Source organism: Vitis vinifera, chromosome 3 (genome assembly GCF_030704535.1).
Source record: "Vitis vinifera cultivar Pinot Noir 40024 chromosome 3, ASM3070453v1".
Lineage (NCBI taxonomy): Eukaryota > Viridiplantae > Streptophyta > Magnoliopsida > Vitales > Vitaceae > Vitis > Vitis vinifera.
This window is the reverse complement of record NC_081807.1, coordinates 2,833,503-3,110,193: the sequence shown is the minus strand read 5'-3', so window position 1 is coordinate 3,110,193 and position 276,691 is coordinate 2,833,503. Positions and strand designations below refer to the sequence as shown.

The following is a 276,691-nucleotide window of genomic DNA, read 5'->3' as shown; positions in this document are numbered from 1 at the left end:
TTTGTGGAAATCGTCTCTTTAAGAAACGATTTCTCACTTGTTTTATTTTTTATTTTTTATATTTTATTTTTAAAATCGTTTCTTAAAGAGTCAATTTCTCGGTTCTTAAATTTTTTATTTTTTAGTTTTTTTTTTAAATCGTCTTTTGAATTGACGAGTTTTTCACTTATAAGTTCTTTTTCTTATGAACAAAACTACGATTGATTTGAAACTATTTTTCCTACCACGATAATTTAGAAATTATTTTTTGAAATCGTTGTACTCTTGTCAAAAATCCCAAGTAATATACACACAAGTTTCGACAGTGTATGTTTCTCTGCCTGTTTCCTTTCTGTATCAACCGAGAGCACGCTGTGTACATGATACATCCTCTCCCTCTCTCTTGATCTTCAGAGGGACAAGTGACAACGATCGGTGGTCCTTTGAAGTAATGTAAGCCACATTCTTCTATGTTTTACCTTCAAATCGTTAAATGTAGGAATCCTCTATGTTTTTTTTTTTTTTTTTTTCTGATCTTAACTCACTGTTTGTTTGTCGAGAAAATGGAGCGGAAGGAAGATTGCGTTTTCGCTCTTTTTTTTCACGTCTCTTGTTCTAGTTTGAAAGAAAAAGAGAACGAAAACTGGAGTTTACATAGTAAAGTTGTTGAATTAAGTTCAGTTTTTTTTTTTTTTTTTTTTCCTCCAATTTTCTCGGTTGTTTTAGGGTTCTGAATGGCGTTGAGTAAGGACTGAAAGAGTTTGAACTCATTTTTCTTCCTGTATTTTATTAGATACGTACAGAGCGTTAGGATTTGGTAATACACGATCCAGATCACTGTTTGGTAGAAAGTGTTAGCGATATTGTGTTGGAATGACGGCAAGGGAATAGAAAAACAAGAGGATTTTGAGCCTTCTGGTTCTTGTTCTGTGATGTCCAAGAAAATAAAGTGTTCAATTTGATCTAAGCTTGATGGTTCAGTTGAGTTGAGAGTTTGTTTTCTAGGAATGTTAACAACAAATAATCTAGGAACCAAAGATTTTAGTTTTCTTCGTCTGCATATGTTTTTGTGACAATCAAACACAAAATTAGGGTTGAACTATCCATGACTGAATTACAATTTATTTAGTGTAAATTTTTTAGTAAAAGTATTAGCATTTTGTACTGAAATGATTAGCTACAGTAAGATCAAGATGTGGACATTTTTAGTATCACTTTTTGTGAAGTGCTAGCATTTTTGTATTTAAATGGAAGAAGGAAAAGAAAAATAGGAAAAGATGATTTTGAATCTTGTGGTCTCTTTTCTACTGATTTCCAAAAAAAATAAAAATGAATATATCAGCTTTCAAATGAGCAAGCTAGGCTTGTGAACAATTGGTGAATCTAAAATTAAAAATTTTAATTTGTTTTCCTTGCTGCCACCTCTTTTTTTTTTTTTTTCTTTTAGAACCATTTAGCGAGTTATGGTTTAGCACTTTGGATTAGATTCTAATTTGTTTAGAATAATTTCTGTTTCAATGAAATGTCTGCATTTTTAGACTAAAATCATTAACATCATTAAACTAGAGGAAATAAAAATGAAGATATTTTTCTCCTGAAACAAAAATAAAAAATAAAAAACATATCTTCATTTTTATTTTATTTTATTACCTAAAAAAATTGAAGATATATTTTTTATTTTTTTATTTTTGTTTCAGGAGAAAAAGGAAAAGCTTATGTAAAATAGGTCAAATAACTTATGTAAGCTCAATTGTGTGAAGAATTTTGTTTTTTAGAATTTTGAACAGTGCCAAGATGAAGATCCAAAACTTTAATTATTTTTCTTTGTTACATTTTACTGGAAATCAAATGGAGCATTAGGATTTAGTCATCCATGATGGAAACATAATTTGTTCATAGGTCATTCTTTTTATTAGAAAATGCTTTACATTTCTTTCATGAAATAATGAACTATGTCATTTTGTTCCCCTTGATTTGTACAGTGTTGGAGCCAATAATTGATGATTGGTTGAGCAATTATGGTAACCCATCCAATTCCAGTGAACTTTGCGCTCTACAATCCTGCTGTTATTCTCTTTTCTATCATGTCTTTGTTCCAAGCTTTCGTTCCTCTTTTCACATTCATTTCATATCTTTCTTATTATTTACATTTTGTTCATGCATTTTTTTTTATAATTTAGTCTATGTACATTGTTTTTGCTTATGTGCATTTCATACATGTTTTCAAGTACTAATAATCTGATATTTGCTTAATGAAGAAAGAGGACATTTTTGAAAGGGGAAAAAAGGAGGACCTTGGTTTCTTGTTAACCACATTTTAAGTTTTGATCCTGATGGAGAGTGCCAGGCATTAAAATGTGGTAGTATATGTCACATTTTCCAAGGTGTATTAAGCAGCTAAGTTTTTATGCTGGCGAAATTCTGTTACTGAAGCATACTTTTTCTTCTGTTACTTCTATGACTTACGTTTTCTTTTCATAATTATGCTGAATGGTCAAAATGATCTATCAAAAAAAGAGGAAAGGAAAAAAGGAATCACCAAGATTGACCCAAGCAAGCCTTATGTCAATTTTGATAGGCTACCCAAAAGTGGGTCCCTATGATGAACCTCTTATATTATCTGTTTCACTCCTAGAAATCCTAGAAGTTTTACCTACAAAAGTGATGTTGTGGTTGTTGTAATTGATTGAATTGTTGATTTTGTCAATTTCCATGTTGCCACCTTTATTCTGAATGAAATTTTATTTGATGCTCTTGAATCATATTACCATTCCTTTTCTTGTTTGTGTTTTAAAGTGCTTGAAGTTAGCATAGATGGTTTTCTGAACTGTGTGGTTGTCTGGACTGTTCAGCTGTTTTATCTTGTCTATGAATGTGATTGATCATATTTTAAGGTCTGAATATGACTTTTCATGTTGAAAACGGAGATGTACCCCATGAAACCTAAAAGGATGTGGATTGGTGAAACTATGCATTGCAAACCAGAACAGATGCAACAAAAGGCCACCTTAAATGTTGTTGATTATTCTGATCCATTTGCCATTCACGATTTACTAGAAAGTTTAGATACTGCGAACTTTCGAACCAAGGCTAAAGAAATAGAGGTCCTCTGTGCTCGGAAGATGCAAATGCTTCACCCCTATTTTGTAATGTATGTTTCACTTCCCTTTATGTGCTCAGATTGGGAAAGAAGCAGAGCAAAGGGGCTTCAAACCGAATGAATGGACAGGCCTCTCATCTGGCACATGAAGATGCTATTGATCTGAAGAATGATTGAGTTGTTAATCATGTGTTAGCAGTGGGAGTGGTAACAGATGCACTATTACCTGTTGTGATTAATGATTCAAAAGATGAAGACAGTGGAGATCATAAAGCCTCTCATCTCCCACAGTAGGCTGCTTGGACTTTGTACCTGTATCAGGAAGTTATCTTGAGGAAACTGTCTGTTGGACTTCTTACAAATGATCCAGCGGTAAGTTTTTTCCTGCATTTGTGACTTTGGCATTGCATATTTGCGAGTGTGTGCATTTCAAATTGGTTTGAACTCAGCAGCATGTGCTTGTGCTCCTGAACTTCATTGTTTTCCCTTCCTTCACCTTCAACTACTTTTCAGATATCTTGTTTTAAGAATTTAGGAGGTCTAGGCAAACTGTGGATGTGTTGGCAAAAATTTGTTCTTTGATATAACCATTTATCTTTTCTCTCTCAAGGCTTCTGAACTTCATTGTTTTCCCTTCCTTCACATTCAATTACTTTTCAGTTATCTCATTTTAAGAATTTAGGAGGTGTCTGACATCCATCTTCATGTAAGGAGATGGTGGTCAAGGATGAGGTGATGGAGCCCTCTAAGGCCATGGAGTCCAATTGCGATTTGGTGGGGGAGGAGTTTATTTCTGACAGCCTTTTCAGGAAGTTGTCCAATTTCAATAGCTTTGTGGGGATGGCAGTTGCAGGATTTCAAAAGGAGATTAGCTTCTGTCTGAGGAAAATGGAAGCAAGGAAAGGGCATGGTGTTAAGGCCTCAGGGAAAGAGGAAACCTTTACCATCATCCTGTTTTGAGAAACTAGAATGCTTGGTTAATTACAATAGTTCTCCTTTGACAATCAGGGGAAGAGGGAGGAGCAGTGGGGATTTAGCTCTCATTATGTGAGGTTGCTTTTTTGATCTCAGTTTGGTTGAGGGATTTTGGCTGCAGACTTGCTTAGGGGGAAGATTGTGTTCTTTCCAGAATTCCAGGTTTGAAGGTGTTTCAGTTGGTCTAGGTTTGGGGAGTACCTGCTGGGGGCAGTCCAGCTTTGTAGGGGTGTAGGGGGTTGGTTATTGTTTGGTGGTTGGTATTTGCTTTTACCTTATCTCTCCTTCTTGCCTTTTGGCCTTACTTGTATACTTTGTGTGTACTTTGATGTGCCATTTTCCAAGCGGTTTTTATATATTCTCTTAATTTACCTATCAAAATAAAAATAAAAATGATCTCTTTTCTCTTAAATAAAGAAAAAAATGACACAAGCTTTGTAGTAATTCATGTCTTGACCCTTAAGAAAAGTTACCAGTTGCCAGAATTATTTTCTCAATTGCACAACTAATCTGAGTGAATATTCTTGATTGAAAATAAACAGATGTTTGAAGGCTTAGGCATCCATATTTGACTTGTTGGGAGAACCCAAAGATAAAGCAATTTTGCCCCATCTCTTAAAATGCAATCTAAATTTCTTTTAATAGGCAATAGGGCCCATACTTTATTAGTTTTTGTATTTTTGGGGAGGATTCCTCATCCTTCTCTTGTAACTATCATCATATTTAATACATATTTTGTTTTTGTAAAAAAAATAAAAAATAAAAATAGAGCCCAAACTTTTTGATAGACCAAACTTTGACGATAAAGCATAAAAGAAGACTGTAATACTTTTAAAAAAACACGAGTAATGTGATCATTGGTAGTCTTATAGTGGTTTGGCAAATGCTATGTATTCTTGGGTGCAAATTCTTCTTTGGATGTAATTTATTGTTGCAATTTAACTTTTATAATCTTTCCATATGATTACTTTATTACCATAATGAGGTTAGTTTTATTAAATATATTTTCTTTCTTGCATAGTTTTATTAGTATCTGATTCATTGTGATTAATGAACAATATTTTACTAATAGAAAAAATTTCCATCTAAGTGATTGTTTAAATTTAATATTTATACTATTAATAATCTCATTATTTTTTTTTATGGGTAAAAAGGGTTTAATTGAAATAAATTAATAATCCCATTATTGATTACCATATCTAGGTTAGAAATTATGTTTAGAGTATAGCCCCATAAGAAGAAGAGGACTTAGGGAAGTCTGAATTGGCCATTGAAATGAGAAACATAAACAGCTTTCTTTTTGATAGATAGCATAAACAGCTTTCTTTAGTGTGGAAGAGGGGAATTCACTGGCTGCATCTCAATGAGAAATGATGAAGGATTGTTTGTTGGTGTGGAAGAGGGAAGTCTGATGGCTGCCATTGCAATGAGAAGGGATTAAAGTGAGTATGTTGGTGTGGAAGATAATATGGCAACTGATGAGGGAAATCATCAAATGATGAGTACAGATAGTGGTCTGGAAGATTTATGGCAAGAGTTTGATTTGGCTGTAAAATCTTCCAAGGTATTTTAATTTTGAGTTCCTTGTAAGTGAGTTAGGGTTTGGATTTCATGTTGAAAATGATTTAGTAATTGATTAGATTGGTAGTATAAATTTTGGAAATAGGATTAAGGTCCCATAAGAATGAACTTTGATGGGTTTGAGGAGTTGTGTTGTTGCATATTCCCTAAAAATCTGCAGGAGTTTGGGGTGGGGTGTGTTTGGGGTGGATAAGAGATTGAAAAAGATAAGAAAATCCTTGGTAATTAGACCTAAGGCCAAAGTCCATACACTTTTTGAGTGGGTGTTGGAGGAAAGAAATGATATTTTACTAGTTTCTATGGGAGGTGAGGAATTTTTTTTTTATGCTGACATGCTCCATTGATTGGACCCTCTGGGTTCAATAAAGTTGCAGCAGATTTCCTACCTAAGAATTCCCAACCCCACCTCCTTGGAAGAGGGGTTTGGGTGCTAGGTTTAGGTTTGATTAAGAGGGGGACCCGTTGGAAAATGTTTTTATTTTTAATAATAAATATTTTATTGTAAATAAAAAAGGTTAAAGTCTCTGGATTCACAAGGTGTGCTACTTCAAAGCATCTAAGAAATGAACAGTGGAAGTGTTTTTCTCATTCATAATTGGGCTATTCCAAGCAACAAGATGGTTTGCTAGGATTAGCTTAGATTTTACAATAGAGCCATCAATACCTTTGAAAATCCTCCGTCTCTCATTTCAAATGCAGGAAACAAGCACTAGGGAAACACTATTCCATATTCCATTTGTTCTTACATTATGCTAACCTTGATAGAAACCTCATTGACAAATGCTTTGAGGTTTTATGACATCACTAACTGAAGCCTAAAAAGGTGTATCACTAAAGTTTACAGTTCCACAAACAATTCACAGGGTAAGAGAAGACGGTCAATGATTTTGCATCCTCTTCACACTCAATACCTGTTTTGGATAATTGATTCTACTTATGCAGAGGTATATTGCCTCAGCCATATATGCAAGTTAGACAAGCCACCATTGAGGGGAGCACCTACATGCAAGCTATTTGCTTGAATTGTTCTTTTTTTATTTGTTAAAACCAGAATTATCAATGGATGCTAGTCATCTGACTTGTCTAGATCACTATTACTGACATGGATCACTTTTTCATATTTTTTATCTTTAACATTGGCATGAGGCTAATACAGTGTGGTGGTACTGTAGGAGACATCAGCATTTCAATCAAACCTTAACTATCATTCTGTAGCATTCACTGGAATTTTCTAAAATACTGCCTCTAATGTTGATCTTTTCTTTGATATTTGTGGTTTGGTTTGCTTGCTATTGCATGGGTATGATGGTGTTGGATTTGGTTCTTTCTTGGGGGAAGGGGGGAAGTTTCATTGAGTCAAGACAACCAGAACTATCATTACATACTGGTCACCGGAATTGCTACACTGTCATCACCAACATTGTTCAATTTTAATCTTTACCATTTGTTGAAGGAGATTGGTATCAAATGACATGAGATATCAGCATTTCAATATTTGTAAGAGTCTCATGAAAGACATGGAAATAGGATCCCATCTTTGAGAGGCAAAGAACCTCCAATTCATTAAAAACACGACTTTCTTCTATTCACTGGGATTGCCTATACACTATCACTAATGTTGATCTTTTCTTTTTTTTTTTTCTTATAAAAAAAAACTGCTTTTGATGATTAAGGTTTCACTAGATTCCTCATGGATTTTCACGCTTAAATGGCCTAAAATATTATTTACCTTTAGAAAATGTGATTTTTGTTACTCTGAGGATCAAATTCGATAATTATAGAAATTATTTCATGATTTGCTATTAGTCTTACTAGAATGAACTGGATGGGTCACTCTGATATTTTGTGTATCAGAATAATATTTTTGTTGTATCATTTTTTTGCTATATAAATTTGAGTATTCCATTCTTGTCAAAGATTCTGATATTTGGTTCAAACTATACTGCTTGCTTCAGGACATTGCAGTAGATCCTGAAGAAGATCAAAAAGAAGGTGGAGAAGAATGTGAGCATTCTTTTGTTCTAAAGGATGATATCGGTTCTGTTTGTCACATCTGTGGACTTGTAGACAAGAGTATTGAATCCATAATTGAGTACAAGTATCCTAAGGTATGTTTTTTCTAGTTTTCTGTCATGAAGCTAGGGAAGAACTAAGTTTACATGATTGCTTTTTGTTGAAATAATGCCAAAGTTAGGACTTTAATTTAGGAATAAAAAAGGAGAGATCATTTAGGATATTTCCTTATGATTTAGTTTCCTAATTTTAGGAGAGAATTAAGCTAGATTGATTGTTTCTTATTCAGTCATTTGTGTATATATATGTGTATGGTGTGTACCGATTCATTATCAATAAAGGAGTTCAGGAATTCTTCATGGTATCAGAGCCAGTTTTCTGAAACCCTAATCCCTTCTGGCCACCTCTTATTCAGGCCATCACTCATTCCGGCCAAATCTTTCTGGCCATATCTCAATCCGATCATCTCTCTCTCTCTCTCTCATTCCGGCCATCAGTCCCTGTTCTCAGAGCCAAGGGAGAAAACACTTTCCAGTCAGTCGAATAGTCGTCAGAAAACACTCACCGCCGGCAACTTTTCCGGCGAATTTTTCCGGCGAACTTTACGGCGACGGTTTTTTTCTACACCGCAAGGAGCGCCTGGAGGAGATCTCCAATTTGTCCCAAAGCACCGGAACCAGAAACCCATCCACGCGCCGCCCACGCGCGTTTTTCCGGCCGGCGACTGCATCTCACGCGCCGGCGCGTGAGGGCGCGTGAGCCACTTTCCGGCGACGCGCTTCCTCCTCCAGGCTCGCCTGACGCCGACCAGCCACCCTTCCTACCTGTTTGTGCAATCCGAGCCCTGCACGTGCCTCTTTTGGGGTTCTTTTGCTTCCGCGGGCCCTCTGATCAGATTTTCCGGCGTCCTTCGGCTATTTTTTCTCAACTCCAGTCCCTGCACGTGCCTTGAAAAGTGTTCTTCTACCTTTCCGGTCCATGACAAAATACGGAATGGCATCATCACAAGTATCCAGCGTCACGTCACCAGAATCAGGGGGCAGATCTGAAATTCCAAACCTTGGTGGCAATGATTCCTCTCCTATTCTCATCACAGGACACAAATTAAATGGCCATAACTATTTACAGTGGTCACAATCTGTGTTGCTGTTCATTTGCGGTAAAGGAAAGGATGAGTACCTCACTGGAGAAGCAGTCATGCCAGAAACTACAGAACCGGGTTTCAGGAAGTGGAAGATTGAAAACAGCATGATCATGTCATGGCTTATCAATTCCATGAACAATGACATAGGCGAAAATTTCTTGCTGTTTGGGACTGCAAAGGACATATGGGATGCAGCCAAAGAAACTTACTCAAGTTCTGAAAATACTTCAGAACTGTTTCAGGTTGAATCAGCTCTACATGACTTCCGCCAAGGAGAGCAGTCAGTTACTCAGTATTACAACACACTCACAAGGTATTGGCAGCAACTTGACTTATTTGAGACTCACTCATGGAAATGTTCGGATGATGCAGCAACATACAGGCAAATTGTGGAACAAAAGAGACTGTTCAAGTTCTTCCTAGGACTAAACAGGGAATTGGATGATGTTAGAGGCCGAATCATGGGCATTAAACCCCTGCCAAGTCTCAGGGAGGCTTTTTCAGAGGTTAGACGTGAAGAAAGTAGAAAGAAAGTGATGATGGGATCAAAAGAGCAACCTGCCCCAACATTGGATGCCTCTGCCCTTGCGGCTCGGTCATTTAATAGTAGTGGTGGAGATCGTCAGAAACGGGATAGGCCTTGGTGTGATTATTGTAAGAAACCAGGCCATTATAAGGAGACTTGCTGGAAACTTCATGGCAAACCTGCTGATTGGAAACCAAAGCCACGGTTTGACAGAGATGGCAGAGCACACGTGGCTGCCAACTCTGAGAGCACCTCTGTTCCCGAGCCGAGTCCATTCAACAAAGAGCAGATGGAGATGCTACAGAAATTATTAAGCCAAGTTGGCAGTGGCAGTACTACCGGTGTAGCCTTCACTGCTAATCGAGGAGGAATGAGGCCGTGGATAGTAGACACAGGTGCTTCTGATCACATGACAGGAGATGCTGCCATTCTTCAAAATTACAAGCCAAGTAATGGTCATTCATCCGTCCATATTGCTGATGGTTCAAAGTCAAAAATTGCCGGGACAGGTTCTATAAAACTTACTAAAGACTTATATCTTGACTCTGTCCTCCATGTTCCAAACTTGGATTGCAATCTTTTGTCCATTAGCAAATTGGCTCATGATCTCCAATGTGTTACTAAATTCTATCCAAACTTGTGTGTTTTTCAGGACTTGAAATCGGGGAAGATGATTGGCAGTGCTGAACTGTGTTCCGGGCTCTACCTCCTTTCATGTGGCCAATTCTCCAACCAAGTCTCTCAAGCAAGTTGCGTACAGTCTCAGAGTATGTCAGAGTCTTTCAATTCTGTGTCAAATTCTAAGGTCAATAAAGATAGTGAGATTATAATGTTACACTATCGCCTTGGTCATCCTAGCTTTGTTTACCTTGCAAAATTGTTTCCCAGATTATTTATCAATAAAAATCCAGCATCTTATCACTGTGAAATTTGTCAGTTTGCAAAGCATACTAGAACAGTATATCCTCAAATCCCATACAAACCTTCGACTGTTTTCTCTCTAGTACATAGTGATGTGTGGGGTCCCTCCCGGATAAAAAATATTTCTGGCACTCGATGGTTTGTGACATTTGTTGATGATCATACTCGGGTAACATGGGTTTTCCTTATGAAAGAAAAGTCAGAGGTCGGGCACATTTTTCAAACCTTCAATCGTATGGTTCAAAATCAATTCAATTCCAAAATACAAGTCCTCAAGTCAGATAATGCAAAGGAATACTTTACTAGTAGTCTCAGTACTTATCTTCAAAATCATGGCATTATCCACATAAGTTCTTGCGTTGACACCCCACAACAAAATGGGGTGGCCGAACGCAAGAATAGACATCTCTTGGAGGTTGCCCGGTGCCTTATGTTTTCCTCTAATGTTCCAAACTATTTCTGGGGGGAAGCTATTCTCACAGCTACCTATTTGATTAACCGTATGCCATCCAGAGTGCTTACCTTTCAATCCCCACGTCAACTTTTCTTAAAACAGTTTCCTCACACCCATGCCGCCTCTTCTGATTTACCACTCAAAGTATTTGGTTGTACGGCATTCGTTCATGTGTATCCTCAAAATCGTAGCAAATTTGCTCCTCGAGCAAATAAGTGCATTTTTCTAGGGTATTCTCCAACCCAAAAAGGGTACAAATGCTATTCTCCAACCAACAAAAGATTTTACACCACCATGGACGTCTCTTTCTTTGAACATGTCTTCTTCTATCCCAAATCTCATGTTCAGGGGGAGAGCATGAATGAACATCAAGTTTGGGAGTCTTTTCTTGATGGTGTACCTTCTTTTCACTCAGAGTCACCAAATCCTTCCCAATTCGCGCCCACTGAGTTGTCCACACCCATGCCGCCATCAGTTCAGCCAGCCCAGCACACAAATGTTCCTTCTCCCGTGACCATCCAGTCTCCCATGCCTATTCAACCTATAGCCCCACAACTTGCTAATGAGAATTTACAAGTTTACATCAGGAGGAGGAAAAGACAGGAATTAGAGCACGGATCACAGTCAACATGTGGCCAATATATTGACTCCAATTCAAGTCTTCCTGAAGAGAACATAGGTGAGGATAGGGCTGGAGAGTTGTTAATTCCCAGCATTGATGATTCTACTTTGCCAATTGCATTGAGGAAGGGTGTTAGGAGATGTACAGATCATCCAATTGGGAATTATGTTACGTATGAAGGGTTATCACCATCTTACAGAGCATTTGCTACTTCTCTTGATGATACTCAGGTTCCCAACACAATACAAGAGGCATTAAAAATTTCAGAATGGAAGAAGGCAGTACAAGATGAGATTGATGCACTTGAGAAGAATGGGACGTGGACTATCACAGATTTGCCGGTTGGGAAGAGGCCTGTGGGGTGCAAGTGGATTTTCACCATAAAATACAAAGCAGATGGATCAGTCGAAAGATTCAAGGCTCGTTTGGTAGCTAGAGGGTTTACACAATCCTATGGGATAGACTATCAGGAGACTTTTGCTCCTGTTGCAAAACTGAACACTATCAGGATCCTTCTCTCATTGGCTGTCAATCAAGATTGGTGCTTGCAACAACTGGACATAAAAAATGCGTTTCTAAATGGGGACCTAGAAGAGGAAGTCTACATGGAAATACCACCTGGTTTCGAAGAAAGTATGGCAAAGAATCAGGTTTGCAAACTCCAAAAATCATTGTACGACCTTAAACAATCTCCTCGAGCCTGGTTTGATAGATTCACAAAAGCAGTCCTGAAGCTGGGCTACAAACAAGGTCAGACTGATCATACTCTATTTGTCAAGAAATCTCATGCCGGGAAATTGGCCATATTGATAGTCTATGTCGATGATATTATTCTATCTGGAAATGATATGGGGGAGTTACAGAATTTGAAGAAGTATTTGTCAGAAGAGTTTGAAGTTAAAGACCTTGGAAATTTGAAATATTTCCTTGGTATGGAAGTGGCTAGATCAAGGAAAGGAATCGTAGTCTCTCAAAGAAAATACATACTCGATCTTCTTAAGGAGACCGGTATGCTTGGATGCAAACCAATTGATACTCCTATGGATAGTCAGAAGAAACTTGGTATCGAGAAAGAAAGTACACCGGTAGACAGGGGGAGATATCAGCGGCTTGTCGGGCGCTTGATTTATCTCTCACACACTCGGCCAGATATTGGCTTTGCAGTGAGTGCTGTAAGTCAATTCATGCACAGCCCCACTGAGGAACACATGGAAGCAGTCTACAGGATTCTTAGATATTTAAAAATGACACCAGGGAAAGGCCTATTCTTCAGAAAGACAGAGAACCGTGACACTGAAGTATACTCAGATGCGGATTGGGCAGGAAACATCATTGACAGGCGGTCCACTTCCGGATATTGTTCTTTTGTCTGGGGAAATCTTGTTACCTGGAGGAGTAAGAAGCAATCAGTTGTAGCCAAAAGTAGTGCAGAAGCTGAGTACAGAGCTCTTGCACAGGGAATCTGTGAAGGGATTTGGATAAAAAGGGTTCTTAGTGAACTGGGACAAACGAGTTCATCTCCAATTCTGATGATGTGTGATAATCAGGCAGCTATAAGCATAGCAAAGAACCCCGTGCATCATGACAGGACCAAGCATGTTGAGATTGACAGACACTTTATCACAGAGAAGGTGACTAGTGAGACGGTCAAATTAAACTATGTTCCTACCAAGCACCAAACCGCAGACATCCTCACCAAAGCTTTACCTAGGCCTAACTTCGAAGACTTAACTTGCAAGCTGGGATTATATGATATATATTCTCCAGCTTGAGGGGGAGTGTTGAAATAATGCCAAAGTTAGGACTTTAATTTAGGAATAAAAAAGGAGAGATCATTTAGGATATTTCCTTATGATTTAGTTTCCTAATTTTAGGAGAGAATTAAGCTAGATTGATTGTTTCTTATTCAGTCATTTGTGTATATATATGTGTATGGTGTGTACCGATTCATTATCAATAAAGGAGTTCAGAAATTCTTCACTTTTGAATGTAACTGATTGAAACTGGATTGGTAAATCAGCAAGCCTTGACAGTAAAGATAGATGAGGCTTGGTGAAATATATATAATTTAAGGGAATTGTTTTTTCAATGCAAGAATTGTATTGAAGTTTATCTTTCAAAATTGATGGCTTTCAAAATTGTCTTAAATTATACGTTGATATCTTGGGGACATGAAACCTTACCTTCTGCAGTGAGGGTACTTTTATTAAAACTCTGGAGTGGGTGACCCTTAATCAGAGCTTTCTGCATTAAGCACATACTCCTTTGATGTTTGATGTTTTTTCTCTCTTCAAATGTAAAACTTTTTAAATTTCAGTCCAATTGTCCCTGCATAGCGAAGATATAATTTTTTTTTTTTGCTTTCTTCGGTCTATGATCAATGAAAGAGATATCAGACCTTTTTGGATTAACCTCTTCCTGAGGTGCTGTTGGAGGAGATTTTAATGTTACTGGAAGAGCCCAGGGGTTCTAGGATAACTCTGAGCATGGGGGAGTTTGATAATCTTATTATAGAGTGTGAGTTAATTGATCCCCCATTTAGTAATACCTCTTGGTTAAACCTCTGAGAGTTCCTTGTTTGCAAGAGGTTGGATAGGTTTTTGTTTTCCATGGATTGGGAAGAAGGTAGTTTCCCGCACAGTCTTTAAGAAACTTTACACTGCCCTATCTCATATCATTGCCCTTTAGTATTGAATACCAATGCTTTTAAGTAGGGGCTGAGTCCTTTTAGGTTTGAAAATGTGTGGTTACTTCATCTTGGCTTCAAGGGTTGCATTAGCTTGGTCTGCCAATTGGGAATCATCGAAGGCTCTTCAATTCCTCTTTTTCCATAAGGTCCAAAATAAGCACAAATTAGCTACTCTCTACACCTTCTTCCTTTTCTTCCCTACAAAGGCACCATGCCAACTAATTGTGACATCCCTAACTGAAGATGAGTTGAAGGATAGGGTTTCACGGGAATAATTTTCTTTCATTGAGATTATTCTTTTACAGAGTTTACAGCATATACAAATCCTTCAAATTAGGAAACTAAATCACTGATTAAAAGGAAAGAATAACTCCTAACAATTACTTTTCTAAAAATACAAAGATTGACAACTAATAAATAATTTACAGCTTTACAAAGTTATTTCTTTCCATATTAGTTTCGGTTTTCCAACAAGATGACATCACCCATTGAACACCAAAAAAAGTGAAAATATGCTGCCAAAGCATGACTGCCTTGGGATAGTGAAAAAGCATATGATTTACTAATACCTCATCTCCTTTTCACAAGTAACATCTGCCCAATAAACACTAACCCCTCCTTTTTAGCTAATCCAAAGATAGAATTCTTCCCGTACAACTTTCCAAGCAAAAAAGCTAGCCCTCTTCAAGACCTAAGGGTTTCACACAATGCCTGAAGTGAACACACTAGCATTGCAAATTGCGAGGAAGGAATAAAAGAATTTAACTGTAAAGAGGCCTTTCTTTGACACCTGCCAAGGCATGACATCCTCAACCCCCCTTCTAATCACTTGACCTTGCAACCTTCTAAAAAAAGCTTCCATCTCTTCTATTTCCCAATCATTATTATGTCTTGTGAAAACTAGATTCCAATAGCCCACTTCACCAAACTGCTCCCACAATTAGTCTACCATTGGGAAAGCCTCCTTCAAGGAATCCTCTCCACACCAACTATCCTTCCAAAATCTCACCCTCTTGCCATTCCATACCCTAAAAACAACCCTTTTTGTGAAACTCCTTCCACCCATTCCTGATAGCCTTCCAAAGACCCACTCCATAATCTTCCCTCGAAGTTCTAGAGCATTCATTGAAGGTATACAAATTCTAGTTGTAGTATTATTGACCGATAAAGTGGTAGATGAGAATACATGTTCAAGAGAATAATGAGCGGTCTTTAAGATTGATTTTGAAAAAGGTTATAACCATATGGAATGAGATTTTTTAAATCATGTCTTAGAAAAGGTTTTGCAGTGGGATGGAGATGTTGGATATGTGGATGCTTCTCGACATATAATTTTGTTATGTTAATTAATGAGTGTGCTAGAGGATGGGTTAAGGTATCTAGGGGCTTAAGACAGAGCAGCCCACTATTTCCCTTTCTTTTCACGTTAGTGGCTAATATCTTGAGTAGATTAATATTGAGAGCAAAGTAGTGTGGGTTCTTAGAGGACTTTTTAATTGGTAGATCTAAAGTGAGGATTACCCATTTACAATTTGTAAATGAAACAATTTTCTTCCCTCAAGCTAGGCCACTCAAATTGCAAAACCTAAAACCAATTTTGATGGTGTTCAGGTAAGTCTTTGGGCTCAAGATAAATTTAGATAAAAGCACTTTGCTAGGTATCAATATGAATCAAGAGCAAGTTCATGATTTAGCTTCCTTTTTATGTTATGGGATGTTTGAGTGGTCCATATCCTCTTTAGGTCTCCCATTCGGAGGGAACCTAAGAGTTGTTTACTTTTAGGATCCTAATTATAAAAAAGATTCCCAAATGGTTAGATAGTTGGAAGGGAGACAATTTATCTTTTGCTGATAGAATAACTCTTGTGAACTTATGTTTGTCTTTTATTCTCATTTTTTTCCTATCAACTTTCAAAGTTTCGATTAAAGTGGCTTTGAGGACTAAACAATTGTAGAGGGATTTTTTCTAGTTGGGAGTGGGGGAAGGAAACGGAGATAATTTTGTTGGATGAGACCTTGAGTGTAAATTCAAGAGTGAAATAGGGAAGTGGTTGTGGAGGTTTCCTTGAAAGAAAAATGCTTTATGGCATTAGATCATTTCGAATTTCTTTTGGCCGCATTCTATTGGTTGGGATGCTAACATTGTTGTTACAACCCTCCAAGGTTATTGCTTGAATCTTATTTGATATTTTTTTATTCACTTAATTCTCTATGGGTGATTGTTTAAAGATTCACTTTTGGGAAGATACTTGGTGTGGTGATTTACCTTTTCATTTTTATTTTTTTTTGATAACCAAAGAACTTGCCAAACCCTTAGGACTCTCCATGGGGATCTAAATCTCGGGGTGTTGACTGCCCTGCAAGGTGATTTACCCTTTCATATTTGATACCTAAATCCTTTAAAAGTGGTGAAGTCAAGAGAGTCCTCTATTTCCATTGTTTTTATCCCTCCTTACCATCTAAGAATTTTGACTTTTCCTAAAATCTCATTTACCAAGAAATTGAGGAATTAAATATGATGTTTTATACAGCCTATGTGCACCTATCACCTTCCTATATTGATGTGAGAGTTCGATCTCTTCAAGCTTGTTCATAGTTCTTTCTTCAAAGCCCTTTCACATTCATCTATCCACCTTTGTCCTTTTCGCTCCAACTAATTTCATTTGGAAATCTAAAACCCCTCTTAAAGTAAAGACTTTTGCATAGCTTGTGGCTAATAAGAGGGTTAAGATCAATGATATGCTTTAAAAGCGAAGGCCTCTCAAATCTCTTTGTCCTCAGAGTGGTGCATCATGTGTAAGGAAATTAGTGAATCAACTTATCATTTTTTTCCTTATTGCTCAGTTGATATGGTTTATGGCATAATATATTCAGCCTTGTTGGAATAGATTGGGTTCCACCATGAATGGTGGTAGAGATGATGACCATTTTCTTTAGGCCATGTTTGGAACACTAAAATAGAGAATCAAATGGGAAATCAATTCCATTCTCATTCATTAATGTGTTTGGATTGTTTTTTAAAATAGGAATAAGAATAAAAAAATTTATGATTATGGAAATCTAATCCCACTCTTGTTAGGATTTTAATTTCTCTCTTCTATATGGTATTATGATTCACCTCCATTCCTATCCTATTTCCATTCTTATTCCCACCTACCAAATGCACTATTAGTGTTTTGGGGGTCACATTAGAGGAAAGGTTCTATGGGTATTGCTGGCCTTAGTTTGATTTGGTCAATATGACGGGAAAGAAATACAAGGATTTTCTAAGATGTTCAAGAGGATAGTAGATACAGTTTGGGACTTGTTTTATTCTTCATCTTGCTTTGTATCTCTACTAGTTAAGCCTTAAAAGGCACCCTCTTGAGCCTTATGTTGCTAGATTAGCATCTTGTATGCAAGGCAGGGAGGTTGGTTGAGAAGAACTCTCAAGTATCGTCATCATTGATCAAAAGACTAGTCAAGTTGAACTTTGATGGATACTCTTTGGGTGACATGGGGCAATTTGGAATTGGTTGAGTTATTAGATATCATCAAGGTTCAATAATCAAAGCCTACTCTAAACTTGCAGGTAAGAGTTTTGCTATTGAGGCTGAGGTGGTAACACTATTGGAGGGCCTCATGCAAACTAAAGCTTTGGGCTTGTCTAACTTTGTGGTGGAGGGTGATTCTATTAGTCATCTAATGGGTGGCTAAAAGGGAAAGAGTAAAGAGGAAAGAGGTTTCACACTTCACTATAAAAAAATAAAAAATAAAAAATCTCATGGGTGGCTAAAAAGGAAAGAGGTCCATGGAGGCTTGACAGGTGACTGCCAAATATTTTATATCATTACAAAAATGGGATGCTCCATTGGTCAGGTTCATCACGTTGTTAATCAAGTGGCATATCGACTAGCTAAAATAGGAGCAAAGAAGTTGGTATTTTTTGTTGGAGATTAATGGCCTCTTTACGTTATTAGTGGTTGTCCAAGTATTGCTTCAGTTTTTTGTAACCTTTTTTTGGCTGCTTAGCTTGCAGGTTCCTTGTTAAGGAGTCTATTCTCTTTTGTTGATCAGAGTTGTATATTGTGGAAGGACATCTCATCCTTCTGGATCTTTTAAATTAATAGAAAAGATCTAATGTGTTTGCAAATAAAGAAAAAAGTAAAATTATGTGTATCATGTGTGTTAGATGTTACTAATATGTTATGTTTTTAATCAATATTGTCAGAATATTGACTCTCAATGCAGATTAAGTTATATTTTCATGTATGCTCCAGCACAGCTGTTTCGAGAATTTGTTTGACAAATTATAATGAATTTTAGTCAGAATAAGTTATAAGTTGCCTTATGGGAGTTATTGTTTGCTCTGTTGGTGTTACTTGGGTCCTCCCTTCTTCGGTTAGAGATACTCTTAGTGGTTGGAGTGGCTTTAAGTTGGGCAAGAAGCGTAGGAAGGTGTGGAACGCAGCCCCGTTGTGCATTTTTTGGGCGGTTTGGAAGGAAAGAAACATGATAGTTTTTGATAATGAAGAGTTATCAATTCATAGGTTGAAGAATTCTTTTGTTTGTAATCTTTGGCTGTGGACTAAATCGGTTGTAAATGATGGTCCTCTTCCTTTGATCAATTTTTTTGATTGGCTAGGCGCTAGTTGAGGGCTGGTATTGTATTTCTTTCTCTTTTTGTGACTATTGGCGCTTCTTGTATACATCCTGTATGCTTGGGTCAGCCTCAAGGCACCCTTTTCTAATATATTTTTGTTGTGTGTTTGCCTATCAAAAAAAAAAAGTTGCCTTAAGAGTGATGCCACAAAATCCTAGTTGCAAGATCTGCAACTGTGCCCTTTCCTTAGTTATAACTGGTGGTCTTTTCCTTTGTTACCTTCATGATTTGGAAGTTTTTGTGCTTTTCCTGTTTATTTTTTCCTTTTAAGTCGTATCAACTTTAATTTTATTTTGCTTTTTATCCAGGTTAAAAGATCTAAAAGTCACATACATGAACATTGCTATACCAAAGATGGAAAACCAACTGATGACCACTCAGATGGGCTTAGATTTTCTGAAAATGATTCAAGTGTAACTGTGATCCACGCTCATCCAAGGCACGGCAGGCAAATGAAACCCCATCAAGTGGAGGGCTTCAATTTTCTAGTAAGCAACTTGGTAGCAGATGATCCAGGGGGTTGCATTCTGGCTAATGCTCCAGGATCTGGGAAAACTTTCATGATCATTAGTTTCATGCAAAGTTTCCTGACCAAACATCCTGAAGTCAGATCTCTTGTTGTACTTCCCAAGAGTATTTTGGCAACATGGAAGAAAGAGTTTCTGACTTGGCAAGTTGAGGATATTCCACTGTATGACTTCTACTCAGTAAAGGCAGATAGGCCGTCTCAGCAGCTAGATGTGTTGAAACAGTGGGTGGTGGAGAAGAGCATCCTGTTTTTAGGACATACACAGTTCACTGCAATTGTTTCTGGTGATGGAGCTTCTGAGGCAGAACTTACCTGTCAAGAAGTACTGTTGAAGACCCGCAGATTCTTATTTTGGATGAAGATCACACTCCAAGGACCATCAAAATGAAGCTTCATTATTGCCTTGAAAAAGTCCAAACTCCGCGGAAAGTCAATACTATCAGGCCCCCTGTATCAGAACCATGTGAAGGAGGTATATAATATTTTGAATCTTGTTCGTCCAAGATTTCTGAAGTTGAAAACTTCCCATGCTTTGTTAAGCTCATAATGAGCAAGATGGACATCATGAGTGTGAGGAATCAGATGAAATCCAGTCATGCAGATGCTTTCTATAGTGTGGTGGAGACCACTCTCCAAAAGGATGACAATTTCTGGAGGAAAATAACTTTAATACAAGATCTCCGTGAGCTGCCTGGCCTTTTTGAGTTCACAGTTCTCCTCGATCTAAGTTCCAGACAGAAGCAGGAAATTGAAAATTTGAAAGTGTACGAGAGAGTAAGTTCAAGAGAAATTGTGTTGGGAGTGCTGTTTATGTACACCCACAGTTGAATGTTGGTCTATCTACGGGATATATGTGAGAGTGGATTGATATATGTTTTTTAAATCCAAAATTTATTCAACATGTCTTTTTATTTTTATAATGATAAATGTGGATTTTATTTTATTTTATTTTTTTATATAATAATAAAAAATGAATCATAATAAATGTGTACGTAATAATAAAAATTATATACTTCATTCCATTTTCATAACTACTAGTAAAACACTTTACAGAATCAATTTTATTTTCATTCTCTTTGTTAATAGTTTTGCATATAATATGGCATTAGTTTTGCAAACTCAGTTTCCAGCGTCAATGGCCAATTCCAGATATTTTTATAACTGAAATTCCAGCTGCTTCAGGTTGGTTGAAAATGAATTGAAGATGATACTTTAATGAAAGTAGGAGAGTAGTAGGCCTGTCAACTAAACGATATCCTTTTTGGTAGCTAAGCCACATCAATTGAACAACTAAGCGATATCTTCCACTAGCAGAAAGATTCTCAAAGGCTTGAATGTCTGTCTCAGCAAACCTTTCAACATTCACCTATCAACGCCTGTATATCAAAAAATACACTGCAATGTTAAAGATGCACTTGAATTGCAATGTTAAAGAAAAAAAATATTTTCCTATATATATATATATATATATATATATATATATTTAGTACTTTATGAAAGCAAACATAACCTTCGAACTATTTGCCCCATACTGATTTTGAACAAAATATCGACAGCCATATATAATGATATCTGAAGAGAATAGCCTATTAAAATAACATAACAATAATAATATACTGATTTTGAGTTTTTTTCTCGATCATTCCCAAGATGTTGCTGCACCTCATGTTTCTTGCTGTGTTCATAAAAGTTAAAACCCAAAATTCCTAAACACAAAAGAGAGTGAACTCCAATACATTCTTTATAGGAATCAGGACAGTCTCTCTATGTCAACTTGTAATCAAGATATGTCAACTTTGTGACACCGCTTGCAATCTCATAGAAAATAAGGAAGCTTATGCAACTAGTTTGTGGTCTGTAAGCCACAGTCACATTATTCAAAATATGGCAAGTTTTCAGCACATTATGCTCCGGTTTTGAATATATAAACTGATAGAAAAAGACACCTGAAAAAGAAGAGATAATTAATCAAGTTTTCAGAACATCTTTAATCTAGTTTACCTCTGTACAGGCTTCTCATTGGATACAATCCTAGATCACAAGCACACAAAAGAAAGGAGATATTTTAGACCATTGCATATAGTGACAGGGATGACTTTACTTGAACAGGATCTGTTATACAGGCTCATACCTGTGTCCTTGAGTTTTTACGGAGAACGGAACCTAAATCCGGTGGATGAATTATGGCCATGTGATTAGAGCGTGATTAACAGTTTGGTGGTTCTAGGATCATTCTGCAGTTTATACAAGGGAAAAAAAAAAAAAAAGAAGGTATTTTTACATGTCTTCATACCTCAACTTAATTATTTCATAATCTCTTATAGTATTCCTTCACTTCTCTCCCTGGTTTTCCTAAAACTAAATTCCATACACAACCCTTAAGTTCTCTGGCTTCCACACCAGCTACTTTGATCAAACTAGGCAATATTATGAACAAACAACACACTAGCAGACTTCTTCTTCAAAATGCTTAACAAATTGGTCCAAGACCAATTCAGAGAGTATATAGGCAAATGAGAATATAAAAGACGTCAATCAAAGAGTGGGGGGCCACACCCCAAGCACATGGCAGGTATACAAAGGATGTTAAAACAAAAACAGAAACAACTCAAACGAGCACACAAAACACCCTCTCACTAACACACACTCAACCAATCAATAAAGTCTAACAAGGAAACAGGTCCATCTTGAATATGTAGGTGAGTCCAATGGAAAAGAGTACAAATAAAAATCCTATAGTGCTTGATTTGAACGTTTAATTCCATATAAATAGCCCATCTTTACCTATCATGGTTGAGACTTCTTCACTGTACACAGGACAACAAAGAAGGTTACTTTTGGCTTCTGTGCCAACTTAGTTTGAAGAAACTAGACCATATTGTCAGCAGATAACACACCGGGAGACCCTTCTTCAAAATGCTTAACAAATTTGACCATAAGCAATTCAAAAGATTGAAGAAAAAGTTCGTCTTTACCTATCATGATTGAAAATATAGGTCTCTCATTTCCAATTGTTCTTCATTACTTTAATTACTGCATGATTATTTATGTTCTTTATCACTATCAATTAACCTAATAACATTTTTTCCATTTTTGAAACACCACCAGGTTACTATTCTAAGAACCCTCTCATGTTTTTTCTTAAATTCATAATTAGTATATGAAGGTCTTACTTGTCTCTAAACCTTTTCACCAATTGCCTAATTACTATAATAAAATGGCTTCCATAGTTGATCTTCCTTGGTAAAAGGATACTAGTTGTCTGATACTCCTATTTCATGTCTTAGTACTACTTAATCACTCTCTTCTAGAGCCTATAACATCTCTTCTCAGTTTAATATCACGATAATTATGTGATCTTAAATCTTGCTTTTTTCATCATGAACTTTCAGTTTTGACCAAGAATACCACCATGCAATAACAGCAAGTTTCACCTAGGTTTTGGGCCATGTTGAGTTTTCATTGACTTGAAATGGTCCAAGCTTCCTTGACCAACCGACCACACATATTTAGGCAGAAAGAATACTTAGGCGGTTTCATTCAGATTCAAACCTAATTGATTTTTCATACTGGAAAAAAAAAAATCCAATAGTTAATAAAAATTTTCAATACTGAAACACATGTTGTACCTTCAAGATATTTTGTTTGTAAAAATCTTTTCTCCAACACTCTCCCTTTCACTTAGATCCTTGACCTGGAATTTATTTTAAATCATAATTTAGACATTGTCTAAAATACCAGGTTGTCATTAATTCAGACCCAAAAGGATTTAATATCAACCATTTTGTGAACTTTTACAGCTATTTTTTAGTACCTTCTTTGCAACCTCAATGAGAAGATTATCTAGCTAAGGAGTTGCCCCAGCAAAGAAGCCTTGCCTTTGAACAGACAAGAAAGGTATGCTACAACTTTGGAATCCAAATTCAAAAGGTTTTGTTCAAGCCACTCAGTAGATCCTATCTGAAACTAAACAACAACAGTAAATGACTTGAAAGCATTCAATCTCCTTCTATACCTTGCATCTATAGTATTTTTGCCCTGGTGGATCTCTCTATCATTTAATAAAAGTCTGGAATCTTGGGTTACTAATTGGTGCAACAATTCACGAGGGAGGTGTGTATTAAAATCATAATCTAACACAACTTTTTATCCAATTTTTTAAGGTCGAACATGAAGTATAATGAATGCCCCACCCAATAAATCCCAGCCTATTTAAAACAACTCCCCATCTAAAGTAAAATTTCACCAATTCACTGAAACTAGAATTCCAATCTTAGCTCAACTTAGCCTACTATTTCAGATATCAAATAAGAGCAACATAATTTTCCATAACATAAAAAACCCAATACAAAAAAAGCATAAAAGCAGAAACAAACCAACACATTTATACATATATATGCCTATATCAACCAAGAAGCCAAGAAAATAGATTTTCTAGATGCCAGGGATCATAATGTTTTTTACCAAGCATTTACACATTTATATGCCTATACAATTCATAAGAAGCTTATTTTTCATGCCTTGTAAGAAGAGAAGGAAACAAACAAAACAGGAAATTTTGGAAGTGGTGAAACTACATGAAAAACTTACCAACTTTCAAGTATAGCTAAAATAGAGTATCAGCCTTCTTTAATACAACAACTGTTTTACTTATCAAAAAAAAAAAAAAGAATGAAACTCAAAAAGAGACACTGATCAAAACAGACTGTACGAAGGCTGTGATTCTTTACAATGCATTTCCATTTAAAAAACTGATACATCATTTACCATATCCATATTCAAATATAGAATTAATTACTCACTACAAAGGTTACTTAAGAAAAAAACGTACAAAATTGAGCACTTCTGGAAACAGACCCTCTGTGCCGGTAAAGCCCCAAAAATAGGTTGAAGATGTACCAAAATTGGAAACCTAGATCTGCAAATAAAGGTGAGATGTTGGTGAAATTGGAAATTTTTGCATACACATCAGACAAGGAAAACAGATCAAGTCACTAGCAAATTGGTGCACCTTTTCATGGCCTCAGGGTTCATCTATCAAAGTGTGCAACTCCTTCCGGAATGTAGAAACTTTGTCCGCTTCAATTGCCATGACCAACCCCATTAACCGGTAATTTCTTAGCTGCAATATTGGTTTCAACCAAAAGAGCCCATCAGCAAAAAGAAAACAAGTTATCTTCATTCATTTAATAACACACTTCATAAGCATCAACCAGAAAATCTAATTGAAATATGACACTTGAAGGTGGTTAAACTGGTGGAGTTTGGAACCCTTTTTTCCCCTTATTTTTGTTCCTTTTTTTTTTTGGTGTCTAAATTAAAACTTAGCAAAATAGTTACAAAAGCACTTGCAATGCAACATTTTCTTTTTCAAAGGGCTTCCATTGGGAGTCAGCTGCTTTTTCTCTCATTTTACTTTTATTTTGATTATTATAATAGCAATTAATTAGCTCCCTCTTGTAAACAGAAACTGCAGGTCTGGGAACAAGGACAAAAATTAAAAGTACTTCTCCTAGAAGAAATGAACCAGGTTTACACTCTTTATGGTCAATTAAGTTAGTATGTATGCATGCAACAGACAGAACTCATCAACATGCAACACTATGACTTCAAGCAAAGAAAAAAAATACTGAATAATTACAGTAACATATCCAGTTGTTTGTTATGTCATGTGTGAGAATTTTTAACATGAAGAAGAATATATATATATATATATAAATATATGAAAAAATCATGGATTTTACAATCCACCAAACCTTCCATACAGATAGTTCAGGCTTAGTTAAGGCCTGGATTTAGTTTACTAAATAATTATTAAAAGGAAAAATTAATTTATACACACACACACACATGAAAAATTGTAGATTTCCAATCCACTTCTGTCATGACCCAGATTGCAGGCGACCCAGGACACAGGACCCTTAGGATTATACATTAATCAGGCAGGCAGTCAACTAGTTAACCTGATTTCTTCGAACAGTTTAAAATATAATTTCACATAAAATTTCTGGACCAAGATTCAACTAAGTTGAGTCTCAATAATTTACAACTCAAACATTAGTAGTTTTCCCATCCAATATCCACTTTTTTTTTTTTGATAAGTAAATCCCATCCAATATCCACTTAAGGTGATAATAAGAACTTCTACAATGAATCCTAATTTAAAATGCCTTCCAAGGTTCCTTACAAAGTAACAAAGTAGAGTTCAATTATGGACAATCATAATAGCCAAGTTAGTGCATGCTCAAGATTAAGTAAGATTTAATAACAGTCTGTAAGCTACCTAGCACTCAAGAGGAAAACAAAAATAATACTTCTAGCTAGTGGAATTATAAGGTTATATATGATTGGTGAATGATAAAGAAAAGGTAAGAGATTTAAATCTATCAAAAAAAATAATAATAAAATCAAATTGAGTGGAATTCTCTAAGGTTATATGTGGATTTTTGGAATGATGGAAATATAAACTCAATTATATAAGGTTTTAGAGATTTATGTGGGGATGATGAAGATTAAAAGCATAAGGAATGGATGGTAGAGATTTTAAATGCAAAAAAAGAAAAAAAAAAAAAAAAGGAAAGAAAAAGAAAAAAGGAAAAAGGTAGTAGTTTTGAGGAGAGGAAAGTAAGGGAGTTACAAATGCTCCCATGGGTCATTCGGCACAAAGGTCACCATTTTGGAGGGTCTATTGTGCTATGTTTCTTGTGAAATGTTGGCATTTTGTTGGATTTTCAATATTAGGTAGGGTAGTTTGTTCCCAAAAATGTTATTTTATATTTTTGGAGGAACAATAGTTGTTGTTCTCTTACAAACCAATTCTAAATATTTTCATGTTGTTTTCTTTTTGTGCCTAGTATTTGTGATTGTCTGTTGTCTGGTTGGCTTATTTGTGATGATAATGTTACTGCAAAACCAATAACTAATTTTGTTAGTGGTAGAACTTATGTTAGTTGAATATATATATATATATGTGTGTGTGTGTGTGTGAATTTTGATTTTACAACTACTCTTTGGGATATGAAATTGAAATATTAGATTATTACATAGTGAGATATTGGTGTTGCACAGTCAACTTGCATCATGGTTGCATGAAAATAATAATAATGACAAATTGTGTGAATAGGAATTTAAAAAAATTGAGAAAAAGTAAAAGACCTGTAGAGGGCAAATGAAGAAAGGGGAAAGATGCTTGGTGTCGAAGACAAAAAACATTTAACCTCGAAAGACTCCAAGTGGAGATCGTATTTTAGTATAGACGCATATCTTTCAAAAGAACCCAAGAACAACAACACATTGTGTCATTACATGTATCTACTCTCATTTGCATTTTTGTTATGATGAGATATATGCATATTAAATGTCAAGTTAAACTGAATTATTTATATATGCATGTGTGGGTTCATTTCTTTTTATTTCACTAGGTAGGAGTATTTATTGTTTGTTCACTCCTTCCCCCTGGTCTTCCCTAAACTTTTTTTAGATGTAGATGTAGCTCCCTAGGAGCCATTGGAGGATTATGGAGCATTATAAAATGCCCTAGGAAGTGGAGGAGTTGTTTGAAGCACTATTATTAAATTTTGAGCATGTACAAACTTGGTTATTAGGGTTGTCTATGATTGAACTATATTTTGTTACTTTGTAAGGAATCTTTGAAGGCATTTAAAATTAAAATTTATTGTGGAAATTTTTATTATTACCTCAAGTGGATATTGGATTTGAAAACTGCTAATGTTTAGGTTGTAAATTATTGAGACTCTACTTAGTTGAATCTTGGTCTAGAAATTTTAAATGAAATTATATTTTAAACTACTCAAGAAAAATCATACTACCTAACTGACTGTGAGCTTGGATATTATATAACATTTAGGGTTAAACTTTTGACTTGGGATCATCATTAATTAAGTTCTGAGTTGCTTGGAATCCAGATCATGACAACTACAAACTTTCATATTGATCAATTCAAGCTTCGACATTAATCACAAAAAATACTGATAGACTGATGATACTATTACTTGCCTCATGAGTTGTAACATGTTGCGTGTGCAAAGGAAAACTGAAGGACCATGAGCTGAGCTGAAATGCATTTGGGAAAACAATCAGGAAATAGTGTGAGATGATCCAAATCAAGATATCAAAGAATAGGTACCTTGTGAAAGATTTCATCTTCGGGCTTAATATATATTATTGCTTCATCAATGTCAACTCTTGTCCCTTTTCTTTGGCCTGCATTCTTATGCTGTAGTTTCACAACCATGAAAAGAGAGAGAGAGAGAGAGAGAGAGAGATTTTTCAAAGCCAACCAACATATCATATGACAAGCAATAAGTATCAAAGCATAGGGGAAATGTTACAACCATATACCTTGTAGATTCTACTAATCAGTAGAAAAAACTTAAAGCAAAAGGAACTCCTGAGCTCCTCTGTAGGCTTCAAAACACAGAAAAGAAAAAATAAGTTTTGTAGTGAAAGTCATATCCAGCATAAAAACAAATTAAGAATATCTCTTAAGCTTCACCCATCACAAGCAGAGTTCTCATCTAACCTCATCTTCTGTAGCCCATGAGATTTCATCAAAGAGGGCATCATAAAGAGGTGGCAAAAGCTGGGGAGGAAGATTTACCACACGTTGAGAGACTAAGAGACCCACATTTTGTGCCTCTTCTCCCAAGAGTAATCTCAATGCATCCTTTACATCCTTCTCCTGGCCCACATCTAGCAGAAACTCCTTGAGCTCCATAACACATTTATGACCCTGGTAACCCCAAAAAAAAAAAGAAAAAAGAAAACAGACTATGACATCAGAAACGTTTCAAATGGGGATCCAACAAAAGATGGGTGAGCTCATCTTAAATTGTTGCAGGCACCAACCTGTTAAGGTGCACTGGTCACACAACAGCACATTTTTTGAAAAGAAAAGAATTTACTCAAAGCACTAATGATGCACATGAGTCAGGGGCATATAGCATCACATTACACAAGAGAGGGGCACTGGCACCATATTAGTGAAAAGGTATAAACAAATCAGTAATCAAATTATGGGCATGTTTAATGAAATGATGTCAGCATCTCCCCTACCCTGCTGTAAAACAATGTTATTGCCAGTAAGCTGGCTATTCCAGGAATCAGGGCTGACAGATCAGAAGTAAGGACAACAATATATAATAGCCAAACCAATAGATAAGCAGTCATTAATAGTTGGGAGTTAAAGTGCATTGCCTTGTATCTCCCCAAGTTAAGTGCGGTAATAAGAGAGAAGACTCCATCATCTTCATCACCCTCTATTTTAACAACAGTTCCAACTGTTGTCTGTCCCAATATTAAGTCTACAAACCCACTCAAATCCCATAGCTTATTGTCAAGGTACGTCTGCAGCAAGATTTTCACCCCATGAAAGTCATCCGGTTTTGGATCAAAGAAGGCAAAATTGGCTTGGGCAACCACCTTCAGAAAAAAAAAAAGAAAAAAAAAAGGAAAAGAAAAAAAATGAAACAAAAGAAACAGACTGGATTAATTGAGAATAATAGCACTAATACAAAATTTTAGACAAGAATCAAATAACAATTCCCAATAAAAAATGACCTCATCAATCAATTGTTATAAATGTGATCATTTATTTATTTTTTTATCAGATAAATGTGATAATATTGACATTAAATCTTGCTAATAAGTTTGCTTACTTCAGAACAGTCTTCATCTGAATATTCAGACTGCTCACTCTTCTCTTCCAAAGTGTGATTAATAATTCCATTGCCTGGTAGTACACATTTGATTTCACATAAACTACAAGGAAATTTAATGAAAAACAATAAAAAGAGAAATATGAAATAAGGTAGCAAAAGAAGTACAAAAAGTGTCGAGTATTTATCTTTCCCTTAAAAACCCCCAAGAGACCAGGGAAAAAACAGGAGAAAACATAGGGGGATGTTCATAGAAGAAAATTTTAATAAGATGATGATACCTGCAGCATTAGGGGGTGATTTCTTGTGGAACTTGGATTCATGGATTTGATGATTAGCCTTGCAATAAGAGGCAACTTGAGCAACTGTACGAAAAAATGGGGAAAAGGTGAAAGGCAAAGGTCTAGGTGATGGGCGGCACCGTGTTGGTTTTCGAGGCATCTCCTTGATCTGTGCCAATTGAAATACATTCAGCAAATTTAGCTAAAATTTGAGTTGAAACTTGATGCCAAATTTTAAGGCTCTGATGTGAAAACCAGCCAGTATAACATCCAAAGTTTGCAACTAAAAACTCCCTTTAGGTGCAAGTACCAATGTAACAAGGATGCAGGCATAAAAATCAAGGATAATCTACATAATCGAGTCAGGAAGACTATGCATTTGATTATTTAGAACATTAAAACAATCCAAACTGATAGACCAGCTTCTAAGTTTCACATGCACACTTCATCAAACCGTTGGTTGGCCTGTCATCCGCAGGAAAACAAACCATGCCTAAATAAACAATATTCATTAAAAAGTGCAATTTCAATGAATTAGGACTTCCAAATCACACCTTAATCAGCAGCATATCACATATTTTAACACCTGAAAAAGAAAATGACAGAAAAAGAGGGGACCTACTTGCACAGGATCACAAGAAGGAGAAAAACATACAATTAGGCAAAAATATTTGAAGGTTGGATGGTTTGGAGACCTAGGGAGTGTGGTGTAGCTGGAACGAGTGGAAGGTAGAAGACAGCAGTGACACTGCCTTCTTTTTTCATCTATTGTGATCAATAATTATTTACAAAACTATAATTATATAGTAAGTTTAGTTTCGCCATTTCTTTTAACGAAGTTTGTTTAAATTTAAAACTTGTCAAATATTTTTTTAACTCCAAATAAAGGAGCTCAAAATATTTTAATGGCTTTAAAGAATTGGTCCAATTTTTAAATTTTATAAATTTATTTTTCTTCAAAAAATGTATACTAATATCAAACTCAAATTTCTCTACACAAAAAAGGTATTATTGGGAATCATTTTTTTAAGTTAGATGTGTTTTAAAAATATAGATTAAAAAATCTAATTACCCAATATATGCCATATATTTAATCATATAGTTATTTTATGTGGAAATTTAAAAGTATATTTTATAAAAATAGTTAATATATTGAATAAGTTGTTGTAATAAACTATTCAACAATTACCGATTTTTAGAATTTATAATCCCATATAATTATCAATGCCTACATTCTGCAAATCAAATAATAACTAATAAGTGCTCACACTACCATACAAATGATTTAATCAATTTGGTCAAATTTAATCTTATCATTCCACTGGGGAAAGAAATTGGCATTCCATGTTGGATCTAATAGGGGGAGTTGATATACTATATAAAAAAAAGTAACAAGAGCTCATAGACTTTTTCCTTCGTAGAGTACCCCTACTATATCGCTTATTACCCCTCATATTTATTATTTAACTGCAATAATCATAATAAATTCACTTTTGCATTATTTATTGTTATAAATTCATCTTGTTTTTTATTTTTCTTAGATTTTCTCTAACCCTATGTTTGGTTCCCGGAAAATTTGAAGGAAAATAGAAGAAAAGAAAAGGTAAAAGGAGATAAAAAAAATGGATTTGGATTTAATAAATTATATTAACATACTTCTCCAAACTCATTGTGTTTATTGGATCAAATAATTAGAAAATGCATAGGTTTCTAATTAATTTTAATTATTTTTATTTTCTATACTATTTTCCCTCATAAATATGAGAAAATAAATTTTCTCACTATTTTTTTTTTCCTTTTCCTTCGCATTTGGGAACCAAACTCAGCAATAGCAAAGACCATCAATCCAACAAAACTTTTAGTCTGAGAGGTAATCCAAACTTGCAATAGTTCCACGGCTGTTCAAAGAGAATCCTACAATTCAAACCTTCCAGCAATAGCATTCCCAAACTATAAAGCACCGAGTAAATCCTGACTCTCTGTTTGATTAGCAAGAAAATGAAGAAAATCAAAGAAATCCACATTTTGACTACTATGTTACCTCTTTCACTTTTCTTTGCTGCCAACAATCTAAAACAAACAACAATATTAACATTATTTAAAAAAAAAAAATTAAAAAAAAAAAGGAAGACACTTCCATCAACTAAGCCAAATAGTCACATGAGTTTTTAGGTAAAGTGCCCTTTTCTGATTCTCGAGCGCTATATGGTGAAAAATTCACAATGCAAGATTTTTATTTCATCTTCTCATTATTTTCTCAGTGTCCAAACGATCGTATCTAACCTAGAAAATCTTCTCAACATCCAAACGATTGTATCAAATCTATAACTCGATTAACTGAATTGGGAGTAAAGATGGGAGGAGTACCTTGAACTCAATGATCGATCGAAACGCAGCGTTTGGAGAAGAACGGATTGAATGCTTTAGTGTAAATATGGATCGGAACTCCTTGTCCTGCAACCAAAACCCTAAGGCTGTGATTCATCAATCAGATGATAATGGGCTGAGCCTTGCCGGCCCAAGTTTTTAGCAATTGGGTCGCAAGTACGCTGATTTCTAATAGAAGTAATAAACCTTCATAAATCATTGTAATCCGAATAAAGTCGGTAGATAATTTATTGTTCTATATACCTTATATTTAAATATACCAATTTTAAAATTAATTCATTGATGACCCGTGTCTTCCTTATTCAATATAAAATATCATAAATACCCTCATACAAACACAAACATTTACTGATGAGACAAACAACATATGGAATCGAACATCAATTTTAACATTTTAATAACATTTGTAACGACTCACTCACTGATCAAACAAACAACATATGGAATCGAATATCAATTTTAATACCATGGGTAACTATTCGCTCCTAAGTCCATGGATTGAAAAATCGGAATTTATCGCCGATATTTCGGATATCGGTCGCGGGCGAATTTCAATAAATCGTCGAAAATATCGCCGATATTTCGGTGTTTTTACCGATTTTTCGGGAAATTTCCCGATATTTCTTACCAGTCCAGCCCGCGTACAGGATACAAAATCTGTCCAATTTTTTTTTTTTTTTTTTTTTTTTAAAGATAAAATGCTATTTGGTAATCTGATCATGATTTGCAGGCAAAGGTTGTGTTCTTCAGCCTGGCTGAAAAATCGTGGATTTAGGGTTCGTGAAATTTAAATCCAATGGCACAACAGCAAAGAGACCCCTAAAACAGATCCAGAAAACAGAGGGAGCAAAAGAAAAGCAATTTTTTTGGTTTTCTTTGGGGGTTTTGAATGGATTTTCTCGGAAATCAAACGAGGATGAATTTTCCCGGAAATCGAATGGGGTATAGATTTTCTTGGGAATCAAACGGGGGTTGCAAAAAAAATAATAATAACATGATTAGATTAGTACCTGCGAGGATTGAGAGTGGCAGAGGAAAATAGGGCTTTTTTAGGGATTCTCTCGTTGGAGGACAACTTCAGAAAACGGCTTCTTGTGAGAGAAGTGTTAGGTTTAGTAGAGATAAAAACAAAAAAACAAATCATGAGAACAATTTTTCACTCTCTACATAAATAATTATTAATTATCGAACTTCATTTTTATTATTAAATAAATTAATATTAATAAAAAAAAGTTGTTATTACACATTTTTAATAAATTTTAAAAAATTAAATTTCAAATAAAATATTTTATATAAATTAATTTAATTTTTTATTTAAAATATGTTTTAATAAAAGTATTTTAAAAATTTTAAATAAATATTATATTCAACAAGATGAACTCCCTTCACCTAATAATATAATGAAACCACATTGATCTTTTTCTTATAATACTAAGGATATATTGCAATCTCATATGTATTATATTTATGTATAAATTGTTTTTATTTAATAAAATTAAATATTTTTTTAACATAATTATAACTTTATACACTTTCAAAATTCATATTTATTATTTTTAAAATTCAAATATCGAATCTATCGATATATCTCTGTTTACGATATTTTCTTCTTAATTTTATATATATCAATTACACTTACAAGATAATTTTAAAAGGTGTATTCTTACTTATTTTATTATTTTTTAAAGTTTTTTTAAATATTCATACGAATTTTAAATAATTTTCACTCCACCGATATTTGTGAAAAAATATATATTGATATTTCCGATATATCCGATATTTCAATTCATACTCCTAACTATATAGATATTATCTCACTTGAATTCATAACAGATAAGTTGTTACAAATTATTTAATAATAAAAATAAACAATTTCATATAAATAAAGTAATTATATTATTTTTTTAAATAAGTATTTTATTATAATTTCAAAATATGTAATTAAAATACTTACATTATTATATCGAATGAATATGAAATCCGAATGTAATATATATTTAATAAAATATATTATATTATATTTATATTTAATTTATTTAAATAAATATCATATTACATTAAATTTTGTGTTTAGTATTTGTAAATTGTTTAATAATTAAAAATTTAGTAATTAATTAATTAATTATTATTAATATTTATATTTTAAATATTATAGATGAATAAAATAATTTCGATATTTACCGTAGAAGATGGTCTCTCGTGGTAAAATATTTTCAAAAGACCAAAAAACAAAAAGAAAGAAAAGGGAAAAAAACCGAGGGAAGGGGCACGGCAAACACACGTGCATGACAGCCAAATTGCGAATTGCCGATTGCCATCCGCATGTGACATACATTGTTTGGTATGGCTATAATACGCCATTCATTTTACCTAGATGAGGATTGACATGGCCCACTGACGTGTCCTTCTGTGGGTGAAGAATAGGGTTTTGAGTGCACAGCCCTGCTTCTCGATAATATACACATACAGGTCCCCTCCCGATCTCCTCCTTCAATTCATTTCTCATCACACTTCTTTCTCAATTTCTCCTCTCATATCTTTTGCTCCACGCAGTTGTTCTCATGGCTTCCAATTCCGACAAGGATACTCCGGCGGGTAAGCTTCACTCCGTGTTTTTTTTTTTTTTTTTTCTTCTTCCAAATTCGCGCCCTGTAGTCTCCGATAAAGATCTGGATCATGCTTTGATGCCTTCAATTGATTTTAATTTACTTGCAATCAGAATATTGGGTTTCAAAGTTTGGGGATTGTGTTACAGTGTGTTGGATTATCGGTATAGTAGCTTTCTGTTTGGGCAAGAATTGGCTTTAAGATTGATTTATTTTTCAGGATTTTTTATGAATCTTGGGGCATTGCGTGTTTCGGCAATTTTGTTGGTAATTAATAAACAAAGATTTTTTCTTGGGAGTATATGAAACCCTATTTCTCTGTATAACAAGTCTTGGTAAAGCATGAATGGGAAAAAATATTTTTTCTTTTGTTATTTGCTATCCTTTGAAGAATATCCAGATCTGAGTCTTAGAGTATGGATTGAAACAGAGGGGGGGCCTCAAATCCTTTCCTTGCAGTGCTTGCCCTTTACCACTTGTTTCCATCATCACCTACACACCTGTCTCCACTATATCTTTTATCGATTGGAAACTTTCTATGCCATGGGTTATTTCTTTAAAAATTATGGATTTTTTTTTTTTTGTCATGTTATCTTGTTCAACAACCCATATGTTTGAGGTACATGTGGTATATGTGTATGCAAATACTTATAAAAAAAAATGTGTATGCAAATACATATCAGTATTTTCTTTAAAGGTTTGCTCTTGTTTGCTTTTTAGTATATGTGTATGAATTCATTCGGATGTTGCAATATTATGTCCTGAAACGGAGGGATTTTTTCTTACCTTCCTTTGTCTCTTTTATTCTGATGTTGCTTGGATACTTATTATTAAGTACTTGGTTAATCATGATTTTCTTGCTTTTCTATGATAAAAGAAGAGAATGTCTATTTGCTTTAAGACTTTTTTTGTGATAGTATTCTCATGTGTATTCCAATATTCTTAGATGAGAAAACAGGCTCTGCCGAGAATTCCAAGTCTGATTCATCCTCAGGGGAGTCACATTCAGAACAGAGAAGAGCCGCGGCAGCTGCCTCTGTGCCAGGAGCCGGTTTACCTGCTAATCCTTTCGATTTTTCAGCAATGACCGGCCTGCTTAATGTACTTTATCTTTTCCATGCCCTTCCTCATGATTCAGATTACATCTTTGTAGACAATTTTATTGCATTTTGTTGAGTATGTCATATCTGATTATTCACCTCATCTATAATTTAAATTGTAGTTTTATATAATGCCAAGGGCAGGGAGAGAGGATCGTACTAGGATGAAGAAAGAAATAGTTCATATCATGTTTTGAGGAATTCATTTTATTACTCATTGATGAGTACTTAAGTCTTTTAAATGTGAGATGTGCAACGTGGTACATGTTTCTTAATTATGGGATTTGGTTCTGGTCCAGACCATCTTTCTTTCTCCAGAAGCTGAATTAAGTAGTTCATCATTTCCTCAAAGAATTATTGTTTGTTTTTCAAAGTTCAATTAACTAGTTTTAGTTTATTGCTCATTAATGTCTATGGAATGATACCATAGGATCCAAGCATTAAAGAATTAGCAGAACAGATTGCAAAAGATCCTGCATTCAACCAGATGGCAGAGCAGCTCCAAAAGACTTTTCATGGTGCAGCAGTTGAAGAGAGTATCCCACAGTTTGACACACAACAGTATTATTCCACCATGCAACAAGTTATGCAAAATCCTCAATTTATGACTATGGCTGAGCGTCTTGGTAATGCATTAATGCAGGTTTGTATGGTCTTTCATGTTGTTTAAGCTATTTCTGTGTTATTATTTTATGTATGATAAAATAATATCATTTTTCAGATTAAATTTCAGTGGCATATTTTTTCAGGATCCATCTATGTCCAGCATGCTTGAGAATTTGGCTAATCCAACACACAAGGACCAGCTTGAAGAAAGAATGGCACGCATTAAAGAAGATCCATCATTGAAGCCTATTTTAGATGAGATAGAAACTGGTGGTCCAGCTGCCATGATGAGGTTTCTAACACCATAAAACTAAAATATTTTATCATCATTATAAGCCCTTGGCTATAAAAATATTCATTTCTTGAAATGGGATGTGTTGGATCTAATTTTCAGTCATGTACTCTTTTGTTTAACCTTGTTTTACCCTATTGGTTTAGATACTGGAACGATAAGGATGTCTTGCAGAAGTTGGGTGAAGCAATGGGTCTTGCAGTTTCAGGGGATGCAGCCGCTTCTGCTGATAATTCAGGTCTAGATGAAGCTGAAGAATTGGCAAATGAGGATGAATCAATTGCTCATCATCACAGTGAATCAATTGTTCATGACACTGCTAGTGTTGGTGATGTGGAGGTATAATGCAGTTTTTGCTATTATCCACCACAACTGCTCATTGTTTGGTTGAATTGTTTTTAAAAAATAACAATTGAAAAGTGCATTTGTGATGAATGGCTAAACTCTTATCCAACCAGTATAGTCAGAAATGCATCCTAAGCAGTTGCCATTGCAAAATGAAAAAAAATAAAAAATTAAAGAAGAAACAAAGAAAGAAAAAGAAGCCAATAGGGTTGGAGAGTTATGTTTTTCTTTCTTTCTTTTTTATTTTTTTTTTATTTTTTATTTTTTATAAATTAGGAACAAAGAATCATATTACTAAAGAGAAATAGTTATGTGAAGGATGGAGGATATCCTTCAGAGAAAGCTTATCTCCTCGCATGCGTTGTGCATGAGATGATTGGGTGTTGATGTGTGAATAATTTGCTGGTTTTCAGTGTGATTATTGAAAAAAATCATGTTAAATTCAGAATATATTATATAATATCTTCTTCCATTGTGCTTGCTTCGGTCTGCTAACATCGTCCATGGGTGGTAGACCATGTGCTGCCCCATGTTGAGGAGGTTTTCATGTGCTATTCTGCCTTTTCCAATTGAATTAAAGATAGACCTTGTACACATCTTCTTCTCAATTCAAACATTAGATCACACATGTCTTTTCATTTATTCTATTAATAATGACAAAGTGAATATATTTTGTATCTTTTTAGTTCGTTTTTAGCAATTAGCAAGGTTGAAAGTTTCCACTCTATTTGTAAATTAGGGTTTGAAGAATGCACTTGCCTCTGGTGCCGACAAAGATGAAGAAGATTCAGAGGGAAGGACTGCACTGCATTTCGCATGTGGGTATGGTGAGGTATGATAGTCCAAAAATGGATCTTTCTTTTCTTATATACATATATTCTTGAGCAATGGATTTTACTCAGAGTAGTATGGGCATGATGATTTAATCTAAGTGCTAATCCATACTTTGGACAAATCCCATGCAGCAGGATAGTTAGTCATGCTAGAATAAGTTGATGGCTCTCACTCCGTTCCTGGATGTTGCCGTACATGTTTTGTCTTCTTTCTATTCCTTCAATTTGTCATTTGTTGGGACATGCCATGTGCATGGTGCATACACTTGATTTCTTGTTCATTCCTTGGTGTATTAGTTGGTCCAAAGTCCAAATGATCACAGTAACCCAGTTGGTTCTTGTTTTGCTTATTCTTTTATTTATGGCCATTATTTAATTGGAACCCATCCCATTCTTATGTGCTCTTTGCTGGTGTTGTCTTGGGACTGGTTTGACAACTCCTGTAATGCCCATTAAGTACTCCCATATTGAAAAGCATAGTTTCATAGAGATTTGAGACATACTAATTACACCCATACCTTCCTAAATCGATGAAAGATTATGATCAGAGGACATGACATTGATCTTTACATTGAGGATTATGGATTCCTTAGTAGATGTTGGAATTATGTGGGGCCATGAGCCCATCATATAAGTCACCATGACCTTTTTTATTGTTTGTAATTTCCCTTTACTTTTCTGTGAAATTGAAATTTGCTATAGGAACTGAGCAATGAACACAAGGAATGAGGTTTTAAATTTCAAATATTCTGAAGATCTAAATCCTAAATTGCTTTCCCAACACCATCTCTTAAACATTGGTTTGTTTGGTACATACCTTTCATTTCAAGTCTTTCTTCTTTCATTTTTTATTTTTTCTCTTTAAGCAATTTGAGAGCATCTCATACTAGAGTTTATAGGAGAAGAATGGGATTTCCTGGAAGACAGCTTTCTCAGGCTTCATCTTAGTTATCAATGTTGGGCTGGACCTTTTTTAAGCATTGGATAAACAAGTTCCATCTGGGTGAAAAATTTGGTATAAGTAGATCTGGGAATGATCCAAAAGGGGCTTAAAACCTGTGTTTCCCAAACCATTATGCCTAAAAGGGCAGCTTCACATTTTTCTGAACTGCTAATTTATTTTGTTCATTCTATCATAAGCCAGATGAATCAATAGGGAAATTGCCCTCTCTTTCATCTGTGTTGTGGGGCTGTTGTATTTGGCGTGTATTGGAGGGATGGAACTCTCGCCAAAAGTTTATTTTTGCATTTGAATTTTCCTCAACAAGCTTCTTTGTATGGAGTTAAGCATATTGTGCTATATTATTTCCAGGTGAAGTGTGCTCAGATCCTTGTTGAGGCTGGAGCAACGGTGGATGCTTTGGATAAGAACAAGAACACTGCTCTTCATTATGCAGCTGGTTATGGCAGGAAGGAGTGTGTAGCACTTCTGCTGGAGAATGGTGCTGCAGTGTAAGCCAACAACAGCCTCTTTTTTAACATCTCTCTGTTCTTTATGGGCTTAACTTACACTGATCCATTTCTTTTTTTCTTACTCTTGTGGCAGCACTCTCCAAAACATGGATGGCAAGACACCGATCGATGTGGCCAAACTGAACAACCAGCATGAGGTACTGAAGCTGCTTGAGAAGGATGCATTCCTATAAGAGTTCATGGTGGCATTTGTATGCTTTGGCTCTTTGATACTGTTATCAGGGTTTGAGCGTGTTAAAGACTAATTTGCTTTGATCAGCATGAGGGACATTCCAACTTGATGCTTTGTCTATGCTATCTTTGCTTCCATCTGGTTGCTATATTGCAGGATGATTATAGTAACATAAACCGCCTCTTCATGGTACAATTTACATGTATTGAGGGTTAGATCATGTGTGCCATAATACATCGCCATTTGTAGATGCCCCATTCTAGTAATTATTACTCCATGGCTCCAGTAAATTGCAAGGATGGCTGAGAGTGGCCAAATAACAAGTCTGCTGCAGGGTTTAATCGTATTCCCCTACCAAAAAGTATATAAGATTTCTGTGTAGGTCTCTTCTTTGTCCTTTAAATATATATACACCTCTAAGTGAGGTTGTGATCTTCAAGTTGCTGCTATATATCGGCTGTTATGACGCATTAGCAGGAGTGGTGAGTTCCCGTCAGTAATTTGCATGTTTTCCAAATTATAAGCCTCTGAATTAATCCACCTGAACCATGACCAAGAAGTTGGTCTTCTGTTAATGCTATGCCCGGGTTATGTATTACCGATTCCGAATAAACTAACTAAAATAACTAGTTTTTATCTTAGGTCCTTAGGTGAAGTTACTCGACTGCAATAGATCCTATGATTCATATCATAACCGAGTCCTATTTTTGTTGTAAGTCTTTATCCTTGGTCTATAAATATAAATTTTCATAATAACCAAGTATTTTTAGTACTAACATTTTGATTTGGATATTTGATAACAATTCAAAATAATTAGGTGGGAACGGGGTAATTTGCTTACTTGTAGGTTAATTCTTTCTTGCCTTTCTATGAGGGAATGCTTAGTATTATTCATCTTAATAGAAATTCCATACTTTGGAAGGTAATGCTCCTGTAGGTGCCATACATTTTACTTGAATGCTCGACTAGGTCTCGTTTGAGAGCAATATTTTTGCGGCTTCTTTGAATAAAATTAAAATGAAAACCTGAGGTGTAGCTCAATTGGTCTAGTTTTGGGTTTACTCCTCAATGATCACTAATTCGAGTCCCCTTAGGGCCATTGAAGATTTACATGGTCCTTAATTTTAAGGTCCCATGGAATTAGATGAGATGCGTGTAAGTTGATCCGGACATCCACGATTATAAAAAAAATAAAAAATAAAAACAATAAAATGAATGTGTGTGGCTTTTGCCTATGTACACTTTGTATTTTTGGGATGTTGTTTGGACGTTTTCTTTTTACTATATAGTATGTACTTATTTTTTATAAGCTTACTAAAATTATGCAAAAAAAAAGAAGGGTCGATAGTAGTTCTTGAGCTTTAAAAAAGCATATTTGGCTTTCATAAAAGAAAAGAATAAAGGAAAAGAAATAAAAAAGTAGAAGGAAGAAAAGAAAAAGGTCATATTTAAAAATTCACCAAGAATCACAAAAAATAAAAAAGAAAAAAAATAGAAAAAGAAAAGAAAAGCTTATGTTTAAACTTATAAAAAATTATGGAAAATAAAAAAAGAAAGAAAAAAAAAAGGAAAAAGAAAAAAGAAAAAGAAAAAGAAAAAGAAAAAGAAAAGAAGAAAAGGCATAGATGATTGATTATGCTCTCTTCGCCCGTAGCATTCCATGAAATATGATCCCTTGTCTGATCATTGTAAAATTTAAGGCCAAATAAAAAATAAAGAGACTTATTAAAAATTATGATCCATTGATATTGGGAAACCGACAAGCTCTTCATGATCGGATGAAAGGCCAGCGTATCATGTTTGTTAATGGCCAAAATTGATAGTAAGAAAGAAAGTTTATGGTGTGGACTCTGGAGTTGTGGCTGCAAATTTGCCATTGAATTTAATTTAATTTAATTTAATTTTCTGGATAGGCTCTACGGACGTGGAAAAAACCGAGATAGAGCCTCCACGCCAGGTAGTAATGGATTAGGGCTTAACGGTAGGTGGGTTGAGCTCTGCCTCTGCCCCTGCTCCGCTCTGCTGTGGTGTGGGAGAAATGAGTTGCGGGTGTGCATATGCTTGTATTCGCTTCCCCAACTCATATCGCTGGATCAACAGACCGTATTCTTTCAAATACTTGTTGAATTATGGGAATAATGGCAACAAGATTGGAGGTTCCTGGAAAACAGGCCGGTTGGTTTCGAGGCCTTTGGCTAGAAATTTTGGGGGAGAACAAAAAGAAATGGGCAAAGACGAAGCCAGTAAAGATGATAAGAAGCTGAGGGGAATGACAAGTATGATTGAGGAAGGAAATTTGGCAATCCTGTCCTCCTGCTTTGTGGGTCTCCTCACTGGCATTGGTATTGTGCTCTTCAACAACGCGGTGCGTCCCAATACATTCCTTGCATTTCTCGGAAAATGATAATGATTATGAAAGTAGAAATTCACTACACCTGTTGGTTTTGGTACCAAAGCACTTGCTCATCATATTTGAACAGCCTTGGATTTAACCGAAGAGAATCGGAACGGAGGATTCCATCATAAACCTAAATAAGTTGTATTGTGTGTACGTATATATATTCCTTTGGTTATTCATGGGAAGTGGGGATGTCTGGCCTGTTTTCAAAAAACAGTTTCTGCAGTTTTTTAAAAACAATTCTCAGTTGTTTTCGAGAACACAACTTTATTTTGGAACTCAAATATGAAAAACAATTTCCTGAGCTTATTGTTAATGAAAGAACCATGAATAGTTATTGCTCTGAACACTACAATGAAAGTATTATGCATTTATGTATAATGCAAAAGTTTTTAAATTGTTCTCTATATTTTTATTTATTGCTAAGAACTTCTCTATATTCTCTAAAAAAAAAAGTCTATTTTTAGAACAAATTCTCATTAAATTTTTTTCCATCAGAAGTTTGTCTGTAGTGTTTTATAGGTTAGAAAATAGTTTTCTAACTCAAACAGAAAACTATTTTCTGAAGAACAGAAAAACTGTTTTCATGAACAGTCCCAACCGGAGCTTTGTAATTGTTATGAGATGGGTTTGGTCTTCCCACTTGCTATCCATCTAAAGCTATTCCCATTTGGGGATTTGCTGGTGGGTGGTTGGGAAGATTGCCTCCTTGGTGGGTTTATTGGTAATAGATCATCTCTGATGAATGTTCAATTGATAATCTAGCTCACATTAAGTTTGGAGCAACCAAAACAGAATCACTCACTCATTTGTGCAGCCAGCATTGACCGATGGTCACTTTGCCACATCTTTAAGGAGATCAGTGACATTGCTTGTCTTATTATGGGGTTCTTGTGACTCTTGTCATTGGATTTGAAAAATCAATAATCTAGTAGGCTAAAACCTAGAGGGTGTTGAATAAGTGTTTTTTACTTTTATTAACCTAAAAATTGATCATTTTTAATCCAGTTAATTCCTTTGAGAATATAGGGAAGTTTAAAAACAAATCAACACACTAGACGAGATTTTCTATGTGGAAAACCTCCACACAACATGCAGAGATAAAAAAACCATGGGATTATAGACTTCAAATCTAAATCCACTATATGAGAATACGATATACAAATTTACCTGGTAGACGCTATTCTTAAGTGGTGTTTGTTTTTTGGCTGAATAGAAAAAGCCAAAATATTCGGCTTTTTCTATTAAGCTAAAAGTAATCTGTTGACATCGTCCAACATAATTAAAGTAAACTAGTTATCAATAGGTTTAGTTTAGTTATGTTGGACAATGTCAACAGGTTACTTTTAGTTGAATAAAAAAAACTAAATATTTGACTTTTTTTATTCAGCCAAAAAACAAACACCACCTTAAACTTACTTTCCAGTACTTATATTGCATTCCACATCCGTAATGCAACACCTCAGATTTACTTGGTAGACGCTACCCTTAGACTTACTTTCCAGTATCTATACTACATTTCATGTTCGCAATGCAACAACTCATGTGTTCCTAATGGATCTCACCTTAGTGTCTAAAAGGATGTAGATTTCCCTCATAATTCAATAGAAATACGGAAACCTTCTTTGAGGGTTTTGGGAATGGGAAGACAAATTAGGTTATTCTAAACATTTGTATCAAACTCAAAAACCTATTTTGATAGGGTATATATACAAGCCCAATGGCTTGGTGGACCAATTCTAGAAAAATCTCAAATATAAACCTTTAGACATATTCAAAGATGGATCTCCAGAAATTTGGAAGATTCAGGTGTGAGTGCTTGAGCACTGAGACTAGCGCTTGATTGCTTAGGCCAATCTCTTAAAATTTATAAAAAAAACGTTTTTGCCCTGTTTTAAAACAATCAATCCATACCATGCCAACCTAAACAATAACTTGCTTTTCCTGGATCTTTTTTGTACCTACCTGTGTCATCCCATTTGATCAATCAACAACCTTGAGTCTTTAACAAAGAATAAGACACGATCCAGAAAGATCTTATGCCAGAATGAATGGAACAAAATTGTCAATCATAAACTACATAGCCTAATGTACCAACAGGATCTGTGGCTTGGATACCTCTAGTTTTCATCACTATAATGGAACCACTTTAAATTCACTGCTTATTCCACTAAAGGTAATAGACTCGACTTGAGCTACATTCTCCGATTTCTAGTTGTAGCCCTTGTATGCTACTAGGTTTGTACTTCATGGACTTGCCACATGATGCCAGGTGTCCTAGGAGTTCGATCCTCAATTATTTGATTATAAGGAAAAGCTCATGACTTCCTAGGAGGTTTGGCTATAATACACAATTCCTCTCTATTGTGAAATATATGTTAATCTCCCCTATTAAGAGTGCTGGGAGAAGAAAGGACCAGAAGTTTAGAAGAGTCATTTTCTGAAGAAGAGGTGTTTGAAGCCCTTTCCAGCCTTTCTGGTGACAAAGCGCCAAGCCCAGATGGCTTCACCATGGCGTTCTGGCACTTTTGCTTGGATTTTACTAAAGCTGAGATTATGGCTCTTTTCAAAGATTTCTTTCGCCTTGGCACGTTCTAGAGGAGTTTAAACTCCACTTTCCTAGTTCTAATTCCAAAAAAAGGGGGTGCGGAAGAGTTGAAAGACTTTAGACCGATCAATTTGGTTGGGGGACTGTACAAGCTTTTTGCCAAAGTCTTGACAAACAGGTTGAAGTCAGTTGTGAGGGTGTTGATTTCAGATAACCAACATGCCTTTATTCGGTGTAGATAGATTCTAGACGCTGCCCTGATTGTAAATGAGGCTGTGGATTCTAGGTTAAAGGCCAATGTCCTTGGCCTCCTCCTAAAATTGGACATTGAGAAGGCGTTTGATCATGTCAACTGGGATTGCCTTTTTGCTGTCATGTCTAATATGGGGTTTGGAGAAAGGTGGATTAGTTGGATCAGGTGGTGTATCTCCATGCTAGCTTTTCAGTCTTAATCAACGGAACTCATTCCGGCTTCTTCCGCAACACTAGGGGCTTGAGACAAGGCAACCCGCTATCTCCTTATCTTTTCATTTTGGTCATGGAGGCTTTCAATCAGCTGCTGTCTAGAGCTAGTTGTGGGGGTCTCGTTGAGGGGTTTAAGATGGGAAGAAGCAGTGGGGAAGGGACGGACTTGCTCCATCTCCTATTTGCTGATGACACTCTAATTTTTTGCAATGTTAATAGCGAAAATCTGAGATACTTGAGTTGGGTGTTTTTGTGGTTTGAGGTGATCTTCGGTTTAAAAGTGAATAGAGATAAAAGTAAAGCTATCCCCTTAGGAAGGATTGAGTCTTTGGAGGATGTTGTTTCAATGATAGGGTATAGAGTTGGGAAGCTCCCTACTTTTTATCTGGGACTTCCTTTGGGTGCCTCCTTCAAATCTTCTAGGGTGTGGGATGCAATGAAGGAGAGATTCAGGAAAAGACTGTCTTTGTGGAAAAGACAATAACTCTCTAAAGGGGGGGGGGGGGGGGGGGGTAGACACCTTGATAAAAAGTACATTATTAAGTCTTCCAATTTACTTCCTATCTCTCTTTGTTATTTCACAGAAGGTATATGCAAGACTTGAAAAGATTCAAAGGAACTTTTTGTGGGGTGGTGGTGTCTTAGAGAAAAAACCTCACTTGGTGAATTGGAGTTTGGTTTGTATTGATATGAAGGAGAGAGGCTTAGGAATTCGTGGACTTGTGGCTCTAAACAAAGCCTTACTTGGGAAGTGGAGTTGGAGATTTGCGGCAGAAAGGGAGTCCTTTTGGAAACAAGTCATGATCAATAAATTTGGGTTAGAGGAAGAAGGGTGGTGTTCGAGAGTAGCAAGGGGAGGCTACAGTGTGGGGGTGTGGAAAGCCATTAGAAAAGAATGGGAGGGTATTCGTTGCAGATCTCGCTTTATTGTTGGGAATGGGAGAAAGATCAAGTTTTGGAAGGACTTATGATGTAAAGACCAAACGTTGAAAGAAGCTTTCCTTAACCTATATAGGTTGGCGGTTAACAAAGATGAGTAGGTGTCAAATGCTTGGGAGGGGAGTGGGAAGTCGGGTTGTTGGAATCCTCACTTCTCAAGGCATTTTAATGATTGGGAATTGGAAGAGGTGGAGGGCTTGTTCCGAAAATTGCATCATTTGGTAGTGAGAAGAGAAGTGGAGGATGTTTTGAGTTGGAAAGAAAAGTAGGGATGAGATTTTCTCTGTTAGATCCCTCTACCACTTCTTCACTAGGGCCTATAGTGACCCTTTTCCTTGGGGTCTTATTTGGAGGTCCTGGGCTCCTATGAGGGTGAGCTTTTTTGCTTGGGAAGCATCTTGGAACAGAAATTTGACCATCTACCAGCTCAAAAAAAAGGGATGGAATATGCTGAATAGGTGCTACTTGTGTAAAGAGAAAGAGGAAATTAGTGATCATTTAATTTTGTTTTGTGAAAAGGCTACAATGTTTTGGAGTTTAATTTTCTCCCTTTTTGGTGTGTAGTGGATTTTGCATTCTTCAATTAAAAGGAATTTGCTTGGTTGGCATGGTGCCTTTGTGGGTAAGAGGAGGAAGAAGGCTTGGAGGGCTGCCTCTTTATGCTTAATGTGGACCTTATGAAAGGAAAGAAATGAAAGAGCATTCAATGATATCGAACGGTCGAACCAAGCTTGAAAACATTTCTGTTTGTATACTTTTGTAAATTGGGCTAGGGTGTTTATAGAAGATCATACTTTGTCTATGATTGACTTTATAGAATGGCTATATGTCTAGCTAGGGGAAAGGTTTTTTGTCTTTTTTGCCTAGTTTTTTGGCGTTTTGATTGTATACTTCGTGTGTACTATTTTCGTTGTTTCTAGGCGCTTCTAATACAAGCTCTACTTACCTATAAAAAAAAATGTTAATCTTCCTTATTAAATCCTGTTCCTTAACTGATGTTAATGGAAAGATGAAATAACTAATCTTCCTTAGAAATGGAAACCAATTACATCACAAGTTATATGTAGAGTTGGCGATTTAAAAGTCTTTCTTGGCTTAGTAAGGCTCTCTTAAGCAAGTGCAGTTTACGTTGGAAAGAGGAGCTTTTTGGAGACAAGTTATAAGTGGAAAACATGGGGAAGGAAAAATGAGGATGTTTGTCTTGTCACATTAGGGATGGGTATGGTGTTGGGTTGTAGAAAGTTATCAGGAAGGATTAGGATTCCATTAGTAGTAGAATTTCTTTCTTTGTAGAGAATGAGAGCAGGGTGAAGTTTTGGAAGGATAGGTGGTGTGGGGATGGGCACTTCTGTGCTTCTTTTCCAACTTTTTTTAATTTACCTTCATCAAAAAAGGCTTTGAGTACAAGAGTTGTGGGACTAGAGTAGCAAGCAGAGCCATTGGAACTAGTGTTTTTCTAGGAATCTAAATGATTGAGAGATGGATGATGCAGGGTATCTATTTTCTACATTGCAAAGCAAGGTGGTGAATTTGTAAGGAGGAGGATCAAGTAGTGTGGATGGGCTCAAGGAATGATTCCTTCTTTGTGAAGTCTGTCTATATTGTGCTCAAGTTGGGGAGTTTGGGCTCTTTTCCAATGAGGATTATTTGGGATTCATAGGTTCCATTGAAAGTAAGGTTTTTTCTTTAGCATTGGAAACTTGTTGGTGGAAGGTCTTGACTCTTGATTAGTTTCAAAAAAGAGGGCAGATGTTGAATCTTAAGCTTTTAGGATTTTAGACCCATGATGCATATCATGCTCTAACACCTGAATGACGTGCTACATGTGAGAGTCACAAACAACATTATTATAGATAAATTAAAAATGTGTAATCACAAATAATCAGATAGAGGGAGGAATTGAGAGGCCTCTAGTTAATCAGAGCTTTGATACGATGTTGAACATCAGCTTGCCTAAAAGCTTAAGCTGCTAGGATTTGGGTTTACGATGTATATCATGCTCTAACAATTTTAGTTAGTGGACCTAGTTGAATTGTTCTTTCTTAAATGATGAACTACAGTTATGAATTCTATTACCTATAGATGGATTTTGAGAACTAATTTAACTCATTTTTTTTAGGTGCATGTAATTCGTGATTTTTCCTGGGATGGGATTCCCTACAGAGGTGCCTCATGGTTGAGAGAGGAGCCCATTGAAGCTATCTGGGAACGAGTAATTCTAGTACCATTATGTGGGGGTTTGCTTGTAAGTGGGTTAAATGTTCTTCGAGATGCTTTGCAGAGCCCTGGAGACGGAAACTTGATTTCTAATATAAAGGCTGCACTTCAACCATTCTTGAAGGCGGTGGCTGCTTGTGTCACCCTTGGTACTGGAAATTCATTGGGGCCTGAAGGTCCTAGCGTTGAGATAGGTGCATCCATCGCCAAGGGTGTTAGTTCTTTGTTTGATAAAAGCTCCAAAAGAAAGGTGTCTCTTGTTGCTGCAGGATCAGCTGCTGGAATCTCTTCTGGTTGGCATTTCTCTGTTGCTATATTTTTTCTATTCATGTGCATGCACAAATTATAAGTCTCTTTTAACCTCAGCATGAAGCCAACCTTCTTTTAACACAAACTCCAGTTTGGCTTCTAAATTGAGATGTTCACTAACATGTTATGCAAATGTGTCGCTATTTATATTATCATTTGACATGGGGATGTGTGCCATACTGCTTGCTTCTGTTCTTTGTATCTTCATTTTCCTTTTTTTCATCTATAATTTTCAGTTTTATATTTCTAATATTTTACCTGTTGTAAAAAATTTGTTTGTGTATCGGATGTTTGGAAGTTTTATGAATTAAATTGAAGTAATTGGAACTTATTAAGGCATGCTGAAACTCATTGAAACTCCCCATTTGATGATGAGACTTCAGTGATTTCTTTTCTAAGTGAAATTTTTAGAAAGCCTTTGTGAGATCTAAGGTTATCTCTTCTTTTTCTGCCTAATCTGATCTCGTTTTAGATTGAAGAGGTCTATGTGTATAATTCGTTAACTCAGAATTCTTTCTACCTATTATAGCAACAATTGAGTATTCCTATTCTATTCTTAAAACCAATAAGATGTCCTAGTTTAAAAGAGTTACAGCAGTATTATATAACACTTCTCTAATATAACTCAAAAGACTTGAACAATTAAATTTCTGTCAACATTCTCTATCCTCCACATCACTTAGGATGTGCCAGTAGTTCACAGAGAAACTAATGTGCCTTTTCATTATATCACATTACCTGTCCAAGGTAGCTTGCATTATGTTCATTCTCATAATTAAGGTTATGAACAAACTGAGTTGTTCATAAACAGCTTTTGGTTGGCCTCTATATAGGTTTGTTAAGGCTTGTTTTTCAACACAACAAGCTGAAGTTCCACACTTGTTTCTTTAGCACTCCAAGCTCAATCTGACACTCAGCTTGATAAGTTTTTGACCATCCTCCAAATTTGTTTGAGTCTGTCTCTTACATAGACGTTCAGTGTTCCACACTAGCTATGCAGCTGTCAGGTATACAGAATCTAAATGTATCTGGCAATCTCAGCAAAGTCTCTCTTGCTTTCTTACCTCAGAAAATAAAGTGCACTGGACTGCTAACACTCTTAAATTTGTTGAATAGTAAAGCGTTCTCTCCCTCAAACCCTAACAAAATAGGGCATTATGAAGCAACCCATTCTTATTGTTTCTAAATAATAACTAACAATGGAGTAAAGCAACTTACTCCCAAGTCACATGGCTGTCAAAACACAAAGTAGAAACATAACTGTATTTAAGTATCCGATACAGCATTTAGAGGAAAGAATCAATATTTAGGAAAAGAACTATGTCCATGGCATTTGCAACTTGTTATACATGAAGCATTCATTTTTATCATCTAGTAAAAAAAGAAAAAATTGGATTTTATATTCTGTTAATTTTATGACGTTCTTTGTTCTTACATTTCCAATATTTTAAAGCATGCTACAAAGACTGAACTAAGGAATGGAAGTATTCTCTTGTTACCCATATCAATTGCTATCTTAGCATTTAAGTTGATCTTGTGCTTTCACAGGGTTCAATGCCGCTTTTGCTGGTTGTTTTTTTGCTGTTGAATCAGTCTTATGGCCCTCAACAGCAGATTCATCCCTATCACTCCAAAATACTACTTCTATGGTTATACTCAGTGCTGTAATAGCATCTGTAGTGTCAGAAGTTGGTCTTGGTTCTGAACCAGCCTTCAAGGTCCCAGAATATGATTTCCGTTCACCTGGTGGTAAATTATTAATCTCCATTTAGTTTTTAAATATTTTCTTTACATATGCTCACGCAGCTCACCCACTAAACTGTGTATAGACCCCCTGACATTTTGGTGTGTTCTACCTCAATTGCTCTCTTAATACTTTGAATTCCTCTTGGAAGTCCTGTAGTTGATTCCACCTCCACCAAACCTGTTACTACCATCAGTACCACAATTACCTGCACTATAGCCCTCAACCCCATGCTTTACCTTACCATCATCAAAGCCTCCACCATTGCTGTCACCACATTTGCTACCATATGTGGCTGTCACCACTAATCTATTGTTTTTGAAGGACTTGAAGTATTGAGACATACTGAATGGGATTTGATTTGAATATTAAACACGATTTTTCTTGTAATAAACAAGAAAAATATGATATGTAGGATACAAGAGTTTACAAAGAGAGATGCCTATCAAGCTAAAGAATTTAGAAGGGGAGATGAGAGATCCTTTGAAATAGAAGCAGTTCAAGCAGAAAGAAAAATGAAACAAAAATGATCAACAAAGAAGAGATAGCAAACACCCTATACATGATGACCCAAAGGTCTTAAGGAGGAAGATAATCCCCAACAAAACAAAGAAGGGCCGAGGCTCCTCTCTTGGGAAGCCCATTGGTTTCCTAGTTTGCTGATTTAGACTTCTAAGGAACAGAAAGCCCTCGCTGGTGATGTATGCTATCCTCTGCCACTAATATTTGTACCTCCATGACCCACTCCTATCTTGAGCCACCTGAGAAGCTATTTTTGCTGAGCCCTCCTCAATCATTTGGTTTGGGATGCCCAAACTCCAGACTTTAGCCTCTATCACTCTTTCCAGTAGCACTAGAATTATTGCCTCAGTGGCCAACCGGTGCCCACTAGCTTTCAGAAAGCCCTAACAATTGTTCATGGTTTTGAGTGGGCAATCAACACCAATCTAACCAAGAGGCATCCATCAAAGTTAAATTTCAAATGTTCTTCTAGCAGGAGAATCTGGTTGGCCTGATATTGAACCTGCTCTCTGAGGGAGACAAATCAATATTCATTCAAGTAAGATGATACTAAATGGAACACCTGAGAACTCCTTGGACAAAAACATCAAAAGAGTTGTGAGATAACACAAAGCCTCTCATGGGTTATCCACAGATCTACTCCTACCTTAAAGACTCCAGCATTTCTCTTAAGCCAGATTACCCAATAATTTATATAGGATAGCTCCTCTCCTCGAGCATCTCCTCATTAGGCTCATCCTGAAAACCTAGTGAAAGAACTTATCTTGATCTGTGAAATTCTCTTTGTGTTGTGTGGGGGGGAGGGTGTTGAATAGTAGTCCAAGTGAGGTAGCCCCAAAAATTATAATGTATATCCTGATTTTTATTTGTTTTTGACAAATATACCAATTATGAGTAAAAATAGATCAATCATAAGCAAAATAAAAATCAGTCACACAATTGACACATCATGTAACGTGGAAAAATCACCTAGAAACCCCTAGGTATAAAAAGCCACAAAAGGTCTATCAATCACAAAACAATCCACTAAATATGAGAAGAGGATACACAGATTTACCTAATGGGATGCTTCTACTCCCTAAGGTCTTATGCTGTCAGCACCTATACTCTTTTTCCATGTTCTTACATAACACTTTTTGGGCCAACTGGATGTTTTTTCTCCTTTTTCTTTTTCTTTTTCCTTTTGGTGGTGGGTGTGTAGGTTTGTATACCTTGAGTCGCTTTTTTGGCGTCTCTTTATATATGAAATTCTCTTTACTTATAAAAAAAAAATGTTCTTACATAACACTTCACTATGTTCTTTAGTGGATCACCTCAAAAAACTGTATTGAGGTTTCAATGAATCAAATCTTCAACCTTTAGTTCGCTAGATTTCTTTCAAGAATTGTCTTAAAAGATTGAAAGATGAAATACTATGGCTATAGGGATGGTTGATCTCTCATGAATATATTTCAATAAGACAAACTTATTAATTTATACCCAAAAACCTAGGACTTATATTTGGAAAACCATTATACCTTCAATTTTATGAAAATGCCCTAAAAAAATACAAAGATGAAATAAAAATTTTAATAAAAAAATGACCAATGTTCAAACATCTTGCAAGGATTTTGAACATTGAAGTGGACATTTGAACATTTTTAGGGTGCATTTGAATGTCTTGAAGGACGTTTGAACACTCCCTATCAGGTATTTGAGTGTTTAACCTTTGGATCCAATTTTCGACTTCTTTTTTAAAGTATTTGACCAAAGCAAACCCAAGTTTGTCTTTGATAGCCATTTCTTAAACCTTACTATCTCTAAATGCATGTATACCTCAAGCTTGATCAACTCGGAAACCGTTGAAGTTGATTGAGAACAGATAAGACCATTGGAAGTATGATGCACCTGTCACAGTAAGAAATGAAACAAAATTGTCAACACCTAGGAAGAAGATTTTTTTTTTGATGGATAAACCCACAGAAGATATATTAGAAAAAGGTTGCTTAAAAGGCAACCCGAAGCATATAGGGAGTATACATGAGTCACCAAAAGACAAAAGACAAAGGCAAGCACTTACCAGCCCTCAACAAGAACCCAACCAATCAACAAAGTTAATTAAAGAAAGGGGTCCTACATCTAAACAAGACTTAGCCCAAGAGAAGAGACTACAAACAAAAGAATTTTTCATTCTTTGAATTGACAAAACCTCATTATCCAAAACTATCCTGTTTCTTTCCTTCCAAACCGTCCAAAATAAACAGAGAGGAGCTGCCCGCTAAGTCTTTCCACGCTTCCTGTCCACAAAGAAAGCGAACCAACCTAAGAGAGTGTCTCTAACTGTAAGCGGGAGGACCCAATTAACACCAAACAAAGAAAACAAAAGATCCCACAAAACCCTCGCCTTGGGGCAATGAATAAGGATGTCATTTATCATCTCCTCTTCAGCACAACACAAGAAGCACCTGTTTGCTAAAATCCAGCCCCTCCTCTTAAGTTGATCTTGGGTTAGAACCTTCCCCTTAGAAGCTTCCCAAGCAAAAAAACCCACCTTTGTAGGAACACAAGGGCTCCAAATGATGCTCCACGGAAACGGGACTGCACAGCTAGGATCAAGAGAATTGTAAGGGGTTTTACAGAAAAAATCCCATTCTTCAATACTTTCCACATCACTCTGTCCTCCAAACCAACAGCTACCCTCTTTCCTTGAAGGGTTGAAAGGAGCCTCTCCACCGCCTCCACCTCCCAATCATTAAAAGATCTAGAGAAACGGGGAATCCAACCCCCCACATCCCCCACAGAATCCTAGCAATCTGCTACCCACGCATCTTTAGAGACTGCTAAGGCAAACAAAGATGGAAAAGCCTCACAAAGGGAATTATTCCCACACCAAAACAATCCCTATCATAACTCCATAACAGAAGGTGACTGGAGGCACAGGTGGTTGGTCAATTCCCTACTCGAACATTTACACTAGTCAGGGCAGGTGCGCTCTACCAAATGTAACTTTGATTAAGTATTCCTTTATTTAGTAAGAGAATGGATTCTGCGATAAGTAGACTGAAAGATTCGTTCATAATTTGTTTCAAACACAACTCAAGTATTTTTAAATGTGGATATTCTAAGCTTTTATTTTAATTGTATGGTCTTTGGGTGTTAAGCTATTCAATTCAATTTCAGAACTTCCACTGTATCTTTTGCTGGGTATCCTATGTGGGTTGGTTTCGTTGGCCTTATCTAAGTGCACATCTTACATGTTGGTAACTATTGACAATGTCCATAAGGCTGTTGGCATTCCAAGGGCTGCATTTCCTGTATTGGGTGGCCTATCTGTTGGGCTTATAGCCTTGGCTTATCCTGAAATTCTTTACTGGGGTTTTGAGAATGTTGACATATTGTTGGAATCTCGGCCATTTGTGAAAGGCCTCTCTGCTGATCTATTGCTTCAGCTAGTAGCTGTCAAGATAGTAGCAACTTCCTTGTGCCGGGCCTCTGGATTAGTAGGAGGCTACTATGCTCCATCTCTCTTTATTGGTGCAGCAACAGGAATGGCTTATGGAAAATTTATTACTTTTGCCATTTCCCAGTCCAATCCAATGTTTCATCTCTCCATTTTGGAAGTGGCGTCACCACAAGCATATGGCCTGGTATTGTTCTATGATACTATTATATCAGCAAGATAATATTTTATTTTAAGAATTTCATATCTGCCACACCACCAGAAAATTTGAAGGGTGTTTGGATGCATTTCTATTTTCATATTTGTGAAAACAAATGTTATATTCATCGTTGGAAGGAAATCACCTGTTCTACAGAAGTATGAGATCTGCCATCATCATCAGTTTCAGAGGTCCTCTTTGTTTCTGGAAGTGACTCATTATTAATTTTTTTTCAAAAAATGATGGGAAACCTCTGCATCAATATTCAACTTCAAGATTCTTTTTAACCATCTCAATTGTGCTTTCCCTGATCAAAATTATGGAATGGAAACATATCCAAATGAAACCCTTTATAAAAAACTATCTTCCATTGTTTGCTAAATACTTAAAATGATTTGCTCTACTCATAAACTAACTTCTAGATTTGCGTTGTTGTCGAATATACTCTTATAATTCCATACAAATGGTTACTAGTTGTAGGTGGGCACGAACTTTCTTTGGCTTGTCTCTATTAATCGAGAATGCCATAAACCTTTGACTGATATATAAAAATTTTCATTATGTTCTTGCCATTTGTTGCACCTTTTTGCAGGAAAACTGATATTCCTTTGCTTGTGTGGTTTTGAGAAAACACTATTCATTGCTAAGCAGCCTTACTTTCAGCATGTACTGATGTGCTGATTTAGTCCATAGGATAAGGAAAACATGGGGAGTAATGCACCTTGGATCTGATTTTACAAAATTGTCGCCTGAGATATAGCAGAATGGTCAAATGATCCCAAGTTGTTGAAAAGTGGTTTTTTCAAGTTCATTGAGTTGAGTTTATATGACAGAAAGGCATTAAACAAAAAACGGAAAAAAGAAAAAACGGAATTGTAGCATTTGGGATTGAAAACCTTGCAACATGGTTTTAATATCAATTTGTTTTTCTCTTCATTCAATGCTAATATTTGTGATCTTGTTTCAATATGCAAGACCATGATGTGGCTTATTATTGAGGAGCTTCAACTTGCAGGTTGGCATGGCTGCTACTCTTGCAGGAGTGTGTCAAGTGCCTCTCACAGCAGTTTTGCTTCTCTTTGAACTGACCCAGGACTATAGGATAGTTCTACCACTGCTGGGAGCTGTAGGGTTGTCTTCATGGACTACATCTAGGCAGGCTAAAAGAAAGGATGTTGGGGATCCTGGGAAACTTAAAGAGGGAAATGCTCAGAAAACAGATTTATCTTCCCATGACCCCAGTGTGCTCTCTTCTAGTTATTCAGTTGCTGCAAAGGCATCACATGCAAGTAACCTTTGTGAAGTTGAAAGTTCACTCTGTGTTGATGATTCCAATAGTGAGACAAAAGAGCTAGAAAAGAGGATTTTTGTTTCACAAGCCATGAGAACAAGATATGTGACTGTCCTGATGAGTACATTACTTATAGAGGCAGTGAGTCTACTGCTCGAGGAAAAGCAGACGTGTGCAGTAATCGTTGATGATGACCATCTCTTGATCGGTTTACTGACACTTGAAGACATTCAGGAGTTCAGCGAAAGAGAAAAAGCTAGAATCAGGAGATCCAAGGTATTCCATCCTACTTTTAATGAGCTTTTGACCTTAGAATTAATTTTCAAACATTCAGTTATACTGAACTTGGTTGAAATTGAGTGCATGAGCAAATTTCAAATTCAGGTTTAATTGTAAATGGGGAGAAAAGGAAAGAAACAATGAAAATAAGTCCAGTAAGAAGAAACTCAGGGCAAGTCAGGGAGTAAGAAACGAAGAGGAGAGCAGTTTGTTTGCCATGGGAAGTTGCAAATTTCAAATGGATACAAGAAATAGGTTGAAAGTGGTTTTGTGAATTGTTTTTATCTGATTGTGGCAGGGAAAGGACTGCTCAAAGAAAGCTTAATTAGGGAATAATTGAAAACTATATACACAAATTTCCACTTATATTAAAGACTTGCTGATTTTAGGCACTCCAGGTGCTTGGAAATCATTTGATAGATCCAAGTCAGTTTTTGCACCTTGCTTGGCGAACGTAATCTTGACTAATTTGTTGTTCCATTACAGGAGGTTTTAGTATCTGAAATGTGTTCTTTGGATGGTGAAAAATGCCGAGTGCCATGGACAGTAACACCAGGCATGAATCTCTTTTCTGCTCAAATGATCATGAACACACTTGGTGTGAATCAACTTCCAGTTATCTCAGATCATGTTGAAGATCACAAAGGGCATCCAGTTGGCCTCTTGGACAGGGAATGCATCAGCCTTGCTTTCAGGTTTGGATATTAACTTTCCACAATGCGGTAATGATTCATACAGAATCCATTTCAGGGACCTCCCTGCAGATTTATGCAATAGGCTTTGACATCACGTCCCATCTGCCCTCAGCTCTCCTACAGAAACTTTTTTGAAATATCATTTAAAATTAACGTTTACAAGGCTTGATTCAATTTTGAAAGAGATGAATGTATTGTCAAAACAGTTTCTACCACCAGAAAAAGGGCAGAGTGAGGTTATTGCTCAAGCAAACCCTTGGGGGTTTTCTTTAATTTATTCTTGGACATATTTTATATTTGCTTAAGGTTCCCGGTTTCTTTTTCATGCAGGGCAGTAGCAGCCAGAGAATACCTGAGCTATGTTTCCACACCAGAAAAGGCATGATCACTGATTCAGGATCAAAGTTTGTCTTGGTATTAATATCATTACTGGCCAAGGCCATAAGAATTGCTCCAAAGAAGGCATCGCCTTATAAGCTAAAAAGATTTCACGATTGTGGAATCCATCTCCTGCAGGTAAGCTTCACATTTCAGTAATCTGGTTCTGCACAGTAGGTCTGATCTCGCGCTCAGAAGATCACTGATTAAGGAAGATTGGTTTAGTGCATTGGGATTGCAATGCAGAAATCCTAGAGGAACAATATTCTTGAAGGATCTGAAGAGAAGAAGAGAAAAGTGAAACCCATCTTAATCATCCTCATGTGAATCCAGCCACAGAAAAGTTGGCTTTCAATATACTCCTAAAGCTTTTTGTAAAACTTTTTGAGGAAACAAATGATCCCTTTTTTTGACTGCATCAGGAGCTAATTCACTGGTTTCATGGCCTTGTGTTTTGAGTTTTATTTTTGTTTCATCCACTTGTGTTGGGAGTTTTGATTTTTTGTAGTTGACATAGCAAATCAAAACAATGTAATTACAGAGTCATGCAAATGTAAGATTATCATCTTTGAATGTACATAGCCTGAAAAGTTTTAATTTTCTTGAATTCAAGAAAATTTCTTAGTCATAGACTTTACCCTTTTTATTCCTTTTCTGTAGAACAAAGATGAAAGTCTTTATTCACAAAGATAATGTAAAGAGAATTTCAAATTCAAGTGTAGCATCAATATATTCCATACTGTTTAGAAAAAATGCACATATGGGTTAGGCATTTCAATGGAAAGAATTCGAGACTTTGACACTGCAGTAAGGCAAGCATGATGCCAAACTCAGATTCATCCTTAAACATATGATGCATTTTCCAAATACTGGACTGCCAATTAACAATAACCAACAAGCAACATGATCATGCGTGTGCCTTGTAAGAGAAAAAGACCAATTGAATTTTGTGGGCCTTTACAGTTTTATTCACTTCCAGAGGCTCAACTTCAAACAACACAGATGCCACCACCTTTTGACATACAATATAGTAGTTTTTAACACAGTGGGAAACTTATTACCAACACAAAAACTAAAGGGACATTGACCTCTTACACCATCCAACTGTAATACCATCCAGATTGTTTCTTCTCCTATCGCTCATATATGACAGCATTTAACTATTTACCTAAAATAGATCACATGTTGCCGGTCATCTGTGCATCAGTATCAACATGAACGTTTGAAAGAGGGTAGGACTAATCCCATTGGTAAGGGGCAATGACTAATGAGCTTGAGGATCATTACTCTCCAGTTTTGTCCAAATAATAAAGAATTTAGGAGGACGACTGCCACAAACAATAACTTACAGTGTAGCAAGTCCCAGATGCCCTCCTCTTTGAAGAGGTGATTTGCAAGACAAACTTGAAGTGGATAAAAAGGAAAAAAGCCAACACAATGCCACACATCTTTTATATGCAGATTCTAAAAGCTTCCTCTTGTGAAAATCCATCCGTGGTCATCTGAGGTGTGGTGACTGAAACATATCTGATAATAAAACCCCCAAAAGCATCGCAGCATTCTGAACCATGAGCATCCAAAGGCTGAATAAATACAGTTCTAATGACAGTCTAACCCGCATTCCTCCAGCACAGGGCCATCTGACTTGGCCAAGAAAGGATCAACCCTGACCCACAAAAGGGAGAAGATTGAAGCAAGAAGAATGGACCAGACAATGATGATGGTGGGTGTCCTGTTCTGCCGTCCTAGTAGACCCTTGAGGAAAGGATAGAGATGGACAATCACCCAGAAGGCAAAGAAGAGCTTACCAAACAGAGGTCCCCAGGACTCGTACCCATTATTAATTGCATTTGAAACACCAGCAACCACCCCAATCAGGTTAATTATCAGAAGTGTGGTAGGTGGAATTAGCAATGTTGTCCACTTGAATGCATACAACTCAGAGAAATCCTCATCATCCCCGGCTTTTGAAGTCACAGTGAAATCTGTGTCAATACCAGCTAACACCTTAAGAAGCCCCTGGAAGACAGCAAAAAGATGGGCTGAAACACCTCCAATGACCCAAAACTGCTCATTTCTCCACCAATCATCAATTCCAACACCACTCCATCTCATTTCCAGGATGCTAGTCGCAAAAATACAGATAAAAAGGGATAAAAACCACAAACTCGCAACATTGCTTAGCTGCAATAGGAAAAAGTTTGGAAAAGGTCAGGATAAGTGTATCATAAAGTTAAGGAGGCATTCTGAAAAAAATCAGTTGCCTAGATTCTCATACCTCTGGAGTGATGAATTTGCCTGTGAGCAAGCAAACAGCAGGTAAGGTACAATAAGCGACCAATGGAATTGATGTCCATGGATATACAGTTGCGTTGATGTAAGAAAGACGTTCTAACCATTTCAGACCACCACCATACCCATACCAGAGGGGACAGTGCCTGCTCAAGAAAATTTCAACGGAACCAAGGGCCCATCGAAGCACCTGGTGCAGACGATCAGAAAGATTGATGGGTGCGGACCCTTTAAAAGCTGGCCTGTCAGGGATGCAGTATATGGATCGCCATCCATGGCAATGCATTTTAAAACCTGTCAAGATATCTTCTGTAACAGATCCATAGATCCAACCCACCTGAATAAAAGGCAATGAAGTTAGTTTTGAAATTTCTAGAAAAACAGGATCAAATAGATAGCCAGTAACCTTACAGGGAGCAATGCAAAACCTAGAAAAAATGGCAAGAATCTAATTGCAGGAGGCTAAGCACAAAAGTTCCCTCCCTCCCTTGCTAGGGCAAACCCCATTAAAGGAGACTAATATGATTCTGCAGCTTAGTGATGGGGGTTTGTCTTTTCCTTATTTATTGCACTATGTGCTTTAGAGAAAAAAAAGACCCAAAAAAACAAAAAATACAGAGGGCCCTGCCTCTATATACCTTTCATGGGTGTTTTCAGCTTTGTTGATTAATCATTTGAGTAAACACATCAAGGCTTTTGGTCTTAAAGGCACCATGATTTGGAAACTCAGTCCTTTTCCCATTGATGGGAAATTTAAAAAGAGAAATACCAGATTTTTAAGGGGGAGAAACATAGTATGCTTTCATGACCATGAATAAAGCCAAGAACCTTGGTTTGGTGGATCTTGCTGCTTTATTATTTTGAGCAATTCATAGAACACTGCATAGTGATTGGGCACATTCGTTCCAATGTCTATGTTTGTTCCTTTTATTTCTGTCTATCATTACTTTCTCATAGCAATTTGAGGGTTTATTAGATCCTAAGCCCCCTTTCTGACTCTTTCTTTCTTAATAAAATTTACCAGTACTAAATAATAACCAAATAGAATCCCCAAAATGAAATGTCTTGGGGGCAAAACAAGCCATATCCATAGTTACCTCTTTTCCCCAGTCCGTTTTATCTTCATAACCACAGCTAATCACATGGATAGCTTCCTTTAATAGAGATGCAGGACTCGCAATTTTCAGTGTTCCACCATCCTCAAGAAGAGTTGATGCAACAAACACAGGAGACTGCCCAAACTTCTTCTCCAATTTCGTCTCAGACAACATAGTTGACTTCTCACTCTCAATCCCTATATGACAGTTAAATAATAAAATTAGAAGTGAGGCAAATAGAATGTATTATGCAAAAAGGAATATGTGATAACAACAAATTGAAGTAATCATGGTTTTTTTGAAAATTCATGCTACTAAAACAGGATGGTCGAATTGGCATTCTCCACAGTTAAATAAATACTCAAGACCAAAAAATTTCCTGAGTAAAATAATGCTACGATGCTGATAGCAGTGGTAAGCATGGAGTGAGTTCTGGAGTAGCAAATCTAAAAAAAAATATCAGGTTTGAAGTGCATACATGTTTCTACATACGGGTAGCTAAGGTGGTCAGGTCAAATATAACTACACCAGTCATTGCACAACTAAAAGGAGTTATTTGATTAAGTTGAAGGAACTACATGACAAAAGAAAGATCAGGGGATAGTAAAAAGTTCATCAGTTGAGTCAGTAAGAAACAACATAATGGCCTACCATTTGATTGAAGAAATGGCTCCAGCTCCATCATTGAAAGGAATTCTATAGGTTAAGATGTGCCTTTAGAATTATATAAGATATTTTCTTATTTTAATCGATATTTTATTTGTTTACAATATGCACAAGAAAAATTGCCTTCTAATAAACCATGTAAAAAAGCATGAAACAATCCTTACAACATTGTACTTAAGACTTACTCTTTAAGGAGAAAGCATGCTATACCTTTGTTGTACCATATCAGCATGTTGATGTAGTACAAAGAAGGTAAATGAATACTTTCTCCTCTTTAAGAGGCAAAGCCAAATTCTAGGATTAACTACTGAAATGCAATGGAATTTCCATTAGTAGAGTGATGAAATCATGGAACTGCTCCTGAATTTAACACACCATGGTAAAAAAGCATGATCAGTCTGAAGAAGTTGATGTAAACTGCCTGATTTAGAGTCTGATTCTACCAGATTGCATGCCTAATTAAGGGAGCATATTTTGACTTTGATTATGTTTTAGTTTTTTTTCCTACTTGGTATTTTACCTTTCCCGATTTTGTATAGTTTCCTTTCATAATTTATTAACCAGATTGTCCTAGAAATTAGCACTTGTCTCTCTTATATATAAGTTTTCCTCAGTCAATAAACAGTACAGAAAGGATGGAATAAGGCTCCAGAGTGGAAGTAGAACCCCAAATAGAAGGTCCCCAACTAAGATCCTGAAACTAGGAAAAGTAACATATCAAACAATTGTTTATAAATCTCCTCTAAGGCCATAGGTTAGAGCAAGGCTATTAAGAGGCCACTATTGTTTGCAAACCATGAACCTGACATATTCTACATACATCTACACTTTGCTAATCAAAACATGCCTGACATATTTGTGAGGCCCCAAATGTGGCCTCCATATGCAGCCAATATTATTTGTTAGAGGGGTTGAACTTTGACCAGGACACAGCCCGAAATTACATTAAATTTGGAGATAAATTGTGTTATAGATTCGGTAGATGCTTAGCTTGATAAAATAGCTATATAGATGTATCAAATGAAGAGAGAGGTCATATGGGAGTGTCCCCTCTTTCAGCCTTTGTCTTAAAGCTTTTGGTGAACATTCTAATATTGGTTGTAGCTTGGGGTATGTTTCAAAAGCATCTAAGGGAGCAGGACTTCAATGGCCATGACTCACTGGAAGCATAAATTCCCTAGAATTACTTTATTTATAATTCTTGAAACTAACAATCACAGCATGTGATATTTGCCTCAGGACTTCGTCTATAAAATGAAATTCAAGGGTTGTCTTATGAGAAAAAAAAAAAACAGAAAAAATAAAAATAAAAACACATACACAATTCTTTTCTAATTGCAATGGTTACAATGAAAATAGAAGAGTCTCCAATAGGATAATTGACCAAAGTCAAAGTTATATTATAATGCTCTGAATGTAATTTATTTACTTATTTTATCAGATGGAAAATCAATTGCATCGATATAATAATTTCTTATAAATATTTCTCTTCAACCTAAGCACAAACTCCTTAGCTTCTTTGTAAGGTAACTGGCCTAAGACCTCAACCAAACTATAATTGCCATTAAAAGTGATTATTCTTAAAATTTTACTAGAATACACTCTCTAATAAAGCATTGAGTTGTCCCCAGAATTAAATATAAAAGTGAATTATCACTGGGAAACTCATGAAAGATTTAAACTAGGCAATCACCAACCAGGCCATATGAAGATTCTTTATCAGCTTACCATATATCCATCAGGAAGCCATCCAATTAGTATCCATTGTGTTTAACAAAACTAAGCCTATTTCAGGAATTAGGTCATTTTTCCTAAACAAAGCTCAAAAAAAGACCTTAAAATGATAACAAAATCATTTAAAAGGATAGTTTTTACCTTCAATGCCCTCCTCAATGCCCTCTAAAGCAAATACAGGTGCTCCAGAATCCAATCTCCTAAACTTCTTCTGCTTCTTCTCAGACTTGGACTTTGTGGTTTTCTTTTTCTTCTTTCCAGAGAAACAGCAACCACAACAGCACCAGTTTGGCCAGCAGTTACAGGTCCTTGTTGGAGGCTTCTTTGTTTTTGGAGCATCATTACCATAGAATGCCTGTCTTCTAAAGACACACCCAGTACCCACATAAATGGGTCCTTGAATTCCGTCCAAGCCTTTCATGTTGATCTAGTGCATATAAAATGACCAAGTCAATCGATAGAAAAGCTCTAAACTATCAAAACTAGCATCAAGATATGGAGAACTGCAGGCTTACATCAAAGAATACAATGTTCCGGTTAGCATATCGATCATGCCTATCAATCCCATCAAACCTCTGTGGGAACTGAACATAGCACACTTTCTTTCCCAGCAGTGGATCCATCATGAAACACATTGCCTCCTTGAGAGCCTTGCTGTTGTTGAAGTAGTGATCACAATCCAAATTCAATAGATAAGGTGCATTCGTAAGAACAGCAGAGACTCGGACCTGTTTTAAAGAATAAGCCCACCAGGAAATAAAATTCAGACATCTTTATCAGGACACCTAGAATAGATGTGATTTTACCAAGCTACATACCAGAGCATTCATGGCACCAGCCTTCTTGTGGTGATTAAATCCAGGTCTCTTTTCTCTGGACACATAGACTAAGCGTGGTAATTCATTTCCTTCTGTGTCATGCCCCCCACTTTGACCTAGAAAAACCTAGAGAAAATCCCAAAAGAATGCTTAGAACAAGAATGATCAGATCAGGACATCTCATAAATAACTCTCAGAAATATATACCTGAATCATTCCAGGGTGATCACGGACATTATTTCCTGGCCAAGGCGTCCCATCCTGCATTGTCCACCCTTCTTCTGGGACCTTTTGAGCTTTGGCAACCAAGGCATTAATCCGAACTTTAAATTCCTCATACTCTCTCTGTAAAAGACAATGCAAAAGAGATTTACAGTGTAAGCCATGAAGACAGGCAAAATGAGTGTAGATGGTACACACTGTATCACAATTCACAAGCCAGTCTAGAGTCAACCAAATTGATTTTTTTTTTTTTTATAGATTAAATAATTGAATAATTATTGGCGTCAACCAAATTGATTTAGAAAAGGTACCCTAAAAAATATGGGGTTGATAGGACCCTAGCCAAAATGATTAATAAATTGGCCATTTTGTTACTATCTGTTTGGTCATACTGAACATCAAGAATAATAACTTGAGAAATTAGTTGAAGTTTCATGAGATTAAGCAGAGTTGTTGAAGATGGCTATAAATTCAGCAATTGGTCAAATTCAGATTCAGGCCAAAAAAGAGAAAATAACACCTATCAGCATCCAAGTAAGAACCTTGGTGGGATATGGAGTTTATACCTTCATAGCCCTTCGGTCCTTAACAAATGAAGTTAAAACCTTATCCTGAAGATAATCTATCTTCTGAGCAAAATAAAACTCTGGTGCACGTGGCTCAATGTTGAATTTCTTGCAGAAAGGCACCCACTTTCTCGCAAATTCGGATGTTTCAGACAAGGCTTCAAATGTCAACATGGCAGCACCATCATCAGAAACATAACAGGAAACCTTGTCAACTGGGTAGTCCACAGCCAGAATGGACAACACCGTGTTTGCAGTAACCAAAGGCGGCTCTTTTAAAGGATCCACAGTACTGACAAATATATCAACTGAAGAAAGTTGAGAAGGTTGACCTTCCTTATCATACCTGAGTATACCATTATTAGATATTAAACACAGATTTACCTACCAGGAAATTAATGCACAGAAACTGAAGTAGGCTAAACACTGACCTCAATGACAGCCTGTCTAGATAAGTTTCCCTGTCAATTGGGAGCCATTTTGGAAACTGATCAAGAATCCATGAAATGGCAAACCAAATCTCACAGATCACAGATACAAGCCACAGTGCATAAGCATCATTTACAGGATGCATGACCCGATAATGGAAGAAGAACCCGAGAACTACAAGCCGGATTATAATTATCATTCGATATGGATTAATTTGGCTTGATGGAACAGGTAGCTTCCTTGATAATGGTTGCCTTGCCTCATCCATCCTGATCATACATACACGGAGAACCGATTTTTAGTGTAAAGCCGATTTTCATTCTTCAAATTAATGCTACAGGGAATGAAATAAAATGCAAAGGAGAGTGAGAAATCTGGTAATTGCCATCAACTAGTGTAGTCTGACATTCCTTGCTCACTATACAATCAACTCAATATAGATTTCTATCATATTAACATGCAAAGTTTGTGCTAAAAAATTATGAGAATGGCTTAATGAACTTGTCCCATAGCATGCAGCCTTAGGTCAGCAGCATGAATTGTTGTTGGGCATAGAGATTTGATAACACTGATCAAGCTTTACAACCAATTTACTAACAAGTGACAAATTAGTCCAGTAGTCATCATACAATCAACAGAGTTGGAGTACTTCCACTTATAAGAATGACTATGTCGAAACATGATAATACATACAGCATAATTTGCAATATCCTAGCTGAGCAACAAAATGCAGAAAAGAAGCTGTGCCCAAAATTTATCAGACAGCTGAAGTTTCTCAAGTACTTACAGGGGTAGATCTGGCCCATCCCCATCGTTGTCCCAATCTTTCCCACCATTTTCGTTCATCACCTGTAGCTTCTCTTGCTTCTGCTTCCAATTTTCCATCCTCTCCTTCCAAGCCACACTTCCATAGCCATAAGCAGCCAAGTCCTTGGAAGGATCCATGGACCTAGGTTGTACTGCAATTAAAAAAAAAAAATTAACCCCAAATGCTTATGGGTGCTCGAATTTAAAGGGGAGGAAGGGTGTAACAAAGAGAGTTACCAGGGAAGGCTGGGTCAGAGAAAGGAAGAGGGTGGATTCTTTTGCCTCCGCCACCAAGAAAAGAAGGAACCAAAGCATGGTGCTCAGGAGGAATATCATCAACCTGCAACAAACCCAATCAGGAGGAGTGAGTGAGCAGGGAGGCCAATTTTATGACATCACTTAAAAAGAAGAGGAGCATATGATATGATGAGGTACCATTTGGCCGTTGGTTAGCAGAGGAACCGTAGGCATGGTGTTGACAACTTGAGGAAGCATGTCAGCATCCCCAGCACGGCCATAAGTCATGTGGCCCTGAAGCATGCCCTCTGCAATGTACTGCATATCTTGGGTATCCCTCCTTCTCCCCACGAAATTGAACTCATTCTCCAAGTCATCAACATCATCTTCTTCTTCATCGCCTTCAACTCTAGCACATCCTACGATTCACCTCCAATTAGATTTGTGGGTTTTCAAGAAATCATTAAAGAAAAAAGAATGAAGAAGAAAAAAAAGATACCCTTGAGACGTTTGAAGCGAGTCTTGCACTGAGGGCAGACCTGGTTTCCTTCGCTGCGCTCGTACTCATAACAAGTCCTGCAAATCGGAAATGCGCACTCATTGCAGGCCACAAACAACTCTCCCTCCGCAGTAAGTCCAACATCATCCCCACAAATCTGGCATGTTTGCCCACTTAGATTCGCCAATGGCTTCCGCTGCAACACCCATTAAAAGAAAATTAGTCACTGAAATCGGAGAACAAATTCCCAAAAAAAAAAAAAAAGGAAAAACCCATACACCGGCAGCTTCTCCCTCACGACGGATGACCACAAGCTCGTTCCGGTTGTGAGAACCAGCCACTAAACCAGCACTGGCCTCCATTACTGAGTAGGAGGTGGAGATCTGGTGGAGAGTAAATCAGTCCGCTTCAAACCCAAAAATCTAAAGCCCAACTATACCCGTTTCCGATGTCTAAAGATAGAGAAAACCCAGAAGCGAAACACCCACCAGACCTCGAAACTACATTACCCACATGGTGTGATGCCTCTCATCATCTTCATCTTCTTCTCCCACGGTTCCACCTTTCTTATGGACCTCCTTTCTCCTCTCTCTACCTTTATCAACATCTCCGCCGACACTACTAATGCGCCAAATCCCTCACTATTCACTCTTTTTTTTCACTCTCTTTCTTTCATCCTTCCTAATTACATCCTAAACACTGCTTAGGTCACAAACTTCAACTTGCCAGTTTGGCAGTTACCACCACAGTCAGTCAGCTGAAGAGGAGAGAGATAGAAACCCAACCAATTTTTTTTTTAAAATAATTCTCTCATTAAATACAATTTAAATGTTTCTTGAAAGGTTCCCTCCAACCAATTTCCCATTTATAACCAACTATAGAAAAAAAAATCAAATATTTATGTACTGTCATTATACATCATCCATTTCAGCTTCATATTATTTTTTATTTATATTAAAATTTAAAAGATATATAATAAATTTAGAATTACTTGATTAAAATAATCCCAATTCATAAATGAAAGGTTTGTTTGATAATTGTTTTTAAAAACTTATTTTTTATTTTATACAACAAAAAATTATTTGAAAATCTAAAATATTTTTAATTTATTTTTAAAATAATTTTTATATATAATATTTTATTTTTAATTATTTTACATGTTTATATAATTATTTTCTTAAAACAATCATAAAAAAATAAGTGAAAAAATATAAAATAATTAAAATATATTATTTTATATTTTTAAAATTAAAAAACATGAAATAATGTTCTGTTCTTTGTTTTAAAATATAATTCTCAAATAGACCTTAATTTTTCTTGTGTTTAAACTTAAAAAATAACAAATTTTGATAAGGGTTTTTTTGCTATAAAAAAGTAAGAATGTTTTTTTTTATTTATAAAAAATGAGTTATTTTTTTAAGATCAATTTATAAATTTGAGATTATTTTATCTCTTTAATCAAATAAAATTTTATATTTTTAATAGTTAATTTTCAAGATTTTTTTTTAAAAAAAAAATCTTAAGATGCTGATATTTCCCTTCAATCGAGATTTTTCTAGAATTTGTTTGTATCATCGTTCAATTATTTGGGTTTTCATTTATTTATTTTTGGGAGAGAGAGGTTTATTTGAGGCTTAATTAGCATTGCATAAGGTAACACATGGTGATATGATCAAAAGAAAGCAAAAACATAGGAAGCACCGACACTAGGGCACATGACATTTTATGTGGCTCAAGGAGAAGTGGGTCTCCTTCACATAACTACTACTTAAATCCTCTTCACCCAACTCACACCAACCAAAATATTTGGAAAAATCTTTTGAAAAAGCTTCGACAAGGGGCCATCCCACCTTTGCTTTACATTAAGATCCCTTTTGTGTTATTCAACGTTACATAATTCATAATTAATTTAGTAATACTGACTAGAGAGAGAGAGAGAGGGAGGGAGAGATACACGCACGCCACACAGGAACCAACAGGGAAAGTAAATATGTATAGAGGAGGAGGAAGAGACAGCTGCCTATTGCCCCCCGCCACTTATCTGTCATGGCCCCGCTTTGGTTTCTCCTCCTTCCTACATATCCAATCCTATCACGCTCACCCTAGATATCTCAGATGTCTGGTTCAGAAATTTTTTGATCAATTTCCCTAACCTCATATCCTCTCCCATCAACTCTTCCTCTTCCTTCTATTAGACTATTTTAGAACACGAAAAATGATATGATTTTTCGCCATGCACGCCATATGAATTGTTTATATATATATATATATGATCAAATTTGAATAAAAAATAAATATATAAATAAATAAGATCAAAGTCGATATAAATACCTACGATATGACATTTGAACACATCGAATGGCTCGATGGACCTTAGAAAAAAATACTTCTAAATGTAGTAAAAATATAAAGTAATAAGACTATGCTACATATATAATATTTTGTCATTGATAGGAACTGAAAGTAGCCCTTTAATATCGTAGTCAAACCATGCAATTCATGATCAAACACATGAGAAAATGGACTCACAGTATGATTAGTCATTTTTTTCTTCTTTTTTATTATTATTACTATTTGGTCGTTGGGATTTAGGAGTGGAAGATAAGCCCATGAAGAGGGAATACTTGAAACCTACAATCAAACACATAGAAGAAATCACATGGGAGAACAGAGATGAGATGAGTTTGTCTTCTGACAGACTCCTCCTCTCTTCATCTTTTCCCCATCATTTTCCCTTAACCACAAAGCTCTCTGCCCTGGATGTTTCCTTCCATCCTTATATTCCTTGCTTGAGACTAGAGATCTGCAGTAAGAGAAAAACACTCCCTCCCCTCATTCTTTCATTTCCTTTTATTTTTTCATACTTTTTCCAGCATATAAATTATGAAAAAGAAAAGCTTGGTATGGTACTATAAAAGACAAAAGCAGAGGCCACAAGCCACCCCTCCAAATGGGGCCAGAATGCCCTCGTGTCAGCATCAAAAAAAGTAATGGGTATTCACCATCTCCTTTGTTGGTTGGTCCAAGGTACACAAGTATTCACGTTTTGATCGTTTCAGATGTTGGGTTTCCACCCCAATCTCTATAAAAAAATATTTATTTCAGAGTGTTACTTAAAAATATATACAACATCCAGTCACGTAGCTAAGAATCATACCATCAATCTGCGGTTATTCATGTATTAATTATTTCTTTATCTTTGGGAGAGAATGATTGATCTCTCACTTAACACTGATGCTGACTGCCCACCGTACCATAGTGGAAAGCTTTTCCAATGGGGTGGAGCAAAAATCTTTGATTTCTTCTGGGTAGTGAAGGGGAGAGAGAAAGGGACACAGCTACAATGATTAAGATGCCCAGCATCGCTTGGCTGGGACCCATCTCATTTGTCATTTGATTCAATTTCTCGCCACCGACATTGAGTTGTTTGACCTTGAGAACTTCACCAAAATACACAACAGAAATGATGAGGAATATAAGGCCTAGTCACAAATGAAATGAAGTTGTTTTACAATATCAAGTAATCAACATCTATTGGGCGTTGGGAATGAGCCCAGTTGAAGCCAAAAGCTCCATTGAACTATATGAATGACCCATTCTCTAGTAATTTTCAACTGTTCTAGGTCCCAATAAATACATAATTTCAACTCTGCACAGCACTTTAAGACACCAAATTTTTGGGTTTCTACTTCATCCATACAAATGTCTGGAGTGAGGTTAATGAAGTGGATAAATTTTACAATTAAAAAAAGTTAATAACATACACTTTCCATTCATGCAGTAGAGTTGTTCATGGCTTTGGGTACATCTGGACAGGCTGATCAAATGGCTTGTTCAAGTTCTCTTGTTCAACTTTCACATTTGGTTCATCTATTGGCATAGGACACACATCTGAAGCCTGAACACACCAATTCAAACAAGAACTATTAGTTATGAAGGAAGAAGGGTTGTCTATTGTATGTGTATATATATTTTTTTATTTATATCGCTTTACCTTTGAGCAAGCAGTCTCCTCTGCAGCTGTATCAAAGCCTCTAGAGTGCTCTGCAACTCCTTTCTTGTCGTCCTGGAGAGCCAGAATTAATGAAAGTAAAGAAATTGATGAGGGGAGGACATTATTACAGGTGATGTTCAAGATAAACTTTTGCATAGAGAGCGCAAGGTGTTGGAAAAAGCTAGAACTTCTTTTAACATGTAGTTGATATAAGCATTGTGGTCTTATCTATGCCACCCATCTGAAGATATGTTCATGACTATTCAATGTTATCGATATAATCACTGATAAAATTGGTAGCTGAAGCAGCAGCATGAGAAGCAGTAGCAGTGGAGGCCTTAATTATAGTGATGGATTGGTTATTGATTTAGTGATAAGGTGATTTAACGAAAAATGTGCTGATATAAATTGTCTCCTAAAGTAAAAACATGAAGAAGATAAGATGATGAAACATATTCTAGTCCCTATTAAACAAATATGAAACAGGGCATACCGAATCTTTAGCCTCAGGTTCCACAATTTCTCTCTTTACTCTGCTTGGTAGAGGCTTACTGCAAAAAAGGTAAGCAAGTGAAACACAAATTTGAAGGTACAGGACTGTGAGAAAGATAATTGAGGGGAGAAACAAAATACTGCTCTTCATCAACTTCCATGTCGGACTCTGGATCCCATCTCTCATCTCCATCATCGTGGTCTTCATCTGCCTGAACATATCAACTAGTATTAGAAAACAAACAATAAAGTCACAAATATATTATTAAGTTCCAAAATATGAAATGTGCATCAGAACTTAAAATTGGATCAACAAGAACTAGCAAACATGTAAATAAATCATGTGGGATAACTAAAGGTAATGTTGATATTATGTTACAAAACAAGGATAGAGAAGAAATAATCATTCAAGCTTGAATTTAAGAAAATATACATTGTTAGAATCAAGTGAATGGCCGATGATCTGGTTTCCCAAGTTGAATACAACACCCATTAGTTCCTTGAATAATAGAACAGATCAACTGTCCATCTCTCACATTAGGTACTATGCATGAGCACCTTTAGTTCCAGAGCATCGAAATTGTTTTGCATTGGTAAATATGCATCATATATGTTTAACATTGAATGGTCCCAATCAGGACAAAAAAGAAAAAAGAAAAAAGAAATTCCTATAAAAAAAATATTTGTTTAAGATTGAATTGGAATCAGGAGTTGCAGGTTCCTAAGAAATCAAAAACAGAAATTTTTTTTTTTGGCTGTAAAGCTGTATTAAATATGCCAGAAGTCTCATTGAGAAGAATGTGGAGACTCATCCACTCATGGGGGGGAATTTTGAGAGGATTAGTATCATAATACTAAAACAAATTAAAACAAAATCATTATCTCAAATTCTACAATATAAAAAAAAATATATTTTTTATATTTGTTGAAATGAAATTGAGGACTGGAAGATTGCAAGAGGAATGAATGCATATTAACAAAATGATAGCGGTAGAAACACACCTCTGGGAGCTCGGTATCTGGGGGTCTCTCTTGAAACTGGACGCTGGGTGCATGTCGAAGTTTTGACAGATTATCAAGAAGCTTAGCCCTTATTTCATCCAGTATTTGGTGTGAATTTTTATTTTCCATGTTACTAGGGGCAACATGAAGAGTATAGTCTGGACCAAAGTACTCATAGTACTCATGTTGTGGCATCTTGTCATCAACTTCAATCCCAAGGGCAACACCCGTCTGCCCCACATGTTACCACCGATTAGCAATCAAGTAGTCAGTTAAGAGGGAATGCAAAAGAAAAATTATACTGGTGTCAGAAGAGGAGTTGACAAAAGCTGCAAAGAGATTTAGATGGGAATCAAACCACATGCTCAAAAATGGCAATTGATATAATTTCACTTTATGGACCTAACTTTCAGCATTTTGGCACGAGGTCGCTGAATGAAAGCTCAAACCCATGCTTCCATGCTTGAGGGATGGAGAAATCAGCATTGCAACAAGCAATGTAGCCTAAAGTTGGCATCCTAGGAGCACATAAAAATATGAGCAGTACAAAGAAAAAACCAACAGTTTCCAAAATAAACATATGATGATGTTTAACCAACTGTTAAAGAAACTAAAATGTGCAAAAATAACTGAAAATAGCAAACTTCTGGACAGATTAAATGACCAAGTCTCTCCAAAACTTAGTCTTATACTTATCGTCAATAAAAACAAACTCTGTTCCCCCAAATGAGCTTCTGAAATTCAGATCTCTATTTGAAAAGAAAACACATAAGCCGGCCACTCCAATAATTAAGGTGACTAAGAGAACATGTGAAGGCAAGGCACCATAAGATTTCTTCAAGTCTTTGCATTTTCATACTCTTTATCTTATCTGACAACCTATCCAATCAAACCAATTCATCACGTCCTGTTCTTTTGCACTTTTCAGTAGGAATATCATAATGACCTAAAGTCTTTCTTCTAGTGCTAGAATGGCCAACCTACAAGTTGAATCACTTCTTCTACCACAACTTGTCAACTTTAGAAAGTAACCTTTAGTCTCCCTTCATGTCATTTGCATATACCATATACTTGACCTCACTAACTACCATTTCAGATTCTGCTCCCATATTTCTATATTTCTTTAAGTATGTCTCAGTTAAGAGTGCCAATTTGACACTTTTCGGTCAAAGTAACAGTCTCAAATGGTAACAATGTCTGGATTCACCAAAAGTATTGAATCAAAAGCTCACAGCTATGTCTTTCACCTATTTATTGATTTGAGCCCACATGCTAGCCACAAAAGAGCTGCCTGTAAGGTTGGGAGTTAAGGTTTTAGGCCAAGTCAGCTTGATATGTATTGTTGGCATTATCTCTAACAACTAAAACTTCACAGTCAAATTGGTGGTCTTAATAGTCTCATTCATACTTCCTGGAAAATTATATCAAAATATATATGTATGCTTCCTTGAAAATTACTACTTACTAAATAAGAATCCCTCCTCCTTCAGGGTTTTTCAACCTGCAACTTCCATCGCTTCACCAACAGTATTGTTTATATGAATATATTTTTGCTTTCAGTTCCAACTAATGCCCTTTTTCATTCTATTACAACTGTAATTTCATCAGGTCAGACCCCTCCATATTTTATTTTATTTATTTTTGAAGTTTTCAAATGCGAACTTGTCAGTGATAAAAATGCACTATATTACTAACTCTCACTGTAGCAGGTGTTCCCACAATGTTACTAAAAAATTAAGGGCATTAAGTAGTCCATTCTTCTACTTTCAAGAAATGACAAAAAAGAGCCTCTCTGTATTGTCATGTGAACACCATGAGTGAAGATAGATTAGCAGTCCTAACTACTCAAAACACGTGCATCCCACAAACCATTCTTTTCAATTCCACATTCAATTACACTTTGTAAACAAGCAGCAGCTGAAACACTACACAGAGGCATGCATAATCAATGGAAAAAAAACAATTAAAAAATGTAGCATAACTTACAGATGGTTCAAACACTATACCTCATAGCACCAGCAACGAGCAACATTTCTGATGGTATAACCACCACCACCCAGCAGCAATAGTGGCACATTGAATGATCTCATATACCGAACGCACTCTGCATGGCCTTTGATTGAAAGATTGAAGCATCCTAACCTGTCCCCAGATAAGGAGTCAGCACCACACTGAAGAACCACAGCACCAGGCCTAAAAACCTCCATCACTTTCCCAATTATTGGTTTGAACAAGAAATGGTAGCTCTCGTCGTCAATCCCATCATCTAATGGAACGTTAAGGGAGTAATATTTTCCTTTCCCAAATCCAATATCACGAATATCCCCTGTACCAGGAAAATAATCACCAAATTTATGAAATGAAACAGTCATCACCCTGTCAGTTGTGTAGAAAGCCTCCTCCACACCATCTCCATGATGGATATCGATATCCACGTACAAAACACGCTGCAAAAGCAGAGAATAATAAAATTAACAAAAGAAAGTATTATCTTAAGTAATGGTAGAATAATCTGACAAATAGAACTGAATAAAGTAATAGGAAACAAATATATTTGTTAAATTAGTCTTTCTTTTTTTTTTTTTTGATAGGTAAAAGGAGCAGTCTATGATCTGTTCAAAGCTGCCACCAGTATGAGAATGATGCATAATTATTTTCATATTGGAGGACCATAATGTCTAAGGGAAAGAAGATGTTTGAGTCAGAACATGCTCACAAAGCATATAGACATCAGTGATAAGTTGATACTACCAAAAGCAAGCCAATAGTAGATGACAGTGGGAAAGAGCAATAACATGCAAAAACTTATGCAAATCTTATGCTGTTTAAGAAGGGCCAAGACTTCAAGAACAATGTCTCAGGCAAGAAGATAATTTCAGTCAGAACATGCTTACATGAAGCATACAGTCACCGATGATATATTAATATTACAAAGACAATGGCAAAACTAGATGACAGAGGAGAAGTGGGTATAATATTTGACAAACCTCATGTTGTTTAAGAAGCTCCAAGATTGCCAGGACAATATCATTCACGTAACAAAATCCAGAAGCCTCACACTTCTTAGCATGGTGCAGTCCACCAGCCCAGTTAACAGCAATATCACAGAGACCATGATTTAGCTTAACCGCACCACCAACTGACCCACCAGCATAAGTTTGACAGAAAGAGTAGAGACCATCAAATACGGGGCAATCTTCACCTACATTAAAACGCTTTAGTTGCCTCAGCTGATCCTGCTGCGTTTCAGGGGTGATACCCCTTAGAAAAGATACGTAATCATCTGCATGAAACCGGCAAAGATCCCTATCTCTGGCAGGAAACGGCTTCAGAACCTGCATATGTTGAAGCAATCCATAGTGGGCTAGGAGAGCATGTGTCATTCTAATCCTATGTGGCTTCATAGGGTGACCCTGCCCATAGTAGTAATTTCCGACCTCTGGATCATAGAAATATGACACTTTTCTCTTCACCCCATCAGCTCCAGATGGAAGAGAATTGCCACCGGTATCCATTAGCCAATAATGTTTTTCACCTAAAGTTAAAGCAAAACAAAGAAGTTTGGGTTATATGCTGAAATGACCAACATTAAAACAAAGTAAAAGACCAAGAATTTACAAAAAAATTTAGACAGGGCCATGTTTGGAACGCTGGAATACCATTCCCATTCATTGATGTGATTGGATTGTTTTTTAGAAAGGAAATATGGAATAAAAAATTGATTGGAAACCAAACCCCACTCTCACTGGGATAACTTCATTCCCATCCTATTTCCATTCCGATTCCCACATACCAAATGCGCTATAGAAGTCCCATATCTAAACATTGAAAACAAAGGCGGAGACATTTACAGATTGAACAAAAAATTCAGCAGAAAAAGCACTTAAGAAACATCCCCGAGTTTGAGCTATGCTGCAAATATCATAATTAGGACGATGGGAAAGAAAGAGCAGTTGGGCTAGAAAAAGGGCAAAACCACCCCCTACTCCTTCCCCAAAGTTCTTTTTTCTTGTATATATATATAAATGTTAGCTCCAAACGTTTTCTCGAAGAACCCTAATGAGAAATTTCCTTGTGAACAGATCCCACCGTAATCCAACACAAACCATAAGGGGAGGAATGACATGAAAATAAAATCATACAGATTTGAAGCTTAAGAACATCGCTACTGCATTGAAAGTAAACAACAAACACACAGAAATTAAAGAAATTTTCAACACACACTCACCCACATCAACAAATTTAAAATAAACCCAAAAAAGGGATCGATTACATTACATATGAACACAACTATAAACAATACAAACTTCAAAATTACAAAAATAAATAAATAAAAATAAAAAACTAGGAGAAAGTAATACAAGAGCAAACCTCAGAAGCCACTCCGACCACTCCAACACTACGCCAAGGCCCCAAACCCGAACCGCGGCTCTGCGTGCCTGCGAATCAAATATCAGAAGCTGGTTGTGGTTCCAAAATCAGCTGCTCATTATTCATTATTTATTCGGAAGTTGGAGGCTTAGAGCCGAAGAGCTGAACCGCCGGTCTAACTTTTAATGACCCGTGGCGGTCCAGTAAGCGCCCGCGTGAAAACCCTGAAAAGTGTTCCTTCTATTTTTATTTTATTATTTTTTTAACCAATTTCTATTTTTATAAACAAAATTGATGTATTTTAAAATGATTTTTTTTAATAGAGTGTTATGTAATGCAATTAAAAATATTAAAAATCTTTAAATTTTTTTAAATAATAAAATTATTTTAAAATATATTGTATAAATAATTATTTTCAATTTTTTGACATCTTATTTTATTTTTTTGAAGAAGTTTGAGGTGGATGATTTGCATTTAGATCAAGTCATTCAAATATTTTTAATAATTATTTTTTATTTTAATGATATATATATACATATATAATTTTATACTTATTTTTTATTTTCATAATATATAAATTATGTATATATGATGTATTATTTATATATTAATCAAATTTTGACATTTCTTTTTTAAAGCGTTTTTAGGTTTTTTAATACTTAAAATTTTTTACTTTTAAATATTAGAAAAATTAAAAATACTTTTTAAAATTAGCGTGGAACGCATTCTAATATTTTGAGTTAATGACCTATGGCTATCATAGTCCAATAACCTTATTAGTTCAATAAAAGATATTAATTTTACCTATTTACTATATATTTAAGCTATTTTTAAGCCATGTGATGACATAATTCATGTAGGCATACATATATTCTCTTCCTAATTTCCACAAACCATGTTTTTTTTTTTTTTTTTCATTAGTGGATTGAAGTTCTTCCGGTTGTTTCTTATTTCACTTGGGCCTTTTTAATTCCAATGTAATTTCATTTATATAAATATTTGGGATGAATTAATAAAAACACTTATAGTATAAAAAACGTTTTTGAAAAATATTAGGTGTTAGTAAAATTTTAAAACTATTTTTAAGAAAAAGATAAATCAATTGATAGGTGATTCTTTCAATAAAACTTTTAAAAGAATACTTTAATTAAAAGTATTTTAAATAAAAACATTTTTGAACACTAATTTAAAAACTAAATTAGTCGAATTGTAGATTTATCATTTACCTTGAGACCGGTGATTTGAATGATTAAAAAATTTTCAAAAAGTGAATGATTAAAACAATAAAACAAGCCATTAATGGTATAAGGAATTAAAGAGTAGCATAAAGAGAAATACAAGTGCTTTTATACTAGTTCGATAACACACCTACGTTCATTTTTCTCAATTTCTTATCCAAGTGGCAGTTTCATCATCTATGACTTCAACCCAAATCTTCAATCTTTTACACTAAGATTCATGATTCCAATGAGCGTTACAATCCTTTCAAATTCTCAATTAACTTGAAGTTTCAATTGTTTAAAATTGAATAAGAATATGAGAATTTAATGCTCTCAATCCTAGTATAATTCTGACTCAATACAAATAAAGAATTGAAATTATTCCAAAGGGTGCATTTGAGGATTTGCAAGTGAAGGATTTAATGTATTTAAATGACAAGCTTTCGATGAGAGAAAGTAGTTGAAAAACAATTCAATGTGTTGAAAACTTGAAATCTAAAAAAGATTCAAAGAGAAAGAGAAAAAAAAAAATCTATAATTTCTTTTTATGAATTCTCTTTAAAATAGGTACAACATCGTTAGAATTTAAATAGACCTAATAAAAAAAAAATTAAGACTGAACACTCACCATTTTCAGCTGCCTTTCCTACTTGTAAAGTCTAACCTTCTCTAATCTGTAGAAATTCACAATGATATCATGACAAGCCATACCTTCTCCAACATGTATATTTTAAAACAGCCATCCCTTCTATATGCATGGCATGTATGGCTGTTTTAAAATATATATTGGACTAAGTGTAGGAGAGGAGAGGTGCAGCAGCTTATCTTCTTCTTCTTCTTGAGCAAGGAGAATTAATGGATCAAAAGATGAAGGTCTATGTGACTGGGGCATCTGGGTTTCTGGCTTCTTGGCTGGTTAAGAGGCATCTCTTGTCCGGGTATCATGTCATTGGAACAGTTAGAGATCCAGGTACAGAAACCACCCACTGATCATTATTGCATGCATCTTATGCTTTTTTGCTTGTTTTCTTGCCTTCTTAAGAGAGAAAAGATAATGAATTATGAGCAGGAAATGGCAAGAAGCAGGCACATCTGTGGGGCTGGAGGGAGCAAGGGAGAGGCTCACATTGGCAAGGGCTGATTTAATGGAGGAGGGCGGTTTTGACAGGGCAATCATGGGATGCCATGGTGTCTTCCATACTGCTTCACCTGTAATGGGATCTGCTACTCATCCATAGGCTTGTTGCTTTCTTCTCCTCTCTTTTCTTCTTTGATTTGGTGGTGTTTGTTGATACCTCACGTCACTGGTGATCCACGTAGTTACCTCATGGATGGACGCACGATCTCAACTAATATAGGTTCTTGATTCAGTCGTTACACCTGCAAAAAGGCGTCCGGACGCACCCTCCGATGATTTTGTCAGTCATGGTTCAGAGAGAGAGATAAATCAGTTGGCCTTTTTCTAGGTATCGAAAGCTTACCTTTCCCTTTGTGTGAAGGTTGATATATATCTTATCAGAAGCTTTGATTCCTTCTTTAATGGTGGGGAGATATTTTGTGTTGTCATGATGACACTAGGTGGTGGCAGGGCCATCATCACCCTACGGGCAGTTTGACAGAGATCGTGGTAGGTGATGCGGCTGTCAGAGATCGTGGTAGGTGATCATGTGAAATGATCGTGGGAAGTGACTTGTTGTCACTTCATCTTGTCCCTTCACTCTGCAGGTGGCGGACGTGGGCCATGGCAGGCTGTTGTGATAACGTGTAAGACTTGCTTACTTCAGTCAATGATCCGGACAATTATATTCGGATGACTTATGCTGGTCATCTGGATGTATTTGTGGAAGCCGTCCGGATGTTCTATGCTTACAAGTGTCGTTTGAACTTCCTTGAGGCGGTCCGGATATGAAAGATGCGTCACGTGTATCCGGATGGTAATGCGTGCCACGTGTCACCATGAGGTGCGTGACACGTGTTCTCAGGAGGAGGGGTCCCTACAGTGTTGACCCCACCAAATCCCCACATATTGCCATTTAGAGTATACAAAGTAGATTCCACCGTTCCCAACCATCACAAAACCGCATCAAAATTAGCTAATTGGGCAACTCTTTCGTCTTCCTTCAACTCTTGCCCAATTGGAAATACAATTAGGTGAGGTAGGCTATGTCTGATTTCAGAAAAATACTAAAAGAAAATGATTTTTCAAACTTTCCGAGAACAAAAATAGCCTTGTTTGGTGACGTGTTCCACATTGAGTACAGACTCAACGGAGTCTTCTCCTTCTCTCTTTACTGCTCTACTTTGTCTGCAAATGGTGGCTGAAACATTAATCAGAGGGAGCTAGCCACCTTAATGATATTCCCAGTTGGCTGGGCAGGCCAACAATTCATCTAGGAGATGAGCCCTTTTCTACAGTGGGATCTGATTTTGAAAAGAAAAAAGAAACACTGATGCAATGAGCTCCCAAACCTTCACCACCATTTGATCATGATACTACACTGTTTTTACTGCTATTTCTTTGGCAATAGGCAGAGATCCTGGTACCTGCTGTTGAAGGAACACTAAATGTGCTTCGTTCATGTAAGAAGAACCCGTCTCTAAGGCGTGTAGTACTCACCTCATCCACTTCAGCTGTGAGGGCAAGAGATGATTTTGACCCAAAAATACCTCTGCAGGATGAGTCATCCTGGAGCTCTGTGGAATTTTGTGAGCGCCTCCAGGTAACATCTCTTTCTTCTGAAAGTATGTCTCATCTGATATTATTTGTCAGTAAACCCTGTATATGTAGCAAGTTATATAGACTTATACTTTAAGCTCAAAAGAGTGACATAGACATATAGTCTAGGAGAAGCAAACCTACTCCAGTCCTGTGTTACTTCACTTAAATCACTTAGGCAGACTCTACACCATGGAAGTGCAGTGGGGTTGCCTGATACAGACAAGCTCATTGGTGAAAGAAATCAGGAAGTTGGGACACAAATAAACCTGCATTTCATATGTTGTTACATTAAATCAGTAGCTAACATCTTTTCCTATTAATTCGTCGTCTTTTTTACATGGGGTTGGATTAATGCATTACAAAAGATATGGTATGCTCTATCAAAAGTCCTAGCTGAGAAGGCGGCATGGGAATTCTGCGAGGAGAATGGAATCGATTTGGTGACTATTGTTCCCTCATGTGTTGTTGGACCTGGCCTGCCACCTGATTTATGCTCTACTGCATCTAATACCCTTGCCTTGCTTAAAGGTAGTTGGTCTATTCTCTTGTTATTCTCATAATGATAATATATGTTCATAAGCATAGGAATGGAAAGACTGAATTGGAACAAACAGGGGAGACTGAGAAATGCAGATGGTTTGGAAGGATGGAATATGTTCACATCGATGATGTTGCACTCTGCCACATCGATCCTTGTTTATGAGCACGAAGACGCCCATGGACGATACCTTTGTAGCTCTGCAGAGCTGGACGACAATGAGTTAACCTCCTTGCTGTCGGCTCGCTATCCATCCTTACCTATACCAAAGAGGTTAGCAGTCTCTGTATCGATCAATATTCTGTGATGTAAATAACTGGATTCTATGTGGGGTTTTTGGGGTTGTGTGAGTTTCTATAAACCATTATCATCCTGAGGACACCACCATTTGGTTATTTATTCAATTAATCTGTATGGGAATCTCAGGTCTGATGCCTTGGACATACCATACGTTGAGTTCAACACTTCAAAGTTGAAGAGCTTGGGGTTCAAGTTCAAGTCCATCCAGGATATGTTTGATGACTGCATTGCCTCTTTGGTGGAGGAAGGCCATTTGGGTCAAGTCTAATTTGATGAGATCATCATTTGCGTATAAACAACCTTTCAGTGAGAAAGAGAGCAAAAAGAGATAATTATTCTACATTTAGAAATGTTAATGTTAATCATTTCCATCAATGTTATATCTCACATCTTATAGGGAAAAAAAATCGAAGCACTATATATGTATAAACTTCTCTTGATCTTATAAACACGTTTTAAACTTGTGTTGTTATATATGTATGAACTCCTATTTGTTAAACTAACAATTTATGTATATCATCCTCTTAAACACTCTCTCTCACGTGTGACCCCATACTCGTACTTGGAGAGATATAGGTTTGAAGGCAAACAATTGCCCTTTTTTAACTTACAAATATGCAAATAAAGAAACAAATATGCAAATTATTAAGTGGTGACTTGAACACATGACCTCCCATCAAATGAAATTCTGATACTATGTTAAACTAACAATTTTTCTAAAAGTTTAAATTTGCAGGATTTAGGTTTACAATAAATATCATGCTCTTTAACATTTTAAATTTTGTAGACGTGTTTTAAAGTCATGAGAGCTTATTAGACTCAAAGTAGACCATCTAAACGATTGGACATGGGTCATTACATCCATTATTTTACCATGACTATAATTCTAGAACATAAGGGAGAATGACAAAAGTATGAAGGTCTAACTCTTAAAGGGGTATTTATAGGCTTCCCTTGGGCTTGAGCTATTCGATTAAGCCAAAATGAGTCCTAATTGATTAATTAATCTAATATAGTTCTAGTTAATTAATTAATTCAGTCCAAAGATAGTGTTTACTAATTCTTATACAACCTTGCATATTTAAACACACATAAGGACACCAAAAACCAATGCAACCCTCATAAACCATGTCATATAAGAATATGAGTTCAAACATGGACTATTGGAACCCATAGGACAATATTAGCTATTTTAAAATTCAATTTTGAAGTTGATTTAACATTTCAATATAGAAAGTCAACTGCATTCCAGTAGTCTATGCAAATAACATTGAGAGTGCTCAAATTTGTGACTTATTATCCGCTATGTAATCTAATAAGGTGAATGATATCAACCTCTCGATCAATATTACCTCTACCATTCTTAAGTTACAAATTCTCTTATTGTGTGATAAACTAACATGTTATAACTCATAGAGAGTTTATATCAAGTTTCACTTAAGAAACTATTATGAACATGGTTTACTTGAACATACTTCCTTATGATTACCTAAGGAGACACACTATCTCAAAGTTTATGAAATATCATAACGCCTTTATTGAGAATACCTGTTGTTATCGACTTTTACCAATAGTGATCCAATCCATAGGTAATATATGATCACTTTAAGATCTCACTCGTTAGTTAAAACCATTACAAATTTTTGCACAAGTTCGATATTCTCTCAAGGTTGAGAGACGATACGACATAACAAATTGGTGAAGTCATAACTGTCCAATAACCTTATGTCATGATTTACCGTAGGTTCTGTCTAATGTATAACTGTACACATAAGTGCACTTAGGGGCGACATAATTTAATATGATTCACCAACACGACTCAAACTCATCAAGTTTTTCGCTAGTTTGGGTTGAGTATAATTGGATTTAGGGTAAATTTGCATTGACCTGCATAACTCATTTAATAAATAAGTAGTTTTTTGTTCAACCTACATAACACGAATTTGACCTGAATTGACCCATTTAATAATACGTTGATTAACATAATTATAATTTTAAACTACGTAATCTATATTTGACTCATTTAAATTTGTTTTTAAATAAAAAAGTCAATTGAGTCATAAATATGTTTGATTTATAAAATATTTATAAAAATATAATATATTTTTTTAAAATTTACATACAAAAATTATCTTTTCAAAAAACTATTTTATAATAACAGAGATCCAAAATTTTATATTTTATTTTTTTTATTTTAAGTAAAATCATCTTTTCAAAATAAGATTTTTAGTATAAGCATAGTTATAGATTTATAATCATTTTTTAAAAAGATCATTTTGATATGATTAATTATGAGGTAAAATTGTTTTTTCAAAATAAAATTTTAATATATACATGATTTATGAATTTGTACTGCAATTATGTCTTAAAAAAATGATTATGACATGAATTTATTGCCTTGACCTAGAATTCTTCTCTTATTTTTAAAAATAAATTCATAATTACCATCCTTTAATATATATATATTTTTAAAACACATGTGATTGTGAAAAAAAACCCTTAAAAGTGGATTATTAGCGCTGAACAAATTTAGGCCAACCGTCCCTTTGTGAGACATTGAAATCTTGTTAGGTGAAGGGTCATATCCCCTGCACTTATCTTCAACTTTATCTATTTGAGGGCCTCCTTCGATGTAGACCTATCCCATGAATACTTTATTAATAGTGTTTTTTTTTTTTTTCCCGTTGAAAAGAGATTACAAAGCAAAATATCTATAAAAGCGATTGAAAAATGAATTATAATAATTTTTGGAACCGAACTTTATAACATTTTGAGTAAAATTTGACTATCAAATGATCAATTATCTTCTACATATTCATGGAGTTTTGAAAAATCCAAACATCTTCGAGATAGATAGAGGTAGGAATTTATCAAACGAATCGCACTTTTTCATATATGTTAGGAGTCCATTGATGAGAAGGGGCTGGGGAAAGCTTGAACCCAATTCATACAGTAATAAATAACAATTGAAATTCCTAAGGAGTTATACATTTGTGTATTGATAAGACATTCACTATCATATTTAGAAGATAAAACATACTTTATGATGTACTAAAATTTTATTTTTACTTATGTGAATTCGTTTTAGGGGTCTAAAGTATGCTAAGTCTGCATCAAAAGGATTGATTTGATCTTTTTTTTTTTTCCTTCCCAATTCAATTAGAAAAGAAAGAACCTTTCTTGTACTGAGACCATTATACTTAACATAACTATACCTGTGATCTTGACTTGATTGGTTGAAAAGAAAAAATCAACACATCTTCTAGGTGAGAAGATACGTTACTATTCAACTTTTCTGTCAGCGAGAGGCCACTCATCAGGTGTCCTTACATAATTATAGTATACCACTTTTCTTCTATAGAGACTTTGCTGTTCCTATGAGATGAAAAATAAAGATATATATATATATATATATATATATATATTTTTAACATGTATGAATATGTTTTTACCTATCTTTTTATAATAAAATTTTTCATTGCCATTTATATTTTTGTGTTAGCTAGATGGGATCGTTAGCAGCGAGAGCTCTTTGTGGAATCATGTGATCTCCATTAATGTTTTCTCTCGTGATTTTGAACATGAAAATAATTTTTTTTAGAGATGGAGGAGAACAATAAGAAAAAGAGTGTTTCTTGTCATATACGTAGTAGTTGAAAGTTCTGTAGATGCTTCTTGGTACTTGGTAGTAGACTAATAGGTCACAAAAAGAAGAGCATGAACGCACCATTTTAAGATGCCTTTCCTACCTGTAAGTCCAACCTTCACCTGTAGAAAGTCACAAGGATATCATGTGCAGCCATACCTTCTCCAACATGTATATTTTAAAACAGCCGTGGATATATATATATATGTATTGGACTAAGTGTAGGAGAGGAGAGGTGCAGCAGCTTATCTTCTTCTTCTTCTTCTTGAGCAAGGAAAATTAATGGATCAAAAGATGGTCGTCTGTGTAACGGGGGCATCTGGGTTTCTGGCTTCTTGGCTGGTTAAGAGGCTTCTCTTGTCTGGGTATCATGTCACTGGAACAGTTAGAGATCCAGGTACAGAAACCACCCACTGATCATTATTGCATGTAACTTCTGCTTTTTTGCTTGTTTTCTTGCCTTCTTAACAGAGAAAAGATGATGAATTATGAGCAGGAAATGACAAGAAGCTGGCACATCTGTGGAGGCTGGAGGGAGCAAGGGAGAGGCTCACATTGGTGAGGGCTGATTTAATGGAGGAGGGCAGTTTTGACAAGGCAATTATGGGGTGCCATGGTGTCTTCCACACTGCTTCACCAGTAATGGGATCTGCTGCTGATCCAAAGGTTTGTTGCTTTCTTCTCCTCTCTTTCTTCTTTTATTGGAGCTGATCCAAAGGCTTGTTGCTTTCTTCTCCTCTCTTTCTTCTTTTATTGGTGCTGCCCCAGCCAAATCCCCACATGTTGCCATTTAGAGTCTACATAGTAGATTCCACTATCCCAACCACCACACAATCACACCAAAATTAGCCAATTGAGAAAATTTTTACTCTTCCTTGACTTTGCCCAGGTGACATTACAACTAACTAAAAAATAATTTATTGATGTTGAATCTATTTTTCTTCAAATCAAACATAACCTAAATTAATCTATTTGGTGATATTATGATCCACACTGAGTACAGTCTTCTTCTCTCTTTACTGCTCTGCTTTGTCTGCAAATGGTGGCTGAAAAACAATTAATCAGAGGGAGCTAGCTACCTTAATGAAAATCCCAGTTGGGCAGGCCAACAATCTATCTGAGAGATGAGCCCTTTTCTACAATGGGATCTGATTTTTAAAAGGGAAAAAAAACGCTAATGCAATGAGCTCCCAAACCTTCACCATTTGATTATGGTAATTGCACTGTTTTTACTTCTATTTCTCTGGCAATAGGCAGAGATCCTGGTACCTGCTGTTGAAGGCACATTAAATGTTCTTCGTTCATGTAAGAAGAACCCATCTCTAAGGCGTGTAGTACTGACTTCATCCTCTTCCGCTGCGAGGGTAAGAGATGATTTTGACCCGAAAATACCTTTGGACGAGTCCTCCTGGAGCTCTGTGGAACTTTGTGAGAGCCTCCAGGTAACATTTCTTTCTTCTGAAGTTGTCGCATGAGTTGAAAGGCGTGACATAGACAAATAGTCTACAACTGAAACCTATGCCAAAGGGATGCAAAACTCTGCTACGATGTTACATTTTTATGGTGCATTAAATCAGTAGCTAACATATTTTCCTATTAATTCATGGATTTTTTTACATGGGGATGGATTAATGGATTATAAAAGATATGGTATGCTCTATCAAAAGTCCTAGCTGAGAAGGCAGCATGGGAATTCTGCAAGGAGAACGGAATCGATTTGGTGACTGTTCTTCCCTCATTTGTCATTGGACCTAGCCTGCCACCTGATTTGTGTTCTACTGCATCTGATGTTCTTGGCTTGCTTAAAGGTAGTTGGTCTCTTTTTATTCCCATAACGATAATATATGTTCGTAAGTATAGGAATGGAAAGATTGAATATAAGAGTGTTGATTTGAAACAAACAGGGGAGACTGAGAAATTCAAATGGAATGGAAGGATGGGATATGTTCACATTGATGATGTTGCACTCTGCCACATCCTTGTTTATGAGCATGAAAATGCCCATGGACGATACCTTTGTAACTCAGCTGTGGTAGACAATAATGTGTTAGCCTCCTTGCTGTCGGCTCGCTATCCATCCTTGCCTGTCCCAAAGAGGTTAGCATTTTTTGTATCAATATTCTATGATGTATATTATATGGAAAAAGTGTTATATGTATGAGATCTTTTTAATCTTATAAACATGTTTACATCTTGAGAGTCCTTTGGACTTAAAGTGGACAATATCTAAACTATTAAAAATGAGTTGTTATATATGGTATTAGAGTTGATACCCAACCTATAGCTGTGGGAGTTTCTTTGATCCCGCGAGAGATGTCTGTCAAAACATTGTGGGACATAACCTGCTTGTAGTTGCATTTTAAAATCGTGAGGAACCAAATACATAACCAGATACTAAGTTGGGTAATTTGGGTTTTTGGGGTTGTGAGTTCTATAAACCATTATCATGCTGATGATCTGTATGGGAATCTCAGGTTTGATGCCTTGGACAGACCATACTATGAGTTCAACACTTCAAAGTTGCAGAGCTTGGGGTTCAAGTTCAAGTCCATCCAGGAGATGTTTGATGACTGCGTTGCCTCTTTGGTGGAGAAAGGCCATCTGGGTCAAGTCTAATTTGATGAGATGGATAATTTCTGTAAGGAATTTACATTGCTGTAAACAGCCTTTCTATGAGAACGACAGCAAAAGAGAAAATTATCCTACATTTAGTATAGTTAATGCTCATGACTTCTATGTATAGTTGAATCAGACGTAAGAGACAATGCATTCAAACAAGAACTAGCATGAGAGGAGGCACCACCACAGCCATACGGCCGACATGTGGACACGCACCCACATGGTCGTTAACGACTCTTGTGGCTGCAACTGGTGCCACATTTTCATCACTGGTCCATTCCAAAGCTACATCAACATCCGCCACGGATGTTATGCAAATATCCTCATCACACTAAGCCTACAAATTCCATTATGAAACCACCTAACACTCCTGCAATCAATGAAGGCCCAACCGTGTCCTGTACGGAGCCACTGGATTTCATGCTTCATTTTTTCCTCCATTGTTCTACCATGACCAGAATTCAGGAATGTTACTCATCAAGGGGAGGCCGAAGTTGGTCGATGGTATGGAGTAGAAGTGCCAAAGTTTGTTATGATTCATTAATATGATCGAAACCCAACACATTTTTTATAGATTTGAGTTAAATATAATCAAGGTAATATCAAATTTGTATCAATCTATATAATCTGTATAATCCGTTTAATAAATAGATAATTTTTAAATCAACATTTATAATACGAAGACCCGTTTAATAATTATGTTGACTATTGTAATTATAACTTTAAATTATTTAATCTATAAACTTATATAATAGCTAATTCAATATAATTATTAAATAGAAGTAATTGGTTATTAAATGAGAACCCACCAACATCAACGACCCCATTATGGTGGAAGACTAGAGGACGTGGAATCTTGGAAGCCGCTGGTGAGTGGAGTGTGCAAGTTTCCCCAAGTGGACATTACTCACCTTACCTATAAGTATATATGTAAGGAAAAAAAAGGACAAAAAGACATTGAGGTGATAACGAAATTTATCCTCAAACAATACCAGATGGGTATTTTGCAGCCTCTGGTGTCCATTTTTGCTTTTTCCATTGTAGGGAAATATAAAATCCACAAATTTAATAAACCTGGATAAGTGAAAACAATTTCACGGCCTCAATGCTGTCGTACCAACTCACCTGTAGTAAAGGAAGGCTGTGATGAAAAGCATCCTCCCTATTTGGATTGGGATTGGCTGTGGTACTGTGGCAACTACTTGTATTTAATCACAGTCTCTTCCTCTGCTTGGTGTCCTTCCATTGCAACAAGTTCCTGAAAGCAGCAAAAGTTGAGAGATTTTGTCCATTTTTACACTGCAAAAAGCGAGTTAAGACTAGGAGTGCCAAAGGAGTGGTGCCTACTGCCTGCAGTCAAGTTATACCCACAGGGAGCAGTGGGTTGATTGCTGTCCCAGCTTTTAATGTTGCCAACGCCCTGACCTCATTTCTGTCAGCACCTGTGAGGATTAATGTGTTAGCTTTTCTTGAATTTGTCTATACGAATACGAGTTCTTGCTTCTTCAATTGAAGTTCTGTTTTAGTGGGTTCTTTGTATGTGGGGGGACGTACAAAGTCTTGCAGTTTTCAGAATAAATGCTGCTCTATGTGTAGTCAATACATATCCTTAGAATTTTGAAGATTCTACTTGCAGAGTAATTTATCCATTTCTGTTAATATTTCTAGTTAGTGAATTCTGCTCCATGATTAATCTATTCAGTTTTCCTTCATAACTTCATCTGTACTTTCTTTAGCACCTCTGATTGGTTTTTGCACGTGGGCACTTCTGACTTTGATTCTAAATTTTCGGATTAAGTTGTATGTTTCACTCTTTTCATAACATGTTGAATTCATTAGCATATATCGTTTTATGTTGGTAGGTGTTTGTTATTTGTATCCACTGAGGAGGGAATTCCAAAATGGAGAAATCAGGGGCATGGAGTTCTAGTCCCTCAACTTCCTCATCAGTAAAAGAGTATCAATCCACCGGTAGTATTATAGATGGGAAGCAGACATTGGAGGTGTTTGAACCGGCACGGAGCCAGGATTTAGAACAGCTGCGTACTGATTATAAGGGTGACAATGAAGATATAGCAGCATCGGCACAAGTAGTAGAGCAGGGAGGCTCTAGTAGGGAGCCTATCAACAAGTGGATGGCATTTCAGAGGGAGGCTTCTGGGAAGTCTAACGTCACTGATAATTCCATTACAGGTGTAAAAGCTGAAGGAGTTAGTCCAGTTGAGCGGTCTCCTTCTTCTAATCAGATTTTTACCTCAGCAAGCACAATAGCTGAAAGAACTGCAGAATGGGGGCTGGTTATGAAATCGGATTTGGGAGACGGTCTGCGAGCATTGGGAAGGTCATTTGGAGAAGGGGATCGAAGCAAAAAGTCGTTAGAGAGACTTGCAGGGGAAACAACTAGGACATCAGAGGAATCCAATTATGAAGGTGAATCAGGGTCCTTCCCCAGGGTATCTCAAGAGTTGAAGGATGCTTTGTCAACCCTGCAGCAGACTTTCGTTGTTTCAGATGCTACCAAACCAGACTGCCCCATTATGTTTGCCAGCAGTGGGTTTTTTAGCATGACTGGTTACACTTCCAAGGAGGTCATTGGAAGGAACTGGTAAGTTCTTGTGTGTTCAATCTCTACAAATTTGATTATACATCGACTCCATTGTGGAGTTAACCAGCCAAAACTTTTTTTTATCTTTTCTATTTATAAGGATATTCTCACTTTCTCAAAATAGGGTAGAAGCTTTAGTTGTAACCAGTACCATCAGGTCATGGATGGTTTTCAAGGTTTGGGAATTGGGATCATCCAAATATTTCTTTTAACTTTCTTCAATGGGATTTTTTTTTTCTACTGAGAGAAGTACTTTCCAAAGCAGAGAATTTAGAAATAGTCACCTTCATATTTTCTAATTGAAAAGAATGGGCCTGCCCAAGGCTAGTACTAGTACTTCCAGCACCATCTTCTTCTTCTCAGTGGATTTTGGGTTTTGATTTGGAAATGTACAAGTGTGGTGGAGGTTCAAACTTCAACATGGTTGTCCTCTTTGGTGGTTGCAGCCGCTTTCTTCAGGGACCAGATACAGACGAGAACGAAGTTGCCAAAATACGAAATTCTGTCAAAACTGGGAATAGCTACTGTGGCAGGCTCTTGAATTACAAGAAGGATGGCACTCCTTTCTGGAATCTTCTAACCATCACCCCCATTAAAGATGACAAGGGGAATGTCATCAAATTCATTGGGTGAGATTCTTTCTTTCTTTCTTTCAATTTTGTTATCTTTATAGTTTTCTGGTATAATAGAGGCTAAGATAACTACTAACCCTTTCTTCAATTGAAATGTTCAACATGGTTTCTGCAGAATGCAGGTCGAGGTCAGCAAATATACAGAAGGTGTGAATGAAAAGGCAGTTCGACCAAATGGATTGCCTCAGTCACTAATCCGTTATGATGGTAGTTAAACAAATATAGCCCCCCAATTTGGTTTCAGAGATGATTATGAGTGATTCTAATTTTTCATGTTTTCCATGTAAATAGCTCGTCAGAAGGAGAAGGCTTTGGGCTCGATCACAGAAGTTGTTCAAACCGTGAAGCATCCCCATTCTCATGCTCATGCTCGAACTATGAGTCATGATGGTACAGTCAAGAATGAAGAGGTGGAAAAGTTCCACCTTGATTATCTTCTGCCTAAATCTGCTGAGCTTGACAACATAAGCACACCTGGTAGACAAACTCCTCAAGTGGATTCCAGAAATATCTCCCGCTCTGGTTCTCGTCAGGAAGCTGGCAAGAAATCTAGAAAATCGGCACGGATTTCTTTAATGGGGTGAGTCTTTTCATTTAACATTCAGTTGTTTCTTTGTCATACTAAGTTTGGCAGTTGATACTTTGTTAACAATTTTGTTAGGATTCTCACCTTTTCTACCCTTCTTTCTTTAGCTGCTAGAAATGTACTTCTTAGATTTTCCTGTACTTTAATGACCTCTAGATAGCCTTAACACCCAGACAAGTAGTGGTTTTCATGTAAGATGTTTGCTGATCTCTTGCAGGTTTAAATCAAAATCTATAAGTTCCTTTAGTGCACAAGAGTGTCAGCCAAGTATTGAGCCAGAGATTTTGATGACTAAAGACATAGAACGCTCTGACAGTTGGGAACGTGCTGAAAGAGAAAGGGATATACGTCAAGGAATTGACTTAGCAACCACTCTAGAGCGCATTGAAAAGAATTTTGTGATAACCGATCCAAGACTTCCTGATAACCCAATTGTAAGATTAAGCTTTTCATGTTTCTTTATTTTCTTTCTAGTTTTGGTATGGTAGGTGGGGCAGCAATGTAGAATAAATACTAAAAAGCTAAATTTGGTTGGTTTTTGCTGTTCATTTCAATCTTCTTGTTAACAGTAGAACCTTCAATTTTTGACACTTTATTTGTTGCATACTTTCTGTAAGAACATAGACTTACATTTTTGTTATGCAGTTTAGGTGTTCTTATTGTGCAGATTATCTAGAAAGTGATTCCAATTGGTCCTTGATGTGCAGATATTTGCCTCTGACAGCTTTCTTGAATTAACAGAGTATACTCGTGAAGAAATATTGGGAAGAAATTGTCGGTGTGTATATTTTACATGTTAATTTAGTAATTCAATTTGCCTATCATCAACATCAATTCAATTCTCATTAGCTTCATTTGTGGGACAGATTTCTTCAGGGACCTGAAACTGATCAAGGAACCGTCTCAAAGATAAGAGATGCTATCAGACAACAAAGGGAAATCACTGTTCAGTTGATCAACTACACAAAGAGCGGTATGGTGCTAATAATCTGTTCTTAGCTTGGAGACATCACGTTTTACTCTCTCTCTCTCTCTCTCTCTCTCTCTCTCTCTTTTTCCCCAAAACAATTGCTATACCAAAATGATTGATTGCATGGATTACATGCCTTGCAGGAAAGAAATTCTGGAATTTATTCCACTTGCAGCCCATGCGTGACCAAAAGGTGGCTATGAGATACTTATTCTATATAACTCTTAATTTGGTTTTGGATGAAGAGAATGTATTTATGCTGCAGCTTCCTTCATGACTTTCCAAGTCTCCTGTTATATTCGTAGGGTGAACTTCAATACTTCATTGGTGTCCAATTAGATGGAAGTGATCATCTGGAACCCCTCCGAAACCGCCTGTCAGAGCAAACTGAGCAACAAAGTGCTAAGCTGGTATATATATTTTTTCACCATCTTTGAATTGTTTATGAGTGGAAGTTGGACTGAGTGTGGGGGAAGATTCTAAACAAAACTGATACAGATCTAGAAATGATGAAATTTAGGTACGAAATGTAAGAAAATTTTTAGGAAGCACGAACTCTTGAAAGAAGCATCAATCAATTTAGTTAGAAAATTTTAAGTTCAGACAAAATCTTAAAAAAAAAAAAAAAGAGTTTGTGCTCAGTTGGCTGATTAGGTGATCCCACTTACCAGTAAGACAAGAATATTTGGCTGTCCCACCAAGTTTGCAACATGATATGAGCTTAGAGGCACAACTATCATTTGATAACTTATGAAATAACAGTAGGAAGTAGACCTGGATAGAGATCTGTGTTGGTGATATAGCATTAAATGTCAGGACTTGGAGGTGGAAACGATTTTCTAATCAAGCATGTTCATACTCATCCCATGTTTCCTTCTGGTTTCTTTAAACATCCTTTACTATCAGCATACATAAATATGTAACTGACCATAGCTCTAACTCAAGAAACTCTTATCCTTACCATTTAAGATGAACCATTTTCAAAATATTTGTGTGTATATATATAGTCAAACCTATTCCCATATGTGCAGTTACTTCATCCAAAATCAATTCTAAAAAGAACTTAATTCTGACAACTGGTGCAGGGCTATTTTGATTGATTCTTCTCATGGTAGTTACAGAAATATTATATATGTTTCTTATCACATAAATGCCCAGCAACAATAGGATAATTGTTTGAGAAAATGATCATACAAGCATGCTCTTTTACCAAAACAGGGAGAAAAGAACAGGAATTTGAAAAAACAACTGTCATTCAAGTATAACTGGCACCAGTTTCATTATCATATATATGGTTGGGATGGTATTCCATAATATTTCTTATAAATAAAATAATTAAAATCTGATTCGGAATGTGTTTCTACTTCATTTGTTTTAATGCTTCTGCCCATTTTTCTTTATTTTCAGGTCAAAGCTACTGCAGAAAATGTTGATGAAGCTGTTCGAGAACTTCCTGATGCCAACTTGGTAAGGTACTCTTTTTTTTTGCTTTGTGTTTGAGTTTGGATTGATTGCTAGGAGGTGTCTTTGAAAATCATGACCTCTCCCTCTGTGACTTTGTACTGTTCCTGTTAATATACAGGCATAAATGCCTGTTATGAAGATTATGTCTGATTACATTCTGTGGCACTATGTTAATGTGTGCTGAAGCTTCTTATCTGCAAAAAAAAATAGTGAATATTGGTATGGATAGGATCACGGAAGTTTTTGACTGATGCAGTACCTTCAATGGTTGATTTCAATTGTTGATGGGGCCAACTTTGATTTTTCCCCTTTTTAGTCTTTGCTTTGCTATATGACCAGTAAGGATGAGATCCTTCTATTTCTTCAAGTACGGCTGATGCAACTTATATTGTTCCGTTTTTAGAGACCAGAAGATTTGTGGGCAATCCACTCTCAACCTGTCTTCCCAAAGCCTCACAAGAAGAATAACTCTTCTTGGATAGCAATACAAAAGGTACTGATTTATAAATTTGATTTCTAACTGCAATTTCTATGTTCTTCAGTCATCAAACTTCTTGGTATAGAGATTTATTGAATTGACTCAATCTGAGCATAAATCTGTGCTTTTATATTGCTGTGTCTCTTCCATCTCTTGGTTGTCTTCTTTACTGATGCTTTATTTTATTTTTTTCTGTTTGGACTTCTTAGATTACTGCCCGCGAAAAAATTGGCCTAAGTCATTTCAATCCTATAAGGCCATTGGGTTGTGGTGATACTGGCAGGTACTTGCCATTGTTGTTTTTTATTTCAAAGCAGAGTGTTCAAGTCTATTGATGCCTCTGTTTTTTCTTTTTCTTTTTCCTTTTTATAAATATTGGTTTGCTTATTCATGTTTTGGAAAACCGATGCTTATGAATGCTATAGATCTTCAGGTCTGATGGAAGCAGTTTAATTCTAATTTTTATTTTAAAGTGTATGAGAGTTTCATTGTTGAAAAGGTATTTATGCTGTTGGTTGCAGTGTTCATCTGGTTGAACTGAAGGGCTCAGGTGAACTCTATGCTATGAAGGCAATGGACAAGTCTGTGATGTTGAACCGCAACAAGGTCTGACACTTAATGAAAACCTTGATTTGGGGCATTTTATATTTGGTGTGAACTCTATGCACACTCATGTGTTTCTTAGTTCCTGCAACAGAGACATTCATTCAACCGCAGTGATCAAATATGTGATTGAAGGATCTAATGTCATTGTGAACCATGTGCAGGTTCACCGAGCATGCATGGAAAGGGAAATCATTTCAATGCTCGATCATCCGTTCCTTCCAACGCTGTACTCTTCTTTTCAGGTCTTCACATCTTTGTAACTATAATTTCCTTCATTTACTTTTCAAACTTATGGATTATGCAGAAAAGACAGACATCACACACACATGCACATAAACAATGGTATTGGTCTGCAGTTGCAGTTTCATGAATGGGAGATAAGAAGGCTTTATAGCAAATAGTAATAGGTTAGATCAAGGTTTCTCGTTCGCTTATTAGCATTGTAGCTAAGTGTGCCATGTTCAGGAAGAGCTACAATCTTGAATGCCAAATATTTTGCTTTTGGTTTGAAAATTGTTTTGCCTGCCATTAGTACTAGTTCTGCTTTGCCTTCTCCATTTCCTACCGGCATTGATCATAACACCAGCCAGGTTAAAACATTGTTGGAGTATTGATTTTATGCTCTAGTACCCATCTAGATGCCAATTTAGAAAACTGATATCCTTTTCTATTTTTTTTTTCAATTTTTCTTTTATAATTTACAATTAGTAATTCACCAAATACAATCAGGTATACTGATGTCCCTCTATCTTCTCAGACTCCTACACACGTTTGTTTGATAACAGACTTTTTCCCTGGTGGAGAGTTATTTGCCCTGCTTGACAAGCAACCCATGAAAATATTTAGAGAGGAATCTGCAAGGTACATGTTCTTATAACATTTACAGTGTCTATGACACTCTTTGCATTATAACTACTGGAAATTTTCGATTATCCAAAATTTTCTCTTATAGTTGCTGTAAAGCAAGTTGTGATAAAATGTTATGCTTATGGTCTAGTTACGAAATTTTCATTAGTCACAAACTCGATATAATTATCCTAATTTGAGAATATAAGTTATGGATTATACTATATGATATTTCATAGGCTAGCCATGTAAAGAGAAGACTGGGATTACTGATAAATTGTAGCTTTTCATCTCATTTTGGCTGATAGGGTACTTATCATCAAGATATTCACACAGCTCATTTTTTCACACTTTACTGTTTGAATGCTCACTTTTTTCACATCCCCAGGTTCTATGCTGCAGAGGTCGTGATTGGCTTGGAATATCTTCACTGTTTAGGTACTTCTGACGACCGAGAACTTGTACTGTTAATTTTTGTGAGTACCATAAAGAATGAAAGATGTTACAAAATTCTTTTTTCCTAAACTATAGTTGATTTTGATTAAATAAAGGACAGGGATTCAAAATATTTGCTGAAGAAACAGCCTGCCAGAATGGCTTGATCATCTGAAATATAATTTGATACTTATGGTCCATCAAGCTTGAAAGAATAACTAAATTGAATTTGACTAATTTATAGAAGAAAATTTTCTTTGCTTTTGTTTTCCTACTTGATTTCATTCTTTTAATTTTGTGATGTCTTGGTACAGGAATAATTTATCGAGATTTGAAGCCTGAAAACGTGATACTGCAAAAGGATGGACATGTTGTCTTAGCTGACTTTGATCTATCACTGATGACATCCTGTAAACCTCAAGTATGTAACCATTTTCAGTCAGTTGGATGCTTGTTCATCCTTTTTTTTGGACAAAATTGGAAATTATCCAACCTGTAATAGCGTGTTCAAGTTTAATCCCACAATCAGATAGTCAAGTAAATCCCTTGCTAATGAGAAGCAATGCCCTGCTCTTTTCTCATGGACAACAGAAGATTATCCATGGGATAGCTAAATAGTAAATACTATTTTGAGTCATCAGATATAAGCCACATATAATCCCCTTGCTCTTATTCACTGAACAAGCTTTGTTTTTTTTTTTTTTTCCTCAGATCATAAAGCATCCTCCATCTAAGAGAAGAAGATCCAAGAGTCAACCGCCACCAACATTCGTTGCAGAACCAGACACACAATCAAATTCTTTTGTTGGAACTGAAGAATACATTGCTCCGGTATGGTGGATCATCATTCATGCTTAATTTCATGTACTTTCAGGTTCTGAGCTTTAAAATATGTCAGTAATTCTTATACTCGCTTTCAACAAATATATGCAATCTAATCCATTTCAATTTGATAATGTGAATGAAATAAAATTTCATTGTTGTTTGACATTTTCCCTATGTTACATTGGTGCAATCTTCACTATGTTAATAGGGAAATTCACCAGCTTAAGATTACACGATCCTAGCAATTTGCTACTACCTGTTTCTTCATAGTTCTTACATTTCATTTGATTTCAGGAAATTATTACAGGCGCAGGCCACAGTAGTGCCATTGATTGGTGGGCTCTAGGTAAGCATATGTTGTACACATGATAGCATATTACAAATCTGTGTGGATGTCTGTATGCAGACCTGTGTGTTTTTTTTTCCTCCTTTTCTGCATCATTTTCTTTGAAGCTAAAAACCTTTTTCTGCTTAATTTGCTTGCTGGAGGATATTCTGCCTAATTCTTCTAGTCCCCATTTTCATGCCTTCATTTGTTTGTTCCTGTTTGATTTTCAGGGATTTTTCTGTATGAGATGCTTTATGGCCGTACTCCTTTCAGAGGAAAGAATAGGCAGAAGACATTTTCCAACATCTTGCACAAAGATCTGACTTTTCCCAGTAGCATTCCGGTAAAATCATCACTTTCTAATGCATTACCACTGTCTTAAGATAATTTCTCTTTGATCATTCACTTATGTACTTAAAAGTGTTGAGCAGTACAGCAGAGGAGCAGGCAAACTTCTGAGAGTTTTTAAGTTAGTTTGAAATCAATTGAAAATATAGCTAACCAAGGTCCTATCATTGATAATTTTACCTCCTAGGAGTTGAATCAAGTCGGTTTATCCAGCCTATATCCTGGAAACCAGTACCCCAAAAGAAAAAAATGGAAGCTGCTCTCCATTTTGGAGAAGCATTAAATTGTTGCCAATGAAGTGCTTAATACTTTTGTGCTGCAAGAAAAACAGTAGTTAGGTTTTTTTTTTCTTCATTATACTTCTAGGTTCTACTTTCCAAGACACCAAATTTGAGCCTAATTTTAGTTGAGCTGGAAGTGACATATCTTACTTTCTCAATTTTACAGGTAAGTCTTGCTGCTAGGCAGTTGATTCATGCGTTGTTGAACAGGGATCCTGCCAGCCGATTAGGATCAACCAGCGGTGCTAATGAAATCAAACAACATCTATTTTTCCGTGGAATTAACTGGCCTTTGATCCGCTGCATGGTAGTAATCATCCCATTTCTATTTGTATGAAAAAGGGCCTAATGTTCTTGATGTCAAACAAGACTGTTAAACATTCATACTGATGTGCAAACCCTGCATCAGGAGATAGAGTGCAGTTTTTTATATGTTCTATTTGTTGCATGCAGAACCCACCACCACTGGATGTGCCTCTTGAGTTAATTGGGAAAGAGTCCAAGGCCAAAGATGCACAGTGGGATGATGAGGGAGCGCTTGCTCATTCTATGGAAGTTTTCTAGAGGTTTGCACTAATTACTCCACCAACTTAGATCAGTTTAGGGTTTTTTCTGGAGTTCACTCCAAACATCTGCCATTCTTCCAATACTTCTTTATTCGGTTGATACGGTTTTATTAGCATCATTATTCCCCCTTAATTCATGTGGGTGTCCTGTTCCATACCATGGAATGCTGCCTTGGTTCAGTTTTAGCAGTACTTATTGGGAAGATGCTCTGTTGTTTACTTCATTGCTGGGAGTATGTATATTATATATATATATATATATATATATATATATATATATATATATATATATATATATATATATATATATATATATATATGTATATATATATGTATCTATGTATGTGAGTGGGAAATGCAGTATGGCACTGGACAGGATGTTGGCCCTGCCCTCTCCTAAGAAGGCAAAGACTAAAGATTGTACAGAAAGGAGAAAAAGGCAATGAATCCAATAGTATCATGTAGGTACTTTCTGAGTGGGGGGAGTTGGAGAGGAGGATCAAATGTTGACTATCCCCCAGATGGCAAAAAGTGAGTAGGGCAGTTATGGGGGCAGAACCTCTGATACAGCTTTTCACAAGATATACTTCCATGTATTCTCATTGTATTGTAACTATTTTATGGTTGAGGTCTAGGGATCTGACTATTTACTTTCACTGAATAAAATATATAGATATTTTTTTTTTATGAATAAGAATAAAGTAGAAGTTATTGCCTATTTTTTCATGATTTGCTGCAAAAGCCCATTTCATTTGATTGATTCCTTGTGCACAAATACATGTATTCACATCCTCAAATCTCTGCCAAAATGGAGACTGAATTGCAAAAATAAATAACCATTCAAATGATATCAGAGTAACCCTACATCATCATTCCTATTTTGAAGATTTAAGAAGAAAAGCTAACAAGATTATATTAGTGGGTGAGCACATTTTGCTTGGCAAGCATCCACATTCAAGAGGCAGGACCTGCAGAGTGGGCAGGTGAACTGATACCTGTCTAGCCAACCTTGAATGCACCCCATATGGAATATGTGGCCACGCAGAGAGAGTTGGGTCACTGCATCTTCCCTCTCAAAGTCCACCAAGCAAATGGGGCACGTTTCATCAATTCTGCTGCCATCTCTGCTAGCCAAATCACCAAACATAGCCACTGGAAGTGGAAAATCATCTTGTATGCATGTTGGGTCATGGTGGAATGTGCAGAAGGTGAAGCCGAATATCATGAGCAGAACTTGTTTAATTTGAAGGAATGGAATCCAAACACAAATGTAGAAGACGATGGTGACAAAGCTAAAACGAGACTGGCCATACATAAGACAGATCATTTTGCATGCCCTCCTTTGTTCTTCTCTCTCTCTCTCTCTCTCTCTCTCTGAGCTCTGAACTTAATAGAGATGGATGAGTGTTTATGTAGCAATAAGGATTGCAGAGTCAAATGTTTGTTTATTTATTGGGGATTAACTTAATCGCCTTGACTTTGGGGGAGGCGGGAGACTCCATATTAAGAATAGTTTAAGGTTGTTTCAGAATTGACATGCTGTTTAATATTTTGCTTAGGCAATTGTCTGACTTTGAAATCTATAATGGCCGGCGCCGGCCCTACATCCTCCTGGTCTTCTCCATATAGAAATGGTTGAAGACAGCACTAAGAATTCTTCCAATGGCAGTTACAAGGATATAATTATTTGTCTGGCCCAGCCTTCATTTTGGGCAGTTATATGATGCACTAACCTAGTGTGATGAAAGGAAGACCCAGAGCGACCCACCAGGATGGAACCTTGGTTTTGACTACCTTAGATTATTAGAAAAGATAAATACCGACCAAATCACAGGGATCTTCTTTGGCAGCATTTGAATATATCTATAATTCTATATACCCTTTGAAGCTCCTAGGGGTGATGCACCTTGTACACTAAATTCTTATCGATTAAACAATGACCGACCATGGCATGTGGTGGGGGGGAATCAGCCAACCCCTTGTGTGAGACCTTGAGATGTTTGGAGGGCTGTCATCCGTCAGATGTTGAATACTGTAACGAGGCTTTAGGCTTAGGGTGATCTAGGTTGATAAGTGATAAACAAGCAACTCAGCTGAATCTTAGTGATGACAGCTTGAGGTGGTGGTGACTTCAGAAATACCCCACCTTCACACACAACTTCAAAGGCATTTTACAAGCAAATACAGCTCAACAAGTCAACGAATTATAAAGTGAGTGAATTCTATAAGGCTTGTCTGCATTACCCCTTCATTTGCAAATGCACATCCATGCTTGTCACATAACCCAGAATCAAAGCAGAAAAGGGATAAATGAACCCATGGGGAAGAGCAAGTCCCACAAGGATTCTCTGGGTGGACTTGGTGACACAAAGGTTGTTTCCCCTCAAGACCAACACAAAATGATTGTTTGGACTTCCCCAATAATCAAATTCGACTGGACTTTTTTGGGACAGCCTGCAAAAATCATGGAGAAATGCTTATTAAGTCAAGATGTTGAAGAAAACCATAGGCTGCTGATTCATAGAGAACATAATCAAACTGCAGAAACCCATGGGAAAAATGAGAACTTTGAGTAAGTGTAATACTTCTAATTCTTCAATTCACAAACAAAAAGGACGATGGTAAAGTTTGCTTTAGAGGACCGTGGGTCACTGGTAATCACAACCTTCAGTGAGAAAATGGAGACTGGGGTCAATCCTTGGGAGGCAAAGATAAAACCATTATCACTTGGCTTAGATTTCCAGAATTCCCATTTTACCAGAATAAAGTAATGTGGACAAGAGGAAGATGCATTAGAAGACTAGAAAGGTGAGAATGGATGGCCTCAAGAAGAAAATTTCACTGGAATGGGGTAGAAGAAGACCCATGCAAATTTCCAGTATCTCAATTTTGAGTGGATAGTAGAGGGAAGGTCAAATAACAGCCTGTTTTGCCTGTGGCAGAGTGGGAGGCAGAATGGAAAATGCACATGGCACATTAATGGAAACCCCAGGTGCCAATGTTGAACATGCAACCAACCTAATGAACCTGACAAGGAGCCTTTTGGCCCACAGAGAACCTAAGCAAAAAGGAGAGCTGTGGGCACAGGCAGCTCACCAACTGCATATTTTTGTATTTAAGCTGGATTCCTCAAACTGGGAGAGAAACGATAACCTGAAACAAGCTACTTCCTGATGAATCTCTCTGAAAGCCGGAACCAAGTCAACATTTTAGCAAGGTAAATGAACAAATTTGTTTAGCCCCCGGGGGCTGGCTCAGTTGGCAAGTGGTTGGGGTGGGATGAGGAGATTCCAGATTTGATTTCAGGTACTAGGAAAAACACACCTATAAGAAAAGATTTGCTCTTGTTGCTTACAAACTCAATTGACGTAGTTATTTCAACATTATGAATCATCTTTTCTGCATTATGAATCATCTCTTCTGCAATGTGGAGTTCGCCTTCTTCCTTGTATTGTCTAAGTTGTTTGTTATCTATGTTCTTAAGCTAACGGAAAACATAACAAATTGGTTATAGGCCCATTTCTCCAGTGAATAATTGCAGTCCAGACTTGCTCAATGTTCCATAAAGAAAGCAATACCAATTATGATACAAAAGTGCCAACTGCACTGAATTAAGCCCATTTTTCCTGTGTACCCTTTGAAAGTGGTGCAAGTGAAATTAAGGATGTTTGTTCTGTTCGAAACAGACACAGCATACAGAGAATGGGACATCTCCAAAGGGCCAACAAATGCTGGTTTCATGACTTTACCTGGATTCTGCATGACATTGCTACCATTTTGACAGACAATGTTGGACTTCCATCTTAAGCTTCAGTATAATGCATTTTCCATATTCTAGAACTTCTTGTTCAATCTTGGGTCTAATGAATCACCTGTAACATTGCATTTATACTCAAAAGTAGTGATTTTCTTTTGCTGATTTTGCTTTTAAATTCCCAATGAGAAAATACTACCACATGCAGTGCTACCAGGATTTCTGGTGAGGTAGGGCAGCCTTCACCTACATGGTTCAGCCACTCCAAATTTCGAGAAAAAAAATGGAATGAGGGTTTCTTACTCTAGATTTTTTCTTTATCACCTCTCTCTCTCCCTCTCTATACATATATATATATATATATATATTCTTATCCAAATCTTAATCTTTACTACACGAATCCAGTGCTAAAACTGTAGTTCTTGCTAGCTTTACAGAAAACTTCCAGCACACCTATCCTCTCACTCCTTTCTCTCCCCTTCTTTATTTTTTATTTTCTTTTTCTATTTCTCTGTGTATTTCTTCATTCAAACCTTAACCTTACAGCAACATAATGCTTAAACTGTAGTTCTTGCTACCTTTACAGAAACCTTCCAGCAATATTTTCCTTCTAATTTTAGATTGTAGCTTGTAAGACACCTAAAACCATTGCCAATCTAACAGTTTTTCCATAGTTTCCTTTTAATTTCAGATCATAAGACACCTTCGACATAGCCAATCTTATGCTTATTTCATCAAACCCTACAAACCAAAGCCCTTGCATATAATAATTTGATGTAGGTGGCCATCTAAGGGTTTTTCATACATCATTTACCTAAAAGATTGCTATTTGGAGAACTTGAATGGCTTAATAGTTCACTTACAGAAACTGATGCACTCCATCGATTTTACTATATTATTCCTTTCCTGAAACCATTTCCAATTTTTAAGGGTTTGGCAAAGATTAAGAATTTGCTAGGCACTCCACTTCCTAAGATTGACACGGGTTATAACTATAATTCCTTTGGGAATATTATCTGTAGTAGGAAGGGTGAGCAGGCTCTTGTTGAACTTTTTGAGTATGTATATTTATGTGTGTGTGTGTGTGTGTCTATAGGTGACTTTTTTTACCTCCTCATAGGGAATTCTACTTGGAATCTTGCAAATCCCATCATCAGCCCCTTGCTACTTGACCTAGGCCCCAAGGGCAACTTCTTGAGAAATCTCTCTATTTTAACTAGATCTTCTGTTGAAATTATTTTATACAACCTCAAAATTATGGTGGTTATCATGAGTTCTGCAAGCAATCTAGAGATTCTTTGGCACACAAGTCCTAGCATAGATTTTTGGAGGATCCTTGTAGAAACCTTCCTAGGTCAACTCCAACACTTGAGCTTTAAAGTGAACTAGGTTTCCATTCCTTCTGTAATAGCTCTTCATGCCTTCAAGATGTTGGATTTCCAATGTTTGATTCCTTGTGTCTATGAATCTATTGAAGACATTTGGTCCGATGGACTAATAAAGTTTTGCTCAATATGGAATTTCAATTTCTGAACATTTTAATATAGGCATTATTCTATTTAATTGCTATAAGAAAATTTCCACATACTGGGTACCTAAAAGCCAGAGAACCCATGTATCTGACTCATTATATTCTTTTTTTTGATGGGCAAAAGATAAAATATATTAAAAGCACCTAAGAGGAGGCATACAATAAACCCCAAGTATATCCAACTCATTACATTGTATTCCTTTTCTTTTTTATTTTCCTTTTGACTTCTTACTAGATGCCAATTGGATTTGCTAAATCCTATTCTTCCTCAATCTGCCCAACAAACCACTCTTCACCAATGTCGAAACCACAATTCAGCATACCATGAATTTACCATTAAAGCAGTCTTCCATTAATTAGGACCACCATGGCCATGAACATGAAATAGTGTTATCAAAAAAACTTTGCAACACATAGTTATATTAACACTTGTCAAAAAGGCAATCTAATTATTGTATAGACTAAATATGCTTTGCAATAACATCTAAGGAGACATAAAGGTAAAAGACAGCTCATGTGACATCTGAAATCATAGTCCTCCAAAATGAACTCATGCACTGGTTCAACAAGGAGGATGAAGGAATCAAAAGGACCTAAAACTAGAAAGAAATATCAAGACTGAAGATAATAACTTACAAAGTTATCATTCAAACAAGAAGCTCAAAAAGATCTCTGTGGGCTTTTCTTCCCAAAGAATGCCTCCCAAACCAATGGTGATTGAGGTCCTTTCTTGTCCAAGTACTCTCTAACAGCTTTGTCATCAACAAATAATCCTTTCTGTTTGAGTGTTACAATGACATTCTTTGCTTCTTCCACACCTTTCTCCTTACAAAACTCATGGATTAAATCCACCAATGTTGCCACATTTGGGGAGTGACCAGCCTCCAACATCTCAACACAGAAATCAACAGCAATGTCCAATCTATTACCTTTATACATTCCCCTAATCAATACTGTGTAACTAAAGGCATTTGGTGAGATGCCATTATTCTGCATTTTCCTGAAAATCCTCACCGCATCGTTAAGCTGCCGGGCCTTGCAGAAGCCCTCAACCACAGCAGTGTATATCACAACCTCTGGAATGGTACCCTTCTCCCGCATCAAACCGAAAAGCTTCATGGCTTCTTGGACCAAACCATCTTTGCAGAGGCCATCAAGCATGGCCACAGCATTGGGAATAAGACCGGATTCCTTCATTTTCCTGAAAATCTCATCCGCGTTTTGGGGCGGCTGCTCTTTGCCATGGTTAGCGTCTTGTTCTCTGGAGGGCTGAGCGGCCGCACTTTCTTGGGGGCGTTCCTTTTTTTGGACACCGAGCTTGAATCTTTCAAGAAAACCGTCCTCTAATGTGGCACCCACCTTTTCTGCAGGCGAGGGTTGGTTAAAGGGAGAAGCTTGGGAGGCTCTATCAACTCCCTCGTCTTTGGGGAGGCCAAGTTTTCTCTGGGGGATATGAGGAGGGGGACGATTCATTCGTTGCTCACCTCTCAAGGGTCTGTTGGGTATGGGGTTAGGAGGATTGCTGCTGCTGCCGCCGCCGCAGCTGCTGCTGCTTTTTCGTCCATACGTATCATCATCAGGCTCGGTTGATGGACTGAAGAGATCAGAGTTGTTTGCCAAATCTTCTCGCCTGCTTGCACCACGGGTACTACTGGAAGCATCAATGGAGCTGAAACGGCGTAACAGTAGAGGCAACGGCAATGGTGAAGGGTTGGAGGGAGAAGAATGAGATGAATGGAGAAGATCCTTCAAGCAATCAGAGAAAACAACCTTAGAAACCTTACCCTGCAAAGCCCGCATCATCTCCCCACCAAACTAGGTGATTCTGATCTCAATCAATAGGACAAGGAAAGCAATTGGAGGCCAATACCAATAAGGGTTTAGGGTTTTAGGGGCAAATCGGTAATTTAATAAAACAAGAAGGGTAATAGCGGGCCATGGCCTCTTTTCTCACTAGCCTTGTAAAACATCTTATATACACACCAACAGATAAGGTTAGAGCCTCTGCTGCACCCTCTGCCTTCACAATTTCATAATTTTCATGGATGGGTATGGTCCACTGCAAGTGAAGTAGAAGCCTTTTCCTCTTTCCTCGCCTGATTTTCTCGGAAAAGGTAAGAATCTCTCTCTTGAATAATCCTTAGCATACTTTGCATTTTCAATTCAAGTATTTCATTGGGTTTTTGGGTTGGCTGCAATGCCTGTAAATTTTAAAATTTCCCTTTTCTTTCTAATCATGGTGGCCTGAGAGTTAAATTAATCCTGCCTCTGTTTTGATGCCATTGATGTTTCAACCCAAATCTTTTTCAGGGGATATGGAAATCAGCAGCTCTCAAAATGGTAGCATCATGTGGTTCTTCAGGGATAAAGGTTTTGATGATAAGAGCATCCATGAAATGTTCAAGAAGTGCAAGCGCTTAGAGGGTGTGCACAGGGACAGAGCCTCTGAGAACTGGGCTTACTTGAGAACCATTGGTATTCAGGATAGAAAGATACCTTCCATTGTTACAAAGTGCCCTAAAATCCTTGCTCTAGGCCTCAATGAGAAGATTGTCCCTATGGTCCAGTGCCTTGCCACTTTGGGAACAAAACCCAGTGAGGTTGCTTCAGCCATAGCCAAATTTCCTCACATACTCTCTCATAGTGTGGAAGAGAAGCTCTGTCCCCTCCTGGCTTTCTTTCAGGCACTGGGAGTCCCTGAGAAGCAACTTGGAAAGGTGATCTTGGTCAATCCTCGGCTCATCAGCTATAGTATTGAATCTAAGCTTACACAAATTGTTGACTTTCTTGCTAGTCTTGGCTTTACCAGAGAGGGGATGATTGGTAAAGTTTTGCAGAAATACCCATTTATCATGGGCTATAGTGTTGATAAAAGGCTACGCCCTACTTCAGAGTTCTTGAAATTAATTGGTCTGACAGAGCAGGATCTTCAAAAAGTGGCAATGAATTTCCCTGAAGTCTTCTGTAGAGATGCAAACAAGATTCTGAGCCCCAATGTTGCTTATCTAAAGAGAAGAGGGTTTGAAGATGGACAGATAGCAGCTCTAGTGTCTGGTTATCCCCCTATTTTGATCAAGAGCATAAAGAATTCTTTAGAACCTAGGATAAGGTTTTTGGTAGAAGTAATGAAGAGAGATATTAATGAAGTTGTTAACTATCCTGACTTCTTCCGTTGCGGTTTAAAGAAGACATTGGAGTTGAGGCAAAAACTTTTGGAACAGAGGAAAATAGAATGTAGCTTGAGTGAAATGCTTGATTGTAATCAAAAGAAGTTCTTATTAAAGTTTAATTTGATTGAAAGACCTACCTAAGGTACAGCAACAATTTCTTTGCTCTGTTATTATGTAACCTGCGGTTATGTTGGTCTTGCAATATAAATTTATTTCCTTCATATTGAGAGCTTATTTGACTCTTCGGTTTGGTCAGATCAATGAATAATTAAGCTATGTGTCTCCAGCAGCTGCATTAACATACAGGAGTCCTATGTTATGGTTAAAACAAAAGATTTTACATCAAAGGAACCTAATTTTGTTCTCTAATGTGTCTCTGATGAAGTTTGTTGAAGCTCAGATTCATGATAAAGCAGCTTCATACGGGACCATTCTTGTATTTCTTTGATGTCCTTGTTTATGAACACCATTCCTGGTTGATGAATAGTATGCAATTCTATCCACCTGACTTGTCAATCTTTGGAATATTGGTAATGTAGATGAAAGTTTTAGGTGTCTAACATCCTCACATGTGCTCTTGTTCACCTGTTGGGAATGTATATTACCAGTTTATGTGTGGGTGTGAGCTTTTCAGGATTGCACTAAACCTTGATGATATTACAACTTGAAGACACTTTCTTCAATTTGAGGAAGCATATAAGATGTTCACAATTTTTCCCAATTTACCACAGGGTCTGTGATGAACCTCAGTGGATTGGCAGTGTGTTGAATGCGCTTTTAGTGATACACCTTTCCAGGTCAGCAGGAATTCTTCCTTGTCAGAAGTAAAGATTGTGACAGCATACTTGGAGTCCCCTAATTGGACCACCTTTTGTAGAATTTACTTCCATAGGAAACATTAATGTCAGTCACTGTACTTTGTCTGGTTTTTATAGTTCAGGAGCTTGTTAGATAACTTAGATTATTGCAGCAATATATATGATATACATCCAAATGGCTCACAATGCCCACATCTGTACATCCTTTCCACAATAGAAGGCACCAAATTTCAAGTCCCTCTTGCTGGCTTTTGTAGATAGCTCCCCTTTTTGCATCCAGACACCCTCACTGTTAAGTAACCAGGAGGTCCAGGACTGATGGTTACTTGTTTTAACAAAATAGCCATCCCAATGTTATCAATGTCTGTTTATTATTGTTCACTAGGTTGGAGAGTACACTTAGAACCACAGATCAAGGTTGCAAGAGGTGTTAGTTCGGTGAGGGTGATTTAGTTTTTAACTTACAAATTTTACAGGACATTTACGAGACTAATCTTGCTTTAGAAGTAAGAATGTTGGCAATAAGAGACAAGAGGAGGGGAATGTTGAGTGTTGCTGAAATGAGGAAACCAGGACAGAAAGCATTTGGCAGAGGCTAGAGGTTGCACATAGTGAGGATAAGATGAGGTAGAATCTCAAGTTGAGTTAGAAATCCTCAAGTTGTACCTGTGAGGGTGAGTGATTTGATTCTAGTCAGAGATGCTTAAAAGAAGCTATATTAATCCCTGTTCTTATATCTCAAAGGTGGTTTGAGTTCCCATTTTCTGGATATATGCAGGAGCACTGTTTTTAAGTGCCATCTGTTCTGGGTTTTTTGTTGGTTTGTGTGCCTTTGTTAAACTTATTTATCACTGTCACAGTTCAATCCTGTGGTTTAGTCTAATACTTCTACATTCGGTTCTGAGAGATTCCTAATTGGGGGGCCTTTCCTGATCAGTTGTTATAACGAGTAGAGTAGTAAAAATGCAGGGCGTGTACAAATCTATGTGCTCCAGATGCAATTTCTCTTAGTTCAGATTGAAGTTAGTAGGACAGCATAGACCTTTAGCATGACTTGTATTGATAAACTTGATCATCATTGTAAAGGAAATAATGGAGGTCTTCAATTATTTTATAATCTAATGATGGAGTCTTACTTCTTGGCAACCACTTTACAAATGATCAGACATACCATAGTGCCAGGCTTCAGAAGTAATATTAATCTAATTTACATGGGAAGCCATCCTTCAAGGTTTGCTTATTTGTTCATGTTTCAAATAGTTGGTCATGGACCTCTCATGAAATCCTGTGTGGACTGTTAAGGTAATTGGCAGAGATGTTGAATATAAAAAATCTTGAGCTTGCTCTACCTTCAGGATACTTGCAGTAATAATACAAGTAACCAGACACAGACTGCCACTCAATGTGGAATATTACAGAAAGATCGCTCTGGATTATTTCAGTAAGGCTGGTAATCATCTACTGTTCTGGGAGAAGCCTCCCCATCTGGAATCTTTGACATGATCAGCCCTGATCTTTGACATGATAATCTATGCCTGTCTAACACTTTCTCTAGAACATCTAGTGGAATATTTTGGTATAACCTGGCGGTGAGCTAACTAACAAGGTTTAGTTTTGTTATAGAGTAGTTAAAAGAGGAAAGAAAGAAAAATTTTAAATAAAAAAATATCTGAGAATTTATTTCTGAAATCTGAAATGAATCAGAACAGAGAAAAATCAAGCGGGTGGATATGTTTGGCATTAGATGCCAGCTTCTCTCCTAGTCTCCACATTGAAGAAAAGCATCAGTATCAGAACTCCAGGCTAGTTGCAGAGGTCAACTTGGCTACTGACATTTAAGGTGTCACTCTCTTGGAGAATATATACCACTACAGTCAAAATCATTAGATGTAAGTTGAGGCCAACATTGATGTCATGCAAGAACAGAATCATAAGTTGAGGCTAGTCGCTGGTGCCAATTTGGTTATTTACGAGATCAAACAGTGGATTATCTGATGATCAATGGATGCTGTGTAACTGTTAAGTTCTAAACAAAACAAAAATGCCCATTTCACTTGATTTCCCATGAGAAACCAACAATTTGCAAGTACATCTATCAAAACTGGTTACAGAGAAATGAACCTATTGCAGCATGATCCTTAGAAGACTTGCCAATCTAACAAGGCCTTGGGTTCTATCTACAGAAGAAGATCAGGAAAATGCGGCAAATTCCCAAATGCACAAGACTACTAGAAGTATATTAAAACAACTAGTTACAAATATACAAAATTGAAAATTCCCAACATGGAGAGGAGATGAAGCCCTTTACAGTATCAACCTCCGTTCCACAATTGATTTAAGGAGACAAGGATGCTATGCTAGGAAGTATGATGCTGGTGGTTGTGGGGGTGGTGAGGCTAGCCATGGAGGCCCATGTGAAGGCTGGCTTGAATGGAGGTACATGGGGGGCTGAGACAGAACCTGATAGAATCTGGACAATGGCCAGTGTTGCTGGCCGTTCACTGGCTGAGGGATGTGAACAGGCCAACCCTAGAAGTAGAAGTCTTCTTGCTTCATCATCCACATAATTGTTCCCAAGCCTCTCATCCACAGCTTCTACAATCCGCCCTTCTCGATGTAACATCCAAACCCAATCTACCAAGCTATATAGACGCTGGTTGTAAGAGATTTCACTTCCAGGACTTCTTCCACACACCACCTCAAGCACCACTGCTCCGAAAGCATACACATCAGATTCGACCGTGGCCTTCTGTGTGTGGAAGCACTCTGGAGCAACATAGCCCATGGTTCCTGGGAACCCACCTAGTTCTAACTCAGCATAGGAGCTTCTGTCATTGTCCAAGGCTCGGGCAAGGCCGAAGTCACCCAACCGGGCATTGAAGGTGGAGTCAAGCATGATGTTGCTGCCTTTGAGGTCACGGTGCACCACCTTCTGGTCGAACTCATTATGCAGGTAAAGAAGTGCTGACCCTACGCCCGTAACTATGTTGTATCGGCGTTCCCAATTCAGCGTATTATCATAGTGATCCCCAAATAGGTGCTTGTCTAGGCTCCCATTTGGCATGAAGTCGTAGACTAGGAGGAGCTTCCCTTTCTCGTAGCACCACCCTAAACAAAAAGCATGGATGTTAATCTATAAGCTTGAAATCAGGTCATTGATCATACTACAGACTAAAGCAAACCGAAAAGAAACAGAAATGAAGATGGGGTTGTGGCCTACTAAATTGATGAATTCAATCGTGGACAAGAGAGTAAAGGGGTGTGAAAGGGGATGTAGAAGAAAATTACCGACTAACCGGACAAGATGTTTGTGGCGAAGGCGGTGAATGATGGTGAGCTCCGCCATGAAATCACCTTTGCCTTTGATGTCGTCTCTAGAGAATTGCTTTACAGCAACCTCAGTGGTGGAATCATCACCATCCTCTTGCAAAACGCCTTTGTAAACAACTCCAAATCCACCCTGCCCCAGTTTCGTACTCTCATCGAAGTTTTTGGTCGCCTTCTTCAAATCCTTATACCTGAACTCTCTGGGCATCCCTGTCAACCTCCTCAAGTCCCCCAGCACATTGCCTTCCTCTCTATTCCCTCCCTCTCTTCTTTTCTTGTAATTCAGATACACAATCCCACCTACCACTACCAAGATCAATATCACCGCAGGTATGGACAACAACCACCACATGAACCCTTTGTCTCCGGGTAAAATCTCCATGTCTAACTTCCATTTCAAAACGCAGTTCAACTGGATTGCTGGGTAGCCTGTGGAAGCAGCGAACCCGAAGTAAGATTCCTGCTTCACGTAATGTTTGAGGTCTATAGTATCTCTAAGAAGCGGTGAGCTCGGCTTGGGATCCCCTTCTTTCCCCATGTACACCTCCATCACCTTAGCTTGGCCATCGTATTGGACCCAGACGCTGTAGTTGGTCCCTTCTTCAGGAGAAATTTCTATCCCAGAAGGGGTGAGAGAGACAGTAGTGTATGAGCGAACCGAGTTGATATTAAGGCCGATGTGGTTGTCGTCCGGATCAAAGTCTTGCTTTTCCGTGTCGAACTCCACCGCCACGATCTGGTTGGTGCGGTCACCGTCGGTGGTAGCGTTGGTGAGGCCAAGCCATTGCCCGTGGCTTGCTTCAGGTATGGTAAGATTGGGTGCAATCACAAAAGCAAAGCCCTCACCCGCATTCCAGCTTGGTTGCCTATAGATGTTAATGACGAAAAAGGAGACGAACGAGGCGAGGTTGCCGTCTTCTTCATCGCCATTGGAATCCCACAGCTTAAAAGGTTTAGGCCAGAAAATGCGGCCGCTTTTGTTGATAAAGATGTAGTCATCATTGGAGGTGTCGGGAGTTAACTGAAGAGCTCCACCATCAATGGAGGCCTGCCCTAAAAGTTTAAAGCTACCAGTGTCCCTCTCCTCATTGAATTCATTATAAGAGAATTGGGTCACCAGTACTTCAGCTGCAGAAGCCATGACCACCCCAGAGGTCACAAGGAGGAGGAAGATGACCCAGTTTCTACCCATTTTTGGTTTCATAGTTATCATTCTCCTTCTCTATATCCAACCACCAACCTAAATAACCAAGTCATACCGTTTGATAGTCTTCTACAATTATATTGGGAGTGGTCAAAAAGAAAAAAGTCAATAGTTTCATGCCCAAAACTCACTCTCGTGTCCCCTTTGATTTTTTCAACAAATTTTTCCGGGAAATATAGATTACATTAGGTGGTATAAAATGCAGTGGACTACGCCGAAGATCAAGTTGAAGTTGAAGGTGAGCGCCACGCAAGTTGCAGGCTGTATTTTTCCTAATCCTAAGCTTCATTCTGAAGTATCCAAATAAAATATGCCTTAACAACTAAATTATAATGACTTCTAATAAGAAAAGGAATAAACAATGAAATAGAGCAAAGAAAGCTTCAAACCCCGTGAAAACGTGATGCTAAGTGACGTCTCCTTGCCCATTAAGAAAGGGATAATGATGAGAGGAGAATAAGAAGTTTAAGGGCTAAGGGCCAAGGGCAAGGGCCAAAGTCAAAACTAGAAAAATACTTAGGGCACCCTGATCATCTGGTTACTGTGCCTGGACGCAGAAATAGTGACTTTAAAACATGTTGCTAAGTTTGGTCAAAAAAGCCCATCTGGACTTTTGATGAAGAAGCCCCAAAGTCAGTGTAAAAATATAAACATGGTTTGATTGGTAGTTAAAGACCATGTCAAGCAGGCCATGTAGGAAGAGTTGGCAGATCATTGTCTACGGAAGGTGTCTTTCTTTTTCAATTCTGTTATTTAGTGGTCATCATCTGATCTTCCCTCTTTCCCCTCTCTTTCAACCGCATTGGAAGTTCTCATTCCACCAAGCCCACTTGCATGTTTTCTTTTATGATATATTTCCCAACCCTTGTCTTCTTATAGCGGCCATACATGCACCGTGCGGCTGTTTCTCCCCCGTCTCTTGACCTGCTGCCTTTTCACCACAATCATGTGTATTACTTGTCAAATTATTGATCTTAATTTCTAGAACAAGACTAAATCATCTTTTTCTTTGACTATTCATTAATAATGGGCCTAACTAGTTCTTCATAAATGTATATTAACATCCTTGATTTGATTAAATTGGGAAAAAATTCCTAACGCTTTATATGTATAGATTCTTCTTAATCTTACATATAAATTTTAAAATCATAAGAGTCCAATATTAGATTTAGAGCGAACAATACTTACGTGAGAGAGAACAATAGTTACATCCAGTTTATTGGTGTAATGGGTATTCGAACTTATAAGACAACAACAATTTCCTTATATATATGTGTGCAATTAAGCATTCACACATTTATTTACGTATAAGGGAGTTAATTAAGGAAGCGATAGCAAAGAGAACTGAATATATATGTATATGCGTATGTAGCATATTCAAGCTACTTTCCCTTCTAGCTACTTGAATAGCAAAGCCCCAACAGCTGCAGCTATTATAGCAGTGGGATCTCCCAGGATGGCAGAGACAACAGCACTAATGGCACCAGTGGCTATCTGAGAACACTTGCTTGCCTTCCCTCCTCCCCTTCCACCTCCATGATGATCTTTCAATGTTCCTCCAAGGCTGGGGATCCTAGTCTGCAACTCCCTAACTTTGTTACTGTCCACTTTCAGATGCATGGCCTGCCAATTCTCCAGAAGCAGCTTCTTCACACATGATACATGAAGATTATAGGTCTTGCACTTGGACCTATAAGACCAACCTGGCCCTTTGCCCCCACAGCAGTAGCATGAATTTGAAAGCTTGAGACACAGATAAAGGTTTCTTTCCCCATCATTTAGGACTTGTGGAAGATTTGCACAGCAAGGATGCAGATCAAAGCCACATCTCTTGCAGTGGTAAACAAACCCTAGAACATCCTTCCCACATGCATCACATATTCTCAAAGCTGCCCCGGGGGGTTGGTGTAAGAATTGGAACTCACATTTCTTGTAGAAGGGATGAGTAATGGTGGGAGGAGCCACTGCACATGACTTGTGTAAGTCAAACTCACATTGCTGGCATCTGTGTTTGAGGCCAATACCTGCTTCTTTGCATCCATCACAGTTGAAAGGGATCTCTGTGTATTCAGGCTTTAGCTTGTGTTGGGGGTGGATTGGGTGAGAAACCTCTATCCTCATTGGTGGGTTCCTTTTTCCGATCTCTTTGCTGGCCCTATCTTGGAGTATGGGTGGAGATGGCTGTAGCTTATATAAAGTGGAAGGGGGTGGCAAGTTTGGCTTGTCTTTGAGTAATGAAAAAGGGCTCCTCCAACATATTCTTTAGGGTAGATACTTTGCTTAAGTTTTACAAATAGAGAATAACGTGGTTATGTGGATGTAATAATGGTTAAGGTGGGGAGAAGAGGGTTGAGTGAGGGACCAAGAAAGCATTTGCTGGAATCTAATGCCATGGGATAAGCACATATGGGTTACTTATTGCCTCTGGCTCTGAGATTTATCCTTCATGATGCCAGTCATTTACTCAAAGTATCAATGAAACATGCAAATAAATTGCAGGTGTTCAGCATCCTGCTGAGGCAACATGACTAACAAAGGATGGGTCATGGGTGTATAACTGAATTTCTCTTTTATGGACTTGATTTCTTCATCCACCAACTCAGTTTAAGATCATAATTACACTAAATCTCCAGATTGATTAGCTCTTGATAAGGTAACAGAAGCAATGCTAGTCATATGCTTAAGACATGATGAAAGAGCACTAAAACCATCCCAGACAGTTTTCTACTCTTTATTGCATAAGTTGATAGAGTTTTCCACAAGAAATATCATTTTTCTGACTATAAAGGATGTAGCGCAGCTTGGTCGTACGTTTGCTTTGGCTGCTGACAACTGTCTGTCTTGAAAGCAGATTAGTCACTTGTCAAAGGATGTGAGAACTTATCTACATTGTTTAAAATCATTGGTTTCTTTACTTGACCATGTCTGCCACTTGATCGTCTGATCAGTGAGAGATCACATTCAACGAAGGTTCTATAGAAGGAATAAGAGGAGACCTTGGACTTTATTAAATTTCCTTTTACTCCTATCAATAGATGTCAAGTCTAGGAAGGAAAGAGCATGCAAGTAAAGATTTGTAAATTATGCAACATTTTGTTCAATCTCTTTGATTTTATCCTCAAACCCTTTATTCAGTATTATAAAATATTATTATTTTATCTTTTATTATTATTTTCAGTATAAAATATTGTTTATTTTGCCTATTTGGTGTATGGGCTTCTTTTCAAATTATTTTTTATGTAACTGTTTTTCACCATAAATTATAACAATTAGTAATAATTGAATTGTTTTCTAGAAATAAAATAAAATAAAATAATTATGATCAAAATTAAAATTTACTTTTATTCAAATTTTGGTTTCTTCTATGTATAGATGATATTATGATTCATTTTTATTTTATTTTTCAAAAAAAATTTGGGTGTCGAAAAATGGTCATAATAAATAATAATTTAAACATGTTGAAAATCCTTTCTCTTCAAAAGGGAAGTTTATTTTATTTTTTATTTTTTTAGGTCTAATCTAAAAAAGAAGAAATTTTTTTTTTTTGGGCTGTTGTGAATAAAATAATTTAACAAAAATTATTTCATGTAGGGTTAGATTTTGGTGAAACAAACCAAGAATGGTATTGAATTTTAGAGAAGAGTGGAGGAAGGAAAATGTAGAATTTTGAAAACCCAAAACAGGGTATTATACAGTGAAGCTTGGTTCTGGGTGTGTGATTGGAAGTGGAGAAGTATAGGAAGAAGAAGAGGAGAGGCAAGGAATTGCCCTTTACTACTCCGGTCTACGAGCTCTTTCATTTCATATTCAGTCTTCGAGGTTAGGTTTTTTTTTTTCTTTTTCTTCAAAACAAACTAGCCCTTTTCAGTTTCCCATTTTTTGATTCTTGGGTAGGAATATTTCTGTGTTTTTGTGTAGTTTCTCATTCTTTGATTTCTGGGTAGGAATATTTTTTGTGTTTGTGTTCTTGTGTTTTGATGATTGATGGTAATGATGACGGGTTCTGGATCAACTCCAGCTCCTTCATGCCATTTGTTATAATGGGAAATTTTCTAGGGTTGCACGGTAGCACCCAGATGGTTGGTTACCCATCAAGCCTCCCCTTTGGATTTGGGTTCGATTATGTAAACATCTTATCATGCTCTTCTCGGTTCCTGCCTGTATCATCAGACCATGTATGGTAGCCAATCCTTCATCTTAAAGTGATAGTTGTTTTGTTAACTTGACATTGATAATGCTGGGCATATACTAAGATTGCCATGTTGTTAATAATTTAGCTACTTTTTTCCCCCTCTGAGAAAGAGCACAATTACTTGTCCAAATGGATAGTCTGCATTGCACCTAAAAATATGGGTGTATTTGGTCGGGTGATGAGTCCTGATTCAAGTGGGTCATGATAGTGTTATCCAATGACTTCTTGGGATTCACTATTTTGTTTTCCTATTTTTTATTTTCTCTCATTTTCTCTACAGTTGATTGTGAGATTCACATGAGTGCCAGCAGGCAGAGGACCCTCAGTGGAGGGGGTCAGATTGTGTTGGACTATTTGAAGCGAATGCAGGCGGAAAATCCTTCTTTCTATTATGCAGTTCAAGGTGATAATGATCATTCTGCTGGAAATATATTTTGGGCTGATGCAACTTCCAGGATGAACTATAACTATTTTGGAGATGCAGTTACCTTTGACACAACATGCAGAACAAACCGATACAGGGTACCATTGACTGCATTCACAGGGCTGAATCATCATGGCCAGCCAGTTTTGTTTGGCTGTGCATTACTTTTCAATGAATCTGAATCCTCATTTGTTTGGTTGTTCCAATCTTGGCTTAATGCAATGTCTGGACGTGCCCCCGTCTCAATCACCACCGACCCAGACCGGTTCATACAGGTGGCTGTTTCTCAAGTGCTTCCTGAGACCCGTCATCGCTTCTCTAAGTGGGGGATCTTTAGAGAAACACAAGAGAAATTGGCTCACATTTATCAATCGCATCCTACATTTGAACCAGAGTTTCAGAAATGCATTAATGAGACTGAGACAATCGATGAGTTTGAGTCATGTTGGGAATCGCTCCTGGAAAGATACTACCTTATGGATAATGAATGGCTTCAGTCAATGTACAATGCTCGCCAGCAGTGGGTACCAGTCTACATGCGAGATACCTTTTTTGGGGAGATGCATGCAAACAAAGGAAATGAGGGTATGAGCTCATTCTTTGATGGGTATGTGAATGCGGCAACCACCATTCAGATGTTGATCAAACAATATGAGAAAGCTGTAGCAAGTTGGCATGAAAAGGAATTAAAGGCTGATTATGATACGAGCAACACTACTCCAGTTCTGAAGACACCATCTCCTATGGAAAAACAAGCTGCAAACCTTTACACAAGGAAAATATTCATAAAATTCCAAGCAGAATTGGTTGAGACCCTTGCTAATCCTGCAACTAAAATTGATGATTCTGGAACTGTCACCACATATCGAGTTTCCAAATTTGGGGATGATCACAAGGCACACTCTGTTAGGTTCAATGCTTTCGAGATGAAGGCTAGTTGTAGCTGTCAAATGTTTGAATTTTCAGGTATTATTTGTAGGCACATTTTGGCAGTTTTCAGAGCAAAAAATGTTCTTACGCTTCCTTCTCAATATATTTTGAAACGATGGACAAGAAATGCCAAGAGTGGAGCTGTGTTGGATGAACAAGCTTCTGAATTGCCAAGCAATTCTAGGGAGTCTTTAACTGTTCGTTATAACAGTCTACGTCAGGAAGCAATCAAATATGTAGAAGAAGGGGCAAAATCCATACATGTTTATAATGTGGCAATGGATGCTTTACAAGAGGCTGTTAGAAAGGTTGCTGCTGCAAAAAATAAAGGTCCTGGAGCTGCACAAGGTGGCACACTGGCAAATGGAGGCAATCAAGAGATGTGTGCCAGAGAAGAAAATAGAACAGCGCCGTATCAATCTGTGGTTAGTTTTTCCTTTCTCCTTCAAACATGGATCTTACATTATTTTGTTCTTTGGTGCTACGACTGCTGCTTCATTTCCAAAAAAAAAAAAAAAAAGTCATTTTTTCTGGAACTTCAATGCCCCTCCTTATGGCATTTCTATGATTGAATATTTTTTCACACTTGCTTCAGTTCATTTACAATTGGTCACGAAATCATAATTTTACTAGAATATCAATGTGGAACTATTTTCCTTACAAATATTAATATCTACCTTGTACATGTACATGCTTTTATTAGTACTTCTTCTTGTACAGTGGAGGAGTATAGTCTTTCTTTGATCAGGTTTTGTACTTTGTGGGAATCATTCTTCTCCTCAACTCTACTATTATCAATATATATTTTGTTTGTGATAAAAAATAAATGAATAAATAAATAAATATCTACCTATTATCGCATCTATGCTTCTTACTGCAAATGGTGACAGGTGATTGATGTTAGAAAGAATCAGTTCCAGAATGTTCTAGGATCTTGCTGGTATAAGTTTAGAGTTGGTTGTAAGGTTCTAGGTTTATAAGATGGGCATATGGATTTAAAGAAGAAAGAGTATAGAGTATAGATGTGGATTGAGACACTCATTAATCAGGACAATTCTTGTCTGTTGGATATCCAATCTAGGCGATTGAAGCTTTTTTTTTCTGATAAGGATAACATTACTCAAAATATGGAAAGGGACACAAACCTAGTAAATGCAAAGACCCAAGGAAGAAAAGGTGGATTGGAGTTCATATTCATTAATTGAAATGAAGGAACACCACCATTATTCAATTCAAAGCACAGTAACAAGATAAGGGAAATTGGGATGTTCCCAAAAGAAGTAAGTGTGCAAGTTGTAACAAGTTGTAAAAACCGAGCCAAAAATTCTTAATGTTGACAATGGTCACTAATTTGGTACAATTAGTCATAACATATTAACATTTTATGATTATTATTAGTGTGGGAACTTGTATCTAGAAGAGAAGTTTCCTTTTTTTTCCTCTTTTGGGTGCGATTATAGTGGATAAGGAAGGACAAATAAGTGATAATATGTCGAGGGAGGGAGAGATGACATGGAACATTACTACTATTAGATATTTTTATAAGTAGGCGTTAGAAAGTGTTAGTTTTTTGATGGAGATGAATCTCCCAAATCTATTCAAGAAAATGAAGAAAAGGAAGAAAATGGAATGAAAAGAAATATTTGCTTATTTAAGTTATTTAGTTTCAAGTTTAGTAGTATTAGTTGGGTATTTGAGTCTTATTTATAATTTTCAAAGTTTCTACTTAAATCATTTTTATTAGGAACACTTATATCAAAAAGTTTATATAAAGTTTTCAAGTTTTTAATTCTTTAAAAAAAAAATATCTGTTTTATTTTTAATTTCTTACCTTGTGTCTTTAAAAATTACTTTAAAAAATTTTTAAATTTGAGGTTGTAAAAATTTTGAATACCTCAATTTTTTTAAAAAGTTTTTAAAAACCATTACCTTTTGCAATGTAAACCTCCAAGAGCTCGTATATTTTATATAAAAGTTATTATTATTTTTACTTTTAAAAACAAAAAATGGAAAGTGTATTTAAATGGACTCTTAAATAGTTGAAATTTGTTGATATTGCATAGATGTATCATGTGAAAGAAAGTGCCTGAGTGAGGGGATAATCATTTTGTTTGTTGTATAATCATTTTAAACCTTTGGGCTTTAACGATCTCTTTTTCCTTTTGGGAGCTGACCTTGGTTGACGAATTGCTTCAAATCCTAAGGAGTCAAAGAATTACCTTGGAGGAGGACTTGGCCTTATGGAAGGGGGGAAAAATGGGAAGTTTGACGTCAAGGAAGCGTATGGGCTGTTGACCAGCCATAGTACCCCTTTGTTTCCCAAAAAGGGCATTTGGGTGGAGAACGTTCCTTCCAAGCTAGCGTTTTTTGCGTGGGAAGCTACTTGGGGGAGGGTTCTTACTATGGATAGGCTTCAAAAGAGAGGATGGCAGATTCCTAATCGGTGTTATTTATGTGGTAGTGATGAGGAAAGTGTTAATCATCTTCTTATTCATTGTACAGTGGCTAGTGTGTTGTGGGGGATGGTTCTTAGTCTGTTTGGAGCCTAGTGGGTCTTTCCAGAAACTGTAAAGGAGGCGGTTATCAGCTGGAAGGGTTCTTTTGTGGGTAAAAGAGGAAGAAAATTTGGAGATCCATACCGTTATTTATTTTTTGGACGGTGTGGAAGGAAAAGAATAGATTAGCATTAAGGGGGGGGGGGGGGGGGAGTTAGCTATACAGAAAGTAAAGTATTCTTTTGTTTGTAATATGTGGGGGTGGGCAAAATTGTATAATGGTGCGGAGCTCGTTCCCTTATAGGTTTCCTGGAGTAGATAGCCTCCAGTTAAGGGTTGATGGGTTTTTGTTGTTTTTTGATCTTTTTGTTGTGAGGCCTTCGTTGCCTCGTATACTCCCTGTATGCTATGCGGCGCTTTGCCTTTTGCTAATATATGTGTGTTTACTTATCGAAAAAAAAAAAAAAAAAAAAAACGATCTCTTTTTCCTTCCTTTTTCTCTAAGGTGATCTCCTTGTTTTAAATTACCAAAAGCTTTGTGGTTTGAGCTACAAATAAGTGAATTGGGTGTGGAGGGCAGTGCCTTGTTCAATTTTTATGTATCCTTTTATTTATTTATAGAAACGAGGGAATTCGTTGCAACGAACTTGGTACAAACAGTGAAGAATGAGAAACCCTTTCAAGATTTATAAAAAGCTTATCAAAATTGAAGAATATATTTATACCTTTAAATGTTAACAAAACAAATTGGACATTTTAGAAATGAAACCAAATCAAAGTGCAACTAAAGCTTGAAAGAGGATTTTCCAAGCTTGTACTTGTTAGCCTCCTCTAGAGAAGCTTGGGTTGCCCAGTTGTGGGATGGGATAGGGCAAGTGGGTCATTGGAAACTTCACAAGACACAACAATGATTGGGAAATGAGAGAGGTGGAAACTCTGTTTAGAAGATTAAATGGACAAGTGCTTAGAAGGGATGATGAGGATGTCATGAATTGGTGGATATCAAAGAAAGGCCTCTTTACTGTCAAGTCCTTTTACTCCTCCCTAGCTCCTTACAATGCTAGATAGTTCCCTTCAAGCATTGTTTGGAATCCTTGAGTACCAAAGAAGGTTAGCTTTTTTGCTTGGGAAGCTTTTTGGGGAAGAATTCTAACTATGGATCAACTAAAAAGGAGGGGTTGGTTTTTACCAAGTAGGTGCTTTCTATGTAAAGCTGAAGAGGGATCAGCAAACCATTTACTTCTTCACTGTCCCAAGGCAACCATGATTTGGCAGCTCATTTTTGCTCTTTTTGGTGTTCAGTGGGTCATGTCCTTTTCTATCAAGGACTCCTTACTTAGTTTGCATGTTCTTTTGTTGGGAAGAAAAGGAAAAAAGCATGGAATGCAGCCCTATTGTGTTTATTCTGGACCTTATGGATGAAGAGAAGTGGAAGAGCTTTTGAAGACACCGAACTAATAGACCAAGCTATTTTACAGTCCTAGTCCTTTTTGTACATGTTTTGGATTTGGTCAGAGTCAATGTAGGCTCTAGTTCATGGTCTTTACTTGATTTCATTGATTGGTTAGGGTGTAAGTAAGGTGGTGCTTTTTGTGTTTTCTTTCTCTTTTTTGACTTTTTAGCCTTGTAAGTAAGGTGGTACTTCTTTTGGCTTTCTTAATACGATTACTTTTACTTATAAAAAAAAAAAAAAAAATTGCAACTGAAGACCATGCTACATATCTATCTATAGGGTAAAAATTCCCCAACAAAGGATACTAAGTGTTTAACCCTTCACTTAGCTAAATGATTTGCGTTTTGATCAACAACATGGGAACCCTAAGGGGGAAAATTTTCAAGTTGTTCACAACAGTAGCAATTTGATGGATCCCCATATCAAATTTTCATGGACTTGTTTCCTCTTGGACACCCGGTAAATGACAATACTGGAGTCTCCCTTAATCCATAAGTCAAATTCTGATAGCTTTATCCTATAATAAACTTTCTAAAAGAGCTTGAATCTCTGCCTCAATAGTTACACCCTCTCTCATTGGCTTGGAAAATTAAGCACTGTACCACAATGATCTCTAAACACTCCTCCCACCTCGTGTTATCTTGGGTTACCCAATGCATAACCATTAAAAGTAAATTTTATATGGCTCATTAGAGGTGGAAACCACTTAGGTTGGGTCTCCTTCCTTAACTTCTTGGATCTACATATGTGATTCTCAAATGCATCTATGACGGTGGTACATATGGAAGTAGGAAATAAACCGTGTCAAAGAACCTCCATAGATGTCCTTGTCCTCAAAAATCTTTTTAGTTATCTCTTGCCAAATAGTGCAAATCACTATGAGCTACATCACATTAAGAATGTACTCATCATCTCTGTCACACTTGTAGCCCTGTGGGAGGATCTGTCAATCCCAGCAAGTCAAAACTGCTTCAACCTGTCCCAAAGTTTGTGAGTGCTGTAAAAAGAAAGATGACCAACTGTTTTTCTGCTAGCCAAGCACATGATACAATGATCAGGACAATGAGCTTTGAAAGACTTCCACTTTTGAAGCATGTTACCGATATTAACTCTTTTATTAGCCACAAACCATGCGAATGGCTATAACCATGGAAGGGGATTTTAAATTCAAAATGAAATTGACTGGAAGGAAAAGGATAAATTAACTGAACAGACAGAGTTCTGCAAAAAGAATTGGCTCAGAAAATGCCTAAGGTAGTCATAGGTCCAACTTTCATATCTAGAAAAATAGGTAAAATATATACATGGAGTGCTAAGGACATGAGACATGCTAGCTAAAAGTTATAACAAAAATTGAAATTCCATGAAGGACAGAAGGCAGAGTTTTAGATAGAAGAAATAAAAGAATCTCTCGTTCTCACAATTCTGATGAAATTTGGAAATTAAACAATAAGAACTTGCTTGTCTCACCAAATATCTTCCCAAAAATAGATTTTTGAGCCATCTGAATAGAGAAAAGAGACAGATGAGAAAAATTAGGGAAAAATAGCTTTCTCAGGGAATCAATTGGATCACTTGGCAACAATTTTGGCATCCCACCTATTGGGCTATGACCCATATGTTACTCAAAATAACCTTATATAATAAAACACTATTTTCTCTTGAGAATCTCCACCACCACTTCCCTTATAAAGTTCTATTTTGGAAGGCAATCCTTCCTATACCTAAATTCCCTTCTCTCTTTGGTAGGCAAACTTAGTCCTAAAGGTTCTCAGAGAAAAATGAATAATCTCACTTAATACCTTGTGCATGTTAAGGGGATGCACATTAGCTATGATGTTGTAGGGGCTAGTTACCAAACTAGTTGGTCTAGAATTTGACTCCTTGTAGGCATCATAGCAATGATTGTGACACTAACACCTTTTTTTTCATGATCCTACATCATAGAATTCCAAAAAGACTTTCAGTGGATCCTCCTTATTAGTGTTCCAAACAATCTTGGTACAAAGCTGTGGTGAAGCCATCAGGATTGGGAATGTTTGCCTTATCCATCTGTAAAATTGCTTCATAGACTCTTCCATGAAGGGTTATTCTAACCACCTAGCACTCAGTACAAAGATTCTAGACCGATCCTTCCAACCTCTAAGGGCACTCCCTAGGCCTACTATAAAGTTGCATAAAGAAACTCAAGATCTCTTCAAAGATATTGTTTTGTTTATCAAGCACCAATGCTTCCTTATTCTCCAAAAACTTGATATACTTCTTCATTCTTCTTGAATTTGCTGCCCTGTGGAAATATTTAGAATTGCAGTTCCCTTCCTTAGCCTATTTAGGTCTTGGGACTCCACTTTATGGTTGTTGCTCTTTGGTAAGAGAGGAAGTATAGAATTTTTTAAGATGTCGGGTCCAAATTATGAAATTGAAGCATATTGTACCAAGAGGATTATTTATTTAAAGGGTGTGATGTTGTTTGGGAGAATCCATTCTTTGTTGAATTTTTGTTTGCCCTCAAATTTAAAATTTCCTTTCCTTTTGTACTTAGACTAAGCACATGGGAATTTTTTGTCCTATCCCTTTTCCTTGTTCTGATAAAATATTTGTAAATGAAAAATGTGACCATGAAGACATTTCCCATCATCTTAAGGTATAACTATTTAATAGCTTGGTACAACTCTTAAGTAAGACTCATGTGAAATGAGTATACTTCACATGGGATGACCTATAATAAAAAGACTAATATGCATCTATTTACTGTATGAATGTGTTTGAAAGTTTTTAACAACAAAAAGATGAATGTAACTTTACAAATGCAAGAGAATCTATAAATGTTTAGGTCCAATAAAAATTGATCATATATATATATATATATATATTTTAATAGTCAAGAGAGTAATAGTTTACAGAGCCAAAAAAAGGCTACATAGGGTAGACAGGAGGTATTCAAGTGCGCTCTAAAGCAAAAAACAAGAAGACACTCCCCTTACTAGCAGTCTAAGTAATTGATGAAATCAATCATAGACAAGGACTCAACCCTTAAACCTCCTTTGATCCATTCTAAAAAGTTACACAAAAAATAGAACTTTAACGATAGCTCAAATTTTCAAAAACCTTTTTATTTCTCTTTCCAAATAGTTCAGAACAAACGAAGAGGAACGACATTCCACACCTTCTTTCTGCTATTTCCAATGAAACGACCTTGCTAACTTATAAGCATTGTTTTAACTAAGGAATCCAACACCCCAACAACTCCAAACAAGGTGAAGACCAACTACCATAGCAAACTTGCCTTTAAGCAATAAAAAAGGATCTGATTGCAAGATTCCTCCTTGCCTTTGCACATAAAACATCTGTTCACCAACGTTCATCCTCTCCTCTTCAAGTTGTTCATAGTTAGAAACCTTTTCCAAGTTGCTTCCTAAACAAAAAGCTCACTTTTACTAGAGCCTAGAAATTCCAAATAAATGTTGTTAGGAAAGAATCCGAATCATCTCATAATATAAAGATTTAACTAAAAACTTGTCTCTCTTCGAAGATTATATGGAATTCTTGTATGCAACCTAAATTAAGTTTCTTTGCTTGGGAGGTTGTGTGGGGAAAAGTCCTAACCTTGGACCGAATTCAGAAGAGGGGTTGGGCTTTAGCTAATAAATGTTTTTTTTGCCAAACGTTTGAGGAGTCTATTGATCACCTCCTTCTCCATTGTGAAAAGACAAGGGAAGTGTGGATGTTGCTCTTTTCATTGTTTGGAGTGTCTTGGGTGTTTCCCTCTTCGGGAAACCCTCTTAGGGTGAAAGGGGTCCTTTGTGGGTAAAAAGCGTGAGGCTATGTGGCAAGCAGGTCCATTATGTTTGTTTTGGTCCGTTTGGACGGCAAGGAGTAAAATTGCATTTGAAGATAGTGTGTTGTCCATCCAAAGGCTGAAAGCCTCTTTTGTGTATTTACTGTGGTCGGAAACCAAATTGTTTATAAAAGGTGGTCCTTCGACCTTAATAGATTTTATTGATTGGGTGGGTTCTCGGTGAGAGAGAAGGTTTTTGGTTTTCTTGTTGTTTTGGGTCCAGTTGTTAGGGGGTGAGTGTCTCTATACTGTACATCTTTGGGTCGCTATTTTAGCGCCTCTTCATAATATATTTCTTTTGCTTATTTATCAAAAGAAACTCAAAACTTGCCTCCCTTAGTGGCCATCCACATTGCCTTGTTATCTACCTCCGTGGTCATTGATTTACCTTGCAAACACAAAAGAAGAGCTTCAATACAATCAAATTCCAAGTCTTGGAAATTCCTGAAGAAATAAGGGTTTCAAAAACCCCCACTATTAGCCTGCTCCTAAGCATCACAAATCCAAGCATCCTTTGAGATGGCATAGTGAACAAAGATGGGAAAGAGGTCCTCAAAGGGATGTCCTCATACCAAATGTCCTTCGAAAATATAACCCTTCTTTCATTGCCCACAAAATAAGAAATCTTACTTTTGAAGGCATCCCACCCTCTCCTTATAGCCTTCCACAATCCCATGCAATAACCCTCTCTTGCCTCCAAAAAGCACCAACCCCCTTTTTCTACCCCGTACTTACCTATGATTACCTGCTTCCGTAAGGACTTCCCTTTTGACGTGAACCTCCAACTCTACTTGCCTAAGAGAGCTTTGTTCAAAATAGGAAGATTCTAAATGCCCAACCCTCCTTCCAACTTTGATCTAATTCACTAAGTGAGGCTTATTTTCAAGAGACCCTCCTTCCTACGAAAGTCCCTTTGAATTTTTTTTCTAATATATGATACCCCTTTTGGAATAACAAAAAGATCCATGAAATAAATGGGTAGGCTTGACAAGATGCTTTTGATAAGAGTCAACCACATCGAACCTTAAACCCTCCCCCCTACACCCCAGCCCCTTTCCTTGGACAGGTATTGTCTCTTCCACCTTGCAAGCCTTCTCTGCACCTCTCTTCTACCAAGTCCCAAACTATCATCAATTTAAAGACCACACTTAAAGGAAGGCCAAGATACTTGGAAGGTAGTGACCCCACCCTACACCCCAGAATGTCCACCAACTCGTCCAGAATAGGAGCCTTTCCTACTAAGATTAACTTACTTTTTCTAAGTTAATCTTTAGCCTTGAAATTACTTCAAACCACATCAAAATCCAATGAAGATGCAATATGTGATCCTTGCAAGCTTTTATCAAAAAATCAGTGTATGATCTGCAAACAAAAGGTGAGATACCTCCACTCCCTTGTTGCCTTTGCCTTCCACATTAAAGCTTGAAATAAACCCCCTTCTCCTTAGCTATGTTAAGAAGAAAGCTACGAGCCTCCATAGCCAAAACAAAGAAATAAGGAGACAAAGGATCTTCTTGCCTTAACTCTCTAAAGCTATGAAAAAAGCCAGTTGGGGTCGCATTGATCAGAATTGAAAATTTAGCTGTAGAAATACACCAATTAATCCACACAATTCACTTATGCCCAAAACCCATCTTATCCAGTATTGCCTAGCCCTATTTTTCTAATTGTAAAAATATGAAGTTTATTCATTTAAATTCATAACATAGAAATTTTCTTTTAAATATGAAATCACAATTTTAAGAATGATCCATTCAGTCGTATAACAAAATTGGCTCTGTTTATATGTTCAATAACATATTAATTTTAATAATGAAAAAAAAGGAGTTGTCCATTTTTTTTGGCTTGTATTTATACAAAGCATGTCAGAGTTGAGAATGTAGATATTACTGTCGATAACCTGCCTAAGCACCTTTTTAGCGATCTTGATACCATCCCCACTAGGTTTCCCTGTATCAACTTAACTGTATGGGGTTCTTATATGGCATCTAAGGGTGGGCATTTTTCTAAGATACATGGGATCTGATTTTGGGTAAGATTCTCACCTTAGATCAATCGAGAACTAGGGGTTTTTATCTTGTTAACTGATGATGCTTATGCAAAAAGGATAAGGAATCAATTTATCATATTCTGTTTCTCCATCAGGTGGTCTCCAGTGTCCACTTTGTTTGGATTTTCTTGGGTTCAATAGAGGGTTCCCTGTTGCTTGTGTATCATTATGGTCCCTGGATGGTATTAGGAAAGTGAGTTTATATATTGGTATTATGGATAGAGCAGGGGGTCGAGGGGGCTGACTTTGTATTATTCTGCTTTTTCTTTTCCCTTTTCTTTTTGATTCTTTTGTAACAGCCTGTTTGGGTGGTGCTCCATACACTGTGTAGTGGGATTCTCCCCTTTCTGGGGCATTAAACAGAGATCCTGACTAGTTAATTGCCGCCAAAAATTAATTATCAAAAGGAGACATTGAAATTTTATTTTCTCCATAAACTCAGTAAACCAACCCTTTTACATGAGCTTAATTTTTAACTCTTGGATTTATAATTGTGAACTACCAAATGACAAAAAAAAAAAAAGGGGGGTGAAAGAAAGAAGTAGAAGACCAGAAAACACCTGGAGCTTCAAATTCCATTGGCATTTTTCTTTGTTCCTCTATAAAAACAAACATATCTGGGGTTTCAACTGCACCATTTCAAAATTCAAACCATGCTTAAGACTAGCCACCTAAGCTAAAGTGCATATGTAATTTTATAATCCATTACAATTTTAGTTTCCTCTTGGTTGCTTACTTTGTGCATCATGCTAGATGAGTGTATGTGTATTATTTTCTTATTAGAAGAAAAGGAAAATGAGAAAATAATTGACATACTGGTCTACTAGAAATATTTTGGTTGTAACCATAGAAGAAGATGATTATGATCAGTGCATTCTGGTACTAGTGCTTGCGTTCCCATTATGATCATGGCTAAGACTCACAGCGCTCCATTTCCTTTGCAGGATGAGAAGGAAAAGAAAATTCGTGACTTGGCTTCTGAGTTGGAGAGTACTAATCAACGATGTGAAGTATATCGAGCTAACCTACTTGCAGTTTTGAAAGATATGGAGGACCAGAAGTTAAAGCTCTCAGTAAAAGTTCAGAATGCAAGGCTTAGTTTGAAGGAGTGATTGTGAATTGCTGTAGTAACATTTTCATTTTGCAATCATGATAGTAAAAAGTGAGTTTAGAGTGCAGATTGAACCATGGCTGTTGCTGGGGCTGTTTTGATGCTTTTGGTAGGTTTATGGGGGTGGATTTGTGAAAAGAATGTATGAAATGTATGTTTGATTATGTAGGTACTAAGATATTGACCAAATGCCAGTCTCCACATATTTATTGATGACAAACCTAAATGATTCTGTGTGAGCTCCCTGGGGAAAGATGGTTGGGAGCCACCAGTTATAGGAACCCTTCTGATAGATCATATGTTTGATAAAATGGCAGCCACTGTTGCATGTTTCATGTAAACCAAGCTTATTCTCAAGGCTGAGAACATACCACCCCTCGTCAAAATACCAACAGGGCATTGGGCGTTCCAAAGACTGTCCCAGAATTTGAAACATTGCTTCAAAATGGATGACCCTTTTAAGAATCTGAATCAGTGCTTCTGAGTCCACAGCACAAGCAAAATGTTATACTGCTAGAGGCCTTATTGAATCAGGACAAGGGTCATTACAAATACAGGAGCCTTAGCAAAAGCATCAATCATGACCGAGAAAAAAAGACTCTTTGGAAGAACCTCCAACAGATGGGGTCAGGTAATGGTGAAACCTGAGGTGCTTTCACCGGCTGTCAGCTTGATATTGTGAGAGAAATGGTAGAAATATGAACATGAATAACAGTAAATGGCAGAGTTCTGAACAGAATGCAAGTGAAGGAGGCTTTTACTTCTGCAGCAGCTGATAAAAACCTCAAAACTAGGTATTCCAGAGTGTTTAGAGAGGAGATGAGTGCACCTGGCACCCTGCTAAAAAGACAGTTATTATGTACAAAGTCAAAACCAAAGATGCAGCCCCAAGGTTTCTAATCTGCAACCCTAGAACATACCTAGCCATGTGACATAGACATGGCAAATGTTTTGATCCCAATGGGGCACACCCTAAAATGCATGATATTTGGGACTCTGTCTACGAGGAAAAAACAAACAAACAAACAAAACAGAACAGACATGAACCATCCCTTCTTCCAACTGAATCACAATTGAATTTCAGCAGTCTATATGAGCAAATGAGAAATGGTCTTTTTCTCACAGCAAAAAGCATAATTCTGTCCAGCATGTGGAAGGAAGGACAGGGTCTAACAATCCATCTGGTCGAAGAAACTTCTGAAGAACCGAGGTTTATAGACATGGGAGCATACCCTTGTCATATGAGCCCATCAAAACTCTTTTGAATCACCATCTAGGAAAGAAAAATCAGTAGTGGCACTGATTCTAGTAGCCATGGGAGTTTTTGCCCAATCTTGTGTAAAAACTCTGCGCCAGGTCCAATGTCCTGGTACTCTGTTAACTGTAGAGAAGGTTTTAGTTGGTGAAACATCAAAGCATCTCATTATACAGTCTCAAATAGTAATAAAATCAAAATTAGTCTCTGAATAGGAAGGGGTTACATGTATTTTCTGCATCTCAATTTGGGGGAAGGATAAGATTTGGCCAATCAAATGGTAGAACAAATCTCCAATACACTCGGTTGAAAGATGATCAGTTGTTATTGTATTGCAATACCTGCGCCTTCAACCTTGATCTGAAAAGCTAAGCGACTGAATACTTCAACCTTGATCTGGAAAGAAAGTAGTTAAATGAATCCAATCACCAAAATTTTCACCACTGCCAATATTTAAAATTAAGTTTTACATTTGTCTTTATCTGCAACTATTATACAACAATTTTCTCCTGCGAGGTCACAAACAATTAAAAGGTAGGACATTACAATGTAAGAAAATGAGGAAAAATAATCCAGATGGACCAGAAAGAACTATGAAAGATGTCAAATCCAACAACAAAACATTTACATGTTACATGTTGACCCTCAGACAAGCCAAGTCTGCAAACAAGAAGAATTACAACATGGTCCCAGCATGTTTGGCATACTAATGTTTTCTATATACGTGTCTTCCTAATTGTCTATCAAATAATCATTATAGATAATTTCTTTCAAAGCATTACAGTCAGAACGCCTCCTATCCCCAAGTTCCAAAGAGTTTGGAAGGAGGAGCAGTCACCTTCACATTAGCAGCATACAGATCTGAAAAGTCAAGACACCGAGTACTCTATCAAAGACAAGGCAAACTGACATACTACCTAATGTCTACACTATCCAGAGAGCCTAGATGAAGCACAGAAGTACAATATAAAAGGAAATAAAGATAAAAGGGAACTACATGCTAAAACTGTGTTGCACCTTTAGAAGCTGTCTTTCATACTAAGCTTTACATTTTGCACTTTAACTGACAGCTGTTGTTTATGTTCATCAATATCTTTCAAAACTGAAAGCAGGTTCGCCCGGTATACCTCACACTTTCCATTTGCACAGTTCAATTCCTCTGTGAGTTCTCGGATTTTCCTGTCCATATCATCCTACCAAGCAGACCACAGAATCAGTCAGTCACTATAGACAATCAAGCAAGGACATAAAAATATGGCATGCATTGTCAATAGGACATCTCCAGACGAACAATTAAAATGGCATTCGCAAACAGCAATTCATCATGGGGAGTACTGAATTAGAGCACTCCTACTCCAACAGAAACCAAATAAATAAAATCACACCTGTAGCAAAATCTGATGTACCAACAAAAGAAAATTCTGTTTTTTCCCAAGATGCCATTTTATTTATTTATTTATTTTCATAGCCAAAAAGGAAAAATGCACTAAGAGACAACAGAAGGGTGTGGCTTATGTCAACAAGATGTACACCAACATCATCACAATGAACAAGCTGTCGTTCTATCAAAAACAAGAGGTTAACTCATATCAATCAAATCCTAAAGCCCATCTTTGATGGAGTCCCATGGCAATCAACTGAAACTGTAAGTTTGAATCCCAACTGGTTCAAAACAACCCAAATAGACAAAATCCAACTAAATTATACCATCGAGTATGAACAAGAACAACCACTACGTTGAACCATGCAAAAACAACTGTGACATGCTCATGAGAAACACCATGCATTTTGGTGGCAGAAATGCCAACAGATTGTTGGCCAAGCGACAAGAATACAGAAATGAGTATTAGTATAAATCAGGGATGTCACATATTCAAACGTAAATCAGAGCATAATTAGCATTAGCAGCAGTGCTTCAAAAGTGGCCAGCAGAAGTACAGCTACATGAATTAAAAAAATTTCAAAAATTAGCAGGTATATTTGTACAGAGATTGTTAGGGCTTAAAGATCTACTAGAACAATTATATCATATATGGCTTAAGGTGGCCAACCAAACCATAAATAAGATGGCTATAATCAGCCAAACAATCAAATTTCAGTGACCTGAGAAGACCAAGATAGCCAATCAAACAGCTCAGTGCAGAGCCCAAATGAGAGAGCAATCCATGTGATCATCCATGAAACAAAGCCCATATAGGCCCAACTAGTCAATAGTTGCATGGAAATCAATCCTGCTGATAGAAATTTTCTGGTGCAAAGAGGAACCTTGTCCTCATTATTCATACAAGCCATATATCCCTATTACAGAAAGTGAAAACACAATTTTTATTTCAGGTGGTGACATTGTCAAAATAATATTTACTTATTTCCAAAACTAATTTTTTTGAATCAGATTTCTAAAACTATTCCCAGCAACTGACTGGATATTTCCACCTGAAAGACCGTGGAAGCATCCAAAATAACTCTAGAAATAATCTTTTCCCTTATCAAGAATGAAAAAAAATGATATATGCATTGATATGCAAGCAAAGATGCAATAAACAGCACCTAACAAAAGCGGGCACAGCCTACATGCATAGATTATATACGAAAAAGACAAGGGGAATCTTCTGATGTCGCAAAACACACTGATCATAAATGACAATGACATCTACCTACCGCACCTCATGATTAGGATCAATTATAGGAATCTTTCATTTGTAATCTTTGGGCATGGTGCAAGTTGTATATAGTTCCTAGTCCTCTTTCCTCTGTAGACTTTATGGACTGGTCGGGTTCGAATTGAGGGGGGTTGTTTTTTGTTATCCCTCTCTCTTTTTTTGTGGCACATATAGGCATTCTTTCTATATTTTCTGTGTATTTTGGGACGTTTTTTTTTTTTTAACGTTTCTCTTTTATGAATTACTTCTTTTTACCCAAAAAAAAAAGGATCAACTATAGGAAACACATCAGAATCACATATCAATGCTATACAATTAGGGATAAACCGGCATTAATTGGGTGGGCTCCCATTGAGGGAGGGGTTGTTTTTTGTACATCATTTGGGACAGTTTTTTGTTTTAGCTGTAAGGGGGGTGAATGTATCTTTCTTGTATATCATGGGCCGCTATTTTAGTGCCTCTTCGTAATATATATACTCTTCTTTACTTATCAAAAAGATAAATAAATAGACCAGCATGGATGAATTGATATTCAAAAGGTGTCCCTTTTCCATCCTTGCACAACCCTATGATAACTAAAAAAATTTGACAACTCAATAAACCTGAATTATTGATAGCATACAAAAATTAATGACAAAAGTACAAAAAACAAACAAACAAATAAAATTGTAGCAGTTGATAACAATTAAAAATCAAAGAATTATTGATAGCATACAAAAATTAATGCCAAAAGTACAACATAAATAAATAAATAAAATTGTAGCAGTTGATAACAGTTCAAAATCAAATCTCTTTAGTAAGAACTGACCTGCAATATTAATATTCCCACCTTTCATTTTCTCATCTTTTTTTTCCTTTCCAAGCACTTGCCTAGTTTTTGCAATGATTTTTTTTTTTTTTTTTCCTTTTTGATAGGTAAGACAAAGAGTATATATATAAAGGAAATGCCAAAACAGCATCCCAAAGTCTATAGGATAGTTTTTGCAATGATTGGATAAGCAAATACAATTATAAAAATTAAATATAAAAACTCAAAAATTATTATGTGATGGTTGAATAAAATAATATCTCATTGCCCATGGTTGGATAAGCAAATGATAGAAACACATTGATAATGGTTTAAATTAGAATTTTATTCTATTTATTTCTGGAGGGTCCCACTAAGTAAATTATCGTTTTATCTTTGTCATCAATTTAAAAATATCAATAAAATTGGGTAGACAAGTAATTTAATAAGGTAGAAACAGTCACAAGAGATGGAGAGACCCTATATGGGATTAATAAATAATACAAAGGTTTCCATAAAATACTAGTTCACTTAAAAAAAAATTTGGCTAAGACTTTTCTTTAGTGTAATTTTGATGTACCAAATCTTAATGCACTTTGAAAATCCTCTGAGTGTGCCACCTAAGTCGGGCCTCAAGAACAACTGCATTCAATATAAGTTGAAGGCATGCCAGAGCTTGAGCCCAATTTCAATTAGTGCCTTGCACCAGAACAGTCCAGAGGTTACCAACTAAAACTTCCATGTATGAATTTGAGCAAAATAGAATGAGTTCAAAAGTTGGGCTGAGTGCATAAATGAATCAATCCTTGATGGCTCCAAGTTAAAATATGTGATATGTCTTATAATACCAACACAAACACTTCATTTTAGCAAAAGGATTGAAGCAAAATAGAAAATTAAAAAACTGATACATGCCAATGAATCCTACTGCCTAAGAATTAGATAAATCCAACATCAAGAGATACGCCTGCAAAGTTACACCCTGACAAGTGTACCTGAGTTTATATGTTCGGGTTTCTATGGATTGTTTAAATGGGATTATGCATTGGCTGAGGACCTGTTCATGGTACATTCATGATTTTATGATTGTTCCTAGAGGATGCTATTGTTTTTATTTATAGTGAAAGTACAGATTATTACTTGTCTCAAAATGTACAGCAATGCCTTCTCATCTTAAATATATATATATATATGGCAATGCCTGTGATGGATTTTCATTTCTCAGTGAACTCCCCTCTGAGCTTAGACATACTATAAATTATGCTAGAGGGTATACTTATAATGGAATATAGATTTTCTTCATTTTGTTAATAATTATTTTTTATATTATTTTTTTCAGATACATAATATATGCAGACATGCAACAGTAAGGCAGAAGATAGAAAAAACTCAAACATAATAAAATTCATAGATCACAGAACACAAAACAATTGAAAATTTTGAAAAAGAAAATTGTATTTAATGATCAAGTGGAGAGTAGAAAGGCCATCGATTATTATTGCCAGAAAATAAATAGAAGAGTAGTGAGTTCAAGAAAAATTTATAATTTGAAACAGCCATAAGAGAAAACTGACTGACCTCAGACAAATTTTGGCCTAAGCTTCCTTGGTGTTCCCCACTGGTATAATATGCCCTACTCCCATCACTCGTGGACTGACCCCTGAAATGCCCATTGACCATGTCAAATCTTCCCTCAGTTTTTGCTGCAAGAGCAACTTTTTTAGCAGCTTCTTGTAGAGAACTCATTGCCACATTATAAGTGTCAATAGACTTTGCCCCTTCATCAGCAAATTTAAATGCTTCATGGCGTAGGGTATTATAGCGAACTGTATGAGACTCTAGATAACTATTCAATACATCACTGGCACGTTCTTCCAATATAACACTGCTCTTGGCATTTCTTGTCCACCGTTTTAAAATATAATGAGATGGAAGAGTAAGAACATTCGTAACTCTAAAGACTGCCAATACATGTCTGCAAAGCAAACCTGAAAACTCAAACATCTGACAGCTACAAGTTGCTCTCATCTCCAAAACATTGAATTTAACATAGTAAGCTTTATGATCCTCCCCAAATTTTGCTACTTGATATGTGGTGGTCTCCCCATCATCATCAGCTTTGGAGGCCATGAATGTAAGTGTCCCAACCAACTCCTCTTGAAATCTCACGAATAATTTTCTAGTGTAAAGCTCTGATGCTTGTTTCTCCATTGGAGATGGGGTCCTCAGTACCGGAGAAGTGTTCATTGTATCATAATCTGCTTTCACTTCTTTCTCATTGCGACTCTCCAAAGCTTTCTCATACAGCTTAAAAAACTGACTTAGATTGGTTGAAGCATTCACATACCCATCGAAGTATGAGTTCATACTATCACTACGTTGGGTTATAGACATTTCTGCAAAAAATGCGTCCCTCAGATATACAGGGACCCACTGCCTGCGAGCAGAGTGTATCGTTTGAAGCCACTCATGATCCCTGAGATCATATTTATCAACAAGTGACAACCAGCAAGACTCAAACTCCTCAGTTGAATCAGTCAAGTTCACACATTTATGAAAGTCGGCTTCAAAAGTTGGATGCCTAAGAAACACATGAGACAACTTCTCCTGACATTTCTTAAAGATGTGCCATTTGCAGAATCGGTGCCGGGTTTCTGGGAAAACTTGTGAGATGGCTAAACCGATCACTGCATCGTGATCAGTTGTGATCGACACTGGGGGCCGACCAGACATTGCCATGAGCCAAGTCTTAAATAGCCAAATGAAAGATGCTTCAGATTCATTTATTAGGAATGCGCAACCAAACAAAACAGGCTGCCCATGATGGTTTACCCCAGTGAAGGGTGCAAAGGGCAGACGGTACCTGTTGGACCTGTAAGTTGTGTCAAATGTAACTGTGTCACCAAAGTAAGTGTAGTTCATCCTTGACTTGGGGTCAGCCCAGAAGACATTGCTCGGGGACTGATCGTCATCGCCCTGCACAGCATATACAAAAGATGGGTTTTCGGCATGCATTTGCCTCAAGTAATCAAGAAGGAGCTGAATGTCGCCTTCCAAGCTCCTCTGGCGATTATTTCTCATGTAATTCCTACAGTCTACCTCGGTGAACCCAACTTTACTAATTCCGCCATACTCTTTGATTAGGGCAGACATAATCCTACGAGGACCCATTCCAGCAGCCTGCAAGGTGTCGATCAAGGTCTTAGCAGGGCCGGAGATTTGCCTATGAGAGCGGAGGCAATGCACCTTATCGGGGGGAACCAGTTCGTGATTGTGTTCCTTAGTAAATCCAGAAACAACCCATTTCCCGGAATCTTGTATCTTAACGGAGAGCGAAGCTTTGCAACCCACTCTGGTGATGGTGCGGGGACGCTTGATCTCCCTATCCTTGGTGCGCTTCTCGTTCAAATTCCGGAACCCCTCTTTAGCACAAACAAAGGACCTCTGAATGATAGCTCCGTCGCGCCTGGAACGACGAGACGAGCTGACGCGGGTACTGAAGCCAACACGGCGAGCATAGGAATTGTAGAAAGCCTTGGCAGCCTCTTCGGACTCGAATTCCATGCCCTCATAAGGTTCAAGATCAAGGTCACCCTCGGGAATGTAAATTTCACCAGAGCCAAGGCCACCGCCGGGAGGAGTATCGACAATTTCTTCGTCGTCAACGGGATGCTCAATGTCCACACCATCCTCATCTCCTCCACCAACTTGCCCTCCTCCCAACCCAATATCGAATTCGATCACTTCGTTTTCCATATCCCCCCCTTCCCCCCCTCCTCTCTCCCTCTCAACTAAACCACAGAGAGAGATATGTTTAGGTTTCTAGGGTTTATATTGGAAAAAGAAGAGAGAACATCCAATAAAACCCCAGAATATGATAAAATTTCCTAGGGTTTTGAAGTTTGTTGTGACGAAAATTGCATACGGCAATTAAAGAAAAGGGGGAAGGAGAAAGACAGTGAGGAAGAAGACGGGGAATGAATGAGAGGGTCCAGAGAACGGTGGTTGGCTGCTACTACCCTTTTTTCTTTTCTTTTTTAATTAATTAATTTATTTATTTTCAAAAAAAAATTAATTACTTTATAGCCTCCAAATGGGGCCGAAACCCACTACTTTAGGCTTATGATTAGTGGAGACACTCGTGTGCCATTTGATTAAAAAGATCATCACTTTCCTATCATCTTAAAGCAACGATTTTTCCCTCTCTAACGACTCTATGCTATAATCTAGAATATTAAACAAAATAATAATAATAATAATAATAATAATAAATATTGGATGACACTTTTAATATGATATTAAATAGAATGCCATTTTGATATCATAATTTTAACATTACCGTGTTAAATACATATACCTTATCTTTTTTCATGATTAAATCGGATTTTGATTCACTAATATGAAAATACATTAAAAAGGCAACCTTAAATTTTTTAAATCGGTATTATTTTTATCTATTTAAAAATAATTTAAAATATATATATTTTTTAATAAATCATCTAATTATTTCTTAAAGTGTCTTTTTTACTTACTATATGTCAATAACATCAATTAATAATTAGATTTATTTATGCAAATGTTTTTATTATTATTATTTTATTTGATGTACTTTTCAAACTACCTTTCATTTTCTATAAGATGTTTGTTTATGGTAAAAAATAATAATAATAAATTTTAACTTTTCCTACCAGATATTTGTTTATAGAGAGAAAAAAAATCCAAAAATATCTTAGAGGAGGAGTCTAGTTCTAATTGTTAATTAATATTAATGACATGATAAGTAAAAATGAGATTTTAAAGAATAATTAAATAATTTATTAAAAAATACATATATTTCAAATTATTTTTAAAAAGATAAAGATAATATTAATTTAAAATTTTTTAAATTATTATTATTTTAATATATTTTGATATTAGTGAGTCAAAATCAATTTTTCTTAATTACAAATGGATATAACATTTTCCTTATTATTTATATCTTTAATAACTTGGTTGTAATTGTAAAGAACCAAAAATAGATTATCTTAATCATTTGGGGGCACTTTTGGAATATTTCAAAATTTTTGAAGTATTTAAAATAATAAAAAAAAAAACACATGTCAAGTGATTCTATAAAAATCACTTTAAGTGTTTTTCTAGATTTTTAAAATTTACCAAACACCTTATTTTCATCATAAAAATAAATGTTTTTAAAGATAGAAACAATTTTAAAAATCATTGCCAAACCGGCCTCTTAAAAACACAAACTCTACTCAAATTAAATGTCATACCCTTATTTATGAATCAAATTTAATTCTCACAGTTTCTATATCCTATCATATCTTTATATAAGTTTATCCATACAATCTCATTACCTATTTTTTTCCTCAGGATGGTCTACCACAGATCCAGCTTTTTTTAACCTTTTCTTGGGTTTCTATGCTAACAAAACCAACTTTTTCTTCCGTACCATTCAAAATGAAGTGTGGCGGCGGCCGAACGGAACGAGCCCATAACGAAAGCTGTCATGTTGACTTGCTCTCCTCAACTTAAATCAAGTGGGGTCATCGATGCTTTTATTTTAAATATTTTTAATTCAAATATATGTGAGAAATCATGAATTATTTTATTAAATACTTGATCCCTTAAAATTTTCCCTAACCTTTTTGCGAGCAAAAGGATCAAGCCACAAATTTTAGCAAAAGCGTGGTCCACTGCTACATCCATATGCTCCTGTGTTCAGCTGCCACTCTAAAAGAAAAAGCCTCTGAGAATTTCTCTTAAATCTTAATGTTTAAAAGAATGGAATTTGGTACTCCTTTTTCTACCTTCTCTCAGAGGATAAACAAGCCTCAAGCCTAGCCAAAATAGATGAGAATTTTTTTCCAGGAGTCTGATTATGAGGAGGGCAAGTGCGTGCATCCTTTCAACCTATACCAATTCAGTCCCAAAAAATTCTTATCTGGTGCTCCACTGAAAATTTAGAGAATTTAGAGATGGAGAGATTGGCCAAGCAAAAGGAAGTAAACCTAAGCCTGCATTGATTTTCTTGAGCAAATTAGAGTCTGCCTGTCCAGGCATACTGCAACCTGTAATAAATAGTGAACATTTTGGGTAAAAAGCACAACAAAAAATTGAGCAAAATGTCAGGCTGAAAAACCAAAAAGAAATTTGAGGGGGAAGACCCCAAAAATGATTGAGAATCTCAGATACTGGGAGAAAATAGTACCTGATAAGGACTGTTGGAAGAAACAAAAGGTGGAAGTCTTGTTGCTAGAACCAACTTATGTTAAGCACACAAACAGAAAAGGAATGAAAACCTAACAACTGCAGCAAAAGAATCAAGGGGTTAAAACTCAATTTATTAATGAGGTTTTCACTTATTTACAGAAGATTTCTTATTTGGTTGGCAATCAAAGAGATTACTTCCATGAGTCTTGAAGCCCGGCTCAAATCTGTTGTCTGCCTATGATAACTCCCAACAGCTAAACTAGAAAATAGGACTCTCTCCGCATGCCATTAAAGCAATACAGGAGCCAAGACCAAGCAAACGCAAGAAAAAGAGGAAGGAGAAACAAACAACAGAAGGAATGTACCCAAAGAAACAACCAATCTCTTAGATTATGTTTGATTCCAAAAAAATTTTGGAAAAGAAAATAAAGAAAAAAAGTAGTTTTTTTTTTTTTTTTATGGATAAAGAAAAATAATCAATTTAAAGTTAATAAATTATTTTTATATATCACTTCAAACTCATTTCACTTATTTTAATTCTTCAAAATGAAATAATTTAAAAATACATAAAATTTTAATTAATTTTAATTATATTACATTAATGTAATTTTTTTTTAATTTTTTTTTTCATAGTAAATCAAAACATGAGAAAATCATCTTATTTATTTATTTATTTATTATTTTCCTTAGTATTTCCTTAAAACCAAATATAACATTAAGGACTCTGTTATATCCAACATACATGTGGTCTCATGAGTATCTTCTAGTTGATGGCAAGCTGGTTTACAATCATAGATTTCATTAAGTGATTCTGCTCTTAAATACTAGATTGGAGATGAGGTTATATATTCTTATTGTTTGCCTATTAAAGAAAAAGGCAACCAAAAATAAGACCAGAGAATTTATTTGTGCTTACCGTGTAGTCTACTGTTACATGGGAAAAATGTGCAGGGCCCTTGTTCCCCACCAAGATCCATATCCCAGGTTGCAAAGATCCAAACACAATTTATCTAGATAGAGCAAGGGAGCCATCCAGCTGAAAAACAGGACTGCATAATAGCAGGAACACATTTCCCTTCCAAGGGTTATAATAGCCCAATACCCCCACAAAGAAAAAAAGAAATTGAAGATAAAAAGTCCATTTAATACTATTTTCCCTGGATTTGTTCAAAACATAAATCACATACCTGTGAAGGAAACCATCATCCTGCCTTGGGAAATAAGGTACCCCTTTGGCATCCAGTCATCTCGTTTAAAATCAAACTCATAGAGGTCCAAACCATTTTTTTTTCAGAGCTAAATCAGGAAGCAACAAGTATTAAAATGGCAATGATGGGGAACAGGGCTACAGAAAGATCTTACTTTGAATCAGAAGCTTATAAGCCTTACCCACGCTGGAAAGGAAATTGTGAGTAATGTGCGCATAGTCAACACTTCCAAGGGGAAAATTGTCATGCATTACAATTTATTCTTATATGTAAAACTACGTATCTCATATAAGTTCAATTAAGCTCATCATAAAAATTCATATGCAGCCAAACTAAATAGCCAACCAGATTCAACAATAAAATGGGCTTCTAAGGTATAAGAAATCAAGTACAACCAAGCAACTAATGATACATCAGAGGCAGGAGAGTCAACCCAAATCCCATGTGGCAAACGATATAATGCATTTTACCAGAACAGAGTTATTTCACAACAGAGTATTTGCCTGGTTGGACTGCACTAGGATTTGAAATAGCCTGAATTGTGAAGTCCTCCAAGACACGTTTTAGTTCTGCTTTTGCTCTCTTGACAGATTGTTCAGTAGGGCCCTCAATGAACAAGTAGAGCTTGCGCTCTCCTGGTCCTGGGACCTTACCTGTTGTATAGTACTGCCCCCTTGTGGTAATGGCAGCTCCGGTCCATTCTGAAATTGGAATCAAAGTATCTTTGTGGGTCACCCTCCATCTAGCATTCTGGGGGAAATCATTAATCTCCAACTCAGCTTCATAATGTTCAGGCATTGCATCAGCTTGAATCTTTGCAAGGTTGTGTTGCAAGTTGATGGCAGCAGCCAAGGCTGCTGCCCGAGCTGCCCCATCATTAGGGGTCATTGGCAGCACAGACCCCGGCACAGCTGCTGCTACAGAGCCTGGTATTGTCAAACCAAGGACACCTGACAGAGATACAGGGAGCCCACCATTTGGAAGCAGTTGAGCAGCTGGAACAGTGCTTGGCATTGAAACGGCACCAACTTTGGAGGCAGCAGCAATAGCAGCTATTTGAGCAAGGGCAGCTTGCTGTGAGATGTCACCACCTGCCTTTCGGACCCCTTCATCTTCATCATCTGAGTCTGACTTGTCTTCCTCAAAGCCATATTCTTTTGCCTGAGCTTTCTTTGCTGCTCTCCTGACTTCATCCTCCTCTTCATTAAATTTAAAACCACTTCCACCATACCCAGTCCCATGGGCTTGCTCAAGTCCCTGATTCACTTTTGCCATAAAACCATCCGCAAGAGCTTTCAGGTCATCAGGAACAACTTGCTCAGAGAGCTCCAAGGCTTTCACTAGATCTGGTGCATATCTTGCATCGTCATCAGAGATAAATGTGATAGCAGAGCCTTTCCGGCCAGCTCTACCTGTCCGACCAACACGATGAACATAGTCTTCATAATGGTTTGGAACATCAAAATTAATTACCAACTCTAACTCCTTCACATCTAAACCCCTGGCAGCAACACTTGTTGCAATCAACAAATTGCATACATTACTCTTGAAATCAGAAATGGTGGATTCACGGTCTGTCTGATCCTTAGCTCCATGAAGTGAGAGGCAAGGATAACCATGCTTAAGCAAATCCCTGAACAGAGAATCACATTTTTCCTGCGAGTGAACAAATATCAAAATTTTTCCTTTTTCATACCATTCTCCTAGTAGTTCTAACAGTCTGAAGAACCTTTCACTTTCAGGTCTCACCTCGACCAACTGGCTTATGTCCTTATTCACAACACTTCTCCCACCAACCTGTATTTCCACAGGTTTGTTCAACACTCTACGGGCCAAAATTTCAACCTGACGAGGGAAAGTGGCAGAGAATAGCACAGTTTGACGGTCAGGTCGAGTATTTTGAACAATTCTAGTGATCTGAGGTTCAAAACCCATGTCGAACATTCGATCAGCTTCATCCATGACCAAATATGTCACCCTACGCAAATTTGTAATTTTTCCGCCACTTGTACAAAGTATATCAATCATTCTCCCTGGAGTGCAGACAACAACCTCAGCCCCCCGCTTTAATTCACTAATTTGTTGTGCAACACCAGAACCCCCATACACAGGCACACAGCTAATACCCACTACTTTGGCAAATTTCTTGATGTCACTATGGATCTGCTGGACAAGCTCCCTTGTAGGTGCCATTATAAGGCCAATAGGCCCATCTCCAGGCATCACAGGTGGCTGGTCCTTGATATGCCTCAACATTGGCAACACAAATGCTAGGGTTTTACCAGAGCCAGTCTTTGCAATACCTATGCAGTCTCGACCACTCATAATTATTGGAAGTGCCTGAGCTTGAATTGGCATTGGTCTTTCATAGTTAAGCTTTTTTATGGTGTCTAAGATTTTAGTTGTCAGCCCAGTCTGGTGCCAGGTTTTCACCGGCTTTGGCACATCCTTGCCATGTATCTTCAATTCCAACTGTTTCCTGTAAGCAGCAATCTCTTCAGGAGTCATCCTTGCACTCTCCTTTACTTCAATATAGAAATTTTTCCGGAATGGTTTATAATCTATTTTTGAGTGGTCAACAATTGATAGTCTCTCAGCCTTTGTCTTTTTCACCCTTTTCATGAACTCATCATCATCTTCTTCCTCCAAAGGATCTTCATTGTTTTCAAGGTCACCATAGTCTGAATCAGAATCTTCACTGGGAACCACAGCATTGCTAGTTGGAGAAACTGCAGCATTGTTTAGCTTCTCTACTTCAGGCAACACCATAGAATTCATGAAAGCATCTAATGGATCAATTTCCTCATCTCCATCAGCACCTTCATCCCCATTCTGCAGAGTGGATGCAGAAGTTCCATTTTGAGAATCTATTGCCATACCATCTCCAACTTCATTATCAGTGGGCTTGGCATCTTCATCCATGTTCAAATCTGTCTCAGAATTGCCAGTTGGGGCAACATCTTCATCATCAGATTCTCCTTCTAGGGTCCAGGTCTTGCCAGACTTGGGCTCATCAGCATTCGCAGCCTCTCCCAGCTTTTCTCTCTCAGATTCTTCCCTCTTTCTCTTTAATTCTTGCCACTCCTGAACTCTTCTCCTCCGTTTTTCCATTTCCTCATCCAGTTTCCGTTGTTCTTCCTCTAAATCTTCTTCTCGAGTTCTTCTCTCTTTCTTATCCAAATCATCATCATCGCTCTTCTTTCTAGGGCTGTCTTCACCTTCATCTCTGTGCCTGTTAGACCTGCCACTCCGATCACGCTCTCTATCCTTGTAATCATCATCTCTCCTGCGCCGCTTTCTATCACGGTCTCTGACATCATCACCATCACTACTATCATTCCTATCAGGCTCCCGACGCTTTTCCCTTTCCCGTAACCTCTCTCTATCTCTTTCCTTCTCTCTCTCTCTATCTTCCCTCTCCCTATCTCTCTTCTCTCTTTCTCTTTCTCTCTCTCTCTCCCTCTCCTTCTCTCTTTCCCTCTCCTTCTCCCTCTCCCTCTCCCTTGCCTTCTCCCTCTCTCTTTCCTTCTCTCGTTCTCGCTCCCTCTCTCTATCCTCACGTTCTTTCTCCCTTGCCCTCTCTCTGCTCTCCTTATCCCTCTCTCTCTCCTTCTCTCTTTCAGCATCTCGACCTTCATGGTCCCTGTCCCTCTCCTTTTCTCTGTCCTTGGTTCTTTCTCTCGCTCTATCTCGTTCATCATCCCGGCTGCTCCTTGTTCGTTCCTTGTCCCGCTTATCCCTGTGCTTATCCCTCTCCTTCTCCCTATGCTTGTCATCACTACTCTTCTCTCTCTCCGAGCGCCGACTCTCCCGGTGCTCTTTCTTCTCCTTGTCTCTCTCCCTCTCCCTGTGTCTCTCTCCATTCCGATCCCGATCCCGGTGACTCTTCTTCAAATCTGAATCTTCCCTTCTAGATTTCTCCATCTCTGATACACCTCCAAAATTAAACAATTTCCAAAACCCTAGAACTCCAAATCCCACCCCAAACCCCTCACTTCCCAAAGCTTCCCGTTCCCGCTACGTCCTCTTCCGCCTTCACTACAATCTAATTCCAGTTCAAATTATAAAATTTCGCATTCAAATTGAGAAAACCTAAAAATACAAGACATAAAAGAATTGAACTAAATGAGAAAGCTCTACGCAAGCATCAAATTCAAATGAGAGAGAATAACGATAAGCAAGGAAATGAAAGAAAACTGCCAAACCTTAGAAATTGTGGCGGAGAATGGTGCCAGAGGGGGAGAGAGAGAGATAGAGAGAGAGAGCGCGCGCGCACGCTTAGAAACCCTAATTTCTTCTGTTTCTCTTCTCTGCAACGCAACTCTCCAAGAGTCGCGATTCCTGGCCGTCGTCCAATGTCCCTCACTTATACGGGGCTCTTAAGGTAAATATTCAATGAAGGGCGGTCACGTTATAAGCAATTTTTCTTCTCTTTTATTTATTTATCTGAAAAAAATTTGTTTCATTGATCACTCGGATCCTTCCAAGCCGCATAGCATAGTATAGAGTTGATATTTAAATATTTAAATAATAAATATATTCTTAATAATAATAAATAGTTAAATGAAAAAGAAATTCAGTATTTTTTTAATAATAAATATTTAAATATAATAAAAATTTTATTTTGACCAAATATCAAACATTAAAAAATAATATGTATTTCATTTTTTCTTTCTTGTCTTACAAACTAAATATAACCATGTTAACATAATATGATATATCTTATTGTATACAGTATTTCGATATCACCTTGATATCACGTTTACTAGATATGATATACAAGATATCAAATTCTATTTCTAATCAAACATAAACATAAACTTATAGGTTATGTTTAATTGACGGGATATGATAGGATTTGATATATATACCTATGAATATGATATTTTAATATAGTATATTCATTGAAATATTTTATATTATATTATATTATATTTAATTTGTAAAATGAATAAAAAATAATGTGAAATATGTATTATTTTCAATGTTTAAAATAAAAATTATATCACATTTAAATATTTTTTATTTAAAAAATAAAAATTTTATTATGTTTAATAATATTCATGATTAAATTGTTTAAACTTTACAAATAATTTTTTTATATTATGTTATTTAATGTATCATATATCAATATTATTTTATAATTTTTTTAGTTAGTTTTTAACTATAAATTAATTTATAATAAAAATTATTTTGTAAAATGAGTATATTAAAAAATAAAAAATTTGATATAAAATAAATTTTTGATACATGCTATATATATCTCTCACATCTTATCATAGGATTAACATATCTTTTATGAGATGGATAAAAAAAAAGGGTGAACAATATATATATATATATATATCTCACCACTTATCTTGTCCTTTGGTTGAATATAGGATATGATAACTTATCATATTCCATCACCAACCAAATATGAAATATGATACAATATCCCCTTTTTTATTCCATTTCATATTATATCTGATGGACCAAATATAGTCATAAGGTTTTTAAAAATGGTTATTTAAAAAAAATGAAAAAAATCTCACTACTTTTAACCTTGAAAATGGTGTTTAGTTCCTATTTCTTTATGCATGGATTTTAATTTTTTATACTTTGGTCCATTTTTTATTTTAACCCTCCAAATTTAACCATATACCTCAAGGATTAGGTTTCGATGTCAATATGATACTTAGGTGATGTTTGTTTTTTTGGCTTTTTGTTGAAAATAATTTGTTTTCAGAATTTAAGTTGTTTGTTTTTCTACTTTTTCATGACTTATTATAAATTTTTAACTAAATAGAAAAAAATCAAAATATGTAGTTTTTTCTAAATAGAAAAAATAACATATTGATTTTTCTTTAATTTTTAGTATTTAATAGAAATAAAATACTACAAAAACAAACAACTTAATATTTAACACTATTAAACATTAAAGTTTTATTTAGAATTAAGTAAAAAAACAAACACCACATTTATCAATACCATAACATTTTCTTTTTTAGAAATTAAAATCTTTTACATGTCTCCTTTTATTTCTCTCTTGTTTGGGTGATAATGGAAGGGACATAATGCTTTAGCCCATTTGGTTAGGTTCTCTAAAATTTGTTTTTAAAAACTACTTTCTTGTTAATTAAAAAACAGTTTTAAAAAACATGGTCAATCCATGTTTTTTCTTTTGCTTTTTTAAAATTAGTGAAACAACTCGTGTTTATTCTCTAAAAATTATTCTTTATTTTACTTTTTAAAAATTAATTTTTAAATAATAAAAATATTTTTTTATTTTTAAAAATAGAAAACTGTTTTTAAATCAAACGAGCTCTTAATTTTCTTGGATATGTCCTAATCATGATCCAGGGCTTTTCCCTTAACGAGATGAACATTAGGTTATAAAGGATGGTTATAAAAACACACATCAAATCATTTTGGAAATACGAGTCATTGCTTACATAGTACATACACAACGACAATGCTTTTAAGTACATGGACTTACATGCATCTCTTCCCTTTTTATCAACTGAATATCCCCTCTACTCTCAAGTTCACTCATCACAAACCCTTCTTCATAAACCTATCATTTAAACCTCATACCTCATTTTTCTTCAACACTACCCATCTGCAAGAATGTGAAACATATAATGCCATAAAAAAAGAAAAAAAAGAAAAGAAAAGGGATAGACACAATCAGCTTCACTGACCCATTAATTACTTACAAGTTCCCTGGGTTTGTCCATAAAGTTGTGTGGTTGAGTGCATCAGTTCTGTGTTAAAAATGAAATGATAGGCTGAAATGTAATTCATTAACTGCTCCACCCTCATGGGAATTGAAAGCCTCCATTGAGAGTTGCTGAAGTGGCTCCTTTTGGTGGGTTGATGGAAATCCAGAGCAAGGAGAGTGTAATGGCGATGAGACCAGACCAGACAAACACAATTGTGGGAGTCTTCCCTCGCCTCCCCATCAACCCCTTGGCGAAAGGATACAAATGAGCCAACACCCAGAAGCTGAAGAAAGCCCCACCTATGAACTTACTCCACTGAGGGATGGCACTGTATATTGTCCTAGAAAATGCTACTGCAATCGCCAGTATATTCATCATCCCAATCACAATCGGTGGAATCATCAATGAAGTCCACTTTACAAGATACAGCTCTGCGTATATGTCTTCATTCTCATCTCCTGAAGACTTGGAAGTCAGTGTGAAAGAGATTTCAATCCCTGCAATCACTTTTAGAAGGCCTTGCACCACAGCAGCCAAGTGGGCGCTGGTTCCAGAGATGAGCCAAAACTGCTCATTCCTCCACCAATCCTCCAACCCCACTCCTGACCATTTCACCTCCAAGATGGCTAGGAGAATCAGACAAATGGATATTGTCAGCAGGTATAAAAGAAACGCTATATTTAGGGTTTGGACAATGAAGTGGCCGGAGAGAAGGGAGAGAGCGGGGAGGAAGCAGTAAACCACTAGGAACATGGAGGTGAATGGGTAGATGCCGACATTAAGGTAAGCCAGACGCTGGAGAAACTTGAGCTTGCGGCTGGCCAGAAAGGCATTGTTTCTAGAGAAAAAAATCTCCACGGAGCCTGTGGCCCATCGGAGCACCTGGTGGAGCCGGTCTGTGAGGTTGATCGGAGCTGAACCGCGAAAGGCGTCACGCTTGGTGATGCAGTAGACAGAGTGCCAGCCACGGTTGTGCATGCGGTAGCCTGTCACCACGTCTTCTGTGACTGAGCCGTAGATCCAACCCACCCGGTCACCCCACTCTGTTTTGTCCTCATACCTGCCATGAAAATTGCAGTTTCACTAGACATTACTAAAATCATCATCAGATAATGGTATGAATGGAACAGAAACACGTGGAAAAGCCTACCAACAAGAGATGACAGAGACGGCCTCAGCCACAGCGGAGGCATCAAGTGGCTCACGCGGCTGCCTGAGAGCACCGGGGCGGCGTCCATACTTGATGGCAGGATGATCAGCAAGGGGGCGGGCTTGGAACTCAGCAATAGGTATAGACTCAGCCAGAAGTGTAGAATTTCCAAAGCGCTTGGGCAGGAGGTTCACATCCAGATCAGAGTCGAAATCACTTGGCCCCAAGTTTTGCATCTCAGAGCCCACCTTATGAGCCTTGTCAGGGTCTGGTGGATCAAACCCATAAAGCGCAAAGCGCCTGAACATGCAGCCGGTCCCCACATAAACAGGTCCCTATTCAGCAAATAATGGTTAGCAAATAATGGATTCCTCTTAATCCTAAGTTTTATATCCATGAGAGCCTGCCTCTTGACTTATAGACTCGATATAAAGCTGCGGGGCATCATTGAACCCGAAGCTAACAGTATCTATGTGGTTACAATCATTACATTATAAATATATATATATATATATATATATATACCTGCACACCATCCAGGGCACGCATGTTGCCATCGAAAAACACAGTGTTGTTATTGGCATAGCGGTCGGAGGGATCAATGCCTTCGAACCTCTGAGGAAACTGAATGTAGCAGATGCTTTCACCGCCTCTATCCATCATAAAGCACATTCCTTCACGCACGGCTTTGCAGTTGTAGATGTAGTGATCACAGTCCAGGTTAAGAATAAATGGGCCATTGGACAAAATTGCAGAGCATCGCACCAGGGCGTTCATGGCGCCTGCTTTCTTGTTATGATCGTAGCCTTGTCGCTTCTCACGCGACATGTACACAAACATGGGTAAGCGTATATCTACGTCGGTGAAGTCGATGATCTTGTCGTCGGCTCCTCCCATTAGCACATCACTACTGGGTGGCTTCAGCATCACCTGTAGTATCCCTGCATGGTCACCTTTGGCGTGGTCTCTGCTAGGGACCGCCCAAGCTCCAGGCCAGTGGGTACCATCAGCCATCCAGGTAGCCTTCTGGACCTTAATCGGCTCCATAGGGTCCCCTCCGCTCTCCCTCATGTGCTTCAACATCTTCATCTCCTCTCTCGCATTGAAGGCATCTGATCTTCTCCTGATCGAGTCGGGCAGGCCATTGATCCTCACCTTGAACTCGTCGTACTCCCTCTTGATCTTTCTCCTATCCTTCACAAAATCAGACCTGCTCTTGTTCTTGGTGGGGTCTCCCTTTATGCTGAAGTAGCTCTCAGGATTCCTTGGCTCAATATCATGTTTCCGGCAAAAGGGAACCCACAAATCAGCAAAGCTGCAAGCCTCCGCCATGGCCTCGAATGTGAGGAGGGCACCCCCATCGTCGGATATGTAACAAGCGATCTTCTCCACAGGATAATCAACTGCTAGGATGGAAAGAATAGTGTTGGCAGTGACAAGAGGAGGCTCTTTCTCAGGATCAGCGGTGGACACAAACATGTCCACGGCTGGGAGGTCAGAGCGGCCAGTGGGGTTGGTCGGGGAGGGCATGTCGAATTTGTCCCAGAGGGCCTGGAGGTCAGTGGAACGGTTGACGGGACATAGCTTAGGGACCTGATCCAGGATCCATGAGAAGCCAAACCACAATTCACATATCACGGACATAAACCATAACCAGATGGCGTCCTCGTTTTTATGCCTCAGTCTCCATGTCAAGAAGAAACCCAGCACCACAAATCGAACAGCAATCAGCAACCTGAGCCATTATACACGAAATTTTCTTCTTGGAATCATTACAGTTAGTGTCCAGTAAGCTTTAACATATGTAGAATACATTGAGAAGGAAAAAGAACTAAAGGATGTCCTTGAATTTAATTAATGGTTACCTGTAAGGGCTGAGGATGGCTGCAGGGACGGGCATTTTCCTGCTGAGAGGCTTCCATGGCTTGTCCATAGTTTCTATAGCACCTCCCTGGAACTCTTCATCCCTCTCGTCCCCACCATCTTGCGGCCAGAATGCATTGCCATAGCCATATGTTCCCTTTGTCTCAAACAACCACCTGTTGTGATCAAACTCTCCGGTTTGGTTCCTCTTCATCACTGACATATTTCCTTTTGGGTCATCCGGAGCTGGCAATGGTAGTGCTCCACTTGAAAAGTCTGGAACATCATCATCATAGTCTCCCATCTTATATGGCTCCTTGCACCCTGGACATAAACCAGTATCCTTCAGGGCGTCCATATAGCAATCTCTGCAGATTTTGAACCTATATACAGGCAAGAAAAATAGTAACTACTCTTTCCAATAGCCAGCCAACATCAACTCTTTTTTCCATAATCTTGAAGAAACTATTGACTTGCTGCTTCCTATATAGATATTATCCGTTCTTGACCTGATAGGCATACACAACTTTAAAGCAGATACAATATCCTCCTTGTACCCAACAAAAAACAAACATATAGTCTTTGTGGGTTGAATAAGGGTTGGTAACCTAGCTGTGAGACCATTTGTAATACTAACAATATGTTTTCTTTCATACAAAGGGTGTTAGCTATGAGAGCAAAGGATATTGTGTCAGCTTTGAAGTCAGAAGGGCCTATAGGGTCTAAAATGGACAATATTTATATAATTGAGAACGAGTTGCTACAAAAATATAATCAAGTTAATTAAGCCCGTGGAAAATCCATTTTGAGGGAAAATACCTGCATGCACAAGGGGTGACATCAACTCCTCTCTCATCCTTCATGACCTTGCCATCACAAGCAGGCATGGAACATGCAGAGCCCTTGGCTCCAGCCATTTGAGGATGAGTCACTTCAGATTCAATCACCTTGTCCATGAGATGGGCACGAGTCACACTATTGAACCCCCCTGTGAAAAGGGAATTCGAGACATATTGCTCTTCTGCCTTGACAGCCACAGAGGTGTCCATCGGTTGATTGTCTGGTGTTGGAGGAATGTGAACCGTGTAGTTCATGTAGTCTCCTGGTATTTCGCCAGACATATCAAGATCATCTCTGGACAGACTCACATATCTCCCACTTGAAGTTCTTCTCGCAAATTTCACCGTTTGCCCATTGGAATTACGATTGTTCTGGGAACCAGAAGACCCTCCTGGGCTACGTATGGCCTTTTTTGATGCAGTGCTTGACAGAGAGTCCATTGTCTATTCAATTTCTAAATCTTTTCAATGGCCTTTTCTTTTGTCTCCTTAACAAGATTGACATGAACACATACACCTCCAGGCTTTAAGCTTTAGTAAGCTTTAGATGATTACATTTCCTGCATATGAAAACCGATTCTTGAAGTGGCAGTCAAGGCTTCTTATTTGATGGAGACCCTAGGCTAGAAAACCACCCTATTTTGAAGCTAATTCACTGAGAAACATCGCCAGAATCCAATTTCGATGAATCACTTGGAAGAATAATGACTTGGGTTTAGAACCCACTAATCTTGATCAACAATGGCATGCGTTGTATGTTAGAAAGGAGAAGGGAAGGGAAGGGAAAGGAATGGGCAGCCAAAAGGGTGAGAAATTGGTGATCATTGATGGAGTTTGTCCCGCCTAATGTGGGGCATGTAGAAAATTTGACTGAAGAGAGACCGAAAGAGATTATGTGGAAAGGCTTTAGAAGGTTAGAAGAATTGAAAATGAATTCATGGTGAGAGACCAGGTCAACACATGGCCCTTTTTAGCCATGTATTTACTGGTTTCAAGGACAGCATTTGTGGAGGGGCCACAAGTGTTTGAAAACTGTCTTCTACGTCCATATTGTTTTCTGGGGTATGAGGAAGAGTGCTCATCTCATGATCAATTTTCCTCAAATCCAAAATGCTTTTTCAACGAACTTATGGTTCTGTCTATAGCTTATCACCCACTCAAATGCTTTCCTTCAGAAAATTAAGATACATATGAAGTTACCAACCATGCAAATATAGAAAACTAATTATAAATCCATTATCTTAAATGGACTTGGGCTAAATCTTCAGCTAAGCCTTTATGTGGCTGTGTCTTAATGTCATATGATTAATTAATTAATGGCCTTGTGAAAGCAAGTTTTAAATTACTAAATGCTAGTGTTACCTTACCTATGCTTTTGTCACATTTTCTCAAAGTTGTTATGCCATGATCATAGAGACTCTATTTTATTGAGGCGGAATGTTGCTGTGGTCCATTTTTGGATGCTCTTGGTCACTCCAAATGGGTTGATTCCACTTATCATTGAGTAAAATTTGAACTGCTGGATCTCTAATCATAGCAGGAGTGCTAAGTGTGAGTTGAATGAGTGCAATTGGGTAGTAAGAAGAAAAATTATTTGGCTTGAAAAAACTCAAATGGACTTGTAAATTTAGGTTGGATTTAGATTGAAACTTAATTAATTAATAACCAGCTTAACCTCAACCTAAAATCCTAGCTAATAATTAAGAATTTGAGAAAGCACGTGAATCATGGAGAGGACAAGCAGACTGAAGAGATGCAGGCAGATTAGCATAGATTTCATAAGAACATATTCCTGCAGAAAGTCTAAATGCTCAGCCTGTAGTATCTTTGAACTGCTGCCAACACTTCCCCCAATCCCTAATACCCAACCCAACTCAACCAAGTCAACAGCCTTTTTGTAGGCTTTCTCGTCCTCTTCTAACAAAGGGATGACTATGTACATATAAATCTCTCCATTGTGGAATACCTTTTACATAGATTTGAGGGCAAATTTCATGTGGCCATATCCGTCACATCAGGAGGCACCTTAATTCCACATGTGAGTCTGTACAAAAAAGGCCTGCTGTGATGCACCTAGTATAGTCTGTATAGATGATGATGACACTCAGTCTGGCCTTCAGCATCCCATGTGTTGCTTCCAGGGTTATATATAGTTCAGACAGATATGGGTTATATAGAAGTTAGATATTTTGTCACATGCTGTGAATCAAACCAGTGCCCCATTGGCCAGTAAAGAGGATGGTAAAAAGCAAAAAAAAAAGAATGTCATCCTCATGATAGGAAAAAGAAGCTGCTGATAGTTCAAAACCAGAAAGGCCTCAATAAAGCTTCCATTGATATATGAATGCTCTATATATTATTTTGTATAAGCCTGAAGCCTAACTTCTTCTTGAATGCAACAACTGATGACTGGTCTGCTATATATATATATATATAAATATAGAACCTAGAGGCTTGTTCATCTTTATGCATAGGTTAATTGGCCTGTTACTTACAGGCTATAGATACTTCAACAATTGATCTCATGCGCACTCCATTACCCGATGAACTTATCTTCTACCTGAGTTACTGATTGAATTACAAAGAACATAATGTAAAATGCAACCTGTGGATGTTTGCTGTAATATAGGAGAAGTAGTTATAGGAGTGAGGCCGAAGTGCTTTTGCAAATGGTTTATATGTCAGCAGCGGCCAAAACAGGGTTGGGCTATGCGAGGCCAATCCCAGGCTATAGAACCCTAGCTTGATCAAGCTTGGTTCTCAACACAACGCTTCGAGGCCACACAATCCATTAAACATACCTTGAATCCACATGTGAACAGACAAATTAAACCAACCAAATGCAAGCTTGCTACATAGCATAATAATGGTGATCATACGGTATATGATATTCAATGTGTTCAGAAACATTTATGATAAATCTTAGGGTGTCAGACTCCTGGCTCCTGCAGAATGTATAGTAGCCTGCTAGTATATAAGGCAGATATTGGCTCCATATAGAACTTCCACTACTCTCAAACATCACTGATACTGCACTATTCTCACTGTTATATGATGGGAGCTTGTTATAATCTCACCTCATATATACAAACATGGTTGATAATACACTGCACTTCAAAATTCAACTCGGCACCAGACTTTCAATGAGAAAACTTAACAATTCACCTTCAAAATTAACAAATGAAATTCAGCTACCACATTTAGCCATTAAGGTCTTTAAAACAGCAAAGCAAAATACCTACACCCTCCCAGGCCATAATAGGGAACAAAAAGAAAGACAAAATTTCAATACAGAAACAAGAATAGGTTGAAGTTTTAATATTTGACGTTTTCTTCAAATTCGATTATTTAGGGTTGTTCTCATGCAATCACTTAAAAAAGTTTTGCCTGAAATGCCTTCAAGACATAAGAAAGCTGAAAGTCAGAGATTATTGTGTATCTTGAATATTAGATTAGGTTAAGTAGAAGTCAATGACTTTAGGATTATACACATTGATAATATTAGAGCTTAGGAGAATCACTAGCAGATTATTAAATGAAAAGATTAAAAGTGATCATTGATTTCTCTATATACTAGTACATCAATTAAATTCTTAACAGTACTTTTAATTAAGTTTTGTTTGTTGCTTTTGGAAAGGATTATTCTGATAGATCTTTGGTTGCTTCCAGTAGTATCTAAAGCACCAAATCACTTAGAAGTTTTCTTTCCTAATTAACCAAGCATGCATGTAAACATTAAGCCAAATAATCCGATAATAAACCATATATAAAATTTGTACTAAAAAATGAAATAAATAAATAAAAACAAAAAAGTTAAGAAAACTCAGAGTTCCAAAGAGAGGAGTAGAAGACAAGTGATCTCTCAAGTTTCAAAGGTTCAAAGTTCCAAGGACCGGCTGCATGTGTCTTCTGGGAAATGGGCATTTTTCTTTTCTGCCGCCCAAACAAGTCATAGGTGGCAAGAAGTTTTTTACTTTTTTGCCTATCAGCAAGTGGAAGAGTTGTACAAATCTTGCTTTGTAACTGACAAGAGAACTTTCTTTTCCACCTCTGCAACCTATAGTCTGCAGACTGAGAGAATAGAGCGAGGCAAGGCAACTTAATTCCCACTTTCTCCACTTCTCATGAGAACTGATCACCTCTGTGCTTTTCCTAGGGTTATACACTAACTTTTCCTTGATGAAGAACAATAATAAAAAAAAAACAGAAACAGTAATAGACATTTATTGAGTCTAACATATGCATCAGAAGTTGGGGGTATTCATTAAGAGAAAGCTAATAATTAGGGTTTCCTGTTATGAGTCACTTAGAAATTTTCATTTAGGTAATTTATCTATAAACATCCATGTATTCATATCATAATCCTGCAACCATGTTCTTTTGTCTTCACTATGTAGGGAGAAGGCATGATGAGGAAGTAAAATACATTGAAGAGGTGGGAGATGGAGTAGAAAGAGAAATGTGCATCAGAATTAATGTTCCATTGGACAATCTACAGATATTCAATAGTAAACCAGGTAAAAGAAGAAGGCCTAAAATCCCATTGTGAAGGAAAGTGGATCAAAAGAAAAAATAGCAATGCAGATATGATTTGTACATGAATTTGAACTTACTGATTTTGGAAATACCCTCAAACCCCTTTGCTCCTCAGCTTCTGAAATGGATTTGCTTAGCTTATATCTTGCATGAAATCACAAGCTTTGTCCACTACCACTTTGTTCATGCTTTCTTTTTTTTGGTTGAGAAAGTGTTCCATTCCTTCTCTCCTTATTCTTCTTCTTCTTCTTCTTCTTGCCCAATTACTTTAAAGTTGGGATACCCAGATGAAAACAAGCATTCCTCATGAATCAGAACAACAAATTAACATCCTACTACTTGGACACTGATAATTCAGAATTCTAACTAATCAAGGGAATTAGGAAATGCTACTAGTACTACTAAAATGGAGGCCTTGTTGCACCCCCATTCCAGCCAAATACATCACCAGGAAAAGGATAATTCCCCATATTCGGTCCCAAATTGTAAAAAGGAACACCTGCACCCGCACCTCCGCCAGCAGTGGTGGTGCTGCCGTTTCCCCCGTCACCCAATTGCCCCCCACCGCCTGTCACCCCAGAGGACTGTGAGGCTGTTGGCTGCACCTGCACTGGCGATTCCTCCTCCTCCTCCAGCGGTAATCGGTCATACACTGCATTTGCAAACGATGCCGCCATCAATAGAACCGGACCAGAAGCCACCAGTGGCCCCACCACCCTTCCTCCCACCACCTGACCCTGCCCTCCTCCTAAATATATTGTCAAGCCCCCAGCCCCCGGTGGCGCAGGTGGCGGCAGTGCTGTTCCCGTGAGAGACAGTATCTCAAACCGCCCGTGCAGCGTCACGACACTCCCGGATGGGGCAGCTGGCTGGCGCAAGGTGACGTCAGTCACAGCTCCGCCGCCGCTGAGGATGCAAACTCCACGGCCACGCCTCCTTGCATAGTTTGACACCGATTCCACTATGTCCGCGCCCGCTGAGATTTCCAGCACATGTGATCTCAGCGCATTTGGGCTGTCGCGAGTGATGATAATTGGTGGCTTGGCCTTGTTTTTGGAGCCTGGTGGACGCCCTCGAGGGCGGCGAGAGGAAGTGGTCGCTGCACCTGGACTTCCATCAGGGTCAGTTCTATCTTCGTTTTCCGGCGAGTCTCCGGAATCGTTGAGTTGGGGTGGTTGGTGTGGCTGCTGTGGTGTTCTTTCTAATTGCAATTCAGGTCTGAAGAGCTGGTGGATGTAGCGAGAACCTGCGCCTTGTTCCATGCCAGCCATTCCCACATCTACTCTCTCCCTACACTCTAATGTGGCAAAGGGATTGAGAGAGAGAGAGAGAGAGATGGTAGAATGGAAAGCTCAACAACTGTTTCTAGTCTCCTCAGCCTCTTTCCTATCAATGTGTACACTGGTAGGAAAGCATCTCTCTCAACACTGCTTATAGGTTATTGATCTTCAAACCCAAACCCTAAAGCCAGAAAGGAAGGAGTGGCCCCATCTTCTCATTTTAATTATATTTTCCCCCTTTTGCGTGCTAGCTAGCTAGCTACCTAGACCTTTTCACCTTCTCTAGTTGCAACTTGCAACCATTTTTTCCATCAAAACCATCAGTGGATCATGAACTAAAAACATACAAATTCCTACCCCCAAGTGATTTTTCAATCATTAAGAGATATTAATCTGTAAAAAAGCTTTAAATAAATGTCACCAATGCCCTATCTCTAGAACATGTTCTTTACAAGAAAGAAGCTAGAAAAAAGGGGCAGAGTTACATATGGAAGGGAGACCCATTAAAAGAAGCTGGGTGATATGAAATTGAATCCCTGAAAATGAAACATCATTAGACATACTCACCAGCTTCCATTTTTTTGAGGTTCTGAAAATCAAGATTTGAATGGAGTATACTTGAAGAAAGGATGAAGAGAGAGAGAGAGAGAGAGAGAGAGAGAGAGAGAGAGAGGGAAAGGGAAGAAGCACAAAGGTATCAATCACAGTGTTTGTGGTCCATGCCAGTAATGAAAACTACTAAATTCTTCCTACAGAAGGTTCAGAATAATTCTGTGGAAAGAGGATAGCTTTCAGACTAGGCAACTAAGGTTCTCTCATGGAGGAAAAAAAAGAAACCCATCAAAATTTCAAGCTTTTGAGACATGGGAAAGAGCCACAATTTATAATTGTAGTTTATAGGTAGAGTTGGATTGAAGCAAATAGATGAACTCAAAGAAGATAATCAATCAAGTTCGAGGTAAAACAGTGAGGTGAACTGGTGAAAAGGTTAATCAAGAGCACGTGAAAGACATAGATCTTGTCTGCAAATTCAATGGTGGCACCAAGGAGTCAAAGCAGCATGGGCTATACGTCCCAGTGTCAGACACGTGAGATGTGTCGGCACATTGGAACTTGCCTCACCCCCAGTCTCATCTCATCCCATTCCCTCCATGTCCACAGCCCTCTCCCTCCTCTCCTACGGGCTTTGAGGCTTTTTCTACTTTTTACTTTGTATTACCCCTTTTTCTCACTTGTTAATTTTTCTCCATTACCACGTTTTCAACAAGTTTGATGGATGATTTATATGAGTTAAATTATCATTTTATCTCTATATATGTTTGACTTTCCCTAAAAAATAATATACATATATAAATATAATAGAAATTGATGATATGTTATTAGTCATGATTCCAATTGTGCATGTGAGGAATCTTAATTTTAAATTTTATCTTGTATCATATGCTATTTTGATTGCTTAAATTTAATCTTAGAAGATTAATAATAGGAGAGACAAATTAAGAATTATTTAAGAAAAAAATTTATGAATTCAAAGAGGTAGTACTACAGTTTGAAATATCGATCATTGAATTTAATATACAACCTAAATTATTATAAAAGAACGTTTTGGTACACAATATAAGTCGTTAATCAAATCTGTGATCGAATGAAAGTATAATGAAATGAGATTTAAGTGTAAAAAATAAAATAAAAATACAAATCAATAAGACCCTTTTAATAATATGCTCGTATGTAAATAGATAATATTATTTGATACAGTGTCAAAATATAAATTTTTGATATTATAAAAAGAGTTAAATAATTAATGGGATTTTGTACCTTGATCATAATTTGATTATACAAGTGTTTAAAGGAGATTCGACAAGGGTATTGGACAATGGGACCAAAAAAAAAAAAAAAATGATATTCCATGCCAAAGATTAACCCTAGTTAGGAAGCTTAAATCCAAAATGGGGTTGAGAGGAAGATCAAGAAGAGAGACACATGGGGAGGGGGATAGATGGGCTTTGATTAATTAAAGAAATCATGGAATATAAAGTAGGCAGAGAAGCACCTTTCTCGAGCCACCAAAAAGGTAAGCATGATTTAGTAAATAATATTATTATAAAGGATTTAATTTGTAGTTTACTAGTTAATGGAGGTATATGTCATCCATGCTTTATTCACAACCATTATCAATAAAGGGCTTAAGGCGTGCTCATCCAACTCACCCTTTGTTTCCTTCTTTCTTTCTTTGCATTTTCAGACAAAAATTATAATTAAATTAAAATTGCAAAATTGCAAAATTGCAAAATTATTCTATCACAATAATTTGAAATAGTGTCTATATATGGAAAAAAAAAAGTTTATCTCTTCTTATCTTCACGAATACAAAAGATGAATGTTCACCGTTAAATCGAAGATAACGTTATGATTTTGTCTGTACTTTAATCTATAATTCTGATTAATAAATTAAAAATATTTAAATACCCTTTGTTTACTAATTCAAGTTTTGTTGTTATACATATATTTTAATATAAAGTCAAAAATTTTGCATAATGCCCTAGAATCAACCTCTATTCAAATTTAAGCTCAAATGCCACCTTCTTCCTTCCTTCCTTCCTTCCTTCTCCATATGAGACAACTAAGAAGAACCCAATATCATCCTCATAAATGAATTATAGAGCAAGATTCAATAGTCATAGCTAGCTTGAATATTCTTCCTCATATGCTTCAACTATAAAGAAAAACTTTCCAAGTTATGCAACAATTTGATGCCAAGGTGGGAGACCATAAAGAGCAGCACTTAACAAATAGCCAGGGAACTAATTAATTAAAAGTGGGGAAGACCCACATGATGGTGTGTTAATTGGGTCCTTAATCAATTCAAAAGGCAATTAATCTGATATGACTTGGTGTTACATTTTCTACACAAAATGCAGCAGCCCTCTTGCCCATCTGATCACCTTAATTGTCGGCTTCCTCCAATATTTGTCCATTATAATATAATCTTTCCATATGCGCACACAATGTAAGGAATCCAATTTTTCTTCTTATCCACCACCTACTACACGTCTGGGCTTGTAAGTTTATGGTATACCCAAGTGACTTGACACCAAACATCAGCCCACTTGCCCTTGACTAGAAATGAGGTTGGTATTTCTGTTTGAGCCACTGCCTCTGGTTGAAATTATGCCCTTTAGATATATATGGTGTTCACAGGTCGACTCAGTTGATGATGGCATGTTGGTGATCTAGTTGGGTGGATACGTGTTGGTATGAGATGAAAAGTATAAAGGCAACATGATCAAAACTTCGGGTAGTCATTGATATAAGGATGAGACTAAGGGGGGTTATTTGGTAAAACTTAATAGTTATTACTTAATTACTTAAGTTGATTATAAATTAAATTATATTTAAGTTGTTGATTTAAAAATTATTACTTAATTTTTATTTTTAACTATTAAAGTTATTTGATAAAATTAACTTAAAATTTATTTTAAATCATCAAATTGACATATTTATTCTCATAAATTGTAATTAAGATAAAGGAGATTGAGTAACAATGAAAGTGATAGAATAGTAAAAGAGATGATAACGGTGATTAGGGCAAATAGGGATAGAAATGTAAAATGAATATATAAACCTAATAATAAGTTAATAATTTTTGTTTTTTTTTTTTTACTTTAAGTCATAAGTTATTTTACCAAACATACTTAATTTAATTAATAACTTAAATTAAGTTATTAAGTCATTTTAAGTTATTAATTTAGTTTACCAAATACCTACTAATTATAAAAAGAATAAAGTTATGAAAAAGTTAAAAAACAGTTTTTCAAATTCAAGTAAAATATAAACTTAAAATATATTTGTTTTCATTAATTGTACAGTAATGACATACTATCGATAAAGCATTTGAATCAAGGTGAAGATTATCGGTAATTTTGACTCAAATTATTTACTTTTTTTTTTTAAAGCTATTATTTTATAGAGTTTAAGTTTGAATAAATTACTATTTTCAAGTTTAAGTAGGATTGAGAAAGTTATTGTTTACTCCATATATAAAATCCTATAAATATATAGCTTTATATAAAATTTTATAAAGGGAATGAAAGAAATTAATGAGTCATCAAAAGTCTCAAAGTTGTAAAAGCTTAAAGAATAATAGAGAAATGGTGTATTAGAATTTAGGTAAAAAAAGATTAAGAAAGTTTTAGTACTAGTAAAGTTTATTAATTAATTCGATTTCTTTTCTCGATAGACCTAGACAACCATACCGAATTACAAAATATGACGATGACTTTTGGAAGATCGACAAAGCTTAACTAATTATTGATTAGTTTAGTAAGATGGAGGCAAAAATGTTATTTAATTAACATTGGATTCCATGAAGGACTGAATATTTTGCAACTAACGCAATGTTTATACTTTGATCCATGGCATATAAACTGATTGTAAATGATCTCTATTTTAGGTCTTCTTTGATAATCTTGATCCAAAGAATCAGTTACTTTATGATATCCCCATAAAAAGTTGAAATGATAAAGATTAATTAAGAAATCAAAAGACATAAAAAGGAGTAAGAACAATTTTTATTTTTATTTTTATGGGGGAAATTTTAGCGACGTGTAAAAAAAATCAACACTATTTGTTATTATTATTATTATTATTATTATTATTTATAATCGAGAATCATTTCATGACCAAGCCTTTAAGACTTTTCATAAGAACGCAAATCTCAGAGTGTTGACCGTCTTATAACAATCAATATCAGGTAAATTCAATGTATTAATTATTGGTGGTAGGATTCAAACCTAAAACCATGTGTCACTTACTGAACCATATTTTTTAGTATTTGTCATGATCAACTGGGTTACCCTGACAGCTAAAATCAACACTATTTAGTCAACAAGAGATGAAACTCTTATGATTAATTAGGGATCATCTTATGATGCACTTGAAGTTATATACATTTGACATCTAAAAAACAATTGATGTTTAATAAGATTAAACGAACATCATACCCTATGACTTATTATAAAAGTCATCATTTGAGTGATTGCATCCTCAAGCTTAAAAGCTATCATGCTTCATAGCTTGAACTTAAACAAGACCGGTAAAGCCCAAGGATCTAAAATGTCGAAACCACTGTATAATTAGAATAAAATTGTCTAACAAAACCTAAAACACTAACATTGATATTATTATCCTTTGAAATGGTAGTTTGGCTTCAACTTCTCAGCCCAACCCAGTCCAGTCCAGTACAGTCCAGAACTCTTCCTATATTCCCTGTTTGTTTTGCTTTAGAAGCTGGGCCTTGGGCCCAAGTTGATTGAAGTCTGAGCTGAAGCCACAGGGCCATGTATGGTCCATCACCATCACTACAACACCTGTGCATCACACCTTTCCAGTGGAGGCTGTGTACCTTGCACAAAATCAATGCTTTTATTCATTGGAATATTTGAGGAAGACTGAAGAGAGAGTCAATAGAGTTGATTGTTGCTATCAAAGCCTATAGTGGTCTGTTTGTTTTCCAGGCTCTGGTTCTGATTTTGGGTGGAGGGCAGAGAAAAAACTAGTGCTTGATTCAATGGGCCAGCTAGGGAGCCAACCAAATTTGAAGTCTCCATCCATCAATGGGACACCATGAAAATGCTCATTCATTGTTCTTATCGGTATCCAACTTTCCATGATTCATGTGTTTGGCAGCTGGCTTTTTACGTGGCTGAAAATACATGTTTCAATTTTTATTTTTATTTTTTATCAAAAACAAATATATATTTTAAAAAATTATTATTAAAATAAAGTGCTTTGAGAATAACTTTTAAGATGGTTTTTGGGGTGTGAAAAATGAGGCCCATTTGACAGGACTTCATCACCATCCATTGAATGAAGTGTATGGAGGGGAACTTGAGAAAGGAAACACCCAAAGATAAAAAACACTAATGGTATTGGGTTTGTATTCTGAAATTTGAACCTCTTATGCTGATCCAGAGATCCCCTTACTCAAACCTCCCTAGATTTCCAAATGGCAACAAAAAGAGAGAGAGAGAGAGAGAGAGAGAGAGAGGAGAGCAGAAAAGCCCTTGTCCTGTTGTGTGGCTGGCAAGTGTGAGACTGACATCTTTGGATGTCAGATGTTCCGTCCATGAACCCATCACCAGATTGTCTCTTTCCAGTTTCCACCGGCATGTTAAACACACAACCCATGTTCCACGCTGTGCAGCTGCAAATTCAACTTCCGCGTGCACCATGGACAGATTTTTTCACTCTCTACGGAACCCACTTGAAACTTCAACTATCATACCATCATTTTCAATTCCAATGACATGAACAAGTTTATGTTAGCATACAAGTGAATTTGTGATATCTCTATGTTACATGGAGGAAAAAGTTCTTCATATATATAAGGGATTCTTAAATTTAAAAAGGATAATAACCACACGAGAGAGTAGATTATTACAAAAATGATATCATAACTATATCTCATCTTGGTGTGTCGTTATAAATAGCATCAAAACTATTCCCAACCCCATGAATTTTTTTTGTTCCTACAAAGAATGTTTATCTATTTGACCTCGTAAACACATTAGATATAATAAAGACATTATATATATAAAAGATAACAATAATATCTTATATCAAATAGAAAATAATAATAATAATAATTCTTAATGATATATATATATATTGGGTGAGCTTAAAAGGAGGATATTGTGTTTCCATCAGAGTGATATCCGGATATTGTCCCTATATGGGAATAAGGATGAAAATATCGATAATCACAGATATATCGATATTTCAATTTTATGGATATATCAGATATATTAGCGAATATTTTGACATAAAATATAGTGATCGAAAATTAATCAAAACTTATAAAAATATAAAATAAAACTCTTAGAAATATAATTAACATTTTAAAGTTATTTTGTTGAAGAAATTGATATATATATATATATATATATATATATATATATATATATATATAATATTGTAGATATCAATAAAAAATATAAATTTAATAAGTGTATATTGATTATTAAATTATATCAAATATTATTTGATGATAATATTGTGATATTTGATTATAATATGTTTAATTTTAAAATATATTTAATATTAAAATTATGATACAATATAAAATAAATGATGATAAATATATAATTTTTATTTATTTAATTAATATATTAATAATATTAAAAACACTATGAAAAAAATTATTATAATCATTTTTATATTTTTTATAATCAATTAAATGGAAAATTTTCATTTAATTATAAAATAATTATAATTAATTTGTTATTTAAAATAATTTTATAATATTTTGTTTATATCCTAACTTTTGATATATATATATATATATATATATATATATATATATATATGTTTGGTCCATGTTATTTAACAACGGGCCCTAGTAGTGCCTACTTGACCTAGTAGTGCCTGTGATGTTGGCTAGACTTTTTGTTAGGGATTCGAAACCCACATGGCAGCAAGAAAATAACTCAATTTTGAGCTTTGATCATGTTGACGGCCCGCGTGCCTCGTTTCGAGGCCTACCGGTACACGATATTTTAACGATATATGGCCACATTTTAATCTATGCATGGGAGTAACATCTCATCTCAATGGGGAAAAAATTCATAGCAATGTATATGTATGGGCTAGTTTAAAAAACAATGAGAAATCATTGGATTCAAGAGATCATATCTACACGGCAGTGGATGGTCAAAGGAAAAAGATGATTCATATAAAGAACACTGGACTCCCCCAACTTTACAACAGAATTTGCAGAGTTTTCTTATACATGGCTTCAAGGAAAGAATACAAAAACAGTTTTGTTTTCCTTGGCTTGGCATGCTTTGATATTTCTTATCCCCTCCATGCCTTGTTGTTCACGATTGGTTTCTACACCGCTATGTTTTTACAACATTCTGAGGTTTATAGTGGCCTCAAGATTGGGAAATCAAGCCTTGGAAACATCCTTGTTGGACCTGTTATATTTCATGTGGCTCCTAACAAGCTGTCCAGCTGCAATTGCAGACATGAGGGAGAGCTCCCCTGCAAGAACCGAACCTGCGACAATGGTGGCCAGCAGCCTTGCGTTTGTTCCCGGCGATTCTTTGTTTGCACCCTTCACCCCAAGCAGGTTCAGACAAGCTGACTGAGATGCAAGTTGGGTGCCACCTCCAACTGTGCCAACCTGAATTCAAACACAATAGTTAGAAATTAATTAGTCCCAGTATCACAGTTCTTGATTTGAACCATTTTTTTTCAGAAATTCAATATGGTAGGGTTAGAGGGTTTGGATTAATTACCTCGATAGAGGGCATGGTGACTGAGACGTGGAGGTCTTTTCCATCGTTGACAGCCTCCATCATGGTGATACAGTGAGAGCTCTCCACATTCTGGGCGGGGTCTTGGCCTGTGGCTATGTAGACTGCAGAGACAATGTTGCTGGCGTGGGCGTTGAATCCGCCAAGGGCTCCAGCCATGGCAGAACCAGTGAGGTTCTTGAGCATGTTAAGCTCCACCAAAGCAGCCACATTGGTCTTCAACACCTTCTTCACCACCTCCTCCTTGATGATGGCCTCGCAGACCACGGATTTCCCACGTCCTTCAATCCAGTTCACTGCAGTTGGCTTCTTGTCCGAGCAGTAATTTCCTGAAATTGGATTCATTGCATTCAATTCAATCCGAATTTCCCAAAAACTGTTACGTAGTTCGAAGAACTTGCTGTGAATAAGAACATACCAGAGATGCCGATGACATCCATGTCGGGGAAATCATTCTGAAGGAAATCCAAAACATTCTGGACGCCTTTGGAGATCATGTTCATCCCCATTGCATCTCCAGTGCTGCTTGAGAATCTGATGTACAGGTTCTTCCCTGCAATTGCGCATTTGATGCTCTGGAGCTTCCCGAATCTGCTGGACCTGCAACCAAAAATCAAACAAAAGGGTTAAATACCATAAGCAACACTTGGGGTTTTGGGATTTTGGGGTTTTGGGGTTTTAGTTCTTCTGAAAAAGAGAAAAAAGGAGTGCAGTACCTGTTGAAGACCAGGGCCAAGGTCTCGAAGTTGAGGGGATTCTCCAGGAACAACATCAATTCAGCAGCCCTCTTGGCGGTGCCGAACCTGACAACCGGAGCTCTGGTCATGGCATCTCTCAACAACACGCTTGTGGCGCCACCAGAGGCGTAGATGGCTTTGCAACCCCTGTTGGTGCTCGCCACCAAGCACCCTTCGGTGGTCGCCATTGGAATGGAGTACTCTCTTCCATCCAACAACAGCGGCCCCGCGATCCCCACCGGAATTTGAATATACCCCACCGGCATCTCACAGCACTGCCCCAAAATCGACTCGTAATCGAGACCCTCCAGCGGCAGCCCCTCCAGCGACGTTCCGGTCATCCTCTGCAACGCCTCGCGGCGGATCGCCGCGGCGCGCCTGCAGTCCCCGAGCCTGGACTCCAGCGAGTACGAAGGAATGGCACCGGCCACCACCGACTTGATGATTTCCTCGTCTTCCTCAGACGACGGAGGGGAAACGGGCACCTTAGGCTTGGGAGAAGCCACAGCCACAACCGGAGGAGCGCAGTCTATCGCGGCGCCGCAGGGGACGGCGCGAGCGTCCTCCTTGACGATAATATCATCCTCTGCATCCCACTCATTATCGTGACCAGGGCGGGCGATAAACCCCTGAACGAAGTCGATCCCAAAGAACCCCAGAAGAAAAATACACGAACCCATAAAGGTAACGATGGCAGCAATCTCCGACAAGGTGACGACGTGGAGAGGGGTCGACGTACGGATCTTCTCCCGCCACCGCGTCAGGAGGAAATAGACGACGGAGAAGAAAACCCCAAAGAAGACCGCGTTGGCGAGATAGAGCGGGAGAGGCAGTGCATCAGAAGCCTTGATGGGATCATGCACATCAACATCAACCTCCACAAGGGGTTTCCCATTAGGCTTGGCCTCGACAGACCCAACTGGTCGCCGTCGGACATCCATGACTGCAGATGGATTCACCAGCGGCGAAAATCGCACAGAAAGAAAAAGAGAAGATCTAGAAATGAAGGGTGTGTGGATTATGAGTTGGGTGAAGAAGCGAATTGAGGGGAGCTGGTATATATAGCGATGCCGGCACGTGTTACAGTTGTTAGTCAAACCCCCATCCCCAGACACTGCCCTTCTCTGCTCCTTCCTCATCCCCTTTCGGTCTTTTCATCTTTCTTTCTAATTTTTTAGGTTCATTCTAAAACTATGGTCTCATATGATCTAGAATGAGTCCATTTGCTTTAACTTAAAATAATCTTAGATGATTTTTCAATTTATAAATTTTTTTTAAAAAAAATTAAGTTAGGAAATGCTAATATTATAAAAATATTAAAATACTTTCCATACAAATTTAATTTCAATTCGGATAGTTTAAAAAATATATTGAAATTTTATATTTCAATAAATGTCAAATATCTAAATATGCAGAATCATGGTATAAATAAATATGACCAAGAATCTGAGTAGTACATTTCTTAGTCATCATCTTTTTTCGAATTTTGATGAAATCATCCTGATATAAAAAATGCTAAAGAAAATTAAGGGTTTGTTTGAGAACCTTTTTTTAAAAACAATTTTCTATTCATCATATGCCCTGAAAGATGGATTATTACGAGTCATAGTTGGCATTCAGGTATCCACTTTAAAGGAAACTTGTCTAAAATTATCAATAGGTGGTTAAGGTTTAGTTATTGATGTGAGATGGATACAGAAAAATGGTGGTTCTAGTTATAATCCAAAAACTATTTATGTATATATTTCATAGAAATGTGAAATCAAAATAGGTGTTAAAGTAGTTAGAAAATATGAAAATAAGGATATCATTTCCAAATTTTTACCTAAAACTGATATGACTTATTTGCAAGATGGAAGACCTATTGATGTGATCTTAAACTATTAGGAGTACACATTTGACAACCAAAAACTATTATTTTTGTTTTCTCTTCTTAAAAATAGAGTGTTTTCAGAAAATATCTTTTAGTCGTTCCTTATTGTTTTCACTTGTTTTATGAGGATTGTTTTAAGAAATAATTATACAAACATGTATAATAATTAAAAATAAAATACTAAATTTAAAATTTATTTTTAAAAATATTAAAAATAAGTTAAAAATATTTTAAATTTCCAAACAACCTTTTGTTCTACAAAAATCACAAAACAATTTTTAAAAATTGTTATAAAAAATTATTTTTTAGAATTGTTTTTGACAACCGCTATCAAACATGTCCTTATTTTTTTTCTATTTGAATGTGATGAAAAGAAGGTAAAAGGAAATATATTAGGTACTTATATTTATTATTCTTGTATTTAGAAGGGTACTTATATTTAATTGTCAAAAATACAAAAGAAAGGAGAAAAATATTGAAGAAATTATTATTTTTTATTTGAATGTATGTAAAACAAATAATAATTAGGTTTTGTTTGACTTGTAGTAAATAAAATGGAAAAAATGTTTTAAAAAAATTATTTTTCTTCTATTTATAAAGGTAAGAAAAATATAAAGGTCATCAAATCTTTAATATATATATATATATATATTACTCTATCATTTAATTTTCTTTCCCTCCACTTTCCCACTATCCAAACAAAAAAAAATACATAAATTTTTCTTACTTTTTCCCTTTCTTTATAACTTTCTCTGCATTTTCTTTTATTTTTATTTTTTCAATTTTTTTTTATAAATAATCCTTTTGTTTTTTTGGTATATATATAGTTTAAATAGGCATGAAATTGTTGTGCCAAGGAAGGGTAGTTTGGACAAACAAAAAACAAGAAGAGGCATAGAGAAAATGTGGGCAGCCAATGGATAGTAGTGATTTGGAATTTAAGAAAAGGAAAGGGAAATGTAGTCCACTAGTTTGAAAGGGAGTATATACCTTATCCCTACCCTCCAATTTCTCCCTTCTCCCAAGTCAATGTCATGCCTTCCATTTGTTTTACATTAGAGCCCCTTGTCTATCATACTCTTCTTGCCTTCCCTCATCCCATGTGCTTCTCGTTCCCTTGTCCCTTTTTTTTTAACCCTTTTATTATTAGTATTAATAGTCATATTGATATTTCGCATTCATTGATGTTGATATTCGAATATAATAAAATATGATTTTTTTTATTAAATAAAAAATTACTGGTTATACCATCGTTTTCTTGATTTTTATATTTCATAGATACAAATTTACTTTTTATTGTATTTAATTAATAAAAATGATTATACATATAATACTATTTGAGTTATGATTGATTCTCGAACTTGAAAATTATTGAAGGAAGAAAAAAAAATTAAGATTTTTTTTTTTTTTTATGTTTAGTTTTCTTTGTGAAAATATGAAAAAAAAAATCAAATATAATTAAAAAAATTTATGCAATTTCAAATTATTTAATCTTTACATAAAAAAAAAAAAAAAAACATTGAAATTAGTTTCAAAATATAGCATTTGAAAGTAATTTATTGACTTTAGAAGTATTTTTTTTTCCTTTGTATTTTTTCTTAAATTTTTTAGAAATAAAATATAACCTTCAATTGATTAAACGAGAAAAAAAATACGTAATAAGAATGTGATTAAATATGAAAAATACAGTCAAATATAAAGAATTGAAATAAGATGTAAAAAAATTAAAAATATGATTAAACCACGAGGAAAAGAAAAAATAAATAAATGAGATTAATATAATTAAAAAAAAATCTGTCTTTTCCATACCTAAAATTTTGCAAATTCAAATGAAACACTTGTCAATGGGGAAAAAAATGGCCCTACTTCAAAGAGACCTTTCTCATTAAAAATCAAAGACTTTGTGAAGGTAGAAAATTGGGTCCATCATCAATCACTTGACAATTCCCAACAAAATCATCCTACACCAATGATTTGTTTAGTTAGACAATCATCTAAGTAAACAAATCCCAAAGATGGGGGATGACCCTTCTTCTTAAAAGAATTCTCTATTGTGTGCCAAATTTCAAAACCACATGTTCATGATTTTCCTTTCCACAATGCCCAAATGAAAGAGCATTTGGAAATTCAATCTCCCAATTTCAACAATAATATCATTAGTTTAATTAATTAATTAATTATAAAATCTCTTGATAGAGTCAAGTGGTTGGCGCCATTTTGTTTTACCAGGACTTGGAAATTAAAATAATAAATTTTAAAGGATATTATTGATATTATAGAAAAAAGATAGATGTTTTATTATTTTAAATGTATTTTACAATGTTTTTATTTACAGTGTTTTTAATGAAAGTGTTTTCTCATTTTTAGGGAAATCACTATTTGAAAATATTATAAGTAAATTTTTAAAATTTTTGAAGTGTTTTCTAAACTTTATCAAATGTTTAATTCTTCCTTGAAAAGAAATAGAAAAGAAAAAATTATAAAAAAAAATTACATTTTTTTAAAACTTTTTCTAACTATTTTAAAAATATTGATAAAAATATTTTTATATTTTATTTTCTATTCTTTTATGGAATCCAAACATATAAAAGTTATTTTCTTAATTTTTTTTAATGCTTTTCAATCCCCAAACATTATCTATAAGCATCAACATCAAAAATCAAATTAATTTCAATAATGTGTAATAACTTGTTGAGAACTGTTTTTTAAAATAATTTTTTTTTTTAAATAAAAAATAATTTTCGGATCTCAAAACACGTTAGATAGAATTTGATTTATTGAAACAATTAAAAATATTAAATATGTAAGAATATTTTAAAAACTTTAATATTATACAAAAGCAAGAACAAGTCAAAAAATAATTTTTTTATTGGGGTTTTTAAAACAAAATTTTATTCTTAAAAATAATCAAGAGTTTTTAAAACATTACCAAACAAACCCGACATTTATTTTTCTATGGTTAGCTCATGCTTTGGATCTAGCAAATATAATCTCCTTTAAAAATAAAGATGAGAATAAAAACAGGGAGGTGAGTGAGTATTCAATTGTGCATTTTGACAAAGAAGTGAGTGGTGGACTTGTAAATGGAAGATCAAGACCGACACTGAAGTGGGCTAAAAATTAAAGATTTGTGGGGACCAATTTCCTGGAAAATTAATCTCTAACTAACAACTAGGGTGGTTGGAAAATGTCACTGCATTCATATTCATTATGGACTATTAATAGAGGTGTGGAAATTTGATTCTCAACTCTCATATGATAATAGGGCCATGGCTTCTTGAGGATTGTTGATTTTCATGGAATGATTCCATGTGAAAATTAGGGAAAAAGGAAAACGAAAAGAAAAACACAGAGATTGCTTACATTTACGAAAATAGGGAAGAAGACTTTCAGTATATATTAAATTAAGGTTATATAAAAGAGTATTTATATTAACCCTCAGGTAATAAAATTTCAAAAATACCCCTAAACCGTACCGCAAAGGGGCGTTACCCCCTCAACCTCTCATTCGCCCTCAACAATAAAAATACAAGTTTGAATAGCAAATGTCGTCGCTCTACTCCGTTTCACTTTGCTTTGCTCTAGTATTTACTCATTTATTTCATATGTCTTTTACTCAATATGAGCCACATACTACAACAAGGAATATTTTTTGTGTTTTTCTTGGGAAACAAATGCCCTTTCAAGAAAATGCACCACCATGGCTGGGAGCTGGCATAGCCCTATGAGGAGGCTGATGGGTATGGATCACTCTCTTTCTTTTTTTCCCCTAGAAAAGTGGAGAAAAATGGTTGGAAAAAAAATGATTAGTAAATAGAAGCCTTTGGATTGGCTAGTCCTCAGTCATAGATGAATACAGGGAGTCTTGGGGTGTTTTTTTCTCAAGTTCAAAACTGCTGACCAGCATAGTGCTCTTCAAATTACCATATGTTTGACCAAAATGCTCTAAAAATCCACTTGGTAATGCCTAGGTGATTTTATCCACTTAGTCTTGATTGAGGATTGAGTGGATTTTTATTTCCTCTACTAAAATCTCCTTTCTAAGTCTTGCCTTAGAATTTTGGACCATCTTGACAGCCAACGAACTCATCCCTAAATGTGTGAATTTTTTTTTTTTTCTAACTTTCAATCCGTTGAAAGCTTTCTATACTTCAAAAGTGCTTTTAAGAGACGAAGAATTCGTTTCTTTTATTCTCATGTGCACTTTTTATCAGAAAGAAAAAGAAGATGTGATTTAAACTAGACTTAGTTGTACTAAGAGAGACTCTCTCAAAGTTGACAGACCCACCCACTACAGGGCCTAGACTCTATGTATCATCATTCCTCTTTCACTTCTCCTTCTAGTTTGCTTCTTGGTTACTACATGCTTCAAGTTTGAATTAAAGACTAAAACAGAATAATATCAAAATATGCTTTTCCAAATTCAATATACAAACACCATTCAGAGTAAGATGTCGATATTCGATGCCTTAACCCGATGATATTGCACATTTTGAGTAGTGCAACATCAAGTGGTCTACAATTTCTCTCAAATCCAAAAGGTGGCACAACTTGTAACAAAGGCATCCGACCTCCAATTTTTCATTTTGATAAAGTGGAATAGAATTCAAGGCAAGGGTGCAATAATGTTATTCCTCTCTTTTGATCCCTTTGGCTTCTACATAAAACAAAAACTCTATTTTAATTACATATACTCATTGAAAGACTTGGACACTAAGGTTGTGTTTGATTCCCGGAAAATATTAAAGAAAAAAAAAATACAAAGAAAAATGATTTTTTTATGTTTGATTGTCTTATTAAAAATATAAAAGAAAATCAAATATAATTAAAATTAATTAAAATTTCATGTATGTTTAAATTATTTTATCTTTATATCGATGAGTTAAAATAAATAAAAAGAGTTTGAAGTAATAAATATAAATAATTTATCGACTTTTAATCTTATTTTTTATTTTTCTTCATTTTTTCTTTCCTTCTATTTTTCCTTTATATATTTTTTTGCTTACATTTTCCCTTATATTTTTGGGGAATCAAACATAGCGCTCAGCATGTCATTATTTAAACAAACCAATTGGCAGGATCCCACAACAATTGAATAAAATTTGGTAAAAAATCATTAGAAAATACATTAGTTTTTGTGAGTCAAAACCTACAAAAACCAAGACATAAAACTCAACTCTAAACAAAGTATTTAATTACTATTTTGACCATACTACTAGACACTAGTTCAATTAAGGCCCAATTAAATTAACCCATCTAGGATCAAAAGACTAGTCCTATTATGTCATAAATTTGCCATTATGCATGTGGGCCAACCACACCCACAGATATGATGTTGAGGATGCAGTCAAGTCTAACCACTAATAGTATTCTCCATATGTGTAAAATATTATATTTGGGAAACTCGTCAGGATGTACTTCCAAATGGGGTGGTGGGTTTCATGCAATTTTAATTTGTGAGAACAAAATATTGGTAAGATTGCACCTTTCCTTGATGACCCAACTCTTGAAATCATCATATATTCTGACACTTGTATTTTATTTGGAAACTTTGGGCTGTTCAATCCTACCCTTCTATTAACAATGGTGCCGTTGTTGGTGTACAGAGTGTTAGGTTTAGCTGGCTGTTTTGGAAAATAATAACCTTAATAATGATGATAATAATAATAATATCATATTAATTAATATAAAGGAAAACAACAGAAAAAAAAGAAAAAAAAAACTCTTGTTATATTATTTTAGTCTAAAATCGCGTTTGAAAGCTCTTTTTTTAAACATTTGTATGGAATCCTTCGTCTTGAGATTTATATTTTTCAATGCGATTTATTCATATTTTAAGGAAAAGAGAAAATATGTTTTTTTTTTTCCTCACAAGCATATCTTTTGAAGAAAATTTAAATACATTTTAAAAGTATTTGGTATTGATTTTCAAGTATACCAAGGTGCGAACTTCCAAGAGATGAAAAAAATTTTCAATTTTGGTGACTACCAAAGAACCACACTAGCAAGATTAGTGGACAAAAGGAAGGGTAGGGACGAAACAATAGGTTGAGATGAGATCCATGCATTAAACTACAAGCAAATGACTTCAAAATGCTAAGTCATAGAAGCAAGGGAGAGGGTGAGATTTTAACACATGCCTTGGTAAAAAGCCATCTGAGATTTTCCTCCACATTTACTAGTCTCACGCTCCCTTCAAAAATGGAAAGTGAGATCATCAACTTTGGAAAGGAAAGTGGCACTAAGAACAAGGCACACGCAAAACACAAAAAATATATATTATAAAAGGGAAGCACAGTACATTTGAATGTGATTTGTTGATTCTTGATTTCCTTTACAAAGACTGTTTGCCCTTATTCATCAGTCTCTCCTTATAACCAGATCAATGGTTAAGAACTTCCCTCATGTTTCCTCTCAAGCAAGCCAGTCAAACAAACAAGTCTTTGAAATGAGAGGTACTCAAAATTTCTTTGAGCAAGGAACCACCTTCTTTTTTTTTTTGGGCTTCTGGCCTAATACCCTTGTCATTGGAACCAGGCCACAAGGGGCAGTGTGTCAGGCCAACATTTCAGAAAGATTTTAAACTGCTCCACAAAGGGAAAGCCTCTTTCAAAGGGCAATCCTCCACGTATTATTGGACTATGACTTGGCCCTCAGCCCATTTCTAACTAAAACAGTAGTTTAAACTTTAAAGGTTGAACTCTTTCCATCCTCTTCTAATGTTTTTCCACAATCCCACATGGAAAGGTCTCTCTCACCCCGACTATGCATGTACCCTGTCAAACTCTCTGAACCTAAAGTGGTGGCTGCAGTTCCTTGTGAAGATTGCCAAAGTAAGAACAACCCTCCAAGCCCACATGAAACGGAAAAGAAAATGGACACTGGGAATACTTTTGAGGCTTCCATGAGGGAGATACTTGTGGGAATTTGACACTGAGAAAGATGTTTGAAGGAAAAATGGGTAAATCAACCATCATTCTACTTTTTGTACATGCATACCTAAGAAATAGTAGTAAGAAGTATAAAGGTGTAAGGACTCACAAAGATGAAAAACTATTTCGATTTATACTATCAGCAGAATTGCTTGCATGATCATTTTCTTTTTCGTACAAAAATATTGTTCCAGCCAGCCTCTTCATATACTACAAAAAAAAATAAAATAGATGGATCATGGCTGTGTTCCAGGCAGCTACAAAAAGGATAAAAATGACTTGACTTACATGTGTGCAAACTTCATTCGTTATAAATCACAATTTCATTATGATCGGACCTATACATGATTGGAACATGTAGCTTAGGACACGTTGAATGTCTCCTGAGCTATGCTCGCTTCGCACAAGGTCTACTAACAGAGGGAAGAATTGTGAAATGTACTTCCTAAACGAATCCGTTCCCAAACCACCCAGTACCTGCAATGCTGACACTGCAAGAGAAGTCCTAGCAGCCAATTCATCTTTTTGTGCTGAACCCAATGGAAGAATCCAGTGCAGCACTGGCTGGCTCGATTGTTTTTGTGGGGCATTTTGTAACCCGGCACAGTTCAGGTATATCTGCAGTATTTTTTCACATACTCCCACTAGTTGTTGTTCTATGTTTAGCTCCTCGGCCACGGATGGATTGTCCATGACCAAATGCTGCAGGAAGTTGAGGTAATTTTGATAGGACTCATTTTCAAAGTGAACCACAGGCGGTTCAGAGATCTCCAAGATAGAGCATGCTTTCTGCAGCTTCATCAGTAGCATTTTTTCAGAGTTCAGTTGGTGAGCATGAGATGCAATCATGGAAAATGTTTCAGTAAGTATTGTTATGATGGATGCCAAAAAGGCCTGTCTGCAAATTTTGTATATATCAGTTGCAACCTGCAATAGGAAAAGGAAAAAAATAATTATAAAAAAAGAAAAAGAAAATTAGATATTCTGTTGTGATATCAACATCAATGACAACTCTACTAGCAACTTCTCACGATGAAAAGCCAAGATAACTGTAATTAGCTATTTGGCAAAGAATGAATGAGACTATTTAAGTGATGAGAGCTAAGTACACTTGATTATACACATGAAATGGATGCACGTGTTAACAGCCACATGACACCATTATGAGAGAAAAAGCTATATGACTCCATTCTGAAGGACAGAAAATGAAAGAGAGGAGAGTACCTGTATAATGAGTAGTTGCATAGCTATATGACTCTTCATTCTTGAAACCACATAAGCTGCTGTTTGCAGAGTGTCATCCCCAATATCATCATTGGTCAATCCATTATCAGAAAGCATTTCAAGATCTGGAGAAGCTTGAGAAACCTCAGGCACCTCCATGTCGTCCATGATTGTGATAACCTTTGAAAATCTTGGCAAAGTGGAAGCAGTCACTTCTTTCAGAGCAATAAATATAGCTTTCCATTCATCTTCAGACAGTCTGCTGCTCAAATCATCTGCCAACCGCACCAATGCAGTGACCCCAGTGCTAGCAGGAGCCTGAACAGGACTTTTTATGAAACCAGTCAGTATTGATACCACAGCAAGCAGTTGAGACCTCACTACATTGAAGAAACTGACGAATAGGTCCACTAGACACTGAGCTGCTACTGCAGAAGTTTCTGAATCCCATGTGCCTACATCAGGGTGCGGAGGCCTTGAAGCTTGCAAAACTTGGTCATTGTTTGCATCTGTTCCTCCCTTGTCACTAACAAAATTAAATATGGGAAAAACAACCAAACTGAAAACACCAGCCCAGAATGTACGTGAAAAAAGATGACCATGATCCTTTAGGATGTTAAAAAGCACTTCCAAAGAACTTTTTCTGATAGCTGATCTGGGATCAGATGTTAGCTTTGACAATCCTGAAACAACATTTGCAAAATATATATTACTTGAGAACGGAAAAGACAAAATCTTTGTAATAAATTTGCAACATCAAAGGTGCTTAATAACAAAATTAAAAATATATTATCAGCATATAAAACAAACATGCATGGGAGCAGAAAGAACCTGCCAATTCAGCAGGCAATATGAACTCCCAACATCCAAAGTGGATTTACAAGATATTAACCATTAAACCTGTGGCAACTTTGCAGAGTGCTTAAATCATTTTGATACAAGGCCAAAGTATTAATTAATGAAAAATATTAGATTATGTTATCATCCAAAGCTTTATGGGGTAGCTGTGCAATCAAAAAGTGCTCGTCCACATCACATATAAGCGTGTTGTAAACCATCACAGCATTTGCTTGAACTCTAAAACTTGAAAAGTAAGTTACCTGTGAGCAATGGAATCCAATAGGATGCATGATCATCTCTATCTGTGAACAATTGTCCATCTGATGCATCCTTATCTACTGGTGGAGTGGACGAATCTCCTTCCTCACTCCTCTCATTGCAAACAAGTCCCCCTTCTGCAAGTTTGACAGCACAGAACCGGAGAAATGCAATAGCATTGAGGCTTACATCACTGTTAAATCTGCTATTTGTGAAGGTGATGAGGCATCTAACACAATCCGTAAAAGTTGTCGTCTCTGTCTCAGTTATGTAAGGGAAATATTCTCGCACTATTTTTTCCATGGTCTCAAAGGCTAGCAAGACTATATTCTTCCTTTCATCAGCAGCTGCAGCCGTAAAAACCTGAACATAGAACAGCATCATGTGAGAAGCAAGAAATTTGCAAGGGCCACATTACCCACTTCTTAAGCATTCAAATGGACATGAGCTAGCTGGTCTAGAGGCATAAGCTTTAAATGAAGCAGCTCCATCTCCACTTCTAGTGCAGGGAAACATGCTTATATCACTGCAACAACATTTGGCACTCAACCAAATTACAGTATTCAATTCAGTAGCTGGAAGTTTAGCAATTCTAACTTGTAACAAGATCCAGTCCTGGCATCCTTCCTAGAATTACAAGGTGCAAGAAATGCAAGGGATAATGAGTACCAAGAACCATTAACCTAAGTACACTCGGGAACTCTTTCAATTCAACTATGCAGTAACACTACCCTTTTGACTTGACTCCAAATCACAGCCTGAAAGTACTTAGCAAAGTTCTGTATCAAGGGAGGTTGATTATGGGTTACAAGCATTCCAGCCTACATTCAATCTGAAATCAAGTTATCTAGTTCAAAAATTATGGAATTCTTATTTCTGGTCCCAATCCACTTTCCTATAAACTGATTAATGCATGACCAAATTAGGTAAAAGTCAATTTCAAATATTTATTTATCTGTAACCCCTTGTCCACTTTCCCTTTTCTTATAGGCATACATGTCCAATTTCCTATAATATGCACCAGATTTCCATTAGCCATTTAGTTTCTCTTTTTTGCAAATAAAAATCAGATACTGAATGACCAAGATTTGCCCCAGAATTTCTTAAGCAGGCCAAATTTCAGAAACCAAGCCAATTGTGTCAATTTAAACTCGGATTAACTTCAACACAGGTCCCAGTTAGAATATACAATTATGTGAGGTTCTACATAGAGTAAGCAAATTTTCAAATCATAGATGATAATGAAAATTAGTGATGAAAAGCATTAACATACCATAAAAACACTTTTCCAGCCAGATTTCACATTATTCACACGGCTAAGGACCATCTGTGAAATGCACCGAACTATTAATTCCTTAATTTCTGTAGAGTTGCTTTTCTGCATGACAATCACAAAAGGTCTCAGAAATTCATTTTGAAAGTTGTAATTTGCCAGCTCTTCACGCTCTAAAAATTTCATAGCAAGTTGCCGCAAAGAATCCATCACAAATATTGCAACTGAGAGGTTTTCTGACAAGCCAACTGATACAAAGAAATCAGATAGAACATTCCATATGCGAGACCATACAAGTCTGATGCGGTTCATATTGTAATGCCTGAAACAAACAAAAAATAAAAAATAAATAAATAACATGGCATCATTATAAAACGCATCCCATATCTCTTATCTGTTCAAAATGACATTTTTACAACCTTACTGCACAGATCGTTGTCACAAATGAAACTGAAAGAAAATAGCAGTTAAACATTACTTAATAACTGACTAAACTTTAAAACCCTAGGAACTCCTGCAAGAATTCATGTACTTTCTGGGATAGAGAATCAATTTACTTTGAAATATAAAGATCCACTGAGAAGAAAATAAAATTAGTTTATCAGTGCATTCACAGAATGAAAATTTTGAAATTTGATGAGAATATTTGAGAGAGACTGGAAAGAAAAAGGAGCATAAGCTTACGCAATCTCAACAATTTTTGTGAGGCTGAATACACGAGGATCCGTAGGAGACTGCAACTCTGACATGGAAACTTTGCAAAGAGCCTTCACAAAAGCTACTATTGCCTCACTATTCAACCTTTGGCTATGGGCAAATATGTGGTTCAACTCAAAGCTTCCAATCTGATCCAGCAGATGCAAGTTTAAAATGAAGTTATTCATCTGCTCTGGAGTTACCAAGTTTGACGTATTGACTCCCAGTGTAGTGCTATCATATGATCCCCCTCTAACAACAGCCACCACAGCTGGATTCTGAAGAGTTCCCCTTCTCTTTAGAGATGGAAAACCAGCAGACTTGTGTGTTTTTTCATCTGTTTCAATGTTGGAAGTAGTGAAAAAGGATGCATCAGGGGGTGCGCCCTCTCCCAACAATTGCAGATGCTCAAAACGGGAGAGGCATGTTAATATGTGCTCCCAGGCTTCCTGAAGAAAATTACCATCTTCAATGGCAATTGCTATTATTGCCTGTCCAAGATATCATATGTGGGTAAAAGTTAAATAACAGGATGTTGCACAGTAACTTGCTGACACCACAGACTCAGTACATGCATTGAATGTAAGGAGCTACCATGCAATATTCTTTGTTCATTCCTATATAATACTTTAATTAATTAGACAACCATAGCTACCACTTATCAATTTTCACACAAGAACAGTGAAATAAATAGTTAATGGTCAGGAGACCAAGAAGCACAAGGACATGAAGCCGATGATCCAATCAACTGCATGCATATAGTGCTAATGGGAAGAGTATTCATGTTAATATTCTTGATTTGGGACTAACCAATTTCATCAGACGTCTCTCCAAGGAGTATCATTCTGATGGAAGCATTTCTCAAACCTTGGCCTGCTCACGTTGTGGAGCATCTATTTATCATATTTGAAAAAATGGATTTCCCTTTTTGATGCCAAATGAACCCTACGCATATTTACCTTCACAGCATCAACATTTTTTTGTTTCATGTCTGCAACACAGTGGAGGAAAGTAAACTTGGCCACAGTTGTAACAAAAGCATCTCTCTGAGTCTGCATGCCCATAACTGCAGTAACATGCACAGCATGTCGGATGCCCTGTAAGCATTGAGAAGTAGCAACCTTGTCATCACTTTGATCCAGAGTTACACTGAAGGCAGCGAGCATAGGACCCCAGCAGACCTCCACCATAAACCTCAATATAGCTACATCTGTAACCGCATAATAAACAGACCTGCAACATTAAACAAGAATAGATTTCTCATCAGTAGTGTGATATCTATTATATTTTTAGATAGGCCAAACAAAGAAAAGATGTTAAATGCCCAGTAGTGATTAGATCGAATGATCTCAACCAATCAATCACAATATCCAGGATGGAGGAATTCTCATGATATTCAATTGAAACAGACTATTGGATCAAAATATCACCCAGATATTTATAAGGCCAAATACACTGCAGGACCTGTGTGCTGTCAGTCATGTGTTCACAGGAAGAATATTCTTATAACTCTGATAATGATAGCCTAAAAAGAAGTCAATGACTGTAGGTATTTTATTATAGCTTACTCTGATTTTCCTGACTTTGCCTTAAACTGCTCCTGGATGTGCTTTATGAGAAGACCATTCGCACCCAATGGTTTTTCTTCTGTCTGCTTCCAATTGACTAGATTGAATATACCATCCAAGCCCAGTAGTTTATTGAAGCCGTTTGCCTGCTTGCTCTGTGGCGCAGAAGAATCGGCATTCATTTTTATTTCATTTTTTACAATGTGATCATAAATAGCACCCAGATACTCTTCAGGTAGGTCCTTGCCATCATCAATCCCTCGGTTATTCCGGATGAAATCAGCCTTGGTCATCTAAATAGCCAAACCCAATGCAGAATGCAAGTCAGGCCATAAGTTACAAAATCTATATCAAATTCTATATTTATCAATATTTTGATAAAAATTTTAGGCACAATGTAAATTTGATTACTGAGTATAGTGAGAAAAATTTTGTCTTAAAATATAAATATTCGTTATGTTTTCTTGTGATGATTTGCCTTTTTCTTTAATGTACAGTACTAACACCATTTTCTGTTTCCCAAAAGATACATGACAGTTTAATAAATAATATCAAAGAAAATTTGCAGCCAAATATTATTTAAGAATTAAGATGTTTGCATAAAAAAATTAAAAAAAAAAAAACAAAACAAAATGTCCAGATACTTTCAAGGTTAAAAGAAGGATTATTCTTATTATTTAAATAAATAAAAAGTTGGAAATGATATTCCAAGCTAGAAGAATTAACAAGTATCCCCCTTAAAAAACTAATCTACAAACATTAGGCACAAAGGCATGACTTGTAAGCCTAAGTGTGGGGTAGAAGACAAATAAGAAAATTCTCCAAGCTCACCTTATCTTTCACCATGTTATTGTGGGCATCCGTGTTCAGCAATATCACAGAGTAAGCAAGAACATAAGCAGTATCAGCACTGGTAAATGAATTTGGATTGCATTTACAATACCGCTCAGCAAACTTTTCCATGATGCGATCAATCTTCTGTGCCTCTCCAGGTAACCTGAAGCCCCGTAGGAAAAACCTAATTGCTTCACCAAAATCTAATGCTTCAAAATTAAATGAATCTACATAAGCATGCATAACTTTTAAAGAAAAATCCTCTCTTTCACCCAAATAGTCACCGATCACAGTTTCGTTTAGGCCAGCAGTATTTTTAAGAAAAGCAGCCACCTCTTCTGGAGAACCACCGATTTTCTTGGAGCTTATTAGAAATTCTATGCCCTTGGAAGGTTTCCTATTGAACAGTGAGATGCCTTTCTGCATTTAACCCAGAAAACCGGTCACTACATAATGAACCAGGTAAATTCCAGGAAAAAATGAAACATAGTGTGACTTAAAGTTAAAGCAAAAAATGAAATAGCACAGGATAAGTGTTCAATGAGCACATAAAAACCAAAGTGCATTATAGCTGTAGTTAATGATCAAGGTATATCTCTACAAGTAAAGCAATAATCAACCTGGAATTCTAGTTTATAAGCTCGACGTTGCTCAAAGGCAGCAGCATCTGATAATCCTGAATTTGTTTCTGGATGCAGCTCATAGTCAGGGATAGTTCCTTCTTCTCCATTGATGATTGCATGATTCTCTGTTGAAATCTCACTCTCAGAGCTCTTCGGTGGAGAGAAATCTCCTATTATTAGCTGTTGATCCATCCAAGCTCCCATTGACTTAATAATGCTAACCAAGCACTTCACTGATTCAAGCCGAAATGTCAAATCTTGGATGGGAGACAAGGTTGTAGTAGAACCAGGAGGTGGACCTAGTGCCGTTTTCAGAAGGCCATTGACAGTCCTGCAAATATCTGATGGAATTAAAAGGGTTTTAATACATGTTATTAAACAAAATGCGAAAAAGAAATGACAATGAAAATGGTCAAAAATAACAAATTATGCATTTAAGATACCAGAGAGAGGCACAAAAGAGAATCCTATGCTATGTATAAATAGAGAAGATCCACTAGCAAATGCAAAATAGAAAATTTCCATGTAAATATATATTATCTAAGAAATGGACAGCCATCAGATGCTCTTGAACGCACTGATATAGCCTGATTGCTAAAAGTCTACAGTCTACTTTAAAAAGCAAAAAAAAAATGGTGTTTTGTTATTTTTATTTTTATTTTTGGTTAAGTGATAAAGGGATGCAACCCATGTACACCAGAGGTGTATCACTAGTGCCCATCAGGGCTTGAAAAACCACCACGAAGATCTTAGAAAGGATTCAAACAATCTATGAAACCCACCAAAGAATAAGTTCCTCATCCACAGACTACTTAGACCAGAAGAAAAAGGAACAAAAAAAGAAAGAAAAAAAAACTCTTTCAGGCTTGACCCATTCTCTAACTCTTCAAAGATCCTTTGATACCTCTCCTTCCATTTTGTCCAAAACAAGAAAAAGGGAGCTGTTTGCTTGGCTGCTTTTTTTAATTTAATATACATTCCCTTAACTATCAAAAAAAGAAAAAGGGAGCTGTTCTCCAAACTTTTCAGCTATTTTTCCAAACAAATCTTTCATGCTACTCAAATAAAAAGAAAATCCCTTTGTATCGTTTAGTCTTAGGTTCACCTTTTTAGGAATAATAAATAAGGGAATGAAGTATATTGAGATCTTCAATAGAGTACTTTTTATCAGAGTTAGCTTTTCCTCCTTTTGATAAGTATTGTCTCTTCCAAAAAGCAAGTTTTTTATGAAATCTTTCTTTCACCACATTCCAAACCTGTGATAATCTAAATGTTGCTCCCAACAGTAGGCCCAAATAAATAGATGGAAGGTACCCACCTGACAACCCAAAAAAATAGCTAGGTCATCCACCTTTCCTGTCCTACCAACTAGGATCAATTAACTTTTCTCCAAATTGATTTTTTTCTTTTTTTCTTTTTTCGATAGGCAAACTTTTCTCCAAATTGATTTTTAAACTCATTATAGCCTCAAACCATATGAAAGAGCAGCTTAAATGCTCCAATTGATACTGATTAGAGTCACAAAGGACAAAAATATCCTTAACAAAACAGCGGATGGGACACCTTCATTCCCACATCTCGTCCTCCACAGACCACATAACCCAAGATGAAGCCCCCTTCTTTTGCCTATTAAAAATATTAGAGAGCATCTCCATAGTCAAGATACATAGGTATGGGGAAAGAGGGTCACCTTGTCTCAAACCCTTAAAACTTTGGACATAATGAATGGAGTCCCATTAACCAAGAAATAGAAGTAAGTCAGAGAAATGCACCACATAATCAATCTAATCTACTTGGAAACCAAATCCTAGTTTTTCCAAAACCACCATTAAATAAATAAACAACAAAAAAAAAACAAAAATACAACTGACATGATCATATGTTGTCTCATTATCTAGCCTACAAATGACCCCATTAGTAGACCTCTTTAACTTCGAGTCAAAGGCTTCATTTATTATAAAAACCACATCCAAAATTTGATGACCCTCCACAAATGCATGTTAAAAAGTTGAATCCACTTTTACCACCACTTTTTTTTAGTCAATTAGGCAAGATTTATGCTAAGAGCTTGTATGGTCCCCCCACTAAGAAGTCTTTTAAATCTTTTGCACTTCCCTTCTTTGATATTAGCACAATGAAATTGGTGTTTACGCTTCTTTCAAAAGACTCAAGCTCATAGAACTCCCCAAAACACCCCATCCCTTCACTTTTTCATAAAATACCAACAAAATTGCCAAAAAGCCAGGGAAAAGTCACATCAAATAGAGGAAAAAGCTCCTAGCATTATATATGTATGAGTTCCTCTTAACCGTGTAGATGCTTCTTAAAGTTTTGAAAGTTCATTGAGCTCAAAGCAAACAATATCTACATAGTTGGGAATGGGTCATTACAAATAGTATTAAAGTCAATTCCTGACCTCGATATGGGAGTTTGTTTGGCCCAACAAAGGGTGTCTATCTGTTTGACCTCACAATCATGTGGAACACAATGAAGACGTTGTGTCTATATAAAGGTGTAATTGTGATATACCACACTAGAAAAGGAAAAAGTTTTTGGCTCTATATAAATATGACCTCTTCTTAATTGTGTAGACGTATTTTAAATTCGTGAGGGCTCCATTGAACCCAGAGCGGACAATATGCCCATGATTGAGAGCAAATCATTACAAAAGTCATCTGGCTAAGGGTTTTACCCCTACACAAATTAGAAAGGGTTGCATAAACCTCCTCCTCAAAGAGGACTCTTGAAACCCTAAATCTTCTCAATTCAAACATTCCAAGGTCATCTCGTCGATACACAGTCTCCAGTCCCTCAATTTGGAAATAATGGCATGGAAAGCATTGGTCACCCCCTCCTTAATGTCTACTTCGTCTAATAACATTTCTCCATTCACGCCTTTTGGAAATCTTGCTGGGACTTCGTGAAGGAGGAGATTGTGGACCTGTTTAAGGAGTTTTTTGATAAGAAATCTTTTGCTAAGAGTCTCAATACTACCTTCCTAGTCCTCATTCCAAAGAAAGGTGGGGCTGACGACCTTGGGGACTTCAGGCCCATCAGCCTTCTAGGGGGATTGTATAAGCTTTTGGCCAAAGTGCTGGCCAATAGGCTGAAGAAGGTTTTAGATAAGGTGGTCTATGTGGACCAAAATGCTTTTGCGAGGGGAAGACATATTTTGGATGTCTCGCTCATAGCTAATGAGGTGATTGATTTCTGGCATAAACGTAAAGAGAAAGGGTTGATTTGTAAACTGGATATTGAAAAAGTCTATGATAGCATTAATTGGAATTTCCTCATGAAGGTCTTGCACAAGATGGGTTTTGGAGCTCGTTGGATGGAGTGGATTTGGTGGTGCATTTCAACTACAAAATTTTTTGTTCTAGTTAATGGGGTGCCAGCAAGTTACTTCTCCAATTCCAGGGGGTTGCGCCAAGGAGATCCCCTCTCTCCTTACCTTTTTGTGTTGGGTATGGAAGTGCTAAGTGTACTTTTAAGAAGGGCTGTTGATGGGGGATTCATTTCAGGCTATAGTCTTCGAGGGAGGGGGGGAATGGAGATGAATGTGTCTCATTTGCTCTTTGTTGATGACACAATTATTTTCTGCGAAGCAAGGCAAGATCACCTTACCTCTCTAAGCTGGATTTTGGCGTGGTTTGAGGCAGCCTTTGGTCTTAAAATAAACCTAGCTAAAAGCGAAGTAATTCCGGTTGGGGAGGTTGAAGACATTGACGAATTGGCAGTGGAGTTAGGATGTAGAGTGGGGTCTCTTCCTACTGTCTATTTGGGGCTGCCTCTTGGAGCCAATCACAAGGCCTCGTCTACGTGGGATGGGGTGGAAAAAAGAATGAGAAGAAGGTTAGCCCTTTGGAAAAGACAATATTTGTCAAAGGGCGGGAGAATTACCCTCATTAAAAGTATTTTGGCCAACATACCTATTTACCAGTTGTCTCTCTTTTGAATGCCCAAGCTAGTAGCAAAAAGGCTCGAAAAATTACAAAGGGACTTTCTTTGGGGAGGGGGAAGCTTGGAAAGGAAAATCCATTTAATCAATTGGGAGGTGGTGTGCACTCAAAAGGAGAAGGGGGGTCTAGGCATTCGGAAGATTGATCTCTTGAACAAGGCCTTGTTGGGCAAATGGATTTGGAGATTTGCCCTTGAAAAAGAAATCCTTTGGAAGAAGGTGATCAGGGTGAAGTATGGTCATGAGGGTTTTGGTTGGAGAACTAATGAGGCTCGCGGAACGTTTGGAGTGGGGGTTTGGAAGGAGATTTTGAAGGAGACGAATTGGTGTTGGGATAACATAGGGTTCAAGGTGGGAGAGGGGACCAAGGTCAATTTCTGGACTGATCAGTGGTATGGTAATGAGGCGCTGTCCCAAACTTTTCCCCAGCTATTTGCCTTGGCAGTCCAAAGGAACGCTACGGTCAATGAAATGTGGGATTCTAGCCTTGGTCAAGGAGGTTGGAATATTAGATTCTCCAAAGATTCTAATGATTGGGAGCTGGATGCTATAGGAGAGTTGTTCCATATGCTGAGGGACTTGAGGATTTCTTCAGAAGAGGACTCAGTGATATGGAAAGGAGAGGGTCACGGTTCTTTTCGGATAAGGGATGCTTATAAGCTGCTGGCAGCCCCTAGTGCCATCACCTTCCCGAAAAAGAGCATTTGGGTGGATAAAGTTCCAACCAAAGTTGCTTTTTTTGCTTGGGAGACCACGTGGGAGAAGATCCTAACTTTGGATAGGCTCCAAAGACGGGGCTGGCACCTTCCTAATCATTGTTTTTTGTGTGGTTGTGAAGAGAAAAATGTAAATCATATTCTTTTACACTGTATAGTGGTCAGGGTCCTCTGGGAGATCGTCCTTGCCTTGTTTGGGGCTCATTGGGTGTTCCCAGAGACAGTCAAAGAGGTGTTACTTAGTTGGAGGGGCCCCTTTGTGGGGAAAAAGAGAAAAAAGATTTGGAATTCCATCCCATTGTGTATTTTTTGGACAGTATGGAAGGAAAGAAATAGATTAGCTTTTAGGGGAGCTCTTTAGCTATACAGAAGTTGAAAAATTCTTTTGTATGTAATTTGTGGAGTTGGGCTAGGGTGTATATGGAAGAGGAGTCCTCTTCGCTTTTAGGTTTTTTGGAATGGCTTGCCGTTCCTTAAGGGGTGGTGAGGTTTTTGTTCATGCGTTTTTGTTTCTAGGCTGCTGTGTCTACTACCTGTATGCTTTGTGGTTTTCCGCCCTTTAATATATTTGCGCTCATTTATAAAAAAAAAACATTTCTCCATTCACTTTAATTTTACCCAAATGGTTTCTTCTTCTACAAACATTGACCAATTTATAAAAGAACTTTGTATTTTTATCTCCTTTTAGCCATAGTTTGCTTAATTTTTGCCTCCAAAGGACTTTTTCCATTGTTGCCCACTTACTCAACTTAGACACCATATCCTTACTAACCTTGGTCTTAATTATGTTATTTGAAAGTGAGTTAAAGGATCATCTATCTCTTCATTGCCCAATTGCATTAAGGCTTTGGCACTATTTCTTTGGGCTTGCATGATTTGGTTGAGTTCCTTCCAAGAGGATTGGTTGATATGTTGGTTATTGCTTTTTAAGGGTTTGGATGTCGAGTGTTGTGGCAACTAGTGAGTGTATTGCATCACTTTCATTTGGGCGATTTGGCTTGACTTGAAAGCTAAGAGTTTTTAGGGTAGATAGAGGTCAATGGCTGGCAAAGGCTGTTCATTTTCTTTCTTCACCTTGGCCTTTAGTTTGTAGATGCCTTTTCTAGTAGTCCTTCAAGCAAGATCTTGTCAAATTGGAGCATTGTTTGTTCTTCTAGGACTATGCTGGGGATGCAAGCTGAACAGGAACCCCTTTAGTTAAATCTATGATGGATGCTTGTTGGTAACCATGGACAACTAGGGATTAGGAAGGATTAGAGATCATGAAGGTAGCATGTTGAGAGCTTTCACCAAACCAGATGGGCTAGGTTCAGCTTTGAAGAAAAGATTCTGGCACTGTTGAAGGCTTGCATTTGGCTATCAATTTGGGACTGTCCAACATCTTAGTGGGTTGAGATTCTGCTATTACCATTTCTTGGGTGTCTAACAAAAAGAGAAGAATGTGTAAGCACAACGCTTGGTTACTTCAAATCATTGATCAAGCTAGAGTTTTGGGGTACTGTTACTATTGGATTCCTCATTTAGCTAACAAGTTAGCTGACCTTCTTGCCAAACAAGAAGCCTTTCAGTTTAACTGTTTTCTGAGGCAGTTTGCACCTCCTTAAGGTGTATCTGTTTTTGGTTTCAATCTAATTTTTTGTTGTTCTTTGGTTTTTGGTCCCATCTAGTTTCTCTAATTTTTTTCCTTTAGGTAATATCTTGTACCTTGTGAAGGATAGCTTGTCCTTCAACCTTTTTGCAATCCAATGAAAAAAATGTGTTTGTTTCTGAGCTGAAAAAAGAAGGAAAAATCAGGGATAGATCAAGATTGAAACAAGCCCCAGATATTGTTTGTGCATGATCTAATTTGTAAACCCCAGCAGTTCTTTCAAGAAATCCTAGAAGCCAGTAAATTCTCTGAAAATTATGAAAAACCTTGCTATCCTTTTTCTGCTTATACAGAGCAATAGTCTTCTAAGTTTCAATATGCATTCGCTGCAGCTTGTGCATTTACTGTTATTTGGTAACAAATCTTAGGTCTTTGTCTTCTCCAGCATGATGTCTACAAGAGTAAAAGTACCTTTTTTCTTTTTTTTTTCTTGTAAGTGTAAACGTATTAGAGTAAAAAAAGAGTATCCACAATGTATACAAAGCAACCAAAAAAATACATGGGAACACAAGAATTAGCAACCGCGCCCTACAAAGAGCCTATCTAGTCCACAAACTCTAACAACAATAAAGAGTCGTCCCCTTGTGTGCCTTTGCCTATCAAAAAAAAAAACAATAAAGAGTCGTCCCCAATATACAATCTTACTCACTCCCAAAAAAGATTCAAGAAAGAACTTTTAATTATTTGGTCCAAACTTTCACAATTATCGAATGCTCTCCTATTTCTCTCCCTTCATATAGTATAGAGAACACACATAACAGAGCAGCCTTCCAAGCCTTCTTTTTTTTTTTCCCAAGCAAAAGATCCGTGCCAGCTTATAAAGAACCCCTAACTAAAGAGTGCATCACCCACTGTACACCGAACTAAGCAAAAATCAACTACCACAAAACGCGTGCTTTTGTGCAATGAAGAAAAATATGATCATCCGTTTCTTCTGCTTCTTTGCACATGTAGATAAGAACTATTGAGGTGCTTACCACTCTAGTAGGTGATCTATAAGCCAACTCCTAAATGTTGAAGGACAACAACTAAAGGGCATCTCACAATCACCACATCAAAGATTATTAGGTTTGAGTTTTTATTTGGCCTGAAAAAATTTATGCCTATAAAAAGTTGCATAAGGTTTCCAAATAACTTTGAACCCCACTCTTTACCTATAGGAAAAATAAATAAAATAAAAAATTGAACCCCAACTGACAACTTTCAATAACTGGGTTTCTATTAGGCATGAAGCTAGGCGGGTTAACAAATTATCTCCGAATGCTAGCCCTAATTAGATGTCTGGTCCATCCTTAATCAGGCAAGGTAGATGGTAGAAGGTCTGAAATATGTAACTCATGGAAACTTCAAGTATTATTATGTTTGTGACAATCAAGAACCAGGAACTTATTCATCCAAGGCCACATAGTAACAGGACATAGCTTCCTTCCAAGCAACATAAGCCAGGGGAATCACCCCAAGCTGAAGCTACCCATTTCAAATCCTTACTATCAGCAAACTACATTATCCTCTTCTCAATATTTTACACAACTATGTTTGAGGAAGAGATGCATTGCATTTGAGACATAAGGGAAAGATAACAAAGAAAAATAAGCATGCTCTGTACCTTTCAAATATGTTTGGAGCATTCACATCACAGTCATAGTTAACAAAAATATCGATGATAATATGTGAATCATGAGACATCTTTTCCAGTATGTTGAGGACTGTCATTTTCTGTAGAAAACTAGGCTGAAGCACATTCTCGAGCACCCGGAGGATGAGCATGGGAAAGAAAATTCCGATTTCTTCTTTCAGTCCTGATCTGAATTTTGATAACAAGCTCATGAAAATAGAACATAGAAGCTGGAAAATAATCATAACTGACAATGCACTGTTCTTCAACAACGATAAGCAGAGAAACTGCTTTATAGCACTGAGAAACCTGCATCCAAAAGCAAAAAATAAGGAAGAAGAAGAAGAAAGAAAAGAAAATATTAGACACTTCATAAAAATTTTAATCAAGATTGGAACGGAGAAGCATATTGGCTAATTAAGAACAATAAGAAACACCCAAAACAAGGTCATCTGTACTATAAGAAAAAGGCAAATCGAACAGCCAGTAATTGGAAGACCATTTATCTTATTGGTATTTTGTAACTGACCGGTTTTTTATTTCTTGTTATTACTTAACTTTTAGAATATAATTTCTATCAAAAACCTCTTTTAATCGAATTACCATTTAAAAGGAAGTATTACCTTAGTCTACAGTTACACAATGATTGTTCTATCAAGAATTGCATATGACAGTGTAGATATAGTCAGGTGTGAATCACTTCAGACAAAAAGATAAGGTGCCAATTATTAGATTGAGAAGGCTTAAAGTTCCTGGATAGAAAATGTATAGTAAGACTGATCAATAATATAAATTAACCGGAAAATCCATTGTGTATATGTTAGCCTAATATACATTGTAGGTCTATAATCTATTACCTAATAGTTTAAGGTTTTTGGTCAGTTGTTAACTTAATATAGTATCAGAACTCTGGTTATGTGGAGGTATCAAGTTCAAGTGTCCTCTACTGTTTATTTCTCATCCATTTATCTGTAATCTATGATTTTCCTTGCACCTGAGGGAGGGTGTTCACCTAGTATGTATCGGGGGTACACATGACCTAACAGTTTAAAGTTCTATATCAATTTGTAACTTAACATTATTCACTAATCATGAAATTTTGGGTGGTAGAATTAGAGTTCTTTCTTCTTCTTTTTTTCTTTTTTTTTTTTTTTTTTGATAGGTAGGGCAATAGAATTATAGTATTGTATGTTAAAATTGTGGAGAGATGTTTAGGAATAAAAGTAGGACCAAGACTGGATAGATGGAGTATAGTTTTAATGCAACTAGGTCAAGATATAACTAAGATCAACTACCAAGAAATGTTCAAGAGCCCAGTAAGCATGATCCTGTGAGATTGGAGAAACCCCCCCCCCCCCCCCCAACCCAATTCTTCTAGTTGGAGGATTATACAGGTTTGTGCAGAGAGGAAACCCCCTTGGGCTCAGTTACCTCAACTTCAATGGGTGGCTTGCTAAAGAATTCCAGGATGCCTAGGGATCAGCATGCATTTTAGAGATCATAGGTCCCCGGTGGTTAGAGCCTACTCCAAACATGCAAGGGGAGGGTTAGCAATGGAGGAAGAGATTATTGCTTTATTGGGAAGCTTGATTCTAGAAACTACATTGGGCTTCGACAATCATATGGTAGAGGGAGACTCAGCATGAGTGGCAGCTTGGGCATCACAGGGAAAGAGGCTGTGAACATTAGACTCTTGAATGCACAAAACCATCGATATTACTAGAGCTCTGACATTTTCTTTCACTTAGATACCTCCGCTGGCCAATCATAGAGTGGATCACTTGGTTAAGTGAGAGCCTTCTCACTTAGTATTCTTTTGTAGGGATTTTGGTGTCCTTCAATAGCAGTTTTTTTTTTGGTGATAGTCATCCTTGACTTGCAGTGTCTTGTTTTCTTAAGGGTGTCTTTGTTTTGTTCTATGTTTTGCTTTGCTTTTGTTCTCTATTCTGAAGGATGACTCATCCTTCTTGCATTTTTAATTCATTCTCTAAGAAATATATTGTTTGCTTCAATGTAAGAAAAAAGAAAATGCCTATCAAAACGTAAGAAAAAAGAAAATAAAGCCACCCAAAAGGAACTTTTTTCATTGTCTAGGATATCCATATCAAGTGACACATGCCCATAGAATTATAAAGTAGGATAAATCACACAGAAAAACACATAAAAGATATTTTTGATAAATGCATAACTGGCATACTAAAAGAGAAATTTGTCAGCCAGCTACAACACCTAAATGTTGGACAGTTAAAAATCATAAACAAACTAAACCAAAACAAGTTAAAGATCAATATAAGTAAATTTGGGTCAGGTGGGAAACTACTCTTGCAGCTTCTAAAAGACAATAATTACTATATATTGGAGTTCAAGTTGAAGTACACAAAAATCTCAGAATGTCCCGCATTCTTGGTCCAGGAAAATCATAAGCAAATACAAGCAAGCGGTAGCTCAGACTAAGTAGCATGGTGGTTTGGGATTCAATTAATTGAAAAGCTTTTTAAGATCCTTTTTCATTGCTCATACAATTTGGTGGCCTAAAATTTAGTTCATAGGTCTTCTGTTCTCACATAATTTTTTTTCCAGGAAATCTCATCAAATTATATTTGCTGTGACAGTTATCCAGCAGGCACCCAAAGGCTAAAGTGCCTGAAAATAGCAGAATTGCTTTGCAGCCTAAGTTAGAGATCAAAATCATATGAAATTTTATATTTAAAAAGATGATATGAAGAGTGGAAGGAGCTGAAGCACAACACATTTTTAAGCAACGGATCACTTACCTTTCATTTGATCGCCAAATTGGACCCCCATTGTTCATTACAACCTTAAGCAGCTCCAAAGACAGTATCTTTCCCCTCAAAAGGATCAGATCATCAGATTGATCCTGTGATGAGAATTTCATAGACAACTTGCACAAATTCTTGAAAATAAGAAACCCATCCTCCCGAATCACACTCTCGCCACTAGATTCAGCCCCATTTTCCATTTCTCCATTGTCCACTTCAGTTTTCCCATCACCTTTAGACCCATTCGGAACTTCCACCACCGGCGAAGCATTACCTTCACTCGCTTCCATCACCTCATAAATAAAACTCTGAACAATTTGTATAGAATTTCCTTCGTTCAAGTTCCTATCCGTAAACTCCAACAACTCATTCACCGACACCGTCCGAATACCAACCTCCATCGAATCCTCCTCCATTCTCGCGAAAACAATCAACATAATCTGCGCAAGCACCGCCTTTGCACAGATCTGATTGGTCCCACTCACGCTGCCGAGGTACACATTATAACAAGTTTTCACAATATGCACTAAGCACTCACCCCTGATGTACACGCACGGCGATCGAACCGCGGAGAGAAGAACCTTAAGCACGGCGAGGTCGACCGCGTCCTCGCCGCTGCCGGCCGATTTACACACCGCATCTATCATCCCCTTCCTATCAATCACGCCGCGGATCAGCCCCAGCGAACACAACTTGAACAAGCACTCCAGCGCCGGCTCCATGACCTTCGCGGAGGCCGAATCAAGAGCCAGCAGAAGAGGCTGCAAAACGAATTCCGCATCGGAAACCGATAATCCGAACACCGGCGAGTTCGAATTCGGATCCGACGAATCTGCGAGGGTTTCGAGCTTGTCGAGCACGGATTTACAAGCGGCAACGAGCTGAGAGTGTTTTCTCCAAGCAACATTCTTAATAATCTTGTCCAGAGACGGACCCAATACCCGACCGGCCCTGGAAGAGCCGCCGAGAGACACCGACATGGCGGTGAGGCTGATGATGTGGAAGCTAAGAAGATGGCTATGGCAATTCACAATAAAGAATGGAGAATATAGGGTTACATCATGACTTCGTCGTCATCAGGAAGGAAGATTTTGGTCGTTGGAGGGCGCTCCAGAGCCTGAGAGCCGACGACGCATGCGTAATCGCTACTGCTCTCAGATCAATCCTTCGATAATAAATTTGGAGAATTTTTGACCAATTTGTTTTACTTTTCTAATGATTTATTTTATATTTGATTTTAAGGCAACACTTCCATTTTCATATCCATTTCATACGTCCGACAAAGGGCAACCAATCACGTCCTAACACGTGTAAACTTATATCACATTTTTTTTCTAAATAATTAAAAACAAATAAGTAATAAATAATATTATTTTTTATGATAATTTTAAGTATATTTCTTTTTACCAATCCAACAAGATTTCATAGATTTTATTTTTTTTAAATGGCATTCACTTTTCTTAATCAAATGAATTTTCAATAAATACAAAATAGAAAAAATATGTTTTCAAAAAATGGAAATTATAAAAAATCTGTCAAATAAAACATAGCCTAATTTTTCGTATATTTCAATACCCATTCTTATTTTCTTTTTTCTTTTTTTATAACAAATCTTTCATAGATAAGCTTTATAATTCTTTATGGAGTTTCAAACTTGGATATATTAACCGTCTCACAACAACCAACATCAGGTGAATTTAGGATATCATCAATGATAAATTTTAAACTTATAACCATGTATTACTTATTGGGTCCACAGGGCTACCCTTTGAAGTCCCATTTTTTATACTAAAAATTTTAGGACTTACTTCGTCAAAACAGTTTTTTAAAAATTTGTTGGGATGATTTTTCAAAACAAATGTAAGATCATTTGACTTGTTTTTTATTTGGGATATTCTAATAGACCTAATTTAAGAATAAGGTAGGCCTAACTTTTTTCACAGGGGCCCATTAGTTTGATACAGAGTTTGGCACGACAAGAATCCTCCAACTGCCTGACTTTCTCAGTTTTATTGTTATATTTTGCGTAATTTGTAATTTTGTGGTTTGTTTTCACTCATATTATCAAGAAGTTGATGAGCTGACCATAACTCATGTCATGTAGTAAAGAGTCTAAAGATGTATCTTTATTTGCATTCAAATTCAGGAACTATCACACATGGGAGTTTGGACTTGATGAATTCAAATTTTTTTTCTCTCTCTCAAATGGGAAAAGGACGAGACAAGAAGGAAAGGCCAAAACTGTGAAATGTCAGTTAATTGCTGGAGCAGCAGACTCCAGAGGAGGCTGATCCTTGTTTAATGCTTCCCATTCAACTTCTCTCAGCATTTTGAACCTATCTTCCAGTGTCACAAACCCAACCTGAGGAGCAACAACTCCACAGGTCCCAGCTCTGTGGAGTAAAAGCACACTAGCCCCCATGTCTGGGCCATGGAGTTTTCCGGTTAGCAAAACTCGAAGAGGCATGAAAAGCGATTTCCCCTGCAATGAGGATGGGAATCAGCATGACATTTTAGTTGATTAAGAAGATCGTGCATATTCAATTGAAACCCACCTTGCGTTTCAGTGATTTGCCAAAGCTCTTCACCCACTTCTGCCAGCCAGCAGGGCCTTCCTCAAGGGCTTGGAGAAGTTCGCCGCTGTCATAGGCGGCTAACAAGCTGGATGAAACTTCAGACAGCTTATCTTCCAAGACAGGTTTGCCTTCAGGACTGCAGATGGAAGATATGGTTATATATATCCCACATTACAGAGATTCAAGCATAACCGGCGTAAAGATAAACCCCAAAATAAAGCAAAACATATCTTGCCCCTTACTGTTTCAGAAAATTATTTCCAAGAAACAGGATTCCCACAAAAAATTTTGTAGCTTGTATTGCAAAAAACGTAAGAAATCAGAAAGTCAGGTGGAACCTCTCAATGTTGAGAAAGAGTTTCAGAAATATAAGTGCAAGTTTTAGGAGTCACCTGGTTAAGGTAGCATATAAAGGATAAGAAAGCAAGTTAGAGAGGGCCTTGTCTGAATCTGTTATCAAATCAATCCCGTCCTTGAGCAGCGCAACAGCCTCCTGTTCATACAGGTTTACTTTGCAAGTATTATCATCATATTTGTCAAGCCTTGCATATAGAATTTGTAAGGGGGTGGGGGAAGGCTTCAAGGACATTCTCAAATTGCCAAGGGAACTGCAATCAAGACTGGTCAAAACCCTTTTTGGAGCTTGCCAAAACATTCTAGAAGGTTCCAGATAAATGTGGAGTCTTACCTCTATGAAAGGCCCATCTGACTGAGTGAGAATACCAGTGTTTTTCCAGCGCTCACCAATGAGCTTGGTCAACTCTTCTGATGGGAGTGACCTTAAGTGCTGACCATTCATCCACCTTAGCTCATACGAACACAAAAAAGGGAAAGTGTTAAGAAACTATTAAACATAGCAATGTCGTGTGGAACATAAAAACAGTAGAATATCAAAATGAATCAGTATACTTCTTTTAACAGTTCAACACAAAAAATGAAAATGGCAATCAGCCCAACTCAATTTTTGTCACAGGACATAATCCAGAAGTAAATCATGGAAATGAAAAATGGAACCTTAGAAATATCAGAAAAAATCTTGCAAAAACATCAACATGCAAAAGTAGATGAAACATAATGTGATTGCAGAAAACTTGATCAATCTCCAACTCTCCCTGCAGAGTGCTTGACAAAATAACAATTGTAAAGGTTCTATCAGCTAGCTGACCATAATTACCTTAACTTGGTGGAATCAAAGATGGCACCACCTTTGTTAACACGATCAATTGAGAACTTTTCAACTGTGAACCACATGAAAATCATAAATACATATTGATATCCATCAGCATAAGCATGCAAAAAGAGAATGACCTACCAAGGTGCTTTAGGGTGAAGAATTCATTTTCAGTGCCATCACCCCAACCTAGCAGTGCAAGGTAGTTCACCATTGCCTGAGGCAGGAACCCCATCTCCTTGAACTGTTAGAACATATATATTAGAAGTTGATACTTCTATCCTTTCTTTAGAAGAACCCTTATCAACAAGAAAAAGAAAAAAGAAAGAGAACATATGGATCAAGAAATCAGAGGAAGAAACGAAAATTTTTACCCCAATTTTTACCAACGAAACAAACAGAATATAACAATCATTAACTACCTGACCCACTGAAGTTGCACCATGTCGTTTTGATAGTTTACTCCGATCAGGTGCAAGGATTAGGGAAACATGTGCAAACGAAGGCATGGCAAATCCAAGAGCCTGTGATTAAACAACATATATAAACTCCAGGATAAGCATGTGCAAAGTTCAGGAATTTAGAGAACATGAAAGCCGTGTGCCCATAATGAGCATGTGGTGAGTGATCAAAAAATGCAAGTTATGGCAAAAGTTACCTTATACAACAATGCTTGCCTGAGAGTGTTTGGTAAATGTTCTTCTGCTCTGAAATTAAGTGTTAAATAGATAAAAATGACATGATACAGATCATGAGCTACAATTAAAAAGAAAAAGAAAAAAAAAAAAAAAAAAAAAAGAATGGTAGTAGATTGGTAGGATATCTTTTTTTTTTTATAAGTGAGCACAAATATATTAAAGGAGTAGATTGGTAGGATATCTGGACTGACAAACAGGAAATTCCCACACATATTGAAGAGAGTAAACGCTTACCTAATAACATGAGAAATAGCCATGGTGGCATCATCAACTGTGACACAAAAATTGTAAACTGGTTGTCCGTTACTCCTCATGATCACAAAATCTCCAAGTGTATCCAAGTTCCATCTAACCTTCATGACACTATCAAATAAAATCAACAGCCTTTACAAATTAAGAATAGTTAGATGTGAAAAGAGGATACACTTGTAATGGATGATTTGTTTTCAGTTGGTGACTGGTTACTAATGATAAACACCAGATCTCTTAAATACAGTTCCCAGAGAAGGAAGATACATGCCTATGACACACTCATCCCATTCTATTCCCCACAATCCCTCAAAAAGATCAAATAAACATCAGTAGCACCATAGAACAATGCCCCAAGTCATTATGCTTTCAGGCCATGTATTTCATGAATATAACTTGCCATAAAATCTTGTAAGGCATCCTTTGGGATTATGAAAACATGATAATAATAATAATAATAAAAGAGGTTTTCAAGTTCTTAGAGTAGGTGAAGTAAAGGGAGCAGAATACATCTAATATCAGCAAATGAGATTTTCATCACATGTCCCCCAAGCAACATAGGCTAAATGATCTTTTAGTCGAATCCTAGCATTCAGTTTCACATAAATCACAACAAAAACAGCCACAAATTCTCAACAACAGTCACAGACAGACCAATTAACAACCTTATCACTGAGGATGCAAAAACTTACTATTAAAAGTAAAATGTTGTTAGTTGCACAAGACCTCATGCAACAAAAAAAAAAAGAAAAAAAAAACAAGAACAGAACTTACTTACTTCGCCACGGATAAGGTCATCAATTTTCAAACTTCCCTCTTTTGGCACACGAAATCTGTATGTATAAGGAGTTCCCCTTTCTAGCTCTTCTTGTACTTCTTCAGCTGTCGCACTGGCCCACTTTCCTGTGTATACTGGAGGCAGTTGCTTTAGCTTTGCAATCTCCTTCATCTTTTCTAATTCCTGGAAAGGATTATAACATAGGCATTCTTAAATACAAGGCATATCCACACCAATGCAAGTGAAATAAGATTAAAGAAAAAGAACTAAAACAAAAAATAAAAAGAGAAGATAGAATTAATGAACTGTGAAAAGAGTAATCATAAAATCAAATAATTGAGTAGATGAGCAATTGTGGTCAAGGCAAAAGATGGGCAAACCCCGAACCAAATAACAAGGTTCACAGTGATCACACGGTCCACAAGGTGGGATCACCCTTGAAACAAGTTCATTATCCAAGAATGCAAGACTATGTTTCATAGGCAAGACACCATGCTCCCACCATGTCCATCCGTGGCATAACAGTATGTCATCATATAGGTTAATTGGTATACCATGATATGGATATAAACTCCAATACCCTACAAATCCGAATACAAACAGAGATAGCAACACAAATAGCACTATAAAAGAACACTAAACTACAACTACAGGTACTCATCTACCAAAAGCTAGAAGTTTTTAGTTCCAAGTTTAGGGACATCTCCTTAAGCTAACTCTAAGCAACAAACTTTGAATTCAGAAATCATAAGAATTTTTGTTCAGTTTACACCTCAGGATGATTAAACGCTCAGCTCTCCTTGTAATTCAGGTCGGTTAAGAGTTACTAAAAGAATGAGTTCTAAAGTTTGAACATATTTACCTCATTCGAACAGAAACACTGATAAACATGACCAGATTCTAAAAGCTTCTCTGCATATTGCTTGTACAAAGAATTCCTTTCAGACTGCCTATAAGGACCATAGTCTCCACCAACACCAGGACCTGCAAGCAAATTCATCAAATAAGGAAATCATCAGCATTATTTCATGGGTACCTCGTGCCCCTTTATTCAATCACATCCCACTCAAAGGAGACCAATTGGGACTAGAAATGTGGAAAATCAACAGTTGATTAAATCTTAGCCACTGAATAAGATTCAGACAAATTTATGATAATGTCAAGAAAAGGGGAGAAAAATTCAGAGCGAAATTAAAGATTTTGAAATGCATATCAAGAGAATTACCTTCATCCCAGTGGAGACCGAGCCAGGACAGATCCTGCAACAGAGCTTCCTCTGATTGCTTAGTAGACCTCTCCAGGTCAGTATCTTCAATCCTAAGAACAAACTTCCCACCTTTGGACCTGGCGAACAAGTAATTGAAGAGGGCAGTCCTCGCGCCACCAACATGGAGGTTTCCAGTGGGAGAAGGAGCGAAACGAACGCGAACCTCCCCTTCGAGCTTCTTCGGAGGCGCTTCAGTCGAACAAGACACTGAAAAACTCCTCCGGAACAGAGAGGACGAGCGGCGGAGAATCGGCGGAGCCACCTCCGGAATCACCCTAATCTTCATCCACGGCGACCCTACCAAACTCGCCATTTTCGCTCCAGTACACGAACCTTTCCCAGATAACGAGTCTTCTGTTCTACTTGCCTTCTAAGCAAGATTTGTTTTTTCCTTTTTAACCCAAATGATATTGACCCGACCCGGCCCAACGTGTCGAGTAATAGCGGAGACAGAGTGGACTCGCCACTGCAACTCAGCGGAAATGAGTCATTGTACGCTCTGGAGCTCTCCATCCAGAACCAGAACCCTAGAATTGAAGGGAAATGGAGGATATAGGACTGTAGAGAGGGTGAAGAGAGGGATTTTCACTATAAATATGAGAGACAGAAGTCAGAATCGGAAGCCATTGCAGAGAGGGAGGAATCTGAGCATCGAAGCGATTCAGGCAGTGCAGGCACTGAAGCGCGCTAAGAGAGATGAGTCGTCGCTGGAGAGAGTGTTTGAGTCGAAGGTCCGGCGTTTGTTGAAGCTTGATATGATCGCCGTTCTTAAGCAACTTCTGAACCAGAACGAATGCCTTCTGGCCCTAAAGGTATGCAACCAACCAACTCCATCAATTTCTTCCGATTTTCTCCTCAAATTATTCAATTCTCTTATGATTAAATTCGATCCTAAAGCTACTCTGATTTCTTTCTTTGTTACTTTACATCCAAATTCATGGTATAGGATCAACAGAGTTCTCATTAGAGCTCTTGTATCTGTTTGCATTGAAAAAATTCAACTTTTTCATCTGTATGATGAAATCTAAGAAATTTTCCTGACTAGCATCATTCCCTGAACTAGGTTTTTGATGATGTTCGGAAGGAGTATTGGTATAAGCCTCAAGTTTCACTCTATGCCGAAATGATTAGGGTGCTGGGTAGCAATGGGTTGTTTGAACAGGTTCACCTTCTCCTCTCTTACTTGAAAAAGGAAACTGGTCTAGAGCTTGAAACTGAGGGCTTTAATGCTCTGTTGAGGACTTTGATTGATTTCGACATGACTGGGCCTGCAATGGAGTGTTTTCAGTTGATGAAAACATCTGGATGTGAACCCAATAAGTCCTCCTTCAGAATACTGATAAAGGGTTTAGAATCAAAGGGAGAATTGGATATTTCAGCCACTGTAAAGCTGGATGCTCAAAAATATTTTGGTGAATCACTGGAGTTTCTAGAGGAGGAGGAAGACATGACAGTGGGCTACAACTATAACTGACTGCGGGAGAAGAGAACAAATGGGATTGTCTGGAAACATATATTAGGTAATGTTTGCTTGTCTTGATTCTCTTGAAGGGCAATCTGAGGGGTTTTCAGCAGAGTGATCATCATCATACAGCATATGCCCAGATACATATAGGGTTTTTTCGGGTTTTCTAACACTGCTACGACCTCATCTTTTAGCAAACATCTTACATTCAACCCTAGCATTAATGCTGACTGGATGAGTCTTCATTCTTCCATGTGTGCATATCTAATACATGATGTAATGGGGCTGTTTGTTGTATAAATTCATTGCAATAATACAATTATGCTACCAATTCTCTGTGGTTACTTTTCATTTGATGATGGTTCTAGACCTTCTGGCTGTTTGCTCTGTGCCTTTCTGGAATCATTCCATCTCAGTGGGTAGCTAGAAAGTTTCAGGTGATGTTCCCTTTAAGGGAAGGGTAAAAATTCTATGCCTTAAAGCCTTACAAGATGTTGTGGATATGGAAGTGATGGGAGAATAAATGATTAAGTTTGGTTCTTAGAAAACCACCTAAGTGTATTGAATTGGCAAGAAAACTATTGAATCAACCATGTCTGAAGGCCATCTAACTTGTAAAGCATTGCTAAAGCTAGAACATAGCAGAAGATTTGAGGGTAAGGTAGATTTAGCTTACTTTTTAATGATTACACATTCCATTATGATACATGTTTTCTTCGAAGTATATCAAAAGGAGACAAAATTGGGACCTCATATTCCTAGTTCTTCAGCTTTCTTCTCCACTTTCCGTCACTTTTGACCTTGAATGAGTGGGTGAGCATGCCTTTAAGGTTTAGAGCTTCAGCCGTGATGAACTCATGATTAACAATTGTAAGCTTCAAGCTGCTGCCCAAATTTCAGAAACTATGCTTGGAAGAGCCCTTTCTTTTTGTTTCTGTCCCCTGCCCAAGTTCTAGAACTGTTTCCCTTCAAATGTCTGACCAAATCTCCAATTTCCTGAAGCAACATTGTAGGAGGTGAGTGTTTTTCCACTGCTGGTTGTCACCTCAAAAGATAGAGGTTGTCCTTCAAGGTTAATATTGCATTGCCAGATTTGTCCCCAGTTCCTTGCCATGGGTATCCACCCTGTTCTTGATCCCTTCACTTTCACTGCCACAACTTCTCCATCCAACCCAACATTGGTGATTAACACTTGATAGTAGTGGGAATTCCCACTCACTGTAAATCTCATTCCTCCATTTCTGTGACACTTAACCCTACACAAAGTAATAAAAATATGTAGGTTAGGAAAGAATTCAATGGAAAAGAACTTTTCAACTAAATTGCATTGAATCTTTGAATCTCAGTTATTGTTACAATTGTTTTGTTACCTCCTGTACTGAACTGGAACTATATCAGCATGTAACCCTGCAATTTCAGCAAAGGCGGCTTCGGACATCTCAAAATGTTCTTGGGGGAAATTGCACCAGCCACCATAATCAGTTGGAAGCCCAAAATTTGGTGGACAAAAGTCTGTGGCAGTGAGGATAACAGATGGGCTCCCCTGGAGACACCACAAGATGTGATCAACACATCTCAATTCAAAGCAGCCCCCACAGGTACTGCCTCTATTGAACAACATGGTACTGAGTCCAGCACTGTACTTTCCATAGCTGGTCTTGTGAAGGTCCCCATAACCACAAGCACCTTCTGCAATAGTAAACAGAAAGAAACTCTTGAAAACTTTTAACCCCAGTTGAGTTAGAGAAATGTAGAGAGAGAGGAGGAAGATAGGAGGAGGCAGAAGAAGTACCAGTTATGATTGAAGCATCTGTTTCTTTGGAGTATGTTGCAGTGGCAGACTTCCATTGCTCAACCTGGGCATTGGTTGTGCATGCACGCACTAGAAACAAGCAAACAACCATGGCTTGAAGGGCACCCATTTGAGATAGAAAAAAGCCTCTGAGAAGCCTATTTTGAGTTGAGCCTGAGGAGGCGCCTTTTCTTCCCTCTTTGTTTTTCCTTTTCTTATGGGGATTGTAGAATGTAGATAGCTTCTGAAGACTAAAGAAGACCCTCCTTTTCTTTACCAAATGGCCTCAATCTCCGGCTACATGAGAACTCCATTGGAAAAAGAAAATTAATTTTGGCAAAAGTTGACTCCACAATCCTCAGTTCACATTAACACAGAGTTAGAGAGAGAGAGAGAGAGGGAGAGATGAAGGCTATGTTGGTCCACCAGATAGACAGAAGGGGGGTGCTTTGTTCTTTTGTTTTTTTGTTTTCATTTGGCTCCATTTTTGAGAGCAGGGCTGGCTTTGAGAGTTGGGACTTTTTGTTTTTGTACTTGTGGTGGTGGCAGACAGAGAATGAAGAGAGCGGAAAGCCTTGGTATTAGAATCCAAAGTATTAAAACTGTTTGTTTGGAAGGCTCTTCTTTTGAGAAAGTCCAAAGACGGGATTGGGATAAGACCCCGGCCGTCTACAAATCAAATTTTGGCGCTGGAAAGTCTGGGTTCTGATTACAGACTTTGTCCTAATTATCAGATGCAGATGCCCCCATCATACTTCTCATGGAAAATGCTAGGCTATCGATTTGGTCTCATATTAGGGTAAAATTTGAATCAATGAAATAAGATCAAAATGTAAAGGAACGAGACCTAAATAATTATAAGATTATTTACTAGATACAAAATAATGAATCTATTTTTAAATGCGTGGCATTTCGTGACTGGCCAACATTGTTCCATATGATATCGAAAAGTGTCTTTTCAGTGCTGCATTCTAACCCTAATATAAAATTTTGAGTTGTGAATGGAGTTCATACCTTATTCCCCTTTTTTTTTTTAAATCTTCAGTTTACAAGTGGTTTCACTTGTTGAAGTAAGATTTGATGAGGACATTCTTTATATGGTCAAGCAATTTATGCTTTGGAGGGAAGCTGAATATGGAAGGACTGTGAATCGGGCCGCTCAACCCGTCTAAGTTGTTGACCGGCGTCAGGCCCAGCCCAAAAGAAGCCCAAGCTCCCAACCAAACTCAGCTTATGATCCTTGCGTTGGATTGGGGTGGGATTGGGCTCCCCATGCTCCTTGTCGAACGCTGAAAATAGCATTTGAAGGTCAAGCATAATTTTCCAATCGGAAGAAAAATAAGGTTTTGTTTGGTTTGGAAAAGGTTTTATAGTTCTCATTTTGGAAAAGCAAAATGAAAATTGTAAAAAGTAAAATAAAAATTTAAGAAATATTTTTAAATTTTTGAAAAATATTAGAAGATTCACTTAACAATAAAATCAGTATTAAAAAATATAATTTACAGTGTTTTCTAAAAAAATATTTGATAAATCATTTTCTTAATACAAAAACTCCATAGAAAAGGAAACAGCTGATGAGAAGTAAATTTAGGGAATTATGTTTTTTCTTCTTTTTTTTTTTCTTTTACTTTTTTTCAATGTATTCAGGTGAAATATAAAACGTTAAACAGAGAGAATTTGAGAATTCCCCAAAAAAAAAAAAAAAAAAAAAAAAAAAAGGAAAGGAAATGATGGATATGGAAATCCAACAGAATATTTTTGTATGGTGGGGGGTTTACGTCTATATCTCTTTTTTTTTCTTTTTTTTCTTTTTCTGTTTATGGTGTGAACCATAAAAACCACTATGAAACAATGATGTCATTTAATCGAACAATGGCAGTGAGGGAGACATTGCTGTCACCCTCGTTACGGATCACCTTTGACTTGCGCTTGAGACTGTTGCCGCTGCTGCTACTGTTGTTGGGGCTCTTGCTCACATTGTACGTATTGTATGTCCCTTGTTCCAATGTTCCGTCTCTGTAAACAAATACGCTGTCCTCCTCCTCCATCCTTCTCCACTTCTTATTTTTGTCATAAATCCGATGGAGCGGCATCCCCCTGCCAATAATTCAAATCCATAATTATCAACTACTTGTAAATCTATTCTTATTATTTTTCTCTCTTACAAATCAACACATTCAAGTTATGTTTGGTTTTTAAAAAATTGGAGAAAAAATGTGGAAGAAAGAAGTTGTAAAAAGTTTAAGAAAAGAAAAAATAAAATAAAATAAAAGTTAAATTTAAAATTAATAAATTATTTTTATACATTTTTTTATCTCATTTCATTTATTTTCCTTCATCAATTTAAAGATAAAATAAATTTAAAATATATGAATTTCTAATTAATTATAATTATATATGATTTTTTTTAGTGTCTTTTATAATGAATTCAAAAATGAAAAAACTATGAGTTGGTTGATGTTTTTGAAATATGTTTTGGAAAAATAGTTTTTAAGAATTGTGTTTGGGAACTGAATTCTAAAAAGCAGTTTTTGTTTTCAAGAAAAAAAAACATGTTTGGTTAAGTTAATAAAAAAGTTTTTTAAAATAAATAAAACAAAAAATATTTTTGAAAGTTATTTTTTAATTAATAAAGACATTCTTTGGTTAATTTGATATTATAAATATATAAATAATTTTTATATGCATAATTCATTTAAATTTAAAAAAAAATTCCATTTTGAAATTTTTACACTAATTATAATTTTTTTAAACAAATGATGACTTTGTAACCATATGTAAATATATTAATTTCAATAATATAAGGAAGAAGAAAGAGTTTGCGGGTGGGGGTGTGGTGGTTGCGTGGAACTTACCTTTATGAAAACATAAAAAGCAACTAAAAAAACACAAAATAAATAAATAAAACACGAAAAATAATCTATTATTTGAATAATGAAAAAATAATAAAAACATCTTTTTATTATTATAAAAAAAAATGGTTTTTAAAAATACAGAAAACACAAAAAATAAAAACACACCCGTTCCCCAAACAAATTTTTTGTGTTTTTTGTTTTTCAAGAATTGAAAAACAGAAACCAAACAGTCTAAAATAAATTCATTATTTTAGAACCAACAAAACATAGCCTAAAATAAATTCATTAAAACTAATATTTACATTAAAGCTATATTTAATCTATTCCTCTCATTCTCTGTCATCTACCACTAAATGATCATAAATTAATATTAATACTTGTCTATTTTTCTCAATATTATGTTTGATTTTATGAAATAACAAGGAAAATGATTTTTTTTTTTTTCATATTTGGTTTTATTATAAAAAAAAAATCATCAAATATAATTAAAATTAATTACAAATTTACCTATTTTTAAATTATTTAATTATAAATAAATAAATAAAATAATATAAAAATATTTAATGACTTTAAATTATTTTTTCTTTTTTCTTTTTTTTCACTATTTTATTTTCTGACAAATTTCCTCAAAATTTTCAAGAACAAACATACTCTTAATTGACATAAATTTCGTAATTGTATCTTTAATAACTTGACTATGCATGAGAAAAATAGTAATGGCATAAGTTCACACCAGTAAGAGAACTAAATACAGAAAGAAAAAAAAAGGTCAATAAGTCAACTTATACTTCTAAGAAAAATGAGCCAAACAGGTCCTATTTCCATGACATTGACTTGTCATTTTTTTCTATTTATAATTCTAATAAGAAAAAAAGATAAAATTAAATAAACAATTAAGAGCAGGTGGCAAATTTAAATAATTCTGACTCGTATTTTGCAATTTATTATATAAAAAATTAATTTATTTAAAAAAATAGAAAAAAAAAAGTCATCGGTACAGAAACTGTTCACAGAGAATCACTGACACGGAAAGACAGAGAGGGAAATGCTTTTGAGCGCCAAGAACACAAACAGAACAAATCGCGGAAAGGAAAACGAACTGAGTATATACAGAAACATAGAAAATGGAAAATAGCAATAGAATAATGAAATCAGGAAGACAGAGAGAGAGAGAGAGAGAGAGGAGCGTACCGAATGTGGAAGAGATCAGAAGTGTTGCTCATCTCGAGGTAGAAGTTAACGGCATCGATGAACGCGCGGTAAGTGCAGATGTGGAGGCCGTCGATCCTAGGGTACGGGAGCCTTGGCCGCGGCGGCAGCGGCAGCGGAGTCTCCGCCGGTAAAAGGTAGCGGCATCCGCCGGCGACGTACACGTACTCCTTCCAAGCAGGTGAGCCGGCGTGAGGAAGCGCCACGAAGCCGAGCGTGTCCATGATCGGAACAAGCTCGTCGTGAGTGATGATCGGCTTGAAGGTTCTCGTGAACCAGAGCGCAAGCTTCCTCATACATTCTCTCATACACTCTTCCATTTCGCCTCTTCCTTTTCCTTTTTCCTCTGGTTTCTTGGAAGAACGACCGATGGAAATGAATTTAATATATATATATACAGAAGGGATTGCATTTGTGGTCTGGTCAGGGAGGAGCTTCAAAGTCGGGATTCGCTGTGGATCCTGGTTTCTTGAATTGACACTGGAGTTTTCCAAATTTACAGGTATGCCAACGTTGGATGACATAGGACGTTATGCCCCTTCTGGAAACTCGTAAATGCCCATTCGACTCTCATTCAATTAATATTATTTTTTCATTTTTTTTTATATTTATATAACAACAAAATAACCAAATTTACAGGTATGCCAACGTTGGATGACATGGTACGTTATGCCCCTTCTGGAAACTCAAATTCTGGTCTCTCATTCAATTAATATTTTTTTTTTTCATTTTTTTTATATTTATATAACAACAAAATAATAAATTAATTTATTTAAGGAAAATGCTGAATAGTTGTGTTAAGTTCTTCCACCTCGTACATGTTGGTTCCTCGTACATGTTTTTATATTGTTTTAATATTTTTTTAATATGATTTTGTTGTTGTTTTTTAAAAATAATTTTTTAAAATAAAATGAAATAGAAAATAATTCTTTTTAAAATAATAATTATTTTCATCGATTTTTTAAAATAAGAAAAAAATATAGATTTATTTAGTCATGTTTATAAAAAAAATAATTTTAAGAAAATATAGCAATGATAATATGCATTATTTAAAAATATATTTAATATTGAAATAATAATTATTTTTTATTTAAAAATATTTATAAGTTTATGTTTTGTTTATATTTAATTAATTATTTAGTATAATAAGATTTTAAAATTTTATTAAATTTTTTTATTTTAAATAACTAATTTATTTAAATTTAAGAATAAAATAATTAAAATTAATTTATTTACTATAATCTTTATTTTTTTTCATTTTATATATATATGGCCTACAAGGACAAAACGGACCTAAGTGAAGCCCACCCTTTTCACACGTGAGGGACCAGGGGACAAAACCCAGGCCCCATCGTCGTTCTTCCTTTCTAACAATCTCCCGTTTGACCAGCTGCCCATGCGTGAAAGGCGCCCCGCCGGCCATGAAACTACCTGATAAAATCAAAATCCAATCAAAAACAGTATAAATCTAAAAATCTGCGATAAAATCGCCGAATTCGACAGAAATCGAGGGCCCATATTAAAAACAAAATAAAAATGATGGGCTACTTGGGGAAGGTTTAATTTGACGTGTTCAAAATGCCCCTCTTCTTCTATTTCCCTCTACCCATTTTTACCTAGTTCCCTCGATCTTTCACCTATTATCCAAAAATAAATAATATTATCTCAAATAATTACAAAAAAACACAAGATATCTGCCAGTGAATAAGAGTCTGAATTGTTTTTTTCAAAACAGATTTCAGAAAAAAAATGTTTAATAAAAAAAATTATTTAAAGATGAAATAAAGTGTTTTCAATTAATATATTTTAATTGTTTTTTATTATTTTTACTTTGAGGATTGTTTTAAGAAATAATTATAAAATATAAAATATAAAAAATTATTTTTAAAATATTAAAAATAGATTAAAAACGTTTTAAGTCTTCAAATAAATTTTTTTCTATAAAAATTACATAACAATTTCAAAAACTGTTCTTAATAATTATTTTAAAAAATAATTACCAAATAAATCCTAATAGTCATTTTCTTCCATTTTTTTGGCTTGGTTTTAACTCCAAACCCTTCCAACGTAGTTGCATGCTCTCTCGATTTTCTTTATAACTTTCATTACTCATCTTTCGTGTTTGTCTATATTTTACACTTGTTTGATCATTTTTTTCTATCTTGATTGATGAGTGTTCAATCATTTGCATTCTTTATATTATTTGATCTCATATTTTAGCTCAAAACAAACCTTAACTCACAAACTAAAGTGCTAGCACTTATTCAAGGTAAATCGGATGGATTTATCATTTAAATCATATAATTTACCTGTCATTTTTAACCCGTATGTTTTATAGGCATGCATTTTATATAATTGATTGATGCTAAACTATAAGTACTAAATTATGTTTTCGTTCGAGCACATAATCTATGCATCAATTATTGGAGAATAAGGTTCTTAGAATTTAGAAAGAGTGATAGAGCCACATTTGAGCGAGAAAGAAAAACAATTCATTTATAAGGAAATATAAGAAAAGAGACATTTCGGTTAGATAAAGATTTGTTAGTCCAAGGGTTCTCTTAAACATGCTTTGATAATAATGAAATAAAGTTAAGTATGCTGATATATTTAAATCAAGTGACGTTTTTTAGGTTAAGTAAGTATGTTCATCAAAGATTCAATTATCATGAATAAATGAATCATTAAAGATTCAATGTCTAAAAATCTATGTAAAATGAATTTTATGGGTGCACTTAGGATAAAATAATTTTCATGCATTTTCAAATGGTTTTCATTCATCCTTTAAAGCTCAAAAATGACCTTTTTATCTTTGAAATTGATGAATTTGCATTTTACTTCAAAATCTTACACTTAATTCTTTCAAAAAATGTGTTATAAAAGTTTTTAAATAAAGTGCTCAAGTTATTGGAAGAATAAAACCGAAATCAGAAGCCTTTTTAGCTGTTTTTTTTGCTTAATTGATTAAAGATGTCCTAAACCGTTTGAATTGATTAGGCTTTCCCAATCAAGAATCGATCAAGCTTGTACAAAAAATTTTCTCTTCTAGTAATTGGTGCAAATTTTTTATTAAATATAAAATAAGTTCTTGTATAAGTAGAAATAAATTCCTTAGAAGAAGTATTATGTTTATGACTTTCATAGAAAGTTTCCCATAATCTTTTTGAACAAAATTATCCTAATAAATGCAAAAACTGTTATTGATCTTAAAATAATATTTATGGTATATTAGAAGTCAATGAAAATACGTCGTGAGTTTGAGTGAGCGTGAATACTCCTATCTTTGGACCAAAAATAAGGATATTTTTTTGCAAATTTTTCAAAATTTTGAAAAAGGTTATTTTAAATTGCAAATTGCCACCTCAGCAATTTCAGATATGAGCGAGCGTGAGTTTGAGGGCACGACTGTTTATTCAGATAGGATGCAGCTTCAGCTCTACGCCCATCCAGCAGTGGCGGAGGCTCCGACTGCCAGAAGCTCTCGCTATTCCATGGGCACCTTCTTCTATGCTCTCTTTATTCTATCTCTACTCTTCTCCACAGTCGGAGCAGATGATGATTCTTCGATCGTCTCCAGGTTCCAACGCTACCTCCAGATCAACACTGCCCAACCAAACCCTAACTACTATGAAGCTGCCGATTTCATCGTCTCTCAAGCTCAATCCATCTCTCTCCATTCCCAAACCCTCGAGTTCGTCAAGGGGAAACCTATTGTTCTCCTCAAATGGCCCGGCTCTAACCCGAATCTCCCCTCCATCCTCCTCAACTCCCACACCGACGTTGTTCCGGCTGAGCATCATAAATGGACTCACCCTCCGTTCGATGCTCATGTTGATGGAAACGGCGACATCTACGCCAGGGGGTCTCAGGACATGAAGTGTGTTGGTCTGCAGTACCTGGAAGCCATTCGCCGGCTCAAGAGTTCTGGATTTCAGCCGCTTCGAACAGTGTACTTGTCGTTTGTTCCCGATGAGGAGATTGGCGGACACGACGGCGCGGAGAAATTCGCTGATTCGGATGAGTTCAAGAAGATGAATGTTGGAATAGTGCTTGATGAAGGTAAATTGGATGTTGGCAAGCTTTGTGATTTGAGAACTTTGTTTTCTCGATGAATTCTTAATCTGCGTGAGCAGGTTTGGCTTCTCCGAATGAGAATTACAGGGCGTTTTATGCGGAGAGGAGTCCGTGGTGGCTGGTAATCAGGGCTACTGGAGCTCCCGGACACGGGGCGAAGCTGTATGACAACACTGCCATGGAGAACATTCTGAAGAGCATTGAGAGTGTGAGGAGGTTTCGGGCAGCACAGTTTGATTTGGTGAAGTCGGGTTTGAAGAGTGAAGGCGAGGTTATCTCGGTCAATATGGTTTTCCTGAAGGCTGGCACACCATCCCCAACTGTAAGTTTTCCAATCCCAAGCTTCTATGAAGTTGCTTTGATATTGGTTCAATCAGTTCTATGAAATGATTCAGACTTGGGATGTACTGTAGACCAGTTAAGGAGTAACCCAGTGACTCGGAAGTATCATATTTAAGGTATTGCATGAACACCATAAGGGGTGATAAGTATGACCTATAATGAAGTGCTCTTAGGGCAGGCACTACCTCTTGTTTACACCACAAGATATTAACCATAAGCCTCATTGCACAAACATCTGATTTCCTTGTAAATTAGAGAAGTTAATTTAATTGCATCTGGTTAGACATTCATAATGTGTTTCGTTGTTTTGCTATATCTTGTGTGTTTATTCTAATTCTTTTTTCCAAGTAATGTCTAGTGGTATTGTGCAAGAATGCATTCAATGACAAGGAGCAAAAGTGATCAACTTTTTCAGATAGTTGTTTTTTGTATTACAGTTTGTTATTTGGTTGAAATCCTCAACCATGTTACTGACATTCAATGGTGATATGTTTCTCACGCTTAAGGGCATGTGTATTTCTTTCTTGTCCATCAGGGCTTTGTCATGAACTTGCAGCCTTCTGAGGCAGAGGCTGGTTTTGACATCCGGATCCCACCAACTGCTGATCAAGTATCCTTGGAGAAACGGATTGCTGAGGAATGGGCACCTGCTTCACGGAACATGACATTTGAGGTAATATACCCCACTGGATGCCTTTCTTTTTCCCTTTTTGGTAACAAATTTAGCAGCATGAGAAGGAAACAGTTTTCTTGTTGTTCCTGGAAAGCTATGTTTGCAATTAATGTGGGAGCCTATGGATTATTGATGATTAAATGGCTATGGCTGAGGATTATCTAATCTCCTTTGCTATATGTTTCTTTAATTAAAGATTTTTGAACGTTTCTACTAAAACACTGGAAAACATAGATAGAGGATATTTAGGTCTTTGATCAGTATATCTATATACACCAGCTTCTTTCTCTCCATCCCACTACCTTTTTTTTTATTTTCTCAGTTACTGTCATTTGGTAAAATGTGAGAAAGGACAAAACTTGATAAAGAATAAACTTTAGGATGATGAGTTTTACACCAGGCCACATGCTTACTTCATTTAAAATAAGGAACAAACCTGTTGTTGTTGCCATTTGCAAATTGTATGTGGCACAAGAACTAGTTGCCAGTGGTTTGTACCTATGGGTGGTGTGGAATTAGATGATTCTTTATTGCATTTGTTTGGCTGTTGGTATTGATGTGTGCAATAGGAAAAAGGGTGCTTATGGAATGATTTATTTGGTCTAGTTAAAGTTGGTCCATGATAACCCTTTGATGGTGGCAAGGCAGCCTGGGTGTGTTATGTTGGTACCGAGTATAGATTTGCAGACTATTGCACATTCTGTTTGCAGTCTTTGTTAAAAATATGATTCTAGATCCGTTTAAACATGTAAACCATTGGTTTAAGAATTTTAGGTTTCAGGACTTGAGGTGGTTTTTCCATTGCCAATCACCCCTAACAACATTTGTAGCTTGGGCAGTTTAAGCAAAAGGTTTCAGTGTATGACAAGTTTGGGAAGCCAGTCCTCACAGCTACAGACAGTTCTAATCCATGGTGGACCTTATTAGAAGAAGCTGTGAAGAAAGTCAATGAAAAACTTGGAAGGCCAGAGATCTTTCCTGCCTCAACTGATGCTCGCTATTTCCGGCAACTGGGCTTGCCAGCAATTGGCTTCTCCCCTATGAAAAACACACCTATTCTACTTCATGACCATAATGAGGTAAACATATAATTTTATTTTCATTTATATCATGTAGCATCAGTCTTCCAATATCAATATGCACACTTGCACAAAAAATGCAGATAGAATCTTGCATTTATATGATTGTCTGAATTTAGTGCATGACTGCAACTATATGTTAGGTTAGCCTGAGTAGAAGATCATTGTTTTTCTTTCACCCTGAGGAGCTGACCATCTTATGTTCCACTTTGTTGCAGTTTCTGAACCAGGCTGAGTACCTGAGAGGAATTGAGATCTATGAGTCGATAATCAAAGCTTATGCATCTTTCAACGAACATACAAGAGATGAAGACCGCAAAGAAGAATTGTGAGGAATCAGAGACGCCTGTTCAGCTCTTAATAGACATGTTCAGCCTCACTTCCCAGTTTCCACCTTGCTGTGAGATGATCAGAATTAGAAATAACATCTTTCTCAGTGATGTATTGGAATTTTACATGTGATGCAAAATAAACATGATCATCCTCACATGTGGTTTGTACATTGTACCAACAAATAAGTATTTAACTCATAATTCACAACTGGATGTTGATCGGCAACTTGAAGAATGTGGAGGGACTTGAAATTACCATCAATGCAAACTATCGGTATCAAAATTTCATTTGAATACCCTGTGATGCAGTTTTTTTCATTGATGGCTATCTGATTATTTCTGTGGTACATTTGATTGTTCCTTATTACATTATAAGCTAAATCTTTAGTGCCCCAGAATCAAATCCAGGATCAGTTCAGCCAATGGATGGTCATATCCATCAACAAAAGAATTTCCTTTGGCAAGCTCATGCTCTGCATCTTCTGCTACCAATAATCCCCACAGGAGCAGACTCCATCTTGAAAATGATGGTACCGGATGGGGTCCCGAATCACAATGCTCCGATGCTCCATCCTCGATACCACTTTTGCAAACACATGACAATCTCCGCAAATCCTTAGATTTTTCCTGATTCTAACTGTTTTCTCCCTTGACAAGTTCATCAGACCGAACATGATTGCCAGTTTCTCACTATGGTATCGAAGAGAATCTTCCTTCTGCTCCCCCTCAAGGTCCTGCAACACAAAATTTGTGTCTGGAACATAGCCTACTCCCATTACTCTCTCTATCAAATCATTCAAACGCTGGACAATCTCTTCTATTTTTGGGTGTGATGTATCTCCTAAAATAAACACATGAATCTGTTTATCCACTTCAATCCAGCTACAACCTGGGGTTTTCCTGATTCCTCTGTTAGTCATGGTCTTCCTCACTTCTGCCACATCTTCCCACCTCTGAGTATTCGCATATATATTAGACAACAGTATGTAGGTTCCTGCATCTTCAGGCTCCAATTCTATGATCTTCTTGGCTGCATAGATAGCTAGATCCACATTTCTATGAACCCTGCAGGCACCCAGCAAAGTCCTCCATGTTACTGAATCTGGTTCACATTCCATTTCATGGATTAACTTAACTGCTTCATCAAGCCTCCCAGCTCTCCCAAGGAGATCAATCAGGCAACCATAGTGTTCTCTTCCAGGATCCACCCCGAAAAGCTTCTTCATTGATCGAAAATAGTACCATCCCTTCTCTACCAGCCCAGCATGACTGCAGGCAAACAGAACCCCAAGAACTGTGATATAATTCGGTCTAGACCCTGACTCTTTCATTGACTCAAATAATTCCAGTGCCTGTCGACTGTAACCATTCTGGGCCAAACCTGCAACCATTGTGCTCCAAGATATCACATCTTTCTCGACCATACGAGAAAACGCAGAGTTTGCATCCTCCAAGCTGCCACACTTGCAGTACATATCGATGAGTGCATTGTTGAGAATTAGGTCTTGATCAAACTTGAGTACATGAACATGGACCTGTCTCCCCAATTCTAACAGAGCTAAACCAGTACATGCCCTCAAAACACTAGTCAAAGTAGCTTGATCAGCTAGAAAACCAGCTCTCTTCATCCTCTTGAAAAGATTCAAAGCCTCATTACCATCACTATTCTGAGCGAACCCCCCAATGATTGAGTTCCAAACAACCAAATCCCTAGTGGGCATTTCATCAAAAACACCTAATGCATTATCCAAATCACTCCATTTTGAGTAAACATCAATCAAAGCACTCCGAACAAAGACATCAGACTCCAACCCAGTCTTGATTATCCCACAATGGAGCTGCCTAAGGTTGGGCAGCCCATCACATGCTCTCAAAACTGAAGAGTAAGTAAACATATTTGGTCTCACACCTTCTCTAAACATTAGAATCAAGCACTTCAAGGCCTTGTCATTGAGTTTATTAGAGTAGGCAGATATCATAGTAGTCCAAGAAACAACGTTTCTTTCAGGCATTTCGTCGAACAGATCCTCGGCCTCTTCCAAGAGGTTAAATTTCACGTACATGTTGAGTAAGGTATTGACTACAAACATTTTGGGCTCATACCCTTTACAGAAAATGTGCTCGTGAACTCGCTTTCCTTCTTGGACAGCGCCACGAGCAGAGCAGCACTTGATGAGCTCGGAATACGTGATAGCATCAGCAAATACTCCATGTCTTTCCATAGCATCCATGGCTCTCATTGCTCTGTGAAGGTCCCATTGATGGCAGAAGTTGGCGAACTCGTTAACCAGAGGGGATGGATCAGCCACGTAACGCAACGGCGGTTTCATGCCTTTCAGCTTTGAAATGGCTTTCATGATGGCTCCACGATTGAAATTCTCTTGCGTCTGGGGCTAAAACGCAGCGTTTTTGCCAAGGCAAGGACTGTAGGATAACATTCCTGTTAGGGCGAATTCATGAAGGCCCAATCAAGATAACCCACTTAAGAATCAAGAAAACCCATGAAATTTTGAAAAAGAAACAAAAATCAGAGGTGGGGTTTTCTCATAACATGGGGTCACAGGCGGTGAAGATGTGAATGTAGCGGTTGATAAACCATAACCACTTAATATATCATGTGGTGGAAGTGGGGGTGGGAGTTACAATCTAAAAGCGCGCCCTTTTTTTATTTTACTCTTAACTGAATCTTTTTGCAGACCAACACAAACCCCTGGATTAATTTTTGAGAAGAAGAAAACCCAACTCTCAGAAGACAAAAATAACACTTCATATGTATATGTAAGGGAAGATGGGCACTGACATAATTGGTATCAAACTGCTCTATGTGCTTTCCTTCTTCTTTTGCGTTAATGGCAGAGGATTAGGACTAGCAAGTTCAGGTGCAAATGGTGTTCAAATGCTAGAAAGAAGCCCTGCAGAACTCAAGGGGGCCAACACTCACCTGTTTAATGTCAGGAGCTTTGGTGCTCAAGCAGATGGTCACACTGATGATAGAAGAGTTTGTTCTTGTCATTTTTCTTCTTCTTGTTTTGTTATACTACAATTATTATTTGAAATGACTTAGAAAATTTGAGGTGGGCTTGGAAAGATAGAAGAGTCTTGCTTGACTACTGGGTCACCTTTTAGTTCAGAATTTCCCTGCTGACAATCTCTGGGAAATCAGGTTAATGGGTTAGAATTGCTGATTATTCAGCCAGCTCAGGCAGAGATTAATCCTAAATGGGTTTCCATTCTTAGTCATGAGTCTCTAGTTTTTTTTTTTTGTTTTTTTTAATCTCTTTATCTCCATCTTGGTTGAATATAGGTCATTGGGTGCAAAAACTTCTTCCTTGGCTTAACTGGAACTGAGTTTAGATTTCAATATCCAAGTGAAGGGTTCCAAGATCATATGGTTTTATGTTAAGGATAGTAGGTAACATACAACTATTTCTTGTGATTCCAGGCCTTCACAGCAGCATGGAAGGAGGCCTGCGCCTCAACAGGTAAAGTAAAACTTCTGATACCGAAAGGGACCTATATGATTGGTCCCATTACATTTGCAGGTCCTTGCAACAGCGTATCATCTCTAACTGTTGTGATGAAGGCAAGACTCAGATCTTCATCCATTCCTAGCTTGTCTTCTTTTTGAATCATCTATATATTTTCACATCTTTTTCTATCATGATCTTTGTTGAGGACCAGATTTGAGAAATTAACTTGCAGGGTTATTTGAAGGCTACAACAGACTTGTCTGAATATGGATTCAGTGCGGGTTGGATTGAATTTGGATGGATGAAGGGTCTGACCTTGACCGGTGGAGGGACCTTTGATGGCCAAGGTGTTGAGGCCTGGCCATACAATAAGTGCCCCATCAATGCTAACTGCAAACTTCTTCCCACTGTATGTTTCATCACCAATCCCTTCTCAATGTTTCTGTAGAAAAAAGTCATACCAAAGTGCTTCCACTAGCCCATGTTCAGCTGCCAATGGATAGGATGGGTTAGGGACTTGGGATGGCAGCCCATGAACTAGACAAGATAGGGGAGCCTGAAAAATGAAAATAAATTACATTGATCCTATGGGTTCATATGATTCTAATGGATTAGGCAAGAAGGCTCAATAAGCTGCACTAATGTTCATAATGAGGATAGGGAGATCTCAAATGGTTCTGATTGTCTGAGAATTGACTTTTGAGAAGAAGTTAATAATGATTAACATTTTCTTCTTTCAGAATTTGAAGTTTATTGCAATGAACAAGACGGTTGTTCGAGGTATAACTTCAGTGAATAGCAAGTTCTTTCACATAGCTCTCGTAGAATGCAATAATTTCAAAGGTAGCCAAATCAAGATTTCTGCCCCAGAAAACAGTCCCAACACTGATGGCATCCACATTGAGCGAAGCTCTGGCGTTTATTTTTCTCGATCCCTTATTGGTACTGGCGACGACTGCATCTCTGTTGGACAAGGAAATTCTCAAGTCACTATCACAAGCATCACTTGTGGACCTGGCCATGGCATCAGGCACAGCTATTTCTATTTTCTTAATCATAATTTTATGCCTTTTTAAGCAGTTATATTTGACATTTGGTTTCATATTTCAGTGTTGGAAGCTTGGGAAAATATCCTAATGAAGAAGATGTAAGTGGGCTTGTGGTTAAAGATTGCACCATGACAGGGACTACAAACGGCATCAGGATCAAGACATGGGCTAACTCTCCAGATAGCAGTGAAGCAACCAACATGACATTCGAGAACATCGTCATGAACAATGTGACCAACCCCATTATAATTGATCAAGCATATTGCCCATTCATGTCTTGTGCTTCCAAGGTGAGATCCTCTCTTTCCCTGCAACTTTGCAACCCTTTCCAGAATGCCATGGAAATATTGATTCACAGAGACCAAGAAACAAAGCCTTCCACAATGTTCTCTTTCAACAATATTGCCCTGTGCCCAAGAAATAAATATATGGAGCCCCCCTAACAGTGTTTTATCATTTCAAGGTGGAAATAAATTGCCAAGAGTCACTGATACAAATGCTTTATACATGTATATATATTCAAGTGCAGGCACCATCTAGAGTGAAGCTGAGTGACATATACTTCAAGAACATAAGAGGGACCTCATTATCTGCAGTGGCGGTGACATTGAAGTGTAGCAGAGGGACCCCATGCCAGAACATTTACCTCCAAGATGTTCACCTAGACCTCTCGTCAGGGGAGAAGCATGCCACTTCCTCTTGTAGAAACGTTAGAGTCAAATACAGTGGCACCCAAATTCCTCCCCCTTGTGCTTAATGGATTTGACAGTAGAATTTGGTTCAAGGATTTGAGTGTATTAGCTAGCAGATACGTACTCAATATTCATTATGGAATTTTCTGTCATTTTACATTTAGGTAAACCCAAAAAGGAAAAATGCAAAGAAATAAATTGAACGAGTCAAAATAAGAAGGAAAAAGAAATGTTAAAATCTTTGGAAAGTATGAAAAGGGTTGTTTCAGATTGTGATGGTACTCGACCCCGTTAAAACGGGGCAATAAAAATCAGAAACAGAAGGACAAAGGCAATAGTATTTTCTCCTCAATTCCCTTGAAGGGGGGGTTGTTAGGTTGTGGCCCTTGTGGGGCGTGGTAATCAATAACCCGTTTGGGACGCGTCACTGCCTTGCCTTACTCTAACACCCTTCATTCAATTGGGAGGTTTCTGGGTTTGATTCCCATAACTGGATTAAGTTTTTTGGGTCATTTGGGAAAGGGGAAGAAGGAGAACAATGGAGAGCTCATCTGAATTGGTGGCCTTCCCTTTGCTACTGACTCCGATCGAATCCAACTACAGGGCATGCACTATTCCCTATAGATTCCCCTCTGATAATCCCCGGAAGGCAACCCCTACTGAGCTTTCCTGGATTGATCTTTTCCTCAATTCCATCCCCTCTTTCAGGTTTCTCGTTTTCATCCTCATTTTCTTTTTCCATTTTTTTTTTCTTTGAATTTTTTAGGCTGTTGGGTGTTTGGCATCAATGTGATCGTCTCTAACAAACCCTTTTGAGGAAAAATGATAATTTTTTGCCTTTTTATTTGCTTGATGGGTTGGGTGGTATACCCTTTTCCAGAATACGCTGCTACTCTTTCTAGCCCATTTGATACTTGATGCCGTTCTTCCCATTTCTGGTGCCCAAAGAACAGCAACTTTAACTACTCTTACTGCAATTTATTCTTGATGAGGCATGGATTTGTCATCTTGTTATGTAGGATGATTCCAAAAGTCCCTCCATTTTCTCTCAAATGGAAAGAAGAACAAGCACCTGGTGCCTTTCTGTTAAACAAACTCAAGCCTGTAATTTGTGTGTATTATATGACAATAATTTCACAAAACACACCTATGTAGCAGCGCCCTCATGTCTGGATTTCGGGTAGTTGCTGTTTCCGCCTGCATCTAGAAGCATCTTACCATTACCACAACCATGGCAACTTCACTTTAGATTATTTCTAGAACTTAATTTCTTACAGTATAAGTACATGAACCCAGCCATTATCAAATCTTGTTTGAGTCCATGGCTTACTAATCAGCTATGATTGATTCCTTCCGGACCTGCTTATGGTTGGTTACTGAAAATCCTTTGTCATCTTCCTGCAACTTAATCGAATGGGAGCTTTTGATTTTGTACAAGTTGCATGTGGGAATTTCATAATCCGTGTTGTTTATGCTGGTGCTGTTATTAGATCATGCATTCTTGCCTTCTAGAGTTAGAATGTGATGGAAAACATCATATTCAATAGTTTTGTTATGGTTTGGTGCAGGAAACGAGCAGAGAGTGATGGAACTGTTGCTGATGCTAATGTTAAAGCTGAAAAATTTGCTCAAAGGTGTTTTCCTTTACTTCTATGATGTGTGGTTTTTATTCCATGAAGAGAAAACCTCTCTTCTTAATATGATTTCATATCAAAAATTCTAAAATGATACCATTTTAATGACAAGGGCTCCATAATAGCATTCTAGATAAATAACTATAGTCACCAAGAACATGGAATGTGATTGCCTGCTCTTCAGTAGGAGTGATACATCTTTCTTGATATAAAATTGCATGATCATAGTTAATGTCAGATCTTCTGATTGGTTTATGGTTTGTGCCTGATTGGTTGTGATTTGTGTTTAATTTGTGGAAGGTACTCCGAAATACTAGAGGACCTTAAGAAGGACCCTGAAAGTCATGGTGGGCCACCTGATTGCGTTGTAAGCTAAATATGAAATCACAACTATTTTTAATTTTCGAAACTACATTACCAAATAATATACAGTCAGATTTGGTGGATGATACCATTTTACTGTGAAAAGGCTGAATTTCCATACTTTTTTTGGGGGGGTTAGCTTCTCTGCAGGCTTCGCGAACAAGTTCTTAGAGAATTGGGATTCAGAGATATATTCAAGAAAGTTAAGGTAACTGTTGATATGTTATTTGGATGTTAAATCTTGGAGAGTACTCTTGGGTTTCTTTTTTGGATGTCCTGAATTAAGGCCAAACATTGTTGGTTGGTTGGTTTGTGTTAGGTTTCATAAAGCTTGGAAATAGTCTTGTGTATCTCTATTTCTACTCAAATAAGTGTTTCTTTTGTGATTAAACTAGGATGAAGAGAACGCTAAGGCTATATCCCTATTTGAGAATGTTGTTCATCTTAATGATGCCATTGAAGATGAAAGCAAGCGTTTGGAGAATCTGGTTAGAGGGATTTTTGCGGGGAACATATTTGATCTTGGTTCTGCACAGGTAACTTTAGCTTTCAGCTGGAATGTTATGTGAATCAATTACTATGCGCTATATTTCTTTTTTTCTTTTTTCTTTTTTTTTTGGAGGTTTATTCTCGAGTGCCTCAAAATGTATTAAACCCATCATAACTGGAAGACTTTATTATTAATCTTACTTTGTAATTTTCAACTTATTGTGAAATGGACCTCTTTTCTTTTCTTTTTTATTTAATTTTTTTATAACACTGTAATATTTAGGTAGTGATGAATTTATATCATTTGGTTCTTGGGTTTTGTACAAATCTTTTCTAATAGTATAGAAATAGGTTTAAACATTCAAACAATTTCAGTAGCACTTCCATTGTTATATCACTCCTTTTTCTGCTTCTTGAAGCTTGCAGAGGTTTTCTCAAAGGATGGGATGTCCTTTCTGGCTAGTTGTCAGAACCTTGTCCCTCGACCTTGGGTTATTGATGATTTGGACTCTTTTAAACTGAAATGGAGTAGAAAATCTTGGAAAAAGGTAAGTTCCATATGTGATTTATTTTATTCAATGGCCTCTTACTTCTAATTAAGTTTTCAATTTATCCATGTTAGTAAAGAAGTCATTAATCTGTTTCTTCTTTACCTGCACCAATCAGCTCATTCATCTCTCATGACAGGTAATAATTTTTGTTGATAATTCTGGTGCGGACATCATTTTGGGTATTTTGCCGTTTGCAAGAGAGTTACTCCGATGTGGGTCACAGGTTTGCATTCATAACCTGTTGCCTTTATGATATCTAGCTCTTCCTGATATTGAAAGTGGGAAAGTTTTTCCTTCTGGAAAACATGAGTTCAACATAAGTGAATGACTGAACTTTTAATTGTTCACTTTGTGTCAAACCAGAAAAAGTTTTCATTGGTTTTTTTGTTAGGTGAATAAGTGATATATTAAAAGGTGCCCAACAACAAAGGGGTCATATCCCTGGTATTCAGAAAGTATAAGAGAGCACCAATTGGCAAAGGGAAAAAAAAAACTCTGTACCCAAAGCGGAGGCCTCCCCACCCTGAGCAATCAATAAACTCCAAAGAGTGAAAAGAAAAATGTGTTTATTGTTTACCTGACTTCTCAAAATTGATTTATCAAACATGGACATCAGGTTACTTGTCTAATATACATTAACACTTATTTTACTAGCTCAACTCAACTAAAAAAGTATAAATCTCAACCACTCGAGATTGACTACATGAATCCCTAACCTGAATTAAATCACTCCTCTGTACTATATTGCTGCATTCTTGTCTTGTTACCCACAGTGGTGGAACCATCTTAGATGACTTCCCTCCTCTTGCTCTTAATTGGTGGCATCTCTCATGTCTTTCTCATGTTTTTAGTTATTGAACTTGTGCTCCATTTAGATCTTGGAAATTGCAAAAGAAAGGATTTATTTTTTATTTTTTATCGAATAGCAATTTCTTGTTTGATTATGATGGAAAGCCATGAAGTTAAAAAAAAATATAATGAAAATTATATAAAAATTTCACACATTTACAACTTCTCTTTGTGTGGAAGGATTAATAAAGTTAGAGAATGAAGAGAGAAGAAATTTATTTGACTCAAACTTAATTTTGTTTTCCTTGTGCTTGGGGGGAGATTTGGGTTGAATAAGTCATTCAATTCTAAGCAAATTTGACCCCTAAAGCCTATCTCAAGCGGCAAAGGGTTTGGTGGAGATGAAGGAGGTTCCAAGTTCAATGCTCAGGAGGGAAAATTTTGAACTAAAGAAAAAGGGCCTATCATAAAAATAAATAAATAAAATACTCAAGCAAATTTGTAATCCATCTTTGGTGACACTATCTCAAATCTCACATGGTAATGTTTTTCATTTTTGGTCTCCAAGTACTAAATCACCACCTTCATTTCCAGAGTTTCTTTGGTATCAATTATCCAGATTATTATTCACTATTTTTATGGTTTCTATGTTGACTTAATGCAGGTTGTCTTGGCAGCTAACGATTTACCTTCAATCAATGATGTAACTTACCCTGAACTAATTGAGATAATAGCAAAGGTGATGAAGAGTACTTTCTTACACATCCATGATTATGAACATTTCTTTGCTTAGTCTGAAATTTAGTATTGTGATTTGCCAGTTGAAGGATGAAAATGGGCAGCTGGTGGGTGTTGATACTTCTAATCTTTTGATTGCCAATTCTGGTAATGATTTACCGGTAAGAAACTCAAACTGCTGCCCTTTATTTATGTCACAAATGGAGATTTTCTCTCTGATGTCCAAAACTTGTTGGACGTCGTAGTTATATGATAATAACCTCATTCTCCTTACCCCTCATTACAGGTTATTGATCTTACAAGAATATCGCAAGAGCTTGCCTACCTGGCTAGTGATGCTGACCTTGTCATATTGGAAGGAATGGTAAGCAGCCAGTAGATTCATGAAACATTTTCCTTATTTCCCCACTTTAAATGACTTCTCAAATAAGAGGTTGGCATTGGCAAGGCATAACTAGTATCACAAAATTTTGTGCAGGGAAAGTTTTTTAGATCACACTATGTTTTGAGTCTTTCAGAGGATGAGTTAGTGGATATTTAGACTCTAGAGCAGAAAAAACAACTCATGATCAAATAGGAACTGTAACCTAAAGATATTGATAGCCTTTCTGTTTATATCGTCTATGTCTTGGATTGATTAAATAATGGCTAATTGCTAATTGCTGAATAGGCTCAAACTCCCAACTTACGTATATTTGACCTTCTGTTACCTTTGGCAGGGTCGTGGAATAGAGACAAACCTTTATGCTCAATTTAAGTGTGATTCACTCAAAATTGGAATGGTAATGATTTTACTCGTATTGTTCTTGTTGTTTTGAGAAACTCGGTTAACTGAGATTCATTAATTTTCTGACGGTCTCTGTTTACCTTTTCTCCTTGTCTCTTTATAGGTGAAGCATCTAGAGGTTGCCCAGTTCCTTGGAGGGCGGCTTTATGACTGTGTCTTCAAATACAATGAAGTTTTGAGTTAATGTCAATTCTTACTACTATTTTTTATCGAATTGATTTATATTGGAGCCTTCAACCCATGTAGCACAAGGTATTTTGTCCTTGTGGAACTTATGTCTTATGCTGAAGTTTTAGTATCAATAAATTAAAGAAAATGCTGAAAAACTCCTTGCATACATAAGAAGAGCTGCTCCATCTGATTGTTTTTAGGCTTCTCTTGTATTTATTAGAAATTGCATGAACTTTGCTCTGATTGTTCTCTCTCTCTTGTACCATTGTTTTTGGTTTCTTTTATGCTTTGGAAATTGCATGAACTTCATTGCAATTGTTTGGGTTTTTTTAGGTCTCTCTCTCTCTCTCTCTCACACACACACACTTCTCTTGTGTTTATTAGAAAGGATGAACTTTGCTGCTATTCTTTTGATTGTTTTAGGTACTTGTCTGGAAATTCCATAATTTTATTGATGAACATCAGTAGCTTACACAATTAAGCTTCACCAATCCAATGAAAAACAAAAAGGAAAAAGAAAAAACAGCAGGAGAAATATAAAGGGTTAACATAGGTAAAATGAATGATGACATTTATGTTTAGCAGGGAAGCCCAGAACGATTGATCAGTTATCTTTGGTAGGGTAAGAAGCCATTTTGTTGATACCACAGAGCCCTTCAGTTTTTCCTGTATTTCTCTTCATCCTTATGTACCCTTTCTCACCCCATTTTGGTCCCCATGAGTTCTTCACAATGATGTAATCCAACCCCTTTGATGATCCATATCCCACAGCAGCCACTCCATGATCCAGTTCAGTTCCACAAGGCCCATTGAATACTCCCTGCAAAACCAAATTAGTGTTGTAGTCGTATTTCAGGATGCATTGAGAAGAAGATGAGCCAAAAAGAAGTAAACTGCTTACCCCGCTGTAAAACTGGAAATCTCTGCCTGAAGCCTCAATAGCAACACTGAGTGGCTGGTGAGCGAGTGCCTTCAAGAGACTCTCTTCATCCTTCTCTGGCACATCTTCATAACCACTAATTGTCACAATATCCACATCTTCCTGTAGATAACAATAAATGTAACAGGTCAAAAACTACCTTTTGGATTCGTTTCTGCTATGTTGCTATAAACTTGAGACTAGAAGTCAGTCTGTATGTTTACCTTCTGTTCCTCACAAGTGCCTTCCTCCATTAGATATGGGTAATCATCCTCCTTGTGTAGGCCACCATTAGAAGCTATGAAGGCAAATGCATAATCCATCAAGCCTCCATTGCAGCCACTGTTGAAGGTTGTGTCACAGTCAATCAACTCTTGCTCTGACAGTGTCGTTAGATTTCCTGTCACAATCTGGTTGATGCCCTCAACAGCAGCAACTGTTGAAAATGCCCAACAACTACCTGCACATTCACCATGAAAGCTTCTTAATCAACATCACATAACAACACACAAGAAACACATAGATTGAGAGAGAGAGAAAGAGAGAGAGATCTTACCACATGCACCTTGGTTCTTGACATGGGTAACAGCTCCTTTCTTCCTCCAGTCCACAGACTCCGGCAAATCAGCAACATCTCTATACCTGAATTCCCCAGAATAATCCCTACTTCTGGGGAACTCAGCTCTCAATCCCAAGTACTTGCTCTTAAACTCTTCGTGGCTCAAGTCTGCAAACTCATTCAACCCAAGCCAGTAGCTACTCACCTCCTTGTTCCTCTCATCAATGTGATTCAAGTTTTCTCTGAACACCTCAAACCTATGCAGCTTCTCTTCCATGCTCTTATAAACTTTGCCATGTTTCGACACCCATGATTCAAAGCGAGCAATGAGCTTATCTATGCAGGTCAAGTCCTCCGGTGAGTAACCCACAATGGAAAAATCACGAGCCAGAGAAGAAAAAGCAAGGAGGGACAGAGACAAAGCAAGGATGGAGACCTTAGAAAATGAGGAAAGAAGAGCCATTGCTGATGAGGAAGAAGGGTAAGATAAGTATATGTGTGAATGAGGAGGATGAGGGTGTTGAGATATATATATATAGTTATGGTTTCAGTGTTGCTTCCAAGTCAAGTGGTTGAATTGTTTTTATGGAATACTGAGGCTTTAAGGCTGGTTCTTTTGGCAAGCTTTTGTTCCAAGCATGCTCATTCCTTTACCAGATACTGGAACACCTGGTTTTCAGGTAAATATTGAGATAATGAATGGCTGAAAGAAGGTGTGTATTCTACAAGCTGAGAGGAAGAACGGCTCATAATTGCAATGGTCAGGGATGATTAACATGTGCATCTTCTTCAGACAAAACATCCGGTGAAATCTTTAATTAAGTCTTGCAACTTAATTTGTCTTAGAAGGAAAGTGACCTTCCACTGCATTTGGAAAGAGAATTTTATTTAATTGAACTAACTTTTTAAACATAAAAAAAAGTATCTTATTTTTAACAAAAATAACTTAAAAATATTGATTGAGGGTGTTTGGTAAAAATTTATTTTTATTATTTAACGACTTAAAATTTATTTTTTATTTTTTATTTTTTATTTTTAAGTATTAAGGTTGTTTAGTTAAATTAATTTATTCTAAATTATAAAATTTCTATATTTAGGCTTTTTAATTTTAACTAATATTTATCTTTATTGATTTTAACTTATATTTATTTTCATTAATTTTAAGTAATAAATTTATTTGTAAAATATTTACTAAACACCCTCTAAGTTGAAAGTAAATATTAAAGGCGATTTGTTTGACTATTTTCAAAAACTATTTATGATCATTTTTGAAAATTGATTTTTTTTTTTTTTTTTTGAAAAGATAAAAGTCTTGTTTGGTAAAATAGTTTTCTATTCTTTAATATAGAAAAAAACTGGAAAATATATTGATAATTAGAAAATAGAAAACAGTTTTCAATTCTTTAAAAAAATATGATGTTTTCAAATTTAATTGTTTTCCCTTGTTTTTTTAGTGTTGTTTTAAAAAATGGAGAATGTTTAAAAATAAAGTGAAATATATAAAATTTATTTTTTAAAACATATTTAAAAATCTAGAGAATGAGTTAAGAACAATTTAGATTTCTAAAAACTGTTTTAAAAAAAATACTTCCAAACATACTCATAATTTTTTTTTTTAAAGAACAATTTCTATTTTTTGAGAAGTATTTTCAAAAATAGTTCTATGATATTTTCTTTTTTTAAAAAAATTATTTAGAAACTTGAAACATTTTAAATTTGTTTTCTTTATTTCCAAATATTTTTAAAAAAAAGGTTTTATGTAATGTTTTACTTGCAACTATTCTTCGTATTTGTCTAATTATTTTTTAAAATAGTCTTGAAAAAATAAGTAAAAACAATTAAAATATGCTCTTAGAAAACACCGTACTTTCTTTCAAATATGTTTTCCTATTTTTTTTTCCAAAAAAAAAAAAAAATGTTTTTAAGAACAATCATACATTTTCATTAGTAGTAAGTAGTAACTTCTAATATAAAATACAAAAACTCTTAGGACATTTATAAGGCATTATTTTAAATTTGAAAATATTTGAAGTAATTTTTTTAAAAAAACAAGGGTAAGTTTTGTAATTTTTGTATAAGAGTATATATAAGTTAATAGTATTTTCTATTTTTATATGAGAGCTTTTACTATTTCAAATTGGTTACATAGTTTCCCATATAGCAACCATTGCTTCCATTAATTATTTCACATTGAAATGGAAGTTGTTAAAGATAAAATTTTTGGACTTTGGCAAGAAAAAGACAGAAAAAAACAGAAAAATTGGCTCAAATGTAGTTAAAAACAATGAATCAGATTCTAAAAGATGAAACCCATCACGTTGAGGTACCGCTGTCGCTCAAGCAAATTCAAGCTTGTCAATCTTGTAATGAGCAGCGGCGGCAGTGACATACATTCAGTGTTAAGTGGCATATACTACCTAATCTATATTTTGAATTGGTAACATCAAATATTAATTGGAAGTAAAATGGAACAAAAGATCTCACGCCATTGGTGTTTTCGTGAACAGCTCAGTTGGCGAGGCAGCAAATGGAAGTTGGTCCTTATCTTCACAGCTTCTCGAGTGGGCAAGGATGGTGGCAAGGCAACGTCGGTCATCATCTTTGCAGCTTTCCAATGGAGTGCAAATATATTGAGACAGAGACAACACTGAAATAAAAAATAGATAAAATTGGTTAGAATCAAGGAATTAAATCCGTTTTTAATTTGCTTCACAAACTTGTTAAAGTTTATTTGGATGGGCAATCATGGGTTCGGTTAATTATTAGTGGGATAAAAAACACTAGGCGGTTCGTCATCTGATAAATAGGTTATAATTGAAGCAACTATGTCTTGTAACAAGTACTTACGTTGAGCCGAGGAAGAAGGCGAGGGAGAGATGAAAACCAAACAGAAATACAGAAACAAGTGCGGTGAGGAGCATCGCCACTGAGGTAGAATACACCTGCAAAAGGTGGGAGAGCTAACTAAATATTCGAAGCTCCATTGTGAGCAGAGAAAATGTGAACTCAATTTTGATCAACACTCTGTAACACATCCTCAAGTAATAGTCTTTGTTTTACCTTCACAATATTGTCAGCATACTTCATTACCATAGACACTGCAATTCCACTGTGAAAAACAACAAATTGTTGGTATGATTCAGAATGGATGTAGATGATACGGAGCAGCCAGAACTCATGAGAAAAAGAAATAGTCACTAATATAGAAAACTTTGTAATGTTATTAATTTATATGTCTGCCATTTATTTATTTAACTCAATTGGAGCTGGGATATATGCTCTTTTAATTGGTCTAGGTCCTGCTAAGGAGAACATTTTGGGGATAAAAGGGCTCCAGGCAAGCCAAACCAAAAATTTAGGTGGAAGGTTAGTCTTCCGAAGTTAAAATTTGGCATATGCCTACCATGCAGGATAAATCGAGGTTGTGGCACAAGAATCTTGACATGCCTGCTTGGAAAGAGGCAACAAACAACTGGGTGTACTGTACAGTAAATGGGAAGGCTAGTTGTTCTTTTGTTCCTCTTTTTAGCCTAAAGGAGCAATCACAATGGAGATTTATAACGACCATTTTCAGAAACCTTAATCAGCTCAGCTTAGTTTTTTGGATTCATGCTGTATCTTGCTTCACATTTAACTTTTTGTTTTTCCCTTTCTTTTTTTGATAGGCAATTTCCTTTCATTGACTCAAAAGATGATCTCTTTCACTCCTATGAAAGGAGCCTTATAATGGCTAATCTAAAGGATAAAACCAGCCTTTGGGTGGAACCTAAATATAAGCGAACATGAGATGGTATATGTAGATTATAGCAACCATTGCTTAATTTTATACCATTCGTCATTATTAGAGTTTATTTGCAGAAGGGCTATTTAAGCTCCAGTTGTCACTACTCAAAAACCTGAGTTTGAGAGTAAGAAGTACATTTACTGATACATCTGATATAAAAAGCACAATCAGTGGTAGCTCTGATATGAAAAGTACATCTACTATGTGCAAGAAAACAAACTACCAATAAATTTATTGAAACAAAGAAGTTTTAAATACCTCAGTGCATGGTTGACAATCATGAGAACTGTAATTAATGAGTATCCATGGAAGAACCCCCTGAACAAAAACAAAGAAGCTTGTGAAGTTAAAGTTAGGGGTTGATAAGATCTTAAAACTAAGACAACATATATGTATATTTATTGGTTTATATATATTGGTTTAAAGAGGCATATGTAGAATATGCGATCAAAGCCACACCCAAAAACAGGTAAAAGGATATAATTTGTAATTAAGAAGCTTATTAACTTGCAACTAATTTCCTCTATCTTCCACCTTTTTGATAAATTATATTTCATAAACAAAATAGAAGTATATTTTGGTGAATTAAGAATAAATATAATTCAGAAACAAACTAGAAGTATATTTTGGTGACTTGAGAGTAAATGAACAAGCCAAAGTAGTTTGGAGGCAATGCTACTGATAGATAGAGCTCCTTTCATTGGGGAAAAGAAATTATCCAAATAGGCAGGCTGAATTTTCATAAATAATGATCCAATCATCATCCGAGTTAGTGAATATTGTTTTACATGATAATATGAATGAAATTGATGTCAGCTATTAGCATCTCCCATGTTTGAAACTTTGCATACCTGATCAGGCTTAAACTTCATGCAGATTATACAAGAACTGAAAGCATGAGCAGAATAAAAAGAAAATAGCAAAATAAGTTACTTGTTCATGACGGCATCAAAATCTTGAATCACTATTGCAACAGCATTGAAGACCATCCCAAAGACATACAACCAGAAGTTCTGCACATTTATGTTTCTTGATGGACGCTTTTTAATTATGGCCTGGGGAATGCAGAAGCACACACATTAATAAAAGTTACTATGTAGACCACTCAGCTGAGGAAATCATTTAAGTAGAAATGATGCTTTAGACAGGAACTGCAACCCAGGCAACTGGATTTCAAAATGTCTTTAAAAATTTACCTCTGTGTATACTCCAGCAAAGCCACTTAGAAGTGCCATTACCTAAATAAGAAAAACACTGTTATGATTATAATTATAAGCGAAGGATATTTCACAACTTTTTGTTTCAATTTCCTGGATCATCAGAATGTGAACAAACTTACAATGGCCATCATCCAACCTTGAAAAGGTGCTTGAAGAACATGATCAGAACTGCAAGAATAGGGTCATTTCCAATTGTATAAACATTAAATGAACACCAAAAAGGTATACAAATTCCAGGAATTAATTAGCACTTCAAAGTTTTTAAATGATTAACCATATATGCAGTCAACAAATCATGGGGATTGAGATTTTAGAGGTAGATATGCCCAAAAAACTAGAAATTTTTCTTAATGAAACAGAAAATTAGTAATTCCATATGCCAAAAAACAAACTTTGCATAAACCCAATTGCAGGATGCAATTAAAAAGATAGTCAGAATCAGTCTTACGAGGGATTAAGTTGTGCTGTAGTGCAACCAGCACATAGTAGAATGAAAGCTGCCCACTGTATTTCACTTAACCTGAAAGAAAATAATTAAGCAAAATGACTAATAAGAACTCACAAAGTCCTAGCTATGTGTGTATCTTCTTGGCTTTTTCCAGTTTTGTGGATAAAATAACAGCTAAATTCACATTCCATTGCTGTCCAAACAGCCAAAAAGCAGCTCAAATCATATTTTCTTAAAGTCATGGATGCATTTAATATTTATGAAAAACATTGTTAGCTCAAGAACATATTAAAGGGAAAAGAACTATATTTATTCATTTATTTCTCTTTATTTTTCTGGTATTTGTTCTCCTAAAATAAAGGAAATACCAGTAAGACAACCAATATATCAAATGGCATTACCATTGTTTGTCATTGCAGTAAAATACTTTAGTATGGGTAGTTTGTAAACTTTCCATGTGCAAGGGAGAATATCCAGTATAATAAATGAGAAGGACTCACTTCTTCTTGAGAATAATTCGATATAACACACCAGTGCTGATGATATTCAGGTTCTTTAGTATCTGATAACCTGGAGCATCTACATATGCAAAGATGTAATACTGCAACAAAAAGGAGAAAATATATTCACTCAACTTTTGGAAAACAAGAAGACAAAAACTACTATAAAATTTTAAAAATAAAAAATAAAAGAAAATAAACAAACTACCACAACCAACCTGAAGTAAATTTTTAACGAGGTAAAGTGCTGCAGGTATAGGGAAAACGATAACTTCGTCCAATGATGAACTCAACCTAATAAATAGCAGGAGATACACAAGAACAAGCCATTACAAAAGTGCTTTGCTAAAATTCATTTCTAGCTACCAAATCAATTGAAATTAAATTTAGATTAGGTACTGAAGTTGCAAACAGAATCAACCAATCAAGATAATGCAACCAATTAACAATTTCTCCCCAGAGATTACCTACCAGGCTGATAAGCCAACTCAATAAGATAATACCATCCATTTGATGCATGTATTTGGGTTAGGTTAACCAGTTACTTCTAAACGTAAAACCAACAAATTCATCTTTAGCTTGCCTAAAAGCTTTAAGCCAAGAGAGTACATCAACACCAATTATAACAACCTCATACATGAGTTGCAGAACATAGCATTCCTATCAGAAAAGTTTTTAAAATCTAATAAGAATTAAAAAAAAAAAAAATTCAAACAAAATCCATTTTATTTTGATAATCAAGAAAATATATTAAAGGAGCTGAAAGGGGGCAAATCCTAGCATGCCGGAGTATACAAAGAACACCCAGAAAAAGAAAGGAAATGGCAGCAACAAACAAGGGCCTAAGCTAACAACAACCTATCAATGAAATCCCAAAATAACAAGTTTCCTTCCTCAAAGGAACCCCTTCACCACAGAAATGAAGCCTTCAACCAGAGGGATTTTAATCTTGACCCTCAAATTGATTTTTGTTAATAGTTATAAAACATACATCCAGCATATACAATTAAAGGAAATAAGAAAAAAACCAGAAGATAAGTCATTGCCTCATATTAATGGCTAACAGAATAAATGACAAAGGAAATGAACAGGAAAAAAAAAACAAATAACAAAAGAAAGGTAACCTGTTATCATCAGTAACACCTTCATTCCCCCAGATCCTTACCAGGGCAGCTAGTGATAATGCGCATTTCAAAGTCTCCACCTAATTTCAGGAATAGGAAACAGAAGGTGAAGTTTGAAATACAATTCATTAACTTGACACCCATCATTTATCCTCAAAAAGAGAAATCTATTTCCTCACCAAAAAATTAGCAGTTGTCACACTATACTCGTACTTTCCGGCTCTCTTGGACCAGACAATTAGTATGGCTTGTGAACTCGTAAGAACAGTCAATGCAAGTGTAACAATGGACCTAATTCCATGAGAAAGAAATCAAAAAGTAAATAATAGTTCCTGCACATGATAATAGAATAAAATGATAGCTCTTACTTGCGCTTCCACTTGGTGCGGTCAATTGAGTGGCCTCCCAAGGTTGCCATATTATTTGTATGAGCTGCAAGATCAATAGCAATAATAAGGACCATCTGAATGTAGTGGCTCATGAATCCCCGAAAATTAAGATGAATTACTCATTGGGTGCTGGATCAAGTTCAAGTTGAGCTTTATGGAAAAACATACCACCAGAAAGAGCTTTCCCTCGTAGGCTCTCTATATCATCACCACCTGCACCACCATCTTTGTCCTACAAATTACACATAATTTGAAACATTAAAGCAACAAGGAATCAGCCTTGCAAAGTTTCAAATCCACAATAAGCAATCTGAAAAAACTGCTGTTCAAGGTTATGCTTACTAATTAATTGAAAAAAAAAACGCTATGTTTAAAGATTCGAAGTAAAGACACAAAACATTAAGATTTAATTTCACATACAACGGCCATGATTCAACAAGAAATGAACATATTCGATCAGACTAAGTGTACACAAACTCACTGAAATCAAAACTCGACTATTTCAAGTTGGAGACAGTTAACGAAATGCAGCAAAGGTTTTTCAAACAGTATTAACTTTCCAGTTGTTAAATCAATTAAGAAACACGATTCAATGGACAAGCCGGGAGAGTATTTCAACCGAAAATTTGACAATCGAAAGGCCAAACAGATGAGAAATTGCGTAAAAACCGACCAAATCAATGCAAATGCCGTCAAATTGAATAAGCACAAATTCGAATTCCGTTCCACTGAGCGAAGCAGTGAAAGAGAAAATCAAAACATCAAAAAGAAGAAGAAAAATGTCGATTTCAACATTTTCGAAGATCCGAAAGATGAATACCAGATCTTTGAGCTTCCTATACTCCATTTCTTCACAATCAAGCTTTCCTCCCCAGAGATATCTCTCTCCCTTATCAGGAGATCTCAGAGCTCATCGCTGCAACGCATCTTCAGTGACAGCGGGCCTCCCACTCAGGATCAAGCCCATTAGTTCATTGAGCCCTGGGCCTATATACACAACACAACAAACCAATTTGACCCAATGATCCAATGGGCCTCGGCCTCAGCGATGGGAACTGGATACCAACAAATCTTTGGAATATTCCTTTACACAACTGGCCCACCTACTCGCCTTCCGTAAAGTGAAAATGGGCCCCTCTTTTTTGTGTCGGCTTTTATACTCACCAACGGCATATAAAAATGTGAGGATATGAAAAATGAAATGAGAATGATAATATACCGACAATACAAACAATATGATTATATTTGAAACTAAATCTAAATTATATACTAAAATTCAACGGAAGATATTAAAACTATGTTTGGAATGCGGGAAAATAAAATCACTTTTACGATATTTTAATTAAAAATGAAATGAGAATGATAATATACCACAATACAAACAATATGATTATATTTGAAATTATATCTAAATTATATACTAAAATTCAACGGAAGATATTAAAACTATGTTTGGAATGCGGGAAAATAAAATCATTTTTACGATATTTTAATTCTTTTTTATTCTCGATTTTACCCTTAGGGCAGAGTAAGAGTGAAGGACCCAAATACAAGTTCTTCATAAAATTAAGATTAAAGACCAATTGAAAATGGCCACAAAGTTTTGAGAATGAAGAAAGCATAAAAATGTCGGCAGCAGGCAGAGAGACAGGTAGACTGGTCCTACTACAGGATGTTGATGCCTAATGCCTTCTTCCCACGTTTGCCATTCCCATTCCCATTCCCATTCCCATTCACAGCCATAAATTTATTTTTAAAAATATTAATTAATTTTAGTTGTTTTCACTTATTTTTAAAAAATTGTTTTAAAAAACAATTATATAAACATACTAGCAAAAAATTATTTTTAAAATTGTGGATTAAATTCGTAACAGGCTAGCAAACCCTAATTGTAGTTCGAGAATAGATTATGGGTTCAAATCCTAACCTTTAAAAGAAGTGTTAGAATTAATCAAAATGAGCTTAATATATAATATTGGCCGGCCATGGAACAAAAAAGTAGTTTTATCAAGGAATCACCCGAGAAGCTACATTATTTGAAAATTGGAATCGAGTATTTTCAATTTGGAGTAGCATGTGCATAAGAACACTTCATCCACTTTTTGGTGCACAAATAGTTATAGCGAGTTACCAATCAGGAGATGTCACGTATGCATTCGATTCATCTCAATCTATTGTATACGTCCTAATATCCTAATTATATTACTCCGATGCATTGAATATACATTTTTTTTTTTATAACAAATTAAAAAAATACCATTAATAAGAGCTATCTCGTATGCAATTAAACCCAATCTAGTACCCTAATTTCATTACTTGAATATACATTTTTGAAATAACAGTAATTATGTTACTTTATTTATATTATATACATATATTTAATCTAATTAATTTGTATCCTAATCTTTTTTTTTTTTTTTGAACGTTAATCTCATTTATGTATATATATAAATTTTCTCGAGAAAAGCCCTCCCATGATGATGGGAGGATTTAGTGGTGTAAAACAATGAATGGAATCACATTCACATACCCCACCACCCCTCTCTCTACAACCGAATAAAACAGCCTGTAATACTATAACAAACCCAGCTGTGAACACTACATTTCACCTTCTCTTCCTTCTTCTTTTCTATTTACATCTCCACCGGCATTCTTCCTCATCTCCTCCCCCTCCTCCTCCTCCTCCGCCTGGCCGCTTCCACCATGAGCTCCATTTTCCAGAGCTTCAAGGCCAATGGGCTTCCAGTCTCACACGCAGAGTCAAAGGAGCAAGGCCTGCGCAGGAGGTTGTCTTCCTTCTCATTCAAAATACAACCCATATGTTCTACGCCATCATCCTGGAGGTTCCCCAGATCAAAGTCATTGCCATCAATGGGGGAATTTGGAGGTAGTTCCATGAGGAAATGGTGGGACTTGGGCTGGGCTTGGATCCTTTCCAGAAAGCCAACTTTCGCCAAAGATCTGGAAATGAATGAGGAGGAGACTGTCATTCTGGGGTGCCACAACAAGGGTAGCTGGAGACATGTCTTCTACAAGGTGAGGTCTGAGCTGAGGAGGCTTGTGGGATCAGACCGTGTGGGTCTCCCTCAAACATGTAGGTATGATTCCTACAGTTATTCCCAGAACTTTGATCAAGGAAATACAGCAATCCATGGTTGAATTCCATGCTGGGGATCACTGCAAACTTTGATTGGAATAAAGATGAAGTAGATTAAAACTCAGATCAAGGTTGTGGCTCTCTCTCTGTATCTCTGTCTCTCTGTCCCTCTCTTTTTCTCTCTTTGTTTTGCAGTTTTTGTGATATTCATGTTCATGCAGATTCTGAATATTTGTGTTACCTGAGCTTTGGATTTGGGCTCAAACTCAAAAACACCATCATCATTGTCCATGAAATTTCAAGTTTGTAGCCAAGAAAAAATGGCAGTAGGGGTGAATATGTGAGATAATAGCAAAGAAATATTTGTTAGTAAATATTTGATTTTTGTTGTTGTCATTCTATTAAATTATTGTTGTACAAGTGTTTAGATCCATGGATTGTGTAATGGGTACTTCAGCTAGCTGTTTGTTTCTTGGATTCAACCCTATGTCCATATAATAATGAACCCACCGACATTGCCCATTCTCACAAGTAAATCACAGCATCAACCCCTTTTCATCATGGGTTCTTTTCATGAGTTTGAAGGCTCAACTGCTTTTTAGGTTGTAAATCACTGAACCCAGATCTTATATAGTGAGTTCTTACCAACCATGGAGGCAGGATGCAGGATGCAGGAGGCTACTCCCCATATCTACCTCTCTGTCTTTGGATTCAAGTCAAAAGTTGGGTATTAATGCAATTCAAAAGCAAACCATTTGGACTAGTAAAAAGGGGGCAGAGAACAGGGCATTGGGGACATGTTGATTCTCTGCTTTTTTTTCTTGGGTAGATGGCAAAGTGGGGGTGTCAAATTTTGTATTTTCTTGGCTCCGTATGTATTCATATTTTGTTTGGTTTGGGGGTGTGAGGGAGGAGGAACATGCAAACAGATTAAAGAGGAAAGAAAAAGTGGAGTGTTTGCCAGCAGGGAATGAGGTGGACTGGTGGAGGAACCCTAACCCCATGTGGCACCCCTAATTTGTGGTGGGGTGGATGGGACACCATGTTACTCTATTTTAAAGGATTCTTTGAATGTGATTTATTAGTGAAATTAAAGTTTTTTTTAGTAAAATCAAGTCATATTATTAAGGGAAAATCCTAAAATTCCAAATGGGTATTTGCCAAGCTGTCAATCCTAGGCCATTAATGTGTATCAAATTTCTTTGAATAGTTGAATAAGAAAGACAAATGAGATACAAGTACAAGTAAAATGAGATTTGGTATAAGGAATTTTTGCCATGTCACAGGTTTTAGTCCATCAATTCCGAAGAGGTGGTATATAAAATGTTTCATATTAGGACCACAATTTTAATATACTATATAAGATTTAGAACTCGTTTTATAGTGATTTTAAAAAGCATTTATAATATTTTTAACACTTCAAAATTTTTATCATTCAAATGTTAAGAAGACTGTAAACGTTTTTTATAATCATTATCAAATGCTTTCTTTAGTTTATAGTTTTTTTTTTAGTATTTTTATTAAAAATGCTTTTAATGAAAATCACTTAAATTATGTTTGGTTCTCATAAAATGTTAAGGAAAGAAAAAAAATACTAAAGAAAATTATTTTCTCATGTTGTCCTATGAAAAATATTAAAAAAAAATCAAATATAATTAAAACCAATTAGAAACTTATATATTTTTAAATTATCTAATTTTTATATCTATGAGTTAAAATAAATAAAATGAGTTAGAAATAATAAAAAAAAAATTATTGATTTTTAATTTATTTTTTATTTTCTTTCTCTTATATTTTCCCTTATATTTTTTTGAGAATTAAACATAGCTAATTGAAAATAAAGTAAAACAAAAAAAAAAATTATTAATTTATAGCGTTTTTGTAGTATTTTTATTAAAAATGCTTGGAAGAAAAATATTTCAATATTTGAAAATAACTTAAAATGATTATTTTAATAGTATTTTTGGTAATGTATTATATAATAAAAAAATATATTTAAAAAATCATTTATCAAATTATTGTTTAATAATTACTTTAAATAATTCTCTAAATTTTTAAAAATAATTTCCAAAAATCTATCAAATGCTTAAATTTTACACAAAAAAAAAAAAAAAAAAAACCTTTTCCTAATGTTGGAAACACTTCCAACCTCTCTCAAACCAGCTCTTGAAGTGGCACTCTAAATTTCAAAAATTTACCAAACATTTAATTTTTATATAAAAGTATTTTTAAAAATTTATTTTAAAATTACTTCCAAATGGGTTCTTAGTATTCAATGTCAATACCCTTATCATAAATTTTTATACACCAATCATATTCTTTGTATTTCAATCATATTTTTATAATTTAATCTCATTCCCGATACTTTTAACTATATATATATATATATATTTTAATTATATTCTTATTTTACGTATTCAAGTAAGTATTTGGACAAAGACATCCCATACCGTACCAAAAATTTTGATTTGATACTAAAGAGAGACCCTTGATTAAAGGGAGTGATGCTGCTGATGCATTAGAAGAAGTTGGTAATAAGCAAGGTGGCAACACCATCCTCTTGGTTCCTGCCAACAGAGCTGTCGGTGGATAAAATAAAACGAAATTATGAGTTGTGAGTCTTATGACTCATGGCCTTCTTTTGTGAACCAAAAAAAAGGGGCTAATTAATTCTTGGATTGTGAATTGACATTTGACTAAAAGCCTTTGGGGCACATGGATCCCACCATGGTCGCAACCCAATGTGTACAATTTGCAATTAAGGTTCGTTGGTTGAGCCAATGATTTAATTAAAATTTTTCTAGATTTAATCTTAGATTTACTTTCTAAAAAGGATCTAGAGATAATATAGTGTATAATCTTTGTGGTCAAATTAGGGCCGTTCATGTTGTTTGCACATGGAGGGATTCAGTGGCACCTAACCCATCTCAAAGGAATATCCCCCTTTTGTTTGGTTTTTTGATTGAAGGTGTTGTTGATCAGTCTCTTTTCCCACACTGAGGATAAGAGTGGGAGTGGACAGAGGGAGAGAGAGCAGCAATGGCAGTTTCTGCCAGTAACATCATCTATTACAACAGAAGAACTTTGAGACCTCCAACTCTCTCTTTCTCAAAGCTTCAAATCCATTCCAAATTCACCACCCTTGGATTCCCATCTCTCTTTCAGCACCCCCATCACTCTTATTCTCCAACTTCCATCTCTCTCTCTGCCTCCCCAGTTGCCAAGGCTGCCTCAAGTTTTGTTGAAGTAGGTGACTATAAGAATAGCTTTGATTCCACTGCCACCACCAGCTGTAAGCTCCCTTTCTCCCTCTGTGTATTTGGGTGTTTTCTGGTTCAAGAGAAAGCCTAACAGAAGAAACTAACTGATAGACTTTTTGTTTAAAGAAATAAAAAACCATGGTTCTTTTGAGATATTGCTACTAAAAACCCAGCAGGAACCGATCAATATGCAGCAGAAGTTGGGAATTTTGCACTCAACCCAACTAATACAAACTTGAATCATGGTGTTCAAAATTCTAGTTTCAGTTACTTTTTCTAGGGTTTATTTTTTCTGCCATGAGGACATTCTTGGTGATGTTGCTATCTTTTTATTTGTTCAAGCATGGCCTGAATTTGCAAGAAATGTGTCTGGTGAGTGGGATGGATATGGAGCAGATTTCTCAAGTGAAGGGAAACCTATAGAACTTCCTGAGTTTGTTGTGCCTGAAGCTTACAGGGAGTGGGAAGTTAAGGTGTTTGATTGGCAGACTCAATGCCCAACTCTTGCTGAACCAGAGGACCATACTGTTGCATACAAATTGATAAAGCTACTCCCCACTGTGGGATGTGAGGCTGATGCTGCAACAAGGTATAGCATTGATGAGAGGAACATTGGAGGTTCTCATAACAGCCTTGCAGCCTTTGCATATCAGTCTACTGGATGCTATGTTGCTCTATGGCCAATGGAGGATGGCTTATTTGAGTTGGAGCATTGTTTGATTGATCCTCAAAATAAGGAGTCAAGGGTGAGGATTATTCAGGTCCTTCTTTTAGATAACAGAAGGATGGTGCTTCAGAATATTCAAGTTTTTTGTGAGCAGTGGTATGGCCCCTTCAGGAATGGGGAGCAGCTGGGTGGTTGTGCCATCCGCGATTCTGCATTTGCTTCTACAGATGCCATGAAAAGTTCAGAAGTTGTAGGTGTCTGGCAGGCCTCTAGTTCTGTTACCAGCTTCCATAGTTCTCAGACTGTAAGTCTTCCAAATTCCACTGCCTCTTTTCCCTATTTGATACATTGGTATGATACTCTATTATTGAACTTATTTGGTATACCCCAGAATGTCTTTCAAGAACTTGTAGAAGGCATTACACAGAAGTCAGCCAGGGATGGAGACGATCTCATATTACTCCCAAAGCAATTGTGGTGTTCAGTAAGCGAAAGAGAAGATGGAGACACTTGTTGCGAGGTAGGATGGCTGTTAGATCGTGGTCATGCTATGACATCAAGATGCATCTTCTCAAAGGATGCAAACTTAAAGGTAAGTTAACATATATGCAGATTATTGTACTTCTCTTGAGACCAGGATGTGTTTGTTTTGAAATCTACTGTTGTTTCATCCTCAGGAAATTACAGTAGCAAGGGAAAGCTTAGCTGTGGAGGGTGCATAGCCATTGATCATCATCACTCAAATCAGCTTCAAGTGTTTACCAGTAGAAAGAAAACTTGTTATACTACAGCCCATTGAAATGAAAATGCATTCTGTTTGGTTTAGTTTGTATTAGATTCTGCTGTGATATTTTCAACCCATAGTAATAATAGCAAATGAGACTCTGTTTTGCTCTGTTTTAGAGTTGTAACCCAATGTGGATTCTTGTTTATATAGATATAGAAGTAGCATATTAAGGCAAAAACAAAAAGGCTGGAAACCTTAAAATAACTTAACAACAACATGAATAGCTGTAACACTAGACACTCTGGAAGTTTACAAAGTTTATAACATTTCCTTAAGTTACACAATATCACAATGGCATGACTTATGAATGCTCAACAATTAAACCTCCATAACCCAAAACTTCTGTAAAATGTCCAAGATTCTGAGAAGCTGGGGAGGAACCAAAAATCGTGTGGATGTCATTGCCGATTCTCCTTTCTAGCTCAGCTGCCCACCCAACCTGCCAACAAGAACCAAAATTGTATGAACAGCCTAACAAGCAAATCATTGGACAATGCAGTGAATACAATCTCCAAAACACAATCCTGACCAAAAAAAAAAAGTTTGTTTCTGTAAGTATCAACAAAAAAATGTTCCTAAATAACAGTAGCTACATTAACATGTTCCAAATTCAGATTAATAACGTCTCGTCTAACATTTCTAAGGACTGCCTCCGCCAAGCTCAAAACAACCCAAAGTGCTCCAAACCCAACACGGTCTCATCTACCCACCCCTGACTAAAACAAAAGGGCACACAACCCAAAATGCATATGTTATGGTTGAGAATATAAACTTTAAGATACCTGTACACGTGTTAGCTAAAAAGCTCCTGGTGCATCTCTCATGCTCATATTCAGACTGTTTCGCATGGTTCTTCTTCCAATCCCTGCATTGCCCTTTTGCATCATAGCAACAAATTCACTGTAGTCGATCCTTCCATCCTGAAATAAGTCATATCCCGTAAAGTGGTAAGGCTCAATTAACATACAGAACAGAACAGAATAATCCATGCTCAATACAGTCTCTTAAGCAAGTCTGCATGTCCAACTCCCATCAGTTTGAATATATCATACATGTCATATACCAAGTACTTCATCCACTTACCAGTGGGTCATGTTTAATATATATTGCTAAATTTATATCTATATTTCCACATCAGATATCCATATGGGACCCAACTATTGCAATTTCTCCCTTCTTCAATGCACAGTTGTAAAAAGGAGAAAAACAAGCTTGTTTACAAGCACAACTACCAACCAATTAGAAAAAGTTACTACAAAGAAATACTGCCACTTCTCTCAATAGTTGTATACCCATGAAAGATATACAAGGTGGCTCCATTGAAGTCATATGCTGATCGAATTCGATGCACCAATGGATTAAGAACTTTAAATTTGGTCATCATAACAAGCAAAATTGACAATCTTAAACAAAGCCTACAATATTCCGTAATCAAGAAACATCCTTTTCAGGTCTGCTCTATAGTTTTAGAAGATAAAAGAATTCCATTGCAAGTATTCATGACTTACATTATCCTGATCAACTTCCTTGATAATGTCTTCAAGGAAAACATCGGTCATATTATGTTCTGCACAAGCTTGCTGGAGTTCATCAACTGTTATATAGCCACTTCCATCTTTGTCAAAGTACTGAAATGCTGCAACAAGGTGCTCCTCGCGTTCTAGTTTATTAAGATGAACTGTGGCAGCAATAAATTCTCCATAATCAATGGTCCCACTGTTGTCCACATCAGCCTGAAAACAATAACAATAGCTCAGACATGATCTTAAACATGTATTTATATGATAAAACACAGTAAAGGCAAATACAAAAGGCACAGTCATATTCAAATACAATGGCAATATAAAAGACAGGATGAGGGCTTTCTTATATCCTAAAGGATAAAAATAATGTTAGCAATGGTAGACCTATATAGCTCTCTTGTTTTCAACACTGACAAGTAAGAGAAAGGATAACTGCTCCTGGTTTTTTGAATGAGAGCGTGGATTAGTATTCTCACAAACAAGAAATGTATTTCCTGTCAGGTTTGCAACCAAAAAGTTACTAGACTACATTTTTTTAGCTTAAAAAATCCGTACTTCTATTTCCTAATGCCATTTCAAAATTGTCTCTTTTTCCTATATATGTTTCTTCAGTTCAAACTAGGATGTGCAATATGCTAACAGCAAAAAAAATAGAAGAAAAGCATTGCAGAAAGCCCCTAATAACAGAACCACTCTATTCAACTATAAGGAAACAAAATAATATCTAGTTCTCTTGAACTGTGGGTTAGGGAGACATGATTTGGAATGAAATATAAAAGAGAAGTAGATGTGTCCCAAATCATCATCATCATCAGGGATTTTCAAGTTAAAAGAAAATTGGTTCGTTGCAGGATTACAGCTACACTACACTGAAGAGGAAGAAAAGAATTGCGCAAAGCCCCTCATAACAGAACCACTCTATTCAACCATAAAGAAACAAAATAAAATTCCAAGAATATATGTCCAAATAACATTTCTATTTAGTATCTCGACTTAAATTCATGATGCAAATAGGAAAGTGTCATTGAAAACTACTGATATCTTCCTAAGGTCCAAAAAAAAGGATTCTAAAAATTTTAAAGTGGGGGTCTCTCCAGGAATTAACTTCATCAAAAAGTTGAAGCTCTACTTGTTATATGGAAAACAATTGTGTCCACGCTGTTACATTAGGCTGGTTATCATGTCGATGAAATATTAGCATCTATCAAAGAATTGCACAACATGGGATTAAATATGACTAGTAGATCCAGTCCAAACCATGAAAAATGGCAGGCAGAAAATAAAAAAGAAGCCACTTGGCATCATGTTAATGAAGCAGAACTTCTATCAAAATGCTTCAAGTATAAGGACAATGAAGAATTTCCAATGTCATTTCCAGAATATATTTTACCTAAACACCAAAAGGAGCCTATATTCTTTTAACATCACAAAATTTCCTTCCTGATAAAACAATGAAATGGCTTATGAACTCCCTAAACAGGCAAGCAAATGAACTACATCTCGAATGAAGCAATACCAAACACAAGTTATAATGAAACAACATCAGGCAGTGGAAAGACAAAGATTCAGTGGAAGAAAAGGGAAGGAAGAATAAATAAATAAAGAAAGAAATCTATAAAAATAAAAAAGAAAGAAATTAAAGAAGGGAAGAGACACATAAACCAAAACAAAATAATATCCACTTGGTAACAGCATCTTACTGCATCCATAAGATCTCGTATCTCTGACTCTTTCAAGGTAGAACCATATCTTCTTAAACCAGCTTTTAGCTCATCAAATGTGATTGCACCACTGCTATCAGTATCCATTGCTTTAAACATCTCTCTCAAACCAGCAATCTCCTCCTCTGATAGGCTTTCAGCTATTACCTGATAACATAAAGAAGTTGACCATGAAACTTGTCATACAAAGTTCACTTTTTTTGTCTCAAATCCTACAAATTGACATCAAGAATCTAATTCACATAAATGTCTCAAATTTACTCCTCCATTCCCATAAAGAACATAAAACCATCACAAAAGACCTTAAAGTAAGGGCATAAATAAATTATATAGCCATTGTCTGATTAAAAAATGAAAGAAAGATTGGTAAGATTATGCACCAGCTTTCTGTTACACTATTTATAAATAAAAATTTACATACCCGTAAAGCCATTTTCTTCAACTTATTCATTGCCGAGAACTGTTTGAGACGAGAAAGTACAGCTGGATCTAATGACCTGTCTGGAGCAACTCCATTCTCGCATATCCAAGGATGACCTAAATAAATGAGAAAGTGAACAAGTATTTAATGTGATTGTGATTTCAATTATACAAACAGGAATGGAAATAAATGCTAAAACAACATACTATCATATCATTGAATACCTGAACACCTTACATAGTTAAACCATTGAAGCAACAAAAATGGTTTTGAATGTTAAGCATTTATTTCTCCCTAGATCGATAAAAAATCCTGCTCTAAGGGTATGAATACATTCATTGTTAATGCAAGGCAATGATTTGAGTTTAAATCATTTAGTTGCATCCTAGATTACCTGGAATCCTACTTCAGCAAGATGTTAGCTCTGACAATAATGGGTACACATACATTCTGGTTCCTCAGCAAGTTTATGCATCATTTGCACAACTATGAAGCTACTTAACGTTATGGGTGCCATAGTAATGTGGAAAACCCTGTGCTTGACCAAAATACTCAACCTCATCCCAACTATCTTGAGCCAATTAGAAGAATTCAAATTAAGAAGCTCATTTAGGACAGTTCCACAATAATGCACCAAGGATCAATCTTAATTTTCAGCAAAGTTGCTTCTTAATCTTGGTTTGCCACAACTAAAAGCACCCTAGTTGAGCTCCCCTCAAGCTCAGCCTGAATCCAATCAAACCAAGATAGAAGAATAAAATACTTGGATCAAATTGGGTCATTTACACCTCTACCCCTCCATTGAAGGTGTACAAGCAGTAAAAAGGGACACAGAAAGTGAATTGAATTGTCCAGCTGATTGAATATTTTTAGAGAAACAAAGCAATTAGAAAGGTACAAATAGAACAGGTTAACATACATAATACTTCATGAGCAGTCAAGCGATCTGCAGGCCGAGAACACAGCATTTTGCGAATCAGATCCTTTGCACTGTCAGATATTAGTGGCCATGGTTCTGATTCGAAATCAATGAATCCCTTCAGCACCGCATCAAATATTCCCTGTTGAGTTTCTGAGATTGAAAAGTCATATGTTCAATACATTGCACACAGAACCGAAAAACTTTTGCAACTTTGGCATCAGAAATGTATATACCTGCCCAAAATGGCGGTACACCACTTAGTAATATATACAGTATGACCCCTGCCGTCCACACATCTGCTTCTGGCCCGTAATGCTTGCAAAGTACCTCAGGAGCAACATAATATGGACTTCCAACCACATCAGTGAAAACTTGACCTGAAGTAGCAAACCACATTTTAGGTCAAACAAAGATAAAACTGCTACCCAAATCATATATTCTAGGTGTACATAATGTAATGTCACAGGAATATACAAGCACAACTTAGGAATTGGATGTTAGCTCTTTTATGATCTAGAAGAAGTTGGCTGATACCACCAACTTAAGTGAGGAAAAAGGCAACTTTCCTACCATAAAGCACAAACTCTCCCATGTGCCATTTACAAGGCATGCCCAAAATAAACCCAGTAAATTGGAAGTATGCCAATAGAACAACAAATATGTCCCTAGAAACTAAATTTGAGGGGCAACATTAGAACATTAAAAACATTGCCCAAATCTGACACTTATTCTTGAGAAATTATTTGGATTTATTTACATCCTTAAATACCTCAAATGCATTTGCAGACTAAAAAATAAAGAGGAGAAGCATCCCTCTACCTGGTTTAAAGAAAACAGAGAGTCCAAAATCAATGGCTTTGAGAGAGAAATCATCATCCTTGTTAACCAATAGGAAATTCTCAGGCTTTAAATCTCTATGCATAACCCCAAGTGAATGACAAGCCTCGACAACCCCTACAATAATCTTTGTCAATTCAGCTGCCTTTCTCTCACTGTAATGCCCCCTCTGAATGATCCGGTCAAACAACTCACCCCCAGCACAAAGCTCCATCACGATATGAACATACAATGGATCCTCATAAGCACCCTTGATCGTCACAATATTCTTGTGACCTGCCAAATGATGCATTATCTGAATTTCCCTTCTCACATCCTCTACATCTTCCCTAGAAATCAACTTTCTCTTTGAAATCGATTTGCAGGCATACTCAATGCCTGTGGCCATATCAGTACATAAATAAGTCGTACCGAATTGTCCTTGTCCCAATTTACGCCCCAATGAGTAAAGGTCGCGAATATTAGCAGTCTTATGACCCAACACATAATAAGATTGGTTATCAACACCGCGCCTCATGGTGCCGTCTTTATTGGTTGGACTAAGGATGGATACACGGGTTTCTTTCTTAGGGTTTTCCTTGGCGAATTCCTGAGAAACGAGCTGCTGAGAGTTCAAGCTGCTGGGGGAATAATCGGAATTTGAGCGGTCAGAGTTGCGCTTGGAGGTCGATTGTTCTTCGGGCTGGCCGTAGCCCTGAAAATATTTCCCTCTGAAAGATCCCCGGCATGTGTTGCCCATGAAACAATCACAAATCCCTCGTACTTCACAGCATCCAATGATTTCTCATCAATCAATTATACTGAAAAAGAACTCACACAACCAACCTAATCTCAGCTATCTTACAACAAAACAACAAACATCCAGAAACAACAAATCCAGCAACAATCAGATCTCCTTTTGTTTCCACCCAAAGTACCCCCTCTGAAAAAAAAAATCACTTTCACCCAGAAAGAAAAAAGGGAAGCCCGTTTTTGCAAATTCCAAATTTAGCTTAATGAGACAAGAACAGGATAAATTTCCGCTAGGCTTCATGGTAAAATGTCCCTAGAAACCAACCCACAAAAACTTACTCCCCATGAAATACTTTCCGTGGAAACAAACAGAGATTCTTAGAAAAAAAACCAGTAGTAGCAAGAAAAGCACAAATTGGGAAACTTACCAAAGTTGAAACAAGGGTCTTCTTACCAACAAAAACACAAATTCGAAAAGAAAGATAAACAGAGATCTATCTATTAGATATGCACAGACAGAGAGTCACAGAAAGAGAGAGGAGATGAAGGCTTATTACTATTACCAAGAGAAACGAAGAAAGGGAATATAAAGGGCGGCGAAGATTGATGATGACAATGATCTTTCATGGTGGTTTCGGGATCACGTTTCAAGTTCATATTTCATTTCCAATAACCCCATTTCTTTTTTTCCAAAAAAAAAAAAAAAAAAAGATAAAGAAAAAGCCTTTGGGCTGCTGAGAAAGATCATAAAGACAGTGCTGACCAGCTATGTCGTTTGTTTTTTTTTATTTTTTTCCCCCTTCACATCACGCGGCTTTCCCAATTGTCATATACTTTTTTTTTTGTTTTGTTTGGATAAACAGAAATTTAATCACACGGTTTCCAGGAAAGCCATAGTGGTAAAGGGAGAGAGTGAAAAGTGCTCCCCAAACGTTAACATTTTTACATTTGACTTTGGCTGTTAAAGGAGAGGGAGAGAGTGGATCTCGCTCTTCTTTTTCATCAGAAAAATACAAACGGTTTGGTTTCATCCACTCCATTGGTGGGTTTCCGCCACGGTTCCCATTGCCACTGGCCCCCTCTTTCCTCCTCCACCAGCTTCTTTGGTCAAATATTTCCAGCTAATTTTCTGGTCCCATTCTTAGACTCAGTCTTTCCCATGATTATTCATATTTTCCTTCTTCATTTTAATCAATACTTTTGAGTTTTAACTACCTTTGGGTTCAAACCCACATAACATTTGATTTTGCAATCATATTCAGTAGAAAAATAATTTCATTTCATTTCGAAAAACACCCAAATCCAATGATTCATATTTGATGACCAGAACAAACATGATGTTTTTCAGTACCATGCCCCTTTTAGATAAGGAAACAACAGCCAACATGGCCTTGGCTGATACATGTGTAGATTAGGTTGAAAGATTTTGTTGTATGGATCTAAAGATTTGTTCCCTCCCTAGCATCCCCAAAATGTGACAGCAATCAAAGGACTTTGGGGAAAAAAAAAAAAAAAAGGGAAAAAAAACATAATTTAAAAAAATCACTGTACATAAGAAAATTAGTGATGGCTGGTCTACCCATAAAAAATGGTATCATGCTTCTCAAAAGATTGCCATAAAAATGGTATCACACTTGTCAATCAAAATTATCCTTTATGTTCCTTAAAAAGAACATTTTACACCAGAAGTAGAAAAGCTTATCCTAAACCCATAATTGCATTTTAAGGGTGTGTCTTCAAGAAACTGCAAGGTTGGTCCCATTGGAATTATTCCCCACCTCCACTGCTGGCATGTTCTGGTAAACAGCTTACACAAATAGTTGAATGTGTCAAACTCTCTAGTCAAATGATGCCATGCCCACTTAGAAGAAAGGTTTGAAGGTTAGCTAGCCGACTGGGTCAACTGGGGACCTCAGTATCTGACTCTCAAGCAGATGCCCCCACATGGGCATTTACCTCATTCAGTGTACCTATCTGAATTATCCCTGCTTCAACTTTCAAGCATTCTGGCTTCTAAGAACAGTAAATGAAGTAAAACTCATAAAAATAAATTTAAAAAAAAAAAAAAAAAAAAAAAAAAAAAACCTAAGCACCAAGATTATCATAGAGACCCAGGTACCACCTTATGGCTAATCGCATCTTCCTAACTGAAAGTATTTCATTTTGTGAAGAGGGTATCACAATACGACAACGCGTCGTTGTATTGACTAATAGTTATTAATAGGTGAGGCTGCTATGATTATCTAAGTCCTTGGTAATGTCCAATTCACAATCAAAGCTTCCTGGATTAGTATAAGAAAAGATCAAAACCGATCATCTTACAAGAGCCACATTTCACAATCATTGTACAAAGTCTTAAAGACAAAAACAAAGTAAGTCAACATACCTAAACACTTCATTGTCTAGAACAAAATGTCTCCCAAGACGAAAATAGTTGCTTACATTATAAATTTCCATATACATCTATACAATCAAAAGATAGTGACTAATGAAGCTGGCCTGCTGATTCATGTAGATGTGACTGAAAGTTGTAACCCGAAAATTTAATAAACCTTGGACTAAGATGCAATGAGGTACCTAAAGAAGTAAAGACGGTAGAGAAAATTTGATGAACTACCCTTATTGCAGAATCTGGGCATAAAACCAAGGTATATTTTTGTCTTGTAAAAAGCTATATAAGAATTGCTGTTAGTTTCTGCAGGGTTGATAAATTTTTTTCCTGTAGTTGCAGAAGAAGTGATCAAACTGTAGTTTATCATTCCCACGAGCTTAAGCGGATCTATCAGCTTCTTCGATATGCCTGACAGGCCCTCCACTTGTAGGGCTAAAAATTAAATCAAAGGTGTCACTTGAAAATAAACACAAATAGGGCATTTCAACTCAAACTAGGCTTTTACTCAACATGTGATTTCAATGTCTAATCGACTAAGTCAGATGTGGGGATTAGGCAAGTTGATCACAGAAAAAGGAAGAAATTTTTTGGAGAAAGGAGTCAAGAGAAATGCACTTACAATCCACTTAGAACTTTAATGGTGTCGTAAAAGAACCACTGCAATGTCACAACAGGCCCCACAAATGTAATTCGAAGAGGAAGACTCCTAGTAAACAAATTAGCAAACCCAATATTCTTCGCAGCCTGAAAAAGAAAATATCAGAATGAATGCAATTATATCCTTTTGATAATGTGCTTGGATTGGACCAACGAAAAACTTCATTCAAAAGCACTACCTGCAACACATTTTCTGCGTTTTTGTTATAAAGGGAGGAAACAATGTTGTCCGCAGGGTTAGAGATTAAGGTACCAAAAGCTCCAGCTGCATAGCCCGCCAAACATGTCACGCCAAGCTGCTGGGCCACTGAGCAATCTTCTTTCTTTTTTTGGATAATGTTGTCATATATGAAGTCTATTGAATGCTCAAATGTTGAAAACATCGTCATAGAGACTGACAGAGACAAAGTAAAACAACTCAATAATGAAAGAAATGTGCTATGAACAGACAAATACAGAAATATCAAATAAGGCACAACCACAATATCTTGGAGTGAAGAATGCCAATAAAGCATGTAGCTTGTTTGCTTGCAAGACCAACTGGTCAACCTTGTTAAGAATTCATGGGGCCTTGGGTCTTCATTCTGAAGGCATGTGTCATAAGATCATATGGTTCTACTCCCATAGAAATGCAAGACTATCACAATTTTCATATTTCCAAATGTTATCATCAAATCAAATGCTAAGGGACCTCCAGGAATTCTAAGGATATGAGATTTTCGCTTGGTTTTCCGCTTAACAAATTACAAGCTTCAACTTCAACTAATTCAAAAGATTTTCTGATAGCAAATTCTTCCTTGATTTTTTGTTTTTTTTTTTAAAAAAAAAAACCTTAATTCAAATGCTATTCTCTTGAATAACTTTGAGACAATAGGACAAAAACAGAATAGCAGTCCATTTATTAAACGACAATGACAGACAACTCAAAATTGATCGGTCCTTGCCATAGAGTTTGAGCTTATCAACCATACTAGTTATACCAAAGTACAAATACACCATGTTTCCCAATGCATCAACCCACTAGGAAAAACTTTATTAAATTCCATTCACTAGGATCCTGTACAACAAACAAATGAAATTTCAAGAGATGCTGTGAAGTAGAGAAATTACATGGAAGATTACGCCCCCAAAGCGGAAAAAGTCCTTTGTAAAAGCTGCAGCCAAAGATAAACTGGTAAGGAATTCAAAACCATAAAGGGTAGGTAGGCATGGTTCTATTCAGATTTACTCACCCAGAGAGCCCTTCAGTTGCATATAATTTTGGGAACCCATCAGCCAAGCCCTTTGCGAAATGGGGCTGTGTTTGAACTCGGACTTTGACAGCCTCAAAAGGGCAGAGGGCTACATCAGCAAATACTTGAGCAGAAGCACTGCTGACAAAGAATATGACACTCCTGTTTTGATCTACCAACACATCTGAGTAAATCCTCTTGAAGTATTCATAGAGACCAAATTTGCAGCCCCCTTGAACACCATATCCAAATAACTTGCCGGACCAACCCCTCCATAGGGCAGAAGGACCTTGTTCTTTCCAGAGGGTATTCAAACCTGATGTAATACTATTATACTTGATTGGGTTCACCTAAATCAAAGAAAAAGTAATCAAATAAGCAAAATATTACCAAACAATCTTCCAAGAAGAGACACACCACTAGCATAGTTTATTAAACCAACAGTGGAAACAACAAATGCCCATCAACAAGACAATGTCTTAATCCTACAACACTCATAAATGGAACATAAGTAAGCAATCAGTAAACCTCTAACCCCACCACTTCCATAAGAAATGCCCAATGATATTCTGTCAAACCTTAAGAAAACCCAAATGGAATCTCCCATCATCCCACCAAAATCCTACCTCCATTCAGCAAATAAACAATCCCACGACACCACTAACTAAAGAATCAGAAATACCCAAAAACAATACATTTTGAAGAAACCCCACAACAATTTTGGAACATAACAAACCTGCATATTCACTTTCAAGACGTCCAGAGGAGTGATAGCGAGATGGATCGTTCCGGCACTGAGCATTCCTCCAACTGTACAAATCCCATAGTAACTAGGTGACAACTCCTGATACGCCCTTCCTTCAACCCTCATCATCTTTCTCTGATTTTCCTCACCGACCCACTTCACCAAAGAGATCTTGAGTTGGAATCAGAAGGAGAAGAAACAGAACGGTTTTGATTCTTGGACACGTTGGACGCCATGAGTGGACTGGCCTCAGCTTTGAAGGCTGTGCGTCCACGTCTGCAGCTCCAAATATATGGCCCAAAACCCCGGGTTTTAGACACTTTTTTGCCTTTTGGAGCAAACTATAAACGGTAAATCTAGGGAGTCCCCCTATTTGCTATACTACCCTTCCTCCGTTTGTGTCCGTTCTCACTCTTATGGCCTTTGCAATGTCAATGTTTGGAATGATGAGGGTATCTATGTAATTTCAAGAGAGGTTGAAAAGGGTGCTTTCTAACCACGCAGATAGTGGTCAATGATGATGTCATCAAACTCATAATTTTCAAATAATAATTTTTGTCTTTTTTCAAGAAGTAATTAGAAAAGTCATATAAATTAAATTATTTATTTTTTAAGTGTTTTTAGTAATAACATAATTGATAGAAATATGACCGCAACCTTGCTACCTATCGCGGGTTTTAAAAGAAAAAACGTAAAACTTAATGACACCTAATATAAAATTAATAATATTAATTTTATTATTTTGATAAACGTAATTTAAAAATGTATTTGATGATGTTTATTTTTTCCGTGTTTTTAGTAATAATAGAATTGATAAAAATATGATCAATTATCTAACATTGCTGTTCGTTAGGGATTTAAAAAAAAAAAATGTAAAACTCGTACCCATATTTGAAATGACACTTAATATAAAATTAACAATGTTTATTTTATTATTTTGATTAATGTAATTTAAGAGTTATGTCCGATGTTTTATTTTTTTAAGTGTTTTTAGTAATAATAGAATTGATCAATAGAAATATGATTGAGACCTTGCTGCCCATCATAGGTTTTAAAAGGGAAAATATAAAATTCTGACCCATATTTGAAATGACACCTAATATAAAATTGATGGTGTTTATTTTATTATTTTAATCAACATAATTTAACAACAATATATTTGTCGGTATTTATTTTTAAAGAGTTTTTAGCAATAATAAAATATGATTGACCTTGGTGCCTATTTGAAATGACAACTAATATAAGATATGAAATATTCTCTTTAAAAAATTATTATTATTTTTTCTTGAAAAAATAATTGATTAAAATATTAAAAATAATTATTGTTGTCGTGGGTTTTAAAAGGGGAAATATTAAAACTCATACCAATTGTATCTAATATAAAATATGGAGGATTCTTTTTTTGAACAATTCTTATTTTTCCTTGAAAAATTAATTGACTAAAAAATTAAAAAATAATTATTTTTGTTGTAGGTTTTAAAAGGGAAAATGTTAAATCCCACAATATATTTGGAATCGATCCAAAGAGGTTATTTGATTAAAATGAATGAAATCATTTCCATTTTTCTAAAAAAATTTATTTTTTTAACACACGTCTAAATAATCAATATATTGAAGGATTTTATATCAAAAATAAGTTATTTTTCAACGTAGAGGAATAATTTCATCTTTTAATGAATTATTTATGAAATATAAAATATGAAAGATTCTCTTTCAAAACAATAATTATTTTCCCCCCAAAAAGTAATTGATTAAAGTATTGGGGATTTGCAAGGAAAACCATCCAAAATAATAATAAAGTAATGAGAAGGACTACTTTATATTACATAACACATCCACCAAACTTTTGTGTAAATATAATAATTAAAGCACATTCGGAAAGTTTAATGAAGAATAAAAAAGAAATGTTCGAGAGATTCGTTCTCATAACCAGTAATTATTATGTACTTAAATAATAGAAAATTCAAAATTTACTAAAAATATAAAAATCAAAACAACCATAAGATAAACATTTCAATCTCGTACTTTGACACAATTATCATGATATCCTACATCAAATATTGTGATGTCCTAAATCGAATAAGAAAATTTTTTTTAATAATATTATACATGTATGAGTTATTCTTAATACTGTAAACGCATCGTAAAATTATGCGAGTTCTTCTGAATCCATAATAGACAATATATATAAGATTAGAAATAAATCATTATAAATAGCATCGAACACCAACATTAATATTGAAGTTTGTTTGATCCTATAAGGGATATGTGCCTATCCAAACCCGTAATTTCATAACGTAATATATGTATGATTTCTTCTTCACTTTATAAACACACTTTCAAACTATAATGGGCCCTATAAAAGTGGGCAAAACCTATTGGTATGCATATGCACTCTTTGAGCCAAGAATCACTATGATTGGAGCCCGATTGTGGCCGGTTGTTATAAATATACTCGTATACATAAAAAAATATATATATATATAGATTGTAAGCAAAAGAATTTGAATGTTTCTCTTTTAAAATAAAATTAAAAATGGAAGAATTTTTTTTTCTTTGAATTGAAAATATATATTTTTTTTTTGTCTTTAAGCTGATTTGTAAATATTTTAATATCTGAATTGAAATAGGAGAATTAAAATAGCTTAATTGAATTTTAAGATAAAATTTAAAAATAAAAAATAATAATAACTTTCATATAAAATATAAAATTAGAGATTTAATTAAAAAGATAATCATTTTAAAAATATTTAAAAGAATTAAGATAAATTTTATCTTAAAATTTAATTCAAAATATTTATATTTGTCTATTTCAATTAAGATAAAAAAAAAAGCATTTTTGAATGTTTAAGGTAATAATAGCATTCATAATATTTTCCTGTAATTGTTTTTTAAAATCATTTTTGGATGTATTATAGAGTAAATGTTTATTTAGAAACTAAAATATTTTTAAGCGAATTTTATGTTTTTAAAAGTAATATTTATTTATAGTATCTTATTTTTAATCATTTTTTATATTTATATAATAATATTTTAAAATATTTTTTAATAAAAAAATAAAAATAGTTAAAAAATATTTTTTTTAAACATCATATTTGTTTTTAAAAGCATAAAAATATTTTTTTCTTTTTTCGTTGTTGTTTGGCTGTCAAACATGATTTATGTCATATTCACTTTTCAGAAAAGTGAAGGGATTGAGAGAAAAAAGGAAAGAATTTAGGGCAGATTCTGAGGCAGGTTTGGAAGTATATACATTAATGGAGGAGTAATAATGAGTAATGAAGGGGGTACAAGACAACTGAGGAAGCAAGAAATAGTATACGAATCATCTGTGGGGGCATTACAAAACGGGTTAGACGGCAAGAGGCCCTTTGTCTGGACGTAAAAATTCTACAGCAGTGCGTGTATTGGATGACAAACCGAAAACCCATTCCCATGTGAGGACCCGGGAAATTGAAAAGAAAGCATTATCGCAGAAATTTTTGCTTTCTAAAAACAGATTGCATTTCGGAGATTTCTACCATTTTAAAAATAATTTGGCGATTGTGATTGACGGAGAGTGGGTGACTTTGTAACTGTATTTTCCGCGACAGACAGAGGAAGTGGGGTGACGTGTGGAGCTGTGAGTGAGCGCAAGGGGCAGGTGTCCTCGAGCGGGGGTCAGTTGTCATAAAGCCTCGCTTCTTGCATCGCTGCTTCATCTTTAAGTCTTGTCTCGAGGTGAGTAGGTTGTGATTTTTTCTGGGTGTGATTGTAGTGGTGTGACTTGCCTTTCGTGAAGCGGACTGGTGTTCGAACTTGGGAACTGTTTCTGGTTCTCTTCAAAGGTGGGAGTCGTGGGTTTGATTTGATTTCAAGGAAGAAACCTTTCCAGAGTCTTCTTGTTCTTCTTGTTGGTGGCGGTGGTGGGCCGGTGGGTGGTGTGATTCGGCGGCGGCGGCGGTGTTTTTCTGTTGATTGGTGGGTTGTTTGATCTGGGGTTTGGTGAAAATGAGTGGAGCTGTGCTTGTGGCGATTGCTGCTGCTGTGGGAAACTTGTTGCAAGGATGGGATAACGCTACGATTGCTGGTAATAGATTTTTCCTCTCCCAACTACTCTGTTTGTTCCTTTGTTCTAAAGGTTCTTTACTGTCGTTGGCATCCAGAATCAATTCTTTTATCTTGTGGGTTGGTCACTCGTGAGCTTCGGTGGCTGATCCTGATGTTGGGTGTCTGGATTGAGTGGATTTCCTTTGTGGGGTTGTTGGGTTGAATCCATTCTCCTTGAATCCATTTCCTACTTTGGGTGTTTAGAAGGTTCCAATGGTCTTCCTTCTCAGATTGCAGACTGCAAAATTGGAGTTCTTATAGTGGTATTCATCTTTAAATCTTAAGCATTTTGGCTGTTAGTCTCACTTGTGGAAAATTTTTCTTCTGTTTTCTGCTGCAGGGGCTGTTCTATACATCAAGAAGGAATTCAACTTGCAAGGTGAACCCACTGTAGAGGGTCTAATTGTGGCCATGTCTCTCATCGGAGCCACGTTCATCACTACTATCTCTGGAGCAGTATCTGATTGGCTTGGGCGCCGCCCTATGTTGATAATCTCATCCCTATTTTATTTTGTCAGTGGCCTTGTGATGCTGTGGTCTCCCAATGTTTATGTGCTGCTGTTGGCAAGGCTTCTGGATGGATTTGGGGTTGGGCTGTCAGTTACTATTGTTCCGGTCTATATATCTGAGACTGCACCCTCTGAAATAAGGGGATTGTTGAATACCCTCCCTCAGTTCACTGGTTCTGTTGGAATGTTTTTGTCTTACTGCATGGTTTTTGGGATGTCACTGATGAATTCACCAAGCTGGAGGTTAATGCTTGGGGTTCTTTTTATTCCTTCCCTCGTATATTTGGCATTAACGGTATTTTTGTTGCCTGAGTCTCCTCGGTGGCTAGTCAGTAAAGGGCGTATGCTCGAGGCGAAGCATGTATTGCAGAGACTACGCGGCAGGGAGGATGTCTCTGGTTGGTTCCTTTAGCTACTGAACCTGATTTTGTTACCTTGGCTAAAATGGGAGCTTAAATTGATGTTCTAGATATGTTGCTATTGGATTATCTGAGATAAATATTTATTTGGAAGTTTCTGATTTTCTTGGTTGCTTATTTTGGTTTGATATATTTTTATTTGAAAAGAACATACACCATGTTTTAATTTAAATTCTTAAATTCTTTGTAGGCAAAAGAATTTTGGCTTACTTTTGATTTTTTGTCTCTGCTGCATACTGCGCAAATTTTAATCTGTTGGTTGAAAAGTTTGATACCTTTGTGTTTCATGCTTTTCTTGAGGCAAAAATTCCCTGTACATTCTACTAACCTTATATGGGTGATGGATCCATGTTCGTGTTTGCGTCGGTGTCCCCTTAGAAGTTCAGAATGCATTGTTCTGCTCTTGAGTGACTCAGTGACTCAAATTGTTGCCAACAGAAATTACAAGTGTATGTTTTTGTTGTGCTTTGGATACGATTCTAGGACTTGCCAATTTTTGGGGTATCCATTCTCAAGGATTTCTGTCTGGAACATTTTTTGACCTTATAGCAATTGACCTGATAATAGATGTATTTAACATTCAAGTTCAAATTCACATCCGAAATTGAATCAGAAAAGCATAATTTATTAACGCGATTGCTCAATGTTACGACATAGAAGCACTTTCTTGTCAAAATAGATAAGACGGTAAGGTACATCTAGTATGCATATTTTATTACATAATGTATCACAAAATGAATAATGAATAATTATGCATGTCCAATTTGACCTATGTTGATTGATTCTTTGTCACTGACTCACTGCATAGAAGAGAAGTAATATGCAGGGATGACTGGGTAACCCATGGTATTTTATATCCAAAACCAATGTGCTACCAAGCTGGATACAATTTCCTTCATTGTAATGAAAATTTTAATGAATGATGTTGCATAATGTGGATAATACTCATTTTCCTCTGATCAACAGGTGAGATGGCTTTGCTGGTCGAAGGTCTTGGAGTCGGTAGTAAAGCATCTATAGAGGAGTACATAATTGGCCCTGATGATCTCACAGATGACCAGGATCCAGCTGCTATGAATGATAGAATCAGATTATATGGGCCTCAAGAAGGTCTCTCCTGGATTGCTAAACCTGTTACTGGCCAGAGTTCTCTTGGCCTTGTGTCTCGCTGTGGAAGCATGGAAAACAAGCCAGTGCCACTTATGGACCCTCTTGTGACCCTCTTTGGCAGTGTTCACGAGAAGCTTCCTGAGACAGGAAGCATGCGAAGCGTGATCTTTCCAAACTTTAGCAGCATGTTCAGCATATCAGGCAATCAACCTAAAAATGAAGAATCGGATGAAGAGAGCCTTGCCAGAGATGGTGAAGATTATCCATCTGATGCTGCTGGTGGTGATTCTGACGACAACTTGCAAAGTCCATTAATCTCGCGTCAAAATACGAGTTTAGAAAAAGACTTGATGCCTGCTCCAACACAGAGCAGCAATTTAAGCATGAGACACAGCAGTCTAATGCGAGCAGATGGTGGAGAGCAAGTCAGTAGTAGCATGGGAATTGGTGGCGGGTGGCAGCTGGCATGGAAATGGTCAGAAAAAGAAGGTCAAGATGGAAAGAAGGAAGGAGGTTTTAAAAGAATTTATTTGCACCAGGACAGCATCCCTCGATCTCAACGCGGATCTTTAGTTTCTGTTCCAGGTGGTGAGGTCCCTGTTGATGGTGAGATGACCTGCGCTGCTGCTTTGGTAAGTCAACCTGCTCTTTATTCCAAGGAGCTTATGGATCAGAATCCAGTTGGACCAGCTATGGTTCATCCTTCTGAAACTGCTATAAAAGGGCCAAGTTGGAGAGATCTTTTTAAACCAGGAGTCAAGCATGCACTAGTTGTTGGGGTGGGGATTCAGATACTTCAGCAGGTAAAAAATAGCATCTTGAGAAACTTCTACAGTTGTATTGTGTTATTTTTCTTTTAAATTAAATAAATGCCATAATCCTTAATTTGCCTTCCTAATTCTTGGCATGTTAATGTCTTTCTGGTTATCCTTTTATTATCTGTTGCTATACAAAAAGTTCTCTTTAAAAGTCCTGTTAATGCTTGTGTACAACAAATCAGGACTGCTAAATAGATCTCATATGATTAATGAGATGATTGGGAAACTATCAAGTCTGTATTCACTTTCTTTATATCACTTATTTGACCCTGGAAAGAAAACATGAAAAAGTCGTGATAACCTGATCATGACATTAATTTGTTAATCAACTCTTGGAGAACATCTAGATATGAAACTCTTCTCATGATGATGGGAGAAAATATTGGATAAACTTAATTTTCTGTTTCTTTTTGTTGGCTGGCTGTCTTCTTAAATTATTGCTTGTTTATGCAGTTCTCTGGCATAAATGGGGTTCTGTACTACACTCCTCAAATTCTTGAGCAGGCAGGTGTTGGAGTTATTCTTTCAAACATAGGCATTAGTTCAGCCTCTACATCTCTGCTTATCAGTGCAATCACAACCTTGTTGATGCTTCCTTGCATAGCTGTTGCCATGAGGCTCATGGATATTTCTGGTAGAAGGTAACTCCTTCCTTTGATTTCTTATTTGGTTTTGACATGGTTCTCGTTTGAAAATGTGCAAAATGTCTGCTTCCATGAAGCTAATGGGATATCTCTGGCAGAAGGTGATTGCTTTATCTTTTATTTTTATATCTTCACTACCCATGGCCACAATCCCTGTTTGAAAAGCACAATCTGTCACTTAAATGGGCTCTCTCTCTCTCTCTCTCTCTCTTTAATATTTCTCATGCCTAGTTGGTTAGAAATGGTACTGGGGTGGGTTAATTAGGTAACTAACCTCTGCCTTCATCCCTTTTTGAGAAAGTTTTGGGATTCATGTAAGAAGCTTGCAGCAGGTAGTGTTTTGATTAGTTTTTTCCTTTTGGTGTTTAATGCAAGATTTTATTCTATTATATATTCACATTCATGTGCTTGGGTAAGGTTTTGGTTAGAAGGCTTGTGTTGTTTCTGTAATTTAGTTACATACACAAACAGGTTTCAAATAAATATTTATATATTTTCTCAATATTACGAGTTGAACCCAAAGCGTTTGTGCCATTGTGGTCAAATCTTACCAACAGAGCAAGACATTAGTGGTATGTAGAGATTCATAATGAATCAGCTTAATCAAGTAAGCTGCCCTTTCCATCCCAGCTCAAACCTAATGAGATAGTAGCGATGACGTCTAACTAGGTTTGTACTGTTGGGTTTATGATGGGGTCATCTCTTTCCAACCTTTAATAGTTCTAGGATTCAGAGGAAATTGATCAGAGCTTAACTGATGCTTAAATTATTTTTATCTGTTTTGTTCACAAAGCAAGGCTATATTCCTGGACAGAGCGTACCTATAGTGGGTATTGATCAGTTTTTTAATGCTACAAGTAGCCTTTTATAGATCGGTTCTTTTCTTCTCACTTTTTACTTTTTCAGTCAGTTCTATTACAATTGTCATTGACATTCATTGCCTAGTGATGCCATGCTCCTGAGGATGTTTAACTGAACCTTGTGTTGCTCAAGTTGCCCCAAATCAAAATATAAAACACTTATCATGCATGGATAAAGGTCATGCCTGTAAAAACTTGTCTACTGAGTTCTGCTAATCTAAGGCTGCATGAGAATTTTGCTTCACAGTTTAGATTCGTGTGCAAGTTCTGCTTCCATTACTTTTTCTTTCAGTTTCTCTTTTGCTTACCCTTTCCCCCCTCATTGCAGGAGTCTGCTGCTCAGCACAATCCCTGTCCTGATAATAGCCCTTTCCATTCTTGTCCTTGGAAGTTTAGTAAATATGGGTGATGTTGTGCATGCTGCAATCTCGACTGCTAGTGTCATCATCTACTTCTGTTGCTTTGTCATGGGATTTGGGCCAGTCCCAAACATACTCTGTGCGGAGATCTTTCCCACCCGTGTCCGAGGCCTATGCATTGCCATTTGTGCACTCTCATTTTGGATTGGTGACATCATTGTAACCTACACACTGCCATTGATGCTCACCTCTGTTGGCCTTGCTGGTGTCTTTGGCATGTACGCCGTTGTGTGCCTCATCTCATGGGTGTTCGTCTTCTTGAAAGTCCCAGAAACCAAAGGCATGCCCCTTGAAGTTATCTCTGAGTTCTTTGCTGTTGGTGCAAGTGCTGGACAGAAGAAGAACTGACTAGTCCATCGACAGATCGAAAGTTTTGGCGGGTGTTTCAACTTTTCGATTCAGATGCTCCTTTTTTTCTCCTTTAAGATGTTTGATTCATTTAGAAAGAATTCCCCTCCCTTGTTTTGTTTGTCCATTACATGATTTCCTGACTTTTTTAAGTCTTGTGGTTGTGTTGCTTCAGAGAAGGATCTATGAAGTTGATTTCCCTTTCTACAGCTGTACAGTGTTTGTTTTCTAAACTGAGTAATAGAAAAGGGTTGAATTACCAACTTTCAGGGGCTCTCTGATGACATAAATGCCTTCACAAACGTTCTTTATGAGCCATTACCTTTCTATAAGTGCTAAGCATACATTGATTTTGCTGGTTTACATAATTGTGGGTAGTTGATATGATTGGCCAAACAGAAAAAGGCATATTCTAAGGCACTTCACAAGCACTTGTGGACGGTGAGAAAGTATTCAGTATCTTCCTGTATCACCTCAACATGCTGAAAGTGATAATGGGTTTATGACCATCAATTTATATTCTGTTATCTCAAATCTCAAAGAAAAATAGGAAGACAAGGTTACTAGGAATTCAAGGGAATATTTTAATTTGTAGGGGAATGAATTTTAAAGGTTTTTTTTTTTATATAAATGAAATAAGTTAAGAGTATCTTTAACAATGATTATTAGAAGCGTTTTTAATATTTCTATTAGTTGAAAGATAAAAATTTTAGAGTGTTAAAAATATTAAAAATACTTTCTAGAGAATCGATGTCAAACAGGTTTTAGTATATGTTTGGATATATTTTTTCTATTTTATCATCTAGACTCTTTTAAATCATATTATCTGTTGAAAAAGATACACAAAATTTACATTCACCGACAATCCATAAATTCTACTTACTATAGAAGTGCCAACCCCCTTTCCCCTTTCCTACCATTTGATCACTCTGCTTTTCCTTTTTTTTTTCTTTTTCTTTTTTTAAATTTTAGTTATAAAATATTAATGTAAATAACATAAATGATTATTGTGTTAAAAACTACTTAAAAAGTAATAATAGTAATAATAATAATAATAATAATAATAATAATAATAAAACAAAAAGATAAATAATAAAGAAAATGATTTAAAAAAAAGATAATTTTTATCTTTTTACTCATCATGAACCCTGTACCAATTTATAAAGTTATATAACATTCATCTCATTTAGCATCATTTTTTCAATATTGAGATTTAGGTGGTATTTATTTTTTAATTGAATAGAAAAAATTAAAATATTTTATTTTTCTTATCCAACTAAAAATAACATGTTGGTATCAATCAATATAACTAAAATGAATCAACTAATAATACGTTTATAAACTAATACCATCTTAACGTATATTCAACAAAAGGAATTAAGGTTATCCAAATGTGCTTAGACTTAATACATGTTGCCAAGTGATTAGTAAAGCTTAGGAGCCAAATTAGGACATGGTGGGAGTGAGGAATAGGGGTGGGGGCCTAATACTCTTTTTGGGCATGGTGCATTTTATTAGTGGGTAGACTTATCCTACCATCAACTTTATGGGATAATTCAACTTCATGGTAAGACTTAAGTGGCCAAAATGAAAAATGAGAGAGAGAGAGAGAGAGAGAGAGAGAGAATTTGTTTTGAATAAATGATTATTCTTCCATGGCACATGGTATAACAATGTAGTTTTGAATAAATGAGAGAGAGAGAGAGAAATTTTGTTTTGAATAAATGATTATTCTTCCATGGCACATGGTATAATAATGTAGTTTTGAATAAATGAGAGAGAGAGAGAAATTTTGTTTTGAATAAATGATTATTCTTCCATGGCACATGGTATAATAATGTAGTTTTGAATAATCATTGTTTTGAATAAATGAGAGAGAGAGAGAGAGAGAGAGAGATTTTGTTTTGAATAAATGATTACACCGCACATGATATAACAATGTTAAAAAGTTGTTCTCAAAAACTTTTTATCATGACTATATTGAGATTGCGCTTCAGCCTGAGCCGCACTATCGCCTACTGGGCTCCGCCAGAATCTGCCGACACGACGAGCTCCGCCGCATCCACCTCTCTATGCACTTCACATGGAACCCATGACCACACTGCGGCATCACGCTCATCTCATCTCCCTTCATAAACTCTGTCAAACATATTGCACACTCCCCCACTTTTCCGTCGCCGCCGGTGTATCTCACTCTGGGGACTGACGAGAGAATCCTCTCCTCCTTTGGACCCCCGTTTGGCGGCGACTGCGCCGTGGAGCTGCTCGCTGCGGTGTTCCCACCGCCGTGGTGGTAGAAGTAGCGGAGGCAGACGCAGCGGCCCACCACTAGGAGGCCGACGGCGCAGATTAGAGCGGATACGAAGGCGACCGAGACGAAGATATTATACCCCTCCATTTTCGCCGGAGTGGGGGGTTCCGCGCCGCAATTGAGTTGCCGCCGGCGAGAAGCTTATTCAGATGAGGCATCTGAAAGAGAGCGCTTTATTTCCTTTTGTAAGAAACGTGTGAAGGTTTATATATATATTAAAAATAAATAAATTTAAATATCTAATAATTAAAATAACCCTTCACTCAAATTTGTATTTTTTTTTTATTATGATGTAAATTCTTTGATTTATTTGGTAGATGAAACATGAAGATTGCATTTAATGGAAAAGAAAAAAAAAAGGAAAAAAGTGAAAAAAAAATTAAAAATATGTTTAATCTAAATAATTTTTTTTTTTACTTTTAAAATTTATTTATCTCCCCTTTTAATTTCAAATAAGCAACTGTAACTTCATTCTTTTCCTTTTTTTAATAGCAAACCAAATAAGGAAGTGAATAATTCAAATATATGATTAGCAAAAGATTTAAGCCGTTAAATATATATATATGGTGAGATTTAAGACGTTGAATAAAAATATAAATAAATGAGACCAAAATATTGATGAAAATAAATAAAAATATGAAAATTTAGCTTGACTGCAATACATGGACAAAACAAATAAAATTATTGTGGTTTATGAATAATATGGATATGTACAATTAAATTGTACAAATAATAAGACCTAAAAATGTGTTAATAAACGGGATCAAACTAAAAAACTAAAAATAAATTAGACTTAAATACTAAAAATTTAAATTTAAATTCTAAGGAAAGAAACGAAACATGCACTATTTACAAATTATGGATGAAAAGAGAACAAAAAAAACCTATTTTCACGGAGAATAATGCATATTGGAGAAAATAATTTCCATTTCATGCACTGGAATAATGCTTACCTCGCATTACCAGAGAATGTATTAGAAACAGAAAATTATTTTTTAAAAAAGTTACTAAAATGGAACCAGGACCCAGGACCCTACCTTTCCCCATTGTAGACCATCCCTTTCTCCATCTCTCCATTGCAGAATATGTTGTCTGAAACTCTGTTACAAACTCCCACACCCTCTTTAGAGTCCTAGACACCTGGGTCACATGGGCTTGTCCCCTCTACCTCACACTTAAATAGTAGAAAGGCTTAAACTCAAGACCTGTTGGCTATTCCGGAGAGAGAGCTTTAGTAATCAGAGCAGCCATATACTGTAAAAGATTCACAAATGATCAATGATTCTGATCATTCCTCAACTGACATTATCATATATGGATTTCAGGATCTACATTTGAGTATGGTGTGTTTGTATTGACAATCAAAACACCTACAGTATACAGCCTCGAGGGAGGGGAAAAAAGGGAAGAAAAAGAAAGGAAAAGGAAAGCATGGTAATGACATTCGATGAAAATTGTATGGAATGATGATACAGTTGTGACTGGCAGCACTAGTTTAATTAAAGACAAGTGTTCCCATTAAATCTCTGATGGGAGATCTGTTTGTTTTGTTCTCGTGGATCCATTTCTTGATTTGTCTTCCCTGCCATTGGAATCTAAAGACATGTCTCCGCGTTTTCTTTTGGACTTGGCTTTTGATACCTCTGCCTTGTTATCAACAAATGATAGGAATGTTTGAAGGCGTGCAGAGAGAGAGCTGCCATGGCTGGAAGGACTTGCTTCAGAAAACTGCTTGCTGAATTGGCGTACCATCATGCAGAAGTATACAAGGAGAGCAAGGAAGCATGCAATCCCACAGATGAGGAAAAGGCCCCAGAAGCTCTGGAACTGAAGTTGGTCAGATCCAAGCTGAGAGTTGTCTGAACAAACTTTATTTTTCAGCCACTTATCATGGATTCTTTGAAGATCACCGTTCTCTGATAGTGTGAGGATGGCAGTTGACAAGTCAACAGTTAAGGAAGAGTCTCTTGGAAATGCCTAAGAAGAAACAAATGTCAAGATGGTAGAACTAATCCCTTAAACAGATTGAACGAGAAACATTTCATGAACTTAAATGTGTCAAGATACTCACAAATCCCCACCCGCTTCTAGTGAACTGAGGCCCTACAATTGAGAACTTGCAGTGGCTGGCAAGGAAGACTTCTATGTAGGGTCGTTCATCAACCACAGCAGCGACAGTTCCATTCTCAAGGGCAGTGGCATATTCTTCTGGTGAGCCAAGAGCAATGAGTCTAGATTTAGGGATGTCAAGTTCGTCACTTAAATAGTTCTCTGCAAAGGACCCTACTTGGAATCCAATACGATCATTGCTAGTTATCAATGTTTCAATTCCTTTAATGGATGAAGATAGTTGTTGCACAGTCAGGATTGATGTCAGGCTTGCAGTGTAGCTTGAGTTGATTATCAGAACTACAAAAAGCCAGATGATCAGCACCATACGCCCGAGTGAGCTTACTGTGTTTTCTCCTGAAAAATTGAAGGAAAACAAAGTTCATACAATAGGCCAAGCTTCTATGAGTCCATTGTAAAAGATAAATAGGAACAGGGAGGGTAAGCAGACTTACTATGGGAAAAAAACAGGGTTGAGAAGGAAAACCTGCAAGAAATAAAGGCACATGAATTATAAAAGAGCAAATCAGGTGAAAAGTGAGAAGAATACTTGGCTCTTTGGATGGATGGGTTGCAACATCAAAAATATGATTTCTCAAGGGACTCAGTCCCTGGTTAATAGTTCTTTCTACTGGCTATGAATGATTTATAGTACATTGATTAGAAAGGGAGTTCATTTATTTTCCGCTTTTAGTGTTTCTACAATTCATATCTTTATGGTCTTACCTATTCATCCCACATCACCAAATAATGCATTACCCCTTGATGATGAAAATGTCAAAAGAACTAGGAACCTCCTTTATATAGGCCTATCATCTGCTAGAATGTTTTTGCTTTTACTCTCTGGGATTCTTTTTCTTTACAGGGAGTAGTTGTGGGGGTTGGAGGAGCGGTGGTGGCGGTTTGGGAGGTGTTGTTAACTTAAAAACCTCTATTGAAGTATTAAGAAAACATGTAACCAAAGTTTCAGTTGTAATGGCAATCTAAGAACACAAAAATGAGCCCTCACAGTGATGATGTAATGCCTTCTACATTCAACAGAAGTTGTTAGGCCTATAAAAAATTAAGGTATGAAGTACTCACCATAACATTGTGACAATCTGTTTCTTAGGTGGCCCCCTGAAATCATCATTGATCCGATGTTCGAGAATCCACACAACTGCTCCCACAATAAGGAAAAATGATGCTGTTATACCCCACATCAATGGACTAAAAGGCTTCAAGAAAGCCCAAGCACTTGAGTTCAGCTTCTTGACTGGGGCCACTACAACTAGGCCTGATTCTATATATGGCTGAGTAAAATCCACAGCCTTTGTACGATTGGTGACAATTGCAATGTCCCCAACAGCAGCATCGAAGTCCTGTAGACACAAAAACACAGAATCAATAGAGATCAACATATACCTACACTTGGTATTTAATGTATAACAAAAATATTGGATATTAAAACTATACTCACATTAGAGGCAACCTTGTATACAAGCTGGTTGTAGTTCGGGTTTTCCAGACCATCCCCAAACAGAACAAACTTATATGGGACTGCATATGGGAGCAAGGCTATTGCAGCAGTGAATACATCAATGCAATATCCATGGAGGTCATCAGTATCTTTTCCTTTTGACACAAAATCACGATAACTAACCCGGTTTGGAACTCCAATCCTTAGATGTCTCCCATTGTTTGGAAAGACCCACCCACGAGGCTTCTTTGTTATTTCACCAGGCCATAATACATCATACAACTGTTGGTTTGATCTTGAACGGTTAGGCGGTTTTGCATAAAGCGTATCTGGAGATGCAACAGAGAGCCCAGAATAGTCAGACCAGTATCCAAGCTGCCTGAATCCAGTTCCAACTACATTAATGACCTCATATGCAGGATGTACCGGGGATCTGTCTGGACCAAATCGTAGAGGGCCAGTTAAACCTGTCCTATTGATCTGCAGTATGTTCTTAAGCAACTGCTGTCCCCCATCAAAAATGCTCAATGCACCAAGATTCAGTTCTCCTGCCACCAAGGCAGTCCCAGATGTAATATTGGAGAATGAGATGGTGCCACCCTGATCGAAAAATGTTTTAAGTGCATAAGTAATCATCCAAACAGTATCATAGGCATATAAACCATAAGGATTCAAACCAATAGTTCCATTACTCAGATGGTTCCACCTAGATGAAAACTCCCTTTTCTTTTTTGAATCAGGTGTATGAGGACGAAGTGTGAGAACTCCTTGGATCGAATCGGCAGTCTTGGAGGAAAGCGGAGTAGAATCTAGTATGGTAGATAGCCAAGTAGAAGCTATCCAAACATAACCACTCTCCATCATCCCAAGGTATTTGGCAACATCAAAAACCAAAAGACCTGTTTTGGAAAGAGTATGAAGAACAATTACTCGGGATTCCATCATTCGAACCTTCACCAATTCATTAAAAACCTGATCACGAGTTGCTTTTGGGTCAGGGGGAAGGGCTGCTTTGTAGGAGATTTTACACTGCCTTTCTGCAAGTTTATCACCTAATGTAGTTATCCCATTTCGGCTTTGATCATCATCAGAGTATACTGCAATAACCTCTCTCCATTCAAAATAACTAACCATATCTGCAATGGCAGTCATCTGGAATAGATCACTGGGAGCAGTTTGAATAAAGTAAGGGAACTGGAGAGGCGAGAGGGCCGGGTCCAGGGCTGTGAATGACAGTAGTGGAACATGAAGCTCATTTGCAAGATGTGAGAGTACATGGGCCATCACAGCACTTTGTGGACCAATAATAGCTACTGTGTCAGACTCCATGAATTGTAATGCTGCAATCAAACAAGGAATTGGAATCATAAGAATAAAGACATCTAACCTAGAAGATAACAGAGTAAGAAGATGAATAGTATATGAACAAACAAAAAATTTCAAAAAACAAAACAATTTACCCCCAACGATGCTGAGAAATCCGCTATAGTTGGAATCATGCAGGGTTATAGCCAGTTTTCTCCCACCAAGAATGCTTGGATCAGAATTCACATCTTGTTCAGCCGCCTTCATGGCTATCTTTGCAACTTTCCCATTGATAGTGCTAAATGTGAATATAGCTCCAATATTCACAACTTCAGGATTCAAAACCCCTTCAGTGTATCCTCTAATACAAAGGATCAAAAGCAACACAAGCCAAACCAGATTCATGGTGATCCTAAATGATGTACCTAACCACCATATTTCCAATACCAAAGAGACATCTTGAATTGAAATGTGAAATAAATAGAATAATCAACCCCATGTACTAATTTCTGTCAAACACTCAAGGGATTTTTTACCCATTAGTACCAGACCTATAAGCGACCCTAAACTAGAACAGCGGGAATACTACAATTATGTGCTAAAGAAATATTCCTAAAGAACAAGATGCGACCATTTAAATTTCCAACATGCAGATACCAATTGCAATTAAATAACTAAAAGAGGAGCAGAGGAAGTCACATCCCCAGAAGGAACAGACAGACCAAAAAAGCACAAATATTCCATACTAAACCAGCATCTTGGATAAACAAGAAATGCCCATCAAAGCATAACTCAAGAGAAACCAAATTTCAGGTGCTTTCAGGGTTTCCAAGGCATGACTCGCCTGTAGGGGAAAATTTGTATTTGGAATCAGTGGTAGATGAGGGAGGCACACGATCAACCATGTTAAAGGGAGGATGCATAGCAGAGGAATCACAGGCTTAGTGGCCATGAAAGGGCAATAAAATTAAAAAGTGGGAACAAAAGGAGAATACTCACAAGAAGATGGGTTGAGTTTCACATGAAAGTGAAGAATCCACTGAGCTCAGCAGTGGAGACTTTCCATTTCTTAATTATGAGAATACTTGTTGATAGGGAAAGGGAATAACTTGGCATCTGGCATCTGCAGCTTCCACTAGTGTTGTTTAGGGTACTAGAAAACCTACCAACCCCTATTGTGAAAAAATCTTTGGAGATATGGGTGGGAACATGGCAACCTCAGGAATTTGGGAGGATTGAGAGCTTGTGGTGGTGATGATGAATAAATGAGTGGAGACACCATGAAGAAGATGATGCTGGTTGGAGCCTTCTGTGGGGTTTTTTGTTTTATTACTCTAGTATTATGACGGTGAGGATGATGATGACAAAACGGATGATGGTGCATGAAGAAAAATTGGGCGCTTGCAGATTGGTTGGATGTGAAGGGAACTTTAACAGATTTTGTCTTCTTGAGAGCAGCAATGGTTTTCCGAAGTGAACAGGACCGTGAAAAAATAATATACTTGGTTTATATTGTCTAGAGTACTCTGATGGTGGTGGAAAGGCCAAAACTGGTGAGAGCCCTCTTCTCATGGTGGATTGGTTGAGTGAAATTGACGGCTTGGCTCCTTCTTCTCCCAGTTGCAGATCCCAAAATTTCAACACATGCCATAGGCAAAAAAAAAATGTTGAGTTTAATACAACATTTTTTTCCTTTTTGTCCTCACCACTTGAATGTGATTTGTGCATGTCATTTTCTACGAAGAAAAGGTCCCATACGGCATTTGAAAACATGCCAAAAAGGAAATATTCCGTGAATATAATCACGCCCACAGCCACCAAATGTTGGGTTGCCCACAGCTTTACATGGTTCCATCACTTCCATCACAATACTCCATTCCTGGGCAGGTAAGATTTGAGAATTTGATGGTGCTGCATAGTGGTAAGCCATGGCATACAAATGCATAAACTATAAGTGGGTCAATGCTGCCACAACTCGTGGATGATTTCTCCTGCTTTTTAACATGCCTATAGGTCAAGAACATCATTACTTATCCTAATGGGATTTTAACTTTCTCTATCATCCTAATGGAACTTTAACTTATGTACTTGTTATAAAACTTGTACATTTATTCATTAGAATGTGGGGCCTAAAAAAACCCAGAAAAATAATAGTCTTTTGCAACTTTCCTTTTTATACGAGAGCTAGACAAATTTTATAGGGACTGATGGCTGAAAAAAGGAGTCCTGTTTAAGATCTGGGTGGCTGGTAATCACTGTCTGATCAACGTTTAACACACGCCATTTAGTAGCACTTAGAAGAGTTTAAGACCATTCTAATGAGAATGCAATGGTAAGATAGTCAAGATAGTTAACCTAGCTTCTACATTGAAAGATAGAGTCATGCAAGGGACCAGCACAAAGAAAAGAATGTAAGCAGAAAATCATCCTTCTAAGTATGGAGTACCGTAGTTTGACTGGGGATTGTTAAAGCACAAACCATGGACAAAAGAAATTTTCACTCCAATGGTTTTATAACTACTAGAGTTCATCATCCACAAACTGTAAAAGAACAGCCTTGCCGTATTACCTTGGATCCTGTATTGCTTTTTCCCAAGACTGTAAATGAAATTTCATGATCTACAGAGAGAAAGCAATGACAAATATCTTAAGAATAGAACTTCATGGCCTTCTATGACTCAGCCACAACTTAAATGTTTGCTGTTCTACAAATATCAGCAGTATTATGTAGTTAGGTATGATTTAAATGGGTCCTTGCAATAATGTCTGGTAAAACAGAAAGCAGAAACTGGCAGCATGTCACAAAATCCAGTCAGCCATAACAGTTGTTCAGGAGGTTTCGAGCTCATCTTCTGGTACTTCTAATTTTTCTGTATAATCTGTCAATTGCACCAGGACATGCCAAGATAATGGCAATATTTCACGTGTTGTAACAAAACCGGCTCACTTGGGGCATTGGTGTCTAAACAATACAAGGAAATAAGCTTTGCATGATTCACAATGGTAAATCAATAACGGATGTTTTCTACCTATCCAATTAAGCAAACCACTTTCAAATCTTTTTTGGTGCTTGAATTTCAATATTTGCTCATGCTGGCATTGATGAAAATATTCATAAGCCACACAGAATCTACACAGAACCAGCCTCCCTCAGTCAAAAATTCTCTCCCCGGTCGAGAATAGTAAGAACACAAAAGAACTGAAAATGCAGAGCAACCCTGGGATGAAAAACACTAATCTCCAGCTTTCTGGACCTGAAAGATCAGAATTAGCGATTTGAGCAGCTTCAAGAAGTTTGCCAGTGAGGTCAACACCAACAATGCCAGCTAGTGTCCCAGCAGTATTAGAAACCCCCATGACAATTCCTGCATATCTTGGAGCAACATCCATATGATTCACAGCAAACCCAGCTCTCCCTAGAGCCAAGAAACCAAGAGCCAAAGAAGAACAAAACACAGCCCCACCAGAAGTTCTGAACGTGGGAAGTGCCATCAACGCAAGAGAAGCTACTATAAATCCTATGGTGTTCAAGAACTTCCTGGTTTTAGTCACAGACATGATCCTCTTCGTGATCAAATGGTCAGCAACCACCCCACCAATGTTTGAGAAAATGAACATGTTGAGATAAGGCAACATCTTAGAAGAACCCATTTCCTGAAGACTAAGACGGAGGCCTAGCTCAAAGTATGTGGGCAACCAGTTCATCAGCACATACAAGGCGTAATGAAATGTGAAATTATTCACCACAATTGCCCAAACTGGCAAGCTAATGAAAATCCGCTTCCATGGGATTTTGGAAGTTTTGACAGAATTTCCTCCATTCTCCACTTTTACCTTCTGACTTCCTCTCATTGGCAACAATGATTCCCCAAAACCAGAGGCAGTGGCTTTTGGGTATTCAGCTCGAGGAGGGTCACTGGCATATTTGAGCCACAGTAGAGACCACATTGCACCTAATGTTGCTTCAGCAAAAAATACGGATTGGGGGCCCCTGTACTTCACCAAGCTTGGAAGTACAAGCATTCCTGCAGCTGCCCCTAGGTACATCCCAGAAGTTGTGAGAGAAACAGATCTAGACCTTTCATGGGGTGGGACCCATTGTGCAAGAACAGTGTGGATGGAGGGGAAAATGAACCCTTGTGCCACACCGACGAGCAAGCGGGCCATCACTATGAGCCTGACATGATTTGGGTCCAATGGGAATAAAGCACAAGTTAACGACCATAACACAAATGAGAGGAGAAGAACACGCCTTCCTCCTAGTTTCTGTGCTGCCCATCCTCCGGGCACCTGTGAACAAGCATACCCATAGTAAAAGGTAGAAAGTATTGTGCCTTTGCTTGATTGGTTTACCCCAGCAGCATCAGCAGCAACGGTATAGGCAATTGAGAAGCCCACACGCTCTACATAACAAACACATGTGGAGATGAACGTCAAAATAACAATCAAGTAACGCTTTGGAAATTTCAGCCTCCCCATGCTTTGGGATTAGTCTCTGTGCAAAAGGCACACTTCTGCTCCACCTTTTCAGTAGTTTTTTGGTCGGCCACTTTTCAACAAATCTAAGATCGTGCCTTCAGAATCCTTCCAGATACTAGCGAAACCTGGATAAAAAGTATAAATGGAGTGTCTAACTCATTCCTGTCAACGTATGGTAATATGGACAACAAATTAGTAGCTTGTAAACTGTGTCCAAAAAATTGAAAGTGATAGAAAAATTACAGAGAGCTATAACTCCAACGTACCAATGGTTTACCAGATATACAACAGCAACTTACAACGTTTAAGGAACCCAAGCAGGTTATCTCAAACTTGGTTCTATTTATCTAGTTTACAACATTGTTATGGCTGGTTAGGTAAAATGTAAAAATGAAGCCAAAATTTGTTATAAGCAAGGATTATCATCACCACCAAACAAGTCCTTTATTTGGAGCATCCTAAGCAAGGGTGTGGGAAATTATCCATGTAAAAGGATGGATACTACGCACAGCATAGCCCAAATGGGAAGTAAATAACTAAATAATAGAAATCTCTCCAATGACTTGGAATAACCCCCAGAGGTCTTGATGCTCTGTGTCTCGAAGGATAAGCACAAGAAGCTTTGATTCTGAAATCCTCAAATCTTCAAATGTTTGCTTAAATTCCCACTTCAACCCACATCCTATTCAATGCTAGATTGACTAATATGATTTTCTAGATTAAAATTTTGAAGAAAAAAAAAATATTAGGATCCATGTCATTCATTGTTCATTGCAATGCAGTTACCCTCTAGTCAACATAGCAAAATACTTTAGGGTAGACAGCATTTTATCCAACATCTAAAACAGGAATGCACTAAAAGGAACTCTATACAACCAATATTCACGAGAAATGAAAAAGAAAACTGTTAATGGAACCACAATCACCAGAAAACCATGAAAATGCAACTGTCAACTAGCAAACCACATATCCCAATTGCAAATTAAATTTGACAAATGTAGAAAATTTCAAACTAGAGTACCTGATAAAAATGCAGATTAAGTTCAATTCAAAAATGGATCTGGGTCAGATGAGGTAAAAAAAAATCCATTCAATCGACAATAAATGAAAAACCTCGAAAAAACCCCATAAACTAAATCACATCCAATTGGTTCTTCCTGAGATAGACAAACAAATGGACTTTTCTGGGGAATTTTGATGAACACATGGTAGGCATTCTGATGAGAAGACACACACCCAGCAAAGAAGACTCGAAACAAAGAAAACCCATAATGCGAAAAGGATCAAACGTACCCGAAAACCAAAATGGGTCAGCACAATGTTTTCCCTCCTTGAATTTGGCGATTTCATTTCCCCTCAAACATGGAGGTGGGTGCCGCACAAAAAAATGAAAAACCCTAAACGAAGTCAACGATGAGCTCGTACCAGTAATAAACAGGTGAAAAAAACTTCACGTGTTCTCAGAGTCAGAGACAGCTTGTAGACTGCTGCCATTCACTATACGCGATTGAAAGCACAAAAATCAGAAACAAAAAATTTAAAAATGTACTGAAAATATCACAATCAGAAATAATAATAATTATTATAATTATAATAAATAAATAAATTTTGGGGTTTTTATTTTCAGTGGTTGGTGTGAGTTGTGAGTGAGATGAGTGTTAGTTGGAACTCATTGCCTTTGAGCATAAACCCTCAAATCCATGGTTGGATTTACTGAAAGATCCAATTCTTCTTCATCAACATGCCAACTCCCAAAATGGACAACGAATTTTGTTAAATTTGGTATTAGGAGTTGGTGGACATTGGATAAGTAAATAAAAATATATATATATATTTATGAAAGATAAGGATAATTATGATATTTTTCCTACGTGTCATTGCCTTATACCTAATTTACAATATCTTAATTTCATTTTTTTCATACTTTTATTTAATCTATAATAGCATGAATGTTTCTTTCTCTAATAGCATGAATTTCGTTATACATTTTCAATGACTAACATTACAAGTACAATAAATACCAAATAAATGCATTGAAATTTTTTTAATTATAATCCAATACTAATATCAATACGTGAGTATAATACCCTTTTCTGATACAATTTTCCTATTTTCAAAGTTATTGTAAGTTCTCACTTCTTAAAATATATATTTACATAATAAATAATCGATTAAAATAGATAAAATACTTTTTATATTTATGAATTTGTCTCTTCTTATATTTTTATTTGAAAAATAATCAATTTTTGATATAAATATTTTTACTTATTTCAAGTATTGATAATATATTTAAAAAATAATTATTATTTAAAAAAATAATAATAATGAGTTGTTAAATTTTCAAAATTAAGCTCCGAAATTTTAACCAAATAACTCTTTATGTAAAGACCAAGTCCAAATAGCACCTTCAAATGTGTAAATTTATCAAATGTTTTGGGTTGGATGGGAATGTGCCCTGTGGGCTTGACAATGTCTTCAAATAATGACACTATATCTTTATATATATATATATACTTGAAAAAGGAACAAAGCCAATTATGTCATGTTGAGATATTCTTGGATGTGGGAAGTGATTACTTTTGAGGAATCATTCAAATTGATGGGCTGTTTTTTTTCTTTTTCTTTTTTTTTTCTTTTTTTTTTCTTTTTTTTTAAAGGTTGCTTTGATACTTATCTTGGAGATTGTACCAAGAATTTGAATCAAGAATGATCAAATAATTTCTTTGTTCAACTCAGCCCACAGAATGATATCAAGGAATATTTGATGTCACTGTACAAATATTGACATTATGGGCAGTGTGTACTTTTTGGGAATTTTCTTGTGATATCAAAATTTCTTGCATGAAAACACAACAACCCATTTGAGATCTAGGGGTCTTGGATGAAGGGTTGCTTTTGTTTCAATGGAAGACTTATTTTTTTTTTCTTTTAATTTTATATATATTTTTGGTATCATAATTATAAATCTATTTTTAATTTTGATAATATTTTTTATATTTTAATCACATTCTTATTTTTATTTTGTCGGTATGGAAATAAAATTAGACCACGACATTTGCCAAGATTTAATGTAGACTTCATCCATGATATCAATTAATGAAGAAAGCTAAGTATAAATCTTTCATTTGGTTAATCATAACTTTAATAAAAATGTAATAGGAATCCCAATGTTGACTTTTTCTTTTTTTTCTTTTTTTTTTTTGTGAAATTACAAACTATGAAATCCCACTTTAAACTAAGAAAAGAGCCCCCAACTAAAACCTTGCTTTAATCAAACCAACCATGTTTCTCTTTGAAAAAATCTAAAGGAAAAAAGATGACTTCCCACACAAAAACTTTAGAAGCACGCTATCTTAGTTTTGTGTAAAGTAAGTGCTCTATTATTAGCGTAGAAGTGTCTTTATATATATATAAAATTAAATATAAATGAAATACTTTTTATCATATTTTATTGAAAAAAATATAAATAATTATTACTCGAATACCATTAAATGTTGTATCAACTATGTTTAGTTCATGAAAAGTAATAAGGAAAAATAAAATGTTAAAAAAAATATTTTTTATGTTTGGTTTCACCAAAGAATAAGTTTATATATATATATATAATTTATTAACTTTAAATCCATATTTTACTTTGTTTTATATTTTATGTTCTTTCTTTTACATTTTTCCTTAAGTTATGTTTGGTTCCGAAAAATATAAAAAATAGATTTAAACTCAATAAATTATTTTTTTTTGTTATTTTAAATTTATTTTGTTTATTTTAAAATGCATAAATTTGTAATTAGTTTTAATTATGTTTATTTTTATTTAATATTTTTTTACAAAAAAATAAAATATGAGAAAATTATTTTCCTTAGTATTTTCTAATAACCAAATTTGAAAGATGATTTTCATGAAAAAAAATAAAGAAAATTAAGATTTTGCATTTAAAGTAATTTTTTTTTAAATCTTAATTTAAATCACTCTTGAAAATATTAGTGAATCATCAAATGGTTATGTGCTTATCATATCAACATTTATATATTATTTTTTTTTTTTAACGTCAAAACATGATTTTAATATTTTTTTTAAAAACATTATTTGTGTGCTAAACTCTTTTAAAATTGGGAGAATTACCCAAAAGGGTAGGCTGGGCAAAACAATTAATTATTGAGGAGGACTTTAATAGGCTTAATATACCAAAACTGTCATTTAACTAAAACTTTTAAAATTCAAATCATTTAAAGCACTTCATTTAATTTGTCAATACATTATGATACATGGGTCTCATATTTATTATATTCATTGAT

General features: G+C 36.4%; 37 protein-coding genes and 1 pseudogene across 56 annotated transcripts; 15 read left to right on the top strand and 23 right to left on the bottom strand.

The window, feature by feature from the left end:
* The first annotated feature begins 212 nt into the window (after positions 1–212).
* On the top strand, positions 213–20,077 carry LOC100243495 (protein CHROMATIN REMODELING 35). Of its 4 annotated transcripts, XR_002029400.2 has the most exons (5): positions 229–432; positions 1,962–2,000; positions 3,160–3,451; positions 7,591–7,743; positions 18,955–20,077. XR_002029400.2 is itself a non-coding variant. In XM_019218047.2 (3 exons), the coding sequence occupies exons 1-3, from the start codon at positions 5,523–5,525 to the stop codon at positions 19,561–19,563; spliced, it is 858 nt and encodes a 285-aa protein (XP_019073592.1). In that variant the 5' UTR covers positions 5,323–5,522; the 3' UTR covers positions 19,564–20,077. The 4 variants fall into 4 exon arrangements, 1 of the variants encoding a protein (XP_019073592.1); XR_009465385.1 differs by lacking the exon at positions 1,962–2,000 and having other exon boundaries at positions 213–432; positions 2,238–3,451; XR_002029398.2 differs by lacking the exon at positions 1,962–2,000 and having other exon boundaries at positions 234–432.
* Positions 20,078–20,168: 91 nt separating this feature from the next.
* On the bottom strand, positions 20,169–32,661 carry LOC100248632 (protein BCCIP homolog). 4 transcript variants are annotated; one of them, XR_784821.3, is made up of 12 exons: positions 32,532–32,641; positions 31,501–31,587; positions 29,134–29,302; positions 28,853–28,926; positions 28,392–28,616; positions 27,718–27,927; positions 27,537–27,602; positions 27,322–27,411; positions 27,192–27,248; positions 24,187–24,297; positions 24,007–24,093; positions 20,169–20,551 (listed from the first exon to the last, which is right to left on the bottom strand). XR_784821.3 is itself a non-coding variant. In XM_010647101.3 (11 exons), the coding sequence occupies exons 3-10, from the start codon at positions 29,291–29,293 to the stop codon at positions 24,199–24,201; spliced, it is 981 nt and encodes a 326-aa protein (XP_010645403.1). In that variant the 5' UTR covers positions 29,294–29,302; positions 31,501–31,587; positions 32,532–32,661; the 3' UTR covers positions 23,750–24,093; positions 24,187–24,198. The 4 variants fall into 4 exon arrangements, 1 of the variants encoding a protein (XP_010645403.1); XR_009465383.1 differs by having other exon boundaries at positions 20,169–20,553; positions 24,036–24,093; XR_009465384.1 differs by having other exon boundaries at positions 31,501–31,601; positions 32,532–32,618.
* Positions 32,662–33,885: 1,224 nt separating this feature from the next.
* LOC100258947 (ankyrin repeat domain-containing protein 2B) lies at positions 33,886–39,198 on the top strand. 2 transcript variants are annotated; one of them, XM_010647113.3, is made up of 9 exons: positions 33,886–33,990; positions 34,075–34,116; positions 35,074–35,228; positions 35,658–35,870; positions 35,977–36,125; positions 36,272–36,464; positions 37,210–37,302; positions 38,616–38,755; positions 38,850–39,198. In XM_010647113.3, the coding sequence occupies exons 2-9, from the start codon at positions 34,083–34,085 to the stop codon at positions 38,947–38,949; spliced, it is 1,077 nt and encodes a 358-aa protein (XP_010645415.1). In that variant the 5' UTR covers positions 33,886–33,990; positions 34,075–34,082; the 3' UTR covers positions 38,950–39,198. The 2 variants fall into 2 exon arrangements, with proteins under 2 accessions (XP_010645415.1, XP_010645421.1); XM_010647119.3 differs by having other exon boundaries at positions 33,890–34,116; positions 35,086–35,228.
* A 1,788-nt stretch (positions 39,199–40,986) lies between these two features.
* On the top strand, positions 40,987–56,978 carry LOC100253731 (chloride channel ClC7). Its single transcript, NM_001280981.1, has 7 exons — positions 40,987–41,313; positions 47,418–47,808; positions 49,373–49,573; positions 53,250–53,716; positions 54,744–55,295; positions 55,785–55,993; positions 56,324–56,978. Exons 1-7 carry the CDS (start codon positions 40,987–40,989, stop codon positions 56,376–56,378), a joined length of 2,202 nt encoding a protein of 733 aa, NP_001267910.1. The 3' UTR covers positions 56,379–56,978.
* Positions 56,979–57,291: 313 nt separating this feature from the next.
* LOC100264115 (probable cellulose synthase A catalytic subunit 5 [UDP-forming]) lies at positions 57,292–66,353 on the bottom strand. The gene is made up of 14 exons (XM_010647140.3): positions 66,017–66,353; positions 65,739–65,934; positions 65,438–65,658; positions 65,240–65,342; positions 64,983–65,154; positions 64,198–64,464; positions 63,767–64,112; positions 63,186–63,323; positions 62,979–63,104; positions 62,676–62,888; positions 62,302–62,587; positions 59,761–59,957; positions 58,650–59,000; positions 57,292–58,555 (listed from the first exon to the last, which is right to left on the bottom strand). The coding sequence occupies exons 1-14, from the start codon at positions 66,098–66,100 to the stop codon at positions 57,971–57,973; spliced, it is 3,285 nt and encodes a 1,094-aa protein (XP_010645442.1). The 5' UTR covers positions 66,101–66,353; the 3' UTR covers positions 57,292–57,970.
* A 2,466-nt stretch (positions 66,354–68,819) lies between these two features.
* Positions 68,820–75,728, bottom strand: LOC100241833 (histone deacetylase 19). 3 transcript variants are annotated; one of them, XM_019219038.1, is made up of 9 exons: positions 75,598–75,728; positions 74,214–74,761; positions 73,233–73,673; positions 71,227–71,457; positions 70,366–70,436; positions 70,226–70,283; positions 69,733–69,804; positions 69,503–69,636; positions 68,820–69,178 (listed from the first exon to the last, which is right to left on the bottom strand). In XM_019219038.1, exons 2-8 carry the CDS (start codon positions 74,739–74,741, stop codon positions 69,529–69,531), a joined length of 1,509 nt encoding a protein of 502 aa, XP_019074583.1. In that variant the 5' UTR covers positions 74,742–74,761; positions 75,598–75,728; the 3' UTR covers positions 68,820–69,178; positions 69,503–69,528. The 3 variants fall into 3 exon arrangements, with proteins under 3 accessions (XP_019074583.1, XP_002283371.1, XP_019074584.1); XM_002283335.4 differs by lacking the exon at positions 68,820–69,178 and having other exon boundaries at positions 69,203–69,636; XM_019219039.2 differs by lacking the exon at positions 68,820–69,178 and having other exon boundaries at positions 69,203–69,636; positions 75,588–75,711.
* Positions 75,729–77,576: 1,848 nt separating this feature from the next.
* On the top strand, positions 77,577–80,687 carry LOC100258877 (tetraketide alpha-pyrone reductase 1-like; annotated as a pseudogene).
* A 3,544-nt stretch (positions 80,688–84,231) lies between these two features.
* Positions 84,232–86,725, top strand: LOC100246964 (tetraketide alpha-pyrone reductase 1). 2 transcript variants are annotated; one of them, XM_002283309.5, is made up of 6 exons: positions 84,232–84,417; positions 84,517–84,686; positions 85,274–85,462; positions 85,666–85,828; positions 85,925–86,117; positions 86,495–86,725. In XM_002283309.5, the coding sequence occupies exons 1-6, from the start codon at positions 84,303–84,305 to the stop codon at positions 86,634–86,636; spliced, it is 972 nt and encodes a 323-aa protein (XP_002283345.2). In that variant the 5' UTR covers positions 84,232–84,302; the 3' UTR covers positions 86,637–86,725. The 2 variants fall into 2 exon arrangements, with proteins under 2 accessions (XP_002283345.2, XP_019074508.1); XM_019218963.2 differs by lacking the exon at positions 85,274–85,462.
* On the top strand, positions 86,592–98,296 carry LOC100241765 (phototropin-2). Of its 3 annotated transcripts, none has more exons than XM_059735822.1 (23): positions 86,592–86,658; positions 88,502–89,244; positions 89,691–89,873; positions 89,992–90,083; positions 90,168–90,456; positions 90,680–90,896; positions 91,170–91,240; positions 91,329–91,435; positions 91,576–91,625; positions 91,738–91,842; positions 92,840–92,899; positions 93,300–93,389; positions 93,584–93,657; positions 93,896–93,980; positions 94,142–94,222; positions 94,738–94,841; positions 95,215–95,264; positions 95,576–95,682; positions 95,973–96,092; positions 96,381–96,432; positions 96,645–96,757; positions 97,210–97,350; positions 97,497–98,296. In XM_059735822.1, exons 2-23 carry the CDS (start codon positions 88,541–88,543, stop codon positions 97,605–97,607), a joined length of 3,006 nt encoding a protein of 1,001 aa, XP_059591805.1. In that variant the 5' UTR covers positions 86,592–86,658; positions 88,502–88,540; the 3' UTR covers positions 97,608–98,296. The 3 variants fall into 3 exon arrangements, with proteins under 3 accessions (XP_059591805.1, XP_002280118.1, XP_010645493.1); XM_002280082.5 differs by lacking the exon at positions 86,592–86,658 and adding an exon at positions 87,622–88,083; XM_010647191.2 differs by lacking the exon at positions 86,592–86,658 and adding an exon at positions 88,090–88,276.
* A 1,413-nt stretch (positions 98,297–99,709) lies between these two features.
* On the bottom strand, positions 99,710–104,697 carry LOC100252103 (pentatricopeptide repeat-containing protein At4g38150). The gene is made up of 2 exons (XM_002283275.5): positions 103,531–104,697; positions 99,710–100,063 (listed from the first exon to the last, which is right to left on the bottom strand). The coding sequence occupies exon 1, from the start codon at positions 104,695–104,697 to the stop codon at positions 103,555–103,557; it is 1,143 nt and encodes a 380-aa protein (XP_002283311.1). The 3' UTR covers positions 99,710–100,063; positions 103,531–103,554.
* A 196-nt stretch (positions 104,698–104,893) lies between these two features.
* On the top strand, positions 104,894–106,285 carry LOC100252027 (transcription termination factor MTERF6, chloroplastic/mitochondrial). The gene is made up of 2 exons (XM_002280046.5): positions 104,894–105,008; positions 105,205–106,285. The coding sequence occupies exon 2, from the start codon at positions 105,210–105,212 to the stop codon at positions 106,203–106,205; it is 996 nt and encodes a 331-aa protein (XP_002280082.1). The 5' UTR covers positions 104,894–105,008; positions 105,205–105,209; the 3' UTR covers positions 106,206–106,285.
* A 2,647-nt stretch (positions 106,286–108,932) lies between these two features.
* LOC100257156 (probable L-type lectin-domain containing receptor kinase S.5) lies at positions 108,933–111,666 on the bottom strand. The gene is made up of 2 exons (XM_002280031.4): positions 110,171–111,666; positions 108,933–109,990 (listed from the first exon to the last, which is right to left on the bottom strand). Exons 1-2 carry the CDS (start codon positions 111,420–111,422, stop codon positions 109,218–109,220), a joined length of 2,025 nt encoding a protein of 674 aa, XP_002280067.2. The 5' UTR covers positions 111,423–111,666; the 3' UTR covers positions 108,933–109,217.
* A 1,145-nt stretch (positions 111,667–112,811) lies between these two features.
* Positions 112,812–113,534, bottom strand: LOC100257225 (protein VACUOLELESS GAMETOPHYTES). Its single transcript, XM_002283256.4, has one exon. The coding sequence runs from the start codon at positions 113,532–113,534 to the stop codon at positions 112,812–112,814; it is 723 nt and encodes a 240-aa protein (XP_002283292.1).
* An 807-nt stretch (positions 113,535–114,341) lies between these two features.
* LOC100262332 (protein FAR1-RELATED SEQUENCE 9) lies at positions 114,342–128,095 on the top strand. The gene is made up of 3 exons (XM_010647252.3): positions 114,342–115,232; positions 115,886–117,384; positions 127,740–128,095. The coding sequence occupies exons 2-3, from the start codon at positions 115,903–115,905 to the stop codon at positions 127,905–127,907; spliced, it is 1,650 nt and encodes a 549-aa protein (XP_010645554.1). The 5' UTR covers positions 114,342–115,232; positions 115,886–115,902; the 3' UTR covers positions 127,908–128,095.
* Positions 128,096–128,647: 552 nt separating this feature from the next.
* Positions 128,648–136,640, bottom strand: LOC100267491 (protein FAR1-RELATED SEQUENCE 5). 3 transcript variants are annotated; one of them, XR_784842.3, is made up of 4 exons: positions 134,187–136,622; positions 130,179–130,354; positions 129,388–129,557; positions 128,648–129,287 (listed from the first exon to the last, which is right to left on the bottom strand). XR_784842.3 is itself a non-coding variant. In XM_010647270.3 (3 exons), the coding sequence occupies exons 1-2, from the start codon at positions 136,362–136,364 to the stop codon at positions 130,181–130,183; spliced, it is 2,352 nt and encodes a 783-aa protein (XP_010645572.1). In that variant the 5' UTR covers positions 136,365–136,622; the 3' UTR covers positions 128,648–129,557; positions 130,179–130,180. The 3 variants fall into 3 exon arrangements, 2 of the variants coding, with proteins under 2 accessions (XP_010645572.1, XP_002283202.1); XM_010647270.3 differs by having other exon boundaries at positions 128,648–129,557; XM_002283166.5 differs by lacking the exons at positions 128,648–129,287; positions 129,388–129,557 and adding an exon at positions 129,720–130,022 and having other exon boundaries at positions 134,187–136,640.
* Positions 136,641–140,259: 3,619 nt separating this feature from the next.
* On the bottom strand, positions 140,260–144,499 carry LOC100262258 (DEAD-box ATP-dependent RNA helicase 42). 2 transcript variants are annotated; one of them, XM_010647286.3, is made up of 2 exons: positions 144,232–144,499; positions 140,260–144,071 (listed from the first exon to the last, which is right to left on the bottom strand). In XM_010647286.3, the coding sequence occupies exon 2, from the start codon at positions 143,948–143,950 to the stop codon at positions 140,507–140,509; it is 3,444 nt and encodes a 1,147-aa protein (XP_010645588.1). In that variant the 5' UTR covers positions 143,951–144,071; positions 144,232–144,499; the 3' UTR covers positions 140,260–140,506. The 2 variants fall into 2 exon arrangements, with proteins under 2 accessions (XP_010645588.1, XP_002280049.2); XM_002280013.5 differs by having other exon boundaries at positions 140,260–144,118; positions 144,232–144,434.
* A 1,937-nt stretch (positions 144,500–146,436) lies between these two features.
* On the bottom strand, positions 146,437–153,305 carry LOC100267420 (cellulose synthase-like protein D4). The gene is made up of 5 exons (XM_002279996.4): positions 150,563–153,305; positions 149,746–150,126; positions 148,406–149,615; positions 147,881–148,215; positions 146,437–147,790 (listed from the first exon to the last, which is right to left on the bottom strand). The coding sequence occupies exons 1-5, from the start codon at positions 151,021–151,023 to the stop codon at positions 146,827–146,829; spliced, it is 3,351 nt and encodes a 1,116-aa protein (XP_002280032.1). The 5' UTR covers positions 151,024–153,305; the 3' UTR covers positions 146,437–146,826.
* Positions 153,306–153,409: 104 nt separating this feature from the next.
* LOC100245113 (AT-hook motif nuclear-localized protein 25) lies at positions 153,410–157,539 on the bottom strand. Its single transcript, XM_059735821.1, has 2 exons — positions 155,196–157,539; positions 153,410–153,747 (listed from the first exon to the last, which is right to left on the bottom strand). Exon 1 carries the CDS (start codon positions 156,387–156,389, stop codon positions 155,520–155,522), a length of 870 nt encoding a protein of 289 aa, XP_059591804.1. The 5' UTR covers positions 156,390–157,539; the 3' UTR covers positions 153,410–153,747; positions 155,196–155,519.
* A 6,566-nt stretch (positions 157,540–164,105) lies between these two features.
* Positions 164,106–166,663, bottom strand: LOC100245191 (3-hydroxy-3-methylglutaryl-coenzyme A reductase). The gene is made up of 4 exons (XM_002283147.5): positions 165,433–166,663; positions 165,135–165,316; positions 164,699–165,045; positions 164,106–164,583 (listed from the first exon to the last, which is right to left on the bottom strand). Exons 1-4 carry the CDS (start codon positions 166,590–166,592, stop codon positions 164,347–164,349), a joined length of 1,926 nt encoding a protein of 641 aa, XP_002283183.2. The 5' UTR covers positions 166,593–166,663; the 3' UTR covers positions 164,106–164,346.
* A 7,709-nt stretch (positions 166,664–174,372) lies between these two features.
* Positions 174,373–193,515, bottom strand: LOC100250471 (brefeldin A-inhibited guanine nucleotide-exchange protein 1). Of its 2 annotated transcripts, XM_010647326.3 has the most exons (12): positions 192,286–193,515; positions 189,503–189,820; positions 181,572–181,905; positions 180,949–181,371; positions 180,118–180,410; positions 179,509–179,782; positions 178,538–179,040; positions 177,854–178,175; positions 176,583–176,943; positions 175,483–176,165; positions 174,547–175,185; positions 174,373–174,468 (listed from the first exon to the last, which is right to left on the bottom strand). In XM_010647326.3, the coding sequence occupies exons 1-11, from the start codon at positions 193,269–193,271 to the stop codon at positions 174,574–174,576; spliced, it is 5,109 nt and encodes a 1,702-aa protein (XP_010645628.1). In that variant the 5' UTR covers positions 193,272–193,515; the 3' UTR covers positions 174,373–174,468; positions 174,547–174,573. The 2 variants fall into 2 exon arrangements, with proteins under 2 accessions (XP_010645628.1, XP_002280001.1); XM_002279965.4 differs by having other exon boundaries at positions 174,373–175,185.
* Positions 193,516–194,390: 875 nt separating this feature from the next.
* Positions 194,391–199,784, bottom strand: LOC100250310 (glutamate--tRNA ligase, chloroplastic/mitochondrial). The gene is made up of 12 exons (XM_002283118.3): positions 198,989–199,784; positions 198,626–198,747; positions 197,764–197,946; positions 196,971–197,089; positions 196,697–196,745; positions 196,461–196,562; positions 196,180–196,282; positions 196,042–196,105; positions 195,556–195,670; positions 195,260–195,360; positions 194,847–195,003; positions 194,391–194,773 (listed from the first exon to the last, which is right to left on the bottom strand). Exons 1-12 carry the CDS (start codon positions 199,341–199,343, stop codon positions 194,543–194,545), a joined length of 1,701 nt encoding a protein of 566 aa, XP_002283154.1. The 5' UTR covers positions 199,344–199,784; the 3' UTR covers positions 194,391–194,542.
* LOC100255649 (pentatricopeptide repeat-containing protein At1g62350) lies at positions 199,435–200,846 on the top strand. The gene is made up of 2 exons (XM_002279958.4): positions 199,435–199,842; positions 200,094–200,846. Exons 1-2 carry the CDS (start codon positions 199,435–199,437, stop codon positions 200,502–200,504), a joined length of 819 nt encoding a protein of 272 aa, XP_002279994.2. The 3' UTR covers positions 200,505–200,846.
* Positions 200,847–201,144: 298 nt separating this feature from the next.
* On the bottom strand, positions 201,145–203,564 carry LOC100255490 (expansin-A20). The gene is made up of 3 exons (XM_002283109.4): positions 202,288–203,564; positions 201,866–202,184; positions 201,145–201,751 (listed from the first exon to the last, which is right to left on the bottom strand). The coding sequence occupies exons 1-3, from the start codon at positions 202,415–202,417 to the stop codon at positions 201,448–201,450; spliced, it is 753 nt and encodes a 250-aa protein (XP_002283145.1). The 5' UTR covers positions 202,418–203,564; the 3' UTR covers positions 201,145–201,447.
* A 409-nt stretch (positions 203,565–203,973) lies between these two features.
* On the bottom strand, positions 203,974–206,878 carry LOC104877901 (uncharacterized). The gene is made up of 2 exons (XM_010647339.3): positions 206,334–206,878; positions 203,974–204,384 (listed from the first exon to the last, which is right to left on the bottom strand). Exons 1-2 carry the CDS (start codon positions 206,873–206,875, stop codon positions 204,129–204,131), a joined length of 798 nt encoding a protein of 265 aa, XP_010645641.2. The 5' UTR covers positions 206,876–206,878; the 3' UTR covers positions 203,974–204,128.
* Positions 206,879–209,687: 2,809 nt separating this feature from the next.
* On the top strand, positions 209,688–213,145 carry LOC100260562 (uncharacterized). Of its 2 annotated transcripts, none has more exons than XM_010647388.2 (5): positions 209,688–210,410; positions 210,485–210,747; positions 211,303–211,440; positions 212,280–212,519; positions 212,738–213,145. In XM_010647388.2, the coding sequence occupies exons 1-5, from the start codon at positions 209,729–209,731 to the stop codon at positions 212,849–212,851; spliced, it is 1,437 nt and encodes a 478-aa protein (XP_010645690.1). In that variant the 5' UTR covers positions 209,688–209,728; the 3' UTR covers positions 212,852–213,145. The 2 variants fall into 2 exon arrangements, with proteins under 2 accessions (XP_010645690.1, XP_002283140.2); XM_002283104.3 differs by having other exon boundaries at positions 209,696–210,410; positions 212,271–212,519.
* Positions 213,135–215,208, bottom strand: LOC100265928 (pentatricopeptide repeat-containing protein At2g03880, mitochondrial). The gene has a single exon (XM_002279938.4). The coding sequence runs from the start codon at positions 215,206–215,208 to the stop codon at positions 213,337–213,339; it is 1,872 nt and encodes a 623-aa protein (XP_002279974.1). The 3' UTR covers positions 213,135–213,336.
* A 431-nt stretch (positions 215,209–215,639) lies between these two features.
* On the top strand, positions 215,640–218,221 carry LOC100243609 (exopolygalacturonase). Its single transcript, XM_019218958.2, has 6 exons — positions 215,640–215,849; positions 216,294–216,434; positions 216,554–216,730; positions 217,062–217,351; positions 217,432–217,660; positions 217,900–218,221. The coding sequence occupies exons 1-6, from the start codon at positions 215,640–215,642 to the stop codon at positions 218,125–218,127; spliced, it is 1,275 nt and encodes a 424-aa protein (XP_019074503.1). The 3' UTR covers positions 218,128–218,221.
* An 89-nt stretch (positions 218,222–218,310) lies between these two features.
* Positions 218,311–223,783, top strand: LOC100265775 (damage-control phosphatase At2g17340). The gene is made up of 12 exons (XM_002283073.4): positions 218,311–218,770; positions 219,631–219,696; positions 219,997–220,063; positions 220,199–220,267; positions 220,455–220,595; positions 220,968–221,096; positions 221,236–221,322; positions 222,553–222,627; positions 222,710–222,787; positions 222,913–222,990; positions 223,346–223,408; positions 223,517–223,783. Exons 1-12 carry the CDS (start codon positions 218,601–218,603, stop codon positions 223,595–223,597), a joined length of 1,104 nt encoding a protein of 367 aa, XP_002283109.1. The 5' UTR covers positions 218,311–218,600; the 3' UTR covers positions 223,598–223,783.
* Positions 223,784–224,011: 228 nt separating this feature from the next.
* Positions 224,012–225,583, bottom strand: LOC104877917 (cysteine protease XCP1). Its single transcript, XM_010647397.3, has 4 exons — positions 225,060–225,583; positions 224,728–224,963; positions 224,486–224,626; positions 224,012–224,404 (listed from the first exon to the last, which is right to left on the bottom strand). Exons 1-4 carry the CDS (start codon positions 225,523–225,525, stop codon positions 224,189–224,191), a joined length of 1,059 nt encoding a protein of 352 aa, XP_010645699.1. The 5' UTR covers positions 225,526–225,583; the 3' UTR covers positions 224,012–224,188.
* Positions 225,584–227,334: 1,751 nt separating this feature from the next.
* Positions 227,335–233,495, bottom strand: LOC100248746 (CMP-sialic acid transporter 4). Its single transcript, XM_010647407.3, has 15 exons — positions 233,348–233,495; positions 232,696–232,759; positions 232,507–232,570; positions 232,318–232,429; positions 232,139–232,218; positions 231,233–231,308; positions 231,015–231,115; positions 230,515–230,586; positions 230,186–230,234; positions 230,043–230,084; positions 229,780–229,901; positions 229,105–229,164; positions 228,123–228,171; positions 227,910–228,004; positions 227,335–227,709 (listed from the first exon to the last, which is right to left on the bottom strand). The coding sequence occupies exons 1-15, from the start codon at positions 233,372–233,374 to the stop codon at positions 227,658–227,660; spliced, it is 1,065 nt and encodes a 354-aa protein (XP_010645709.1). The 5' UTR covers positions 233,375–233,495; the 3' UTR covers positions 227,335–227,657.
* A 1,607-nt stretch (positions 233,496–235,102) lies between these two features.
* On the top strand, positions 235,103–235,998 carry LOC100243457 (uncharacterized). The gene has a single exon (XM_002283017.4). It carries the CDS (start codon positions 235,231–235,233, stop codon positions 235,684–235,686), a length of 456 nt encoding a protein of 151 aa, XP_002283053.1. The 5' UTR covers positions 235,103–235,230; the 3' UTR covers positions 235,687–235,998.
* A 2,412-nt stretch (positions 235,999–238,410) lies between these two features.
* Positions 238,411–240,446, top strand: LOC100248592 (uncharacterized). The gene is made up of 4 exons (XM_002283002.4): positions 238,411–238,916; positions 239,227–239,855; positions 239,943–240,143; positions 240,229–240,446. The coding sequence occupies exons 1-4, from the start codon at positions 238,664–238,666 to the stop codon at positions 240,271–240,273; spliced, it is 1,128 nt and encodes a 375-aa protein (XP_002283038.1). The 5' UTR covers positions 238,411–238,663; the 3' UTR covers positions 240,274–240,446.
* A 2-nt stretch (positions 240,447–240,448) lies between these two features.
* LOC100253693 (calcium-dependent protein kinase 26) lies at positions 240,449–247,321 on the bottom strand. Its single transcript, XM_010647438.3, is given in 10 exon segments — positions 240,449–240,777; positions 241,121–241,205; positions 241,208–241,258; positions 241,847–242,071; positions 243,562–243,729; positions 244,004–244,119; positions 244,923–245,075; positions 245,159–245,302; positions 245,745–246,524; positions 247,058–247,321. Coding segments are annotated over 10 exon segments (1,833 nt in total). The 5' UTR covers positions 247,152–247,321; the 3' UTR covers positions 240,449–240,760.
* Positions 247,322–248,537: 1,216 nt separating this feature from the next.
* On the bottom strand, positions 248,538–251,822 carry LOC100258841 (mitochondrial phosphate carrier protein 1, mitochondrial). The gene is made up of 6 exons (XM_002282953.4): positions 251,512–251,822; positions 250,776–251,125; positions 250,654–250,697; positions 249,723–249,937; positions 249,506–249,630; positions 248,538–249,318 (listed from the first exon to the last, which is right to left on the bottom strand). The coding sequence occupies exons 1-6, from the start codon at positions 251,647–251,649 to the stop codon at positions 249,264–249,266; spliced, it is 927 nt and encodes a 308-aa protein (XP_002282989.1). The 5' UTR covers positions 251,650–251,822; the 3' UTR covers positions 248,538–249,263.
* A 3,122-nt stretch (positions 251,823–254,944) lies between these two features.
* On the top strand, positions 254,945–260,999 carry TMT2 (putative tonoplastic monosaccharide transporter). 2 transcript variants are annotated; one of them, XM_002282939.4, is made up of 5 exons: positions 254,945–255,589; positions 255,950–256,516; positions 257,504–258,450; positions 258,919–259,106; positions 260,298–260,999. In XM_002282939.4, exons 1-5 carry the CDS (start codon positions 255,511–255,513, stop codon positions 260,734–260,736), a joined length of 2,220 nt encoding a protein of 739 aa, XP_002282975.1. In that variant the 5' UTR covers positions 254,945–255,510; the 3' UTR covers positions 260,737–260,999. The 2 variants fall into 2 exon arrangements, with proteins under 2 accessions (XP_002282975.1, XP_059591803.1); XM_059735820.1 differs by lacking the exon at positions 254,945–255,589 and adding an exon at positions 255,674–255,816.
* Positions 261,000–262,744: 1,745 nt separating this feature from the next.
* On the bottom strand, positions 262,745–263,134 carry LOC104878763 (RING-H2 finger protein ATL80). Its single transcript, XM_010649391.1, has one exon. The coding sequence runs from the start codon at positions 263,132–263,134 to the stop codon at positions 262,745–262,747; it is 390 nt and encodes a 129-aa protein (XP_010647693.1).
* Positions 263,135–264,299: 1,165 nt separating this feature from the next.
* Positions 264,300–269,601, bottom strand: LOC100241875 (glutamate receptor 3.2). The gene is made up of 6 exons (XM_002279863.4): positions 268,076–269,601; positions 266,616–267,955; positions 266,240–266,517; positions 265,612–265,643; positions 265,119–265,513; positions 264,300–265,024 (listed from the first exon to the last, which is right to left on the bottom strand). The coding sequence occupies exons 1-6, from the start codon at positions 268,323–268,325 to the stop codon at positions 264,566–264,568; spliced, it is 2,754 nt and encodes a 917-aa protein (XP_002279899.1). The 5' UTR covers positions 268,326–269,601; the 3' UTR covers positions 264,300–264,565.
* Positions 269,602–270,462: 861 nt separating this feature from the next.
* LOC100247004 (probable anion transporter 5-like) lies at positions 270,463–274,166 on the bottom strand. Of its 2 annotated transcripts, none has more exons than XM_059735818.1 (2): positions 273,693–274,166; positions 270,463–272,561 (listed from the first exon to the last, which is right to left on the bottom strand). In XM_059735818.1, the coding sequence occupies exon 2, from the start codon at positions 272,397–272,399 to the stop codon at positions 271,071–271,073; it is 1,329 nt and encodes a 442-aa protein (XP_059591801.1). In that variant the 5' UTR covers positions 272,400–272,561; positions 273,693–274,166; the 3' UTR covers positions 270,463–271,070. The 2 variants fall into 2 exon arrangements, with proteins under 2 accessions (XP_059591801.1, XP_059591802.1); XM_059735819.1 differs by having other exon boundaries at positions 270,463–272,524.
* Between the last annotated feature and the right edge of the window lie 2,525 nt (positions 274,167–276,691).

What these genes read in the sequence shown, in the direction of transcription:
- LOC100243495 (XM_019218047.2), top strand. Translation starts at nt 5,523, where the DNA reads ATGGCAACTGATGAGGGAAATCATCAAATGATGAGTACAGATAGTGGT. An exon ending in TGGCTGTAAAATCTTCCAAG is followed by an intron (nt 5,619 to 7,590) that starts GTATTTTAATTT and finishes TGCTTGCTTCAG; the next exon opens with GACATTGCAGTAGATCCTGA. An exon ending in TTGAGTACAAGTATCCTAAG is followed by an intron (nt 7,744 to 18,954) that starts GTATGTTTTTTC and finishes CTTTTTATCCAG; the next exon opens with GTTAAAAGATCTAAAAGTCA.
- LOC100248632 (XM_010647101.3), bottom strand. Translation starts at nt 29,293, where the DNA reads ATGCCTCGAAAACCAACACGGTGCCGCCCATCACCTAGACCTTTGCCT. An exon ending in ATCACCCCCTAATGCTGCAG is followed by an intron (nt 28,927 to 29,133) that starts GTATCATCATCT and finishes GTGTACTACCAG; the next exon opens with GCAATGGAATTATTAATCAC. An exon ending in TGATTAGTAGAATCTACAAG is followed by an intron (nt 27,412 to 27,536) that starts GTATATGGTTGT and finishes GTGAAACTACAG; the next exon opens with CATAAGAATGCAGGCCAAAG.
- LOC100258947 (XM_010647113.3), top strand. Translation starts at nt 34,083, where the DNA reads ATGGCTTCCAATTCCGACAAGGATACTCCGGCGG. An exon ending in CTAGTGTTGGTGATGTGGAG is followed by an intron (nt 36,465 to 37,209) that starts GTATAATGCAGT and finishes TTTGTAAATTAG; the next exon opens with GGTTTGAAGAATGCACTTGC. An exon ending in TCGCATGTGGGTATGGTGAG is followed by an intron (nt 37,303 to 38,615) that starts GTATGATAGTCC and finishes TATTATTTCCAG; the next exon opens with GTGAAGTGTGCTCAGATCCT.
- LOC100253731 (NM_001280981.1), top strand. Translation starts at nt 40,987, where the DNA reads ATGAGTTGCGGGTGTGCATATGCTTGTATTCGCTTCCCCAACTCATAT. An exon ending in AGCTGCTGGAATCTCTTCTG is followed by an intron (nt 47,809 to 49,372) that starts GTTGGCATTTCT and finishes GTGCTTTCACAG; the next exon opens with GGTTCAATGCCGCTTTTGCT. An exon ending in TGATTTCCGTTCACCTGGTG is followed by an intron (nt 49,574 to 53,249) that starts GTAAATTATTAA and finishes ATTCAATTTCAG; the next exon opens with AACTTCCACTGTATCTTTTG.
- LOC100264115 (XM_010647140.3), bottom strand. Translation starts at nt 66,100, where the DNA reads ATGGAGGCCAGTGCTGGTTTAGTGGCTGGTTCTCACAACCGGAACGAG. An exon ending in TCGCTTCAAACGTCTCAAGG is followed by an intron (nt 65,659 to 65,738) that starts GTATCTTTTTTT and finishes GGTGAATCGTAG; the next exon opens with GATGTGCTAGAGTTGAAGGC. An exon ending in CTCTGACCCAGCCTTCCCTG is followed by an intron (nt 65,155 to 65,239) that starts GTAACTCTCTTT and finishes TTTTAATTGCAG; the next exon opens with TACAACCTAGGTCCATGGAT.
- LOC100241833 (XM_019219038.1), bottom strand. Translation starts at nt 74,741, where the DNA reads ATGGATACCGGTGGCAATTCTCTTCCATCTGGAGCTGATGGGGTGAAG. An exon ending in ATGGAAGTTGATGAAGAGCA is followed by an intron (nt 70,284 to 70,365) that starts GTATTTTGTTTC and finishes CCTTTTTTGCAG; the next exon opens with TAAGCCTCTACCAAGCAGAG. An exon ending in AGGAGACTGCTTGCTCAAAG is followed by an intron (nt 69,637 to 69,732) that starts GTAAAGCGATAT and finishes TGGTGTGTTCAG; the next exon opens with GCTTCAGATGTGTGTCCTAT.
- LOC100246964 (XM_002283309.5), top strand. Translation starts at nt 84,303, where the DNA reads ATGGATCAAAAGATGGTCGTCTGTGTAACGGGGGCATCTGGGTTTCTG. An exon ending in GATCTGCTGCTGATCCAAAG is followed by an intron (nt 84,687 to 85,273) that starts GTTTGTTGCTTT and finishes CTCTGGCAATAG; the next exon opens with GCAGAGATCCTGGTACCTGC. An exon ending in TGTTCTTGGCTTGCTTAAAG is followed by an intron (nt 85,829 to 85,924) that starts GTAGTTGGTCTC and finishes TGAAACAAACAG; the next exon opens with GGGAGACTGAGAAATTCAAA.
- LOC100241765 (XM_059735822.1), top strand. Translation starts at nt 88,541, where the DNA reads ATGGAGAAATCAGGGGCATGGAGTTCTAGTCCCTCAACTTCCTCATCA. An exon ending in GACTTCCTGATAACCCAATT is followed by an intron (nt 90,897 to 91,169) that starts GTAAGATTAAGC and finishes CTTGATGTGCAG; the next exon opens with ATATTTGCCTCTGACAGCTT. An exon ending in TGACATCCTGTAAACCTCAA is followed by an intron (nt 95,683 to 95,972) that starts GTATGTAACCAT and finishes TTTTTTCCTCAG; the next exon opens with ATCATAAAGCATCCTCCATC.
- LOC100252103 (XM_002283275.5), bottom strand. Translation starts at nt 104,697, where the DNA reads ATGATGCGGGCTTTGCAGGGTAAGGTTTCTAAGGTTGTTTTCTCTGAT.
- LOC100252027 (XM_002280046.5), top strand. Translation starts at nt 105,210, where the DNA reads ATGGAAATCAGCAGCTCTCAAAATGGTAGCATCATGTGGTTCTTCAGG.
- LOC100257156 (XM_002280031.4), bottom strand. Translation starts at nt 111,422, where the DNA reads ATGATAACTATGAAACCAAAAATGGGTAGAAACTGGGTCATCTTCCTC. An exon ending in ACATCTTGTCCGGTTAGTCG is followed by an intron (nt 109,991 to 110,170) that starts GTAATTTTCTTC and finishes CTTTTTGTTTAG; the next exon opens with GGTGGTGCTACGAGAAAGGG.
- LOC100257225 (XM_002283256.4), bottom strand. Translation starts at nt 113,534, where the DNA reads ATGAGGATAGAGGTTTCTCACCCAATCCACCCCCAACACAAGCTAAAG.
- LOC100262332 (XM_010647252.3), top strand. Translation starts at nt 115,903, where the DNA reads ATGAGTGCCAGCAGGCAGAGGACCCTCAGTGGAGGGGGTCAGATTGTG. An exon ending in CAGCGCCGTATCAATCTGTG is followed by an intron (nt 117,385 to 127,739) that starts GTTAGTTTTTCC and finishes TTTCCTTTGCAG; the next exon opens with GATGAGAAGGAAAAGAAAAT.
- LOC100267491 (XM_002283166.5), bottom strand. Translation starts at nt 136,364, where the DNA reads ATGGAAAACGAAGTGATCGAATTCGATATTGGGTTGGGAGGAGGGCAA. An exon ending in TAGGCCAAAATTTGTCTGAG is followed by an intron (nt 130,355 to 134,186) that starts GTCAGTCAGTTT and finishes TCTGCTTGGTAG; the next exon opens with GATGATATGGACAGGAAAAT.
- LOC100262258 (XM_010647286.3), bottom strand. Translation starts at nt 143,950, where the DNA reads ATGGAGAAATCTAGAAGGGAAGATTCAGATTTGAAGAAGAGTCACCGG.
- LOC100267420 (XM_002279996.4), bottom strand. Translation starts at nt 151,023, where the DNA reads ATGGACTCTCTGTCAAGCACTGCATCAAAAAAGGCCATACGTAGCCCA. An exon ending in GTCACCCCTTGTGCATGCAG is followed by an intron (nt 150,127 to 150,562) that starts GTATTTTCCCTC and finishes GCCTGTATATAG; the next exon opens with GTTCAAAATCTGCAGAGATT. An exon ending in GTCTCTGTCATCTCTTGTTG is followed by an intron (nt 147,791 to 147,880) that starts GTAGGCTTTTCC and finishes TTTTCATGGCAG; the next exon opens with GTATGAGGACAAAACAGAGT.
- LOC100245113 (XM_059735821.1), bottom strand. Translation starts at nt 156,389, where the DNA reads ATGGCTGGCATGGAACAAGGCGCAGGTTCTCGCTACATCCACCAGCTC.
- LOC100245191 (XM_002283147.5), bottom strand. Translation starts at nt 166,592, where the DNA reads ATGAGGAAGGAGCAGAGAAGGGCAGTGTCTGGGGATGGGGGTTTGACT. An exon ending in TTGGCCCTGGTCTTCAACAG is followed by an intron (nt 165,317 to 165,432) that starts GTACTGCACTCC and finishes TTTTGGTTGCAG; the next exon opens with GTCCAGCAGATTCGGGAAGC. An exon ending in TCACCATGCCCTCTATCGAG is followed by an intron (nt 164,584 to 164,698) that starts GTAATTAATCCA and finishes GTTTGAATTCAG; the next exon opens with GTTGGCACAGTTGGAGGTGG.
- LOC100250471 (XM_002279965.4), bottom strand. Translation starts at nt 193,271, where the DNA reads ATGTCGGTGTCTCTCGGCGGCTCTTCCAGGGCCGGTCGGGTATTGGGT. An exon ending in GCAAAGTCAGGAAAATCAGA is followed by an intron (nt 179,783 to 180,117) that starts GTAAGCTATAAT and finishes TTAATGTTGCAG; the next exon opens with GTCTGTTTATTATGCGGTTA. An exon ending in AAAATGTTGATGCTGTGAAG is followed by an intron (nt 179,041 to 179,508) that starts GTAAATATGCGT and finishes TATCTTGGACAG; the next exon opens with GCAATAATAGCAATTGCCAT.
- LOC100250310 (XM_002283118.3), bottom strand. Translation starts at nt 199,343, where the DNA reads ATGGCGAGTTTGGTAGGGTCGCCGTGGATGAAGATTAGGGTGATTCCG. An exon ending in GCTATTTCTCATGTTATTAG is followed by an intron (nt 196,746 to 196,970) that starts GTAAGCGTTTAC and finishes ACTTAATTTCAG; the next exon opens with AGCAGAAGAACATTTACCAA. An exon ending in GTGCAACTTCAGTGGGTCAG is followed by an intron (nt 196,283 to 196,460) that starts GTAGTTAATGAT and finishes ATGTTCTAACAG; the next exon opens with TTCAAGGAGATGGGGTTCCT.
- LOC100255649 (XM_002279958.4), top strand. Translation starts at nt 199,435, where the DNA reads ATGATATTGACCCGACCCGGCCCAACGTGTCGAGTAATAGCGGAGACA. An exon ending in AATGCCTTCTGGCCCTAAAG is followed by an intron (nt 199,843 to 200,093) that starts GTATGCAACCAA and finishes TCCCTGAACTAG; the next exon opens with GTTTTTGATGATGTTCGGAA.
- LOC100255490 (XM_002283109.4), bottom strand. Translation starts at nt 202,417, where the DNA reads ATGGGTGCCCTTCAAGCCATGGTTGTTTGCTTGTTTCTAGTGCGTGCA. An exon ending in AGATGCTTCAATCATAACTG is followed by an intron (nt 202,185 to 202,287) that starts GTACTTCTTCTG and finishes TTACTATTGCAG; the next exon opens with AAGGTGCTTGTGGTTATGGG. An exon ending in GTTCCAGTTCAGTACAGGAG is followed by an intron (nt 201,752 to 201,865) that starts GTAACAAAACAA and finishes TACTTTGTGTAG; the next exon opens with GGTTAAGTGTCACAGAAATG.
- LOC104877901 (XM_010647339.3), bottom strand. Translation starts at nt 206,875, where the DNA reads ATGTCATCCAACGTTGGCATACCTGTAAATTTGGAAAACTCCAGTGTC. An exon ending in TCTGATCTCTTCCACATTCG is followed by an intron (nt 204,385 to 206,333) that starts GTACGCTCCTCT and finishes AATTATTGGCAG; the next exon opens with GGGGATGCCGCTCCATCGGA.
- LOC100260562 (XM_002283104.3), top strand. Translation starts at nt 209,729, where the DNA reads ATGAGCGAGCGTGAGTTTGAGGGCACGACTGTTTATTCAGATAGGATG. An exon ending in CTGGCACACCATCCCCAACT is followed by an intron (nt 210,748 to 211,302) that starts GTAAGTTTTCCA and finishes CTTGTCCATCAG; the next exon opens with GGCTTTGTCATGAACTTGCA. An exon ending in TACTTCATGACCATAATGAG is followed by an intron (nt 212,520 to 212,737) that starts GTAAACATATAA and finishes ACTTTGTTGCAG; the next exon opens with TTTCTGAACCAGGCTGAGTA.
- LOC100265928 (XM_002279938.4), bottom strand. Translation starts at nt 215,208, where the DNA reads ATGAAAGCCATTTCAAAGCTGAAAGGCATGAAACCGCCGTTGCGTTAC.
- LOC100243609 (XM_019218958.2), top strand. Translation starts at nt 215,640, where the DNA reads ATGGGCACTGACATAATTGGTATCAAACTGCTCTATGTGCTTTCCTTC. An exon ending in GTCACACTGATGATAGAAGA is followed by an intron (nt 215,850 to 216,293) that starts GTTTGTTCTTGT and finishes TTGTGATTCCAG; the next exon opens with GCCTTCACAGCAGCATGGAA. An exon ending in CTCTAACTGTTGTGATGAAG is followed by an intron (nt 216,435 to 216,553) that starts GCAAGACTCAGA and finishes ATTAACTTGCAG; the next exon opens with GGTTATTTGAAGGCTACAAC.
- LOC100265775 (XM_002283073.4), top strand. Translation starts at nt 218,601, where the DNA reads ATGGAGAGCTCATCTGAATTGGTGGCCTTCCCTTTGCTACTGACTCCG. An exon ending in GTAGAAAATCTTGGAAAAAG is followed by an intron (nt 221,097 to 221,235) that starts GTAAGTTCCATA and finishes CTCTCATGACAG; the next exon opens with GTAATAATTTTTGTTGATAA. An exon ending in TACTCCGATGTGGGTCACAG is followed by an intron (nt 221,323 to 222,552) that starts GTTTGCATTCAT and finishes GACTTAATGCAG; the next exon opens with GTTGTCTTGGCAGCTAACGA.
- LOC104877917 (XM_010647397.3), bottom strand. Translation starts at nt 225,525, where the DNA reads ATGGCTCTTCTTTCCTCATTTTCTAAGGTCTCCATCCTTGCTTTGTCT. An exon ending in CAAGAACCAAGGTGCATGTG is followed by an intron (nt 224,964 to 225,059) that starts GTAAGATCTCTC and finishes GTGAATGTGCAG; the next exon opens with GTAGTTGTTGGGCATTTTCA. An exon ending in GCACTTGTGAGGAACAGAAG is followed by an intron (nt 224,627 to 224,727) that starts GTAAACATACAG and finishes TGTTATCTACAG; the next exon opens with GAAGATGTGGATATTGTGAC.
- LOC100248746 (XM_010647407.3), bottom strand. Translation starts at nt 233,374, where the DNA reads ATGGAGTATAGGAAGCTCAAAGATCTG. An exon ending in CGAATTATTCTCAAGAAGAA is followed by an intron (nt 230,587 to 231,014) that starts GTGAGTCCTTCT and finishes ATTTTCTTTCAG; the next exon opens with GTTAAGTGAAATACAGTGGG. An exon ending in AAGGTTGGATGATGGCCATT is followed by an intron (nt 230,085 to 230,185) that starts GTAAGTTTGTTC and finishes TTTCTTATTTAG; the next exon opens with GTAATGGCACTTCTAAGTGG.
- LOC100243457 (XM_002283017.4), top strand. Translation starts at nt 235,231, where the DNA reads ATGAGCTCCATTTTCCAGAGCTTCAAGGCCAATGGGCTTCCAGTCTCA.
- LOC100248592 (XM_002283002.4), top strand. Translation starts at nt 238,664, where the DNA reads ATGGCAGTTTCTGCCAGTAACATCATCTATTACAACAGAAGAACTTTG. An exon ending in TTCCACTGCCACCACCAGCT is followed by an intron (nt 238,917 to 239,226) that starts GTAAGCTCCCTT and finishes TATTTGTTCAAG; the next exon opens with CATGGCCTGAATTTGCAAGA. An exon ending in CAAAGGATGCAAACTTAAAG is followed by an intron (nt 240,144 to 240,228) that starts GTAAGTTAACAT and finishes TTTCATCCTCAG; the next exon opens with GAAATTACAGTAGCAAGGGA.
- LOC100258841 (XM_002282953.4), bottom strand. Translation starts at nt 251,649, where the DNA reads ATGATGAGGGTTGAAGGAAGGGCGTATCAGGAGTTGTCACCTAGTTAC. An exon ending in TTGGGGGCGTAATCTTCCAT is followed by an intron (nt 249,938 to 250,653) that starts GTAATTTCTCTA and finishes TGTCTCTGTCAG; the next exon opens with TCTCTATGACGATGTTTTCA. An exon ending in ATTAAAGTTCTAAGTGGATT is followed by an intron (nt 249,319 to 249,505) that starts GTAAGTGCATTT and finishes TTTAATTTTTAG; the next exon opens with CCCTACAAGTGGAGGGCCTG.
- TMT2 (XM_002282939.4), top strand. Translation starts at nt 255,511, where the DNA reads ATGAGTGGAGCTGTGCTTGTGGCGATTGCTGCTGCTGTGGGAAACTTG. An exon ending in GGATAACGCTACGATTGCTG is followed by an intron (nt 255,590 to 255,949) that starts GTAATAGATTTT and finishes TTTCTGCTGCAG; the next exon opens with GGGCTGTTCTATACATCAAG. An exon ending in ATGGATATTTCTGGTAGAAG is followed by an intron (nt 259,107 to 260,297) that starts GTAACTCCTTCC and finishes CCCTCATTGCAG; the next exon opens with GAGTCTGCTGCTCAGCACAA.
- LOC104878763 (XM_010649391.1), bottom strand. Translation starts at nt 263,134, where the DNA reads ATGGAGGGGTATAATATCTTCGTCTCGGTCGCCTTCGTATCCGCTCTA.
- LOC100241875 (XM_002279863.4), bottom strand. Translation starts at nt 268,325, where the DNA reads ATGAATCTGGTTTGGCTTGTGTTGCTTTTGATCCTTTGTATTAGAGGA. An exon ending in TATACAAGGTTGCCTCTAAT is followed by an intron (nt 266,518 to 266,615) that starts GTGAGTATAGTT and finishes TTGTGTCTACAG; the next exon opens with GACTTCGATGCTGCTGTTGG. An exon ending in CAGATTGTCACAATGTTATG is followed by an intron (nt 265,644 to 266,239) that starts GTGAGTACTTCA and finishes TATTTCTTGCAG; the next exon opens with GTTTTCCTTCTCAACCCTGT.
- LOC100247004 (XM_059735818.1), bottom strand. Translation starts at nt 272,399, where the DNA reads ATGGGGAGGCTGAAATTTCCAAAGCGTTACTTGATTGTTATTTTGACG.